This window comes from Prinia subflava, chromosome 1, assembly GCF_021018805.1.
Source record: "Prinia subflava isolate CZ2003 ecotype Zambia chromosome 1, Cam_Psub_1.2, whole genome shotgun sequence".
NCBI lineage: Eukaryota > Metazoa > Chordata > Aves > Passeriformes > Cisticolidae > Prinia > Prinia subflava.
The window spans coordinates 8,786,334-9,030,126 of NC_086247.1; the positions used below are offsets into that span (position 1 = coordinate 8,786,334).

The window sequence follows — 243,793 nt, forward strand, 5'->3', positions numbered from 1 at the left end:
AGTATGCTGGAGAATGTAATACAGAAGGAACACCCTACTCTCCACAAATTTGATGTAGAAAGTATGTCAGGATAAATTCCAGAGACAATGAATATGAAGAGAAAAAAGGCAACTGTTGGGGCTTAACCCAGGCAGCAACTAAGTACTACACAGGCACTCTCTCATGTCTCCACCACCCTCTACCTCTTCACAGAATCACAGATTCACAGATTCACTAGGTTGGAGGAGACCTTCAAGATTGAGTGCAATCCAACCCTAACACCTCAACTAAACCATGGCACCAAGTGCCACATCCAGATTTTTTTAAACACATCCAGGGATGGTGATTCCACCACCTCCCGGGCAGACCATTCCAATACTTTATCACCCTTTCTGTAAAAAACTTTTTCCTAATATCCAACCTATATTTCCCTTGGCACAGCTTAAAACTGTGTCCTCTTGTTCTGTTGCTGCTTGAGGAAAGAAACCAACCCCCAACTACAACCACCTTTCAGGAAGCTGTAGAGAGTGGTAAGGTCACCCCTGAGTCTCCTTTTCTCCAGGCTAAACAACCCCAGCTCCCTCAGCTGTTCCTCACAGGGTTTGTGCTCCCAGCTCCTCACCAGCCTCGCTGCCTCCTCTGGACACGCTCAAGTGTCTCAAGGTCCTTCCTAAACTGAGGGGCCAGAACTGGACACAGCACTCGAGGTGTGACCTCACCAGTGCCCAGTAGAGGGGAAGAATGACCTCCCTGCTCCTGCTGGCCACACCATTCCTGATCCAGGCCAGGTGCCTTTGGCCTTCTTGCCCACCAGGGCACACTGCTGGCTCATGTTCAGCTGCTGTCACCAGAACCCCCAGGTCCATTTCTGCCTGGGCACTGTCCAGCCACACCATCCCCAGCCTATAGCATTGCAGGGGCTTATTGTGGCCAAACTGCAGGACTCAGCACTTGGACTTATGAAACATCAGTAAACTTGTGGGGATGGGGGGAGAATCAGAAAAAAAAAAAAAAAAAGCATTAAATATAAGAACAGTTTAACTGTAGAAATAAAACAGAACTGAGACTAAGAATAAAATGAGGAAAGAGATTAATAAAACTCAAGAAAGACAAGTGATGCACAGTAAAATTGCTCATCACCCACTGACCAATGCCCAGCCCATCCCTGAGCTGTGATGAGTCCCTTCCAACCAGGTCCCTCCAGTTTGTACTCTGAGCATGACATTCTGGGATGTGGAATATCCCTGTGGCCTGTTCAGGTCACCTCTGCTGGCCGTGTTCCCTCCTGGCTTCTGGTGCACCTGCTCACTGGCAGAGAACAGGACACTGAGAAGTCCTTGGCTCAGGGAAAGCACTGCTCAGCACCAACCAAAATATCAGCATAATTCTCATACTGAATCTGAAACACTGCACGATCTATCTCAAAGAAAACGTCAGTCCCAGATGAATACAGGATGCAAGACCACATCATTAAGGAGAAAAATGAGCATCTTTTCCAAGGCTAAAGAAGCCTTCTTAAAAAACATATGTGAATCTTGTGTAAATAACACAATATCAGACAGATCTTGTCCAAATAAGACAGATGCCAGGTCTGGTGTAATTCCGAAATGAGGAAAGCCAAGGGAAGCTCAGAAAAGTGGCAAATGACAATAATAGCACTAAGATGTTATCCACAACAGAAAAACAAAACAAAACAAAAACAAACCAACCAACAAACGAACAAACAAAAAACAAAACAAAACAAAAAAACACCCCACATACAAGAACACAGGATCCAAGGAACTAATGGATAAACAAGGGCCATAAGTTGAGTTTAAGGCAAAAGTAAAGGTAAGTAAATGTTCTTTTCAAGTGGTCTTCACAGCAGATAAAACATAGGGAATTTTTTACACCTATGTGCTATTTGTATCACTCTTCCACTACTTTAAGGTCTCTGAAGACTTAAAAGAACTTCAAGGTCTCAAGTGCAGCAGTAAATAAGCTATCATAGCTGCATTTTATCCAGGATGACAATGAAATGTAGCTTGAAAAAGGTGACTGACCTATGCACCCACTTCTTTTCTCCCCCAAAAATCCCCTGCTTTCCAACGCAGAAGCAGCAAGATTTTATGACTCTTGATCCCCACCTTTCCCTGGAGTTCCTTCTCTTATGCTGATGGCTTTTTATCACATCTTTCTGGGGCTTTAAGCAATTCTCTCTGCTTCTAAAAAGCTATAGTATAGTCATCATTCCTCCTAATTTCCCAGCTTTCTTATTCTTATCTACTTCATCCATACAGTGTTTTCTGAAGGTTTCAAGTCATTCCTTTCTAAAAAGCCTCATATGTAACTCTCCAACAAGAGACTTGTAATTTTTTCCTCCTTCATTAGAAATCATTAGAAATCTGCATTAGATATTTAAGCTCTCAGTGGTGGTGATATCTCCTTTCAGGAATACTGTCTGGCAAAAAGAAGGATGGAGGTGCATAAGAAACGTTATGTATATTAAAAATATTTGCAGGTGCTGAGGATGCAATTGCTTTCAAAATACAATTCCACATTTTAGAGAATAATTTTCCAGCTTTAGTCACACGTGTTAAGCATCAAACTTCATCTTTTTCACTAGTCCAGAATGAGAGATAGGTTATTTCTGAGGCCAGTTGACCACATACCAAAAGAGGAGGCTGGCAAAGGTGTTTTATTGAGCAAGGTTTATTCTGCTGGTTTTGTGGTGACAATGCATAGTGCAGAGGCTCACAGGACTAAAAAAGAAATTAACATAATTAGTTTGAGATTTCACTAAAATTAGAGTGAGTTCAAAGGGAAAACAAAGTTGTTTGGGTTTGGAGAAGATTTATTTTCCTAATTTGAACCATTTTGTTAACCTTAAATTAAAATAAATGAAAAAGAAAAAGTGTATCCTGTTTTCATACTTTTTATTTCATTTCATAGATATCAGAGATCAAATTTGGAGCTGAGAAATACCCTTGACGAAAACAAATGAAGTGACAAAAGAGTGGGAGGATAAGAGTTGTTATCCAAAATGTTCCTGACACCATCACACCCCTTCAAGTGTTTGTTAAATAATATATTATTAGTACATACAGCCTGGGAAAACGTCATTCTGAACAGATGCTGCAGAGAAGGCAAATGTGATCAGGGTGATAAGGCAACAGGCTGGGCTCTAAACTCCATCCTGTAGCAAAACCTGTTCAGTCCCAGCTGCCCTTAGAAATAATTTAGTACTTTCCATCTGCAGCCTCAGTATATTACAGTTCCAAGTGCAGCTCTATGGGGAGCACCAGTTCAGCAAAGACTTCTGATGCCCTCTGCAAGAACCGTCAGTGCACTCTCTTGCCGTCTTTCATTTGCTCTGGCAGGCTGTCATGTTATATTTCAAGATGGCCAAAACCTCAGACACCTAAAGTCCTTGATGACCTTAATATCTGGTCTGAGGCAAATATCAGTAATGATCTCCATCGAGCTCATGCGTCTGTCGCCATAAAATCCATCGGTCTGGTTGCTGTGTGTGAAACACTACAGCTGCCTCTGAAAAGACATCAGTCTGAGGTGTGAAATTTGCCCACTCACTACAAAAGGGCACCATGCTTTACTGCACATTACAGACTTACTAGAAGTTTAGACAAGAATAAGGATTTAAACCCTCTAACAGCACCAGTAAAACTGTGCCAGACACACAGATATCAGCATCTTCGAGCAAGTCTGTTTGGATCAGAGACAATGGACATAGGGAGTACAAATGATCCCAGTAGATGGATCCCAGCTACAAAACAGGTGTGCCCTAAACATTTGGACTTTTCTACAGGTGAAATTAGAGTTCAGTTGTTGGTGACAGCTGAAATTTTCAGTTGCAAAGAAGAAGAAAGTCTTTCAGTATCAGCTGTGGTATATATGGGGTGAGAGAAAGGGTTGTCTTTAGTCAGGTGGATGTATTTTTTGTTTTAACTTTTCTACAGTTTTGCAGATGTGCACGGTTTGGTTTAGTAAATATATCCTATTTAATTGTCCTCTAGTTTGAATTAAGAATGATTTTTGGGGTGACTGTAATTGGCTACAAGATGGTACTTGATACCTCCAGCTGTGGTGCTTAGGGTCTGGGAGTTATCCAGCTGTGTCCATCCAAAGAGTACACACTGAAACTGTACAAGGTATTTTGGGAAATGGAAATTTGGTGTCCTTGAAGAGTTTCTCCCAGTGGGTATTGACAACCAGAAGAGTATTCTGACGTTTAGCAAGATACTGAGAAGAATATCTAAACCAGTGGTTTCAAGGTTTAGATTTTGTGGTAAAGAGACTTAAGGAAAGCCTAAGCAGCTAATTAGGGACCTGTTTTTTAAAATTATGTGGCCAATCTAAACAGAAGGATTTTAACAGAGGGAATGTCATAGATTGCCTCAGGAAATCTTCATCAGAACTTTCTAGTCTGACTAGAAAGTTTGCAGTATCTATGGGGTCAGCCCTGTCAGCTAAAGATGAGATTTTGTTGTCAACATCAGCATATTAGTAAAAATCCTATTATAGATCCTAAATAATTAGTGGTTTAGTATTTTTTGTTACTGTTACATATGGTTTGGGGGTTTGTGACAGCTCCTGAGCAGAACATACTGATGCGGACCTTCTTGCTGGTGTTGAGAGGGAAACACTTGAATCACTTCACTGCTGATACCTCCTCACCTCAGATCTACCCCACCTTCCTGCCACTGCTTCTCTGTCCAGCTAGCTCCCATCACTGTACCTCCTTTTGAGCTCTGTTTCTACAACATTATCTCAGATTTTCAACCTCATACTTAAAGTAGGCCTCAAGCCAGACTTCTATTGCCCTTAGGAATGAAGCAGTGAAGCCTATATTGGCTGGAAGTTTAACAAGTGCTCTGGACTATATACTAAAGAAAGTTCTTGGCACTTGCTTTTAATTACATTTTTGTAACAGATCAAATGCTTATGTCCATATGTAGCAGTTTTATGTTTGCCAATTTTGACTTTTCTCGGTCAACGCACCAAATTTGTGATGGTTTTTTGTGACTAGTCTCTTTTCTTTCTGTGAGATAGACTTTGGGAGGAAAAAGGCAAAACAGGCCCAACTTAAATGTTACAAAGATAATTTTATTAACACACATTAAAGGAATAAAAGCAAGGAAAAAGAGTGAAACTTTCAAAACCTTTCTCTTCCCCCCACAAACTGTTCTCTTTCTCACAAGCAACATAGAGAGACAACTTGTGATTTTCAGTCAGTTCCACCCTTTGAAAAATATTCTTTTGTTACTTCTTTAGGAGAAAGAGTCTGTCTTAGAATCATGAATCCCACTGACAAAACAGTTCTCGTGTGAGTTTTAACTGACACAGAAACATCCGCCCAGGAAAATCTGCTTCCATGACTCCTCCGACCCTTTTTCTCATTAGCAGTTTCCCAAGCTGCCCATGGGTCATGTGAACTCAGGCAGATTGGTGTGTCACCTTTTAAAGATTAACAACTCTAGAGGTAAACGATTCTTCGTCACAGGGAACAGAGATGTCTCTTCTCCACTGGCACAGTGGGCTTCTCATCTCTCTCTGTTCAAGCATCTCTTGGGACTACAAAAATCACAGATTCAAATGCAATATTACTCAGTCCATCACAAACACCTTTACTCAAAAATCTATAAATAAACAATCATCTCCCCAAATGCATATTTTTCCCATGATTTGAAGGGATAATCTACATATAGAGTATGGCTCTAATTGAAGTCCAGCCAGCAGGCAACTCCTCCATCCTTCCTCCAATTAGTCTTTTACTCTCTATTTGACTTCATGCTGGGTCTTCTCTATATTACTCTGCCCATCTCTCTTCTCTCTCAAGGAAGCGTTAAGCCTTGAAAGCTTCATGTTGCCAAAAAAGCGTTAAATCTGCCCAGGCCTGCCATGGTTATGTGCTCTCTGCTGGGCAGCAGCTCCTCTGGCCCGCTGCTCCTCAGAGCTGCCGGGCTTTCCCACTTTTTCCTCTCTGCCCAGGAGTCACCGGAGGAGAGGGAGGAGGGGGCTCTGCCCTCCCTCGGTGGCAATCGGGGTGGGCTCTGGGCCCATGGTTGTTCTCAGGGGTGCAGCTCTGCCGGCTCTGGGGTGTGGGCACCCTCCCCTGCCCTGCCGGGAGCCCATGGAGCCCGGCCAGCCTCCGGCCGCCTCCCCGGCCTGGCAGGGGCAGCGGCAGGGCCCGGCCGGGGCCCGGGGCACGGCCAGGCCTGAGCCGGCTGCCCCCAAGGGCGGAGGGAGCAGCAGGGCCTGGGTGGGCTGAGCTGTTCTGTCAGAATGGCCCAGCTCCATGTTATCTGTTCGAGTGGCCAGAGGGAAAGGGCTGACTTGCACTCACTCAAAATTTTATATGGGGATTTCTCAAAGTTGCATCTAGCTTCCTCAGTGGTCAAACAATATTTTAATATTTGAAAATGAGCTCTGATAGGTGCCTGTCTCAAAACAATTCCAAGGTCCTGACAGGGAACTGCTTCTACTTAAACTGAAAACCAACGTGCCAACCCATACACCATACGAGCATCTTCATTCCTTCGCCTTCCTTCCCTTGTGTAACAGTCAAACACCTTCAGGCAGAAAACACTTTCAGATGCACTTGACAATAATAGAGGTTTTATCTCATTAGAAAGAATAAAATGTCAGTAGATACAGGAGAGCAAAATATGACTTAATAGCTTAAATTAAAATCCAGTGATGCCAGTGAAAACATCCCTGTGGAAAGACTGCAAGAGAAAAGTCAAGTAGATATGAAGGTCATCAAATCAAAGGTCCTAGAAATCAAATTTAGGTGATTTTTTGAAAACAGCTTAGCATGAAGTTAAATACACCTCCACACATAAACAAACACACCCACAGTCTTACATAAGCTTGGGTTTCATCCAAAAATTGGGAAAAAGAGAAGAATCTTAGAATGGTCCTTTTGCCTTTTTTTAGAATTTTTACTTATCTTTACATCTGTGCTTCTTTCTGATAAGAGAAGTTTTCCATTTTAGTGCTTGTTGATGTGCAGTTTTTCTGCCTGAGATCATTCACAGAGAACATAAAAGAATAATTTTTTTTGATCCTGACTTCAGAGAAAAAGTCAGCAACATATTGAGAAAGAGAGTCAAGCATTACATGAACAGAAGGGAGAGAGCAGGCTGGTGTTTGTGCTCTGCACGATGACCATTCTCTCAACTTTATTCCTTGGGCATGGTACAAACATGGAGCAATTCAGTCAGGCATTGAAAAAAACCTCCAATTTCTGCTAACCGTTTTGACAGTCTAACAGTATACTGTGGAGAAACACATACTGCTAAGGGCTGCTCAGAATTAACAGTAAAGTTTAAGTCATTTTCCCACAGCCAAGTACAAGTTTACTTGTTATTCCACAATCACTTGTCAGAGCTGTCACTGTCCTGTCACTTCTGATTGCCTTTCTATCAGTCCCAGAGTTCTCTGACATGGCCCCAGGGTAGGAAGCCTGGTGGCAAAAATCAATGGCTTCACAAGAAACCTGGAGTACCAATCACTTTGTGGTACATATTCTTCATAATCTCAGATTAAGGCACAAATTTTAAAAGAGCCTATGTACCTCAAATAATGCAAGAATCCATCAGCTTTTAGAGCACAATCATTGTGAAAACATTGCTGGTTTTTTTCCCAAACATTTAGCAATATTACTGGTACCTGCCACTAATTGAAATATTTTATATTCCATCTGCTTGGTACTCAGCCTGAGAGAGAGAGGAAACCACTGCCAAGACAGTGCAGCATTCAACCTTTGCTCCCAAAATAGTTGTAATACACTGAGTACTTCTCTACATACTTTTCTGCAAGCACAACTTTTCTTCCAGTTGTGGAAACCTTGTACACCATTGCATTGCTCCTCATGTGTACTTCAGATAATAAAGTTTGTGGGTTTTGTGTACTTTATGAACTATTAGTGCCACCTCTTATTTTTATTGTCTCATTTTTACCTTTCTTGGGAGCCAAGGATGTTCTTGCAAGGGATGTCTTTTCATGTCAGAGCAGTGCCCCAAATCTCTCCTCTATAGTGGGGGCAGTTTGATGTGGGTGTTGAGGAGAGCCTTTCAAATTCTGAGAAAACTTTCTTTTGTCCTCTTGCAAATTCAACATTTTAAATGCCTTCTCATATCTACCATCTGCCCCTCATAGGCTTGCATGTCTTGTAACTGCATTTTGTTGAGATGTGTATTTGACCATTTCCACCTGCCTTCTTGTGGTGTATACAATAGTGAGGACTCAAGTGAATTAAATGCACATTCACAGCCTTGTTGCAATATTCTCTAGAGAGCTGCATTTTCTTTTGAGATAATAGTTCTTGAGATCCTCCACAGCATACATCTGAAAGTTCTTCAGCTTTTCTCTGTGTATCATTTCTTAGCTCTGCACTTCTTCCATTGTCATGTCTGCTGCTGATGGAATTATGTGCAGCAAGATATGACAGCACCTTGACATCAGAAATTGCACAAAGCTGTTCAATAATCTCTTTTGTGGTAGTGTTTCTACAGGCAGGTATAGCCTGTCATGACTTTTCTCTGATGCTTACAGTTTTCTTTTACAGAGTCTTATTTATTTCAACTGCTAATTCAGTGTTGATATTCATCTGGTTGCAGAGGTGTGATGTGCTGTGAGTGAATTCTCATTGCTGAGTATATTGTACAGTCTGACTACCAGTAAACTGCAGTTTATTCCCTGAAAAAGAAAGAGCTGGGATACCAGGCTTTGTGGGAAATCCCCACTGCTCTGCCACTGTTCTGACACTGTCAGGCAAATTCCTTACTTTATAGAAACCAGAGTAAGAGTTTGCAACACTGAAACAGTGAAATAAATAATTATTCACAATATTTGCTTCTGCTTTGTTCTGTGATCTATGAGTGCACAGTGCCTGGATATTACATCTTCTTTCTGATTTCCCTGCTTTTTACAGCTTTTACAAAACCTAGAGAAAAGCATGAAAACTACTGGAGGAACTATAGTTTGTAGGGAAGAAAAATCTGTCTTTGTCCTCCTGATGGCTCTGAAGACAATCTTTGCATATCTCCAAGCCCCACTCAATCACCATGCAGGGTCACTTGCCCATGTACACAGATGCAGTTACAGTTGGCATTGCTGCTTTCCAGGTCTGTGCTACACATTAGATTGTGTGAAAGTAACAATATCCACATTTCCTCCTTGCTCAGGCGTCACGTAAACCACTCAGACAGTGTATGCCACCTAAAAAGAAAATCATAGGAAAGTGTGAATATATTTTATCCTTTCTTTTACCTGCTTGACTGCCTAGCTCTTATCCAGAGTAAGGATTCAGCTTTCGGGTGGCAGTGAGGATCCCAAATATCATTCTGCAGTAGCTGACAAAACAATCTGGTCTGATGAAATTTTAGCTTTTCTACCCTGCTAATTCTAGTAGAGTGGACAAGACAATGAAGATTATGTGTCACATGCTGCCTCTACTGTTTCCTATTCCAGGCACCAGTGTTGCCATCTTCAACTCTGTCTGGGAAACACAAATGCTCTTTACCAAAATCTAATTCAATATGATCAATATGGTCTGCAGGGCGATTGGTCTTCTTATGAAACAACTTCCAATGACCAAATCTTGCCAGTGTCTCTCTCTGGTTCCAAACATCCCAATTTTGCCTTGAGAGACATTTCAGTCTGAGACTTTGGCACTGGTCTCATTTAATTCTATCTAGACAAATATACAGCTTCCTTACCCTGCAGTAGATACACTTACATTTATCAAGCTTGTGAAATCCTTAATAGTGTTAAAAGGGATTTTTTTGCTTCCGTTAATTTCCATTGGACCATTATTGCAAACAGATATTGCATAAAATGAAGAGCATTATACAGGACCCTGCAAGGCAGGTAAAACTTTTCTGGTAACCAGTTAACAACTGTTAAAAACTGTGGAAAAATTTCATAGTGTACTGTTTCAGCTCAGCATTTTTTCATTTTCAGTCATTTTCTATTTCATCCTGAATAGCCTGTCTCAGATTTAGTGCTGATAAGTGGATGCATCCATGAGTTTTAGTTAACAGAATCAGCAGAAAATTTAGCCTTCATCTTTTCTTCAGCATTCTGCTCTGATTTTGCATTACCAAAGTAATTTTATAATTTGTCACACTGTATATTAATGTAACTTTTCTTGATTGCCATATGGCTGTTTTCTCTGATCAGAGCTGAGGTATTCCTCGTACTGGATTTGTAAGTGATGTCTCTAACACTGAGCTGTTTCTGATGCCTGGGTTTGCCTCTCCTCCTGGTGTCAGCTGCACAAAGAAGGACAGCTGGTTTTGTAATTTTTATTTCCATAAATGCAATTAATATTAAGGTAAAATTATTTCCTTGAAAGTACTGTTTAATTTCTCCTTATAACATATTTTTAGTTAGGATTTAATATTAAAAAATAGTGAAATAATATTTGCAATTGAAATCTGCAGGGTATTTCTTGCACTGTTTCCTAAATCCTTTTTTACATTCTGGTGCTCCTATGGGTTTCTGCTGCTGTTATGTATTAGCCTCATTTCAGGTTTCCACTGTGAGGCCAGGTAAATGCCTGCCCATTTTCACTAGTCATTTGAAATATGAGTTCTGTTCCTACTCTTGTACTCTAAGCCCTTGTGGGCTTAGAAAAGATGGGTTTGGCTCCCCAAACATTTGCACTAAAACCTTTTCTTTGTTCTGTTCAACACTCTAAAATATGTTGATATATTTATGTCTTCTTCCATTCTCATAGATTCAATATTTTACATTCATGTCTAATGGATTGGTAAATGCTTTTGGAAATTTCCTAATTACCTGAATTTAAGCATACCACAGACTTATTCTATTAGAATATTTCTGGTCCTTATTATATCTCTATGTAGTCTGGTAACATTCTTGTAATTTTATCATTACGATCAAAAGAAGATTTAACTTTTAAAGGATTGATTTCAGTGTGGTTAAAGATAAAAATTTTATAGGCTGCTATCATTAATATTTTCATTGTGTTGGAGGAAATTATCTTTTTACTTGTTCTGTTTGGAGAAAACTATCATTTTTTAACTCCTGGATTCTGATTTTCCATCATGCTAGCCTCATATTTAGGATTTTGAAAAGATGAAAAGAAACCAGGTGTGATAGACTTTCCCTTCCTTCTTCCTTACACGGTTCTGTGTCTCCTGTAGGGTATTTTTTAGAGAACTGTTCTCCAAGGATATCATTGCAATGGCTGTCCATAATCACTGTGGTTGATGTGCATTAATGTTTGGGATCTGGCTGAGGGCATCGCTTCTCATGTGTCGTGTAAGGCTGCATTGCAGACCCCAACTGCCTCCTGAGGTCCTGATTGTGCCCCAGAGACATCTCATCCCCTCCCTGGGATGTGTAACAAGCCCTCAGCACATGCCCTGCTTGGAGGAAGGAGAAACTGTCTCACATGCCAGGGGAAGAGCAGGCAGCCCTTGATTTGAGCAGTTTCAGCATCAGGATTCTGCTGGAACAAAGCTGCCTGTGCCCACAGAGGAGGCTTGTTTTTCTTTCTTCTGGAAAAAGTAAAGGAAGGGACACTAAAGCAGGCATGGCTGCTCACAACAGGGCTGATTGCTGGAAATATCACTGCTCCTTGGCTTCCCCAAGGTTCCCATTCCAGTGGAGCAGTGGTTTTTCCCATCCTAAACCACTGTTCTCTGAAAGGTGATGGTCTAACTGACCATGGAAATTACTCTGAGGCAAAAGTGTTTCTCCCTTTGCTGCTTTTTGTCCTGTTCTGGAGGAATGGACTCTAAAATTGAACAGACTTCACTGACTGGTTTACAACCATTCTCTATTTTCAAACTTTCCTCTAAAACAGAGAGGATGAGAACTTTCCTTTTCCTTTAATGGGAGCTGTAAATATTATATTGCCACAAGCCTAAGAGGTTTATGCCTCAAGTTTACAGCTCTGGGCCAAAATCTATGTTTTAATCCTGCTCTAGCTCATGGAAATGTCCCAGAAGAGAATTAAATTCCTTTGCTGCTTAACACCTCAACTTTTATTTATTTCCTAATTCTTTTCAGTGAAAAATGATGAAACAGGACTATAATGACATCACAATTCTTTCTGGTCAGGGAATTAGTAATGCAATTTTTTTTTCTTTTTTTTTTTTTTACATACATAAACACCCTTGAGACATTTCTTTCATATCCACCTTCCTTTAAGAGAGCTGCTGGATAATGTAGTATCTTATCCAGTCCTCTCAGGGTGGTTTTAAATATTGATAAGGCAGCGAAAATGCATGCACTAGTTAGGCTATTTTCAGAAGCTTAAAATTGAAAGCCAGAACCTAGAAGCAGGAAGGAATTGGTCTTGGAGTTTAATGACAGAACACAATAGAGACTCCTGGATACAAATTCAACTACACTAAGAGACTTATATTTAAAAAACCCTTTGCAAGTGTTGCCCTGTTTTCCTAAAATCCTTGTTCCAACTGACATGACTTCTATGGGAATGGAGAACTTAAACTGCTCACTCAACTAGTTACCTTCTCAGTGAAGGAAGAACAAAAATGGTAGAGGAGTGGGAATGGATAATGGGAAAGGCTTGCAAGCCTGTTATGTAGAGGGTTGGAAGGGAAAATATCAAGTTTCATTCTGTTCAGATATCATGATTTAACCCCAGCTGGCAACTAAACACACAGTCTCTCACTCACTCCTCTCCTGCAGCAAGATGAGGGGAAGAGATATGGAAGTCTAAAAGTGAGAAAACTTGAGGGGTTGAGAGAAGAGCAGTTTAATAATTGAAATATATTTTCTTACTATTAATACAGTATAGTTAATAATAAATTGTAGTGAAAAGGAAAATCATAAAGACAAAGACATAAATCACAAGAAATACAAGTGATGAAAATAAAAACAGTTGGGCATGACTGACCAACCAATGCCCAGTCAGTCCCTCAGCAGTGGCCCCTGGTATTAAACTTTCCTCACCTCTTACTGCTGAGCATGATGCCAGTATGGAATATCCCTTGGGTCAGTGGGGGTCACATGTCCTGGCTGTGTCCCCTCCCAGCTCCCTGTGCACCTCCAGCCTCCTTGCTGATGGTGTGGGGTGAGGAGCAGAAAAACCTTTGGGCATAAGCCCTGATCAGCCATAACTGAAATATCTCTGTTTTATCAACACTCTTTCCAGCACAGCCCCATACTAACTACTATGAAGAAGAATAATTTCACCCCAGCCAAAACCAGCACATCAGAGACTCAAAAGTATGTGATTCCAGAAATGTGCTTTTATTGTCAGATAATATAAAAGTTTTTCATTGCAGCTGCTTAAATATTTGAACACTTTTGAAAGATTTTAGGTGTTTAATACTATCCATTATAATGAATAAAATACCTTTCTCTTATTTTTTTCTGATCTCTTTTTCCCCAAGGGATTTGAATTTGGCATTGAATTTCCTTTCAACTTGTTATAGCTCATATATAGACCTACATTTCTCTCAGGAACTTCTTTCCCCTTTTCAAGAATAATGTCTGGATCTGGGAGAAACTTCCAGATATAAAGATCTCTCTTTCTTTCCTCCTTTCTCATTCTTGTGCATTTTTCATATCACTGCCTGTCTTTTTCATCTTTTTGAAGGCTTACTGCCTTCCTTTTGAAGCTGGTTTTGTTCTTTGAACAATACAAGTATTCACTGCTTCTGATACCTTTTTTCTTTTAAGCTATTCTGTAATTTAGATTGCTTTCAGCATATATTTTATTTGAAGTAGAAGTACACAAGTACACTAGCAGGTTAAGAAAACAGCTCTCATTCTGCATGTTATTTATCTGTTTTCTTTTGTCTTTGCTCCTTATTCCAAGCACTCATATAATCAATGATTGGCAACTTTCTTATTGGCAAATCTCTTTCTGCTTTGGCCTGGTCCCTTGCTTTATCCATTTGTCATTTCAAAGTTATTGTGCTTTTGATGGTTGCCAAATGACTAATGCCATTAGTCATTTGATGTAATCTTCTGTCTATTTGGGTAGCTAAATTGAATGAGCAGTTTACTTGTTGCATTTGATATAATTCTGATGCTGCTGTCAAAATCATTTTGATTTTGCAATCAAAGTTGCTATCATTGACATATCTTTGCCTACCAGTTCTGATGAGGAAGATTCACAATGAAGAAACATCTCTTCCTCAAGATTCTTCTCCACACCCTTTTTTAAAAGTTATTTTTCCTTCTTGTTTCTGGCTTTGTGCTCCTCCTTCTGATGCTGCTCAGCTTCTCCAGGTCTCACACAGGTCCCTCTTGAAATCCATGATATCTCAATCCATTGGAGTGTTACTTCAACACTAACACCTTTTCTTTAACTGACTGTGTGTTGTCATCTCTTTACCTGCGATTTCCCCTGCTCCCAGTGGAAGTCAATGGAAGCAACATTTTAGAGTCAATGTTTTCTGGTGGTTTTCCAAAGGCTCCAGTCACAGTCAGCCTCCCACATGGATTTCTTCAGGAAATTCCCTGAAGGTTTGGAGGAAGAAAGACCACTTAATTATCCAGCAACTCTCTGATAGGTGGGTGAATAAGTTTCTCAAGTATGTTTGACAGTTTGAAAGGGGGGCTGACCAATCGAATTTTTACCTCTTTTGTGTTGTCAAATGTTACTGGAAAACGTGAGGAAGTTGAGGCTGAGAGAATTGATAGTAGAGTCAAATTATTTTATCAATCAGGGCTGCATATCCATGGCCATGAGTCTCTAAGACAAATATAATATTGCTCTTTAACAGCCACTATTCACAATCATGGCTCTTACCCAACAGTGGCATGCACCTGCATCACTCGTGTATATGTTCCTGCTATATGGACAACCACATTATATGCCAGAGTTTGATTTGACACCTAACTTTGGATCTCATATGTTGTCTGACATTTTTTGAAAAAACATTTTTGCCTACAGCAGGTAAGAGCAAACTGCATTGAGCAATGAAGAATCCAAGTATTAATCTCACTCTTAATATTTCTTTTCTTTATTTTTTAAATTTATTAGTTATGGAAATACTACAGGTTAATAAGAAATGTGGCTTTTCTTAGACTGACCCCAGCTTCACTAAATAACAACATTTTGAAAGAGACAATTTTAAGACAGTGCTGGAAGTACTTTTCTTCCACTTTTCCACATAAAGAGTACAGGGCATAGGAACAAACAGGAATACAGATGGTTCATTGACAGGAATTTCAGTTCACGAGCTGTCTGCAGGCAGATGCCCCAAATCATAGCAATGCCACAATGGAGACCTTGGCATCTGTGCCCTTCAGAGACTCCAGAGTAGCTGTCACCACCCTGGTGAGACAGATTCTCTTACCAATAAGTTCTTTCAGGGAAGATATGAGTCTGATTCTGAGTGACTCAGAGACCCATTTAAGCACCAAACATCATCTTTTTACGTTGACTGAGGGTGACAGACTCAGTCGTGACACCATGATTGCAGAGTTGCCAGTAGAAGCCAGTTGCTTTCATGCAATTTGGTGAGAAAGAAGAGTCCCTGGACAGGAGAATTTTTTTTTTTCCCCGTTAAAAAAATGGCTCCTCTAGATGGCAATATAGAATATGGCTTTTTTTGCATGCCCCAAATCAACCTGATGAGGGGCTTCCTTCTGTGTAGATGATATAGGGAATCTTGTGAGTTTAGTCCTAACCTGGGCAGCCTACAAAACATATACATTAAAACATACTTTTTGTGAAGATTTCACACAGGAGCATTGTCTCCTCAGGTACTGGTAACTGTAAGGAACTTCCCGTAGTCACTGTCCAGTTCAGAGCTCTGAGGAGAACAGGACACCTGAGAAACCACTGAGTACAATGGCATTAGCACCCCAGTTCCCTCAAGCAGTGCCTACTCCAGTGTATTAAGGGGTGCCAGGGCAGTGGCAGGCAGCCATCTGCACTGATAAATCACTGGCGGGGGGTCCCTGGTGCCATTTTGAACCACTCATCTTGAAAGAAAACTCTGGAGTTAGGGACAAGGCATGACCACAGAAATATCTTGCTACTCTAGAGTTAATCCTAGCATTCCTAGGGCTGGTGCAGAAGTATCTGAACAGAACTCCCTTGAGGAATTCACAGCTTGTTTACACAGAAAATTAAATTTTTTGAAAGACTAACATTCAGTCATTATGACAAATTCATCGACTTTGTGCTAATCTGTTCTCATTTTGACTGAGTATAGACCATTTTCAATATTTACTTATCACCATGTTCAAATAAAAAAAAAATCATTGTATTGAAATCAGAGCATGCACATGTGCATGAATTTATAAAAGCTGATCTAAACTATTTTAGTAAATAATAGGATCTCCACCTTCCCTAAGAAAGACACATATAGACAAACCCTATACATCCCATCTGTCACCAGTTTTAAAGACTCTCACTTGAACATTTTCCATTGGTTCAACATATGAAAAAAAAAGATAAGAACATTTTCTGGGGGACATCATGGGAGCCTTAGAAGACCATCTGAAAACCTCTGGGAAACAGAAATTCAGAAGTAGAAGGAAATGCCAGCTCCTCATATATTCCTGATGTTCCTCAACACAACCCTGTTGTTTCTATTGGCAGGGGAATAGTTACATCTTGAACTGAGATGAGGTAAAACCTGCTCCTTTTTCTGTTGCAGTGTCCCTGAAGGTCTTCTCATCTTCCAAATCTTCTAGACTATTTTCACCTTCTCACTTCTGGTCTATTGTCAAGAGACATAGCTTTTCCAGCTCCCAGGCTGCACTGACTGACTTGAGTCAGTCAATGGTCAAGAGACTGCTTCAAAAGACTGTGAGAAAGGTTTGAGGACACCACCTCCTGAGGTTACTATTAGGGCTTGATGAAATCTTTAGTCATACCTCAAACTTTCTAAGAGGGCTTTTTTGGTTTTTTTTTTCAAAAAAACTTGACATGACTAAGTGAAAGTTAATAATAGTGTGTGTAACTGGCCCTATATATTAAAAGAAAAAAAAAGTTTAATTTAGTGCTCATTTCGAAAAGAAGTATGTGTAGTGTTGTGTTTAACTAAAAGTCATTCATTAAAAACCAAAATTATCTGGAAAGTTCAGTGGTAAGCAAGCTTTGTCATTAGATAAAGACTTTGCTATATTTTTTACAGGATCTGTTTCCTAATCTCAGTTACATGTCTGCTAAAGAACTGTAATGAAAATATTAAATTCCCTAGAGAAAGATTCAGGGGTCTCTGTGCTCAGGGAACAGTTATGAGTCTTAAAACTCTCATATTAAGCATAGTTTATGGCATTACAAAGGGCAAGCACTTCATGAAGTAATCATAATGTGGTGACTTCCAAGAGTCAAAAATACCACTGCTTCCCACTACTCAAACCTGAAAATGTTCAATTTATAAACAGAAATGGCAGCCTGGAAAAAAATTCCAAAATTCATGAGCAGTTCCTCTGTCAGCACTCTCAGGTAACTCAGAACTTCATATTCCCCTTCTTAACTTCATCCCACTGAACTACCACCTGGGTATCTCATGAATTCCACAACCCTTCCTGTCTGATAGTTTTGTGGAATATTGACCAAGCTAACACACTGCCTGCTTCATCTCTCTCTCTCTCTCTCAGACATACCTTAAATACCTTTTTCTTCCTGGAATTCTTAATCAGGGGGTTGCAATCTGTAGAGATTGATCCTTCCAGAGCCAAGTGGGCCAGTTTATTTCTACAGATCTTGTTTTTATCTGCAGCAGAAAAATCAACTTGAAAAGCAGAAGTAATGAGGAATAATTAATGATTTTAAGTACCATTGTTGAAGGAAAGGAGAGTAAGATACACTTAGTAGAAATTAATCATATTAGAGGAAAGTTGGCTGTAAATAAATGTAAGATACAAATTAGAATAAAATATTTTTCTTTTTTTCTCACCTAGCTAATGAAGATACTAAGCCATTATCCTCAACTACTTTTCCAATGCCTTTCCTCCAATTTTATCTTTTCTATTATTCATAGTATAGATTTGACACTTGGGAGTTGCTCATATTCCAGTATGATGTAGGAGCAGGAGCTTAGATTTTCACAACAGAAACATCTACATTGTCAATTGCCAAGGAAACCCAAAACCACTGAATTCTGCAGATAAACTAACAGGACATGAGTCACTCCTACTTTGGTTCTTTAGCAAGCAAATATAATGTAGAAAGTTATCTACCTGAACAATGCTGGTATCGATAATCTAAAAGATGGGATTCACAAGATGGTTTTTTTGGTGATGCTCAAATGAATCACTTGTTCAAAGGTTTCCACGGACTTCCTCTTTCAGCACTGAAGTGAGATTTCTACTTTTGAAGGCTTAGTTATGTTACAGACACATCCTAGCACTGTATAACCTCTCTAGAATGCTGATGCTGAGCTATATTTCACTGCATGGGTGTTTTTTGTAGAATTCAAACTACAATGAAATGAAAGGGTCAACTGTTTGTTGAAGTATTAGTGTGGAGCTAAAAAATATTTGACTATTAATTTTATGCTTAGTAAACCCATTTTTTATAAAAAAGCTTAAAGTAAGACATTTTAAATGTCCTTTTTAAAATGCTAGAGTATTTATTTATGTTTTTTTTAAATGCAGTTGTACTTAAAATATAACCCACAGATGATGCATAAGCTTCAACTCTCCTTTTAAAAGTTCTATGTTGTGAAACACTTGTCAAATTAGTTTGTTTCCAGTTGATTAAAATTAAATATAACCAGACCAAAACATTTCCTAATTTGCAGCTCTCGTCCTTAAATCAGTATTTTTGAACAATATGAACTGTGAGGTTTAATTAACAGGAATAAGACTCTTCAGTTTGGTCCTGTATCACATCTTGTATAAAATAATGTTTCTAATCCTGCATTAATTTGCTCCCCACCATGACTAGTGCAGTTCAAAGACAAAAATTAATATTTTCAGGGCTTAGCTATGCACAGTTATCTAGACTCCTATCTTTTAATCTTGATTTCCACCCACGCCACAGCTCCCCAAGCAAGAGGATTAAGAAAATAGGACAGTGAGTGCATTACTATCATTGTACTCTAATGCATATGGAAGTTATTGGAGGATAATACAGTACTTTATCTAACCTCAGCCTGCTCAAAAGTACACTCACCAAGTCACATTTAAATGTCCCACTAAGTATGCTATTATTTTGTCCTTGCACAGTCCTTGACAGCAAAGGGAAATAGTTTGTGAATTTTGACCTCCAACTGTTACAAAGAGAAGTGAGCTAAGACATAAGAACCAAGGATTTTTCGCATTCCTACCCACACAACCCCTCCAGACCTGTCCTCAAATGAGTCACCTCAGTGGGGTTGGTATGAGAACAGGGTTAGAAAAAGTCACTTTTGCAGATACCAGTGTAAACACTGGTGCTATGCTCATGTTATTTCTCATTGGTAAGATACTGATGCCCTGCTCTTGCAGATGCTGTTATGGCAGCAAAACTGGTGTGCCTTTTGGAATGGCTAGCTGTCCTATTCCATGACCAGTCACAGCTTTTGGAAAAAGGAAGTGAATTTCCCTTGGATTGGTAATGCAGTGAGGACAGATTTCCATCCTATTGCCACTGGATCAGTTAAAGCACACGGTGTGTGTGAGGCAGTAGAGTAAGATACTCAGCAACTGGTTCCTCTCAAAATTTTCTCTGAAACAGTTTTCACAAAGTTCATTCTTTTCCTGGAAAATGGGCAAACTCCATGACTGGGTCTGTAATAGTTTTATATTGTTATCATGTTAACATGCAACCCAGCAGATGCCTTATTGGTGGAAGTAGGAAAAAAAAGGTGAAAGAAAGAGGGAGGAACACAGTATAATTTGGTTCACATCAGAAAAATAATACCTATGTTCTATGTTTACACTTCAATTGTTGTCCGTGGCACAACGTCTTGCTGCTGCCACCTCTGTGGAGTAGAGTTCAGATGCTCAATCTCATTAAATTTATCTGTGGCTCTCTAAAATTCTTCTTCCTAGAATTCCATTTAGTGAAATGCTTAATTAAAGACAAGTTCTCATTACTGTTTGATTCTTTGAAGTTGTTCTACTGGAATATATCTCTACTAATAAACACAAAATTAACTTTTATGCCAGTATTCTCCATTTAAAAAAATCATACAGAACTATAACCACTTTGTCCAACAAATGGATTCAGCACATTCTATTACATTACACAAAGAGAAGAAGATGTTATTTAGAAAAAGAACAAAAAAGGAGTTACAAGGTTGGTTAGCAATGGACATTAAGCCTGAACATTTTTGGTTTTGTATCTGGACACAAGACCAATGTGGTATCCTAACAGAAATGGAGAATGCAAGTGATTGTCCAGTTACACATTCTTAATTCAAATAAAAATGGAGATGATGTTTTTTTCACTGATGTTTTGGGCTAAGTCACATCACAAGGGATGTTAGGTGCAAAAGAGACAGTTGTGTTTTAGTTAATCCTTGGCACCATTGCTGTGCCAGTTATTATCTTGTCTGATTTCAGGTTCCTACTACAGAAATGTCTGGCATAACCTTTGTGTTGTATCTGCCACACCCTTGAAGATGTCTTAGGTACCATGAGCCACTTTCAAGTAGTGCTAAGTACTTAAATGCAGTTGAATTGAATCCTTACCAACAGCTGCAAAAGCACAAGTGGCACATAGTAATTTAATACACCAAACCTTACTAAGTTTTTAGAAAATTAGAGAAACCTCTTTAATTTAAATGAAAGTCTCTTTATTTTCAGTACTTCTGCTTTGTTAAGCAACAGATTTTTTTTCTGAATTAAAACAAAATACTGCAAAGAATATAGAATAATTAGGCACCCTCAAAAAGTACATAAGGTTGATAATTTCTGAAGCTTTTACAAAAGACTTTGGTCTTTTCAAGTATGCTTCTTGGATACTTCATCTATTTTTAAGTCACTCTAATGCATTGTCTCCTAAGGAAAAAATGACCTTTTTGTGATCTGCACTTAAACAGAGCATGCAGGAGGTCGGACCTGATAATAACCACATAAAAATAGGCATATTGTGTCAGAACTCTGATACAGTTATTCCACAATTTTATCTCTGACAGTGGTCAACAGTGACTATCTGGGAGGTTGCATTATGCAGCAAATAGTAATACTTCCCAAAAATACTCTCCTTGCCTCCAGCATTTTATAGAATCATAGATCCATTTAGATGACTCAGTGACTTCCAGAAACAGACAGCTGTCCTTGTAAATAGCAGCCTGGGAAGATTCTCCATCCTGTATGAAAGCTGCTCTCTTCAATTTGTTTTTTTTTCAATTTGTCACTTTCTAGTTTCCTTTAAGTTCACTTGTATTAGGCAGTTTGGTTTTGTACCGGAAAAGACAACAAATAGGTCTCGGTAATGCCCTCCGGAACTGTCTGTTTGCAGCTTGAAAAGACCTGCCCTACATAGGATGCAGAACCTGTTCCAGACCTGTTCCAGACCTTTCATCACCCTTTTTTTTTCTGTTCCAAAACTGTTTGTCTCTCTCTTGGGTTTTTTTTGGGTGGTTTTTTTTTTTTTTTTGGTTTTTTTTTTTTTTTTTTGGTTTGTTTTTTTTTTGTGTGTGTGTTTGTTTGTTTTGTTTTGGTGGGGTTTTTTTTTGGTGAGTTTTTGGTTTTGTTTTTGGTTTTTGTTTAGGTTTTTTTGTTGTTTTTTTTTCGTTTGGTTTTTTTGGGTTTTTTTTTTGTTTTTTTTTTGGTTTTGGTTGGTTGGTTGGGGTTTTTTGTTTGTTTTTGGTTTTGTTTTTGGGTTTTTTTTGGTTAAAGAAGGGCAGATGAGAATATCATACCCTACAGAAGATGTGGAGCTGTGAACATACTGTGGTATAGTTATGTTCTTTAACATATTTTTTCCCCTATAAGCTGGATATTCCACTTGCTTTATTGACACTGCTTATCAGTAAGTTAATATTTTGACAGAATTATGTACTGCAACCCCAGGAGTTGCTCCTAAATGATAACAGTCCAATCACAACCAATCATTTTCTACGTAAAGTTTGGACTGTCACTGCTTGAGCCTCACTTAAAATTTATCTGCATTGAATATCATCTATCTTTTTATTACTTCATTATTCAGTGTTGTAATGTCTTCTAGAAGCCATCAGCTTCCCTGCTTCCTTACCATAAATTACTTAGTGTCATTAGCAAATTTTTGCCACATTATTCACATCCTTTTCTCAGGATAGACACTGGGTAACTACCACAGACCTACTATGCAGTAAATCTGATTGAGCCCTACTATCCCTGTTTTCCTAACAATTAACAAATAATTCAATCAGAAAAGGAACTCCCATTTCATATCTCAGCAGCTTTATTTTGGGAAGATTACTTTATGTCTTTCTTTGGCTTTTATCAAATATCTTTTGAAAGTTGAGAAAAATATATTAACAGAAAAATATCATTAATATAAATAATAGAAAAATAAAAAGAAATATTATTTTATAAATTTATTAATATATATAATTATATATCTATTTATAAATATATATGTTACTTTTAAGCCCACAGACTTTTTAATTCTTCAAAGTATCTCTGCAGGCATGTAAGTGTTGAATTCTTTTCCAAAGGATGCCTTGGCACACATCCACTATGTATCCATGTGTTCATCAAGTCTTCATTAAAGGTACTACTGGGTCTCACACAACTACTCAACAGTTCCTAGAGACTCCCTTCAAAGATTGATTGGCTTCACATTAAGCAGCTTCCAGTTCTCTGGAGCTTTTGCATAGATTTGATAGATTGTATCTATCCTATTCAATTTGATTTATAATGATCACATCAGTCTTCTTAGAGATGAATATTTATGTAATTTTTTTTATACAGAGACTATAAAGTTATACAAGATAGAATCACTCATTAGATTCTGTTTATTGCTTCACTTTTAGAGTAATTATAATACTTCAGTAGGAAAAAATCAAAATTCATCTTTTTAAAATGAAAATCTCCATTAGCATAATCTCTGTGAGACTTCATTTTCAGTAGTTCTCAATTGTTTCCATCTCATGGGCTGCTTTAGATATCCATTAGCATAAAACAGTACTTTCTTTTGTCATTCACTGCTCAGTGTTTAGCATTTTCTCTTAATCTGAGAGAAAAAATGAAAAAGGATTCTATTCCTATTATTCACAGGAAAAAATCCTATGAATAGGATTTACTACATAAATATAAAAACTTGATACAAAAAAGACATTCAAATATGTTTTAATTTCACCCAGTGAGCCAGCACAAAGCCTACTTAGCAAATAAATTATTTTATAAAAATAAATTTCACAGCTAGACAAGACCAGTTCTATTTAAAGCTATCAAATCAGGCCTTGATTGACTCTCACCTACCATTGTACTTGCATTGGGAAACAGCACTCAAAAATATGAAAACAATAACATTTTTCAGCTTAAGATATATACCTTAATTTTTTTCACAGGTGAAATATATTTTGCTTTTGAAGATTTGTACTTTTCCAACATAATAGTTTTTTGCTCAATGACCTGATATTGACTTTTAATTCAATTTGATGCTCTTTCAAATACAAAGTTAATACAAAAGCATGGCCTTTGATCACTATGGAAATTCGAGAAAACTCATGCTTCAAATTCACTAAATATTATTTTAGAAATCAAATCAGCTTCTGTCTTTGGCAACACTTGCTGAGGAGGTTGTTTTTTGAATCACACTACCTCTCTCATCAGAGAAGTCAAAAAAAATGAAGGGCTGTCCAAAAGATACTTGAAAAGCCTGGTATGTTAGCATCACTTTTTCAGTTATTATTTGTAGCTGGAAAAAAACCCTGACATTTAATCTAAACTATTGCTTTTGTTTCCCCTAATCCATGTAGATCAACAGGCACATTGTAAAAACTGACTAATCCCTTCCTAAAATGAGTTTGAGAGAGAAGAGGTGAATTGTTGTCTCCTGTTCCTCTTCTTCACAGATTCTAAAAGAGGGCTGCACACTGAGCTGTTTGCTAATAAAACTTAGGTACATGGAGTTCTACTCAGAGAAGCAGAAAGGATTCACAGCCTGTAAAAACTTTCCTGCACCCTCCAATTTCCCAAACCACTGGTTTTAACAATATGTAAAATCAGACTGGTACCAAAATGCCTTCCTGTTGTGATGTGGTGCTGCAAACAGGATACCCCACCCTGTGCCTCTTCCAGACCAATGAACTGTCATAATTGCCTCGTCTCTGCTCAAGGTCTAGATCAGGTAAGGAGGAATCCCATGGGCCTCAGCTGTCAGAATGAATAATATGTAAAAAGCTATTTAATACTTACAAAAAGAGTGTTTTGATAAAACTATCTTCCTTACATAAATGGTCATTTGGGGAATAATATCCTCAATTTTACCTTACTCCTGGCTAAGAAACTAAATTTTTCAGGGGAAGGGTTTTGGTATGGCTTGGTTTTCTAAAAGTAACCATTCTTTTTTTTTTTTTTTAAGGCAACTGGTTTAATTTTAACACTGCAGAAATTTTAAAGTCTTTGGATAATAGTTTAAATAAGCTTTCAAAAATTACTTTGTGAATATAATACAACCATAAATTAATTCAGAAGGACACAGGTATTGCACTTTCATATTACAAAGATAGCTTTTTCCTGTCTTTAGTTGGGACAGGAGAATCCTTGTGATGAATGCAATACAGGAACATGATCTTTGTCAGACACACTGAAGTAAGATTATCTGCACTGTGATCTCCATTCCTTTTCTAACACTGTGTTAGGATGTTCTTGTTCCTGAGTCCCATCAACTGAGTTCCATGCTGTGGTGATCTCTCATTTCCCACTTTCAACGTGGCTGTCTCGGTGCCAGCCCTTGACAGACTTCCCCCCAAAATAGACTCATCAAAATTGACAAGAGACAGAAAACATGACAGAGGGGAAACATCATAGAAATAACAAGGTGCCCTAAGTGAATTTCACATAAAGTCGATTGCTAATTGTAAGTTTGGACCATGAAATCTGGGCCATCAGATTTGCTGTCACACAAACTCTCACCACAATTACTGGTTCCATCTTCATTAGTCTTGCCTCCATTAATTCCCTCAATACTAATATCCGTCACAGGAAGCTGCTGATAAATGTGTTTTGGGGTGACTTTGTGATACTGTATCATCTGCTTTATGCCCAGAGGAGATGCCTCTTTCAGGACGTTTCCTTCTAATTTGTCTCAAATTTAGACAATATACTATGGAAGAAAGGGATTTGAGGAAACAGGGTATTTAAGGGAGAAAACCAAGACTGAACACATGGAACTAAGCTAACAAACTATCCAGACAGCAAAAGAGATGCAAGGATCTAAAAATAATTTCACCACTTTCAAAGATGGTTGCATTTTTCTACAGTTTAGCATCCAGAACTGAATTTCCAAAGAAATATAGCATTAGAGAGAGAGGCAAAAAGGACTTAGTGTGAAATGGTACCAGAATTTTATACTGTAATGGAACAACCCCCCTACTGAACTGTATTTTATTACAGAATGTCCCAAAGCAAGAAGATGCTGTGTCCCAGTCTCAAAGTTGTCCCAGGTGGAAAAGCAAAGGCATTCACACTGTCTGTGCCCTGTAAATGAAGCTGCTTTTGCAGAGCCTCGGGAAGCAGAGGGGTTGCACCTTTATTATTGGATCCAGAGATGGGCAGCAGAGGTGGTGAAGGATCTGGAGATAAATCATGTGAGAAGTGCCTAAGGGAGCTGGGAATTTTCAGCCTGAAGAAAAGAATGTCCAGGGGAGATATTATTGCCTTCTACAAACACCTGAAAAGACGTTGTAAGCAGGTGAGGGTCAGTGTTTTCTCCCTGGCAACTAAAGACAGAACAAGAGGAAATGGACTGAAGCTGCACCGGGAGGGGTTCAGGTTGAACACCAGGAGGAATTTCTTCACTGAAAGAGTTTTCAAACTTTGGAATGCACTTCCCAGGAAAGCATAAAGTCACCATCCCTGGAAGTGTTTAAGAATTGACTGGATGTGGCACTCAGTGCTGTGGTTTAGTTGAGGTGTTGGTGTTTGGTCAAATGACCTTAGACCTTTTCCAGTCTTAATGATCCTATGATTCTATTAATTCCTCTGCAGATTCAAGCCAGTTCCTAATGCTGCATTGGTCCTATTTCATGCTGAACTCAATAGTTAAAACAATTTACGACTGTAAAATCCCACTTGATCCAGCACAGTAATATGTTGTCATGGAAACTGGAATCTATCCAGTCATTAATAACTTTCTTCACATGGGAACTTAAGTGCCATATTTTTTCCAGATCAAATCAAGCTACAAGTTTCCCATCCAACAGTAATATCAGCAAAATTTATGAAAAACAGTTTCATTAATGGTATGCCAATGTTTAATCTGAGTACCACTTAATAAAAGTAACATTTGAAACTACTACAAAATTAATATCTAAACCATTAAATGCCATAATAATTATACCTTTTATACCTTTAGTAACATCTAGAAATATATGAGATACATCTATATATATTTTTATAATATGTAATTATATTTGCTTTTTGTATTTTATAACACTGTATAAATTTATATAATAATTTAATGACTTGAAAACTTTAAATGTTTTCTCACAGTGATACTTCAAATGAAGTATGTCAGTCAATTCTCATAAAACAAGAAATAACCTCCATTCTTTTAATTGTACTTGTAATTTTAACAAAAGTTTCTCTTACTTTCTTGTTTCTCTTCATCTGGATCTTGGCTATATAGCAATTAATAAAGATAAGCAAGCAGATTGCTAATAATGTTCAGATATTAAAATATGACTTTTATGAGACCCTGTGTATTAAAAATGTGCCCATCAAATACTCAGAGGCATGTCAGATAAACATCTGGGCTTTTGGATGACAAAGCACTGAAATTAAGGGGTTTTTTTTTAATCCAGTGGTTGTCATTAGACTAACTAGCTGACTTTTTTTTTTGTTGAAACTGAAAATAGGAATTTTTTGTTATAGTCATACATTTTTTAAAGTATGTACTCTGTGTGGAAAAGAAAACTTTTTGTTTTGCTTTGGACAAGGTTTTTTAATTTAAAAATGAACCTATACAGAAGAAATCTGAATATCAGTGAGCAGAATATACAATACTGATTAAAACCTTGCCAATCTGCTCCCTGGTGTCATAGTTTATTTGCTTTATTCTCCTTCTATTTTCAGGCTCACTGACCTGTGCCCATCTGTCATATGATACCTCTGACAGTGGGACTCTCCTGACATATTGAAGTAGCTCAATAAGAACAAGAGAAGAAAAGCACAGTGAAGTGAGAATCCTGATCAGGGAAAAAAATGATTAAAAAATTGCTGAGGGCACAGTGACTGCAAACTGCAAATCCTGTGATATTCGAACTTTTGAGTTTTAGCCAAAGCTTTTGAAATAGTCTTCAATTGTTTGCTTGCTATTTCTAAAAAAATCAATCGTTTTAAAAAAAGAAAAACACTTTCCAGATGATTCCTAGTTACTATAATAGTTTCTGTGACCAAATGAATATAGAAATACACTGACAAACAGGAAGATTATGTTTTATTTTTGATTTTCCCACATGGTATGACATAGGTCCATCACCTCACTCTGCTCTCCATTTCCAACTCCACACTTGTCCTATGTCTCTGTGCTCTTTTCCCTGTGGTCTGTCCAAAGGACCCAAGATTCCCTTCAGAGAGCTGTGAATTTAAGGACTGATCTGAGCTCCTGGCTAACACAAGCAATAACTTTTCACTGTGGAATTCCTGTATCTGGATCATTATTCTTCAAACAACAAATGAGTCTAGAAACTCAACAAAAAAGAGAAGTTTTTTCTTCATTTCCTGCTCAGTCCTAGCAGTTAAGGCTTGTGTCTAAAATTGTATTGTCTAGTATTATCTTCTAAGCACTGATTCTTATTAACTTCTCTCTCCTGGATTAACAAGGATGGTGGCATCAGAAATATCCACAACTATTGGTAATTCTGGGCTTTGATTAAATCTGTTACTTACTTTTTCCCCTTAAACAGAATACATTCAGCTTTCTAAATCCTTCACTAAAAGAAAAAAGAAAAAAATCCCAGGCCTCTAATCATCTTCACAAGCCTTTTTCTGTATTTTCCAATCTAACATCATTTTTATTGCAGGCTGGGATTTAGTGCTGAGCACAGTATCCAAAATCTCTCTCTCAGGTAACACTTCCAATCATGGCAAATGAAAAGGACTGAATGCTCATTTTTAACAGGACATTTTAATTTTCACTTAAACAATTCACAAAACACCAAAGTTAGTAAAACATGGATATGGTTCAATAAGTTGTCTTGTAGAGAGCTCAAATCCCAGCTGCACTAAGTGGGAGGAATAAATATTATTGAAAGACAAATTTGTTGCCAGAACTGGGCATACCTGGAATCTAAGCAGGCGGTAGAAGAAAATGAAACTGCAATATCAGTCTCTAATATTTTTCCACCTAAACATTCCCTGCTAATAGGCAGGCTCATGGTTAGAGGTTAGAGAGAGAAAAAAGAGTAATACCCATTTCTTGCTCTGCTGCACAGAAATGCCTCTTTACCTGTAAGTTACATAGAGTCATTACAAGGTGGTCATTTAATTTACAGGAAAAATGTATTTCTACCTCATACAAAAAAAATAACACCTGTAAATGCATCTAAAATGTGTAGAGCTGATTTTTTCACCAGGCTGACAGCCCTTCTGTTAATACTTATACTGGAACTCTCAAGGATGTCTTGTCCAAAGGAGTCCATGACAGTAAATCTGGAATCTCTTATGGCTGAGGCAGTTAATTTCCATTATTCCTTTGAAAATACGTTGCACCACTCAGGGACACAACCATATTCCTAAAACTCGGGAGAAATACTAGAATTCTAATGCCAGGAATACCCAACAGTAGCCAACCTACAAATGTAACCACAGTCTTTAACTAAGTCTGCCTCTTTTGGAATTCCTTTCTATCATTCTTGAAAATATTTTAGCTCTCTGAATGTCATTAGGAAAATATTTGTGCCATTTGATATCCTTCCTATTGTATTTAGATAATGACAAAGACAGGTTTCAGTTTTAAAAAGCTGGTAATCCACAGGCATGGAACCTTCAATTCACCCTTATGCCGAAGGCTTGCTCAACAAAGAACTCTTTTCATGTGACTGGTTCACAGATTTCCCTGGTGTTTATTGACCTGGTAAAAAATAGATTTATAGATGCTACCTTCAGCATCTATAATTACTCCATTCTATCTATCTATCTATCTATCTATCTATCTATCTATCTATCTATCTATCTATCTATCTATCTATCTATCTATCTATCCATCATCTATGTTACATATGCAAAGTGTATAATAATTATCTTGCTATTTATCTTATCAGCTTGAAAGTTATTTTTGTACAAATCAGTATCTCAACAGTGTCAGCAAAGAAGTTGTATTTCATTCTCTTTCAAACACTTTCTCTGAATATGTCAAATGTTCTAGTGGAGATCTGTGGTCCTGTTGATCTGCTTTGGGATTCACAGGGCACAAGTGTGAATCCCAAGGATCTCAGAGGAGCCTTGTACACGAGCTACAGTTCTATTACTGGCCAGAAAACGTTGCTGTCCCTGAACTCAGGGACCATGGAGATCCCCTGCTCTCTAAAGGCACCAACTCCCTCCAAAGGAAAGAGGAATTAGTAGGGGCAGAGATGTCTGGTGAGTGTTTACTCAATGGATTTTTGTATTCCAATAGTCTTAACTGTATCTGTTAGAGCAGCACCAACATTCCCCAAGGGACCGTGGTAGTCATTCTGGAAACCACAGAGCTTTCCTAGGTTTTAGTGAGGAAATAAAACTCTTTATTTGCATTTCCTCTGAGCTTTGTTGAAAAGACATGTTCTGATTCTCCCCACTAAAGCAAATTTGAAATCAATGAAAGATTTTTCATCATTAATGCATTGTAAATTAATAACAGCAAGAACTCTGTGACTTGTAAGTGATATCTCTATTCAGGCTCTCTCAGTTCTTGTAATCTTTACATTAGTTTCTTCAGTTCTAAATGTAAATCTCCTTCACGATTGTTAAAAAGACTATTAACAACTGGTGGAGAACAATGAAGTTGCTGGAAATTATCAAATCCTTTCACAGCAGCTGATGCAGTATTTTCTGAGGCCCACTAAAACCCAACTTTGCAGTATCAAAGATTTTATCTCTTGTATGACCTGCCTCTTTAAAAAATGGAAAGGCCTTGAAATGATGTAACCAGAGGAAAAAAAAAACCTGCTTCTTCAAGCCACACAACATTAATGGTTAGAAAAATGATGAGTTTTGACCATATCACATTGTTATAAATTTAAAAAAATTAAATCTTTGGGCTTTTTAAGTGCAATCAAAATAAAAACACATCCACACACAGCATAAAGAACCCATGCATTTATCAAACTTCCAGTTGCTTCAGTGGCCCAAGCAGAACTGCATTTTAGAGCAGCAGAGTCCTCCTGGTTTGTACACAGCCCTGATAAAAGTGCTGTGATTTTCCCAAGAGTACAAACATTTCCATCTGCAAGGCAAGGGATCCCAGTAACAAGGGATGACACATTCTTAGCCCTGACTTTCACAGATCTCAAGTGATGGACACTCCTAAGGCTGATATAGACTTAGGTGGAAGAAATGTAATATCAAAACTATAACCTGCTCCAGTATTTACCTAATCTAACTGTATAAATTAGAACAATTTATTTCTTGCCTCTTTCTCAGCCTGTCTATATCAACTTTCTTCAATTCAATCAGTTCAAGCAAACCCACCCTCTGATGAGCCACACAGGCAAGGTTGGGTGGTCATGGTCCCACAACACCTGCTGTCTTAGTGGAATATTTGGCACTTTGTCACAATAATTTTTCACTTCATTTCTGAAACTCGGAACAGGTGATGTGTTAAATTTAGTAAATTTATTAAGTGTTTGATTTTTGCTAAGTCCTGGTTAGGCTAAGAGGGCTAAATTAGCCCTAAATAGGTTTAAGTCAGAAGATTTTGAGACTCATCTGAAAAGTTTTGGCTGAAATAAATGTTCTGGTCTGGGTCTGAGCATGTGATTACTCACTGGAACAGCTGTGCCAATGGAAGTTCCTATGTGTATCCATAATTTAATCCTAATACTTCATCTTAAATAATAGTGTATAAAACTGTATATCATAATGATTGCAGACAGAATAGGTAAGAGTATGAGATTAGCATACATGGAGTGTATGCAACACTTACAGCAATACAGGTTATTTTTCAGTTAGACTAAGAAATTTCTAGGACCAGACAGTATCAGGAGCATGAGAAAAAACAGAGCCAAGGCTTTAGATGGGCAAAATTTAGAAGAAATCACCTAATTGCTAAGCAAACATAAGCATAATCTTTGCCTTATTTAGATTGCAAGGAAACAGTGTCATCATATTTTATTACACTTTTATAGATTAAAATGTTTCAGAATATTGATTGAAGTAAATAAAAGATGGTCCTGGCACTCAGAATACTTTCTTTTGTCCTTGAAGAATGGGACTCAAACTTCCTGTCTGTGATACTAAAATATTCTTGAAAATCATTTTCTTGAACTTACATAAACTAGGTAAGATTTCTGCACTAAAAGTAGTTATTTCTTTCTCAGAAATTGTTCTTTTCCTTTTGAATTCACATTCCTTTACACACAAATCTTGCAAGTAATAACAGCACATGTATTTGCTAAGTCATATCTGCATGGCATGATTTATATTTACTGAAATTTCATTATTTTGCTAAGTAAAACTATTTTCATCTTGTTTTCACCTGTGTGTTTTCCTAAGTAATACCAGGAAGTCAACTAATGTGAATAGAATAATACAGGAAAAAAAACCAAAAAAACCAGCAGTTTTGAGCCTTCCTTGTGGATGTTATGGATTATTTTCCTTTACTGGTAACAGAGAGTACATTTACAGTTGCATCCACACTATGGGGTTTTTTTTTCCATTTTCTTACCAGTTGAAGTGCTTCTGCTGTCTGCATCTCCCTAGTGGGGAAAGCATACACTTTACAGACCTGTTTTAATTCCTTGTATACCCTGATTTTATTTAAGGAAAAAACAAACAAACGTAAAAAAATAGAAAAGTCATTCTTTGCTTCTTGTTGAGCAAAATATAGCTAAGTAGAAAAAGAAAAATAGCCCCTGAGGGAAAAAAAAAAAAAAGAAAAGAAAAAGAAAAATCCATATTAAGGACAGAACAAGCAAGGGAACATTGCTGAGAAGGTATAAAGCACGTCTTACACAGTTTCAAAGGTTTCTAAAATTCAGCATAAGAATGTGGAGGAAAAAAAATGGTAAAAGTAAATCAGAAACAACAGAAGGCTGAAAGAAAAAGCCTGGCTCATCAAAGGGCAGCACAAGAATAGCATAGTCTTTTGTTCTGAGGAGTAGTAATGAGCAGGAGGCTCCTATGATCTCATGCTGTCTCTAAGTGCAACAGCCTTCAATCCTGTGTTCCCCAGCTGGAGATGATGAGCAGGTATCCAGATGATGAACCCAGCAGGGAACTGGTCACTCTGAGTGATGGGAAGACCCCTGCAAGCTGCCTGCAAGCAATGGCTTTGTAGAAATAGAGAAACTCTTTATCCAGACAGTGCTTATGACAAAGTTCACAAGTTCTGCTTCTCAAGTTCCTCTCTGGCCTGTGAAGTGAATAAAAGCTTTTGTATGTTCCAAAACTGTAGAATGTTGATCCCACATTATCTCTCTCCAAATCACTGAAAGCCAAGTCGTGCAGTCTCACATGCTGACATGTGGACCCAATGTGATTCAGGAGTGTGATCCCAGCCTAAGCACACCACAGGTGTAGGTAGGTGTGAAAGTGCCCCAGCAACCTTCTGGAGTGACAGGTGAATTCAGGCTCCCCTAGGGATTCAGACCTCTTTCACTGAGGACACTGCAGCTATGAATGCTTTGGAGAGCAGGAACACACCTCTGCCAGAGATCTGCAGACTAAATTAAACCAGATGCAGTGGATGGAGACAGATTTTCAGAGTCATTACACTATTTTTGTCAGCATTCTGATGGGACAGAATTCCTTCAAATCAATACAAATATAAAATATAAATCCCCTTTATGAAGCCAAGAAAATACAAAGAGGCTCTATTGTAAAAATAATCAGGTTTGAGGACTAGGTGAAGGCAGGCAAATTAAATTGCATAAAACCAAATTACATAAGAAATTGGGGGGAGAGGAATTTTAGCAGATGAGGAACCTTGCCAGCAGAAAGGGACCTGCAAACATCTCCAGATGTCTTTGTTGCTCCAGCTACAAATTAGGACAACTGAGAATCGTCCCAGAAAAGCAGCTTTTTTGGTCTTTTTTTTTTTTTTTTCTATCCCCACAAAGTCCAATCTCCTCCTCTACTTTGTATCTCCAGTCCTCTATCACACTGAAATGTGCTACTATTCTGAAACAGTTGGTGTTTCTGTTTGCTCTTCTTGAGCAGGGGTGGATGAAACAGGAGTGAGGGCTGGAGTGAGAGCAGGGACTGGTGCCTGTTGCGTTTTTGGTGAAGGAAAGTATGAACACCCACAAAGTTCTATTCTGCTGTACAGGCTGGCCAAGTCTGATTTCTGTGGCTTCCTCCCACTCATGTTTGCCTTTTTCAAAGGTTATTTTTTCTCTTTTATGTATGAGACACCAAGTCCATATTGCATAAGGTGGGAAAAGGCCTTCACCTCCCCAGGTTTTGAGTTTTTCTGTTGGATTTTGTATTTCATTGCAGTGATGTTTAATAGTCTCTACCTCTTTCAAAAAAACTAGAAAGCTCCTGTCATTTTGCAACAGTAAAGAACAAAAGAGGTTCTTATGGTAATAGAAAAATACACTAAACCTTGTACATAATGAAGTGCAAGATTTCTTTGTACCTGCCTGAGAAAAAAATAAACTATTTTTATGAAGGCAGATTTATTTATTAAGTAACAAGCCTGCTCTGAATCTAATCTTTTCTCAGGCCAAGTTCTTGGGTTTACCCCTGTAAATCTAATAAACTCTGAAGCAGTGAATGGCATGTCTCCTGGGTTACAACAGCATCAATGAAACAGAGTAAGCAAAGTAGGTGTAAAGGTGAACAAGAATGGGTTTATTTTTACAGCTTGAAGTACATTTGGAAGGGGTGAATAGTGAAGGGTTATCTTGCTAAATTATGCCCTGGGGAAGCAAGGGGTAGACATATGCATACAGCCAATCATGTACTACCACCTATAAGGCTCTTTTTGGGTCATGTTCTAGTAACATTTACACCACAAGGACTTCATGCCCATCATCCTCAGCATTTCTTGAGCCCTGCCAGACAGAACCACACTGTAACATCTGCTGATATAAATACAGAAATATGTAGCAGCCATTTAAATGCAGTAAAAATAAATGCTGTTTTCCACTTCTTCACATTAAAAGCAATCCCTGTTTCAATGAGTGTTTCAGCTCAGTAAAGATTCTGAGATGGGCTTTTCATGGTTACACAAGTCAAATATTTCCCTCCCTCTAGAAGATATTCTCAACTATGTTTAACAAGAAACAATCAAACAAGTCCAGTTACATTAAAATGTGGAAACATTAACAGTTAAAAAGGTTTATCCATGTTTAGCTGATTCTCAAAATAATCGATGAAATCCTTCAAGCTAAAGGAAGCATTTTTACTCAGTTTATAGGGGATTTATTTCACCATTATGAGTTTAGTAGTTGTTATGTATCCCAACAGAGCAGAAGTATCTTTGGACTGTGTTGCAGCATAAATTAAGATATTAAAGCAAGCCATCACTGTAAAGATCCCATGCTATAGGAAGAATTAAAAATTGGATTGATGGTGAGCAGAGGTGTTCTGTCTTCAGAGAGCAGCTCCAAATGAGAACTCCTCTGAGCCCATTTCAAATTTGAGAAACTGGCATCAGGATCTGGGTGTGCTCTTGTGCCATTTTTTAACCACACTCTGCAGTTTCCTACACTGGGAATACTTAGAAAACTTTTGAAATAATAAATTATCATTATAGTTCAGCAAGAGCAGTCTGGCACAGGAAAATCAAACTAAACTGTGACTTCTGCTCACAAGCACATTTTCTACTGCCTTTAAAGCGTCCATCATTTTTTCTTCATTACTGGTAACCTGTAAGAATGTTTAAAATAAATATGTTACATTTTTTGTCTTTTCAATTTTCTTTGGCTGAGGTTGCCACCTTTGAATTCATGTTCTGCATACAGCAAAGCTCACCATAGCTGGGCTTTTTGTGAGCTTTTTCATGGGTCCTACACTCAACCTCAAGCTGAGGAGAGAATTTGCTTGAAATAGATTTGTGCATTTTGGCACAGGGAAGACAACATAAACCTGACCAAACCTTGAACCCTCCCAATTCATAGATCAATTCCAAACTATATTTGTAAATGTTGATGCTCAAAAGATCCTTGAAGGAAATACAACATGACCACCAGAGTTAGGAATTTATGGACATCTACTGCCCTATGTCATTAGTGAGGCAAAGGTGATAGAAATTCCAAAATCTCACTGATGAGACCAAAGTCTGTGTTGAGCAAAGGTTGTGAATATTTTCATATGAAGGTTCCAGATGAGACAGCACATACGTGTTCTTCTTTGATTGCCACCACAAAAAAATAATAGATTCAAATCAAAATCAGGATGCAAATATTTGCTTATACCTTACAGCCCTTCTCTTGCCTGATTGAGATTCATTATATTATTGCTTTTACCTGTTAATTTTATCAGTCATGTGTAAGGCAGAAAAAAATAGTAATTTTGCCCATAAGATGGCACAATCAAATCAGCCTTGTCTATATGCAAAGAATATTGCAATGTCAAGCATAAACTGTGGTTAATTATTTAAGCTGTAAGTAACAAAAGTTTGTTAAGCACAGAGAGTAAATCTACCACAAGACATTCCCTACCAGATTGAGTCAGCTTTATAGTAGATTAAACTGTAGCCTCAAACTACTTTATAATTCAGCTTTAATGTTTCCAGTTTGTCAAATTTTAATACTAAATGAGTGTGAAATTTTAGCCAGAGGTAAAGCAAAGTTTCATGACTAGAAAGTTGCTGCTGGGTGAGGGAAAAAATATAGGTCCATGGAAACTAAAATAGATTCTGATTTTCCTAGGTTTAATGTGTTTTCAACATAAGAAACCAAAAGAAAATAAAATGACTAATGATAACCAAGGAATTAATAACTCATATTAATGAGTCATAAAATAAGTCAGTTATTTTGCCCTGTTTCAGGTAAGGAGCAGAGAAGTGCACAATGGTCAATTGAGTATGAGCTATACCCAAAATTTCTAACTTAAAGGTTCTGTGCTGTAGGATAATATTTTGGCTTCCTTGAAGCCACAGTAGAACTCCCACCTGCAGCTTTTATATCAAACTGCAATAATATCTCTTCTCCTCAGAATACCTTATGAATTTGCCCTCCCACCAGTCTAGCGTGTTTTATAATAGGAATTTAATATCTGGACAGACAACTCTACATTTGTTCTGGTCAAAGTCTTCAAGATGTTCTTGTATGTCAGTATATGCTGACCTTGTTCTGTTATTGATCTATACAGACTGTGTTCTGTGCCTTGGTGTCAAGGAGTGGACACTCACAGAGGTCTACCAGGATTTTATAGTGCTGGTGCTTCCCAAATATTGGCATTAAATATTTTCAGGTGTCTGCATCAGGAAGAGCAATGCCAGCAGGCCAACAGAGCTGATCCTGCCCCTCTACTCAGCTCCAGTGAGTGAGACAGGGATCCTCAGTACAAGAGAGACAAGGAGCCACTGGAGAGGGTCCACAAAGGTGATTAAGGGATTGAAGCATCTCTCTTATGAGGAGAGACTGCAGGATCTGGGCCTGTTCAATCTGGAGAAGACTGAGAATGGATCTCATCAACACATGTAAATATCTCCAAGGCAGGTGCCAAGAGGATGGTTCTTGACTCTTTTCAGTGGTGCCCGGGGACAGGGCAAGGACCAATGGTGTTAAACCAAAACACAAGTTTCACCTCAACACGAGGAAAAAATTCCATACCTTGATTGAAGATGGCAGAGCACTGGCACAGGTTGCTCACAGAGGTCATGGAGTCTCCCTCTCTGGAGACATTTAAAACCCAGTTGGATGCATTCCTGTATAACCTGCTCCAGGTGATTCACAAGGTGATCTCTATGTGCTGAATGGCTTAAAAATATTTTGGGGTTGAAAATTTTGAAGTTTTCAGGTAGGACACAGCACAAGAAAGCTAACTATAACAAAAGCTCTCTTGTTCATGGGTTTTCATCTTGCTTGGTACCTAGATGAATTCATGGAGGAGAGCAAACTCCTGGGACTTCACTACCCTCCATAAATTGCAAAGCAGATCTGACCAGCACACCCCAGGCCACATTCTTGTGCTTTATTTCTAGTGCCTGGCAGGCACTGGGCTGTGGATGGAAGTGAACATGACATGAGTCATCTTGGAGGAGAGGGAAGTACAGTGCTGTGAGTGGGAGGAAGCATTTGGATGAGCTGGCAGAAGCTGTGCATGCCACAGGAGACAAAGATCTGTCACTACCCCTGAACTCCACTGCACCAGTGGTGGGATATAATTCCTGATTTCACTTGCCTGGTGACTGTGTTACCTCTCCCTGGTAAATGTGCCTTGATGGTCTTCTCTGAGCCAGTCAGCTCCTGACTGTGACTGTGGCTTGTGAGCAGGTCAGGGCCACCTCTGATGTGGTTGGTGTCTGGGGATGCAGCTGAAGTCTTGTGACCAGGTAAGGACACTTGGAATGCCTAAGGTGGATGTCTATTAAGATTCACTGTTTGAACTTCAGGTCTTTTCTTTAGCTCTGTTTCAGGGTGGGCTGTATGCAGGGTATTTTTTGAATCCTAGAATCATATAGTTGGATGGGAGTTCAAAGATCATCTAACCCAACCTTGGTTCCATGTGCAGGGATGCCTTCCACTAGAAGATGGAGGACAGGAAAAGGACAGATAATTTCCGGAGATGTCCATCAGAAGTGTTGTCTTTGCAGGTGCATAAGCAGATTTGCACGGTGTGACAACAAAATTTCCTGATACATTAGGTGAGAGCTTGCAACACAGCATGATGGGGAAAAGAATCCCTTTAAATCATCCTAGCTGCAAGTCTGTCCAGTGACTACACGCCCTTCACACATCCCTTGTGAGGAAGTGCATCTTCAACACTTACACGTCCTTTGTGATAATGAAGAGGGGCAAGTGGAGCTGTCATTAAGGTATCTTGGCTCGGTGGCTGGGGCATAAGATGAGGGCTCAGGCCTGCTCTGCTTCCCTGCTGTGTCACATGTTTTGTTCCTTTGTCTGCATCTTCCCATCCCAGGGGGGTCTGCAACTTCTCCCTGGGATGTGATGAAGCAGGGACCACAGAAGCACCAAGAAAAGCACTTTCCTCAGCTCAGGCTCTTTACTTTAGAAAAGCTGCTTTCATCCCTTGTGGCAGTTTGTCAGAATTAGAATCAAGTGACCTCAAATGTGTTTATCTTTTTATGATGCAATTAGCTGCATTGCAAGGTACTGTGATGTCTTTTTGTGACTTAGTCCTCATAACTGAATTGCAGAGATATCCTAGAAATAGACACAATAGGGACTTGGGAATAGTAATAATTACAAACCTCCTGAGTTTTCCAGTCTCCCAAGTTAATGTTTTAATTAGCTATTGGTACTTAATTCACTTCTAGAGGCAGTTTATTTAAACCATTGCAAAATAATTTTGAAGTTATTTCAGTTTTTGAATCAGAACATGAAATCAATGTTTAAAATACCTAGAAAGTTCATGCTTTTCATTCACATTTTCACAATGAGTTTCAGGGGGTAAAGGAGGAGAAAGATGGTTTTCATTTTATCCATAGTTTTTCAGTGCATCACTGAATAAATCCAGTGCTTAACAGCCCCACCTCCTGGTGAAAAAGCAATGAGAAAACAAACATCTTACTGGCAATGTTTTCTGATCTAGCTTACATAATGGAAATGCTTTTGTTTTTTATTTTGCATGACAGCTCTAGAGCATGTTTAGAGCTTTTTTGCTTTTTTTATATGTATTCTCTCTTTTTTTTCTCTCACATCAGAGGGATATTATACTCTAATTTTTGCTTTTCTCCTTAATGTCTCCTTTAAAATAGATGAAAAATACACTCTCTGATTTTTTATGTCTCCCTATAGATAAATTCAAAGCTATAAATCAGGAAAAACCCAATACAATCTGGGAATTTCTGAGCTGTTCTTGGGTGCAATGTCTTCAGGAGATAAAGGATGAGGTCATGAGGAATCCCAAGATGGTGTAAATCTTGGAGAATAAATCAATATATCTCAGGAAACCATTATCCAGTAGCATGGATGAGCTTGGGTCCCCCCTGAGGAGGTATATTTTCCATGTGATTCTTTCCTGAGCCAAAATCTATGTTCCCACTTAATTTTTTTTTTACAGTAATCTCCTAATAGTGTATTCTGATACCTTTTATCTTCTTTCACTGCGTCCTTGCCTCCAGAAGTGGACTTCTAAAATTTCTATGAACCCAAAATAGTTAATAACAAGAAGAGGACTGCTAGCATTTGGGAGATGAAAGCACCAACATTCAATACTTGGAAGCATGATGAGGACAATGAAAAGGTCAGTGACTTCATTGCTAAACAGAGCATGCAAGGAAGGAGCGCGGGACGCGCGTGGAGAGGAGCTGGATGGTTCACCATGGGAAAACTCCAGTATAGATCATGAGCAAGTTCAATTAAGACCTGCCACTTTGACTTTTCTGTTTCAGTCTCTGCTTCAACCTCTGAACCATCTGTAGGCTTGCCAGCACCTCTCTCCTCCAGCTACTGCCAGCCCACCTCTTCCCCTGTGTCAGGATTCACAGCACTGTGGCTGGCCCTGCAGCACCTGGCAGAGTGGAGACTGTGCTGTGCTGTGTGCTGCCTTTTGAGCAGGGCTTCTCAAGAGCAAGAATTACAGAATCGTGGGATACAAAAAGTAGAATACTCCTAGCCCTGCACAGGACACTCCAACAATCCCACCATGTGCCTGAGAGCACTGTCCAAGTGCTTCTTGAACTCTGTCAGGCTTGGGGCTCTGACCACTTCCCTGGGGAGCCTGTTCCAGTGCCCAACCACCCTCTGGGTATGGAATCTTCTCCTAATATGCAAACTAAATTTCCCCCCACTCAACTTCAGGTCACTCTCTAGGGTCCTGTCACTTGTTATCAGAGAGAAGAGATGAGTGCCTGCCCCTCCTCTTCCCTTCACAAGGAAGCTGTAACTGCAGTGAGGTCTCCCCTCAGCCTCCTCCTTTCCAGGCTGAACAGACCAAGTGACTTCAGCCTCTTCTCATACATCTTCCCCTCATGGCACTTTGTTGCCCTCCTTTGGATGTTCTATAATAGCTTTATATCTTTTTTATATTGTGGTGCCCAAAACTGCCCCCAGAACTCAAGGTGAAGCCAGCTCATTGCAGCAGAGCAGGACAATGCCCTCGCTTGCCCAGCTGGTGATGCTATCCTGATGCCCCCCAGGACAGGGCTGGCCCTCCTGGCTGCCAGGGCACTGCTGTCCATTGACCAGGACCCTTTCTGTGGCATTGCCCTCTAGAGTCTCAATCCCCAGTCTATCCACACATCCAGGGTTGCCCTGCCCCGGGTGCAGAATCCAGCAATTCTTTTTGTTCGATTTCATATGAGCGGTGATTGCCCATCAGTCCAATTTTTCCAGGTCTCTCCACAGGGCCTCTATATGCAGCCTCCTAGACAGCTGGGGTCTGGTTGGGGTGGGAAGTGGCAAAAAGGTATTATTTTTAAAGAATTAAATGCTAATTAGACTTACCAGGGAATGCACTCTAAAGAAGCCCAGAGACTCGGAAGGTTGGTGCATTTATACTGGAATCTATCCAGCAATAACATGTTTAAATTTCCCCACTTGTCTATAGGGTTGAAATGCCTCCACTAATACTTTCCAGTAATATGCCTTTAAATATACTTATCAAGATCAAGCCTGAAGCTGCAACACAACACATTAGCATGTGAGGGAAGCATTCTCTACTAATATCTGAAAGGGGCACACCAGCCCTGCCCACAGCATTTGACTCCACATAATCACTATTCCATTTGTAAACTTAACAAAATGCTGCATTAAATTTCAGGCAAGGTTAATTGCTCTTGGGATGGTAATAAAAAGGCAGTTGTAGGGTTTTGTTTTAGGGAAAAGTGTAAAAGATATTAAAGGAATACATGCAGGGATTCAAGAGGAAATGCACATGGTTGAGAGGCTCAGGAATGTCATGGGGTCACAGTTTCAAAGACTGAAGTCCCATCTAACCATGTCCTTTCTGTTGTTCAGATCTCCTATTACAGGTTGCTTGAGGCTGCCTTGATGGGTCTCCTTTCTTTGTTCACCTCCTTTTCAAAGTATTGACAGCTCTCTCTGGTTTGCAGTTTGTTCTGGTTTTAAAAGTAAATTAAGTCACTGGGGAGGAAGAGGGAAAGGGAGAGAAGATATCTGTGCACATGCCCTGAGATTGAATAGAACCTTTTATCTTGTTTGAAGGGTTGCCTACAGAAAGGGAATAAATAAGAATGTTATTGGTATGTGGACTTTGGTTCTGCTGGCTTCTAAATACCCAAGCATTCAAAATATTCTGGTGCTTAAATAAATTGCCAAAATGGGCTAATTTGATTCACCTCTCACAGAAGCAAACCCTGAGAATATCACACCTTATTTACTTAACCTACAACATTTACCCTCAGTGCAAGAACCAAAAGGAGGTCCATTGATCCAATTCAGTCCATACTGGTGGAGAATGAAAACCATTTAGGACTGAAATAACTGCTAAAGTTGACTCTCCTCTCAGTGACCACAACACAAACCACTTTCACATCAGATACTGGACTCTGGAAGTGTCATCAAAAATATTTAGGAAAAGACACTGAAAACGAAGGATTTATCCTCTCATGTTTTGCTGGACAGTTACGGAATGTTGTGGCATTCCTTCCATGCCACACTTAGCCATATGTATAGAAGAGGAGTTTGCTTTTTCAGGGAAAAACCTTTTGTCAGGGAAAAACCTTTCAGGGAACACTAAATTAACATTAAACCACTCTGTAGGTGCCTGGGGCTGGTACATGGGTAATAGTGGCAGGACTCAAGAATTTAAGGAATGAATCTGAAGGTTGCATACAACTGAAGCAAAAAAGAAACTCTGAAAAAAAATGTAATTATCAGTATGCCTTGTGGTGTAAAGCATCTGAAATATAAGTGGGAGAGCATTTTATGACTAATAAACTAAGAAACATATATATATTTATTTCTCAATAAAGTATGTATGATCTTGCAAAGTAAGTGATTAATAAATTGTTCATGAGCAGCTCACTGCAGAATTGGACCTTTGAGCTGTGTTAGATTACTACATGAAAAGCATTGGGACTGCTATGTGGACCCAACCAAAGTAAAAATTTAATCAAAGGAATTGCTATGTGAGTGAATTCTGTTGCAAATAAACAATTCATGCAGTTTGTTATTAAACACTTATTACCTTTTAAGAGTTTCTCCCTAACATTCATTTCTTTGGGCTTCCTATTCCATTCACAAATGTTTTTTGTTGTGTGTTTAAGTTGAATGTTGAGCTACTGCAATTTTTCACAGAGAAAACACAATTAATAAATTAGTTATTATCAATAATTAATATATATAAATAATAGATAAATGTAATAAATTAATAATACAGCCAGTAGACAAGAATTGAAAGCAAATACAAAATTGATTCATTCAAAGTGGAGAAAGTATTAAGAAGGATTAGGAGACCAGTGCTGCCAGTAGTGGTTTCCATGACTTTGCGGAAGCCCTGTCACTTTGGGATTTTTTTATTTCCACAATTGATTCTTCATTGACTTTGACTCATCTTAATGATCAATTTTTGTCAGCTTTCATCCACTTCTAACCTTGAAATGTTGCAAGACTTTTTAGAAGATTCCCAAAAATCAACTTTTCCCTCTACATCTAATGAGAAAACAGTGATGTTGGTAGAAAAATGAGTCAGCTTTCATCACCTGAGCAGACAGTTTTGTTATGCAGTCCCAGGGATGCAAGAACAGGAATCCTTGCAGGAGTTGTGTTCTGCTGACTTTCTTCTTAGCACTTTTTCATTTATAAGATTCTGTAACCACCCCTCCAGAGTTTCACACTGTGAAAGGTAGCAACAGGCTATATTAAGCAACTCTTTGGTGACTTTAGGGAACATGGATATACTAGGCAAAAATTTCACCCTCCTTTCTAACCCAGACAGATCTGTTTTCTTTGGTTTGAGGAACAAGCAATTTAAATAACATTTAGATAAACCAATCTTCAAAAGGCTGTGTATCAGATAAAGTTATCTTTCTTCAAGCTGCTCTGTATCAGAACAAATAACAATGAAGTTGTGAGAAATGGCTGTCCCACTGTACTGTTGGTTTTCTCACTGGCTGTGACACAAAGAAGCTTTTCATTCCGAATTTCCATGAAGTTTTTCTATCATGTTATCCCACAATAGTTCAACCTATTAACTAAAATTTTTGTTTGTTTTTCAGTACCAAAAAATGAATCTTTCTAAATATGTCCTTTCTCCAGAACAAAATATATACAGTCCTGCTTTAGACTAAGCAGACAGATGACAAGAGCAGCATATTTAGAGAGAAAAGTAGCCTAGGGAAAGACTGTTTGCGGTCCCAGTTTCAATACACCTGTAAGAAGCTGTGTTATTCAAGCAAAACAAGTTTTTCGGGTTCTGAAGTCAGCCAAAAACTTCTGAAGATTGAACTGTGAAGTTTGCATTAGAAAATAAGTGTAGCAGAATGTAAAATATCTTTTGAATGGCTCAATCAAGGTAAAAAAATCTTTAAATCTTCTCTATTTTAACTCCAAACTAAATTAAAGGTGCTCAGGTAGAAAATAAACAAAGAGAATTTTCCAAATATTGTTAGAGATGTATCTAAATATTCTTAAATGGAAATCCATGACAGTCTCAGGATATGCCCTCAGATAAAAATAGTTTCAGGCTGCAAGATCCTTAACTAATAGTTCTGTTCTTATGCTTTTATGGTCTGAAAGAGGAAGTTAACAGCAGGAAGTAAAAGCAATTAAGCAGTAATACAGAAAAATGAAGAAGACTCTTTTCACAAAATCACACCTGTGAATGTGCAGTCACGGCCTCTGATAGCTCTCTTCTTCATCCTAGTGCACTTTGAAAGTTCTAGGACTTTTTTCCTTTCGGTTTTATATTTGCTTTAAAGGGATGAGTAGTGTTGTGTGGCTGGTAGGCTGCCTGAGTGAACTCATGAAATCATTCAGACTGTTCTGTGCAAAGCATCTGTTCCCCATTTGCCTGTGACTGCTGTGGGTGAGACTCACTGGTGTGGGTGTCCAGGGCTCCTGCTCCAGCCCAGGCTGTGTCCAGCAGGGAGAGATCCCATCCCATCAGTCCCGTTACCAGTGGGGGACAGTAGGAGGACAATTCCACTCCAGATAAAAGGATTGCCCAGATGATGTTTATTTTTTGATGCCCATGTGCTTTAAAGCTTATCACCCTCTGTCTTAAAGCTTGCTCCAGTAAATTTCAAAACATTTGTTCCTCTTTTGCTCAGCTCAGAAGAAGCTTTCCTTCCACAAACATAGTCCATCAGAGAAAGTTGTGCTCCATGACTTGGATTCAGTGTTGTGAACCAGCTGCTGCCCTTATCACTAAAGGGCCTTGCCAGCTTTCCCACTTCTTACTTTTCTTTTTGATTCATTATACATATATATAGGAAAGTATCTGATCTAACCTAACTATTAAGACTCTACCTGTGCTACCTATGCTACCTGTGCTTGCTTCCTCTTTTTTCATTTCCAACTTTTCAGAAAAGTTATTGCTGTTCTATAACAAATCTCTCACTATGACAGTCAAAAATTAGAGAAGGCAACGTGTTCCTATTCTTGTGGGGATTATCTTCTATGCTTTTTCCTTTCTAGGAAATTCTTCTCCATTCTTTTCTAAAAAGAGAAGATTAACCATGAAGGTAGGTGGTGAGCAAGAAATAATCAAGCACACAAGCATTTCAGATGAGAATGCTGGATGATTTCCACTGAACCTTTTCTCACCTGTTATTCTTGCTTTCAGACTCCCTGTGAATAAGTGTTTACTGTACACATTTTTTATTTGAAAAAATTCCACAAAGTTTGTAAGAAAAAATGCCCCAAAATAATTGCTTTCAAGCTTCACTAGAATTTTTGAATGGGTGAATTAAATATAAATAGACTTCCTGTATGATGAAAAGGAAGGGCATGATATCTTCTTCTGTACAGCAGAACGTATTCTCTCAAAACCAGAAAACAATTTCTTTTTCAAATGTCAGAGTCTGTCCACAAGCTCTTGCATTCTTTTAGACACAAACACCTCTCTATAAAATACATGATTATTTTTCTGGCACTTTTTGATACTATCCAAAATCAACACATCTTGAATTTGAAAGATACTTATGTTGCTATGGTCATTGTGGCTCAAGTAAAACATGAATTATTTGAATCAGCCCTCCAATCTTCTGCTGACATCATGGTCAAATATTGTGACACAGTGCTCAGAAAAGAAGTAGACAGACGAGCAAGCTGGAATCAGCAGAGATTTCTTAGCTACCACTGATGATAAAAGCAGTGGCCACCATGACAAGAACTCAATCTAGAAGTGGGAATATTGGTATTACCATCAGTAATTAGCCACTTCTGAGTCTTACAAGTACCTTGCAGTACCTGAAAGCTGTAGCACGAATTTTTCTGGGATATTTATTCTGCAGTACTAGTTGTTCCCTGCTGATGGCTGTTATTATTTCTGGAAAACTTGTGCCTTGACCATGGTCTGATTGATTTAGCACCAAAAAACGTTCCTGTGTTTCACTCACAGAGAAAGTGAGCAATATTTCCTGGCAGAGCTAAGCAGATATTCCTAACTTGTCCTGATCTGGGAAATGAACCCTTTTCTTCAGGTACAGACTATTTTTCTTTACAGCTCCTTTGCAGGATCATGACCATTCACCCACTAAGCTCTGCAAAGGTCAAGGACCTGGTGGCACCTCTCACGAAGATGGAGGTCAGCCTCTCTGACACTGATATGACTCAAATCTGTCATTACTCATTCACCTCCTGCACCCTACAGCAGCTTTCCAGAGTCACACAGGAAGCATGGAGTAAAACCAAGGATTTAATGAAAAACTGGTTTTTAGCTCTGTTTCAAACTCCAAAGCAGAAAAAAAAATTCTCTTCCTGACCTATTTTAAAAATGCAAGTCAACAGCTTCAGTTCTTTCATATATACAACAAATACAATAGGAAATGGGAATTGGAAATGAAGATTAGGATTCCTTTTGTTTCCATTTTTTTTTCTTTGTCTTCTAGATGAAAAAAAAAATCCAACTACTGCTTTATAATAACAACAAAAGTTTTTCTGTGAGTAGAAGACTTTGGAAGAAATGAAAGGCAATCCTAACAAACACACCACCATTAAACATTACCAGATATGGTTCCAAGGAGATTGTTAGCTGGGTTGTGACATTCTGGACAAGTTGTCCCATCTACAATTGTGAGCAACTTTTGAACCATCAATGCTTCTCACCTGCAGTCAGTTAAACTTCATAAAAGCATCTTATAGCTTTTGTGGAATGAGTGAAAGAAAGAGCAGTTCTCCAATATGAAACAAGGATGGAAACCTGGCAATAAGAGATTTTCCAATAATGGAGCAAATTCACTGGGAAGTGTTTATTGATTTTGCTGTTCTTTCATCTAGAGGTGCATATAAGTTAGACAAGACTGGCAGAAAGATCTGTCTTTCATTATACCAGCCACTACAGGTGGAAAAAAGGCTAAATTATTAATCTGTCCTTTTTCATGTCAGCTCTTCATGTTATGTTGCTGACTTCCACATCATCATAGCAATGTTGTTATAACCCAACTTCCTAAGAATATTACATAACCAAGGTTAATTATTTGCACCCTACTGCCTTCTTCAAACTGGTGAGGCCAGGAGCTCTTACAGACAGAATTATTCAGCTTTTGGTGCTCTATGTCCAGGTGCAGTTTGTCAGTGACACAAGTAACTACTGTCATAAAACAAGCAAACAAAATATTTGGAGCTACATGCTGAGAGAAAACAGGAGTGCTAAAGAGATTTTATTTCTCTATTTATTTCCTCTCTCTTGAAATCAAAGAGCCCTAGAGAAACATTCAGGATTTACCATAAATCTATGGAAGCAAAGTTTGGTCAACACAGAAAATAATTTGTATTTGTGAATGTACTTGTGTGAGCCTACCCTCTGCAAAGCTTACTGAAAACTCGTTTACATCTGAACTGTTAACTATTCCATTATTCAATTGTACGATTTAAATATGTGGGTTGATCTGAGCTAGAAAATCTTTGAAATTTGTTTTCCTCAAAATGTAGGCACTGGAGCATTATATTCTCCAAGTGATATGAGAAAATTAGATTCAGTCTTGTGAGCCTGCTTGAATTGAATGAAATTCTGCTGTAAATACAAGAGTCAAATGTGGCTGGGAGAGTGTTTTTATTGCAGATCTCGCCTGTTTTGTATTTGTTGCTGAGCACACGTAGGCAAAAGAATTCATGCTGCACTGCAGTAAAACCTAAAATGTCGTTAGAATATACATGTGACATCAGAAGAAAGCATCATACTCCAGGAGTTTTCCATGAAAAAATAAAGACATTAAAATTAAATAAATTACCTTTGCATTTTACTGATTTATTTGGTTATGGATTTTGCAGAGAATCAAAGAAAATAATTGTTTCAATTCACTTATTCTCATAGAGATGCATCCCAGTGGTGCCTTATAGCCTATCTAATGAACCCTTTTCTTCTGTCACTACAAGACCTGAATCTGTCAAGCATTTTTTATTCCTACTCTATATTAAAAAAAAAAAATTAAAAAGTAAAAAAATTCTGGGTTTATGCACAGATTGTTTTCCTTTTCCTGTGAAATGTAGGGATTTACTGTCTGTGACCTACCCAGTGCCTTATTTCCTTGCCAATAATTAGATATTTGCAAGACACGGTGAAAGTTTGGAGAAGGGGAGAGAGGCAGAAGGGAAGAATCCTGAAGGGAGATCAGTATTAAATGAGGATAACTATGAGATTTTCTGAGACTGACCATGTTTCAGTCCTTCCTAGCTCTCAGTCATGCATAGATATTCATACTCTAATGAAGCAGAAGGGGGAAAGATATTGCCTTGCCCTTCCCACTCACTCCAGCATAATTCCACTTTCAGTTAAATGATTTTTTAAAATGACAGTATAGTTTCCAGGTGCCCTAAAGCTTGCCTGAATGATACAGAGCTGTGATGCTGAAGCTGTCACCTGGAACAATTTATATCTCTGGCTTACCTACACCATCCAAACAGACAAAAAGAAATCTCACTACATCCAAATGCCAGTCTAGGAAGAGAAATAAAAGCCAGAGCACAGGAAGGTAGAATTATGTTCTGAAAAGTCACTGATTCTGACATTTTCATGCAAAATGAAATTTCTACTAGCCAGTGGAAACTTCAAATTGGGTGCCATAGGTAATAGGCATTCATATGAATTTGTACTGGCTAGTGCTGAAAGAGGAGCAGAAAGACCTTTTAAATTTTATTGACTAAATTAATTTAATTTTTTTTAACTTCTGTGCACATCACAGGAGACATCAAGAGAGGACATCTGTACCCTGATGTGATAGACTGGGGAAAACTGGAATAGATACAAAAAGTTGTTACAAGAATAATTAGAGGACTGAAGTACATGCCTTCCTGTGAGAGACCTGAAGAACTGAATCTGCTCTGCTTTTCAAAAGACAACTGAGAGATCAATTAATTACAAAATGTTTGTGTTAATGAGGAGAAAATAGAACTCTCTCATCTAGTGGAGAAAAGCCTAACAAGAATTAATGACTACAAGCTTCAGCCACACAAATTGAAATAGGAAATTTGGCACATATTTTGAAAAATGAAGCTGATTAGCCAGTAGTTCAAAACTCCTAAAGGAGAAGCTGCACACTTTGGTTATTGTTGGATGATAAATTAAAACTCTCTGTAGGGCTGGAATTTGCAGGTCACTGAATCATAGAGTCAACACCTGTGTCACACAATGTGCACCCTCCGAGCCAGGACATGGCTCTGCTTTTTTGTGTCTATGGTAGTGCCCACCACACCACTGCTTTGTCCATCCACACCATTGCTTTCTCAATCTGCTCATTTCCCCCAAGAGTCCCTGTCCTTGAATGTCACTAAGACTGTTTAAAATACAGATCTGGAAGTCCTTATTTGAGATTTCTCTACAAAAAGAAAGGACTTTAGTCAAGATTTTTTTGACCTTTAGTCCTTCTTCACCTTGCAGTTTATGTGGCATAAGACCATATTTTATGGGATTTTCCATTTGTATTAAACCTTTGTTTCAAACTTTGGGCTTGATGTGACAGCAAGGCCATGGTTTGGGATAATCACCCCTGTAAATCTGCAGGTCAGTGACTTGCACACTTCCTCTGTTACCTCAATTCTTTTTATACCCACTGACACCCAAACAAGACAAGGAATGAAACAGTTGGCCTCAGGCAACAGAGGGAAGTTGCTATGCAAGCTCTCCACTGGTGATGTGATCAGTGATAGGCTCTGCTATGCCAGGGATTTTGAATTTTACTGTCACATAATCAGTTTCAATGCCAGTTCCTGTTTTCTTGAGCATCAGCTGCTGGTAGGCTCACCTTTAGAGTGAATCAACAAAATCCCTCTGAAACAAAACACACTTGTGTGGTCTAGATTGTTCCAAAGAAACCTCTCCTAAGGATGAGACTGGGAACTTGCAGTACTGAACACCATCTAACACTACCCCAGCAGATTTTCCATCCTCTGGCATGGTTATATGTTCTCATGCCACAGTCCAGGACAAAAAGCTGGAAATAGTGTCTTAGAACCATGGGGGCCTAGGGGATTGTTCTGAGAATTAAGGGTTGAAGATAGAGGAATTTCACTGTAGAGAGGCAGCCCCCAGCTGTGAGTTGTGCCTGCTCTGCAGTGCTTGATCTGGTGGTCAAGTATAATTCCACAGAGTGGAAGCATTTAAACAGCATATGCAAAGCCATCTCTGATGTTGTGAACACCAAAGGGACTAGAAAGAGGTCATATCTACAACTGCTGCTGAGAAGAGAGCCTGCAAGGACAAGTTTGTTAATGACAGAGTTTTTGTTCTGCCTTCTGCTGGGATAGAGTTCATCTTCTTCCTAATAGCTGGTGCAGTGCTGTGTTTCAGACTGAGTAAGAGAACAATGTTGACAAAATCATGATGTCTTGGTTGGTGCTGAGCAGTTCTTACCCCGAGTCAAGGACTTTCAGTGTCTCATGTTCTGCCAGTGAGAAGGTGCACAGGAAGCCAGAAGGGAGATGGCCAGGACAGGAGACCCAAACTGGCCAAAGGGATATTCCACACCACAGAATGTCATGGTCAGTGGCATTGGGGTGGTTGGCCAGGAGCTGCTGATCACTGCCCAGGGATGGGCTGGGTGTTGGTCAGTGGGTAGTCAGCAGTTTCATTGTGCATCACTTGATTTTATCGGGTTTTATTACTCTCTGTCATTTTCTTGTTAATAATAATAATAGTAATAATAATAGTAATAATAATAATAATAATAATAAAGCAGTATCAGTTACCACATCAACAACAACTATAATAATAATATTTTATATTACTTTATTTAAATTATTAAACTTATCTTAATTCAGGGCTTTTACCATTTTCTGAATCTTGTCCGCATCCTACCATTCCACCAGCAGCATCGGTGAGTGAGCAAGCAGCTTGCAGAACTTGGTTTCTCTCTGGTGTTAAACCACAGCAGACTGCCTTTACATCCCAAATGGAAAAAAGGCTACTGAAACTGAGCATCTCAACACTTTTTCTGAGGTCGTGGTTGTTTTTGTGTTTGGTTTTTTGTTTGTTTGTTTTGGTTTGGTTTTGGTTTTGGTTTTGGTTTTGGTTTTGGTTTTGGTTTTGGTTTTGGTTTTGGTTTTGGTTTTGGTTTTGGTTTGGTTTGGTTTGGTTTTGGTTTTGGGTTTTTTCACAAGAAATTCATATCACCTAGATCTTCATGGAAAAGATGGCTATCAAAGAATTACATGATTTATCACAAGTGAGGACCAGAGTGACATGATTAGGATGGGTGATACCTGAGCTTTTTTCAGTTTTGATGGTGTTTTTTTCAACCATTTCTGATCTCTTACATAGTTTTAGTAATTCACACAGATCCTATGTGCTTTGTCGTCCTTGACTGGTATTGCAGGGGTAATAAAATTGAATAAAGTAGCAGATAGCCATGCTGCATTGCCAGTCAGGTCCCAAAACAGATTGCTCAGAAAGACTGTGAGGTGTCCTTTTCTGGAGATATTCAAGAACCATCTGGATACATCCTGTGCCTTATGCTTGAGGATGATCCTGCCTGAGCATGGAGGTTGGACCAGCTAACCGACTGTGGTCCCTTCCAACCTGAATCATTCTGTAATTCTGTGAAAATGTTAAGGTTTTATGCTGATTATCCTTCAGATGCCTTTATGTCAAAAATTTCAGCATTTCTTATAAATGCATGGATTTCCTGTAATTGTGACAGTGCATATTTACTGAGTTTCTCTTGATAAAAAAATCCAGGATAGAAAACGGTTGACAGTGTTGTGAAGTCAGCAACAAGTATACTCCCCTATGAAATTATAAAGGTGGCACCAGAAGTGTCATGATTTCTTCAGATGCAATTTTCAAGAGCTGAGATGCCTGGACTTGCAGGTCCAGGCCAGAGGAAAACACTGAATTATGTAAAATAAAAATGAGCATTATTTTTTGAATCCTGCACATGTACCATTTCAAGTTACAGACCAGAGCTCTGAAGATTTCCCAGAAAGAAAATAATATCCAGGGATTACTTTGCTAGTATTCACACAGTTTCTGTGGGTTAATTAACTGCAATGAATAAGCTAATGAACTGCAGCTGGTGAGAAGGTGCAGCCATTTCCAGGGGGTTTTCCTGGTGCCATCCTGTTGTCATCCACTCCCTCTCCATTCTGCAATTATTGTGCAAACAGCAGCACACAAATGTGAAGGCAGTAAAACTGAGGTCAGATTTGACTCTGGCAGAAATGACTCTATCCCTTCCTCCAAGCCACACCTGCTGAGTCAAGACCTTAAGAGGGTCTAATGAGGCATGAGGTGGCCTCTGAACAGGCCACAGCAGCAAGAGCCAAGACAGCAGGCAGTGGCATGAGGAACTGCCAAGAATTCGGGGTGGCACTGCAGCTCCCCAAGTGTCAGGCACACTCAGGCACCCTGGCATGGTGTGAGCTGAGGAGCAGCTGTGGAGGGCTCTGCTCCAGAGCCCAGCCAGCCCAGCTGGTGTCAGCTGTGCCAGGCCATCTCCAGTGTCCTGTGATCCTTGCAGTGCAGTGGAGTGAAGCAGTTGAGAAGGAGCTCAGCTTGGAAGGATGGGCAGAGAACCCTGCCAAACTGCATGGTGGGGAGCCACATGCAAAAAAGCCTGTTTTGACCTTTTGTGTGTTTGCCATCCAGAGAAAGTCTAGGCTAAGACTAATATCTGTGAAATTCTGCAGGGAGTTATCCTCTCAGAGTCTCTAACTGGCACAGCAGATTAACAGATACCAGCTAATAAAAGCAATCTTCTCTCTGTTCTCAGCTGTACTTTCATGTTGGTCATAAAAATATTTTATATAACAGGGAAGTCAGAACAGATGTCCATGAATGTTGCTGTTATCTTTCTTCACCATCAGATCTTCCTCATTTGTAGTACACATGCAGCAATGATATCATGTTTTGGAATCTTCAAGTTTGGATGACTTTTTGAAAGAAACATTTTTTTGCCAGACATATCTGATTCAGTGCAGAGATAGCTAAATAAAACATCATGATTGAAGAAGAACTGATTACTCTACTCATGCCTTTTATCCTAATACTTAGTGCACCTTTGGTTTTCATTTTAAACTATACGATATTTGATGTGTGCCTCTAAAATTACAAAGAAAAAAATAAAACCAAGATTTGACTACACGCAATAACACAAACACCTCAGTGTTCTTGTGTATCCCAAATATGAGAATTTTAAGACAAACTCATATTCAGCTTATGTTTTGGATTGTTTGTTGAGGGTTTTTTTAATGAGTGGCCTGACAAAACAACTCTGCCAGGACTGCACCCTGACAGAGCTGAAATGAGAGAACACACTGGTGCAGAGAAAACAGTATTCCTGTTTGGTGAAAAAAACTGCAGTGAGATCTTTTTAACAATCCACCTTATTATATTTGTCAACTGGAAAGCTGAACAAAGGAAGCCAAGCAATCTAATAAGAAGTTTTATTGGAAATACAAAATTATGGCACAACATTATATATACTTAAATTTCTCCTACTGGCCCCTCACCTTTTGACCAACAAACCACTACCAAACAGACACTTTCCTGGGAGAGGTGCCTGTCCCCTCATCTACACAATAAATCTCATCTCAGGGCAGATAATGAGCTCTGGAATTATCTATAGGACCCATCCAAGCAGATTACCCACTTGCTTCAATATGTGCACTGGCTGCCTGTGGCTTCAGCTGGTAATGTCCATCTTTCTTTGAAATCTTTCCATGGTTTCAGAGTCACAGGCATGACCTTGCAGAACTTGTACTATTAATGAAATCATTAGTCTTGTCAGAGCAGCTGATCCTTAACTTACAGACATTTCAGTTTCCTAGGTTCAGAGTCATTCATGCAAAAGACAGCATGACACAGTAACACAGGGGCTGTTCATTCAAAGAATAAGAAAACACACTTAATTTCAATGAGAGGAAGAAAGTTCTTGTTTTGACACTGCTCTAAATATAAAGCCTTTTCAGTTCTTTTCTTTATTAAAGCACTCGATCATGACATTTAGATGACTGATGAAAGAATATATTTTACTCTTTTTTCTATTATTGAGGATTAATATGAGTAAGAATCTTAGAGATACACTTATAAAGTCTCCTATTCCTGTGAATAGCAGCAGTAGTCTCTGTGTGAGTAGGGAAGGCTTCCTGCACATTGCCTGAAGATTTAATTTCATTATTTTGGTATATTAGCATAATTTGTAGAAAGGGCTAAAAGTGCTGAGAAATGGAGATGGAACACAAACACAAAAGGAGGTGGGAGGAAGATGTTGTGGAGATTAAATGGGCACGTGATTTGTGTTTTTGCCTGGGAAGCTCTGAGAAGCAGATGTGATCAGAGGGGTCCTGGTCAGACCTGTGTATGTGATTTGCTGCTCAGCTTTAGAGAATATGGTTCACCAGATGGACAGGCTCTTTTGGTGTCTCAAATGATTCAATATGCAAAACAAGCATTCCAAAAGTTCTACATAAATGCTTGACTCCTGCTGATTTCTGGAAAAGTAATCCACCAACCTGACTATGTGGAAATGAGATTTAAAGTCCCAGCCTTTTCTGTAAAATCTGCACATCTAGTTATGCACAATTGAATTTGTGACTTCACTGCCTCCTGCTCTGGGCTTGTGTGCAGTCTGGGCAGATGGATCCCTCTATGCACAGAGAAGCTCTGCTAAGCCTGGCTGCCTCCAGAGTTTGCTGTGCAGCTCTGTGGGCCTGTCTTTCTTATTAGGGCTGTGTTGTTATTTATAGAGCAGTGGCTGAAAATGGTGATCCATTCACTGTGAAAAGCCATAGCAAGCAGTGGTGGCTGAAAATGTTGTATTTAAGTTTTTTGGTTGTAAGGGCTAATGGGAAATTGGATTTTCAAAAGGTTTTTGGCAAAGGGGAGGTCATGTTTATTTTTCAATGTAACTTTAACATCAGAGCACAAAATTTTTCCCAAAGATGCAATAACTGAAAGTTCTGCATTTCAGAATTTTGTCAGAGTACCTTACAGTATCTGTGATCCAATTGCATTGTTCCACTTTTCCCTGAAAAACTGCATCTCCTGGGATTCAGTGAAGCTGGGAAGATCCAGAATACACTGATAAAAACCATATGATCCATTACTCAAGACATAAAACAGCCTGCTAATGTACAGTAAGGAGATATGCATGTATCAATACTGTGAAATTTCTAGCAGTTAAATACCTTGGAAATATTTCCAAACTGAAATATTTCCATTCTCTACAAATATGTTAATTCTTATAGTTAAAAAATCAAACTAGACCAAACAAAACAAAAATATCCAAATAACTAAACAACTGAAAAAACATGCAAAATTAACTACTGATGTTGTAACAGGCAAAGGGACAGAAAGAAAACAGAGATACAAAAAGATGAGGGATGTGGCTTAGAGATTGAGAGTTCTGTTGTGCATCACAAGCTCTAAGATTAGAAGCAAAGTAGAGAGAGGCACCAGAGCAGGCAGTGAGGATGGACCATTAGTCATATCATCAGTCTATGCTTAAATAATTTCCATGTGTGCAGCTACACCAAGTTAAAGATACTGAGTCTTATTTTCAGCTCTGCTCAATAGTATCATGAAACCTTTGAAGTAAGGGAATTGTGCTAATGTGTTATAGAAAAACAAAACAAAACAATTTTATCATTAAAAAAAACCCAACAACTTGTAATTGGCAACTCTGTAACTTTAAGCACATGGATCAACCTTTACATTCTGCTTGGGGAGAATAATAAACTGTGATTTCTTCTATAAGCCTGCAGTTATTTGGAAGAGAGAAGCAGAGATCAGCTGTCATTGCAGAGAATGTCAGAGGAGTTTGTGGCAGCAAGCCATAGTGAGGAGGTTAAATAAAACCTCCACCATGACATGTTTTGTTCACACCACTGGAGAGAGATTAATATTAAAATTAGCAGGTCATTATGCTCCTTGGGAAATTAGTGTAAAGTTTATGTTGGTAAAAGTAGCTCTTGTAGCATCACATACACAACAGAGCTAGCTATAGAAGATAAAGAGGAATCATGATCCGGCCTTATTATATCTTCCTCTTTCTCCTTGTGCTTGTCTGCACCTGTTTCCAGGATGAAAACCACAAGAATTTGCAAAGAGATTGATCTCTTATTGCCCCAGCTGGGAAAGCTGGGGAATGCAGAGATCAATGGGGTAAGGCAGGGACAACACAAGAGTGAAGGGCTCAGTGTCTCAGCAGTGTCACCCTCACCTCAGCTGAGGAGACTGCCTTCTGTCATCTGACTTTCATCCCACCTAACAGTAATGGCCAGATGTTTACCTCACACCTTTTCCCTTCACTCAGCCTTTATCCACTTTCACCTTATGTTTTTGTCTGTTTATTGATGCTGCAGCACAACTCTGCCCTAAAGTGTTAAAAATGACAGTCAAGCAATTAAATAAAAGGTCATCTGTGATGCAAAGGTGTTTTGTCAAACTTCTCTCAGATCATAATGCTCACCTGTTGCATTATCAGCTCTGCTTCCATCTTGACCAGTCAGATAATGAACCCCCTGTAAAACAGGCTCTCTTCTGTTTGCATAGGAATCTAGATTTGGCTTGCAGCCGCAGATGCAGGTCTTTACATGAGTGGAGTTGCTAAGCTACAAAGTTTAGCTGGTACATTAAATTTCGGTAGTCTTTATGAAAAATAACTGCTTAGGATAAATACACCATGGAGTCAGGCTCCCACTCACCTTTACAGGGGCCAGCCATGGGCACAGGACACCTGACATAACAGCAAACCACAACAGCATTTTTTAGACTGTGAGAAAAGATGACATTTTGGGCATCAACAGAAGATTATAAAATGTCTTCTTTTGAAGGGACAAAAGCCAATACAACTGTTTACTTTTTCCCCTGCAGAACATCATTTCAACATGCAGTACATTTCCACTGCAAGTGTTCAAGACCCAGAATGTAGAAAGAGGAAAGGAGGAAGCATATGTACCTATAAATAATATAACACACAATCATTAAGGTAAAGAAAACAGCTGAGATGAGAAAAGACAGATGAACCCTCATGATACAAAGCTCAACACAAACAGTAACTGTTAAGATCTGGGATAAGAGCATTACTCAGGCAGATTATCATATAGCTGTCTCCTGTGAGAGCTATTTCATCTTATTCTGAAGTATTTGACTCTGGCTCTAGTCCATAAGTGGATAAATGAGTTGACAAATGGTATTTCTGACATTGTGGTAAATCTTATGTTCCACAATCAGGGCAGCTGGCAGGTTTTGAGACAGTCTGCTGGATTAGACTTTATACACACAAAGCACTGCAAAGAGGCTGTAATATAAAATATTGCTATGTCACACCTCTACTGTTATGCCAGCCTTCTTGAATCGTTTTTTGTTTTTTGGTTTTTTTTTCTCAAAGGACAGAATCCCGATCTTCAATGGATCTTGATTAAACTGAGTTTGGGCATGTTCTGGTTTATAAGGCAAATTTCTTGACTGAAAAAACAATGGACTGTTTGACTCAAATCTTTAATCTCAGCATCCCTTTGCTGCTGGGGCAGACTTTCAATGACACATGTGAGATGCATGATAAATGATAGCACATGCACTGAGTAACTTTGCAATAAATTATAAGCAGTTTTCTGGATGAGGAAAAAGTTTTTTTTATTGTAAATCTTCATTTACTTCATTTACATATTTTATATATATGTGCCATTTTTTCACAAAAGGGGGTTTCCCTCCTCTTTATTTTGTTCCCCAAATTTTAATTTTTCTACTTATAATTTCTTTGTGTGTATGTGTGTACACCTGTGTGTTTCTTTATCATATTTCTATTCTTCCCACACTGTACTTGCTCCTGAAATCTACTTTACATTATGCCAGTTTTCTTCGCTGTTACACACTTTTAGATTTTTCTCATCGTCATGGAGTCTTTTGCTAGTTGCTGATTCTCTGCTAGAGAAGACATTTGAGGATCCTTCTTTTCTTTTCAACACTTCACAGAAAAGCCAAAAAGCACAGGGACTGAACAGGAGGAAAGGTCAGTTGCTAATAGGAAAGGTTGCATCACAAATACTCCTCTGCTCAGCGGCGCCGCACCAATCGCGGCAAAGGACACGGCAGCGTGGCAGCTCCGCTTCTGCTCTGAAGAATGCTCCCTCCTGCCATCAGATCTCCCTATGCAAATAAGACTTTTTGGATGGTACAAAAATAATTTCAAACAGACACAGAGGCTAAGAAACATTTTAAAGGATGTAATAAGGACAATGTTGGGAAAACAGGTAGAGGAGACTCCATGTGGAGTATTGCCCCCAGCTCTGGCGTCCCCAGCAGAAAAAGGACATGGACCTGCCAGAGTGAGTCCAGAGCAAGCCCATGAAGGTGATCAGAGGGCTCCAGCACCTCTCCTGTGAAGGCAGGCTCAGGGAATTGGAGTTGTTCAGCCTGAAGAAGACAAGACTTGGAGAAAGAATTTCTTACAGCAGTTTTCCTTGAACATGGCCTGTGAGAAAGATGGGGATAAGCTTTTTGCAGGGCCTGTTGCAATAGGTTAGGGGATAATGATTTTAAGTTAAAGGAGGGACAATTTGGATTAGTTATGAGGAAGAAACTTTTTCACAAAAAAGTCCCTGGCACAGGTTGCCCAGAGAGGTGGTAGATGGCCCACCCCTAGAAACATTCAAAGTCAGGTTGAATGGAGCTTTGAGCAACTTAGTTAAGTTGAAGATGTCCCTATTCATTAGAGGAGGGTTGGAGTTCATAACCCTTAACGCTTCCTTCAAACTGAAACCATCCTATGATTCTACCAGAACTAAAATTTAGATGTGTTTTGCTGTGGAGTGCAGACACTCAGGAAAATGTTTAAGGTCTGATATAATTTCTGGCAGCTACAGCAGGAGTTAGGGAGATAAAATCTGGACTGCTTTTTTATTTGATTGTTTTGCTTTTTTCTTTACTAAGTTTCACATGGTCTTGGGCTAGTTGGGTTACTTGCTGTGCTTTGGATTCCCCTTCCTAATTGCTGTTTTACAATAAATTGCATAGACATATTGCATTTCCAAAGCAAAGTGAAAGGACAGGAAAATGCACTTAAAATTCAGTGTGTGTTCTTAAAGCTCTATTAGTTACTCCTAACACCCACTTTCAGTTCAGGGTTGGAAGGGATTTAGAGCAATTAAAACAAAACTCAGTTGAATTTAAATATTACTCTCCAGGCTACCAATCGAAACTGCATGACTCTTTAATCCAAGTTCAGGTCAGCTGAATTTTTATCACAGAACAACCTGGAAAAGGAATCTCTGGATTCAACAGGGAAAGTTTTAGTATTCACAATATTCCTAGGAGTGGGAATGGGAAGGGGTGAGTTAGAGGGTTGTAGTCCCAATCCACCTTCTATTCCTATGGTGTAATGTGCTTGGAGATATGATTTACAAGCAGCTCAGTTTCTCTGCAGCCCTGTCACAATTCCATCTCCAAAGCTATCTCTGTTTTATTCTTCAACTGCAAGATGTTCTCATTACTGATATATCAGGAACCTCCACATAAATTTTGTGGTACTGAGTGTTCTGTAAGAATCCACAGTGATGGACTGATTCTGCATAGAAGGGAGGGAGGGAGAAAGAGAGGAAGGGAAGGAAACAGGGAAGTGAGGAAAGAAAGAAGGAAGCAGGTGGGAAGCTAGTTAACTAAAAAATACTGGCAGTAAGAGACAGCTTCTCATGCTTAGTTCTGCAAAACACTTGAAGTTCATATGTAAATTTTCTTTCATTCCAGCAGCAGTAGGTACAGGCTCAGGTGCCTTATGTCTGTGGCTCTTTGCAAGATGGCAGAAGGGATAACTGCTGTATTATCCAGGAGTAATCCTCTCTGCTTTACAGTCCTTCTGATACATTATGCAAAATCACAGCAGTGAATTCCAGTGTCTGAAATTACATGACAGTAGTGATCACTTCCACATCTGGAGCATTTCTGGAGTTCCCCAGGTGCTTGCATTTAAACTTGAGCACCCACAGACCAGATCTGATGTTTATAAGAGAGCACCAGTGAGAGCTGAGGGCATGGATGACTGCTCATGTGAGAGCTACATGGAGAGAGCCAGTGCTGCTTTGGCTAGGTGAACAACTGGCTGATTCATATTTACTACATTTGGCTTTAGGTCCCTCTCCTCCATTTCTTAGTTGAAATGCTGGGAATTTTCTATGCAATAGGCATTCAGTGGAGGCATTTGCATTTATAGGAAAGCACTGGGAAAAATAAATAACTTTCATAGTCATGGAATTGATCCAGTTGTAAGACTTTAAATACCATCTAATTCCATCCCACCATCCCACCTAACACGAGACACCTTCCACTAAACCAGTTTTTGCTCAAAATCCCATCCAGCCTGACTTTGAGCACATTCAGGGATAGATTATCCACAACTTCTCTAGGCAAGTGTGATGCCTAACAACTTTAACAGTAAAGAATTTCTTCCTCATGTCTAACCTAAAAATGTTCTCTTTCAGTTTAAAGCCATTTCCCCTTGTCCCATCACAGGATAATGGAATCATAGAATCATAAATTATCCTGAGTTGGAAGAGATCCACAAGATCATTGAATTCAACTCCTTGTCCTGCACAGCACACACCAGCAATCCCACCATGTGCCTGAGGACATCGTCCAAGCACTTCTTGAACACTGTCAGCCTTGGGGCTGTGGCCACTTCTGTGGGGAGCCTGTTCCAGTGCCCAAACACCCACTAGGGGAAAAACCTTTTCCTAATATCCACCCTAGACTTCTTCTGTCACAACTTCAGGCCACTCCCTTCAGTCTTGTCAGTGGTCACCACAGAGAAGAAATCAGTGTCTGCTCCTCTTCTTCCTCTCACAAGGAAGCTGTAACTTCACTGAGGTCTCCCCTCAGTTTACTCTTCTTCAGGCTAAACAGACCAAGTGGTCTCAACTGCTCTTTATAAGGCTTCTCCTTCAGACCCTTCTCCACCTTCATAGCCCCCCTTTGGATACTCTCTATCAGCCTTATGCCTTTCCTGTATTGTGGCTTCCAAAATCACACACAGGACTCAACGTAAAATACCTTGAGGCAAGCATGTAGTGAGCACTCATTACATGTCCTTGCAAAAAGTGCCTCTCCAGGTTTCTGGACAAGGATGTTGTGTGGGACAGTGTTAAATGTGATGAGGGAAGAGCAAGTGAAGTCATCGAGGTAAATGACATCACTTGTTCTCCACACATCCCCCAATGATCTAATCTCATTGTGGAAGGCCACCAAGCCTGTCAGACATGATTTGCCCTTAGCAAAGGGCAAATTTGCTAATTTGTTGAGTATATTAAAACAGTCCTGTCAAATAGTAAGTGAAATATTATCTTTATGGAAATTAGACATTGTTATTGAGCTTGTTATTGAAGGATTGGAAAAGAGAATTGGAATTATCTTGGATTTCTTAGATGTACAGGGGTTTAATACTCTGTATTTTCTTTTTTTTTTTTTTAATTTATATTGGAATAATAGCAGCCCCATTTCTCTTACAAAATGAATTTTAAAACAAGAAAGGGAATTTCTCAAAGGTTAAATAAATAGACCAGGAAAAAAACAATCTATTTATGTTTGCAAGGTTTATTTGTTTGTTATTTTTTTGTGACTTGTTTTTTTTGGTTTGTATTTTTTTCATTTTGAAAAAAAAAATTGTCCCTACAATCTATGCATGACAATGAGTCCATAAATTATCAAAAATTCTGGCAAAGTTGGACTACCAGCAAAAGTAGAATGTCTTTCCCTGTGTAACAATTTCAGTTTTTTCAATTCAATCTAGCGTATAAGGATTTTCCTTATGTACTTTTTAAAAATCCCATGAAAATGAAACTTAATGAAAATAAAATGTGGGAAAAACCAACACACTTTCAAAATAGTTTTTAGGTTTTTTTCACCAGCAGCATTAGTATTGTCTTAGTATTAATCCAAGTCTCCAGGCAAAGAAAAAGGAGGGTCTTGACCCCCTCTAAAAGCAGCCCTAGAAGAGACATTGGTCTCTTTGTGACAGATCCTGATTTTGGTTCCTTTTTGGGCATAAAAGGGTACTGCAATTCTCTTTTAAAGATGCAGCAAACTTCTCTTTTGAGTCTGTTGGCTGTGGACAGAGTTGTGTGCAGAGGCACATCTTCCTGACATTGTCCTTTCTGTGATCCTACTCAGCACACTACAGTGCACCTGCCTGTGGTGGTGTCCTGCTGCAATCTGCAATGATTTCTATTCCCAGTTATAGGTGCTGGAGACCAGGATCTCTGCAGCAGGTAAAAAGGGTAATTCTTATTGAGTCAGACACATAGGAAGCTCTGTTCCATTTCCATTTCCATCCCCATTCCCATTTCCATTTCATTTCCCACTTCCGTTTCCTATCTGCTCCTCTATGTATGTTAAGAATAAATATAACTTTTAACACAGAGAGCAGCAAGTATGGGAGTAACAAATTCTTAAAGGACGGAAATATTTTTTTGCTCATGTGTACAAATGTACAAGAAGAGCTGGAGGCCATGGTGCAACAGCAAAGCTGTGATGTAGTCACCATCATGGAAATGTGGAGGGATGACTCACACAGCTGGAGAGCTGCACTGGATGGCTACAAGCTCTCCAGAAGAAACAGGAAAGGGAGAAGAGGTGAAGTGGTGGCCCTTTGTGTTAGGGAGTGTTTGATGCCATGGGTATTGAAACTAATGACAATGAAGTTAAATGCCTCTGGGTGAGAATTCAGAAGGCTGTCGAGGCTGGCATTCTGAGGGGAGTCTGTTACCCAACAGGAAGAAGAGGTGGACAATTAATTCTATAAGATGCAGAATATTTCAGGATTACCAGCCAGTGTTCTTGTAAGTGATTTTAACCTACCAGACATCTGGGAACTTAATGCAGCAGAAAAGAGACAGTCCAGGAAGTTCTTAGAGTGTGTGGAGGACAACTTTTTGTCTCAGCTGGTGAGTGAGCCCACCAGGGGAGGGACTATGTTAGACCTGCTGTTCTCAAATAGAGATGGGCTGGTGGGAGATGTTGTGGTTGGAGGCTGCTTGGGGCACAGTGATCATGAAATTGTAGAGTTCTCAATATTTGGTGAAATCAGAAGAAACATCAATAAGATTCTTACACTGGACTTCAGGAGGGCAGACTTTGGCCTCTTTAGTAGTCTTTTTCAGAGAGTTCCTTGGGAAGCAGCCCTTAAAAACAAAAGAGTCCAGGAAAGGTAGGCATGCTTCAAAGCAGAGATTTGAGGGCACAGGAACAGACTGTCTCTGTTGTTGAAAGATGAGTTGACGAGGCAAACATCCAGCCTGGATGGGCAGCAAGAAGGTTTTGAAGGAATTTAGGAATAAAAAGAAAATGTATCATCTTTGGAAGGAGGGTCAGGTTTCTCGGGAAGCATTTAAGGGGGTTGCAAGGGCATGTAGGAAAAAAAAAAAATTAGAGGCCAAAGCTCAGTCCGAACTTAATTTGGCAACTTTTGTCAAGGATAATAAAAAATGTTTTTATAAATATATTAACTGTAAAAGAAAGGGTTGGTCTTACCCTTTGTTCTGTATTGGATGAGGGAGGGAACTTAGTAACTGCAGATGAGGAGAAGGTGGAAGTGCCTAATACCTTCTTTACCTCAGTCTTTAGTTGGACAATGGCTTGTCCTCAGGACATCTGTCCTCCTGGGTTGGTAGATGGTGTCACAGAGCAGAATGGTCCCCCTGTTATCCAGGAGGAGGCAGCCAGAGAACTGCTGAGCTGCTTGGATATTCATAAATCTATGGGACGAGATGGTATTCAGCCCAGGGTGATGACAGAGCTGGCAGATGAGCTTGCAAAGCCACTCTCCATCATTCACCAACATCCCTGGCTCACCAGTGAGGTTCCAGAGGACTGGAAGCTGGCCAATGTGACTCCCATTCACAAAAAGGGTGGTAATTACAGGCCAGTCAGCCTGACCTCAGTCTCTAGCAAGGTCATGAAGCAGTTTATGCTGAGTGCCATCATGCAGCACCTCCAGGATGGCCAGGCTATCAGACCCAGCCAGAACAGGTTTGGGAGGGGTAGGTCATGTTTGACCAGCCTAATCTCCTTTTATGACCAGGTGACCTGTCTGGTGGATGCAGGAAAGGCTGTGGATGTTTTCTGTCTGGACTTCAGCAAGGCCTTTGACCCTGGCTCCCACAGCACACTCCTGGAAAGGCTGGCAGCCCTCGGCTTGGACAGGAGCACTCCTTGCTGGGTGTAACAATCGATCCAAAGGCCCCTCATCTGCCTCACGAATGTCAGAGGCTGAGACCCCCATGGACCCTGGGCCGCTGGCCTGACGGGATCCAAGCTTCTCCCTGCAGCTGTTGTTATTGGACCGAAACGCCCTCCTCAGAGAGCCTTGCATGAACAACTGGGGGGCTGTTACCGTTCCTGGGCCGTGTTTGCGGAGGCTGTGTTTGCTGTTTCTGTACTGACTGTATATGCTGTGAAGGTTTGGGCACACGGCCTCTCTATTGTGAAGAGAACACCTGCAAAGCCCACGAGACCTTCTCTCCCTTCCTGGCATCTTGCCCTTCACCACGAAAAAGAACTGTAATAATCACCCCCAGAGAGAAGACTCTCTGAGGCCTCCCCGGCGGACAAGACCGGTCTACTGGCGCACGCCACGAGGACTGCGGAGGCGGTCTTGGCTTCCAGTGTCACAAGGACTCTCATCTGTTTGTCAGTAGCTATGACCCGCCCTTTTCTCTTTTCTTTCCCTCTCTCTTTCTTCCCCTTCTCTTCTATCGCATAATTGTGTGTATCAATAAAGATACAATTGATTTTATTTGAACTAAGTTCTCATTGCCTCTTTTTGCACTCTGAAATCAAAACGAAACATCACGACTGTCCTTTGGCTTGTAACACTGGGTCAGGAACTGGCTGGATGGCCGGGCCCAGAGAGTGATGGTGAAGGTTCTGCATCCAGCTGGGGGCCAGGTACCAGTGGTGTTCCCCAGGGATCTGTGCTGGGGCCTGGTTTATTCAATATCTTCATTGATGACATGGATGAGGGGATTGAGTCTTTCATTAGTAAATTTGCAGCCAACACTAAGCTGGGAGCATGTGTCAGAATGTTGGAAGGTGGGAGGGCTCTGCAGAGAGACCTGGAATGGTTGGATGGATGGGCAGAGTCCAATGGGATGAAGTTTAGTAAGTCCAAGTGCTGAGTCCTGCAGTTTGGCCACAATAACCCCCTGAAATGTTACAGGCTGGGGAGGGTGTGGCTGGACAGTGCCCAGGCAGAAATGGACCTGGGGGTTCTGGTGACAGCAGCTGAACATGAGCCAGCAGTGTGCCCTGGTGGCCAAGAAGGCCAAAGGCACCTGGCCTGGATCAGGAATGGTGTGGGCAGCAGGAGCAGGGAGGTCATTCTTCCCCTCTACTGGGCACCTCGAGTGCTGTGTCCAGTTCTGACCCCTCAGTTCAGGAAGGACCTTGAGACACTTGGGCACATCCAGAGGAGGCAGCGAGGCTGGTGAGGGGCTTGGAGCACAAGCCCTGTGAGGAATGACTGAGGGAGCCGGGCTTGTTTAGCCTAGAGAAAAGGAGACTCAGGGGTGACCTTACCACTCTCTACAACTCCCTGAAGAGTGGTTGTAGTCAGGTGGGGGTCAGTCTCTTTCTTCAGGCAGCAGCTGATAGAATAAGAGGACAGAGTCTTAAGCTGCCTCAAGGGAAATACAGGTTGGATATTAGGAAAAAGGCTTTTACTGAGAGTGATAAAGTACTGGAGTTGTCTGCCCAGGAAAATGGTGGATTAACCATCCCTGGATGTGTTTAAAAAAGTCTGGATGTGGCACTCAGTGCCATGGTTTAGTTGAGGTGTTAGGATTGGACTGGACTTGATCTTAAAGGTCTCCTCCAATAAAGTGATTCTGTAATTCTCTGAAATGCTTTTTATCTTCCTATGTATTAAGGAATGGAAATACTGCTGGTCTCTTTGCTCATTTAAAAGAAAATTCAATGAGCTACACTAAATATCTGTGTAGTACAGGCCATGGAGTTTCATCCAGAGGCTCCTGCATTGAGCCTTGTGCTTCTGTATGAGCAAAGCAGGGGAAATCAAACGTATCCACATTTCCCTGCTGCTTCCAGAATATTCATTGGGTTTTGTGGGCCACAAGAGGAGCCCATTGTGCTGTGCTCAGACCTCCATGGATGGAAACTTCATGTCCTTGTGGCCTGGGAATCCCTGTTCAGAACAGCTGAGCTATCAACTTTCAAAGCATGCTATCTTTGCTACCTTATTTGAAAACACAAAGCAAAACAAGATATCCTTATTTTAACTTTCTACACATCAAGGCCAAATCACCCATAGCATTTGGTTAAGAGTCTTGAGGATGGAGGCAGTGCTCAATGGCTGCTGAGACCCCAGCAAAGTCCAGGTATACCAATAACCTGTTGCCTGTGGAGTTATGAAATCATATGGGAAGGGTAGAGAATGTGAGAAGAGACATGAGTCTGAAAGTAATAACAAGCCTTTGGGTAATGTTTAATTATATTTATACTATGCATAATTTATAACAGCTTTTCTAATATACTGAAGATATTCAGGCAGAACTATTGTTACTCCCTCATGGAAAGAATAAAATTATAATCATGCTCATATTTCATTAATAGAAATAACATGCAACAAAATTCTTTCTGGGTTGGGGTTTGTTTTTTTTTTTTTTGACATTCAGAGAGATTGTCATTCAAAACTAAAAAGCTAATAATACGCAACATAAACATTATATGCACACGTCACTGAAAATATGTAAAATTTACAGATTCCAGAGTTTCTTCATTTCATTATTTCTGTTCAGCGAAAAAAAAAAAAGTGATTTTAAAGTATATTAAGAAATAACTAAATTCATGATGCATTGGCTTTATGTAGATACAATTTTATGAAATAGAGCTAATGTTTTTCTAAAAAAAAAAACCCTCACTGTTTGCATTACCTGGCAAATTACACAAACCACTTGCATTTGGAAATTCTCTACATAGTCTCTGCAGAAATAATAAGAAATGGAGGACTGGAAATTAACAACTTTCCAGACACATGGTGGGTTTGTAATAATAAGATTCCATGCATGACTAGCTTTTGTCTTCTGTTATACATATGACATAATCAACTCATATTTTCCACTTATGATAATGAAACACACCTTGGGAGATAAATTCTATGAGACTGAAAAATAAAATTAAACTGAAAGGGAGGAGCAGATGAGTCAGGACATTTGTAATGGTGGTATGAATCAATGTTCTGCATACATCAGGAAAAATTACTACAAAAGGCAAACACACAATAATGGAGGTGAGCCTAGGCAAGTGCTCCCTCTCTGCCTGAGTGGAAGGGGGTTGCTCCTCTGCCTTACACTCACCCCTTTCTGCAGTGATTCACACCAGCTTTCTAAGGGCACCAGCAGACACACAGCCCCTCCAAAACCTTCGTTCACCTTGTGTGACACTGGTTCACAACTGATTGACCACCTGTAAGTAATAACAGAAAAGTTTGCAGGCAGCCTGCAGCGTGGTTCCAAGAAACGCGAACCATTTATTTCAGCTGTCTGGGAACATGTGTCAGCACTGGGAATGATTTCATTTCCTGACCAGAAAAGTGGATTTCCAATCTGCACAAATTACAGTAAGCAAACCTGTCATTCTGAATGACCATTAGGAGACTCTATCACTACATATTTTCCCATTTCAAAACAGAAGGGAAAAAGACCATCAACTTTTTCAAGCACAAGAAAGGAGAAATGCAGTTTTAAGAATTCATTGGATGTGAAAAGCAACATTGTCTTATTTATACTGTGTGAGCAGTAAGCAGTCCATTGTCTTAGTGACCCATGAGGTCAGAGCTTGTTTTCTTTTTTTATTTGTCATTGGAAATAACACCTTCTAGCTTCCATCAAACCTGACTGTGGCCAGAAATGGAGAGGAGAGACTTGCTCAGTGAAATGCACAGACTGCATCTGAACAGCCCTGGAGTAAATCATGTCCATGTCACAAATTGTTCAGACAGCAAGTAGATAGTCTCCTTAAAATGTGGGTCACAAAAGGGGATGTGGAATATGCAGACCTGCTAATGGCATCCTCATTCTTCCATGTTTTTTGCCTTCATCTGAGGCAGCATATTGAAAATAATTCAAGAAGTGCCAGCATGAAAAGACTTTGAGAGCTGACCTGCAGTAATTTATCTCCTACCTTCCTTTATCATCTTTATAGAAGGATAATGTTTACTAAATCATTTCAGTTCATAGTCCAGTAGTCAAAAGATGCAGTTTAAAACAGCAAAGAAGGTAAATTTTTATTCAGGCCTCAGCGAGGGAACTGGAGTGGCTGGAACTTAGGCATTCCCTCAACTGCTCTGATTTTGGAGTTGGATAATTTCCTTCCTCAGAAGGGCAGGCTCTGGGACTGAGGGGAGTCTCTTATGGAGACTCCCTTCTTAGACAGCACAAGTCAAAGTCCTGAGCCTCTGAAATAACTGCTAACATGTCTTAGTTCCTTTCCACTAAAGGGCATGGGAGGAATCACAAAAGGAGCAACATGGACCCAAAACCTTATAAGGAAGATTAAGAAAAAACCTGTTAAATTAGTTCAATTATTCCATAGTTAAAAATAAAGCAACTGGCAAAGTTAATTAAGAAAAAAACACATTCTGCAAATCGAGTTTGGAGTGGAACTAGGAGGCACAAACAAAAGGGGAAAGGAGGAACAGAAGGGAGGCCAGAAGTTATCTGACATGATTAAATGGTAGCTTCCAAATAGCAAAATGAGTCAAACAAAAATCCTTTATTATATGACCCTGATGAGGTCAATAAACATAAAAATAAGTAAACAGCTGTTAAGCAACAAGAAAATTAAGAAGGCCAAGATGGATTTCAAAGAATAAATAGATAAGGGTTTGAAAACAAATGAAAATCAGGGTGTCTGAAAGAGATCAATAATTGCACTGAATCATCAGGGGCTGAAGAGTTCTATTAAGGAATATAAGCATATGGATGAGACGCTTAGCAGTTTTTTTGTAGAAGTTTCATGAAGGAGATTTCTGGGTGAATATTTACCTTGAACTTGTTATTTCCTGGCATGGAGAAGGAAACATTTTATATATTGAAATATCAAGGAAAGAAATAGTAACATACAGAATGATAAAATTCACCAGACCCAAACCAGATACACCTGAAAATTTTAATGGAGAGTAAGGGAAGAGAAAAATAATCTACAAAAATATGCATTTTGTTTTCAAAATACCCATTCCTGTAAAACAGAAGGTAGTAAATGTCATATGTAAACAACTGCAGCCAAAATAACAAATGTTTGGAGAGTATCTCAAAAGAGGGACCATCCAGCCTGACCCTTGCGGAAAAAGTTACATCACCCTACTCCCCTGGAGTTTTTTGTACTTCATTAGTTTAGTGGATAGAGGAAATACCACTAACAACATATATATTGACTCATCACATAGTGCTTTGACAGGTTTTTGATAAATATTTTGTGGGTAGGAACAAGCAGACTCTATGGGGAAGAACAGGGCTGAGTGCTGTTCAGTGCCATGGCTTTGGCTGACTGATGTCAGGGTGAGCCTTGGGGCTCCCTCCTTTCTGCTGGTGAAATCTGCTGCAGTTTGTGACTGCTGGGCCTGACACACTGAGGACAGGTGAGACTGCACATGCTTTGTGCACATGAATGTCACACCTGCACCAGGACTGCTGCAGGGACATTGCCAGCTGTGCATTACCACACATTGCACTCTCTGGGCTTATTCAGCATTTTCCTTCAAGAATCCAAATATCCCTGCAAAGGGAACCAGCAAAGACACTGTCTGACTGCCAGATATTGGGACCTGTGGGATTTGGGTAGCCTGTGTGCTGGAAGATAACATAGTTGAATGAGTTATTCCTGGTAGCAAAGAGCAGCACATTGTTGTACCTGCAGCCCCTTTACCCATTACTTCTAACAAACTTGAGTTGATCTCACTTGCCTGCAGTGAGATCTGTTCATTCATTCTCTGTCCTCTTTATGCATAATTGCAATCCCACAGAGACTGGATGTTTTACTAAAGACATTAAATGTGACCAGCAATCTCCATTAGTATAAGGGACCACACAGAGCTCCAAAGTGCCTTACATTAAGGCATTACTCCATTAAGGACATTATTCCAACAGCTGAGGTTAAACTTCTCTGATTTGTTTGCTTACAGAACAGCATCAACAGAGAGGGACATGATTTCCAAGTCCTAGGAGAAACCCCTCCTCTGTTCTCTGTTGCTTCTATGGACCAGGGTCACTTCCCCAACCTGGGACAGTGGTGTTTGATTTCCAGTGCCCAGCTGGGACAGCAGGGCTCCTCATAAACCTTGTGGCACAGGAGTTAGGGTCACTCTGAGTCCTCGAGAGCATGTCTCAAATGGCAGTATCCATCCCTGTGTTTAGGCAGATGGATCATGTTTAATAAACTGAATTTGTTAAGTACATCAATAAATCATTTAGTTATCAGAATGTGGGTGTTAGACCTCCCTTTAGGTATCCAAATTTGAAAATTTTGCTTTAACAGAATCTGTGGGTGATATCAGTCATTATTCAGTTTCTTTTTGGGCAGATTAAGAGTGTTCTTAAAGAGTTATTTTCAAAATCAACCTGGAATATTCTTGGATCTTATATGCAATTATTTAAAACAAGGCTAATATTTATTTTTCACAGTCCTAACATACTTGGAGTTTCCAAGTTTTTTTCTCAAAATGGACATAGAAAAGGTTAACTCATGCTGTTTAGTAAAGATTTTGTTCAGCAGTGGAAAAATCATAGTTAATAAATAACATTTTGTAAAATTATGTTCCTGGTAACATTGGAACCTGCCTGAAAAAGCAGCTACTAAAAGTTTGATAAGATTAAGTGGGCAGTTTAATTCTGGATTTGTAGGATGGACTTCACCTCTGGACACCATTTAACTTTAGCTTACGTTTAGCTTATGCAGACCATTATATATATATATATCTGATTTTAAAATAACTAAAATTCCTGATTCAGTCAGTGGAAAGACATATTATATTTGTAGCAAAATTTTTGTGTTCACTTTCAGACTCATCCTTTTTGTGTGAGATGTGTGATACTGTGTTTCTCTCACTGCCTGCACAAGCGTTAGAGATAACCAGTTCATGTGTAGAAGTTTACAGCAGGTCAGCTGAGCCTCATCCATACAGATAAGTGTATTCAAACCTCCTCACATTTGGCATCAAACTCTGTGGTCCACCCTAGAAAATCCTCCTGCCTTCAGGTTCTATACACAAAGAGAGGAGAGTCATCTATTCCCATAGGTAATGCAGAGCTGTAGCCCAAAATGTATGTATTATCCAGTACCAAGACTCCAATCATTTTTACAGACCCTTTCACCTCCAGGGAAAGATGTTCTACCTTAGGCACCCAGATACAGGTGCCTACAGTCAGATAGTGGGACTTCCTCCAGAGGTGGAAATTTAAAAACAAGGATCATTTCTTCCTTATTTTTATCCCCAGAGGGGTCACCTCATTTTTTTTTTTAATTACTATCTGAAATTTCCTGGGATATTTGATGCAGATATTTTATAAGTATTTCAACCTATTTGAGTTTAGGTATTAGGAAATAGTAAAATAGAACTTACAATAATATATGAATGGAGTTTAATTTAAGTGGTGTCATGTCTGTGGTTGTACCATTTTTTAAAACTTTCTCCTTTTTCTTCTCTTTTCTAATGTGTAATTCGAAGGTCCATGAAACTAGCATTGGAAACAGACCAGGAGTTTGGGAGAGAAACCTGCAGTACATGCACACTGCACTGATCATTTCGTGCCTGCAGCAGCAATTGTTTCCCAAAGTACTCCTGTCTTACAATTTTCTTACCTGCAGTAGCAAAATAGTCATTTAGAAAAAATAAAAAAGCAAACAAAACACCACAAATCTCATTTATTTGGTTCAGACAATCTCATCTGCTTAGGTCACACACTGCCACTGGCCATTGCTCACGTTCCTGTTAAATCATTGGAACACGAATCTGAATGTTGTGTGGTATTGCCTCTGCTGGAAAAATTCATTTAAAACACTGAACTGGAGAGCTCCTCTCTGCACTAAAGGTGAAAGCAGCAGGTATATATGGGAGAAGGTTCAGGGAATGAATGTGTATTGTTTAAGCCCAAAATCTCATTTGATATCAAATAACAAGTTTTGAATAAAACAAAATAAATCATCTCTGGACAGTTTTATTTTCTAAAGGCTCTGACATAGGTCAATGGTCTACTGAATACATATTTTCTCTCCAAAGACAGAGTTTATGTCTGCAATAAGTTACTATATATATTGATTTATATTTTTTTATTGCTGTGTTTGTCATTACTTAAATTCTTACCCTGCAAGTAGTATTTTAGTAGAAATAAATAACAGATGCCCTTCGGCCAAACTGTTTGCAAAGTACACTAGTGTGCCAACCTAGTGTGCCCTTCACTGAAGAAGTATAACAAGAAGTAGTTGGAAATATTATATGGATTCTAGCTCTGTTGGGTACACATAATCACATTTTCTTAGTTTTCCTTTCTTTTGCATTTAATTCCATTTTTAATATTTGCTAGCAGGATTAAAATGAGGCCGCTTTCTCCCAAATTGGAAATTTCATCCTTTTTGTACACTGCTATTAGATTTCACAGATTTTATTAAAGTTTTCATTAAGGAATACGCAGTAATGAAAATGTGAAGGATTCAGATGATCAGCTCACTGGAGCGAGCTGTGATTCACTCCAGGGGGTGATTGTGACTTTGGAAATTTCACTTTGGGAAGTGTAATTTGTTTCCCTGAAAAGGGAACTTGGATGATCAGTGAGGCCAGATAGGATATCAACACTGGAAACTCACTGGGTGATGATCAGCTCAGTAAAAAGGGTGAGGTTTATGCAAACCTCTGGTCACAAATAGTGTTTCCAGGGGGTGATGCTGAAGGTGATATGGTTTTACCTCTTCTAAAAGAGACAAGATGCAGAGAAGGAATGTATTCATTGCAAGCTGGTAGATGGCACTAAATGGAAGGAACCCTGTTTGGGCTCCCCAGACACTGACAAGAGCAGCAAGTTGAGCAGAAGACCATGAACAGAGTCAGGAGGCTGGAGACATGGGGATGGGATATAGTCCTTATGTAACCAGAAAATGGCATTTCTCTTTTCTGTTACTGTAAATAACTGCCTGAGAAAGCTTTTATCATTTCTCTAACTAAGGGGAAAAAAAAAAAAAAAAAAAAAAAAAAGAGTCAAGTGGAAAAGAATGAAGACCATGTGAGAAGAAGAAACCTAAATCTAAATTCCCTGTAAGGGAGGTCATTCTCACAAAGGAGGTATGTAGTTCAGCATGGTAAATATACCTGCCATGGCCTGTTAATTTCTCATCCATATTACTGGCCATGAATCCTGCAGAGCTCTGAGTGTTCCACCTCTCCCTCTTTCAGGATATTCAGAAACTTGGGCAGGGGCATTCAGCTTATGACGACCTGAGACTCTGCAATGTGTTCTTGCACTGAGGTTACACCTGAGACAGCATAACCAACAGTGCTGACATATGGCATGTTGCTGGCTCTAAAAGGTGTTCAGTGTCTTCTCTGGCATCACACACATGAGGTCAGGAAGATATCACTTAATTGTGTCTATCTTCAAGGCAGAATTAAGAGTTGCTTTCACAGAACAGTTGCAGTATTTATTGGCATTTTCTATTGAAAGCAGTCCAACTAAATATCTCTTACATATCCTGAAACTTAGCCTCACAGAAGGGTGAAACTGTGCTGTTTTTACTCTTTCCTATATTGAGTTGCATCCCTGTGTACATTTTTATAGATCTATTTTTAAACAGTAGAATTCTCTCAAAACTACATAATGTTGTGTATTAACAGAAACTCACGGTGGGAAAAGCAGACAGAAAAAGTAAAACTGGAAACCAAGCCCAAAGGCCCTTAGCAATTTATGTTTCTAAATAAGAATGAAAACATAATAATTTCTTATCTATCAATATAATCTTCTGCGCAGCTGATGTTTATTTTGCTTGAGAATTAATGTCTATACATGATGTAGAGCATTTGAGTCCTAAGCCCAAAAGGTCTATGCCCTGAACCACCTATAGATTTCTGGTAGACACAAATTTTCCCTTGGTATGGTTTAAACCTATCAGTACTGACAGTAGAAGCAATTAAATTAGAATAACTTTCTGCCTTCCTTGTCTGTACAAAAATAACTTTAATGCAGACTGATGAATGCTTGAGGGTACAAAGTAAAGCACTTAGAAATAAGGAAACATCACAATCAATATGGCCCTGGGAATGATGATTTATGTATAAGCATTACACCACCATATTTAAATACTTGATCATGAATTATTTTGCTTCTCTGTCCTTGAACTGAACCAAACTCATACAGGAGAATAATTTGTTGGGCTTATTGCAAGGACCTCCTTTGCTTCATGCAGCTGAAAGGCAGTTTCAGTAGGATGACATGTAGAACTGAAGAACTGGATTTTCCATTTCCCTGTGCTATAGATTTCATGTGATCCTGGACAAAACCTCTTCAGAAAGCATTATTCTCTGAGCTCCTCTTTTTACTAGGAAGGACTCAAACAGCAGACCCCAGGGTCTAATTTACTCAAATGCTGAGTACTCACAGCTGCTACTAAAATCAATTTAGCGGAGAAATGAATAAAATAGTCTAAAAATCTGAGATGAGGAAGTCATTGAATGTCTCCCTTGGACTGATAGTCAGAAGACAGATGAGTCAAGAGTATCTGCAACACCATTAATAGGGAGCCCCAGTGCCATTACTGGTGCTTGCTGTACCAGTCCCTTTGAACTATGAACACCTGACCACAGCACAGCAGAGGTTTCTGGGATCTGGGAATCTGAGATAACCTCTGATCTGCAGAAGAGCCTCACCAGAGCAGCAGAAATTATTTTGTGGATCCCCCCTCTTTCCACAACAACTTTTTTCTGTATTATAACAATTGACTTTAACTCTTTGCCTCTGCCCATATGAGTGACCACTTGATAGCAGACCAGGGCCAAGCTAGCCTTCAGATATGCAGACTGATACTCTTGCATCAGGACTAGGAAACAAATCCTCATGAGAGTTTCCAGATTTCTCTGAGATCATCTGAGCTTCTGCTGTAGTGTAGCCTCCAGAAAGAGGAGTTGTAGACTGCAGAGAGGTAGTTGAACTTCAGAGCTGAGAACCACTTTACTGCACTGGTCTCTACTGTGGGTAGATTTAAAACAGAGTGAGCAAGAGAGTACTCAGGGTTAGAGTAAATGCCTGGAAGCAATAAAATCTTATCTTTCTGCTGAAAAATTATCTCTCCAGTAGGATTCGGTTTAAAGCCTTGTTGGCATAAAAATAAAGGGTAATTGCTATATTTTATCTTCTTTTTAACCCACTTTCTGATTTTCATACTAATGCATGTTCAGTTTGGAATTTAACTGTCTCATCTGACTGGTTAATTATAAAATAACAATTAAAAGCCCACCAAGCACTTATGCATTTTTGTCCTCTCTGGCTCTATGGGAGTTGTCAGACAATAAATTTGCAGAATTTTGATCTTTAGCTTTATCTTTACTGTTTTATATGTGCTTCCTCCTGTGTTTTATTCACCTTTCTCCTTCAAATGTAAAAGTCAAATTGATCTCTCCAGAAATGAGTGAGGCCATACTGTTTTTACCTTGTTGATAATAAAAAGTATGCCCTCTCCTAACAATTCTGTGATATCACTCCAAAAGCTACTGAGAAAGAAATCTCATGAGAAAGTTTTGCAGTCTCTAAAATCCCTTACTGCATATCTCTGAATTGCTAACATCCCAAACAGTTGTTGCTCACGTGGGACATATGATTTTATTTCACTAGCTTCTCTTCCTCCCCTCACACCAGAGCTCAAGGGTGGCGATTTTTGCAAAAGAATTTCACAAAAGATTCTGTTCACCCCGTTTCCTAAAAAAGCATTCAAATGTTGAGGTTTACAATACAATTAATTGATTTTCCGGGCTATGAGCTACAAATGAAGGAGACTCCTGAATTTGTGAATAGAAGGAATCCCTGTAGGACAAAACAGTTTTTAGTAACAGGGAAGTGAAGCTGGTTCTCCAAAACCAGGGATTAAAAAGGAGCAGGCAGGGAATGGTAGCATATCTTTGTGAGGAGATCTGGATCTGGTGCCACCCATGGGTTAAAGAATGTAGGTGTGACTCCCTCTGTGCAGGCTCCTCCTGTGTCATGGCCAGGAGAGACCCTCTCTTGCACATGGCCCCACTGACAGCCCCATCCCTTCCCAGCCTTCCTGCCAGGATGGAATGAGAGGAGCAGCTGAACCCTCCCTGGCACTTAGCACACTGCTAAGCTCCAGCATGAAGAACCTGTCTTCCTTACAGCTGAGGATGATTTTGTCCACCCTTTTTGTCATATTTACATTCCCAGGATCTTAAACACAATAGCATTTCCTTTGATTACTCACAGCTTCCTAATCAGCCTTGACATTGCAAGTCCTACTTTCCTTTTCTACCAAAGGAAAATGAACAACCAGCCTCTCCCTGCATCACAGGTCAAACATCAGAGACTACAGCTTTACCTGATTTTCAGATAATAGTTCTCCTCTTATCTGGCTCCCCAGCTCTTCAGACTGTAGCAGAGCTCTGTAGCCCTGAGGATACAAGTACTTAAAGTAAAGCCAGCCACAATATCTCTTTCTGACTAGTTCTCAATTAGTTCCAAATTCAGGTCAGGGAGAAGCCCAGATGAAGTGCAGAAGCACAGTGGTTCTGAAAAACACTGTAATGGTTAATATCTTAACCTCCCATTTCATCTTCACTGCTTCAAAAAAGGTTTGGCTGCTTTAACATAAAACTGAAATAGAAATTTTGATATGAGACAAAAGAACATTTTTCCAGTAAGAACTCAGAGAGGTTTACCCAGCTTGGTCCTCAGCTGTTATTTTATCAATTAACTGAGCTGATTTCAGCTTCACTCAACTGCTTTCTGCCAGCTGGGGGTAGGATACGGTCCTCATCTGCTCTTCTTTGATTCATAAATAAATGAATAACTGTACAAAAAATTAAACCCATGCCTCTGAATCTGAGAAAATTCACACAGGACCAGTAACCAGACGCTAGGAAGATATCTCTTGAGGATGAGCAGTGAATTCAGAGGAGACCACCAGATGGTTAGAGATGTAGCATCCCTACGAGGACAGGCTGAGGGAATTGGGGTTGTTCAGCCTGGGGAAGAGAAGGTTTCAGGGTGATCTAATTTCAGCCTTTCAGAACCTGGAGGGATCCCACAAGAAAGATAGACAGAGACAATTTCCAAGAGGGTGTGGTGACAGGATGAGGGGGAATGGCCTCAAACTGAAAGAAAGTTTAAATTGGACATTGGGAACAAATTCTTCCCTGTGAGAGTGGTGATTGGCATGTGTTTCCCAGAGAAGCTGTGGGTACCCTGACACAAGGTCAGGATGGAAGCAACACTGAGCAGCCAGGCCTGGTGAAAGGTGTCCCTGCCCGCAGCAGAGGTGGCTGGAACTAGATGATCTTCAAGGTCCCTTCCAACCCAAGCCATTCTGTGATTTAAAAATGAGTTAGTATTGGTACCGATTGACTTTTTTTTACGAACAAATGTGGATAAATTTCATGAAACAATGGTCAGATACATTTATATAGGAGTAAAAACCAACCTTCAGGTCCCACTTTCCTACTGTAATAGACCATGGTGACACAAACAGAAGCTGTAAACTCAGTGCTGGCACATAGAATGGAAAGAACAAAGGGAAAATATCATATCCAAGCTATTTAAAGTGAGGAAAAACAAGGACAAAAAAAATTGCTGTTAAATAAAAATGCACAGGCAGTGTCACTGAGCCCTTACACATTCCTTTTTAAAAGTAACTGCAAGTATCAGAGTGCAGCCTTTATGACAGGCAGATCTTGATAATCCTTTGCTATCCTTAATCTCAGTGCTAGGTTAAAGGTGCAATGGAGCTGGAAGGGGAACAGCTGGAACACACAGCCAAAAATAGAAAGTGTCTACAAGCTGTCAAGGGTGAGGCTGCAGCACGCAGAGCCACACGCCCTCAGCCAGGGCAGCCAGGATGTGCTTTTGGCAGCGTGGGCAGGGGACAGGCTCCTCTCAGGGATCCTTTGTGCTGCACTGACCTGCATCCCACAGCACAGCAGGATTGCCATGGAGGAGGAATCTCGAGGCAGGAACATACAGGAAAGGACAAATCTCTGTGGGTAAAGGAAGAAGTAAAGGTTTCAGTTTTGCTCTGCCTCAAAGAACCTAGAACAATCTTGCCCAGATGAAAAGGTCACTCTCCCATCCCTAAGATTCAGAAGCAGAGACCAAGTTAAGCTGGTCACTGCTGGGATGTGTGTCTTCCTCCTGTGTCTCCCATGGTGGCTGTATGGACTGCATGTGCTCACCCTGGAGGTGACTGTGTCTTTCCTTGTGCCCTCACCCCAAATCTCTACTTCTGCCTCTGAAAAAGGAACTGCTGCTTATCTTGATGGATTATCATGAGGCTATATTCAATATTCTACCTAAATATCTCCTGATTATGAGCAGGCAGGTGTTAAAAAATAGTTTAGAAGAATCTATGCTGCATTCTGAGGAGCCAAGTACTCTCTGAACAGGAGCTTTTGCTTAAGCCATACCTACTGAGACCTGTCTCAGGAATCTCAGGTTTTGCACAGCACAGGCTTTACCTTTGGTGAGAAATAAACAGGCTTCAGGGAGTGCAGGATGCCTCAGCATCTGCTGTCTGTGGCTGTGAATTAACTTCTCGATGGTGTTGTTGATAGGCTTGGCACATTCACAGGTTGGGAACAAAGCAGTGGCTATTGGCCATAACATATGTGCTCATTTATCCTGAATTTTCTCATCTGTAAATGGGCATCTGCTCATTCAGCCTGGGAGAGTGATATCACTGTTCTCTCCCCCATGCAGGAAATGGACACTTTCATTCTGCCTGGGCTCTTTGGCCACCAATGCTCAGGCTGCCATTTGCCATGGAGGTATCAACTTTTAGCACTGCTAAACCAGGTCAAGGATGAGGCAAATGGCAGTTTTCTCTTCAAATTCAAATGCACAGACAAACAGCAATTCAGAGATGGCTGAGAAAACAAAGATGTACTCTAATTTTAGCTGCTGATGAAGCACTATCACACCTAACTCCCAGTGTGGCTGTAAGCCTATCAGACAAGATTTACAGTTGTATCTAGACCTCTAAAGATAAAGAGGTGTCAAGGGAGAGCTGTTAAAGCATCCAAATGACTTTCCCCTTTACCTTCTGTAAGATTTAATGTTTTACCTGAATGGATAATTTTTGCAAATCTTCCAGACATCTTTAAGACTCCAGACTCCTGCAGGAAGGTCCCATTTTTAAACCAGCTGCAGTGTCCAGGCCTGTGCACTGCAGCAGGTCACTTTTTCAGGAGTGCTGACACCCATGGGCACATTTCTGTGGATCCCTCTATGCAGGTAACTTGGGGCTTTCAAAGTGCTCCTTGTAAGTACCAGTGGTACATGCAGCAGTTCATACTGCATTGTATCTAAAATAGCCAGATGGTATGAGTATTGCCCTCTATCCCAGCCAAAATGTCCACCTTGTTATCCTTCTTGGTTAGGGCAGGACCTAAGGGTAGGATACATCACACCTGACTTCAGCCTACTTAAAGATAAATAGCCTTTTAAAGTTTTTCTAACTTTCCTTTGAAGTGATAGAAAAAAAATACAATTCAGAAAAACAATTTATCCCTCCTATAATACTTCACTCCTTAGGTGGCCTGGGTGACCCACCAGAGATAGTTACTTGTCTCCAACGAGTAAGGGGGAGGAAAGATAATGATCTCAGACTGTGAGTCAGGCTTTTTAGATCTTGAGTGTCTTGTATTCAGGCATTAGATTATTTTACAAAGAGACCAAGCTTATCGACACAGAGACACTCTTACTGCAGAAAGGCCACACACTTGTCAAGGTTCTTTTTTGGCTTGTTTTTTCCTGCTTTAGCAGTTATTTTAATAAAATATTGTTCATCTCATGGTTATGTTTATACTCCATAACCCCAGGACTATGCCTGAACAATAGCTGGTTAAGAGCTAGACAAGGGCTCATACAGAGCAGGTCTCTTGTGTCAAATTACAGAGAGCTTTAGGTTGCAAGACGGGCTGTGACTGTGATGGGCTGATCTTGGATACCTATCCAGCTGCTCCATTATTCTTCCTCAGCAGGACAGGTGACAAAATAATCTGGAAAGGCTCATGGTTTGAGACTTATTGAGGGAGATTCATTTGCCAGTTGCCATCATGGGCAGAACAGACTTGACTTGGACAAAAGTAATTTGATTTATTGTTACTTTCAATACATTCAACTAGTGAGAAAAAAAAAATCAACAAAATTAAAACCCTGTCCCCCAGCCCTTGTTCCCAGGCCTACCTTCCCCCTTCCACCCTTGATTTTCTCCCCCAAAGGGCACAGGGACTGGAGATGCTGACAGTTGTGTGGAGCCAGGACCTGACTTCCACTACTCAGGACACCTCTCTGCTGCCCCCAGCCCATCCATGGAGGTGCAGCAGGAAAGGTGAACAGCTCACCAGGACAGAGCTCCCTTTGAGAATTGGTGCCTGCCGTATTTACTCTGCCTTCACTCCTGCCTAGAGGTCCCCTGTTTGCAGAGGACAAAGAGTTGGAGCTTTCTCGGTGCCTGAAATGACACCACTGCCTGTACTGGTGTCAGGGGCAGTTTTCTGCCCCCTTGGCTTGGTAACACAAAATTCCATGGGGAGCAAGATATATTCCTTTGGTTTTGTGCCTTGGACAAGGGCCACAAGCAAATGTAGTCAGTGGTACAGACAGTGTTTAAAAAACCCAAAAAACAGGTAAAAAGAGACATTGAAAGCAGTTGTCCACAAAGACAGGTGTCCCTGAGGATCCAATTGCTCCTGGAGCTGCCATTCAGCTCACATGGCCAAATGATGAGTGAAAGCTCCTTCACCACACCACACCTTCCCCAGGCTGGCCCTGACCTAACTCCTGTTTGTTAAGAGATTTAGATGAATGTCTGATATTACTCAGGCTTCCCAGCATACATCCCACCTGAAGTGAAGAATTATCCTCTGTCTGAGCCTTCCTAATGACTATTCCACAACAATCAGTTAGGAGGTGACTAACGAGCAATTAGGCCTTCAGGAGAGTGGATAAACACTCCAAACACTAAGACCTGGCTCATGTAAGTATGTTTTGCAATCAAGAATGAAATCAAACTATAAAAACTTCTGAAACCAGAATTTATCCTCAGGTAGAACAGTGCAAGACAGATGAATGTGGCCTTTGCTGGCACACAGAAAGGTGTCATCTCTGCCCAGAGGCTCCTTCCAGGAATGTCAGCAATTTACTGAAAAAGTAAAGTTGCTCATGGAGCAGACAAGATTTTAAAAACCAGAAGATTCTCAGTCCCCTAACAACAGCTAGAGGGGAGCCAGCTTAACCTGGGCCCAGCAGAGCTGAAAAGCTGAGCTGAAACTGTGGTGGTTGTCCAGCCTCCACTTCTGCTTGAAAAGTGACCTGGTACCTCTATCTAAATAAGCTTCATTTGGCACATTTGTGAAGATATGAGGCCCAAGTTTCCAGTTTTCCTTGGCTGTGTCAGACAACTCATCCATCAACAGCTTGGCTGGGTGATGGAAGTGAAAATTATATTCCTACTTCTCAGAAACAGGCAAAAGGACTTAGATGGGTATCTTATTTGAAAGACAAACAAACAAAACCAACAAAAAAAACCCCACCCCACCCCCCCCCCCACCCCCCCCCGACAAAAAGAAAAAAAAGACCCTAAACAGCAGGCCTAAGTGTAAATTATTTAATTATTTGTAAATTAAACCTAAATTCTGCCAACTAACATTAACTGGAAAAATCAATGAAAACCAAATTTAAACTGTTGTTCTTTCTGGTTCTGGGTTTTTTTCATAGCATTTGATATTTTGCAGTTGACAATGACATTTCAACACAACAGACCTACCTTTATCTGGGGAAAATAAAAATAATAATAAAAAAAAAAAACCCAGGCAATTTTTAATGATGGTGATGATTATTATATTGACTTGATAAGCGAACCAAGGATGGGATCTCGTGCATATTGTTACAGTTTTCATTCTTGCCCTCTCTAGGATTTTTTGGTTGGCTAGTTGGTCAGGTTTTTTATCATACTGTGCAGCTCCAGGGAAGGAAACACACTTAGTCTAAAGCTCCCAGCTGCCTCAGTGCTTTGTGTGCTTTGAGTGAGGCAAATTGTCATCTGGGTAGATGCCACACAATCTGACCCTAATTTCACTGCAGTCAGCAGTAAAGGATTAGGCCCAGGAGGAGTAGGGACCCTAGAAATGAGATGCTTCATCAGTTCTTTGCAATAGACACTTCATATTTTGGGATGTGTCCTTTAGTGACCTCCTGAGGATGTCAGAGCTGTGGAAGCAGCTGTCCCTACAGGGTTCTTTGTTGTTTCAGAGGTTTCTCCTCTTAAATTAACACATGAGGACACAGAATGAAACCGGAAAGAAAGTTCAGCTATTTGTAAATTGTGAGTTTGTTTTTGCTTTGTTTTCTTCTGTATTGTTTTGTTATTGTAGTGGATGGCTGAGAACCCTGGTCCTTCTGGCAGCAAATCATGTCCTGAAAGCAAATAACATAAAACACCAAGATGCAAAGCAACTGTCAGGGAGGTTTAGGCAATGTGTCAGCCAGAGAAATGAAGAATTTTTTCAAGCATGAGAGAAGTTTTTGCACAAAGAAGATCCTGAGTGGAAGAGAGTGAAAGGAAGGCTTTGACACCAAGAAATATTTTTTTCTGAACCCTCTAAAGGGATAAAAACAAAGACAGTTCTGGATTTGTGATTGATATGAAATGGAAATTATCTCTACTCAAAATGTGTTTGAAAGTACAGGTAATGCAGGATTCCCTCTAGCAGCAGTTTCTGTTGTAGGCAGAGGTATAGGAATAAAAACTTCTTTTTGTACCAAAAATTTCACAAGAACCAGAGTCTCTGCTTGGAGTTTTCATCTTGTCTTATTATTAGGGAATGAGATTTGCCAAAAGCCTCAGAGAAAATTGCAAAAGGATGCTGTAAGTGGAGAATCTCAGTTTGGAGGGTTCAAAAGATCCAGAGCCATGTCAGCAGGGTTTTATAGAGCGATATTCTGTTTGATTGCTCACTGCAGAAAACTAAGGCCTGAAATCCAGGAAGACTTTAAATTCAATAGTAAGATTAATGGGTACACAGACTCCATCCTCAGATTTCACTGCAGAAGCAACAGGGTCTTAACCTCCACAAATCAGAGAGAGATACAAGTGCAAAGGCTTTGTCTTTCTCCTCATAGAGGGTAGGTAACACATCTGCAATGTGGGTGCAAGATTAGCAACTGCAGTCTCTGATTCCAAGTCTCAAAGGATTTTGTATTTCCTAAAGCCCTAATACCCAGGATAATGTTTTTCTTTTCTTTTTGTAATAGAAGAGACCTTCTGAACATATAAGAGTGTTGTATATTTCTAAGATCAGAAGAGTTAAAATTTCACTGCTATTATTTTTCCTTCAGTTTTAAAATACCTTGCTGCTTAAATTAGTCTTGTATTTTCCCACTTCAGCTTCCTGACTCCTGAAGACCAGGCAGAAGGATAGGAAAAGTAGGATCCATCATGCAGGAAAGCTACAGACCACTAACACAGGAGTAGGTTAGTCCAGTGCTTGCCCTGCTCCTACTCTTCATTTCTTTCCTCCCAGGAAAAGTGTCAGGGATCACTTATTTCTGCTCCCACAAACACTCTTCTCTAAACCAAAGGCTCTCTCACTGTAGAGGGTTGAAGAGATTTAATCTTCTTCCCTCCCTGCAGCTAACTCTGAGTTCTGACAGTTAGGACAGTTTCCTCATTGGAAAAGGCACTTAGCCTTGCACTGTGACTCTTTACCCATCTAGAAGATAAATCAGTGGACTCCGGTTTGAGCAGTGGTTGTATTGGCATTGCTATTAATAGTATTTTACTGTCAGACTATCAGGCAGATGTCTCTTCTCTGATTATTTTTGGTCCTGAAACACATAGGCCACTTAAATTAGAAGAACAAAAATGATTACTAAAACAAGGGAAAGTTAAAAAAAATCAAAGGGTTATTGCTGGCTTTGACTCAGCTTTGTGATATTACACCCCTGCTCCTTTTTGTTTACTAGCAATACAGGAGAAAATTTGATTTCCCAAATGTGTCCCATGGCATTAAGGTATTCCTGAACTTTTTGGGCCAGTGAATGTATTTAACCCTTGTCTGTTGCTGATGACACCGAGAGAAATAGATAAGCATTTCTAATTGCATTAAACCGCTGCATTAACCACCTTAAAGTGGGGGATAGTTATACAGATCCGGAGACTTCTAGAAAATGTGTGTCATGCAGTCATGTAAATGTAAATCTTCTCTTTCTTTTTGTGTATTTCATGCAATGTTGATGATAAACAGCAGTTATTAATCATTAATTTTTATGAACACTCAATTTTATTAGTCGGTATGAGACCACATTTATCTCGCCTCCAGCCTGGATGGTTTCAGGTTTTGTGTCTTATTAGACTAAAAATATATAGCTTAAAATTGAGTCTGAAAGAAGAACTTGAACTAATTTAAGCACTTAAAATATACTGGACCACCATTTCCTGAGCTTCAAACTTCACTAAGTTCATACATTTCCCAACTCCCTTGAGAGAGAATGGAAACAAAACCCCCCAGATTCATCCAGGCTTACTGCAGGCATAAGCAAGAGGTGGCCACTTTAGGGAGCTGTCAGTCTAAATGTATTCTCCCATCTATTCTGGAAAAGACAGTTATCTCCATGAAAGCAGTGTTGTCTATCCACCTTATACACGATGGATTCCACCTGACTCCTTGAGGGAAAATGGAATCCTCTCATCTCCTGCCTTACATTAAATCATTCAGCTAGGTTCCCACTGTATGTAATGAATCTGGGCCAAGGAAAGTGGAGTTTGTTGGACACAGCAAGAAACATCCATAGGCTATAGATGCTTACCTAATACAGATGAGGGAACATCAATGGCCACCAGACCCAGACTGTATATTCTGCATTCCTCAAACCAGCATAATTTTGGTCTGGGACATCTAGAACTTCCCCTAGCACCTAGCAGAGGGCAGAAACCCTCAGTAAGTAGTCTGTGTACAGTCATCCTTTAGAGAGCAAGCAAAGTTAACAGTATGGACATGGGTTGTTCTCTGTCAGTCAGTCAGAGTACTAAAGGACAATTTTGACACAGGTGTTTTACTAGAATTGGTGTAACTGAGGCTTGGTCTAACCCGATCTGCCTCCAGACATCCCCTAACCAATGCCAGATGCAGATATTTTAAAGCTTCTCTTTTGTTAAAATCTAACTGTGGATAAATCAATGCAATAACAGTGTCTCATTTAAAAAAATGTGGGCAGCACTTTGAGAGATTTCCATTGCCATGTCACCGGGTTATGATCTGCTAGTGATTTAAATGTTCTGATTGTTTTTCTTCAAACCAAACAATTTGCGTCTCTCTTTGTGACCTTGCCAAAGTAAACATGCCAGGGAAGAGGAAGGGTCACAGTTTGACAGACCAGCTTGCGTGGCCATAGGAAACAGCTCTCAAAGACAAACCTGACTTACAGAATTGTTTGATTTTAATCAAATGCAAGTCTGCACTAGAAAGCAGACCTCAATGCTTAATATAATATCTCAATTAGAAAAGAAAATAATAAAGAAGGCCCCGAACTATTCTTCAGAGAATAAGATTACCAACCCATCACCACTGAATATATACAGAGAAAGAAATCTTTTTTCCTGAATTATTGTACAAAAACCAAGGAAATTCTACCCTGCCTTATAAAGTCTTTAGCTCTGGGGGAGTCCCTGAGCATACAGCACCTCGGGGAGTGACCCTTCCCCCCAGAGCTCTGATCCTCTCAGCTGCTGCTTCTCAGGGCACAGGGATGACACAGAGGTGGGACGGGTCTGGGGTGGGGCTGAGGGGGTTTATGGAAGGTGGTTAATTGACACCCAAGAGCTGAGCAGGGGTCAGGCAGTGGTTTTATGAGGGGGTGGTGCAGAACAGACAACCCATGAGGGCACAGCTAGGGAGGGGCCCAAGGCGGGGTTTACATCTTACAAACTCATCAGGGGGAAGAGGGAAGGGGAATGAAACACAGGGACAAATAGGACATCAAGTAACTAAAGATTGATAGGGAAGGTTCTGGAGAGAGGGACAGGAATACAGGGGATTGACATTTGGGAAAGGAGGAGGTTAGGGAGAAGACAGGCACCTGGGGGCCAGTAGGAGAGTTTCTGGAGGGGCTGGCTAATAAGTGAAAGGGATTTACGTATAAACGATTGAATAGCAATTAGAGTATGGGTCAAAATATAATACAAGCTGATACAAATAAAGACAGGCACCATTCTAGGGAATGGGGGAGGATATGCTTAGGGAAGACATACAGCAAATCCTGAAGCAAAACCATAATTTCATGCAAACCCCTTATGATTGCTAACTCACACATAAAACAGAAGGCTAGCCAAGAACCTAAAGCAAAAGCACACTGCAACAATGCCTCCATTCTATATGAAAGTCAATCAGTGAATGTAAGTCAATTATTTCTAATGAGCTCAGTGGAAATACAGCTATGAATATGCATTTTAGAACTCTAGGAAAGATCATAGGTCAAGCATTAAAAACAGTTGAGTTTCTTTAAATTAGATCTGATGGCACAATGTGAGTAGTCTACAGCTTAGAAATAGAAGATCAAATTCCAAGACCACTCAAACCTTCACATCAGGTAGATCTTTATTGTATCTTAATTAAGAATAACTTGAAACAGATTGTTTTTGAAAATAATGGTTTTACTTTGCCTAATTATCCCATGTAACATTAGGATGAAATTCAGCAGCTTCCTGTTCTGTTACTCAGATATGTAGATCCCAACTCTATCCCCAAATTGCTATCAGTAGTTCTGTCTCATACTCAGATTGTTGGACTTTTTTGTGCTTTCTCTCCAGATTATTCAGTAACGTTCACTAACATCATCACTTAAACACAAACATAGACAGTCTCCTCTAATTTCTGAAATAACACAAGTTTCTCTGACATTTAAAAGAAAAATATAATTGAAATTCCCTTTTAGATATTGACAAATGTGGACAGTTTGTAGTTCTTTCATTTATTTTCACCCAAAATTATGGGTTGACCTTTTCAGGCAATTACAATTAAAACATCATTATTATTGTTTTATTTGAATGATGCTTTTGTAGCCATAACTGTCTGCAGTTCTGTAGAAGGCTTTCTTTAGAGCTTGTTTCTTTTTTTCAAGAGTATCAGTTGAAATAATAAAAAGATACTACTTTTTTTTTTTTCTGTAAATCTTTCTTTTTTGGTGAACTATTTTATCAGCAGCCCAAACATCAGAGCATTCCAAGCAGATCTCATTTCATATGTAAATTAATTTTTCTGATCTTCATTTATTCCAAGTCATTTTTTAATAAAAAATCTTGGGAAGAACTGAAACTGAATCTTAATGTCTCATCTCTAGGCTTCTCATAGCTTTTATGTCTTTCAAGCAGCCCACAAACCAAGCAAAATACAATCACATGTTTGATTTGCATTCTGAATTACATAGCATTCCTACTACTGTAGTAAGATTTTCCTGTAGTTTGCATAACGATTGCTACAGCAGAAAAGTTATATAACATAGAAGCAGTTTTTGAGAATTAGGAGCAGAATAAAGCTTTTCCCCACTCTAGTTCTGTGCGGTAACCACAATACCACAATTATGTCTTCTTTTTGTTTTTTCTAGGGCTAGAGGTCCGTCTTTGGAAGGACAGAGCCATTGTGACGTTGACCAGCAAATAACTTCAAAACATTTAAGGTGGAGGAGAAAATGCAATCTGAACCTCCCTGGTTCTGTGCCAAATTCTCTAACCATTCAACTGGTACATAAAAGGAGATAAAGAGGACTATGATGAGCACCACAGTCAGTTTATTAGGAAACAAAACTGAAGAAACCTCTTCAGAGAGTCACAGTTGGATTGAGGTTTTGCTGCTTGGAAAGGTGTCTGTAGAGTTCAGGAACCTGTAAGCCCTATTCCACGGGCTTAAGGACTTCATAACCTTAAATTCCATCACTATTTTACTGTCTTGTAAAGCATGCTTAGGCATTTCCAAAGATGCTGGGGAATATAACAGCTTCTGTGCCTGGGACTATGCATTTTTAGACAAAAACATCCTTTTATTTGTCTGTCAGTTTTGCCTCATTCAACTGAGTGCCTCACTCTTGCTGCAAGGGCATGTGTGCAAAACCTCACACAGCACTGGCCTTTGGTGTCTCCTGAGGAAAGGAAAGTTCTTTCCCTTTCCCAGAGACATTAAGTTGAAGTTTTGCTGTGCTGAGGCAGCATCAGCTCAGTTCATGCTCAGGAGCTGCCTACTCTTCTTGGCAATATGGGTTTAAGACACGTCTGCCTCTGGTTTGGCAATATTTTCCACTTGCTTTAGAAAAATTTTGTCTATATGCACAGGGATTTAGGTTTCAAAAGACGACATCTAAATGTACAAAGAGCTTTCTGAGGCCTGAATTTCTGCTTGAACTCAGTTCAGAACATCCTAGTTTCCACAGCCAAAAGTCTACAAGGATTCAGATTAAATTATTGAATGACCCTTTCTGCATCTCAATACTAAATGGGAAGAGTATTCGGGGATAAGAACACAATTACAGAAAACCTTTGGTCACAAAGGACTCCTGGAAATATCTAGTGCCACTCCTCTGCTCAAGCCAAAGCTAGCTTCCAGTTTGGGTGAGGCAGCTCAGATCCTTATTTAGGGTTCAGTCAAGGTCTGAACATCCCCAAGGCTGGAGCTTCCACTGCCTCTGTGAACCTTTCTTCCAGTGTTTAACTACACTCATGGGGATTTTTGGTTTTTTTATGTTCTTATGTTCCTTATGTCCCACTGAAGAACAAGGAGTTTCCAATGATAAGGAAGACAAGTGGAGTTCATGGGAAGGGGCTGATTAGAGAAATTAGATAAATAGTGCAGAGAAAAGGTTTGAAGCACTTCTTGATAATGGAAACAGCCATTTGTATTAACACTCTGGGATCCTAAGAGAAATGTCAAAACAAGAATGAGAGCAGTGGACCATTCAGGCAATAATCTTGCCTCTCAGTAGCCTCTGAGCCAATTTTTTTCAGATGGAAAGCTTGATCACAAGGTGAGCTTTGCAAAGCTTTCATACTCCTTGCTCTCACAAGAATGCTCCAGTTATCAGAATCTTAATTACCAAAACAAGCTGCAGGAGAAAAAAACATTCAGCATTCCATTTTTAGCTGCAGGCAGCTGCAGCTGGGCATGATTATAATAGCAATGATTAGTAGCCCATGGAAATTGCAATGATGTTTGTGAATAAACTTCCCCAAGTTTACATTTGACCATATTAAAAACAATATGGTCAGTTGCTTAGTGGGGTCAAACAGTTAGAGGTTCCTTAATAGTGTCTTCCCAGAATCTCATCATCCATGTTCTCAAAAAGCAATAATTTCATTGCTTCTCATCATCTCTCTAATGCTGTGAGCTCACATGAGCTCATCACATAGCCAAATGATCTTCACTTTTCTACTTAATCTCTTTATGGCACATGGATTTCATTTGGTATTTCAGGGAGAGCATTTCCAACAGACATCCAAACACAGCTGAAATGTTATTGAAATCTTTCCCTCCTGCAGTACAGAGAATAACTATCAACCCAGCACATCAGTGTCATTTAGATTACTGGTGAGACACTTCAAACTTCTAGGTCTGTGGAGGAACTTACATTAATCTGTAATGCAAAGAACTTTAGGGAGATTATTTTAAGGTGGAATGACCAATTAATTAACAACAGAATGATCTCAGCAATTCACATCACACCAGGATAATTGAGTCCATGAGATCATGCCTCTGAAGGGGTATTAAAGCATAGCTTGGATGTACTGAGTGACAGCAGAAATGTAGAGACATCGCCACAAACTGATCTACAGGAGAAAATTGCACCTACTAATGTGGAGTCACACCTGGATCATTGCATTAATCCCAAAGGCTGTGTGAGTATGCATTTCAGCAGCAGAATTGCTTGCTTTAGACTATCTTACGACTTATGGCTCTAAAAGAAGTATTTTTGGAATAGCTCTTATGCCAAAGCTATCCCAAAATAAAAATCTCCATCATGAAGTAAACCATGCTCTGTATGACACCCCTTAAGTCCCTTGTAAATACCTCTGTCAGGCAATCAGCATTCTTTTTTGTATTTCTATAAAGGTCCAGCTGCTTTGTAGCTTGGTCTCACTCTCTCAGCCACATCCCAACTCCAAGAGACTCCTTTAGGAAGCTTTTGACCAGCTGTTGTGGAAAAAGGAGCTTTGTCAAAAGGAGGGATTGCTTATTTACTCAAACATCTGCCAGAGAAAAGAGCCCAAGAGCAAAACATCATAAAGTTCACAATCTCCTCAAAAGTTTTAGATTCTCCTTGATGACTCAAAAAATGTTGTTCATTTCCTGAAGCTTCCTCATCCTCTTTTTCTTCTCTTGGGTTCACTCCTGAAATATCTCCCTTAAATTGCTCTTTTCCTGTCTCACTTACTCTCCTATGCCAGCTCTGGCTTTCCCCAAACTGTCCATGGAAATGGTTTGTAAAGTGTTCTTTTAGTTTTTGATCTTAGAGCCACAAATTGTAGAAAAACCCAACATGTCTGTGTACTTGGCTGCAGACAGATAAATAGGCACTTCCCCTAAGCCTTCTTTGTTCTTTCAAGGCCTTCTGATATTTTCTTTGAAGATATTTTTTATCTGCCCTCCTTTCATTTCTGACTGCTTTTACCAACAACCCTTTGTCTTTGTTCCTTGCAGCTATATAAACAATACCAAGTAGGTAAATTGAAGGATATAGACAATAGTTAGAAATTAACCAGACAGCTCCATCATCTGTGAACTCTTTTACACAGCACTATTCCAAAAGCTGGCTCTGGGCTGAAATAATTTTGGTATTTTGAAAACAAAGTAATTATTTCCAATTAAATCACTTTTATAGTGCAATTAGAGTGCCATATGGAAGAGTTTTTGTCTCCAAAACAGCTAGAAGACATCTGAAGGATTGCAAAGAGATAGGTTCACTCCCCCTATGGAGGCATGAGAAAATTTTCTCAGGGATAAGCCTAACTCACGATATAAGAAAGATATAAGGCTATTGGAGACCATTCAAAGAAGGGCTGCAAAGATGGTGAAGGGTCTGGAAGGGAAGCCAAAGAACTTGCAGCTGAGATCAATTAGATTGTTTAGCCTGGAGAAGAGACTGAGGGAAGACCTCCTGGCAGCTACGACTTTCTCATGAGGGGAAGAAGATGGGCAGACACTGATCTGTTCTCTGTGGTGACCAGTGACAGGACCCAAGGGAATGGCCTGAGGTTGTGTCAGGGGAGGTTTCGATTGGATACTAGAAAAAGGTTTTTTAGCCAGAGGGGGTTTGGGGACTGCAACAGGCTCTCCAAGGAAGTGCTCACATCCCCAAGCCTGACAAAGTTCAAGCATTTGGATAATGGTCTCAGGAACATACAAGCTGTGATACCTGGGATGATTCTGTGCAGGGCCAGGAGCTGCACTCGATGATCTTTGTGGGTCCTTCCAGCTCAGGATAGTGTGTGACTGATTCATCTGTTCACTGGCTTTTCCAGCCTCAGGTAGTAGTGCAACTGGGAGAAATTAAATCTGGTTCAAATACATTAGCACTCCATTTAAGCTCCTCTGAGAGAAAAGTCACAACTTCTATTTCAATGTTCCAAACTTCCAGACTGCTTTAAGACACTAATGATACAAAACAACCTGACATATGCTTCTGACTGGTAAAAGGTGAGTAGGAGCCTGACAATTTTGTCATTCTACAATTGAAGAGGTTAAGAATAGAAATCCTGAAAAAAGAGAAACTGACATGCACAGACCTAATAAGTTTTACTATCCTTTTCTGAGAAGAATGGGAGGAAAAATCCACCAATTCTGGAGAGGAGAAATAATGAAGGAAGGAGAAATAATGAAAAAGCACTAACTCCCCGCACCCAAATTAGCTCATTTCCATGCTAATAATTCCCAGGTTTCATGTTTTGCTGCAGATGTTGGCTGTGCTGGAGGATCCAAGCAGCCAGGTCTGGTGCAAGGAGTTTGGAGGGGTAACTGTGAATGTTAGGAGATGGTCCATGATGGGAAGGGCTTCTCTGAAATCAAAGCACCTCTGTCCTGCCATGCACCTGTTTCAGTCCAATTAGTCTGCTGTGCCTTGCATTTCCTAGGTATGTATTGAGGTTCTTCTAGACTTATTTTTATCTTTCAGGATCTGAACTGAACAGACCATTAAAACTAATGATCTAAAATATGGACTGCAGCTGCTTCTATATCTTGTTAGGTGTTCAATGCAGAAGTTACAAAGGGTTTTCCCTGCTCTTTTGCAGGGTTTTCCCTGCCCTTTTGGGTGAAACTTTGTTGACTATTCCAGTGTACAGCTTACAGCTGTATGGGGTTTTCATGGCCAAGCTTTGTTAGTGTGGGGTCACTGGGGTGGCTACTGTGAGAAGCTGCCAGAAGCTTCCTTCATGCCTGGCAGAGCCAATCTCTGGTGGCTCCAAAGATGGATGTGCTGTTGGTCAAGGCTGGGATAATTAGGAAGAGTGGTAATGCCTTTGTGATAACATATTGAAGAAAGATAAACCAAATGTTATTGCACAGTTGTAATTGTGACCAGAGAAGAGTGGGATGACAGCAGCAGACACCAAGTTCAGTGAGGAATGAGGAGGTGGATGGGGTCCAGATGCTGAAGCTGGAATTCTTCTGGTAGCCCCAGGTGCATCCCATGGTGAGGCAGCTGTGCCCCTGCTGTGCCCCAGAGATCCATGGGGATGCAGGGATCCACCTACTGCCCACAGAGGAGACCCACACCAGAGCAGAGGGATGCCTGAGACGAGGCTGTAACCCCATGGGAGGCTGGTGGAGACAGGAGCCCAGGCTGGAGCAGCCTGTCCTGGAAGGACTGCACCCCATGCAAGAGTGACCCGTGCTGCAGGAGTTTGAGGGGGACTCTTGCCCGTGGGATGGACTCGTGCTGCAGCAGGTAGCAGGGAGATGTTTCTTGTGAGATGGAACCCTGCTGGAGAAGTTCATGGAGAACTGTCTCCCCGGGGAGGGACCCCACAGTACAACAGGGGAATGACTGCTCTCCCTGAGCAGTGGGAGAAACAACCTGGGATGAAATGACCATAGCCCCTATTCCCTGTCTCCTCACATTGCGGAAGGAGGGAGGGGTGAGGGTAAGGTGTTTTGAAGATTTTATTTTACTTCTCATTATCCTGCTCTGATTTTCATAGCAATAAGTTCAGTTAATATCTCTAATTTCAAGCCTGTTTTGCCAATGACAGCATTTGGTGAGTGATCCCTCCTGGTCCTTATCTGAACTCATGAACCTTTTGTTATATTTTCTCTTCCCTGTCCACCTGCAGATGGTAGTGAGAGAAAGGCTTTGATGGGTGCCTGGCATCCTACTAAAATTGTCCAGTGCAAATGCAGTTTGCTTGTATGCACCTATGTGCATTGAGCATGTGGCATCAGACATGATGAGCTGGGGGGAAGAACTTCATCAAAAGCAAGTCTCACAGTCTGTGATCATTTTTTACCCCTGCTCCAGTGTGCTAAGCTATTAAAAACTGCTTTTAGACATTTTCCAGTCTTGCTCCACTTACATTATACGCTTTCAAATTACTATTGCAGACAACATTATTTTATTGATGGTCATCTTTCAAGGTTGATTATGAAGAGATTTTAAAGTTACAAGCTACATTAATACAGTTATCTCCTCAATAGAACATTTAGAACACCTTATGACATAGTTTATAGTTCTTAACAAGACTTTGGTCTTTTTCCCTCTGTCTCAAATGAGCTGTAACAAAGAGAATCCAAACTAGTCATGGTCTAAAGGTGTTTAACTTGGGCATAATTGTGCTACCATGGATTAGACTGGATTATTAATTTCATTTTACCTTCCTTGATGTTAAAATTTTCTAAGAATTCTGTCTTAAACAAGATCATTCCAAGTGCTAGATAAGAAACATCAAAAACAATTTAGTAGAAGCAAATTTGAGCTGCTGGGGTAATTTTTTTTTTATACTGTCCAATTTCAGAAGAACATTCTAGCTTTTTATGGAAAATGGAGCATAAGTCATAACACTTCCCTTGGTTCTAAAGAGCTGCTGTAGTGACTCATGATGATTGTAGTTTAAGTGCACTGCTGTCCTTTCTGGACAAGTGTCAGCATCCTGGTTTCCATAGTCAAGACAGTATTACCAATCTAACAGCTGTTTCTGAAAATGAGGATTAGGACTAGAGCATCAAAACAAGCATGAGGCTGAAACACATAACTGACAAGGAATGAAGAAGACTGGATCAAAGATTTTTCAAGCTAAATATTGTTTTCTTTCCCACCTGCTTTCCATGTTCCTATAAAATTAGTGGTTTTCCCTGAGTTCAGGTCTTGATTTTTCCATGCAGTGAAAGAAGAGCTAAAAGAAAAAGTCATTATGAGATAAAGTCTTCTAGAGCTGAGCATGACAAATGAAAAATGAAAGAAAAGGTTATCATATCATCCTGGAAAGTTCTCATCTGCATATTGAGTTTTTAAGACAGGTTCTTCATGCTGTCTACAATGAACCTAGATAGTGGCAATATGCCTCTGAGTTGGATGCTGTGAACTGTCCATCTCTCTGTCTGCATTAGCCATTGACAACAGGATTGTCTGACAGGGATGCCTGGGGCCAGCTTAGAGGTCCCAGGGACCTGGCCTCCAGTGCTCAGGGATGTGCACATGGTCTCCAGCCAGCTTCAGGTGCAGGTCTCAGATATGTCTCTATGTGGTCAATAACCCATGGCCTGCGTTCAGGTAGATTTCTTTAAGCTTTTGGTCCTTAACAGCTTTAATAGAGCTCAACTACCATAATAAACATGGAAGAAGGTTTAGGTCTTGCAGCCTTCAATCAGTTTTCACCCTGTGTGGGTGAATGCCAGAGCCCTGGGAGCACTATTAGGTATAAATGTCACTGACCAGAATCCACTGGGGACTCCAGATGTGTTCTCTGCCCATGGGCCCAGGTTTTCAGCTCAGTCCTGGAGCTTCAGCCCCTGTCCATGCTCTGTCATAGGAGCACCAGTCTCTGGGTCTGACTCCTGGATGGACCTTTAACTTGCACTGTAGGTGAATTCTATCCTGGATGGATCCAACTCCTCAGATATACTCTGAACTTGTCCCTTGCCCTGGCTTTAGGGCTCACTTTTGAATGAATTCAGGGGCTTAATCTTGCTTTGGCCCAGTTTTTTTGTAGCCCAATCTGCAGTCCCATTCCTTGCTCCATCATCTTCTGCCCACAGCTAAAACCCCTCCAGGGACCTGGGCCTGGTTCATCATTTGCCATGTCTTGTACTGCAAGCTGACCCTGTTACTGGTGCCCAAATCTGTCTATCTTGTCAAGACCCTGTGAGGTTCTGCTCTATTAGAGGTGGCACTGTCTGCATAAAGATGACACCCAAGTCCTTCAACAGAAAAAACTCAATCTGTCTGAGACCACAGAAACCCAGGAACAATGGAACTGAAAGAAAAAAATGATTTAGCACCTGTGAGCCAGCATATCTTTACAACTACTCAGTGCTGATGTCCTGTTGTGCTGTTTGTATGACATGAGAGGAGAAAAAAATTTCCATAACACAGCAGCATATCAAGGTTAACATAAATATTCCAGTACGGGAAAAAAAGGAAAGGCTTTAGAAGACTACCTGGAAGGAGAGCAGATGGAAAGTTAAGCAGTTATTGACACACACATACTGGAATATATGTTATTTTGTTCTGGAGAAGGAATAAGAGTTATTTTATATGGAGGAAGAGAAACAGAAGGTAAAGACTGACGCAGAGCAAAAATACCTGTAGATTGGCCTCTAAGAAATAGACTCATGATGATGTATGTCAGCTACACAGAAACATGCCCATGTAGACAGTGCTGCATTTTAGTCATTAAAAACAGGGCAAAATGGAACAAGAAGTCAATTGTGTATAGGCAGAGAGAAGAGGAGGTTACTCAATAACAAAACTTTCCTTTCAGTCTTATCTCTGACTTGAAAATCAGACATGCAGAACAATATCTGCTCAGTTTCATTGTCTTCAGGAGGATGTGTGTTGGATTGGGTTTGTATTTGGAAACTGGAAACAGAAACTCATTCAAAGAGAGGAAATAACCAGCATGGATGATTTTTTGATTGTGGCTGAGTCAGAAATTTTCAAGATTTCTGTCAAAAGAGACCTGTTAAAGGCACTGCAAGATCTGATGCCAAAGTGGTATAAGCTTGGAGACGTATTCTTCCCATCTCTCTGCCAGTCTGAGGTTCTGCCTTAGATGTTTGTGTAGGACTGTGTTTCCCAGTTTTGGCAAGGAGATTGATAACAGGGCTTATCCCTGTGAGTGTACACTGCACATCATTATGGAATAAAGAAAAAAATCAATAAGCAGATGCAGAAAAATAGTTGGATAGTTTGGGCTGAGCTAGTGTTTCTGCCATTTGAAGTTCATGGTATGCTTAATCATGGTATCTGTAATCTTATGCAGTAGGGAACTTCGTGGCAGCTAAACTGGTCCTTGTTTTGTCTGGGTGCCTCTGCCCACTAGATAGCCTGATTGGGGTAGATGGCAGAGATCAGAGAATCATAGGATATCCTGATTTAGAAGAAACCTTCAAGCATCAAGAGTCTAATTCCTTCATTTGCTCCAGCTCTGCAAAGCGAGTTGGAAGCGGTGCATAGGGAGTCCTTGATGATGTTTCCACCATGGTGGATGGCATTGTCAGCATGGCACCACACATAAGCTGCCATCAGCAAGAAACCTGGAAAGAGACAGAGTCAAGGAAAGGATGTTCCTGACCAAACAGCCCGTTCCCCAACACAGCTCCAAGCAGCTCCGACAGAACCCAGGAGGGAGAAAAGCAAGGAATCATTCCTGAGAACAAATTTATCCTAGCTATATGTCACAAAACATTCAAACAAGGACATCATCTTGCTCCTGCCTTCTTTGTGCAGCACGTCTTCACCCCAAACCTTCCTCCCTTCTTCTGTGCCCCCAGGCCTTTATGAGAGCCAAAAACTTTCCTTCTACAATTGCTCCTCTCAATGCAAAGGGATCTCTTTTCCTGCTGGCATCTCATTTCTCTGTATAAAGAAACATTGCCCCTTTTTTCCCTTAAAGTATGAGGCAAAAATGCAAGAAATTTACTCCATTCTCCCTAGATACTCAATCTTCACAGCCCACTTCCCAGTACTTAAGTGTAGCTTTTACTTGCAACCCATCAAGCTAGGGAGGACTATGTAGGTTCAGGTCTTATTTAGCCAAAGTGTCTCTTGACTGTTTCCTCTGCCTTGGCAGCTCAGATTGTAAGAACCAGCCCTCTTGAAATAAATGGAAGAGTATAACTGTGACATAGATAATTATATTTTCTATTTTCTAATCTGCTGACTTGAAAATCTGCTTTTGGTGTTCTTAGGATTCCACAGCTCTGATGAATCCACCTACTAGATCATTCTACCCATTTACTGGTCATCCAACCACAGTTATTATTATTATTCTGCATTTGAATTGGGCACTTACATTTCACCATTGTCATTGCAGTGAAATCAAGGGCCTAATACAATACAGCTCCAGTCTTTCCAGTTGTTGTGGGGACAGCAAACACCTCTGATGTCAAAGCTATATTTTAGGAAAGACATCACAGGCATATATAATCCCTGTTGTTTTACCAAGCTTAATGGCATGAACCATATAAACTCTTTTATCTCCAGTCCATCCAGCATTCCTCTGGCTGCACTGTACTTTTAGGGGAAAAAAACCATAAAGGTCATTCTGTTTTTCTGAGGCAGCTTCTCTAATATAAGAAGAAAATTTGTGAGGGTGCACAGCAGGTTTTCCTATATCCAAAAGACTCAGAGAGAGGAGTGGTTTCCAATAAGACATTATCAAAATCACCTTGGTAGTCCTTATTATCTGTGTGACGTGGTTCAAGAGCGTAGGTGAATGGAGCCTGCATTTAAGGGCCACAGTGAATGACTCTGAGGTATTCACCCTCAGCTCCTGGTACTCACTAGCTCAGTGTGACACAGTCCCCTGTAGTTGGAAAAGAGTGGATTGCTCTGTCTGGGTCTGTTTCACACTCTTGTTACAGCAGATATTTGTATAAATGGTTTGTGTGAATGGTTCCACACTTAGTGGGTCAGACAAAGATTTTTCCAGCACCTATGTGATGAGAAGCCCACAGAACTTCCAAAGACATAGCTTCAAATCCCACTCTGTATCACACAGAATAGAGACTAAGAGATTAATTTCCCTTATTTCAGAGGAGTAACTGAACCACTAGATCCCTGCTAGGAATATCTTTGAAACGATTTCTCATTTTGACAAGAAATGTCAATAAACCTTTTCTTGGTAGAGTTTTATGAGAAAACTAATCTTTTGTCAAACGTGACTGGTGCTGTTCTTCTCTGTTATCTCCAGTTCCTGTCTTGGGTAATACTTGCCAATACTTTCTGATACTTCTTCACTAATGATCTACCTCTTTCAGTGGTTTCACCTTCCTCAAATTCCTCTCCTAGAAAAAGGAAAGTTGAGTCTGGAGTTTTTCCTTTGGACTTTTTTCTTCACTTCTTGTAGTATGAAGTACACTACAAGAACATATGGCTGGCTTTGTTCTCTTGGGAAGCTCTTAGCACTGGCTTCTCCCAAGGGACAAAGATGTTCCTAATCTGGCAGTGCCCCCATCTTCCTAGGTGCTATCACTGCTGTTCTCTTCCTCCCCTTTTCTCGAGTCAAACAAGGATCAATGCATGACTCAGGATCCCCTTGGAGTGACAATTTCCCTGTGTACCTGGTCCCACCACATCATCAGCTCCTGAAAAGGATGTGAAAAGAAGGTAACACCTACCACAAGGTCCTGGGGTGTATTAGAAGTCAACAGTGAATGCGCCTCCTTAATGCACTTCTGTGGGAAATGCCATTCAAAATTAAAAGCAGAAAGCAAAATAGAAGTTCTCTCCTAAATTAAGACTTACCCCAGTGGGTCATTCCCTGAGTGTTCTCAGCCAGTGTACAGTGAGGAGCCAGGCTGAAACACAAATGTAAAAGTCACAGGCATTTGCTGATGCCAGACTTTAGAATATGAGGGAAAATTGACTGCTTCTTACTTTGCTAAGAGCTAGTGAAGCTCCTCTATCTCTGAAGCACCCTTTTCATTGGATATGGGCACTGCCTGCAATGGAGACCTAGCCCACAGTGTCCAAGCAAATGAGTTGAGAGCACAGAGTGACACTAAGGGTGTCAATCATTCAAGGATATCAATGTCAGGACTTCATAATTTCAGGCACCTGGAGTTCAGCATATCAATGATACCCCATGGCTATATAAGAATAAATTGGAAGACAAGCTGATAAGGTGAATTATATATGGACTCATTGGGTGAAAGTAGTGCTTCCCAGGAGAGTACAGCAAAGTAAGATGCTGGCAAGCTTTTCTTTACTGAGAAAACCAGAGCAGGTGTCAGTGGAGCTCGCTTGGGAACAAGTGAGTTCACAAGAGCAAAAGGATTCAACACTGCTATTCAGCAGCCTTTGTTCTGCCATTCCTGAGAAGCCACTGTAGCAAATGAGAGGCAGTTAAAAGAGGTCCAGCTCAATGGTCATTCTTTCTGCTCTAAGAAAGCGAGAAAATACATTGAGATTCACACTGCACGCTGAAGGCTGAATTCTGCCTGCTGGGTATTAAATTCCTTCCAGGCAGGGGTGGGTGACTATGTTGGGTCTGGCCTTATGCCAAGCAGAACCAGAGAGAAGTGGTTGAACTTCTGCCAGCTTCTCTCTTTGCTGAGTCAAGAGAGTCTCAATGAGATGAGAACATGGCCTTGTATGATCACTTCATATAAAATACTGAGGTCTGCAAAAACACAAAGCGTTATGAGAGAAAATTTACACCACCTATGACTCTGAGCTATTGAAATAAAGAAAGGTGAATAGCTACATTTCAACTGTTGAGAGCCCATCAAGGATAAAAAATAATTCTTCCTTGTTCTGCAAAAATATTTGAAATTGAGCTGCTAGAAGCTGATGTTTCTTTGAAAGGAAAGTAACTTGTCCCTCCCCCACGCACTATATGTACAATTTAAATTAACACAGAATAAATGAAGTTTTGAAATGCAAATGTGAAAATGAGTCAAGAATACATTATAAAGTTTACATATGGTGATGACAAGTGTCATCACATCTAAGTAACATCTACCACACTCTTCAAAAAATTACTAATGCAGTTTGAATGCCTTCTCTGTTTAGTGAAATATGAATCAGGCAGATAGAAATACCTAAATAGCTATATCCTCTACAGTTATAAAACATTAATACTTGCTTTATGTTGCTTTGCTTCTTTACTATTCTTATAATACTGTTTTTTAATATTTTTAGGAGATGACATTTGAAGGCAGCACCTTAAAACAGCTAAATAAGTGTTTCTTTCAAACTTTCCTGCTGGTTACATTCGCTGCATCTCAGATCAATGTCTCTCATAACTGTTTCTGGAAGACCCAATATTTCTTGATAAGCACGCACCAAAACTGTTGCCCATCCACCAAAACCATCACCAGCTCTTTACTGGCTGTGATGCACTTCTCCCAGGGCCTCTCTAACCTCTGTCCATGACTCAGAATCCTATCCCAGCCCATCTCAGGGACACCAGTCATTCCCCAACGAGGTCATAAGATGCCTGTCCTCAGGTCCACAGGCTGATGTCCCAGCCTCAGTGCATGTCTGTCCCCACAGAAGGGCCTGATGACCTGGGATGGGGCTGCACAGCCCCAAAGGGGACTGTTCCCTGTACCCATCCCCCAGAGAGCCTCTGTCCCTCACAGCACTCAGCTACGACCTTACTGCTATTGAACAGTAGAAAAGATTATTCTGCAAGAATACCTTTCTGCTTATGCACCACAATGTTTGTTTTCCCTGCAACAACATGACATTGTTGGCTCAATTTCAGTAGCCCCGAGATCATTTCTTGCAGAACTGCTATTTAAGCAGCTGTTCCTCATCATGTGCCAGTGTAACTGATTATTTCTGCTTATATGCAGTGCCTTCCACTTGCCCCTAGTGAATTGCATCTTCTGTTCTTTTCCGTGTTTTTCTTGCCCGTATCTTGAATTAGCCAATATTATTTTTAATTTTGGTTATGCCCTTCAACTACAGGTGCTGCTGTTTGTCCTGGTGCTTAGTAAGTACAGCATGTATTCTGTCACACAGGCTTTTAACTCTGGTAGACATTTTAAAGCATAAATAATGCAGCGCCACTGAAGTTAAAAAGAGTCAAGGATCTATGAGCACAGACAAAATGGTCCACCAGGATGTTTGTTGAGAGTCACTGAATATAGCTGGCTAAAGTATGGAGGCTGAATGACCAGGAGTATGTTTCCTGTTGGAGTGGTATTGGATAACTCTCAGTTCAAATCTGGGAAAAGGCCTGTTTTCTATCTTGAATTTGTGGCACTAAAGCTTTACCATTTTGACAGCCTCCTGCTTCTGTAAAAATGATGAAAGATACCATCTTTCCCCCTAAATACTTAAAATATTTCCTCATCAGAAGTCTTGAAGAGATCTCAGAAGACGTCAAATGCTATATAAACACCATTGCCCAACACAGTGGTCCCTGGTGCTTCACTATGTCTAAGTGGTGTGTCCCATCCTGGGCTGCAAAACCATTGGACTGGGATATTTTTTGTTAATATACATTTATCAGGAGAGTTATGCAATGAGGTTTATTCACAAGCTAAATTCAAAGAAAAAAATGTATGCAAAAGCTTAGAGCAATCAAACACACTGGACTTTCATTTCAGAGGCATCTCTCACTTTATGATGTGAGCTGTTGTGCAGTAACACTTGGGATCAACAGGCAGCAGTACCCCAGTGTTCCTTTACTGCTAAAATAAAATATCTGAGCTGCTGTATGCTGGAAACATCCACTGGAAATGTCTTGATTAAAGAGATGTCAAAAAACCTTAGAGGAGAGTGTACTGCAATTTCCTTCTTACAAAGCACTGGAATTTAAGATATTTTCTCTTCCATTATAATTGCAGAATAAATAATTTTGTGTACCTGCCACAACCATCCCCTGTGTAAATTATTGATGGTGGCATTGTAAATAGTATTAGTCACAATAACATTACCTATAGTTTGATTCTCATATGGAACTCTTTAACTTGGATTTAGAGCCCTATACGTGTCAGAGACACTCCCTATGCTTGTTTCCTTGAAAAGTTGTTTGTATGTTTCGTAGGTCCATGTATTATGAGGTCATTGTATAATGAGATTATGTTTTCCTTGGCTCTAAGTAACCTCATAATGTTGAAAGCAGAGTAGATACAGACTTTAAGATTGCCATTGCCTTTTCTTGTCATGTAAGAAGAGTTGGAATTAATCTCACATGTAGGGTAGACCACCTACAGACCATTCTTAAATCTTCATTTTCACTAAAAACCTGCCATTGCTATCAAAAGGAAGTCAGATTTAATCTCCTACAGCAAATCCTGCAGCACTAGAAAATGACAGGTTTTGGTGATTTAGAGAAATTCAGTATCAAATAGATAACTCAATCATGAATCTATTATCCTCCCCCTACGCCAAGGAAGATGTTAGTGAATGTAAAAACAAGATGATGGAATGGAGAAACAAGTACTCTGCTGAGCCCATACACATTAATTGTATCATTTGAGAGAATGACTAAAGATTGCCATGAGTCAACGATTTCTCCAAACATTTTGTCTAAGCACACCTACCATCCCAGCTTGACTGGCAACGAGCAGATTAACGTGCTTCAGTTATGATGGCAGTTCAGTTTGAAATAAATCACTATTAACAGCAGTACACCAGGCATCAGTGCTCTCTCTGCCACACAACCAGTCACTTAAAGTGCTGTTTTGCATACTCTCATTTCTTAATGCAAGTAATCTGCATAAAGAAGGTAAGAGAGTGAGGGGCAAGAATTGTGTAGGGAAAATGACTGCCTAGAAACCCAGTTGAACTAAACCCTGTGTTTATCTACAGGCCAGCAAAGTGGAGTCCTACACACTCACATATGCAAAGTATCTGATGAAGCAATGTTTCAAAAACATTGTCTTTCAAAAACCTGCCTGGCTCCCTGTCAACTCATTAAAGAGCTGCTTGAGGACTCAGCTCAGGGGTCTGATTCTAAGATGACATAGTGAAAGCCTTTTTTGGCCCAGGCTCCCAGCACTTTTGTAGTTTTACCATCCTTGAACCCAAATACACCTGGAAACCCAAGTGACAGTCCCAAGGCTTACAGCTTCTCTGGTTTGTGAAGCAGGGATGCAAAGAAAGGAGTTCTCAAGAGCCTGATAATTGGATTCATATTTTATTTTAAAACTGACCAGAATTCTTTTTACTCAGACAGAAGGAGGAGAAGAAACAAAAGGAATTTCCTTTCCCTTGGAAATATGAAGGTTTCTAAGTTTTGTTCCTGTTCCAAGGTTTAATATATGCACATTAGCACAGGCATACACAACCCAGCAGACTTTCCCCTCTTTGAAGTGGCTGATGGGGGGATTTCCTCTTAGGATATGTCTTATACTGCAGTAACTGCAGGATACTGATCTGGATGGATTTAAAATCTCATACAATATAACATTTCCCTATTTGAAGCCTAATTAGATTTATTATATACATCCACCGGAAACAACTCCATCCTGTAACAAGAAAAACACTTTGAGATCTAAATGTAAACCCACTAAAACAAGCTAAGAAATATTTTTTCAGTTTAAAAAGTTATACAGAATAGTCTCATATGTGCCTTTTTATTGTTTTAGTTTCTTTCAAATGTGTCAAATTCAAGTCTCCTTTCTAATACTAATTTCAATTGTGGTTTTACCAATCAGGCTATCACTCCTAGCACTTGCTGATTCAAGAAAATCAAGAATAAAAAGTTTGTAAATGGATTGTCTTCTGTAGATTATAAAGATTTCATTTTACAGGTGAATTAAATATTAATTTCCTTTTACTTCTGTTGCAATGAACATGTAAATCAAATGTGAACAGCATTACAAGAGAGTGATGGTGTGCACAGAACAGAGACATGAGCCAAGAAACAGCTGTCTCTAAAACCTTGCTGGGAAAGGGTTTTTGTTTCTTTCCCTCAGAAAGAACTGAGGGAAACTTCTGAGTGGTCCAGAGGGCAATGTGAAGGACAGCAATTCTGTTTTGGGAAGGGGTTTTTTTGTTGATGATGGTGGTGTTTTTTGGTTGTTTTTGGTGTGGGTTTGGTTTTTTTTTTTTTTTGTTTGGTTGGGTTGTTGTTGTTGTTGTTGTTTTGTTTTGTTTTGTTTTGTTTTCTTTTGTTTTGTTTTTGGTTTTTGGTTTTTTTGGGGTTTTTTCTTTTTGGTTTTTTTGTGGGGGTATTTTTGAGGGTTGTTTTTTTGGTTGGTTGGTTGGTTTTAGGGTTTTTTTTTTTGTTTGTTTGTTTTATTGTGGGGTTTTTTTTTGTTTTGTTTTGGTTTTTGGTTTTTTTGGGGGTTTTTTTTCCAAATTCTTGAAACTGAACTCAATTCTGAATAAGGATAAAGGCCTTCCTTTCCTAACAAGGAAAAGCAGTACTTTCTAGTCTTTATTTTTTTCCTTTGCTCCATCATGGTTCTTTTAGTTCTGAAATAAAAACCAAACCAAAACCCAACCAACCAAAAAACATAAACACCCAAAAATACTATCATCCACAGCAAAAGAATCATTTGAAAATAATTGAATTGAAAGACTCTTTTGAAAATGAAAAACTTAAATTCACTGTCTTCAAAATGTGGATTTCTTCTAAGATCTAAGATTTTCCATTGCTTTTAAAATTGCCTGTATATACAGGCTTCTTTTTTTTAGTACAAAGCAACTATTCCTGGTCAACAGCAGTGCCCAAAAAGTCTTGAGTAAAAGATTTTCAGTGGTCACAGCTGCTAATCCATTTTCAAAGCTGGAGCAATAGTTGGGTGGGTGAGGAAGAAGCAGACCTGGAAGAGAGAGGAGGAAAACAGCTCCAACCTTTGTTTAAAAGGTGTATTATTCTTCTCAAATTTCTTATTTCTCTTCATAGAATCTCCATGCTTAAACCATCTTCTGAACTTTTTATGTGGATATGTGTATCTGTGAATGGAGGGAGAGATAAGAAATTTATTTGCATGTGAGGGAACTGCTGCTTCACAACATGGAGAAGCAAAAAATTGACATATCTTGCTGCCTCTTCATATTCTGACTTTTTTTTGTCTTTTATTTATTTCTCCCTGCTTTTTGGTATCAGTGGGGTATGTAATAATTTAGCTTCATTGCTAACAAACTTTAAAACATTTCATTGATATTTTTACCATATTGAAAAAAATTATCTGCAAAACACAGCAAATGTTGATTGTTTCCATCATCTGCTAAGCTGTGTGTCCTCGTCCTCTTTCTTTCTGATGTTTCAGTCCATGAGGTTTTGCATTTCTTCTACCATGGCTTTCATTAATTAGTCTGAAAGATTTTACTAACCAGTGTTAAAATTTTCAATTCATTCTCTTATGCTCTGTACTTGCTTTTGTACAGACATCATGTTGGGATATGCATTCATCTGAGGAAAGTGATAGACAGGGTTTTTAAAAGAAGACTCAGTCAGTGCCAGAAGTTTTTTCTTTTTCTTTTTCTTTTTCTTTTTCTTTTTCTTTTTCTTTTTCTTTTTCTTTTTCTTTTTCTTTTTCTTTTTCTTTTTCTTTTTCTTTTTCTTTTTCTTTTTCTTTTTCTTTTTCTTTTTCTTTTTCTTTTTCTTTTTCGGTAGTATTAGAACATCTAAATTGTGGAATTGTTGCCAAGGATAAGAGGAAAAAAATAAAAAAGAATGAGGAAGCTATAGGAACAAAAACCCAAACCACCAAACAGGTAAGGAGACAATTCCAAGATAATTTGCTCATATTCTGTCATTACTCAAGTTTCACATTTCAGATACAGTGGCTTTCTGTCAATTATTTACTTTTCCTTTCCTAAATTGTTTGGTCAAATATTTATTTAAATAAAAAAGATGTATATTAACAGAGGTGTTCCTTCATAGTGTGTTGGATATGAAGCCACCTTTACTGGAGAACCCTAGAGAGCTTTGCAGAACATGGTGTTATGTTTGCAATCCTGAGGACATAAATAGTCCCACTAAAGTGAATGAGATCATTATTTGCATGATTAAATATCATAACATTAAATTGTACATAAATGCTACTGCTGTGGGTAGAGAGGGGGAAGGAGGAGAGGAGTGTGACATAAACTTTCAGGTGACAGAAGCAGAATGAATTCTGCCTGATTTTTCATCTTTCAAAAGCCTTCTAGTGACAGTATTATTTTTAAATGGCTTTTAGTGATTTTGTGACACTGCCAAGTCATTTAGCTCTATTAAAACAAAAAACAAAACAAATAAAAAGAAAAGGAAGAAATCCAATAGCAGCAAAAACTGAATAATGCACAGCATTAATCTAGTACCAACTGAGTTTGGGACTCACAGGACGTGGTGTGTGTGTGTGTGTGTGAGCTGATCCAGCCCCCATTGGCTCGCAGGGCTGTACCAGGATCACCCTCTCCTGCTGCCCAGGATGCTCAGGCTCCTTCCTTGCTCTGCAGAGCCGAGAGTGTTGCTGCAGTGGGTGCCAGGGGTCAGGTCTTGTCCCATCCTTGGTAACCCTCCACAAAGGTGCCCAGTACTTCTGTGGCTGACTCAGAAATAGGTGCAAGAAATGAGCACACCGACTGCTACCTAAATGCTCTGCACTGCTTTGCCATCACCACTGAACAGAGAGTAGGCTCACCAAACACACAGATGGCACAGAGCTGGGGAGGGCTGCTGGCATGGAGGAGGACAGGTTTAGTTTTCAGCATGTTCTATTTCAAATTTGGCATTCAGGGTGGAAAAAACAATGCATTCCAGTGAGGGCAAAAGCAAGATACTTCATGTAGGCTGTTATGCACATATGGAACGAGTGCCACCTGCCCAGGCCTTGAGGACAGCAAAGTTTCAGTAGGTCATCAGTTCTGGATAAGCCTGTGAAGGGAGGACAACAGGTATGTCCCAGGATGTATAAATGGGAGTGCAGATCATAAAACCTAGTCCTAGATATAAGACAACTTTCTATTGTAGAACAAAGTTTAGCTGTATGAATTTCATGGAACAGGAAGAAAGATAATAAAAGAAAGATAATAAAATCATGAAACAAGAGTATATAACAAAGAACAAACAAAAAAGATCAGAGATCTAGAAAATGTGACCCACAGGGGGGAAAATGACAGAAATTATGTTATTTAGCCTAAGCAATGAGAAGAGGAAGAGGAAGTAGATAGAAGAGACATTCATTAAATATGTATAGACTACTGCCAGGATAATCTATTCTCCCTGTTCATGGTGGACAGGACAAGAAGTGATGTGCTTAGTGAATGCTGCAAGGAATGTTCAGGTTAGATATGAAAATGATAAGGATGGAGAAGCATAAAAATAGACTGCCTGGGGAGGTACAGAGCCTCTATCACAGGAAAAATGATGAAAGGAGAGTTCACTCTGCCATGAGGCAAAGGAAACTGCCAGCACTGTGATTCAGTGTATACAGTAACATTAGAGAACTGGGATGTCCCTATCTTGGTTTCATCTTATCTCTTTTGAATGGGTGTCTCCTTAAACTGCATTATATATTTGTTTCCTTTTCCTTTTATTTATCCTGATTTGTGTTGAGCAATCTGAATGAGAAAGATGCTTTCATTCTGTGCTCTGGGGTAATAGCACTAACAATTATAATTTCTTTCATTAAAGAAATATATAAGTTTTTCCATAAGATTTCTCCTCTTATAGTATCATTTTCATCTTGAAGTAATGCTATGATTTCCATGGGCTTTACCTAGGAGCAAGGATATGTGTCTCTATTACTATTGTGAAACCAGTATTAACCCTTTCCAGGTTAGCAGGGTCATGCTGAACCACAGGAAAGACCAATCTCTGTCCACAAATATAACATTCTTTCCTTATCTGGGCTCTGGAGAACAAGAATTTCCTCTGCTTATATCTGTATAAAACCTGCCTCACACATGGGACACAGATTTGGCTTGAGTTCCCAAATCTATTGTAGTGTAAATACAGAAACAATCAGTGAAATCCTTCCTAATTTTCCTATTGTTGTCTTCCTGACAACAATAATAATAATAAAAGGTGAATTAAGCAATGACAGCTGGAGGGGTGTTCATGGAGGCTCAGACCCACTGGAAGTCAAGCATCACTTGCCATTTTTAAGCACCCCAATTCCCAAAAAGCCAGAGCTCCTAGTGGAGTAGCACAGTTCCTTTCCAGGCAGGACCTCTGTCCACACCACAGCTGTTAAAATATGCAGTTGTATATTTACCTCAAAGAGTTCAGCAGGCATCACTCTTGTCTTTTGAAACACAGAGAAAACACCTTTAGCCATAGGCTAAAGGCAAATTAAATAGCTTCAGCTCCAAAACTGGAGGTTTCAGCCTTTCCCCCAGGAGAAGGTTCAGACACTTTAACAAGGTTTACTTTGGGCAGAGGAAGAATGGGAGAGATAAAGATAGATAGCTCTTCCTCTCCAGGCTGTGCCACCATGCACAGCGCTTCCAGGTTTGCTGACATAGAGCGATTCCACAGGCAGAGGAGCAGGAACAATTTCATCTGCCAGCATGGAGAGTGAGGACTGGCTTTACATCCAGGCTCTGTACATGGGACAGTTTCTGTTATGTCTTCAGCATCTTTGATGTAAGTGCTGTCAGGACAGCATCATCAAACACTCTTTTAACACAGGGTGGTCAGAGCCACAGTCCTGGCAGTGAAATCACCTTGCTGAGAGGGTCTGAACCTCAGGCAGAGATGGAGGGGCTCGTAGGGTTTCTCCGCCCTGGGCAAGTGTGTTCTCTCCAAGCAAAGCCGGAGGATCTTCCTTGCAGCGGGGCAGAGGGATGCCCGGCTGCAGCACCAGCTCTCACTGAGTTCTGCGGAGGGATGCACCTGTCAGGCAGGGCGGGACAGTCTGGGGCACCTAGAGAAGAGCAGCTCAGAGAAACCTATGCGAAGCTTGAAGGATCCTCGGGGTAGCAGAGGATCTGCTCTGCGGCAACCCCCGCCCGCTGTCCCCCTCCCAGAGCGGCGGCTGCGGCTGCTTTAACCGGGCCGGGGGGGTGCTGGCAGCCCCGCCGACGTGGCGGGCATCAGCTGACCGCGCCGGGCTCTGCCTCCTCCGGGCCGCCCGCCCGCAGCTCCACTCCGGCGGCGGCGGCTCCGCCGTGCTCGTCCCGCGGCTCCCGGGACAGATCCGCCGCCGGCTCCCCGCGGCCCCGCAGGCACCGCGCTCCCTCCGCTTTGCCCTTGTCCCTTCCTACTCCTCCTCCTCCTCCTCCCTGCCGCCGGGGAAGCCCCTGAGCCGGAGCACTCCCTGCCCCGGCCGGCGGAGAAGTTGGGATACTCCCATCTGGCTTCCCAGAGCTCTGAGTTCAGGGCGGGATTTTCATTCCCCGCTCCTTCGATTTTTTTAGATTTGGGTTTTGATGTGATTTTTTTTTTGTCTCCTCCTTTCTTCCTTTTTTTTTTTTCCCTCTTTTTTTTTTTTTTCTTTCTTTCTTTCTTTTTTTTTTTTTTTCGTGTTGCCAAGCAAGCCGAGTGTCTGCGATGGATGGGAGCCCCGAGTCCCCTCCGGGCAGAGGTGCCCCGTGAGCCAGGGGCATGCCCCGCCGCCGGGGGAAAGCGGGCGGGCAGCCCCCGGCCGGCGGCTCTGGAGCCGTGACCGAGGACGCCCGAGACCTGGCCGCCTCTCCCCTCCTGCCCGAGCTCGCAGCGCTGCCGCTGATCGCAGCCGCGGGAATTACAGCAACTCCCGGGCACCAGACCTCGGAGCGGAGCCCCGGGATACCCGGAGGGAGGAGCTGCCCGCTGTGACCGGCTCTGCAAGGCGGCTGCCCCCACCCCTCCGTGCCTCCGGCCTCCGGATGGGGCCGAGGATCGCCCACTGGGCAGCGGGGCTGCGCCCGTAGATGCTCCGCTCCTCCCTCCACCTCCTCTCCGGAGCCGCGGCTCGGTTTCCCCGCCGCGCACCGCCCCGAGGAGGGCGCGCACCGAGCCCGCCGGGGCGCCGGGGCCGCGCCGCAGCCGGGTTCCGCGGGATGCGGCTCCGCGGGGCGCCGCGGCAGCGGGCACGGGGCTCGGGCCGCCTGCGCTGAGCCACCCCCCGGACCCCGGCGGCCAACCAGCCCCGCCGCCAGCCGCACCGCCAGACCCGGGGACCTGCCTATAAATGTGAACCCCGCACCGCCACCCCGCCGCCGCCACCCGCCCTTCGACATCCCCTCCCTCCTCTCCCGCGGTTCCATCCCTCCCCTTGCTCCCCTCCCCAAAGACGGTGTGTGCCCCCCCGCCGCCGTGCCCCCCCCGCGCACCGGTGCTCTGCCCCCCGCCAGTCACCGCCATGGAGCTCTCGGAGGTGCGGTGCCTGAGCGACAGCGATGAACTTTACACCATCAACAGGACTCCCCCCGGCAGCGGCAGACCCCAGCGCCTGCTGTGGCAGACGGCCGTGCGCCACATCACCGAGCAGCGCTTCATCCAGGAGCACAGCAGCAGCAGCGGCGGCAGCAGCAGCGGCGGGGGCAAGGGCTTCAGCTCCGACGAGACCTGCTGCCCCAACCACCACCCGCACCCGCCGCACCACCACCACCTCCGGCGGCAGTCGGCCGGACGGGGTTTGGGCAGCGAGCGCCACAACAACGGAGGCACCAAAGTCTTCCCAGAGGGCACAAGCGGCAGCGGAGACTTGGGCTTTCTGCCCCTGGACTGTGCCCCCAGCAACTCCGACTTCTTCCTCAACTGGGGCTATACGTATCGCGGGGTGATCTTCCCCACGCTCCGCAACTCCTTTAAGTCTCGGGACTTAGAGCGCCTTTACCAGCGCTACTTCTTGGGCCAACGGCGCAAATCTGAGGTGGTCATGAACATCCTGGACGTGCTGACCAAGCTGACCCTCCTGTTCCTCCACTTGACCCTGGCCTCTGCTCCCATGGACCCTATTAAGGGCATCCTCTTGGGCTTCTTCACTGGTATTGAGGTGGTGATCTGTGCCTTAGTGGTGGTCAGGAAGGACACGACCTCATACACCTACCTGCAGTACAGCGGTGTTGTCACTTGGGTGGCCATGGCCACACAAATTCTGGCGGCAGGACTGGGCTGTGGCCTCCTTGGGGACGGCATTGGCTATGTGCTTTTCACGCTTTTTGCGACCTACAGCATGCTCCCGCTGCCACTCACCTGGGCCATCCTGGCTGGACTGGTCACCTCTGTCCTGCAGCTCGTCATGCAGCTGGTCATCCCAAGGTTTGCCATGACTTCCCTCAACCAGGTACCGTGGTGAAGAGAGGGTGGGAACAGTCCTCTTTCTCCATCACCCTGAATGAGAGGAGGTGTGGGGGGATGTCCCAAAAGATCCTTTCCCTTTTAATCAAGTGCTCAGAAGTTCATTACCTGGAGGGGAGATCATAGACAAAAATCAACCTTCTTGTCTCCTCTTCTTCAGTCTCCCAGTGCCCATCCCAGTGTTCCACCTCAAGCTGGGACTTGGGACACTTTCTAACCACCCTGTCCCCTCTGCTTGTATATTCACTACATTGCTGTCCCTTGAAATAGCATTTGGGAGAGAAGCTCCTGGGGAAAGTGGGGAGGATGGGTCATTTATTATTTCCCTCCCTGACTTCCAGCAGTGGTTTGGGGTCTGAGATGATTCTGTCTTGGCAAAACTCTCCCAAGTGCTCCAATTTTACTGCTCCTGCCTTTTAACTTTGAATCTGCTGAGGTAATTGGTACTTTTATATGGCAGCTTGAGTTGGGCTATGAGAAAAACAGAAGCAAAGCATGCTGCTCTTTTGCAAGGAGAAATCCGTGAAACCTCAGTGAAGCCAGAGCAAAGCTCTCTCAGGAGATTTGGTGTGAGATCCTAGGCTGTCTTAGAGGATACTAAGAAGCCTCTTCTGCTGCTGGCCAAAGGGCAAAGCACTTTTGTGCTGAATCCTTACAAGTGATGTCTAGGACAGAGTGCTGGTTACATAGTGGAGTGTTGTGTGCTGCAGACTGCTGAGAGGCACTGGTCAGGATGGGTCTGAGGGGTTAAAACCAGGTCTCACCTGATTTCACACTCGGATGACTTCTTCCACAGAAAAGTGAGAATGCACCAAACTCCCCATATCCCTGCAAGGCAGGAAAACAGTGGGTACTAGGACAACTTAATCCCGGAGATTCTTGCTGCTCCCTTTTCCCTCCCTTTCCAGACTGTCACAGCTCAGTGCTATCAGTGCTAGAGATTATCATCTCTATTTGGCTTGCTTCGTGGAATCGGGTAGAAAAGGGTGGAGATACTGTCAGATAATGCCGAAGAGAGGGAGGGTACAGAGGAATTTGTTGCTGGTGGCATGTTATCTACATGAGTGTCGGGATGTGCACCTGGGAAGTGACCGATCTTGTGCCTGGAAGTTTGATATCCATGATTCCTGGGACACGTCTCCCTTCCTTAGACCCTGGTCCTCCTGAAACCCCTGTCCACACCTGCCCACCCCCTTACTACATGCACTTGTCAGCTGTGGGCTGCCTGACCTCATGTTCCAGTGACTGGGCTCACCTTGTCTTGGGAAAAGCTACCCTGATGTGTTGTGCCTGGCTGAGCCCTGTGGACGTGAGACAATTAGGCTGTGGCAGCGCTGTTGCCCAGCCCTTGGTGATGCGCTGATGAATGAATTGCAGCCGTGCACCATGTCCTACTCCCATGCACTGCTGGTGCAGTTAGTGATGGGTCAAAAGCTGTGTGAGTTATGCTGATTTCTTAATTTACTTCCATGTCCTCTCCTGGAGCTATGAGTAATGTGCTGCTATCTCATTACACACCAGTATCACAGCTGTTTAACTGCTACACACACACAACGCACACATTTCCCACAGACATTTCCCAGGAGAGATACTAATATCTTCATTTTGCAGCCAGTTGTGTGAATGAACTGCCTCGGAGCGGTGCACAATGAGAGATTACCAGCCAGACTATTGTCTCCATGAACTACATATATAAATCTCCTTAACAGGATCCGCGCAGCTTGTCACACGTCGGTGTTGATTTACACCGGCTCCCGCCTCCCCAAGGACCACTCAACACAGCCCTCCGCTTCGGCCCTTTGCTTCCCGCCGCTGCGGGAGAGGCCGGACTCTTCCCCGCCCGGAGCCGGCTCCCGGCCCGAGGCCGGAGGAGCTCGGGGGGGTCGGGGAACCGCCGATTCGGGAGAGGAGGGCAGCGCGGGGATGCTCGGGGGATGCTCAGGGATACGCCGGGGCTGCGCGGGGATGAGCGGGGATGCGCGGGGATGCGCTGGGATGCTCTGGGCTGAGCGGGGATGCTCGGCGGCTGCGCGGGGCTCCGCGGGGATGCTCTGGGCTCCGCGGGGATGCTCTGGGCTCCGCGGGGATGCTCTGGGATGCGCGGGGATGCTCTGGGCTCCGCGGGGCTGCGCGGGGCTGCGCTGGCGCGGAGCGCGGCGCCGAGCGCTGTCCGCCCGCGCGGTGCTGAAGGCGGCGCGGCCCGGGGGCTCCCTCCAGCGGCCCCGCACGCACCGAGCCCGCCCGAGACCCCGCGGTCTCCTCCCCACGGCCCCCATCCTCCCGGGACACCCTGCGCAGGGCGGGCTAGGGCCCCGGAGAGGCTGAGGCACAGTCCTCCTTCGTCACTTTCTGGTGTTGCACCATTTTCTTACTTTTGGCAGAGGGTGGCTGAGCCCTCTCGAGCGTTAGTGGATAGGGGCTATTGCAGCTGATGAAGGATACAGAACAATTGCTTTGCAGGTGAAGACAGAGAATTTAAATGACTGTGACATCAAGGTTATGTGAGAAATCTTTGGGCTAACAAAGATTTCTCAGTCCAGCAGGCAAAACATTCTATTTTATCACAAGGCTTATTTTCTCAGGTAAAATACAGCATCTTCCCTTCAAAGAAGCCTTACGAGACTAAATTAACTATTTAATTATGTGCCAATATCTGTGAGCATCTTACTCTGCCTTAGGATGCAGGCAGTTCCTTACACTGAACAAAAAATCAGGAATTAAAGTATGCAATGAAAGAAAAAGCAGATGGCAAAACTCTTATCATGGTACAAATACTGGGGTTTCTACTGATTTTTTTTTTTTAAATCTGGACTTCATACAGGGAAAATACTGAATTCAGTTCTGAACAGAAAAAAAGTGTCTGGAGTCAATTTAATTCTGTACCCAGTATCATCCATGGGAAAAATGGTTGTGACCCTCTTCTCATTCACACGGGTGTAAGTCAGCCATACATCTGTCTAAACTCATAAAGTTGCAACAGTTTACACAAAAGGAAAATCAAGTGCTTTGATGTGTTTTCTCCTGATCTCCTTATTTAGTTTTCACAGATAAATTTGTTCACAAGCAGGTCAAACCATTAGTAATTCTGCATACAAGCATGCAGTACTGCTGCCTGCTTCACTATTTGCTGTAGTTTTCATGAATTACATGCATTATCATAATTATAAATAATTTTCTCTTTACCTTTTTTTTTTTTTCAGTTACACTTAAGATGTCACCTAAGTTTTCTTCCCTAGCATCCTAGAAAAAGGTGAAGGAGAAAGGCTTGAAACTAGATTTTCTTAAAGTAGTAAGAACAAAAACCCAAACATAGACTCACTATTTTCAATCCCTCTAAGTGCTGAGTGTTTCTGGGGGCATAAGATCGCTCTTAAACCCAGCTGAGTCCAGCCTGAAATGCTGAGGAATGTGCTGCTGCTCAGCATCAGGGGAGCCGTGAAAAAGGGACTGATACTATGATTTAGGTAAAGACTGCACTGATACTGATTAAAGATTGGGTCAGGAAGCAAATGAGAAATTAAAGGTCTTACTGGTAAACAAGTGCAGTGCATGGATTTGTGGGCCTGGCCAGATACCATGATGGGGGTAGTGTTTGTCTCTTACATTCCCCAAAATGAAAGTTTTATTTGTATTGCATTCATTTTTTTTTTTAAACTTTTCCTGGATAACAATGTATGCAATCCAAAATTTCAAAGACCACATATGTGTTTCCAGCATATGGGGAAGAACAAACAACTCAGAGCTCCTTTGTGTTATGTAACATAGGCAGATGATAAAATAGACATGAATTTTGACAGGCTTGAAATTATGTAAGCTACACACATACTCTGGATTTTAATCCTCTGCCTTTGCATTCTTCATTCACATGAGAAAATTCCACCAAAGTCAGTAAGACTACTCTCATTATTAAATCACATATATAAGGGATACCTTGAAAATCCAAGTCTTAAATTATGCATATTAAATAAAACTTTAAAAATACATTTCGAAATAACATTGAAGTAGGTAATACTAAGACTGGGTAAGCTCATTCTTTTCCCTCTATCTTTCCAAGCCTAGGCAGTTCTGTGAATTATTTTTTTTCCCTGCTTATTTTTTTCCCCAGATCCTCTCTCAGGGTTATTAATAGAGGGAAAGGCAGAATTTATGAAGTCACAAGGAGCCCTACAGAAATAAATCTGTGTAATTGTACAATGGAAACTGACAGATTTTGCACACATATTTCAGTTATTTCAGGTTTTCCAAAATCTGATCATAGATATCAGTATATGAGTATATGCAAAACACTCATCTCCAAAATTTCTGCTAAATGCTTGCAGAAAATCTATTCAATCTGTAAAATATAAGGACATTTCAAAGTTAGCTACCATTTGAGAAGCAGAATCAAAGCCCTCAACCTTTCTCCTCATGTTTGCTTTTATAGTATTATTTTGCTATGGGTTTTACTGCCATAGCCTTTTGTGGGCAACTTGTAAACTGAGTGTGCGATTTTAGACTGGATTACCAACTGCTTTCCTTTTATATCCTGTAATATCACCTGACCAGTATCAGTGGGTCACAGCTTAATTAGATTAACATTGGATACACTTTTCTTTGAAGCAGCTGCATCATTGTTGTGCTAAGTAGGGCAAATGCACTAAGTATATTTACAATTTGATGATTAATTGCCTCCAATATGTAGGAACTCAGGCAAAGCCATGAATGAAATCTGCATTCATCAGTGAATTTTAGCTTACAACAGTCAGTGTGCTTCTTCTTACTAAAACTTACCTTGCTAGAATTGATGTGACTTTTTTTTCTGCTGTCAGAACACTTCTGGGTTGCTTTCAAGGATTTGTTTATTGCTTGTTTGTTGTTTTTTTCATGGCCTAGAAAGAGGTATGTGCTCCAAAGCAGCAACATCTAATGCAAAATAATCACATGCCAGAGCACTGCACTTACAGCTCACAGTTAACAGCAGATCATGTTTGAATGATCCTTATTAGCCTGTACAGAAGTCTGAAGGGGATAAACATCTCCAGTTCAGCTTCTTATGGCACTTCTCAACAGTTCAGTGATGTCATGGGAACAGGAAAGAGAAAAAGGCAAAACTAGAACTGTTCAAGGGATTAGTCTTTTTTCCAGAAGGAAGGGAAGATTGAGAGTAAAACAACTTCTCCTTACCTTTTCCTTATCTCCAGAAAATCTGGCTATGCATGAGATAAACAAGAGTGTTTCACACAAAAGGTGAAATTTAGTAAACAGAAAAGAAATTATGCTTTTAAATTAACACTTGTGTTGATGGAAACTCCAAACCTGAAAATCCTTGCACAGCTCCTGCCTGGCACTCCATTCCTGCAGGCACTTTGTCAACATTGTGTTAACACAAGGTATAATGGTCCTGGCAGTGGTCAGGGCTGTGGGTGGGGAATGGCAGCAGCCACTGGGTGGTGGCAAATGGCTCCTTGTCAAAGTGCCAGCCTGTCACAGGTGGGGTCCCCAAGGGGTCGATATTGGGCTCAACGCTGCTTAATCTCTTTATCACTGATCTGGAAGATGAGATCAAGTGTACCCTTACAAAGTTTGTCCTCGGTCCCAAACTGAGTAAGAAAAGGAGAAGCCACCCTGCAGGAAGACCTGGATTGTCTTGGAAGAGTGGGCTAGCAAGAACCCTGTGAAGCTCAACAAGGACAAATGTAAGGTGTTGCATCTGAAAAAGCATAATCCAGGCTTGCAGCACAGGCTGGAATCTGCCTGGCTGGGAAGCAGCATTATGGAAAGGGATCTGGAGGTCCTGGTGGACAACAAATTCAGAATGAGTGACCAGTGTACAGCTGGGGCAGAGAAAGCCAGCAGGAGGCTGGGCTGCAGTGACAAGGACATCCTCAGCAGAGATCAAGAGGTCATTATCTCACTTTATTCAGCACTTGCCTGGCCTAGAAAATTGTTCACATTTGGTTTCAGCTATACAAAAAAGATGTGGACTGGCTGGACAGAGTCCAAAGAGAGGCCAGAAAGATGAGCAAAGAAGGGGAAGCCTGACATGTGGGGAAAAGCTGAGAGCTGGGTGTGTTCAGCCTTGAGAAAAGGAGGCTTAGGGGAGACATTTTCACCCTTTAGTATTTAAAGCATGACAACAAAGGTCAGACTCCTGTTTTACAAGGAGTCTTATGGAAAAAGTGTAAAATATGATAATGTGTAAAAGTAACTCTTGGGGAGATTGTGATTGGACACAAGATGAAAAATAATTGCAATGAGAAAATATTGTCCAGGGAAGTGGTGGATGGACTGACATGGGACAATTTTAGGATTCATCTGGACAGAGTGCTGGGCCATCGTGTCTAGACTGTGCTTTTGCCAAGAAAGGCTGGACCAGATGATCCTGGAGGTCCCTTCCAACCTTGCATTCAATGTGTGATTATATGATCACATTTCTCTAAGTGTAGCCTTCTTGCCCTTAACTGTGCTTCAGTTTCCATGCATCTCATGAAGTGCCTCAATAACTCTGTTTAAGTTACCAGGCAGCCTACCCTACCAACATCCAAACACTGCTCTACTTGGAACACATTTTGCAGTTGTACTACACACACAGCACTTTGTCCAATGTCAAAGTCAGTAGAGAAGGTTACTGTGCTCTTCCTCTGTGTAACAATTGTGGTAATGAAAATATTCCTGGGATGTGGTGGATCAAGGTTTGAATCCCCTTTTCCCCAGAAGGGACTGAAGTCTGTCTCTCTTACCTCACCAGAGAGTTTTTAAAGCAAACCTTCCCCCATTCGTACCGCAACTGCTCTTCAGTGAAAATAAAAGTGTAAGATTAAATATGAAAAAATAAAAATTTTAAAAAAATAGCAATCCTGGCTCTGTAACCAACTGATTATGGAATTCATCACTGGTGCTGTTTTTGCTCAACATTTTAGTGTTTTATATAATATTGTTAAATAATTCCCTCGAGCACAGGTCCCAGCCAGCAGACTGTACAAACTCCACTCTGACATGATGAATCTTGAACCTCTTTTTCAGAGTGCTGAAAAGCCCAAGTATATAGGGGGAAACATAGGGCTCTCTAAATCCTAGGGAAACTGAGGTTTTAGACATACTCCCTGCCTTTCATAGTTCCAGAGTCTTTTTGCATACTGTGTAAAGATCTGTAAGAGTATGGTGGCATTCAGAAGCAACATAGGCTTCTGAATTAAACTGTAGTTGTGTATCTGCAAGTGACTTGCTCAAGGACCCTGCTTTGTGGCTTATGAGCCATTTTTTCTTCATCTTGCCTTTCCTACAAAGACAAGTTCTTCCACTTGCTCTGTTCTTGGTGCAGTGCAGGTTGTACCTATCATGAGTGCAGAAAGGACTGTCGAGTTTCAGTCTGACCCAAGGAGGGAGATGAATGCAAATCACTGGGTTAGTGCTGCAGTGAATCTTGAACATTTTGTTAGCAGCCTCAGTCATTCAAACCAGGGATGGGAGAGACTTGGCTCATCAAAAGTGATCAAGCACAAAAATTCCTGAGGACCTGGCATTTCTTGAAACGAAAGGTTTTTCTAAGGGATATTATTAAGACCTGACTTACTCACAAGCTTCCAACAGCTTCATTTAGATCCTTGATTTAAAGCCTACAGAATGTAATATGAAGAATCCCACGCATATTAGGATTTTTAGGTGAACCGTGAAGATGACTTCTCAAGACTCTCTTTAGGGAAAGTTTTGCTCTGAATCCACAGTTCTTCGGAAAGAGAACAAAAATGTGGACATCCAGCTCCTCCAGGAATCTCTCTGAATGAGCTCTGACATGCTTATCTCTCCAAACAGCCAGGTCTGCTGACAGAGATACCAGTGTGGTGCTGCTTAACCTAGAACAAAAGCATCAGGAGCTGCACACAGGATGAAGGGCAAAGACAGGCACCCATTGGCTGTCAGAGGAATCTCTCGTCATATGAGTTGTATTTATTAGCAACTATTTTAAGAAGTGCTGCTATTTCATTTGCCAGCTTCTGCTGCTGCAAGGTTTCATGCGGTTAGCCCTAGAGAGAGGAAGTCTGCAGAGTTCATTAATTAACAATTGCTACAGTCTGAGAGGCAGCTGAAGTATATCAGTATTAAAAAAAAAAATCAGAACTTACACAAGCCAATTTTTTTCCACAATCATGACAAATAATTATACTCCTTTCACATAGTCTGATGTTGGTGTTATAATTTTATATGGTGCATTAATTTTAATCTAGAAAACAGTAGCCCCCAGTATAAATGAAATAAAGTCTGAGTTCAATAATCTAATTTTTACCTCAATTTTATTTTTCAATTTTGATTTAATCATCACTATGCAGTTTTGTATTTTCCTCTATCTTTACTTTCCTTTTTAGAAATTGTATTTTCCCCTTTAAAATAAAATGCGGAAATCCTTTAATGAAATTAATGGGAGCATTCAACAGGGTCAGAATCTTAATTTTAAAATTCAGTTTATGTCTTTGGGTGAATCCAGTCTTCAGGCACTTTACTATTTCTCCTTTGTTCAAACTCTCCTGCTTCATTTACCTTAGAACTAGCCTGGGATGGAACTATCTATTCTGTGTTCCTTGCAGTAGGTCTGTCACAATAAAAGGCTCATTCATAAATCCATAACTATTACTACAGTGAAAAGAAAAAATAATAAAAAAAACCAGGAAAATGAATCAGCACAGAAAAAGTAAATTATATTACACGGTGTAGAAGAGGTTACATAATTCTGGAGCTAGGATTTTAGGTAAAGAAATTATTTAGATCTCAAGGAAGTTATTCAAACAATGGCATAAAATCTAGATGTATACATAGTTTTATCCTATGATCCTCTTGTCAAATGGGAAAGTACCTTCAATGTTTATTAATATTAATAAGGTTCATAAGCATACTAGACAGGGTTATAATTGAAATAGAAGTCATCCCACATGTGTTCAGTATAATTTGCTGTGCATATATGCATGTTCTTTTAGCAGAAGGAGTAATATTCACCACAGATTTCAGCTAGGGATTGGGAATGAGGATTATACCCATTCCATCACTAAATTAATCATTGGTCTGTGGTGACCCACACACATCTTTATGCATTTCAGAGCTTCATTTGATTTCAAATTTTGCCTTCCTCAGCTGCTGCAATAAGTGTCTAATATGTTCAATTGCTTTGAGATTTTTGTGTAAAACATCCAAACATCTTCTATGATGCATCAAAAGAGAAACTGCACTGGTTTCTTTCAGCTGTGCACATTTTTGTTGAAATATGAATCCATTGAATATAGTGGGAATGCATTCATTTAACTTTATCCTTTCTTGAAACACGTGGTTCCACATCATTCTCTTCAGAGTTAGAAGATATGTCCTGTAAGGAGAAGTTAAGAACTCTAATTTTATCCAGTTTGGAGAAGAGGAGGCAAAACTTGTTTCTCTCTAACAGCTTCCTGAGAAAGGGAAGGGGAGAGAGGTGCTGAGCTCTTCTCCCTGGAATCCATTGACAGGACATGTGGGAATGGTTCAAAGCTGGACCAGGGAACTTGGAGAATAGACATGAGGATGCATTTCTCTACCCAGAGGGTGTTCAAACATTGGAACAGGTTCCCTAGAGAGGTGATCAATTCCCCAAGTTTGCTAGTATCTGAGACATTTCAAGAATATCCTTAATAATGTGCTTTAACTTTTGATGGCCCCTGAAGTGCTCAGGCAGTTGGCTGTTGTAGGTCCCATGAAACTGAAATATTCATTTCTGTTCTACTTCAATCTGATCATCAGTGACTCTAACAACTACCTGTACGGAGAAGATGTAAAAGTAGATGTGATATAGGTGGAAAAGGATCTGAGGGTGTTGGTCAACAGCTGCCTGAACATGAGCCAGTGTGTGCCCAGGTGGCCAAGGAGGTCAATGGCACCTGACCTGTACCAGCAAGTGTGGCCAGCAGGACCAGGGCACGGACTCTCCCCCTGTTCAGGGCTCTGGGAAGGCCACACCTCCAATCCTGTGTCCAGTTTTAGGCTCCTCACTGCAAGAAAGACATTGAGGGGCTGGAGTGTGTCCAGAGCAGGGCAATGGAGCTGGGAAAGGGGCTGGAGCACCTGTGAGGAGCAGCTGAGGGAGCTGGGGCTGTTCAGCCTGGAGCAGAGGATCTGGGAACACCTTATCACTCTCTACAACTCTCTGAAAGGAGACTGTAGCCAGCTGGGGATTGATCTCTTTTCCCAAGTAACAAGAGACAGGACGAGAGGATGTGGCCTCAAATTTCCCTAGAAGATTTTAGGTTACATAATGGGAAAAATTTCTTCGTCAAAAGCGTTGTCAAGCACTGGAACAGGCTGTGTACACGAGTGGTGGTGTCACTATCCCTGGAGGGATTTAAAAGTCATGTAGATGTGACACTTAGAGACATGGTTTAATGATGGACTTAGCAGTGCTGGGTTAACAGTTGGACTTGATGGTCATAGAGTTCTTGTCCAGCCTGATTATTATGATTCTATAGTAACTTATTCTTGAAACATTAAGGGTGTAGTATACCTCAAAATGGTCAGAGAGATTTACAGTAGATTCCTCCAGGATCTGAAGGTCCTTGAGACAAGCCAGTGAAAATTCTTTTTTGATACTTAAACAGAACTGAAGCCATATGAAACTTGCCTAAGGGGCGTACAAGTTTTACAAGTTGCTGTAAAACTTTTTTGACATTCCACAATGTAGCCAAATGCCACTCTTACTGATGTTAGGATAATTTACATGTTCCCTGCAAGCCTGAGAGTAATAGTAGTTTACTGACAACAATGGGAAGAGAAGAATTTATTACACATATTTAATTTGTGCGAATGGAATTGCTTGTCTGCTGTGTTCCATTAGTCCCCTGAGAGGCTGCAAGAAATGCCAGAAGCACACATGAAGTGTTTCCATTTTCTGTGTGGTGGTACAGGATGGTAGGCCCCCATTAATCTTCTTATAATCTCAATAGCTCTTATGCTTAGAAGTTATTTTTTCAATGACTTATTATTTTCTTCCCTGTAAAAATGTACTTGTGTCTGGTTGTTCTTAAGGTACATTTTCTGATGACAACCACTCTTCTTTGCTAGCACTGCATGGTAGATTATCTAACACAAGCATTCAGTTACTTCAAATCTCATCAACAATCAAAACAATAAAATGTAAAAGCTTTAAGTACAGAACTCTCCAAGGCAATGTGACTTTGGAGAACGAGCATAAAAGAATACACCTTAACATGTCAGTTATTTTAAACTCAAGAAAAACTCTCACATACATAAAGATTGGTATAAGTTTAAGTTGTTCAATGTCCCTTAGACTTTGTACAAAGATTGTTAAGGTAGTTGGTCCTTTCCTCTTAAAGCAGTTAACAGAACTGTGCTGGCCACATTGACACCAGAACATGCTAATTTCCACATTGAGTTTACAAATGGTCTATCCAAGTGAATTTATTAAAGAACACTTCTGATAGCGTACAAGAAGGAAGAGGAGTTGAAAGCATTTCTGGTTTCTTTCTGCAATGCAAAACTTCTGTAATTCGACTTGACCAAGTTGATTTTTTTTAATCTAAAAACAATGTATATATCTAGTAAGATTTCATATTTAAATTTCTAAAGGTTCAGACCACTTAATAGATTTACATATATTTTTATTATATAATGCAAATACTCAGCAAAAGCAATGCTGTGAAATTTCATGCTTGCTTTCTTTCTTCTTTCTTTCTTCATTCCTTCTTTTGTAACGTGCTTTCAGGCTCAATAATTAAATTTACAAGTCAAAATAATATTTACATGTCCCTAAAGTTTGTGTTGATCTGAAGATGGTTTATAGGTGCAATTTAAAAATGAAAAATATGCGCATAGTTGATTAAGAGGTTTTTTTTTTTTTCTAATTACTATAATTAAACTATAATCTGAAAATCAAACAGTCATATTCTGGCTAACAGCAATATGGATTTAGCAGCTGCAGATTTTAAGATAACTTGAAAGGTGTTTATTCAAAGCTTATTGACCTTTACTACAGAATGACAATTCAAGGAATCTCAGACAAGGAAAAAGAAAATGCTAGAGCATTCTACAAATAAGGAAATAATTAGAAATCTAAATCATAAACCAATACATACACAGAAAAACTCCATATCTTCTTACAGACTTTGTATAAAACTAAGTGATCTAGGAACTTGAAAATATAGCAAGGTAGTGAGGGAGAGTTTCAACACTCCACAATCTCTTTAAATCACTTAAGTAGTTTTAGGAATGTCCTGTGGGACTCACTGACTCCCACCAGACTCAACAGAGTTTGATAGTGTTATGTGCAGACAAGACAAAACTGGGAGGGTTGACTGATACACCAAATGACTGTGCTGCCACTCAGAGGGACCTCAGTGGGCTGGAGAAATGGGCTGACAGGACCACATGGAGTCACAGAATCACAGTATCCTTAAGGCTGGAGAAGATCTCTAAGATCCTTAAGTCCAGACCTTAATCCAGCACCACTATTTTCACCACTAAACCATGACCCAGGGTGCCACATCCACTTGCCTTCTCAGCAGATCCAGTGATGGTGACTCCACCACTTCCTGGTGCAGCCTGTTCCAATGTCTGATCACCCTTTCAGTAACAAAATTTTTACTAATATCCAATCTAAATCCCTCTGGAATAACTTGAGGCTATTTCCTGTTGTCCTGCCTCTTACTACCTAGAGAAGAGACTGACCCTCAAGGAGGTTTACACCCTCCTGTCAGGGAGTTGTAAAGAGCTATAAGGTGCCCCATGAACTTTCTTTCCTTCAGGCTGAGCCCCCAGAGCTCCTGATCAGACTCGTGCTGCAGCCTCTTCCCCAGCTTCATTCAGCAGAAGGGAAATGCAACATTCTGCAGCTAGGAAGGAATAGCCCCATGCACCACAAAAGTGTGGCAACTGAGCAGCTGGAAAGCAGCTCTTGCAGAGAAGGCTGGAGAACCTGGTGGACATCAAAGTGACCATGAACCAAGAGGCTGAAGGCCAATGGGCTCCTGTGCTGCCTTAGGCAGACCATTCTCATTGGGCTGAGGAAAGCAGTCTTTCCCCTCTGTTTGGTCTCATTGGGCTGAGGAAAGCAGTCTTCCCCTCTGTTTGGTCTCATTGGGCTGAGGAAAGCAGTCTTCCCCTCTGTTTGGTCCTCCTGGAACACATCTTGAGTGCCAGGCCCAGTGCAGGACTGCCCAGCACAGCAGACACATGAACATACTGGAGTTAGGCAAGAGAAGGGCCAGGAAGAGCTGCCAGTGAGGAAAGGCTGGCAGAGCTGGAACTGTTCAGGCTGGGGATGAGAAGGAGCAGGGGTGTGTGAGGGGATGGTAATCTGATAATTATGTATAAATAGATTACTCTAAAGTAAGGAGACAGAGACAAACTTTTCTCAGCAGTGCCCAGAGATGGGATGATAGTCAATGTGCATGAACTTAAATGCAGTAAATTCCACTTAAACATAAAAAAACCCCTTTTTTGTTTTATTTTACTCTAAATATGAATGAGCACTGACATGTTGCCTAGAGTTGATGTGAACTCTTCATTCTTTGGACTATTCAAAATCTGACTGGACGAGACCCTAAGCAATTTGCAAGTGATCCTGCTTTGAGGAAGATCTGACAATATGATCTCCAGAAATCCTTTCCAAACTCATGGATTCTGTGATAGCAGTACAGATACTGTTTCAAAAATACAGAAACAAAGATCTACTGAGGATCTGGAAGGCAGAACTAGCATGGGAATCCAGACTGAACAAGGTTACATGGTCATGAGCAAGACATGTATCATCACAGGGTGAGACCTGGTTTACATGCTGTGCCTTCTGCACTACTTCAGGCCATTCTAGCCTCAAGTCATGGGAAATAGAATCATGCAATCATTTAGGTTGACAAAGGCATTTTGGATCAAGTTTAACCATAAACCTAAAATTACAGAGCCCACCACATGTCATCAGTTCTCATTTCTTCATGAACATTTTTCTATGGGCTTACCACCATCACATGGATCGAAGCTCAAAGCAGCAACCTTGTCTTCCCCATCCCCATCTAGGGACATCACGCACTGCCAGAGCACAACCTTACAGCAAACATCAGGCACTTGCTCACTCCATACTTCTTTTGGGGAACAATTCTGTCTCCATTTCCTAGATCTCTGTGGTCTGTGCAATATTACAGGTGGAAGAGTTTGAACAGTATTAGTAACATTTGTCTTTCTTTCTAGGAGAAAAAATGTTCCTCTACCAGTACCAACCGTTCAGCTTCCCATGGTCAGATTGCTACGTGAATGTTGAGATATGTGACATAAGTGTGTGTGTGTGTGTGTGTACTGTGATCTCCCTGGGGCTTTCTTAGCAGTCTTAAATGCCAAAGAAAGCTGGAGGCAGTTTTACTCTCAGGCAGTCGGTCTATCAAAGTTAGAACAGTGTTTTGAGCGACAGATACTATCCTTATAAAAAAATAAAAGTAGAAACTAACTTTCTCCCAAGAAAGAACTGATGATCTTTAAACATACTGTTTTCAGTTGCAGTGGATCCTGCTTGTTTTCAGTACTTCTGAAGGATAGAGTATTTACTCTAGAGTAAAGGAAAATGAAGAGACAGCTGTGACAACCTTCAAATATGGAAGGGGTTGCTACAGAGAGGAAGAAATCAATTGTTCTATTTTTCATTTATGAGCAATCATGAGATGATGGGTAAGGAATCGTTACATTAAATAGTAGGAGAAACCTTGAAAGAACAACCTAATAACAATATCTTAAATAACCTCATTTTACCTGGAAGGCTTCACCTTGAGGTATAATTAAAGAGTTTAGAGTGGCAATTTTTAGGAGTGATTTAGGTAATATCCAGGACCCTGGAGCATGGGTTAAGTGACTTATTAAGGTCCTCTCGTGCCCTGCTTTCTATAATTAAATGATAATTTCTCCAAATTTTGACTATGATGCAAAGTGTTCTTACCCCCAGTTTCAAAAGAGGTAAACCATTTCATATATATAACGACTGCTGCCCTGAGGCTGATGGATTGCTCTGAATTATTTTCATTTATGTAGCCTGAAATGCTGCAGCTTCAGGTATTTATATTTGTGGTTTGCTGCAGACATGTTGGGTCAAACATTAGCCAATAATATTGTTGATGGTGCAAGAAAATTACAGAACCTGATTGTCTTTTCCAAGAAAGTGACAACTGGTGGAGAGACTGTGTTGCTGATAAAGTCATGTTGAAGACAAAACCAGAGAAGAGTGAATCTGTTGACTGAATAGAGCCTATTTTTTACCCAATGAAAAGTATTTTTTAGGTAACCATGAGCTCATTTTACTTCACCTTTAATCTTCCTCATGTTGTGTCATTAACCTGGTCTGATTTATTTATTTCCATGTATACATAAATATATTCAGAGGAGCAGTGTTATTTTAGATTCTGTCTTACAATTGTGTAATTGTTCATATACCACTTAATTACAAAGAATAAGAATTTTCCTGGTTATTCCTGCTCTCAGCAAATATTTCAGTAATTGTGTACATTAAAAGATATGTCTCAGAAATCTTTGGGACTATAGCTGACTTTAAGACTGTTCTAGATATCTGGTGCACATGAAAATAATGGAAACAATACAAAAGTCAATATAGAGATTGATTAACACTTGCTGAGTTACTTGAGCACAATTAAGAGGTGGAAGAGTTCCATCTCTAACTTTGCATCTAAATCCATCCTAAACTCTGGGAGTGCTCATGGAACATCTTGTCTCTTGCCAAGTTTTCCATGTGTGGCACCCACAACAGGTTCATTAGACCAGAGGATACTTTCTGTCACTGCAGTAACAGAGCTCCTTCCCCAGGGCTGAGCATCCCACTCTGACACCAACAGGGAATCTGGCTTTTACCTTGGAACAGACACAAAATATTTCCTTCCTTCTCCAATAACGATGAACGGCCTTAGTAGCAGACAATTTTATCTCAGGGAACCTGGTAGCTAATGCTCTCTTCAAGGGCAATAAACTCTGACCTTGGCAGGGTATTATAATCAAGTTTTTTGTGTTGTGAAGGGCAATTCAGTCTTTCAGCAAAATGCTTTCATTTACAGACTACAAAATCAGTAGCAGCCATTCAGGGTAATTATACAGACAACTTTAATGAAATATTTTCAGACAACCATTTCCACTCCTGCCAGACACAGGGATCTCTTTGAAAAATGAATACTTTTCAAATTATGCTGGGTTTTTTTGTTTTGTTTTTTTGTTTTTTGTTTTTTTTTTTTTGTTTTTTTCCCAAGGTAGAGGATGGTATTAAACACACAGGCAAAATACAGTTACTCTAGTTCTTCTTAGTAGAAGTCAGGTGCTTGGTAAAGGTAGGACATCCTGTGGTTTTCATCATTATAATAATTTTGAAGATGTGCAGATGGACAATGTATGGATTAAGATGCATTTTTCCAGAAATATCTGGATCATCTTATCCAAATGCAGTGGTATTGCTCTATTCCTGGCTGGACTGGCTCCTGAGCTATCACCTCACAATTGCAAGTCCTGCAGATCAGTGGTGTCTTGTCATCCAGCGAAGAGTTTTTATTGAATACTGAGGTCAGCAGGAGCTGACACCTTCCAGAGGAGGGAGTTTGGAGCTCTGAGTGGAAATGATTCTTCCATTTCAGTTTTCCAGTTGAACTGGAAGCTGAGGACTGCCACATGCTTTCCACATGCTGCAGGTGTGGTCTAAATCTTAAATATCTCTATGTAGCTGCATTTTCCCTTCTGGGGGCCACCAGAAATGTATCAGCCTAAGAAAGGCATTTCCATACCTAAAAGCCTGATTTTTTTCAGAAATGCAACAGCTGCAATGCATTACTACTTACTAGAGAAATATAAAAGATGTGAGGGTGAAGTTTGGGGTTTTTTTTCAAATTCTGCCAAGAACTAAAAATTTTAACATAGAAACACACACTTTAAAAAATTTAGCACCTCATAAAACTGTTCTGGTTCTCCATATTTGTGTTGCTTGTCTCCAGACATTGTTCTCCAATATGTGTATTTTTAATATCATCTTGTGAAGTATTTAGTCACAGTGCTCTACTTTTACAATTAATATTTTTCTCCTTAAAAATAATAACTGGCATGATTTAGAGTCTTTGTCTTTTTTTTTTTTATAAACTCCTTGTGTAAAATACTATATAGGAACATGTCAGAAGGTAAGACCAAAATGCCTGGAAAAAATAATTTATGATACTACTACTACACTGTATTTATTGGAAAAATATGTTAGGCTTGTACTCATATAATGATTAATCATGCTGACTTTAACAAATGGATGTGAATATTCATGAGGATGACAACATGGAGAAGTCATTTGAACTTGTTCTTGTTTTTACCTAGAATATAATACAGGTTACACATGTAGTTACTGTACAGTGTCAGCCTTGAGATATCAGCTTTATATCAACAACTAGTGAGTTCATAATGCTGTCTGCAGACATGGCAGAAAGCTTTAATTGCTTTCAGCACCACATTTTCTAAACAAGAAGAAAATAGCTTGAACAATGGAGCTTGGCTGGGGCCTTATTTTACTTTAAGAACAGAAAATCTCTTTTTTTTCAGTTTGAAACAACCTGACCAATGTTAATTGGCTGAGTGGCAGAACTTGTGCAGTAAGAACTGATTTCATCCTTGTAGGGAAACCAAAGTATTCAAATTGTTATCAGGAAGGAGCCATAAGCAATTCCTTAGTATATCCTAAGGAAATGTGAAATGCTTTGTTTCTCTCATGTTCTGATATCTAACACATCAAGATTGTTGGAAGACACCACTTAAGAACCCATCAGGGCCAGGATAAACATCTCCATCAAACAGATGGAGATCTGGATCAAACATTAAACTCAATGAAGTGTCTCACCCTGCCATTGCCTGTGCCCTTTCTTCTTCAAACCTTTTGTAATTTAACTGTTAGAACTGTCTGGCTTTCAAAAAATACTAAGCAGCTGGAAGATCAGTTTATAAACCTGATTGTCCTTGGTTTTACTTTTAAAGCTCAGAAGCAATGTTCTCTTCCCTGCCTAAAATTCCAGTAAGAAATCAACTTTATCAGCTAATTCTTAGCTGAAATTATGGGATGGTTTTTTGTAACACAAAATACAGTATCATCAGCCTTGATATTCATATGTCAGCATGTCCAAAACTGTACCTAGCTTCTTTTCAAGCACTGGTCTGCTGAGGGCTCCTAAGAGCTCAATATTTATGTATCCTGACTGCAGCAATATTGACTTAAATCTGCTAAATACTCACTATGACCAAACGCTGCTTTGCCCAACAAAATTTCCTTTTGAAGACAATCAGCTTCTGTGTGAGCAGGTAAAGACTGACCTTGCTCCTGACTGGGTGCCTTTACACAAATCAAACTGCAAAAATGTCCACATTATTCATGGCTGTGCATTGTATCAAGCCCTGTATACAGCCATCCTGATGTAAATCATCTGAGGGGCTTCTCTTGTTAGCTTATGTCCATCAAGATTTAACAGTCTCCAGCAGCATTCCTTGTATCAGCAGGATTTATTACTCAACATCAAAAGTGGTTTTGCTTTGCGTCATTTATTTAATATTCCATGAACAGTCCAGTTTCTGTTTCTCATGCTTATACAAGCAGGGAAAACAAAGGCATGGCTTGTATTGTCAGGCAAGGCAAATTTGGCTCACGGTAAATATCAGGGTTTGATATTAATCCCATCCTTGTTTTAAACCAGAATAAGTCACTGCCTTCAAAGGAATTAGTCCTAAATCACACCACTGTCAATGCAAAATGAAGCCTGCACAACATGTCTCCTCTGCTAGCAAAGTGTCAGGAGAAGCCTAATCCTTTATTATTTGTCTCTGGTATATTCTGTCAGCCAAGGACTGAATCAACTCTTTCCCACAGCACTCTCTGTACTTTTGATGTCAGTTTGACTTCTTCTAGCTCACCACACTGAAGCGTTCACCATGACTAATAGCAGAACAACACCCACAGGTTTCACAAAGGAAAATGTTTGTCCTCGCCTAACTCCCTGAGATAAAGTTTTAATCCAGCTGGTCTGGAATGTTGTAACCTCTCATGGCTTTTTGTCTGGTACATTTCCATTTGCTCCCATGTCCTTTCCCCATTTTCTGTCCAGGATATCCCCTAAATGATAGTTTAAAAAACTTGAGATAAAGCAGACTTTAAAGAAAATACCAAACAACATTAGAGATCAATAAAATTCCTGTTTAACCTTGAGTGACTCAAGTCTTCTGCTATGCCTAAGATGTGTTCAGTTCAGCCCTGGAGAACAAAGTCTCCTGGGCCCTATTACAAATCCCCAGCCATCTCAAAGTTAACCTTGCAAGTTCATCCATATCTTCATGGACTCTCCATTTCCTGAAGTCTCTCAGGGTCTGAGCACTGGTTCTCAGTGTGGTTAAGGATGCCTGAAATTCTGTGTACACTGAAGTCAGACTACAACTACTTCTTTTATTATCTCCAAGATTTCTCTGAAGAGTAGGTCTCATGTTTACATCTCAACAGGGACAGAGAAGAAAATAGGTGTTTGGGGCTTTTTTTGATTGTTTTAGGGTTTGTCAAGGTTTTGCTACGAAAGAACACTAAAAATGGAATTGTTGAGTTCTGTCTTTTCCTGGTTTTCGGATCATCACAGTTGGCAACAAAAGGAGATATCAAAAGAAAAAAAAATAAAGACAGGAATATCAATTGCTTTTATTGGAGTTTTATGGTTATTTTTCAAAAAATAATTTTAAATGAAACCAGAGTAGTCATGATGGGAAATTTGGAGAGAGAAGGTATTTTCCATGTTTTTTCTGGTCTAGCAAAGTTAAAACCTCATCTGAGAACTCTAAGTTGATTCTTGTTGTCTCACACATCAATCCAGGAGTAAATTCAATGGGCAAACTCTATCACCAGTGACATCCATGCAAAATGCAGCCACTTACAGGTGAAACCGTGGTGAAAGGTAGCCTTGAGACTGGTCTGTTGTAAAAAATGCTAATAATAAAGTGAAAAGAACATTTGTTTTTTTTCTTTTTTTGGCTGAATAGTTTAAAAAAAGAACAGCTGTGAGGGATGGTTTGTTTACCAGCAGGTATAACTGATTAACACACAGAGGTAATTAGTAGAGCTTCCCATCAGAATGCAAGCAGGTTTTGAAGGACAAGGCTTGTTTGGTAGAGGACACTCAACACTGTGATATCCCTCATGTGTTTTTCATTACCAGTGTTCTCAGTATTATTTCACTTAAATCAATTCACTTTTTAATAGGTATTAGTCTCACTCTGACACAGACTAGAGTGAATTTCATAAGGTTGTCTATTTCTTGATAAAGGGTTCAAGAGTAATTTAAGATCATTACGTTTTGCTATTACTTTATTTATTTTCCACTGGAATACCAAAAGGGGGAAATGGTTTGCATTTTGAATCTTGCTTCTTTCTTTGTCCTATGGCCACAGCTTGGTAATTCAGAGGAAAATACATGTGACCTGGCCTAACATAACTAGGAAGAATAAAGAAAAGCTTCTCTTGTGCAGTCTGTTGTTACAGCTCTGTAGAATGCATCAAAGCAGGGTCACCTGCACACAAATTATGACAATTGCCAGTTCCAATAGGAATAGACATGGAGTATGTCCTGCAGGTAATTTCTGGGACATTGATAAAATTCATCAGATGAAGAGAGCAATGAAGTATGCCAGAAAAGATGAACAGCTGTCAGCCCCACTAACACAATTATTGGTCACCTGTTTTGACATCTTACTTTGGATAAGAGCCATTGTTCAGAGCAAAAACAGCTGTGCAGAACAACACCCCAAAAACAGTTAGCATAAATCCACACCACCTAATTCACTTCTCCATAAAATGTAGTGAAACTCTTTCCAATGCTGTAAAACAGCTATAATGTGTTGCTTTTTGTTTTTGTTTTTTTTACTTTTACTTCCATTACCTCTAATCAGTTGCATAATCTGTTAAGAGATCTACTAGGATTTCTCCTGCTTTGGCTGACATTGACTTAGGTAAAATTATTGTAATGATTTGAAGAAAATTTCCAAAAGTGACTTTCACTTTAGGCATTCTAGTTTTAGGTTCTCTAGGCTCATCCTCAACTCAGTGATGCTCTCAGACTTTTCCAAATGAGGTGTCAGCTGGAATTTTTTGTCAGTGAGATGATGTTTAATGCTTGGTCCTCAGTTACTGGTGCATTTCAACTGGGAGACAGTTATTTACAACTCAGATATCCATGCATGTAATGCAAAGAGAAAATTTAATGTTTTATAAGGGTCGCTTCAAAAGAACCCACAGGCTTTATTTTTAATTCTGAATATCCAGAAAGCCATGGATGTACTTCCCCAGCTCAGATTACTTTCTTGTAAATCTTTGTTTAGATGTTGCTACTTTTAGATGGAGTAATTTATTTCTCAAGCAGCTTTAAATGGAATGTAGCTCCTTTTGAACATTACTTTGATGTTTGTTTTGAACAGTAAATATGCAGCTTATAAGGGAGGACAACTTCTGCATAGAATCACAGAATATCCTGAGTTGGAAGGGAGCCTCAAGGACCCTTGAAGCACAGGTCCTTGCCCTGTACAGGACAACTCCAACAATCACACCACGTGCTGGAGAGCATGGTCCAAATGGTCATTGAGCTCTGTCAGGCCTGAGGCTGTGACCATTTCTCTGGAGAGCCTGTTCTAGGGCACAAACACCCTCTGTGTGAAGAAACTTTTCTGAATATCCATCCTAACCCTTCCCTGACACAACTTCAGGCTATTCCCTCAAGTGCTGTCAGTGGTCAAGAGACTGATGAGATCAGTGCCTGACCCTCCACTTCCCTCATGAGGAAACTGCAGACTGTGGTAACATCTCCCCTCCATCTTCTCAAGTAACTTCAGCTACTCCTTATATGTCTTCCTCTTTGGGACCTTCACCATCTTCATAGCCTCCCTTTTAATATTTTCTTATAGCTCTATGTCTTTTTAATATCTCCAGTGTCCAAAACACACACAGGATTTTAGGTGAGGCTGTCCCCGTGCAGAGCAGAGCAGGACAATCCCCTCCCTTGCCCAGCTGCTGATGCTGTGCCTGATGCCCCCCAGGACACTCTTGGCTCTCTTGGCTGCCAGGGCATCTCTGTCTCATGTCCACCTTGCCATCAACCAGGACCCCCGGGTCCCTTTCCATGGCCCTGTCCCAGGTGCAGAATCCAGTTCTTGTTTTTGTTAAACTTCATAGAGCTGATGATTGCCCAGCTCTTTAATAGGTCCAGGTCGATCTTCAGGGTCTCTCTGCCTTCATGGGATCAACAGCTCCTGCCAGTTTATTGTCACTGGCAATAGAAAAATATAGGGAAAATTTTGGAGTCAGGCAGATCTTCATGAGTCTGAGATATAAAAGTGCAGAAAGAGAAACAGCTGCAGGATCTACTCCTGGTTAGACCGCACAGATAATTTTAAGTTTTTCTGTTGTACATGTGCTGTGTTTTCAAGGTCACATATATTTGGAAAAGAGATTCCTGTCTGAGCCCTTTTAGTTAACTTATAAACATATCAAATTAGGTGATTTTTTTGTCAATGAAATAATTACATCTGGAAGATTAGCTTTAGAGTTCTTGCAATTACCCCACAATACAGCTGTATCAAAGTAGAGGGAATAAGTACCTAACTAATACACAGAAAACACTGAATGGAGAAAGTTATTCATGTCAAAAAATTTAAGACTGTTTTTCTAAATGGGAACGTTTCAGATATCTGGAGGTGACAGCATCTTGTATACAAAATGATGACAAAAGGGCACTGTGCTGCTCAGATCATATCTGGAGATGTGATGGTCAGATTTCATTGCATAGTTCAGGATCAGTTCCTAGGTAAGTGTTAGAGAGTTCAGCTAAATACCTTATAGCCATGGAAAACAGTTTCTAAAAATTGAAAGTCATTTTCCCATCCCTATTCATTCCCCTGTATGCATGGGCTCTGACCCTGCCACTGACATTGTCCCAGACACGTCTAGCCACTTTAACATCTATAAAAAGAAAAGTACCTAAAAAAGATTATCCAAAGTTTCAGAATGGAATTTTTTATTATTATTATTAAATTGTTCCTGAACTCCAAATTTTAGACAACCTCAAGGAGATCTGGAGGACATGTTTTGAAACTTTTGGGCTGCTCAACAGCACTAGTAGGTTTATGTATTTTTTTTGACTGCCTCTGCATTCCTCAGTTATGTCAGCCCTTATGTATCTGATATAGGATATAACTATGATATTATGTGTTTGATATTATTTTCTTGGAAGATTTCTTGTACCATACCATGTTGCAAAAGTTTTGCCATAGTTGATAGCTGACTTACCAAATGTGTGTGGCTTTAGCTATTTATACGCAATGTAATCAGACAATCAATTTATAATGGACTCAACAGGAGGAAGAACAAAAAAGGATACAACTATTTTTTCTAATAGAAAATTACACTCCTGTTCTGAATATTAAAGATACATATTTTCAAATACTATCTTGAACTCGAACAATTGAATTTATGCAAATTTGTCATTGTTCAGAGGGAAAATGGTTTTTGTTTTCAAAATCACTAACAGGACAAAAATTCATGTTAAGATATTCTGCAACAGGATGGAGAAAACTCTGTTCGAAACCAGTAGTTTTCATTGAAGATAATCAAATAATTTCTTGTGGTACACCCAATGTTTTGATAGGGCCAACCTGCTTGCAGGCTGCACATTTCATGTCCTTAAAGACCAGACTGTTCCTAAGTGCACAGTGAAGCCCACCAATGATTGCTCTGGAAGTAGCAAGACCACATTTCTTAAGAGGTCTCAGTTCTCCTAGGGGCATAAATAAAATCAGAGTTTTTGAAGAATCAGCCAATGTTCCCATGGGAGCCGTGCACAGCTGAACCACAAAATTCAGTTCTAAACGTGAAATCAGATGGTGACACTGGTACAAATGGCTCCTTTCTTATGTAGCAAACCAAGGGTGGGTGGGGTAAAGCTGTTCTTAGCCATCAGAGTCTGTGCTAGTCTAACTTTACCATAAACAAACATTATGCTATTCTCCATCCCCGTCTTCCAAGGGGTATGGCATATTTCTGTCTTTCAGTAAAGTACCTGTATGTAGATCAGATGAAAACTAACACTCACTCCAGCTGTGAATAGGAGATAAATACCAGTTGTACTTATGCACTGGAAAATACATCAGGTGAGTTTTCTGGAAAGTCGTGGCAGCAGTTTGGGCACCTTTGTGGGCCAGATTGGCTTCCAATAAAAGTTAGTGAAGAAGCACCCACAAACTAAAACAAACAAAACTCCCTCTTATCACTGCCGGGGGAATTTACCAGATAGACCCAGGAGAAGTCAGAATGAGTGAGCCTGGGGAATAAAAACACTCTTTACAAGGTGATTTAACAATAAGGCAGCAATGATTTCCATCTAATGAGTTGGCAGCAGTGCCAGCTATGAATGTTCACATGCTTCCTCTTCCTGTGGAGGCTGTGCTGTGAACTTAATCAGACGATTGCTCTAGATATGAAAATCACTGCCAACACCAAATGTTTGTTGTTTAAGTTGGCTAAGCTCCCTGATATAGTTCACAGTATGGTCCCACAAATAATTGATCTGGCACTACGAAGGGGAAGCTGTACTGTGGGATCAAGGTGGGCATGAGGCAGTACAGAGGAACAGGTACTTACTAGTTTCTCTGCCAAGAGCTTTGATTCATAAAATCACACTCTCAGTGGGAGATAGAGGTTTGCTGCAGCCCAGCAGTGAGAAAGCAGTAGTGTCTGTGCTGCCAGATGTTCTTATTTTAGAAAAAGTAGAGCATTTTGGTATTCTTGTACAACTCTCAGTCCATTCCTGGTGATAAGTTCTTCTTATACAAGCATCTTATTTTCCCTCAAATAACCCAAGCAAGACAGTGATCAAGAAGGGAGAAAGCATTTTCTGAGACATTTTAATTACAAAAAAGAACCTTGTGGTGAACTTCTATTTCTTATAACAACTAATGAAGAATCAAAATGCTTCTCCAAACTTAATTATCCAATAATAATTACCACAGCAACCAGTTCATTATGTGGCACATGCTGAAAATACTCTTTAAGAAGCCCAAGTTTAGCGCCCCAGTTTTTCCAAAACAGACAAGAAAGACTCTAAACTGTTGCTAAAGCCCCAAGAATGTTTAGCTGAGGATTACATTGAAAACCATTTCTTTCTTTCTTAAATGTGTTTGGGTGACATCAGCCCTGACACTGCTCTGTTTCTCTGCGGCAGAACAGAATTGCCTGTTGAAGAGGTTAATAATGAACCCATTATTATTACTTCTGCTAAACATCTAGAGTGTATTTCTGCACTTGAGCTAGTAACACACAAGTTCACTGTGTGTTACTGTGTGTTCATTGTGTGAATCCTTCTGGATTTCAGAATAATTTCTAAACTTAGTCAGCTTTCTCTCCTCTGCCTCCACTGTGCTTTCCATGTGGATATATGCTGTTGTTGTCTCAACTTCATGATGAAGATTGCCTGCATCAGTTACAATATTTTAGGGCCATCTATCAATCAACATATTTCAAATCCATTTGGTTTGCTGAATGTTCATAAATAGTCACTTTTCCTCAGGTTATGTGTTCTTTGGAAGTGCTGAACTCAGTCAATCACTACACACTCCATGGACATTGGTTAATGACTGGCCTTATGGCTCTAAATTTCCTGATGGACAATAGCATATTTCAAAAAGGGATATCATGGTAAAACTAAAATACAGTTCAGCTATAATTTTTGAAGTCTTGAAACTTCTGACATTTGCTAAATCTTCTTTAACTTGCTTCCAGTCACTCATAGGCTACAGGATTCTGTGTAACTCCTAAGGAAGGCCAACTTAATTAGATGCTGTTAATAGAAGAAATGCCTAAAAGTTGTTGTTATGCTTAGCCCAGTATCTCACCTCTACCCTTCTGAACTTCCTGCTTCCTGAACTAGATTCAACTCTGCCTTTAAAAATGTCTGTAGCTGATTACCAACCACATCACAACAGAGTTTTGGGAGTTACTTCACCATCTTTTCAATGAATTTTCCTGTTCTTTTGCATTTCTGTACTGTACCTGCTTTGATTATCACTTCTTCCTGATGAGCCACCTCTGGCATTTTAATTGTTTCTTTGAAACCTGATGGTTCCCAAATCAACTCAAAATGTTTTCTTGGTTTCAGCTGTCTTGGCAAAGCCTTTTTTATATGAGTGGCAGATAAAAATGATGTTATTTCAATCAATGTGTTCTATAAATTTAAACTAAGTTTATGTCTGTCTTGCATCCTCTCCTTCCATTTCCTTTGGTTTTTGCTAGTTTTCATAATGATTTTGCAATGTGTTTTGAGGTGCCTGTATGGAGGACCCTTTATAAATGACAATTTATTTGACAAGTGATTTCTATGTGAAATAAGTTCTTAATCACCTCCTAGGAGAAATGAAGAGCAGAGTTTTGGAGTAAGAATTTTAATGGCTGTTTCTTCTTGGGTCCCTGACTTCCAAAAGGACATTGAGATGCTGGAACATGTCCAAAGGAGGGCAATGAAATTGGTGAAGTGTCTGGAAAACTTGTCCTGTGAAGAGAGGCTGAGAGAACAGGGGTTGTTTCATCTGGAGAAGAGCACACTCAGGGGGACCTCATTGATTTCTACTACTGCATCAGAGGAGGTTTTAGTGAGGTGGTAGTCAGTCTCTTCTGCCATGTCTCAAGTGAAAGGACAAAAGGAAATGGTCTTAGACTGAGCCAGGATTAGATATTAAAAACAAAATTTTCTTTGAGAGAGTAATCAGGCATTGGAACAAGTTGTCCAGGAATGTAGTTGAGTCTGGAACTGCTCAAGAGGCATCTAGATGTGGAACTTTGGGATGTTATAAAGGGTGATTATGATGCTGCTGGGTTGATGCTTGGAATGGATTACCTTGGAGGTCTCTTCCAACCTTGATGACTCTGTGATTCTACTGCCTCAGTGATCTTGTCAAGTAACTTCCTTCAGTTCTGTTCATCCCATTATGGGATTATGTGCAGTAGGGACAGTGACCATCCTGTTACAGAGATACTCCCAAGCAGCGTGTGGAAGGATACCTTCTTTGCATTTTTTAAATATTTAGTAGCAGACCTCCTCAGAGACCTATTTGAAATCAGCATATAGTACTCATGGCTTTTTAAGATCACTTCCTGTGCTGGTACTCTTCGTTATTTAAGTGCTGTGCAGGGTAAAAATAGATTTATAAACTTGTGAAAGTATTTTCTTTTTTCAAATTATGCCTAACTTCCCTGCTGTGTGAGCATTGATTATTTCTAGATCAGTAAAAAAGATGTGAAACTCTGTTCATCTTCAAAAACAGTCTGTCTTGGCCTTGATAGGTTGTAGAGAATCCTCTGGGACTTCTGGAACTGGCCCCCATAAGCTCTAGAAAAAGGGAGCAGCAATAAGAGACTCAAGTCTTATTTTTTTAAATTCTTTTATTAACAAAAGCCTCTGATTAGTATGCCTTGCAAGCCACAGTGCTTTACTCTTTGGAATGGTTTCAATCAGACTACCATGTGCCAGAAAAGCTGATTCTGCTCCTGCATAAGCTGTTGTTTTACCTGTAACAAATATTCCATTATTCCCTTTCTCCAAATCAAATTATATGCTCATGAAATCTAATTGAAAGCCAAATTCTAGTGCATTTGCTCTAAGGAGATCTGCTGAAGTGAGTGGAACAAGTCCTGAGCATTAGCAGAGATGGGTGAATGAACTGGGCTTATGAGGAAATTGTAAATAAATTTGCAAGCAAAGGTGACCACCTTGTCACTACTTTCACTGTTGAAATGCACTTTTCAAGTGTTCTGGAGGGATTTTTTTTTTTTCACCCTCTACTCTTACCTTCCTAGTATGTGTGAAAATACAGTCCAGGTCAAAGTTAAAAGTCAGTCAAAACGGTTTGAAAAGTTGATTCCTCCAACCTCCCACAGCTGATTTCAGTTGTCCTGCTGAACAACTCAGTTCTGAGATAGTCTCAATCTCCCATCAGCTCACCATACACCTCTTGGTAGTTTGTGCTAGAAAGGAGTTATCTCATAGATAAATTACTGCCTTCTCTGATTTATCTTGGAGCAAAGGCAGAGAGTTCTGGGGGAAGCTGGCTGGTCCAGGGCAGCATCTCTCCAGTAAAATAGGGTATGGTAGATAAGAGGAAAAATGCAGAAGTGCAAAGGGAGAATAGTGATACACGCAGAGAAACTAAAGAGTTTCAAATTCCTCCTTTTTAAAAAATAAAAGTAAGGGGTTAAGTTTTAAGTCAGTAACATCAGGAATGGTGATGAGCAAATTAATTGGAAATTATTACCCACTGTTTATAAACATCACGCAGTACTCAAAGAAATGATAAAACTGTGATTTAAAGGAAAAAAAAGGAAACATTTTTATCAAAAACGATCTAATTAAATTGTAAAAAATCTTTATTGTTGAGTGACATAGGAGCCAAACATACTATTAACTTGAGAAAGGCATCAGGAAAAGTTGTGCAGGTGCACTGAGCATACCGCCTCCAGCTTAGAGGATCCTGGAAGACAGGGAGAGGCAAGAATCATGCTAATCATGCCCTATTTCTCACAAGCCTTGTCTAGACATCTGCTTCTGGAAAAGGTTAAACAGAAATTCATCTGGAGCCAGGATATGCATTATTATTTAATCATGACATATAAATTGCAAATTAATTCCCTGTACTATAGTAGAACAATACTCCAGTTTCAGATATATGGGAATATATAAAGCTGAAGTTTCTGCCAGATATTTTTGGTCTGATATCAGATCTCACTTTCAAACCCACATGACTGTGGGGAGCAAGACCTGCAGATATTAGTCAAAGCATTACAATGAGATTAGGGAATCTCCTATTAGGAGAAATAACACTTCAATTTTAGGAAAACTGATTATTAGATGATAGTAAAATAAAATGTCTATTCCAAAATGTTCTGCAACCACAGATTGCTGGAGTGTTCAAGACTGTTTTGACAAGGCATCACTGAATACTTGCTGTACTTTTGTACACACTATTTGCTGTTTTATCCTTCTACTCCTGCCCGAGAATTTTCTGTTTTCCCCTCCTAGAGAATATCCTGAATGATGAACATTTGATCTGCCCTGTTGTGGCTGTTCTGGTGTTGTATGATCCTGTAGGTATCACCCAATGCTATCAGAGCCTTTGAAATCTCAACCAATAACAGGGATGAGATATTGGATAAAGGTACTGAGGCTGCAGAACTTTGTCCTCTCTAGGGCAGTCAAATATTTCCAGTTTCTTACTCACTTTCCCAACCAATCCTCACTTCAGTGGTGTTGATGTGCCTTGCCTTACAAACATGCAGAGCATAAAAAGAGGTCAATGACAGACAAATAATTCACTGAAATTTACACTGTCCAATGATCAACTCCCATTTGGCTCTCTTGACTTCATATGGAAAAGAAAGAAGCTGTGACGCAGCTGCTACAAGTAAAACCAGTTCAGCTCTTACGTAAACTTCAGCAAATAAAGTCTGTGTACACAGGCACTGACTGTGCAAGAATTTGGTTATCCTTTCAGCTTCCCCTGTTGAATGGTTCAGAATTCAGATTGTGCAAATTTGTGCTTCGGCATCACGTGAAAATGAATGTATTTAATTTGGTCAATAATAATACAATGATTATTATCACTGATATTAATTCTTAGCTAAGTGGCATTCTTTGTTTTCCATAATATGGCTTGCTTCCCAAACTAAAGCTGTAGAACAAATCACAAAGTTGCTCTTGTAAAAGAGGCAGTGTAAAAAAAAAATGCTAATTATGTTTGTAATCATTCCTGGCTAGAGCTCTGTGAGTCAATTTTTGGAAATATCATTTGTGGTTCAACCAGAGTTTAATGCCCCCAAATACTCCGTATCTCATCCTCAAGGCAGAGACAATTTACAAAGTTGATGTCTCTGCTTAAGATCCAAGACATTCTTTTATGCAAACTTTCCTAACTACTATTTTTGCAGCCTACAAAGCTGTTTTCTTCTCTCTTTCATTTTTTTAAGCAGGCATTTTTTGCTTCTCTTGTCTAATTAAACCCTATTTGTTGTTCATTGCAGATTGCAGCTCAGGCAGTGTTATTTATGTGTATGAACACTGCAGGAATCTTCATTAGCTACCTATCAGACAGAGCACAGCGTCAAGCCTTCCTGGAGACCAGAAGATGTGTGGAAGCCAGACTGAGACTAGAGACAGAAAACCAGCGACAGGTATGGTCACCAGGAATAAAATTCTTATTTTTTTACTAACTAGTAATGATAGTTGGATAAGACCAGGCTTTTTGAGCCTTGCTGGCTCCAGTGTGGTACCACCTGATTTGTGCAGGTTGGGTGAGTTTTGTACTGTTGCTGTGCTGGTGTGTATTGAGTTGATATGACATCTAAAAGATTTCCCCCAAGAAACAGGATGAATAGAGTGGCTGTTCATCATCCTGTCCCACAGAGGAGGCCATCAAATGAAACAACAGCTGGCAGGTTTTTAAAATGTTTCTTTACACAGGAGGGGTTAAGCTCCTCTTAAAAAGGGGAACTTCATGTTTCAGAGTGTTGTAGATGTTAAAACTTGCATTAGTCAACTGAAAGATACTCCAGAACCATCTGGATGCAATCCTGTTCCATGTGCTCTGGAATGGCTCTTCCTGAGCAGGGAGGTTGGACCCATGACCCACTGTGGTCCTTCCAATCTGACTGCTTCTGTGAGTTTTTCAAAACTAAGCAAGTTCATGGAAGTGAACTCTGTCTAGGCAGAGAAAATACTAAAGCATCCTTTCAGGCTCATAGATGGATTTTTGCAGATGGGAGGTCACTGCAGCAAAGTATCACTGTTCTGTTTCTCTGTTCTTAAACTCATCACCTTTTGGCCACTGTATGCAATAGCAAACTGGGTGAGATGCTTTTTTCATCTGAACAGGTATGGTTAATCTTGGGTAATCATCTTCTGTGATCCAAAATAAATATCAAATAAAAAGAAGTTTGCTGCTTATTATTTTGTACAAAGGGAGCAGCATCCATATCATATATGTTACCTTGCTGTATCATTCTAAGATGAATTTAGCCTTTCACTTTGCCCTGCTGTATAACTATGTATATGACTTCTCCAATTTATTTCATTTGCCCCCTGAAAGTCATGCTCTTATACAGAGTTCTAGGAAGATGTCATATTCTGGACTTCATTGACTAATGACTCAGTACACATGACTGTGTTGAGTAATGCCAGGTGTCTCTGCCAGAACATCTCTGCAGCCTTTGCTGACTGAAAAGACTTTGAGGGATATTATCCAGGATGCTCTGTTCTTTTTTTAACTGCAGGATCATATTTTCATGCCTTTTGGGGATTTTGGGGTGTTTTGGTTTTTTCCTTTTTCTTCTTGCCTAATTTTTCATAAATCATGATTTTGTAAGTTTTACTTTGATCATAGTTTTCTAGAGTTCATCGTAAAAAACTTTATGGCAATAACAAAAGATTCTCTTGTTCTCTTGTTCCATATTATTCTGTGATTTTCTCATTAGAATTATTTTATCCTCTCATGCAAAATAAGTTAGTATAAAGACAAATATTTTGAGAAATCCAATTTTCCTGAACTAGTAATTTCTATTACGAAAATGAGAACAGATTTTTTCCATTTGAGTAGCCAGAATTTTTTGGGGGGGTGAGGGAGAGGGGGTAAGTAGTGGTTGGATCTGAAATATTTGTTTTTGTTAAGTCATGTTGAACTGCAAATTTATTTTTGGCCCCATGCTTTGCAAGGTTTCAGGGCTGTGTTGTTCCCTGAGGGCAGAACTTCCTGGAGTGTTACCTCACTGCAGCTGAGATTCACCTATAACCAAACACAGTGGTGTGTCACAGGCATCATCTGACTGGAAAGGCATAAAGAGAATTGTCCTTGGGCCAAGGAAAATGCCCACAGGAGAAAAATACAGATAACAGGACACCAAATGAAAGACTTCTTCTAAAACTTAATTTAATAATAAACTAACTCAAAATTTTGAAACAAAACATTTTGAATTATTTCTGATTTATTTTCTTGTGACTTTGTAATTTTTTTGTTATGCACACTACTATATATATAAATGTTCAATAAACGTTTCAGCTTTTCATTTGTATTTGGAACAGCAACATTAACAAATGTTTCAATACTGGAACATCTTGAGGAATGGAGAGCCTGTTTCCCTCAGCATTCTATTTTTTCCATTTTCTTCTGAGGTAGCATCTCATTTAAGCAATTTTTAACCCTATCTGCTTTAAGAAGACTGACAAGGTCACATTTTAAGTGACCACTTATTTTAGCAGCTTGTTCATGCTCACTTAATGAGTACACAAGCAGTAATTCAGAGACTGCTAGCATTTTTCTATATTGAGGACAAATATTTCATGATACATGGAATCTGTAGTTCAGATGAATGTAAAAAAAAAAAAAAAAAGAACTTATTAGCTGTTAATGCATATCACATTTTAAAAAATAAGGATTAAAATTTACTAAATTATTTCCATTACTTTAAGTTCCTACGAAGGGGGAAAAAGGTGGGAGAAGAGTGTGCAGGATGATAGTTGTGATGTGACTTCTGAAAATTTCTAAAAATACTTTTGAGGAGCAAAAATTTGCAGAGAAAATAGAGGAATAATTATTTATGTAATTCTTCCAAACAATAGTTTCAGGAATTCCAATTTTTTTCGACTTCAATTTATTTCCCCTTCACTTCCCAGAAACTGTTTAAACTAAAGGGTACTTACTGTCAGGGTAAGTTTTTTGTTGCTTTCAATGGTGGTACTGCTTTTTGTAGTAGTGAATGAGTTAAATTAAATCTTTTGAGGCTTCTTTCATCTCCACACATCCTCTGCTTCTTATACTGAAAATAATAGAAAATTGAAATATATTGACATGTCATATGTATGGCATGTCATATGAAGTGTGACAGCTTGCCAGAAAGATCCTGTAAGGTCTGTTTTTAATTTACTTTGTTTAAATCAGAAGATCAGTAAAATTAAAGTAAGAACAAAACATGAGTTTTAAGCTACAACAAGGAGTGGTGTACTTGTCCATAAACAATTACAGAACGATGCTCCAATTTTATATAATCATGGAATTTATAAAAATACTTCAGATATACTTCTATTCATTACTGTGTATTTTTGAAACCAAGAAATTAAATTTCTGCTCTCCCAAAATGACCTTTCCAATTTCTCAATGTCCCTTGGATTCATAATCTCTAATCTTCTGTCATTCTAATAATGATAAATACTACTGCTATGATTATGCAGTATTGTGCAGTGTCTAAAAGAGCCAGTCATGGAATGTCACCCAATTGCCAAACATTTTATAATCTGTGTTTTAGAGAAAAGCAAGAGGTACCATTAGAAATGTAGAGCTGCAAGGAAACAATAACACTGACAAGGAAGGATCTCTCATTGCCAGAGGTTTTTAAGGACCCTCTAAGGAGTGTGGATTTTCGGGAATACAAATATAAATTTTCTACTGTTTCAGCTTCTGCTGCTGGTGGAAAACAAGAAATTTTTCTGTATTTCCAGACAAATTTTATATATATGAGCTGATTTTTTTTTTTTCAGTGAAAGCAATTTCATTCATGAAAATAGGAGGTGAAATCCCTAAAATCCCAGTATGGATGAAAAAATGTTTTTGTTGTTCTTTATGTTACTCTGACCTGAAATTTGGATGTCATGTGTTTTTAAGATGTCATTATTTTCAGCAGTGTCTCCCTTTGTGGGTTTTCAGGGTTCAAGAGTTCCTTGTGCTATTTTTTTGCTGTGAAGTTTTCCAGTTCAGAAAAACATTTTCCTGTTCAGAAATGTCTGAGCCTATGGTCTCTGTAAATCTGAATTAGCTCCATAGGCTCATTTTCCACTGAAAATATCTTCAGATGCAAGTTCAGCTTTTACACCAATTGCAGCTCACTCAGTAATTGCACAGAAAGGAAGTGCAAGCAGTGCAGACCTGGATGATGCAAAAGACTTTGTGAGCCTGGCTGATCCAGGGCAACCTGACTACACTTTTGAAGTGACTCAGTTTTCAATGTCTGTTTCCAAAACTCTATATACAATAAAGCTTGTACACCTTTTCTCATTCTGCCACCCCCATCCCCATTTATTCTCAACAAGACCTGTAGACAAAATTTTCAGAAGTGTTCAGAAAGTCAGGACTTTCAGTTGTATTTTCAGATCAGCAAGGATCTGATTTTCTATTGTTATTCTTTTGTTTTTAATCACCTGGGGTAGTTAAAAGTACATATTAGCATTTTTAATTGCAATGAACTTCCTAATTCTAATTACTCTATTATGAAAACGAACAGCAGTGTGGCTACAAAGGAGAATTACTCCAGCAGTCGTTGCTAATGATGTTTATGCTCTTACCTGTACAGTATCATCTGTGTGATACCATTTGAACTCCCAGCACCCTGTGAAACTGAGAGAACATCTGTGTCTACTTATTTTTTAATTTCCATTAAAAATTAGAATTTTTTGAAAATCTAAAACATTTCAGAGCTTGACATAGTTAAAGGAGTTGATGAGTACCAGAAGGTACTTTTATCCTCAAAAGATGAAAATATCAGAGAAGCAAGCTGCAGGAGGCAGCACAGACAAATGTTTCATAAAAACAGCCTCTGTTTAGCAGTTATTGATAAAATAAATTTAAATATTTTCTAATGAATTGTGGTTAGTGGCCTGTTCTTAAGAAATGTACTTATATCAAGCAACAAGATATGGCCACCAAAAAATGTCCTCCGATTTTGTTCTCAAAACATTGCAATTATGAATAAAAAACAAACATGAGGCTCTCAGTTTTCATAAATCCATTTTATTATAACAATATCATAACTTTCTACTACCTGTTTGAAATTTTTGTTTAATACTTTCATTTGATATCTACATCTTTCAAAAATGTTGACAACCAGTACTATATTTTTTAATGAACACTTCAAAGACACCGTCTTTGTTTTTAGCTTGATTTTGTTGTAAGGACACGGCAGGTAATTCTACTTTCATCCTATCTGGGCAATGAAAATAGATAGTCTAACTCACTTTCCTAATTAGCTACTGAAAACTCTTCAAAACCAATGAGTATTTAATTTTCTTTGTAAAAATGCTGTGACATTTCCTTCATGAAGAGCAGAAGCCTGCATTAAATTTCTTTTTCATTTCTATTTCTCAGGATACAAAATCTCTAAGTTTTAGATGAACGATATATTAAATCCAGACACGTATTGAGAGGATGACTTTATGAAGAATTGCATTCAATATATATCAGGTGTCCTAACCTGCTCTTTCTCCAATCTTTACTTGAAATTTGCTTAACATTTAAACCGTGAAATACTACAAATTAATTATAAAGAGTCTCTCAGATAACTTTGTCATCTGCCTTTTCCTGCACCACACATATATATGTCAAGTTATACATATCCGAAAAAAATTATTGTGTAGTGAAGCCAGGAATATTATTGTGCAACAGAAATTGTGCAGGAATATTTGACTAACTGAAGCTGGGAATGAAGCCTTAAAAAGACTAAACAGGGAAAATCATAAAACTTAAATAACTAATGTTATTCTAGCTAGAAGACTATAAAATAGTCCAGGCCTTAGCCCTTCTCTTGTAATAAGATCACATTACATGACAGTTATTCATAGAAAAGGCCTTTAGTCATAGTTAGAAACTTCTCTGGTGTCATGGCCACACTTCAACTCTATCCAAGACTGCTGTAGACCAATGAGACTAATGAAGGCTGGACAAAGCAATAGGAAAATATGGATGGGAGGCTGCTTTCAAGCTAAGCAAAGCTGTTAAACTGCATTTTACTAACATGAATAACCTGGGGTCTGGATGACTGTTCAGCAAACCCAATATATATCCTCTCTGAAACATTTTGTTTGCATTATTTCTAGTAGATTTAGAGCACCTAATAACATTTTACAAAGAAGTTGCTTGAGATCAGAGGAGAAAACAGTCTATATCTGTTTGACTTTTGCATTCATCCTCTGGAGAGGTATTCATTCTTGTTCTCAGTGGAGCAGGTTATGCATCATTCATGATGAGAAAACTCTTTACCTCTTGCACAGAGCTCGCCAGCAAGGCTGCTCTGCCCCTGCTGTGATAAACTATTGGGAGGGAGTAAACTCAAATCAGAAAGAAATCCTGCAGGTTTTAAGTCTTGACAAGCCAAATGGAGAAAATATTCTAATTTTAGCACTACATTTGTGCAGTTTCAGTGCACAAATAGTTGTATTTAATATTTAGTTGTATTGTTTAAATCCCTCTCCAAGACAGTCCTCAGCAAGCAGGACCCTTTCTCTGCAGAAATAATCTCAAATTCCACAAAGAGAAGGTCCTTTTATGTAGAAATAAAGGCCCTTCTTAGTAGCTTCCTTAATCCTTATGAAAATGGTCTAGGGCATCTAAAACACCGTCAGAGGAAACGGAGCTGAGGGCTGGAGGCAGCAGAGAAGGTGGGGAGCAGGCACTGCCTGCTTCCAGTCTTGCAGGGAGTGTTCAGGCCAGGAGGTCCAGGCCCACATCAAACCTGATCCACTGGGCTTCCAGGGATGCTTCCCATCAAGGTGGCACAAAGAGGGCCACCTGCAAGTTTTAATTATGGCTTGAGTCAGATCACTGGGAAGGAAGAAGAAAACCTTTTCCACATTAAATGGTGTAATGAGAATACCCTACAGACAATTCCTCCCTGCAAGTCCTGCCACTGGCTTACTGAACACCTGCATTCCAGGTAATCTCTTTCTCATCAGGGATTCCACAAATCCAGTTAAAGCTTATTTTGAAAGTCACAACAGTTTGGATATTGTTTAATTCGATTTGCATAAATAATTAGAGCTCACCTACCAGAAGAATCATTTTTCCAGGTAGGAAGAGGACACACACATTCTATCTTTCTAGTATGGGAATCAGGGCTGTTAAATGAGGAGACAGCCCTTAGTCTTCAGAACAATCTGCTGTTGGCATATTTAGTATCTTCTGCCTGATATCTTTGGAAAAACTGTAATCCTGCCCTAATCTCTTTTTCCATTAAAAAAAAAAAAACCTGGTCTGTTTGACCGTTTATTTCCTTCTACCTCTACTTCCAGAGGATTTTTTCACACTTTCCTCTGCAACAATCTCTATTTTTCATGGCTTTAAGAAGCTCTCTGCAGATTGATGAACTCTGGATTGTTTTTTGGATTTGTTTTTTAAACTTTTTAAAGCAGCTTACATGTTATGTAGGTTTTACCAAGCTCTTACAAGTCTAGAATTTAATCAACTGTCAGTACTCTGCAACCTCGAAAATAAGAGCAGATTGGACTGGGATTGGAAAAGACACTTTAAGAGGGTTAAGTACCATAAAGTCTCATTTTTAGATATGTGTATACATATATACATATGTATGTAGATATATGTGTGTGTGCTTATATATATATGTATATATATATATACACACACATACACTGGTGGTAAGAATATTAAAATCCTTCTAAATTGGCATGAGGATAAAGTTCAGATTTTGTTTTAAAAATAAAAGAATAATCTTAATTTTGGAGACCTCATGGTCTTTATAAGAATGGTTTAAAGTGCTTCATATTTAAAAATTATGATCACAATAGCTGAGGCTTTATTTTTAAAAGGGCAAACAATAATTCACAATTTAAAGAAAACCTATCTAAACCTCTGGTCAGATATTAAATTTTAGCCTTTTTTTTCTCTTGATAGAAGCCAATATTTTGACTGTGAGTTTATAAGTAAAGCTTCATATTTATCCAGACTTTCTTTCATCTTGTACTTTTCTCTAAAGAACCATGCTCCCCACAGAAATTTTTTCTTCATGTTGCTCCATCGGCACTTGGAGGACGAAACTCCAAGTATAACATGCTGGTTAATCCAACAAATAAAGGAATGTGAAAAGTTTATATTGCTCTTCACAATCCATTTCCATATTCTGATTTAGTAGGAGAGCTGTTTTCTAAAGCCAGTAACAGACTTTTCTTCCTTATTGTTGAGGGGAAGAAATATTTACATGCACTTATGATTTTGTAGATACCAGGACAGATATTTACCACACTTTCCCTCAAAGGATCCTACTGCTTAACCCATTTGTGGTAGAAATCCAAACACTTTAAAGTCAGATTTTAGATGTTGTGCCTTCACATTCGCTGCTGCTGTTTGTTTCTTGTCATCAAAGCATAACCTCCATGTTTTGCTTTCCAGTAGAAATCTAAGATAAAATCAAGATAAAAATTATCTGCTGCCTTCCATTCCTTGCAAATCTGGGGTGGTCACATGGACTCAAACAGAATAATGAGATTTATAGCCAATGCCAGCTAGGAGGCAGACCCTGAACTGTAATTCATATAGGAGAAAAATCCCAGAGTACCAGATCCTCAGGTATGGGAGCTTTCCCTGGAAGAAATTAGTGAGAAGTAATTGGATGTATCCAATCCAGTAGATGGATTTTGGATTCACTAAGGATAAAACTCTTGTGGGGTACTTTGATATCTAAACTAGGTTGTTCAAATGTTATCCTGGTCAACAGTGAATGAGACTGACTGTATTTTAGTGACCTGTGTCTCCTGTGTTCTCAGCTCTTTGCTAAAGAGAGGGGTGTTAAAAAAAAAAAAAAAAAAAAAAAAGCCTTTTTCAGAGCTACCACTGACTAGTGACCCTTGCTGATGTGTCAGGGAAGTGGACAGAGATGGAATGAGTAAGGGGAATGAAATTATTTCAGCCCCCTACAGTAACGAGACACTTCTACCAGCAGGGTGGTTGTACATTCCTCTTGGCTTAATAAAGAATTCCAAGCTCCCAGTTCATCAAGTTAGTGCCTCTACTCTGAATATACTTACTAATTTTAAGTCCACCGCTCTATCTTGTTCAGGATCAGAACTGCTAGTGAACTAAGAAACTTTCCTTTGTGCCCTAGAAGGACTGTAGGAGGCCTCTAAAATAATGCCCTTAAAAGACACTTAATCAATAGAGGGACTCTGTAGTCCAGGCAGTGGTTTTAAATCATGTAACTATAAGCAGTACCCATGGCAAGAGAGACAGAGTCAAGTTACTGGATGCCATTACTGAGATAATTTAAGGTAAGTTATAATATTTGGATTAACATTTATTAACAGGCTAATGGCCATTCATATCATCAGTATTCAACTGCCCATCTACAAGCCTATTCAAAAGGGTTTGATTTTCAGGAGGTGACTACTGCTCCCCTCAGCTGAAAGGAGGTTTTATTCTGCTTGTGCTGTTTAGTACTAGAGTCTTTTAATTCTCTAACAAGGTGTATCCCTTGTTTTGACCAGAGAATACGACCTTGTAGCTCTTATTCATCTTGATGTTCTGCAGCAATTTAGTCATATAAAGCTGAACAATAAAAGGCATAAAATCCTTTTTTCTGGTATTTTCCATGTCATTATCAACTATGAGTACTCCTGAGAAATGTATATTTTATTGAAGTTGTCTAGCAATTTTCAAAACAACTTAAAAAAAAGTAAAAAAATGGAAAAAGAGACATCTAAATCAGTAGAAAATAGAAATAGTGCAGAAGAATTAAAAGAAGTTTTAACAACAGATCAGTCAAAGCTGTTCTAGAGAAACACAGCACAATAAGCATTAAAGTCAGATGGTGCCATACTGATATTTTAGAACGAATTTGAATTGTAGGAACTGTTTTGTGCTCATTTTCTATTCCAGTAAAACAAGAAAAAGCTTAAGAGTATGCTGTTATGAAATCAGTCCCCAATGTTGTGTCTATCTTTCTCCTGTTCTTTAGCTCTGACTCCAGCCTTCCTTGAAAACTAACTGAAATTTATGGAAGCCAATAGACCAGAAGACAGTACAAAGCTTTTTGTCATAATATGTGTCTTCTTTCCATAAAAATCCTTTTCTTCTGAATATTTTTCTTCTCCACTATTGTTTAATAAAGAATAAATAACAAAAAACGTCATCATGATATTTGGAAGAAACAAAATTACAAAACTATAAAATATGCCTTTCCGTTATTAGATGAGTCTAATGGGCTACTGTGAGGCTGGAGAGTATCACTTGTTCAGCTCAGGGATTCCCAGCATAAGTAGGACATTGACCTGTTGGAGAAAGTCCAGAGGAGAGTCATGAGGATGATCAGAGAGCTGGAGCATCTCTCCTATGCAGACAGGCTGAGGAAGCTGGAATTGTTCAGTCTGGGGAAGTGAAGCTCCTTGGAAAACCTTATTTTCCAGTTTAAACTGGAACCTTCCAGTACCCAAAAGGGCTACAAGAGAGATGGAGAGGGACTTTTGACAAGGGTATATAGTGGTAGGACAAGGGGGAACGGCTTCAAACTGAAAGAGAGTAGGTTGAGATTATATATTATGAAGAAACTTTTGACTGTGAGGGTGGTAAGGCTCAGGAACAATCCCTTCCAACCCAAACCATTGCATGATTCTATAATAAATGTTCATGTCTACAAGGCAGGGTGGTAATACAAACTGTTTTGTAACTCCTACTTTTCACCACTCATCTATCTAACATAGTTGGTTTTCCCAGTGAAATGTAAATCTAACATGCTCTTCATTCAGGAGACAAAAAGTCCTATGTAAGGATTCAGAGGATCTGGAATTATTAACAGTAGCATGTATACAATACAGACACTTTATTTGAGAGCACTTAATCTAAGACCTGTAGTTCCTACTGGAACTGGAAGCTAAAAGACAACTGAAGCAACAAAAAGCATTGTCAAGAGGTTGTTTCATGATGTTCTCTCCCATGCAAGTTAGTTGTGCTCAGGTGGCCTTATGACAAATTGATTCATTGTACCTGTGCCATAGTGTAATCACTGCCTGCAGTTAGCTTCATGATCAACTGTATTACTACTAAAATTAATTCTGTAAACATTTTTGTAAATATTTTGAAGAGGAATATTTTTTAAATTAGATATGCATGCATTAGCAATAACAAGCATCGTGAAAAAAATATACTGTGAGTGTTTTTCTACCAATTCCCAGCATGTAACAAGATAAGCTAAACATTTATGAAACCAAAATTATACTGGGAAGGCATAAAGACCCAAACTGGCAGCCCTGGAATCATCCTTCCACATCTCAGGAACTGCAGGGTAAGCAGGCACCTGACTGATTGTGATCTCCTTACACAGCCAATGGGATAATGAAAAAGCCACCTCCTTTTACACCTGGCAGACTGTTAGTGATCACACACAAGATTTTGTAATGTGGCTTCAAGTATTGAATCATCAAACCATTTGCTATCCAGCCAAAACAAAGAACCACCAGCAGTACTTTGCAGTTCCTCCCTTCAGCATGTGCTTCGTACATTGTTTTATGCTGTTCTGGACAACAGCAGAGAGGAAACAATTGGATAACATGTCCTTCCTACAAGAATAGTGTGAGAAAAGCTTTTTCCTTCTTTCGTTGCCACAAACTTTGCAACACATCTCAGTTAATCGAGATTAGACAATTTTATAAAGGGCCATGACTCTCATGAATACTAGGTTATCAGTTTGATTGAGATTCTAGCTATGTTTCATAGACAAAAGCTAAACAAAAGGAGACTCCAAGACCTCCTGTGTGATCTGGCCCTGTTTCTCTTTGAAAACAGCAGATGCCTAAATGGGACATAGAGCCAAGGATGGGATAATTTGGGATACTAATTGTAGGAATTAAAAAAAAACAAAGTTGATACTGCTCATTGCAGCAGTAAGTAGTAAAAGCTAAAAGGCACCCTCATAACCCCACAAGTCCGAATGAATTAGGTACTGCAGTTCCTTCAGTATTTTTTAATTAACTCCCATTGTGTTGATGAAACACAAGAAAGAACAGCTGCAAATAGACTGTCCATTATGCACTAAGTAAACACAAAGGAATTTCTCTTCAGAGCAGTTTATCATAATGAGAGGTGCTAATTTCCATTTTCTAGAGTGGCATCTACAACAATTATGTCTATTCTGAACAGATTTTCAGTAGAAAACAATACCATTTTTATCAGCTTCCCTTAAATGTAATAAGAGCTCATGTGCTCCAGAAAGACTAAAACTACTTCTGGTCTGAATGACCCTTTTCACATCTATTAAGTTCAGTGTTTATTACAATAAAATGTCTCTGGATAATAATTGCAAATGTTGTTAAAGACAAGCTTGATGGTTCTGGAAAAATGATTCTTAAAAATCAAGATGAAACATTTTCTCTAGAGCATTTATTGTTAAACTCTTCTGGGGTATGTCCACTCCAGTTTTGCACAAGTTCTTGGGAACAGCCATAAGCAGCACGATTCCAGACCCAGACTTACTCCCATGACATCTCTGTAGGTTCCCCCTTTTGATGGTGCATGTAGAGGAAGAAGAGAAAAACCAGAACTGACCTGTCAGTCAAGAAGAGCTTTTCATGCCTTGGCAAAGCCATCTCCAATAAAAATGATGTGAAACAAATAAAAATCTATACCACCTAAGGGGAGCTGGTGCATGGAGCTTATGCAGACAGCAGACCCAGCAGGGCTGATGCCCTTACTGATGACTGCAGAGAAACTTTGGGGAGTTTGACTTTTCTTTTAGCAATCTCCTCCAGATCCCGAATCGCTTGTCGATGTTTGATGTTTTATGTTTGTTGGTTTTTTGGTCTCTTTGATCAGCCCAAGTGGAAAAGTCTCCGGTTTTTATTCACAAGACTGGGGCTTTGTGCACTGGTTAATTGACTTTTTCCAAAAACTACTGCAAAGGTCATTATTCATTCATCAGGGACATGTCCCACTTCCCCTTGAATGTGCCTAGCTACATTTGTGCAGTTGTAAGCACTGCCACCCCCTGATTTCAGTACAAGTGACCCAAGGGATCAGTGCATGCAGACCACAGCAAAGCTGTCCAACAAAGAATGGCTATTGCAGATGCATAAAGCAGTAAATGGGCTTTAGAGGCAGTATCAACGTTAAATTACCCTCTTGGGACTTGAAGTAGATGTGGGTGACTCATGAAGTTAATTTACTTATCATTGCAGGATTTGTTTCACTGTTGCTAACTTTTCCTGAAGGAGTAGACTGGGTAGGAGTCAGCTCCATATGTGACACCTCCTAAACTGAGTGACTACACACTCTTTGCATCTATGAGCTCCTGCTACCATCGACTGAGATCTAGTCCAGACAACAGAATCCAAAGAGACCCGTAGTGACACCGAAGGAGTGATTTACTCTGCTGAGTATCTCTCCAGATTCACTGGATGAAATGGAAATTTGGGCATAACTACCTCGGAGTCACAAAACTCAGGTGTCTGAATGCAGAACTGAATGCTACCAACAATTTGTTATATTTAGTGATTTCTACTGGTCTTTTTCCTTTACCATGGTTATTCTTTGGGTTAAAAGTACTTTTTTTTTTATTTACTCTAAACTGTGACTGTTCTGTCTTAAAGACTAGGGTTGATTCATGTCATGAATGGTTATTAGAAGAATAGTTCACTAGCTCTTTTCTAGCATTCCTTTGCTGCTATTTTCTTTCTTGTGTGTCTTTTCTCTTGAATAAATATATCTCTGTTCCTTTTCAAACCACTTACCACTGCTGCTTTGAATTGTCTCCACTTAGCCCACTGCTCAACTAGTAAGCTTTCAAAAGAGCTGGGTAATGGAGTTTTCTTCACCCTAGAGTTCATAAAACTTCTTTATTGGGCCTTTCTCTGTAGGAGAAGGAACATTTTCTCATGTGTTTCCCTCCAGCTCTGAAAACGCCTTCCAAGAGACACTGACTAGAAACCTGAGGACTCTTTGATCATGTAAATAGTAAAATACCGAGGACAATTTTTAAAAAAACAACCTTTTTTTCTCCCCTGGGTTTAACTACTGGTTTTTTTTTTGTACATGACCTCCACACATTTGTGCTGTTCTTCTGTGCCACAGTGTCTAAATCTGTGAAATAGGAGCAGTAGTATTTATATAACTTGAAGGGGAGTTATGTGGCAAGGATCTTTATATCAAGGGAAGATTGACCTGACCCTCATTCTTGAATAACCAAAAATCTTTCTTAACTGTTGGATTGAAGAAAAGTGATGTGAAAGACCTCTGAAAAAGGACATATCTTGGTCCAGAGAACACTAAGAATGGAAATGATCCACAGTAGAGCCCACCTCAGTTCTCAGTTTGGAAAAGAAACCTGATTCATCATCCCCACCATCCTGTCAGTGTGGTGTGATGTAAGAGCAGCTTGGCATAGCAAGGGACAGCTGACACCTGTAGAGGGAAAAAATTTTCTGTCCTTTGAATGCTTCAGTACCAGAGAATTTATGGTAACTGAAGGGCCTCAAAAATATATATAGATAGACACATACACACTTAAATGCTGTTTTTCTTGCAGTGCTCCACAGCACAACACACATCATGCAGAGTAGTGACACGAGCTGTGTATGAACCTTCAATTGTGATTCCAACAAAGGCTCATCCCATGCTGCACTCTTAATGGAGGAGGGCTGCTACAGAGGCAAACTAATTAACCTCAGTTTTATGGGTCATTGCCAGATCTTATGTGCAGACAAGAACATTTAACTTACCTTAATGAGTAGCATGAAGGTTAAGATATCAAATGTACTAGGCACATTTTTCTTGGCTTCATGAACATGTGCTGAGCCAACTATGCTTTATTTTAAATAAACTTTCTAGAGACATTGCTCGATACCCCCTTAAATGAATGCAAATAAGGAATGTAAGATTTTCCTTCTGGGGAAAAAAAAGTACTTCCTCTATTTAAGCCATATATGTATGAAGGAATTGATCTTTTTTTTAATGTTCTCTTATCATAGATTTCATAAGCAGTTAAATAACAACCAGGATTACTTTCTTTGTTTTAGTCTTCTTTTTTTTTAATTTGTATTCCAATTGTGATCTTGCATGGGTAAGCTAGGAAATAATATATTTCTTTTCACAGTGAAAAAAATTAGTATTATTCTGAATGTATATTCACAAGCAGTCATCGGACACTTTACTCGTATAACTCCCTGAAATATTGATCTGATTTGTTCAGGAGGTGGATTTATTTTTTGGTCATATTGAGCTATGTATCTTAATAGTGAAGGAATAAGAAAATCTAAGTGCCTTCTATCATAGGAGGCTTAAGGACACAAAATGTTAAAAATATTTCTGGCTCCTAGACTACCAATCAGCAGCTCTTTGCAAGCATGCCATCTTAAACTGTGGGACATTTGCTTGTCAGTGAAGCTACCTGAGGACTAGATGTTCCTGTGAAACCTGGGTTTGCAGGAGTATGAGGGACCTCCTGAGGGAATGGTTTGCTTCTTGCTATCTATCACAAGCATCACATCCAGTGTTTACACATCAGAAGAATGAATGACAGCAGAATTCCCAAGTGGAAAAGGTGGGAAAAAAACCAAGACAAAGCAGATGTGCTAAAATTAGAACCACCCTGTATGGGGAAACAGAAAGTCTGAGCTTGGCTATTTTCCAGAAATAAAGGATGATCTCACTGCATTGTAGTTCACAGCCTGCCCTATATCAGCCATCACTTGGATAATTTTCTGTCTCTTCCTCACAAAGACAGGTCTTGATTTTGCAGAAGTTTGTACAATAGGTTGATTAAATATTATGAGATTCTCTGTTCTCTCATATTCTGTCAGCATGTTATGCAAGAAGGAGTGCTTTCTTTCTCCTGTGCTCCAGGGGGGAAACACTCCTGTGCTCCAGGGGGGAAACACTCCTGTGCTCCAGGGGGGAAACACTCCTGTGCTCCAGTGCAGCCTTTGGCAGCATGTGCTCTCCCCTCTTAAACAAACATGCAGCTGACCTCAGCTGGGGCTGCCATCTAGACAAATGGAGGTGTTTATCCTCAGCATGTTTCCTTCAGAGCTGAGGATTGTTTACTAACTGCTGACTAAGACTGCTCAGAGGGAGAATTCTTCATGATCTACACTGAGAAAGTTTTAAGTCAGTAATGATTGCACCTTCTATGAAACCTAGGGAGGGATACTTTCATTTATTCAAATGTTTCACCTATGGCAACATTTCATCCATGACGTTGAATCCTGCTGGCATAAAAATCATTATTTTTGTGATTGGTTTGCTTGTCTCTCTCATTCCACTCATCATTCCTCTTCGGTTTTTCTTGCTCTCTCTGAACAAATTTTCACCCTTGAGAAGGGATATAACCCACAGCCTGTGTACTATGAGATTATTTTATATCCTCCTGATATCAGATTGCCTCAAAAAAAATTCAACATCTGTTTCTTTGACAGAAAGGAGAGGAGAGCTAAGTATCTTAATAGTGAAGGAGAGGAGAGGAGAGGAGAGGAGAGGAGAGGAGAGGAGAGGAGAGGAGAGGAGAGGAGAGGAGAGGAGAGGAGAGGAGAGGAGAGGAGAGGAGAGGAGAGGAGAGGAGAGGAGAGGAGAGGAGAGGAGAGGAGAGGAGAGGAGAGGAGAGGAGAGGAGAGGAGAGGAGAGGAGAGGAGAGGAGAGGAGAGGAGAGGAGAGGAGAGGAGAGGAGAGGAGAGGAGAGGAGAGGAGAGGAGAGGAGAGGAGAGGAGAGGAGAGGAGAGGAGAGGAGAGGAGAGGAGAGGAGAGGATTTTATTCAGCTGCATGTTCTGTAGTCTACATATGTGCCTGATTTGGAAGCTCATATCTGGTTTTCCCTAGATATACCTCATTCCTCAAAATCTTGTCTGAAATTTTGTGATAAGTAGCTTGCATAACCAACATTCTCTTCTTTAGCTCAGTAAGATTTCAATATTTACACTCCTGCAAAGCAAAAGAGAAGTGGAAAATGGTAGCTTTGCTTCAGAGTGATTGGGACTGATATATTCCAGTATTGGACAAAGCTTTCTAATCTAAAAAAAAAAGGGAGGACTGAGGGCAAGAGGGCACAATAACATTATTTTAGTACAGAAAGATTATTACAGAGAAAGCAGCAATCAATAATTATCCATGCCAAATTTGAAGGGATAAAAAGAAGGTTTAATTTGCAGAGAAACACATTTGGGTTGGATACTTGCAAAATCTGTCAAAGCTGTTAAACTGATGAGCCACTGAAGCAGGAACAGTCTAAAATCTCTCAGGGGATGATCTAGGGCTTTCATGAAAGAACTTGATTACTTTTTGAGGGCTTGCTTGGCTGTACTAAGATGTGGTTAGTTAGAGCACAGTGCTAATAATCATGACTGCAGGTTTGATCATCATACAGGCCAGTCACTTAGGATCCCTGTGGGTCCCTTCCAACTCAGAATAATTGGTGAAATTCCATGAAAATTCTGGGGTTAATTGTATTTTGACAGGGCTGGAAACAGCACTTGTGTGTATATGTGTATATCTCCTTATAAACTAATACTAGAAGTATATATGCACTAATATACACTGATAGACTGTGTGTGCACACTAATAACAAACTAATAAACATAGATATTCTACTAATATACATTGAAGATATACAATATATATAAACATGTGTATGTATATATGTCTCAAATGTTTACTCTTCCTGAGCATTCTTGAAACACAGACAAAACTAATTAGAAATGTTGAATATGTTCTCCAGTCTTCCTAGTCCAGAGGACAGGTTTGAATGGCTACATGTGAGTCCATTTCATTCTTCATTACGTAAACCAGAGGTGTTTTGCACTCAGGACTCAGGTTGATAAAGTGAATTATCACAAATGGCTGGAGCTAGAATTTTTAGAGAGGAGGGTAATGTATTAAATAACCAGTTATGCAGATCTTCAAACAGGGCATTGTAAAATACAGTTCACATTGATACTGACATTTTGGTTCCCTCTTTGTTTCAGGAGCGGCTGGTGCTCTCCGTGTTACCACGGTTTGTAGTCCTGGAAATGATAAATGATATGACCAATGTAGAAGATGAACATCTGCAGCACCAGTTCCATAAGATCTACATTCATCGTTATGAGAACGTCAGGTTGGTGGAGTAGCCTTTCTGTAATGTTTAAGGTCTCAGATGTTGCTAAATTCCTTTTGTCTGAGGGTTTTCCTTCTGTTGCTTTATTCATTCATAAATTAGAAAGTCAGTGTACCCTTGTTTGATATTTGAGCAGAGAAGCATTTTGATGCCTGTTTTTGCTCATCAGGATGGCTGGGTGCCATGGCAATGGCAAGATCCATTTGAACTAAACACTGAGTCTGGACCATTTGTGCTCTTTTTTGTCGGAGTCCAGTCCAGTCCCTCTGGCCGCCCTGGAGGGTTTGGAGATCGGACAGGGGGGTCTGGTCTTGCCTACATGTGGACACATATTCTGTCACAATCTGATGGTACATCCCATACACTGAATAATGAGATGGAGACTTGAAAGATGCTTTCAGAGATGGTGACCTGTTATTTGGTTCCTCTGCTTTATAGCCGTTTTCATTTAATCAGTCTTAAATCCATTTCCTTTCTTTATTCTTCTCTAAATTTTTCTTTACTGTAGTTATCAGAAGGGTGATAACTATGCTATGATTTGCTACTCAATTTAATTAATCCTAATTGTACATTTACACTGGAACAATCAACTTCCACTCCATGACATAACATAATCTTGATTTTATTGTATTTCCCAAAAATCAGAATATTTTGTTAAGCCAATAGCATTTTCTGTAAACCTTTCCCAAAACACAAGGATAAATTATTGGTGACCCTCTTTGAAATCATCATTGAAGGTAGTGAAAAATAAGCAGAATATGATGGTAGATAGTTTGCTTGGGAAACATATACTTTGCCTTTTGATGAAACCAAAATATAACTTTGTCTGGACAAGTTCAATAAAAATAATTTGCACTTCTGAAGAAGAGTAAATTGATTATCTGCTACTTCTGTGGCCATGCAGTAGCTCAGATATTTTATTAAATCTGATTGAAAGTATCAAGAACTCTCATAAAGGTTTGAGTTGCACTAAATGAAAATGTCTTCCATTAACCTTTTTCGTACTCAGAGTAAGTGTTGCTGGAGAAGAATCAAAATACAGAGGAGATTGCCCTTTTGTTTTCATGGAAAAGGACTGTAGACGGAGTGAGAATTCGAAACACATTTTACGCTTGAAAGAGACTTGAAATTAAGATTCTGCATGCTTTAAAATATAGATACCAGTTGGATTCTATGCATGCTGCCAGAAACTAGATCTTTTCAAATCTAGATTTCATTCACCTTATTTTTTTTTCCTAATTGTTCAGTACTGAACACTACCTAGAACAATGTTATATGAATCCTTAAAAGTAGTATCCAGTTAGAAATTTTTGTTGGTTTGAAAATTATAAGTGTAGAAACTAGTAATTTGAAGATCTTAATTTTATGAATTTAGTCTATTATTACTAATCATTCTTCTTTGAGTAGCTTGGTACTTTACCCTTTAATTTTATTGCATCTCACTGATAAAAATCTTGCCATGTTTGTAAGCATCTTGTCCAAACCACACCCAAATCTTTAGCAGTCCATAGATTTAAAGAAGCGTTGTATTATCAGTAGCCAACTTGATCATTACTGTATTCCTTATTTGTTACATTAGTAATTCTCAGACACTGTCAAATTGTGATCTTTTTCACCACAAGTCATGGCCTAAAGTGAAACAAAATCTTCTGCTATTCAGATTGTAACACCAGTTATTAGTTGACTTTCAAGTGCTAACGAGGTTTGTGTCAGAATGATATGTGTCTTTTCAAACATCCCTACTTTATAAGGTAGCCAATAGTTTCTTTGTCTAATAAGTCCTGAGCTATTATATGCTTTATTCTGGGTAGTATCCTGCACACCACAGGCTTTGTGTGTGTTCATGTTTCTCTGTATTCACGTGTGGTCAGGCTAGGCCAAAAGGCAAGTAAAATAACTGGATGTTCAAGCACAGGTTAAAAGTCTCTTTGCAAATAGTTTGTTAATGGGAGTCCTACCACAACTTCAGGCACACAAGTTGATATACCTAAATTCAAAGTATGATCACACTGGGCTCCCTGTAAAGTCAGTAGAATGAAAAAGGAATCCAATTAAAGATTTATACCTTAAAAAAGAACAATATAGTTCTAACTCAGGTACTTCTGTCAAATGCCTAAGATTAGGTGCAATAAAACTGGCCTCAGCATGGTATATATCAAGACTGTCACAAATCTGTCTGTAGTCTTAGAATTTGAGTCTTGTGTGATCTGAAAATCCAGAATTTCATGACCTCCATTTTCGACAAAACTTTTTCTCACAGTTAGTATTTTTTAGGCCCTTTAATATTTATATTCAATACTCCAGAATGTAGAGAAGTCTAGAGCAAAGGCAGTGTGACTTCAAAGGTCGTCAAATGACCCTTCCACTAGTAAAATTCTAGAAGGTGACTTAAAGTATTCAATAATTAAAGAAAATAGGAGGAAAATTTAATGTGTCTTCTTCTTTTTAGCATTCTTTTTGCAGATGTTAAAGGATTCACCAACCTTTCCACGACTCTGTCAGCCCAGGAGCTGGTCCGAATGCTGAATGAACTTTTTGCCAGATTTGATCGACTAGCACATGTGAGTTAAACACTATTTATTTTCAAAAAGACAAAATCAATTCCATGTTTGGGAGCTTTGGGAAATACCCTCTGATCACTTTGAGCGATATATATCCAGATTCTCTCTATCAGGATTTTATATAGCATTTGATATTGGAAGACACTGACAAAGTTTTATGAATGGTGATGGGTTCTGATGGCAAGTGAAAGCTGAGGCTGTTATCAGAACTTTGGGCTTCTGTAGAGCTGAACAAAGAAAGGTGTGAAAGCAGAGCATCTACCAGAGCTTCTAAGGAAGATTCATAATTTGGATCTTTGCTGGAAATATTTTTTAAAAGATCATATCTATATTCTGTCTTTTGTTCTGCAAAGTGAAGATTAAAAGACGTGTTCATTTAAAGCCATTTAATCAATTCCCACAGTCTTTGCAGTGGTTAGTTACTAGCAGGCTTTACAGTCATTAGGCTGGATTCTATCTAACTCAACAATGAAATTAATTAAACACAACAGAGGAAATTATTACATCAGGAAAATTAGTTGCTACTTAATTAACACTGATCAGAAAAAAAAAGTGAAGCACAAAAATACTTGCAGAACACATGCTCAGTTTTGCTAGGCATGTCTATTTTATTTTTTTCATGTTTCTTTAGTCAAAATTTAATTTAATATGGCTGTCTTTAGGTGTCAATATCTGAGCTGACTAATAAGGCTTCTAAGTGGAAGTAATGAAGAGCAATTAATGGAGTTTATCTTATCCTTTATCCAGCCAAATGTAGGTACACACTATTGGAAAATGTTAATTGCACCCTGAATATGATAGACCATGCTATCTATTTACTATAAAGACAACATACATTGGCTTGGTCTGATGTACAGATTTACATCCCTCGCTGGCTTTTATACATTTCTGAATCAGGGTTATGGGGTATTTGTGCACATATTGCACTGTATCAGTAAGATCCCTGTGGTTTTCTCTCAATTTACACATTAAAGTCAAGAACTACAAGACTTCCATAATTATTGAAATTTCTTTTGATTCAGCTATTTTTATCTCAAATAGCAATGTGTTTTCTCATTTACAGAGTCATGCCATAACCCATTGCCTGGGCAGTGGCAAATGGGTAAATGCAACCTACAGTATTTGCTTTGCAAACAAAAAGCCCTCATCATCTCTGGGCTATACTGTAAACCAAGCCAGGTGAAAGAATTACCTCAGTCCAGTCTTTTAGAAAGCTTATAGGAGTAATGTCTGCTTTTGTATGGCTTGAAAAAATAGCTACTACTTTAGCTGACACCAAATTGAATGTATGTATGCCACAGAAATATTTTAGGAAGACTATGTATATAAAATGCTTTATTGCCTTGCTTTACATTTCAATTTGGGCTAGCATTCATGATCATTAACCATATTTTGTAATCATTCCATAAGCTATATTTAACCAATAGTGATTTTGTATGGAACAAATACATCCAGTAAAGGAGTTAGGAACAAGGAACACATTTACATTTAAAATTCTAATCCAGTGCATCTTCCCTCACTTGCTCACATCCTGAAGTCAACTTCCTGCTTGTTTTTTTATTTTATGAGAACTGAAAATTTTGCTTCTTTAAATGCCTAGACATTTTCCCCTTCTCTGTGGCTTGTCATACATCTCCTACTTAAACCTTCTATAAAACTTTGTGTTGCAGTTCTAAATTCATAAATCTTCCTGGAGAACATTGAATGGGCCAGACAGTAGTAGGTATCCCAAAAATGTAGGTGAGTTTATTTTAAAGAAATAGTAATAAATATATCAGTCAGTCTTACATAGCCAAGAATTTCTTATCCAGAAATCTGTGGTTTGGGATAAAAGAGTATCTGTGTCTGTAAAACTCCATTACCAGGACAATCACCTCTCAAGTGAATGTCCCAGTCACTAAATTCAAGACCTTAGGCTCCTTCATGCATTTCCTTTCCTAGTCTGGGAATTTATTTCTCTTTTTATCATATTGTTGATTATATTAATCCACTGGTCTAGAAGAATCCTCTGAAAGTTGGAAGACACAGGGAAGAATCACTGCAGAAATTGAACAGATCTGTGTACAAAGATTACAGTGATATGATCATGAATAATCAAAATTTAGTAAAAAGAAAGACATTTTGAGTGTGTTCCTTATTTGTGGTTCTGTGACCTGGATGTCATGGTACCTGTCTGATGCCCTGATAATAGAGATGCCTAAAAGAGAGGAATCTCTCTTGTTTCCCTAGAAAGGGTTTGGTGTTTCTGCCCAACTCAAGGAGACAAATTCTCACTCTGCACTTTACAGGAAAGCAAGACTCTTCACTGGACTCTTATGGAGGGGACAAGCTGCATAAAATAATGGGTCTGAATCTTATATTGAACTTCACCATTTCCTTTGGAAAATTTTGGAAACAGACACTGAGTAGTCCTGAATTTTAAGGACTTGTGAATTACGTGTACCTATCAACCTACCCATCTGATACTGCATAAAACTTTCGCACCTGGTAAAGGTGCATCTTTTGGAAAAATTCCTGATCTTCATCAGGATGCACTGAAAGATGGTCTTGTCTTAATACTTGTCCATCTTGGTAGTATATTTCTGTGCCTCAACACTCTCACCGTTTATTCAAGTATGGGTTTTTTTCTCATTTGTTTTTTTCTGACTTTGAATTACATCCATTGATTCTTGCTGTGGCCTATCATTCCCAGATAACAGAACCACCTTGCAGCCACTGACTTTCTCTGGGAATGCATCTGGATGCTTTGATCAAGGAGTTTCTCAGGTTTCCTTTTGATAAAAGAAACAGACCAAACTCATGGCAAAGTTTTTACTCTGTAAGATTTATTCCTTCAAACAGTTCTGGGGACTACTTTTCTGGAACACCTATTTTTGAGAATCCCTTTTAAAGCACTGAAAAGAATGTTCCTGGATGAACCTCCATGAGTGCAGTGGAGGCAGATTATCACCATTCCTTCTAATCTCTCTTTCTTCTATCACTGTCCAAATGCCATGTTTCTGAACATACGGTGATAACACTACTGTACTGAAAAATATTATTTGGGGTTTTCTGATCGTGCTGTCATGTTGTGAGCATCATGTCTGCATCATAACTGTTTATTTTACTAGTCTTATTGCTTTTTTAAATGCTATTAACAATAGTTTCCTACTCACCTGTAAACTCTCAACAGGATTTTTGGAACAAGGCCTCTCTAGAAGGATCTTCCACTAAGGAGTATTACACAATCACATCTGAAATCTAGATATATTCTTTAACTGGTTTTTAATCAGCTTAATTAGAGTTATCATAACTTTTTTAAATAGTCACTGTTTCTCAGAGTCTTGGATTTTGATAAGAATTACCATCAGAGCAAAGAGGTCAATTGAAGAAAGCTTGAGGCAGTTTCTTTAGATTTTAAGGAAAAAAACATAAATCCTTATTTACTTCTAAATAAAAGTATTAAACTATAATCCCATGTAAGGGATTGTTGGATCTGCTCAAACATCTTATATAAATCATACAATATTAAAGAAGATATCTTCACAGCATACCGAAAAATGTAATTTGGCTGTTTCTTTTTTCTCTTATTAAGCTTTATTAAGCAATACAGAAGTAATGAGAACTCTGATTTTTTTTAATCTTCTCTAAGTTACATCATGTTTTATGGCATACACATTGAAGCATATGATTAATAACAAAAGAATCCATAATATCTGTATCATTATCACAGAACACTCTGAACAAAAACTAGAACTCAGTTCAATATTTCTTTGAAGAAGAAACGTAGTAATATGTTATGTACAACTACTTCTTATTTCTAATCACTCTGTAATATTTGTGAAAGATTTATAGTTATTAAAGAGAAAAGTGACATTTACAAAAGAAGAAAAATAAGTTGGCATGAAACAGAACTGAAAAAAACATTTCCTTATATCTACTTCATCTACTGAAAGGCCTAAATAGAAACTTAATTAATATTAATACTTTCCTTAGGCAGAAATTTTGAGAAGGGAAATAAGGTGGCATTCAGCAAGATACTTAAGCCTAAAAAAAGTCCTGCCTTGGTGAAATAATAGTTATTTTTGAGGCTTGTTTTTCCTCTGCCTTCTCTGCAGTGCTAGATGTCAGCCAATACCATGATTTAAATTATCGTATTTCTAAATTCATCTACACTCTGTGTAGATTCAGTTTCAGATACAAAAAAGTGGAAAGAGTAAAAGCGTAAATAAAGGAGCTTATTAAAGGACTGATGGGGTTTTGTTTATTTTTTTCTAAGCAGGCAATCTTTTTCTATAACCTTGGTTAAATTGTTCCCTGTGATGTTGCAGACAAGTTGTCGAAGATTCCTTCTACAATTCCTTCAATCTTATTTATGACTGCTGTTTCCAGGGGTGGAAACCAACCTGACTAGCAGGCTCCACAAGAACACATCACCCCATAGGCCCAGTAAAATACCTGCACCTGCTGGTATGAGGAGGGGAAGACTGGAGGGTTTTGAGGGCTTTTCTGTTTCCTTGATCAAAACACTCCCATTGACCCAGGCCATATTCAAGCTCTTAGCTGACAGTGCTTTGCTCTGTGGTGACATTTTCTTCAAGCATGTATCCCACAGGATTCCAGAGACTTACCAAAAAACCTGTTTAAACATATATGTGTGTGTAATTTTTTCACATGTATGTGTTTGGGATGCTGTTGTAAGAAGCAGAGTTCCCGGATTGTGAGTATGCATATATGATATTTAGCTCATTAGAAACTCCTAAAGGGCAGAATTTCCATGCACAATTGCTCCTCCTTAGCTAGAAAGAAACACCTTGAATCTTTCTCATGGGGATTTCTGTCCCTGAAATCACTTAAAGCATAGTCTTCTAGTTAACATGAGCTGGAAAGGCAAATTGCTCAGCAGACACAACAGTCATAGCAGTTTTCTTCTACAGTATGTCAAGGAACAAAGCTGTTGATATAATATATTATAAAATTCATTCACCAGTGCACCTAAATTCCTTCTGCAGCATGAGAGACCTCAAAACAATTTTTTCTGGCAGCACAGAGAAATCTTAACCACCCCATTATAGGTTATTCTAAAGCAAAAAAAAAAAAAAAAAAAAAAAAAAAAAAAAAAAAAAAAAAAAAAAACAACACCAACCCACAAACATTCCTGTTTGTTCTGTTAAAATATGTAGAAAAGGTTTAATATAAGGCCATACTTATGTATTCCCTAGTTCAGGCAAATGAAAAAAGGCCATATTTTTCCTTTTCTGTGTCTAAAAATCAGAAATCTATGTAACTGTGCACCATATCTGGTCCTCCTTCTTGCCTACATGACCCAGCTTGAGAACCCACCTCCATCTGGCTCTCTCAAAGTCCCAGTTCTGTTTTCAAAAGGGACAGAGCCGCAATAGAAGGAATTTGGATGGACCTCTCTCACCAACCTGCCCTCAAACAGACTGCTGATTAAGAGCTTTGGCCTAGCCCCCATTCATGCTGAGAAATTAGGTTTATCCAGGTTTCCTCTGCCTTTGGCACATGTTTCAGGAACTGAGCTATTGTACACAAAGGCCAAGTCCCTGCCTCCTCCTACTCTGGCTGCCTTTTAAAAGAAGACTTGCATGTATGAATTCTCATTGTTTTGTAGTTCAGTTGCAGTAATTTTTCATCCCCAGTGTTCTAAACTTCTAGCTTGAAATTATAAACTTGCAAAAAAATTTGACTTTTCTGTGGTCTGTTTGCTAATCTGTGGGGTTCCATTCCAAACTAGGTGAAATGATTAATTCAGCACTGGCAGAATTGAAAAAAGTGGCGTAGCTTATAAAACAAAATCACTTTTTTTTCCCTTGTCAGAAATTTAGCCCAAGGAAACAAGAAATATTAATGAAGTCTCTGACTGTGTCTTTCAGTAACTTGATATTTGAGCGACTCATTTCTGCAGCTCCACCTCATGCCAATTTGATTTGCTTCCTTTCCAGTCACTAGGGGTATATCTAATAAGCACAAACATAAATCATTCACCACACATGAGGTAATTATTTATGGAAAATCTGAATATTTTCTTTTTCTCTGGATTTAGGTGAATTGGAAAAAGATTTCTTATCAATTGTCGCTGAATTAATATAGGATTATTATTAAAAATAGTTGGGTGTTTGAGTCTGTTCTGAATCCCCAGGCAAAAATTCTGATTTAGATTGGTCTTGGCAGAATCAGGCCCTTTAATCTTCCACTTGCAGCAAATGAAAAGCTGCAATTAAGGGGAGAAAACAGCCCCTATTTGGGACAAGCTTAGATTTTAATTGATCGCTTCAATAAATGCTATTAGTGAATGAGTATTGGAAGGGGTGTGAGGTTGATGGATACTGATGTGAATCTCTGTATAACATCAGCTGTCATTTACATGCCCAAGGACAACTTCTAGAATTGCGTGAAGAAGGGAAGAGGAATAGAATAAATTAAAGGGGAGATGATAATAGCCTCAGAATTGTGTAAGGATTTAACACTGTTATGCAAAATATTTCCTGTATCACAATTTTCTCTTATTCAAATAATTTACTCATTTTACAGATTCTTCATACATATTTAGATTTTTCATTCATTTTCATTTAATATCAGCTTGCCACTCTTAGATGCCATCATAGTGAGATGATTTTAGGAAGTGGGCTTGAGCTCTGCAGCGTGAGGAAAATCTTGATTACTACTTATGTCACTTTATACTACTGAAAGGTGGGCAGGCCTTGACAAAACTCAGTGTCTGATTTAAAACTAGGGCATGGATACCCACATTATCCATGAATGGTCTTAATGCTCTTGTGCAGTCTGACAAAGCTTTGAGTCTGAACTGTAAATGTGATTAAGCTATCTGAGGGAATCTCAGGAGACCAGGCAGCTCGCCTTTGCCAAAGGCAGACACCATTAGCCCCCTGTCCTTCTTGAGAGTCAGTGAATTATCTTCCTCTAGGTGAAATATTTGCCATGATAAAAAACCCATAGTTTACTTTTGAAGTGAGTATGAAGGGAATAATTAGGGAAGAATAAAAAATGGAAAAGCAGTGTAGTCAGGCTGTAACATATATCACATTTAGCAGCCATAATTATTTGATTAACAGGGAAAAAAAATAGAAAGACAAGGAGCCATTTAAAAGCTCCCTGTGGTTTCTTGTGCCAGTAGAGACACCTTGCCTGACCCCTGCAATGTTCCACAGGATGTAAATCTTGTGTATATTTGTTAGTCCTGTGTGGGTGTTTCACATACCAAGGGTCACATACCATGGTGAGTTTAGGTACAGGCAGGTGAACTGAAGCCAGGCAGCCGCTTTAGCTGTGAGCTGAATTTGTCCCCAGGCTCCCCTGCCTGCCTGGCCTGGCTCTGCTCGGGCTGCAGTGGCAAGCTCCACTGTGAGCTGGCACAGGACACCCAACACAGTCATCTCCAGTTGGATACTGCACTCTGTAGATGACTTCCTGAGCTTTGGCAAGTGAGTCAGGTGACATCACATGACAAGAAAAACAAAACTGTCATGAGAATGGATTTCCTGTATCACACACATGCCCTCACATTTGAATATCAGACCCTCATTAGCAGATCTTGCCATGCATTAAGATTCTTATTCTTACAAAAAGCACATCCCTCTGAAGTTGTCTGACTTATTCTGCATTTCAGACATGCAGGAAGGTGATTTAAGTCTCATCTGATTCACTGGAATAGCACTTCAGCCAGTTTAAGTGAGGCATTAAGAATCAAACAACAGCCTTATCCTATTGAAGACTACAGTCTTTAACTGTGCTGAAATAAATTCTCATTAATAGGAGTTTCCCATATCATCAGATAGTATAATAAATGTTAAAGTTAAAAATTTAATTAAAAAAATAAAATATAATCATATTTGAGATATATCTTTCTTTTTTCTTCCAGTCTTTCATTCTTTCCTAAAAATTGACCATTTTTCCCCTTTTTTCCCCTCTATTCTACTGTGAGGTTATTATTTGTAAAGTATTTGTAGTGGCTCTGAATAGAGTAAAAGTGCTGCCTTTTGATTTATTCCACCTCAGTCAAACCAATATGACATTAAACACTATCCCTTTGCTTTGTAGATGTAAAAGTAAACATCACTTATAGTAAGAATCAATTGAATAGGATCTTTAGAAAAGCCAAAAAACTCTAGAATCTGTGGTTTATATCTTCATCTCTTGCATTTTTGTCTAAAGGAGGAACAGAGAGAGAAGCTAAAGGAAGCCTACTTATTGTTTGACATGCACTGATTTATGCCATTGATTCCCACCTACTTGTCAATTAACTTTTATGTTTCATAGTTTCACTCTGTAGTAAAAAAATAGGTGGAAAATGTGGTAAAATCAGATCTCTAATTATTTGCATTGAGGGAGGGCTGTTTAAAAAAAAATCCAAAAAGTTGTTTTGTAGGGGTTTAGAATGTACGATTTAATTTGAAGCCATTTGAAAAATTCCCAGTGTTCTTGTGTGGGTCTGCAGAGGGGCTGAAAAGAAGAGGTTGAGGAGAGTTACATATGAATTTTGACATTTTAGAAGCCTGAATTCAGTCTGGAATTTTGTGTGAAACTTGGATAGCAAGGCATTGCACTCTGAAAGGCAGCTCTGGTTTTAGCTGGAGACTTAACCAAAGCTTCAAACACAGTCAGTTCCTACTGATGGTTTAAGGAGATTTTAGGGTGAATCAGCTTACTTTGGCCACGTGCCCAGAGCAGATTTTACCCTTGCTGGCATGCTTAAGGCTTCAGCTGACTTCACAAAAAGCTTTGGGTAAAAGTGTGTAGATTCTGTGTGCAGCTCCAGCATTGTGCAAGGCTTGTCTGAGGTTGGCTACAAAGCCCCATTCTTTCTAAGAAAAACTAATGGAACCTATACTTGATTCCTGGGAGAACCAGCATTCACATTTGCTCCTACATGCTACTTAAACTTCTGTTTTTAAAGGTCTGTTACTGCAGCCTTTACTGATACATTATTAATACTGCACTCAATATTTCAATAACTCTATATCATTGTCCTGGTTTAGGGCAAATTTGGGATGAAACCTCCAAATGTGGTCCCTCTAGAAAGCAAGTTCAAGCAGCCCTTCCCCAAGTGCTCCAGGAAAATTTTCCTTAGAGAAAAGTGGAAAAAACTGTTTATTCAACAAGCAAAGTGCCCACAAGCACAAAAAGAATGAATAATACCAAACAATAAAACCTCTCACTGCTCTGAAGAGAGATGGCAAAACTGAGAAAGTTCTTGCCCTGGGTGTAGCTTGGCTCTCTCAGTCTCTTACCAGCCCCAGTCCCTCTGGTGCTGGAAATGCTGTCCTGGGCCCCTGTGGGCTGTAGGTGTGAGATCCAGGTGTTTTCTGGGTTTTTCAGTCCAGAGCAGGTTTAAACAGTACCAAGAAAAAGGAAAAAAAAAACCCCAAAACAAAACAAACACAAAAAAACACACACAAAAAAAAAACCAAGTCCAGGGAGTTTCTCTGCCTCAGCTAGCTAAAACTAACTAAAAGCAAAAGAGAGATCTCTGTCCCACTGTCTGTCTGTGCTGCAGATGACACAGTCCAGGAGCAGAATGTGGAGGAGTCAGAGCAGTTTCTGAAAACAAACCCCACGCTTCTCTGTCTCCCTGCTTTGCTCTCAGAACCAGTCTCACAGGTACAGAACACAACATCCAACACAAACAGAACAGATGATTGGGAATACAAGCATCATAAAGTCACCCTAGGACAATCATAAAAACACTTCCTTGACACAATTTGTAAAGTTCTCTGTTCCTGTGCACTGTTTGCCTCTTCTGAGGCCCAACCAGAAGAATACATTGGGCAAATTTACAGGTAGCCTTGGTCTCATGTGCTGGTCTGGGAAATGCAAAATTGCAGCAACTCGGGTATTTCTACTCATAGAAAAAAATCTTCTAAAATAATGATCAAATCACACAATAATATTCTGTTTCAGGATGTAGTGATACTGTTAATATGTTTTTTAGAAATTAAATTCACTATATGCTCATAAGGTAAAGGATGTCTCTAATGGATGCCAAAGAAATATCATTTCTGCACAGCATGAGCCTGATAGAAGACAGCTCCTTTGAGATCTTTGACATTCAGATACTTGATCAGTTCCTATAGCTGTTGGAAATACTTGAGTATGACTGTGGAAGCTGTAGGTGGGAAGGGATTTCAGTGGGAGGAAAGAGGTTTTTCATTTATTTCCAGTGTTAAAAGTGGGCAGGAAAACATGCCCTGGAGAAACATAACCTAAATTGGGTTATTCATTATCTCAGCTGGCATTTCTGAATCCTTGGCCTATGTCCCACCTAGCTCTGATAAAACCTTTCTCCCCCATCAGCAAGGACATCTCTAATTAGCACAAAAGAAGAATCACTGTACCCTTTTTGCTGCAAACGTAAAGGTACTTTATTTCAAGAAGTGCTATAAATCACAATTATACTAATGACAAGCAGGAAACGTCCAGAAACAAGGTGGGGGTTTGGTTGTTTTTTTAACAGTAATTTTTCAACCAGTTTTACTTTCACCTTAAAATTATGAAAAAATATGCAAATATTTTCTTTCTCTTTGATATATTTGTGCACAGGAGCATCACTGTCTCAGAATAAAGATCCTGGGGGATTGTTACTACTGTGTGTCGGGGCTCCCAGAACCTCGTCAGGACCATGCACACTGCTGTGTTGAAATGGGGCTCAGCATGATCAAAACTATCAGGTAATGCCTTTTTCTCCCCCTGGTTCACTGTTTCTGGCAGTGTTCTGAACCTCTTACCTGAAAATGCTATCACTAGACAAGTAATTATTCTGTTGGTTCAAAAATCTCAGCATTATCACTGTGAAAAGGACAGGACTTTTGTGTTCTGTGTAATGCATGGGAACAGCTACTGAAATGATTTTATTAACCTGTGCTGCTTCAGAGATGTAACACAATAGCTGTGTGTGCAACTGAGAGTTCACAGTTCTTGGCAGTCCTCACTTTGTACTGCTGACAGTTTCAAGAGGAGACTGAAGAGGAGAAGTCTGAATTGCTTCCTATAATCACTTTTAAACAACAATATAAACACAAACTAGAGAGCTTTGGCTATCCTTTAGCTTGGAAATTAATTCATAGACAAACTCATAAGTACTGAGATTTTCCAGATGAACAAATTTTACCTGCTAAATTAGGTTCTTGCTTCAATTCACAAGCACTGGAAGTGTTTTAATGAAGGAATGTGTTCCCATCATGTAGATATAATTATGTTGCTGTTAGATTATTGTATTTTGATGCAATTACAATTAATAATAATGATGTTTCAGCAGCCTATGGGTAGAGTCTGTCAATGTAGTTACCATGACATTGGCTAACATCTAATACTGAGAGGTTTTGTCCATCTTTTTGCAACTCATGGGTTTTTACTGATGTAATGTATGCATAAAAATACTGAGTTCCTCATATTCAAATACTTTTTCTGTTGCTATCTTCCCTAAAATAGTGCTGCCTAACATGAGCATTTCTCCCTTTCCCTGGATATTTTGCTGTCCAATCTCTTTGTCTGTTTCTTTTCCAGACCTCTTTGCCCCTTTTATCCGTGTCTGTCTCATGACATACATCAGACAGTTAATGCACACTGCAGCCGCATTACTGAGCTCTTAATAGAGAAAGAATCTGGCTAAAATTAATTAATGGAAAATGTAACTGAATAATGATTATGCAACAGTGATATCTAAGAAGGCTGGATTCAATTATCACAGGCTAAATGTTGAATAAAGTAATCAATACTTTGCTTCTGGAATCCCCACAGTGAAAGAGAAACATGAACTAGAGAACACAGAGATGAAAAATAATCTACAGGCATTGTTAAAAATTTTTGGATACACACATCTAATCTTTTGCATTTCCTTGGTAACACCACCTGCAGACAACCCATTGTAGCCCTTTTTCTTCTAAGACAGTAAATTTTTCTCCATCTGCTTACACATGTGAAGGTTTGTAACACCCCGTGCCCTTCAATGAGCAGGGTCTTGAAGGCAGGGATGCAGCAGAAATGGTGCTCTATTTGCAGTATCTTAAATGACAGCTACAGTCAGTCAGAGCCGTGACACCAAAGTCCATCAGGACCTGGGTCACCATCTCAGAATAATTCAGTGTAGATTACCTCCAATTTATTTGATAATCCCAGTATCTGACTTTCTGTCTATGCAATGAGGATGGTTCTCCCCCTAGGCTTTTCTGTTCAGAGTGTGGGAGCCTTATGTTGCTTACCTTAGTGTGTGTTTAAACAGTTCACAGGGAGGTCCAATCCTGCCTTAGAATATTATAAATACTTTTGCCCACATTTCTGAGAGATTTTGGAGTTATCTACAGTCTATTAATTAGAATTAAAGAAGTGACTATCTCTCACACTTAAGATGAAAGAATATATCTTCTTTATAAAAGTGAGGTTTTTATAACATTGGTCAACACAAAATTTTACCATATTTAAAATGTGACACAAATGACATTTTGATGATTAGAAATTTTTTATCTTTATCAGATTTCACAAAATAAATATCTTTTAAGTTTCAAATTGTAGGGAGATGAAGATATGGGAAACCATTGTTCAGATTTGAGAACTGTGTTGAAGTTAAACAGACAAACATTTCTCTCCATTGACAGCAGGTGGTTGGTACTGTTGTACTGATCAGTACAACCCTTCTGCGGAGGCAGTGCCCAAAAAGCCCCTGTGATCTCAGGACACCATTGCTGAATACTCCTTCTAATGTCTTTGATGATTCCATGGTCAAAGAGAATAAAACCAGAATGTCAGATCCATTCATTACACAACATGGAAAATAAATCTACGTGGACAGATAGTCTTACTTCTGAGTGTTTTCATACAGCTAAATTGTTAATTTATTGTTAATGAAACCTCTACAAACCTAATTTTAAGCTTGAGTCTTGCAGTTTCACTATTCTTTTTGCAGATGAAAGGAACTGTTCAGAGCTCAATGAAATAATTTAAGATCATTCTTTTCTCTGTAGCTTTTTTACATTACCATGCTTTGTTAAAAATCTCATAAAAGAAGCACTATTATTGTTATTCCAATCTGTCTTCTTGTTCTTTGCTCCCTTAACTGTTGAGAACAACTGATGGGTAACTTTTAACCACAGGAAGATTCCATGGCATCTGATATTTACTCCAAAGTAAGGCAGTTTTGCTTCACCACATTTGGGCAGGAGAAAAAATTCTTACCCCAGCTGTGCTGCAAAACCCAAGGACCTGTAAATTCTGTTTAGCTGCAGCTATAAATGTGAATTAGAGTAAAAAGGACAAGCTCTTCACAAAGAGTTCTTTTATTCAGCTGTTTTTCACATCTTTTCATATGCAGCAATAACTCTCACTGTGTTTAATTTTATTGTATCAATGCCTTTCTGTACTGACTGTTGATGGAAATGGGATTCCAGTGGAATGTTTAGTCACCAGATGATAATGTTTCATTTTAACAATTATCACCTAAGTTAAGTGGTTGTCAAGGATAAGAGCACCTTTTCAAATGTCCTTATTTGTAAAATTTCTGTGACTGGGAGTGGAGGGGAAGGGAGATTGTGTGAGACTCAGATCCTCAAGGACTCTCTTTCATGGTGAAATGATGGAAATGACACAATATATATAACAGTGGAAATTTCAAACAAGACTCTGTACTGGTATATTTGTTTAGCAAATCAAGGAGTCCTGAATTGTTTCATTTGTTGGATCATTTCCCACTGAAAACCATCTGAACGAGTAACTATTATGACAGAATAAATGGCCCCAGCATGCAATATAGGCTAAACTCCAGAAATTAAATAACAGCCTGTCTTCATTAAAAGTCTGTAATTAAGTACTAATATTAAGGCAAATTCATGAGAGAGAGTAAAAAAAGGAAAACTAAATAAAAACCAAACAAAACCTACAACCAAAAATACCTCAACTATTTCAGATGACTGAATGCCCTGGCAGGTTTCCTGCTTTTAGCATGAAAAAACTGCTTTTATCATCTGTTGAGCATTAACAAAAGTCATAGAGTGATCAATTCTTGTTACAATTTCTCAGGCAGTAAAAAAGACAGGAATTGCTTTCATATTCCATTGTTAATAAAATATTTAATTGTATAGTTATATATTAATATAATTCATCCAGTTCTGGATTCCTTCCACAGACTATTTCTCCTATGATTTCCAAGACTCTCCCTATGATGCGATGAGCTCTGATTCACAGAAGATGTTTTCACAAACCCAAAAACCAAGGCTTAACCTCATTTTTGTGTGGTGGTAGAAAGGGATATTGTGACGTTCACAAGTTCAGCCAGCACTTTTTATATGGTTCTAAGATTGAATATAGATTTCTCACTGAGACTTGATCATATTCTCACCTCCATATGTCCGTTTCAGCCACTGACTCTGAACGGAGAAAATATCAGAATAGTTTTTCTTTCCCTGTTTTTGTTGTTGGATGATGATATAAACTAAATCGGGTAGAGATAAATAGGTTCATATAATTCTGCAACCTCTTTCCTTTGAGTGCACCATTAAACAAAAGGCCATATTGGAAAAAAGGCATAGGAGTGTGAGTACATATATATACAGAGAGAGATATATATGTGTATACATATAAAATGATATAGATTTTATAACAATTTTCAAATGGAAATGCAAACTTCTAATAATATTGTGTGTGCTCTCTTGTACTATATTATTTTCCTTCCTCTCTGAGCAGATTAACGTAAGAAAGAGGAATACATCAGTATTAACTCTGCCCATGTACCTACAGTTTCTGTCTGAACTCAGAGCAAGTCAGTTATATTAGTGATAGGTCTATGTGAAATTTCTCCAGGTAATAGTTCCTGCTTAGTTCCTGCCTACATTAGATTCCAGTTCTAAATCCAAGGTAAACTCATCCTGGGTTCTATTTCAAACCACCTCCTTGAGAAAATATCTACATTAAATTGTAAATTCAGCTTGTGTAAAGTTCATCTATGCAGTGGTACATCCCATAAGTCATATTACCTGCACTGTACCATTCAAAGTGTTCAGTAGTTTATTGTATCCTGTTACCTGTTTTTTTAAAATAATGGATATCTTCTTCACAGGCATGACACAGTTTCCAGAGTCACACTCAAATGATAACTTACCTCACTTCATCTACTATCCTGTCATGTCAGCACCAAAAAGCATTTGCATCCCTTTAGGAAAATTCCATCATTCTGTTGAGTGCAACCACAATGTTCTCAATATAAGTGAACCTTATGATCAAAGAGCAGTTCAGTTAGCAGGAGACACAGGAGATCACTTGTCCATCCTTCTGCTCACAGCAGAGTCAGCCAAGACCCTTACTTACTTCAACCAGAATACATAGACTCTCATATTTCAACTGCATGAGGATGGTAATGACCATGTCTTGATGGGTAAATTGAACAACCCCAGAGAATTTTAGCCATCACTAAGAAAAAGTAGAACTGACTGGCCAACTCCACTGTTCTGAAGTTGTTTTGCTCCCCAAACCAGGCAGTGGCATTCATCACCTACTAGAAGTGATCTTCATCACACGCAAACTGTTGAACCCGGGAACAGGTTGTGAAAAAGCTTGTTGAAAATGAAAAAGCTTTCTGGGGTTGTTTTAAGTATCTCAAAGCATAGACATAGCCTTGCACAGTTGAATTCGACACAGAAGCAGCCAGTGTGTCACTTTTGATCTGCAGGGCCTGAATTCCAGGGCATTCAGATTTTTGACAGCTAAGGAAAAGGTTGAAAAGCAAATTTCTGACTTTTGGCTCACCTTCTTCATGCAAATAAGAAAGGTTTCAATTAACACCATGAAAATCAAATACCCATCAAAGAATGCTGACCAGAAGGAAATGCCAAGATCCAATTAAAATCATTGGATTTTTTTATCTCTGGCTAGACTGAAATGAGATGAATGGCAAGAATACCACCAGTCACAGCTACCTCATCCTGGATAAGATATCAAAGCACTTGTGAGGCAGAGGGCTGCTTTATAGATCATCAATAATGCATTTTTATGCGTGCACTTTGTCAACATATCTGCAGAGAGCCTATAAAGTAGTTGAAGAAAGTGCATTTTTTTTTAATTAGAAGCTTCATTGACAGTTAAATAAATTTAAGAGACAGAAAAACTAGATGTGGAATACCTGAGCTTTTGAAAAATGGACCCTCTTAATTTTTTATCTCCATATATTTTTATCTAATACATGCTATTATTTCTGAGAATTTTAACAAGTAAGTTGAAACTACCACTATTGATGAAGGTGATCCAGGCTTTCTTATTTCACGCTTTCTTTTTCCTCTACCTGTATATAAACAGGACCTAAAGTATGTGGTAGTCTGGCAGCAGGGAGTTGGATTTGACAATGATTAAGTCCCCTTCTTTACATAATTCAGAAATCCTTTTCAACCCATGTCACTCCCAATTTTAAATAAAAGAATAATTAGAATTCCATTACTTTTTAAATGCTAACAAATCACCTCATCTTTTAAACCTTTTTGTCTTTGCAGATAATTTTTAAAATAAAATATAGCATTTATTCTTTGTTCAATTTAATATCTTACAACAAAGCTTTTATGAAGATTATTGTTTCCTCAACAGGTTCTCAACAGTTCTGCTTTCAGTCTTGTGTTGCAAATAATAAAGTAATTTGCATGAGACTAGATTTCTCTTCTGCTTTGTTTGAAATATATTTAAAGTTTAAATATATTTCAGGCTGTCTGTGACTTCATGCCATCAGGTCCCCTCCTGCAATTATTTTCCCCCCTATCAACATGGGAGCACATTGCTGTGCATGGCAAGAGAAGGATGCAAGGACAGAGCCCCAGCACGGCAGCAGACAGAGAAACAGAATTTCCCTCAGCCAAAGGGTGCAGGCAGGAAACCAAACCCACTCTGTCTGTTGATGAGGAGCTGAGATCAAATATCACCTGAGTGGCACATAAAGAGTTGCTGGGAGACTGGGAAAGGCAGATAAGGCAAGGAGGAAAGGACCTTGATTAGTGTCTGCAGTGCACTGCAGGAGGTGGTGTGGACAGCACAGCTATGTAGGGGTTTGGACAAATCCAAAAATCCTGTATGGCTGGTAGAGGATGGAGGATGCTAAAGCCTTCTCAGGCCACCACCACATTTTTATGTCAAAAGAAAAGTTAAATCCAGCAGTCCTTAGTGAACACTCTAGAAATAGAGGGAAACTGCTCAGCTGAACCATTGTTTGTACATGGTCTCTCCAGTGATACCTGTGTGTGTTAGTTGTCACACAAGATACAAACACAAGACCACAGTTTATGATATTTAAAATTAATAGACTAGACTAGACTAGACTAAACTAGACTAGACTAGACTAGACTAGACTAGACTAGAATAGAATAGAATAGAATAGAATAGAATAGAATAGAATAGAATAGAATAGAATAGAATAGAATAGAATAGAATAATAAGCTATTTTAGTTGGAAGGGACCTACAGCCACCATGTAGTCCAACTGCCTGCCAATTCAAGGGTCACCTAAATTAAAATATGTTAAGGGCATTGTCCAAATGCCTCATGATCATGGGCTTGGGGCATCAATCACCTCAGTAGAGAGTCTATTTCTCTGTTTGGCCACAGTCATGGTAAAGAAACGCTCCCAAATGTCCAAGTGAATCTTCACTGAGGTAGCTTTGAGTTATTCCCATGCATCCAGTCACTGGATCCCAGGGAGGAGAGCTCAGCATCTCCCCTTCCCTTCCTCAGGCAGCTGTTAGAGAGCAACAAGGTCACACCTCAGCCTCCTCTTCTCTAAACTAGACAAACCTAGAGCCTTCAACTGCCCATCATAGGACAACTGGTAAAATAGAAATGTGATTGGTAAAATAGCATGTGTGTCCATATATGTGTAGAGAAAGATTAAATAAATAAAGGCTATTAAAACGTTTTATTAAATTTAAGCCCTTCTTATTACATGTATTTTTCAATGAAAAGCTTTTTGTTCAATTATTCCTGTAGATGCAATTTTCTTTTATTTCAAGATAAGGAAATCAGATGTAAAATGAGAAATAATTATCTTAGTCTGAACAAAAGGAAAAGCAGACTAGGGAAACAATCATGTTGGGAGTTGTGTGATAATTCCTCTGACAGTTATGAGTGTCAGTTTAGATATTTTTGTGGCTTATAAACATTTTTCAAAATAGGTTAAATTTTCAGTGATCTCGCTTCTATTAGCTGCTCTCACAACACTTAAAGTACCTTAGTGTGGAGGAGTTGTTGCATATCCCATCTTCCAGGGACAGATAATTATTTGTTTAGTTTTGATATTTCAAGTCCTCTTGCTTGCATGCCATGAAGAAATTTGTAAATGAAAATTATAAGCTCTAAATATGAGAACAGAGATAAATCCCTTCTCTAAGCTTCTTTTTTCTTATTTTATGATTAACTATTTAAAACCTTTTTCTCTTAGACACCTGAAATATGTTGGCTTCCTGATGTGATAAACAGGTCTTGTAGGCAAACTACTTCACTGAGACTTATCATATGCCTGCCTTTCTCCAAGTTTTCATAATATAAAGGGAAGGGAAATAAAGATGGATTTCTTATTTTCAATTTTTCATATTTTTGTGCAACTAGTTTCTCTCCATTTTATAACTCTTGGTTTATTATTTTTTCCCCTTACAAACTGAGCTGATGCTTCGTTGCAACAATGAAAGCTCAAGTATTGAATGCAGTCAGCAATTTACCCTTTTCTCCTCTACAGAGGATCAGTCAAGGTCATTACTTGGCATCTGAGGCACGGTAGTTAACCTGAGAGCAGTGAAATAGAGCTGTTTATCCTTTGCTTGCTCTGTGGTGTGATCTTGCTGTGTTTCTATTGACTTTAGTGCCTGTAGAGATGGGACACAGCAGGTTTGTAGACCAGCAGCAGCAATGTGCTTTTCCTATCCTAAGCACACAGTTTAAAAGATTAATGAACACAAGGTCTAATACTATTTCTGCTGCAAAGAGTTATTGTCACACAAACAGAACTGAAAAAGCAGTCTCTTAACAAATATGCTCATATGTGTTTGTTTTTGAGAGTTGAAATGCTCTTCACCACCCCACAGAATGGACAAAGCTGATTTTAAACTCACATGGGTTTCATGACAAAGCAAATGGTATTCTGGCCAAATCTAATGAAAATAATTAGTCATTTGACAAAAAGTCACTCTGGAAAATCCCAATCAATAAAATAGGTTTTTTTAAAAATTTAAAATTAATAAAAAACACACAAGAATAGAAATGAATATGTTTGATGAAAATAGTTCCTGTTCCTGACCTATCCATCTAGTTCCTGACTTCCATATTGTTCCAACAGTTTCAAGGTGCTCCTGAAACTTTTATAATTCCAAGCTAAAGCACTCAATAAGTCCAACAAAATACTTTCACTCAAACATCTTTTTCTCTCTCTATTTTCTCTTTCTATCTGATTGGAATAATAAGTGTGCCACTGAGCCATGCATGCAATTAAGGGCTTAATGATAACCTGACTTTTAGAATAAATTTATCACTAGCCCTACCTTTTCTATTTAGAAAGTTCTATCTTCCTTTTACAGGCTAGACTGCACCTTATAGCTAATTGACATAGTATTTTACATCATACCCCTTTCAAAATAATATGGAAAATTGTGGTATATATTTTTATAACTCTGTTCTTTTTTTCTTTCTTCGTGTGTTTTGTTGAACAGATATGTCAGATCAAGAACAAAGCATGACATTGACATGAGAATAGGGATCCATTCTGGATCTGTTCTGTGTGGAGTGCTGGGCCTGAGGAAGTGGCAGTTTGATGTGTGGTCATGGGACGTGGATATTGCAAACAAACTCGAGTCAGGTGGAATTCCTGGGTAAGGCAAAGCGTATTTCCCATAGTCAAAAAACACTGTCAGCACGTTACACTGTTAACCTTGCCAAGAGATTAACTGTCTTACATCATTTCATCAACTTTTTTTTGCTGTTTTGCAGTGGGCAAGGATTAGTGAGGCTATAGCTAAAAAAAGTAGAAATTATGCGCTTGTAGAGACATTTGAAAAGACAAGACAAAAATCTTTATTTTTCTTTTTCAGCCTTGATTTTCTGGAAAAGATCAATTTTTGTTTTCAGCCTGCATTATCCTCAAAGGTAGCCCAAAATTCCCAGTTAGGTGTTTACCAGGCTTCATTCTCTCACCTTTTTCATTCAAATCATACTATGAAGCACAAAGCTATAATTTGTTTTAATTCATAATGCACAAAATGTGGGAAGAATTATGTGTTCATAGGTCAATATGTTAATAACAAGTTGTTATGAACAGCAGGCTCTCTAAGAAGTCTTTTAAATAATTTGATGCTTTAGTAGATGTTTTGAGATATTTATCTTAACCTGTCTATATATGAAAATATATGGTTTTCCACTAAAAAAAGAAATCCTATTTTGTTCTGTGTCTGAGTGTCTCAAGTGACTGATTCACCTGAAAGTTGAATATTATTTCTGCCTGATATGGCCTATATATCCTGCTAGTTTGGAAGCTACAAATCCTAAATTTGAACTACCAGTAGTGATTGCAGGAATCTTCTGTTAACTTTCAGTTCCACCTGCCATTGATGAAAGATGTAGAAAAGATCTCCTAGACAATTCCAGTTTTATCCATGGAATTTAGAAGCAATAGCAGCAGACATCTTTATGTGGAAAAAAATCTAAGTGGTGCTGTCACCTTGAATGACAGAGATTTTAAGTCATCAAAACTGAGTCATGTGCTGTCCTCCCTACACACACATCAGGATCTGCCAGAGCTGTCATGTTCCCAGGAAATTGGAAGGAAATTTGCTTCATATATTGTAAATGCAGTCCCCTTCCACAATCCTACATAGTAAACCTTTATTCTTATATATTCTTGGAATTAGCAGAAAATTAAATTCTGCATGCTTTAAGAACAGCTTCTGTACTCTGCATATGTCACACTTGTATAAAATTTTAGAAAAAATGTCATTGCCTGCTGCTTATCCCACATGATAGCCCCAGATGACTAAGAGGATGCTTTGTTCACATGAGCAAATTGATCATCTAAATTTCACCATCCACACCTGCAAAAAGCAGAGTCTATTGCTGTTAAGGTGTGCAAGTCGTATAGTTATTAATGAATAACCCAGAAAATGCACAGCTTTGCTGAAGATAAAACACCTGGCAGGTTTTCAGTCTGTCAGAGTGATTTCCTGGATATCAGTGTGCCAGCAGAACAAAGCCTGTATGTGACAGCAATGAACCAAGTCCCCCAGAATAGAGATTTACATCAGAGTTTCCTGGTGTGCAGAGCAGATTTAATAGAGCAGTTAAGTTCATTTCAGCCTCTCCTCACTTCTCCCTGCCACCAGCATTCAAATCCCCCTCCCTGTTGTGAGAACGAGGTCATTCCCACTCCCAGAGCAGCTTCACCAGAAAGCTGCCCTGGGGCTGAGAGCAGTCCTGCTCCCATGCTGTAAAACAAGAGCAAAGATGAACTGCAGCATTTTCCTGAGGGCACAGTGGAGAGAGGCAGCTGAGGATGGGAAGCATCCTTTCACCCAGTTTAAGAGGAGAACAGGAAAGAAAGGGCTCAGCTCTTCCCCTCAATGCCTGCATGTCCCCATGAGCCCCCAGGAGCATGGGTGATGCAGGGAGAGATTGAACCTGGCAGAAGGAGCATCAGCCAACAGCCCTCCTGCCATGGGAGAGGGCAGTTAGGAACACTGAGAAAAAATGGTAATCTCAGATTTTCTGAAAAAAAATGTGTCCACAACACCTGAGAAGGAAACCTTGTAAGATCCTGCAGTGTTACTTCAGTGACATTCCTCTGTCTAGATCCCATTTTCTAATGGTCTTTACTTAGTGTATGTAGGTATTAACCTCTAATACTGAATTGCATAAATCCTAGGTAATAATTAATTTCCAATGATGTCTCAGATATCATCTAGCACTGTGGGCCTGATATGCTTTCAAGAGTATGTCAGCAATACTTTTTGACTTCAATACTCAGGTTCCCAATGTACTGTATTTGTATAAAATTAAAAGATATCTCTCCACATTTTAGGTTTTTTTAAGCAAGCAGTACAAAAGGTGAAGCCATAAAATACTTATAATCTGCCAACTATTTTTTAATATTTGATCCATTTAAGGATATTACATTAATAGCTATCTCCATACTCTGCTTAAAGCTGTTATCATATCCGTCATAAAATCCATATTTCAGGGGTTTATTACTCAACCTTCCTAAATTATAGTAGTTGAATCTAAACAGAGAGATAATCACCTTGGCAACTAGTGTGTCACTTCCTCTTTATTTATTTTTCTTTAGCTTTAGGTTAGTACTTAAATCAATTTAGCCTAGTTGGATTTCTTAGAGCTAGGAAATGCTTCATCCTTTTGAGAGGTCACATGCTTTGCTGTTTAAGTCCAGGCCAAAATTTGCTTATATTTGAGAAATATTTTTGCTGGATTTTATAATGAGTTTTACTGATTTTTCACTACAAAATACTATTAACCTCTGCAATCATTATAACAACATGTCTTTAGAAAGAGAAAGTTGTACAAAACCTGGGAAGAGGCAGGGGAGTTGAGACAGCTTAAAAAGTGTCTGGGATATAAATTTTTGATCTTTTAATTAGATGTTGATATTTAATGGTTCACATGGACAGTTTGTACCAAGTTCTGATACTCTTGGGCACTTCAAACTGCTTAAATACAACCAGAACTTCATTTCCTAGCAAAGTATACCCATCATGTATGCCCTTTAGTCTTTTATTCCATCAAAGTTATATGCAATTCAATTCTGTATTGGCATCCTTTGAGCTGCAGAAGGAAGTTCCCAAGGGGCATGCTAAGACCATTTCCTTCACAGGAGGAAGCCAAATTGTGGTGCCTGAGAAAAGCAACTTAGCATTTGTCATCAAGAAAGGATCGAGGATTTTAGCTCACTCTGCATATTAGGAATCTGTATGCAAGTCTGTCTTTCAGAAAGTTGCATACACCCAAAGTTTAGAAAATGAGCTGGTTTCAAGAGCCACTACAACTATTCTCTTGGGTTAGATAAACGCCTAATGAACAACTCTGCATTCATGATGCTGCATCGTACAGTATGGCATAGCTGACCATGTTGATGTGTTCTAGAGGCATCTGCAATTTTCCTGCATGCAGCAACTTGAAGAGTCCTTAAAAATAGTTTAGCTGGATGACATCCAAATTCCTATCATACCATTGAAAAATTTGAGCTCTTTTGCATGTAATCTCTTAAATTCAACTTCACTTAGGCCAAAGCTTATTGAACTCCTTGCTTAGTCTCAATAGAAATGATGTTGCTTACCTTGGCATAGTTCCCCTAATTCCGTAATTCTCTTCATGTGCAATCAGATCACTAATTTCAAATGTTAAAGCTACCTCAGGAAACTGAAGGAAATTAAAGACCTTCACATGTACTGCTCTAATGCCTACCATTTATTTTTCTCTCAGCATACTTCCCTGAAGTACAACTTTCTTTCACTCAGAATATCATTTTACCTGGGAAGGTCTCCCATTAAACAATTAACTATGAGCAAAGGTATCAGGTCTGAATTTCAAAACGTTTTTCCTGTGACAAGACTTTGTACATTAATGATATCTTATTGATCTAAACATGTCTTGAAGTTACTTGACCACAAATAAAGGTCATGTTTTTAAATGCACTATTTAATTTTCATTGTTTGCAATAGAAAGCCTTGTATTTATCCATGATGTTAAACAATATACAAAGTTCAAAAGCTCCTTCTAACGTATGCATAGTAAAGCACAGTCAGTATTTTCTGCTACTTATTTCATTTATGCAGGAGGATTCACATCTCCAAAGCCACTCTGGACTGCCTGAATGGGGATTACAAAGTTGAGGAAGGGCACGGCAAAGAGCGCAATGAATTCCTGAGGAAACACAACATTGAGACTTATTTAATTAAACAACCTGAGGAGAGTCTGTTGACTTTACCTGAAGATATTGTGAAAGAGGCTGTCAGCTCCTCTGACAGGAGAAACAGTGGAGCTACGTTTACTGAAGGATCCTGGAGCCCTGAGCTTCCATTTGATAACATAGTGGGAAAACAAAACGTAAGTCAAACTTCCTTTAATGTCATTGACATGAATGCATGATTGAGTGCACTTCAATAATGCACTCAGACACTCCTCAGAGGAGACAAACTCATCTTTAACCTTTATTCTAAGATGTACTGTAACAGCAGAGGATTGAACAAATTGTTCCAAGGCAGGAAAAATCATGTATCTAAACTGGGAAAATGCCACCGGAGCAGAGATTTTGGGTTCATTTGTTTGGTTTTTTTTTCTTTTTCCCAACTGAAATTAAATACTGCATGGCTCAGTTTTAATTGAACCACTTCACAAAGAAGTAATTAAAAATAAATCTAACTAAATCTAACTTACTAAACTAGTTGAAACATTCTCGTCAAAGTCTATATCACATTGCATAGTTTCACTTTAGAGCCATCAAATTAAAGGAATGAGGAAAAGGACATTTTGCTAGAGGAAGAAGCATAAAGTAGTTTATTTATATCTGAGGGAGGAAAACAAAAAAAGTACCTTGTGAAATCAGGTTTTTCATTTATCACTTTTTTGACAAAAAAATATTAAAAGCTCATACTCTAAGATATAATTAAGGTTCACTAGCAGATGAGTTACATTCTAAAGACATCTGTAGCTCAATAGAAATATGAGCTAATAGCAACTTCTCCTGATCTGATGTTTTCCAAAATCACTGCATGCCTGATTGCCAGCAACCTGGGAACAAACAATTCTTGTATGGTAAAAATAATCGTTTTGTGAAGTCTGCTTGTTTAGAGGAATTAAAGATGGAAGGGTTAAAATGCCCTCAGACTCCATTCTTCTCACTGCACTTGAAAGATTGATGAGTCCTTATGAAGCAAGGTCAGCTGAAGTTTTCTTTCATTTTCTTTGAGGGATCTGTAATGACGTGATATATCCTTTCTTCTGCTGCACATCCTTATTCCTACTTGTCTGAACTGTCTGTTGAGCCTTAAGCATTGTTGTGTGGAGGTCTTGCTTTTGTCAACCGTCTTCTGCTTCTTACAAATGTGCTCAGAAGTGATGAAATTTCACAATCAATCAGCCCACAGCAGTGTCTTCATCTTTTCAAACTGAATTTGAGCATGGCACAGTTTGCTGTTATATAAAACACCTGTATTATTTATGTTCTGTACATCTGTGTATCTGCATGTACACTGCCTTATAGTACTCTCTGTATTTTGTTGACCTATCTCTATATTGTCATTTCATTAGGAACAGAGATATGGGTGCATGCTGCTGTGAATATCTTCTGATCTCTCTCTATTTCTTTCCCTTTAAGATACTCCAATTTCTGTAGTCCAAGAGAATCTATGCAGAGTAGGCTCTCATTTTGTTGGTCATTTTCTCAGCTAAACCTGACCTTGATGCTAACAAAGAACAAAATTAAGGATTAGTGGGTTTATTCAATTATTGATCAACTCCTGCCCAGTACTGGTAAAGAGGCCTTGAAAGTAATTGAAATAGGCATAGCTCAACAGTTTCTTTAAAACTTTTTTTCTTATGACAATAAACAATCTACTTTTAGAACAGTTTCTCACTGTTTTTTTTTTTCAAAGCATTTGAAGTGATGTTGGGAAAAGCTGTAATTTTATATTACACAGTTTTACAATAAGCCTTTTGGTGGAGACAAGATTTCAAAAATCTGCTGTTCCATGTATGATTCAATTATTATGTAAGTTTTAATTTACAGTTGAGACAATAGGCAGTATTGCTCATAAATAATGTATTTTAGTATTAAAAATTCAGATGATAGATTTAAATTATACTAGGATGTAGTAGCTTTTTCCAGAGGTATGTCAGTCTTGGACAGAATAAGCATTTAATAACACTAATTAAGCAGCTTAAAGGTCACTGTCAGCAGCAGGCTTTGAGAATCGTAGTAGCAACAACCCAGCAATGAATCACTCTGTATGTTTGAATATTTGCCAATAGAATTAAAATTATTTCTTTACTCAATATAAATTACTACCAAATTTGAGCAACTGATCACATGCATCTTACTTTTAACTCTAGTTATGTTAGGAAGCATGTGAGAAGAAGTCTCTTGGGTGGTCTTATGCCAAACTCAAATTTATCCATACTCATTACCTCAAATTTGTGCTCTATGAGCAGCCTGAATCAATGAATTGTAGATGTGTTAATGTGAGTAAGAAACAAATAACCACTTTTTATGTAGGTAGTCACAGATATTAGCAAAAACTCTACTTGTCTACAGCACAATTATCACTATGTGCCCTTGCTCTGATCATGAGGTAAACCAAGGGTGCAAGTTCTTGTCTGAAGTTCAGACATGCCCAATATAAATGGAGGTTTCTGTTACTGAAACAAGTGTCTGGGCTTCCTTCTTAAAGCAAAGAAAATTGGTCAGAAATTATTTTATTTCAAGAGAGTAAAGGCCTCCTCCTCTAGACTGAATTAATGGTTGTTTAAATTGGATTTCTTTCATATACTTTACAAAAGGAGTAGCTGAAGCATAACATTGTCACTGTATATGCTGGTGGAGGCCAGACCTGATGGGCCTGTCAGGATGTGGATCAGGAAAAGCAGCGTATTAAAATGTCTGTCTTCTATGATGTACCTTAGTAGTGATTGCAGTGAAACCTAACAGTGAGCACAGCAATTATACTAAAAGACTGCCAAGATGACAGACAAGCCTGGACAGAAGGGTGGAATTCAGTTCAGACCCAAGGTACCTGTGTGTTAGAGCTACCCCACTGTTGTTGTTTCCATGCTGAGATAGCCCAGCCTGCCCCAGCTGGAACCCATCACTGACCAGGGGCACTGGTGTCCTGTGTCTTGTGCCACATCTCCTGGCTCCTGACTATTGCCCAGTCCCCCAAGGCATCCCTGCTGACATAGCCACACAGGATTGGGCAGCTGAAAGTATCTGGAGTGTGTATTGGAAGAAATAGAACTTTAGACACTGAGCATGTAGACACCAAACTTGTAGACACCCTCATTTAGGTCTCTTCCAAAACCTGATGCTTGCATTATGAAAAAAGTAATTTGAAACTTTCCTAAGGTTTTCTAAATGGCAGAGATTAAAAATTTCCCTTCTTGATGAGAGCAGGATGCTTGGACATTTTGCAAGAAAACTTCCCAGGAAAAAAGCAAAATCTAATCTAAGCTACCTTCTAAAGTCTCTACAAAATGCGTCTAAAAGTGGAGTTTTATTATTTGTTTGTTTTAATTCATATTCTTTCAGTTTCAGATGCAAGTTTGGCAAGGCTTTTTTTTCTTTTTAACAGGACTTTGTGTTTGTTCCTGTATGATGAATGGCTTTTATCAGCATCAGAAAACTTCAAAAGCCCATTGTAGAATTTACAAGTGTGTCTTCCATACAGCTGCTCACAAAAGTGTAGGAGAGATAATAGGAAGAATCAATACTTCTTTGTGTTTGCATAAAGTCTTAAAAGATGCAGAGCAAAGAGGGAGATCAGAGAAAAGTGTGGTTAGAACTTATTCTTAAGAAAACAATTTGCATGATTTTTTTTCATTGTTTTTACTTCTAAATACAGGGAAGCAGTTTTCTTAAGTATGTGCATGTATATGAGGGAGAGAAAACGATGAAACACAAATATGAATTTCCTTGTTATACTGTGACTATAAATGCAAATTCAGAGTCTATTTTTGCTAAATACTACAAGCACCATGGCCATAGTGGTGATATTATGTCATGTTCATCTACCATGAGTTGTAAAACATTTCATGCATTCAGCAAGGAGACAAGCCTTCATACCAATCACAGCTTAAAATAGAATTTTAACCAAAATATAGTCTCTTACTAGGATGAACTGAGATTATTTTCCTTGTAAAAAATAAAACAAAATGCTCATCAAAAACATTAGGCATGTTCTCCTGCATTGTTTCCAGTGCAGAAGCAGAAATACAATGTAATTGTGAGGAATCAATTAATAGACCACCATCTGATGTGATCTTATCCTTTAACGGGAACTTCAGACACACTCATGGCCTTCCAGCCACCAAAAATTGATAAAAGCTTTTCTTCCTAGCTCAGTTTAAAAGAGATAGAAGTACTTAAACTAAAGTAGTGTTACAGCAAGTAATAATGCAGGATTTATCCAATTGCCTTGATTATTTTCTCAAGGCCAAAATATGAATTCAGATGTATCTGAAACATAAGCATGAGAAAAGTTTCTCTGATACTGTTTTTTTCTCCTAATGTTGATGATACCGATTTGCTAGACAGAACAAGGGAGAATTCAAGTAGAGTGTCTTCCCAAACCTTCCCTACTCAAGTTCTTCTTCTAGTAAACAAACAGGACAACTTCTTTTCACTTAAACAGAGAGAGGATTCTGTTCCTGACATACTTTTTTGCTTGTATTTTAGGATCTTAAATTACTGATAATAAGATCGAATTGAAATATTATCTGTGACTAGAATACAAGGACTTGATTTTAGGATTGTAAGGAAAATTGTCACCTGTGCTTTGGCAGTGGGTACCTGAGACCCTTCCTGTTTAATGTGCTAAGATTCATTAGAATATGTTTGTTGACTGTAGTTTGAATATCAACAAGGGAAACCTCCCTATAGCAATTGCCCTATGTAATCCTGTGATCCAAAAGAATTGGCTTTCCAGGGCATCTGGTGACAAAACATCTTAAGCTCCTCTTTGCCCAATGCCCAATGCCCAATAAGAGATAGAGCTAAAGGTCTTTTCAGGAAGGACTTGTGGAATAACTTTTCTCAGGCAGAATTTTATTTCCCATCCATAATAATGCTGAAATGTCGTATGCTATGATGTATGAAGCTTCACATCCTTTCCATTCATTAACATTTCTTAACCCTTGGGAATATTATAGTAGTAGAGTTTATTTTCCCATTCAAGTGGGAAAGAGCTGCATCACAGTGGTTTGTGTCATGAAATGGCACCATGAAATGGGAATGAGTTATTCTCTTTATGAAAGCAAACTCTAACTCTTTGCTGAAGATGAAACACCCTTCATACTATATCTGCTAGAATTCCTTTGTGAAGCACAAGTATTTTCATTTTTTTCCTCTAATCAGTCATTGAAATACCAAAGGAATAATGCATTTGAGATGATATTTTAAAAAATTACAGTTAAATTAAATCATATAGCCTAACTGTAATCTAGATTGGCTGAAATATACCAGTAGTGAAGAAGAACATATTATCTCAAAACCCATGCTGAAGTAATCAGAAATGTCACCTTCTTCACTCCTGACTAAGTTGTCTGTTCCTTAACTACACACATCCAGTAACTTTGAGATAAGAAAAACTTCATTACTCCAGTTTTGTGGGTTTTGTTTTATATGATTTTCATTCTTATTTATTAAAACACACCATTGATTCAGATATCCTGCTGTGATTTTGGTGTGTGTACTCCCCTCCTGCATGCTTTAATAATTAAATATCAGATTTGGAAAGCAGAATATAGTCCTAATGCTCACTGCAGCAACAAACCACCTAGCCTGTAAAAAAGAAGGCATTAAAACACTCCCCTTAATTTACTGTATGTGTTTAGTGGAACAGACTTATTATTTTACACTTCTATAGATTTCATTGAATGAATTGCATGGAATGCTGTAATGGTTTGCAATGCAACATGAACTAAAACATTGCATTTTTAACCCAAGGGGACCAGCAGGTTTATTCTGTTTGCATGTGCTTTCCCCTAGACTCTGGCTGCCCTAACAAGAAATTCAATAAATCTGCTTCCAAACCATCTTGCACAAGCTTTGCATGTCCAGTCTGGGCCTGAGGAAATTAACAAGCGAATAGAGCACACCATCGACTTACGGAGTGGCGATAAATTGAGAAGAGAGCATATCAAGCCTTTTTCACTGATGTTTAAAGACTCCAGCCTGGAGCATAAGGTAGCTGGGGCTTGGTAGCTGCATTATTCACAACTCAAACTGTAATAAATGTTCACTAAAGTCGAGAAGCTGTAGGTTCTGGCTTGTTTGGTTTTTTTTTTCTTGTTTTATTTTACTTTTTCATTTTGTTTCAGTTTTCAGAAGGCAGGGATGAGCTACAGTTCATAATACACAGTGACATGATGCAGGTGTTATGCTGAAATGATTGCATTTCTTTGTTGGAAAATATGTATACTGAGCAAAGTCAGTTTCTGAAAATAACAACCACTGGCTGAGTTGAACTTGGTATCGAGTACAAGCAGTTTTCTGTCAGATGGTGGGTTACTTTGGCACTAACGATGATTGAGCATATTAATAAACTGACATTTCTATTCAAAATATATATATCTATATTTATATAGATATGTTTCTTCCATTTGGTCATAAAATCCCTCTCATGTCCTCTATGCAGCTGCAATATTTATTTCAAGTCAACAGTAATTTTTCAACTCTCTGTTTTAAACATCCTTCTTAAAAAATCTGTTTCTAAGAGCTAAATATGGTTCATGTCTTTGCTACTTCTCAACAGCAATATGATCTCATTAACTTCTCTTTCAGTCTACATCCAGATGTAAGTTATAAGTTTTAAAAGATAAGGTAATGGGAAAACACTCTTTTGAAAGCTGATGGCACGGGGTGAGGTTGCACAGATCTCATATAATTTCATTGACTTTCACTGATAATTTCATATGCTATGACAGTGCAGCAACAGCAGGTCTGCAATACTATGTGCACTTGACTGAAAGGAAATAAAAATAGTGGGGAATTGGAAGCATGGAGGCTCACTTCTTCATCATCACTCTAACTTCCACTGGAAAACAAATATTTTTACTTGATTTATGAGAGACTAATCCTCAGACAGGCTGATTGGTGAGAATTTTACCAAGACAACTGGAAAAGAAAAATTCTGTTTGAAATATATCTAAGCCCCTATTGCACTAGTAATCTTGTAGGAGAAACAAGAAATGTTTGTTGAAACAAAAATATAAGATTGTATTTCCCCTTGAGCATATTTACACTGAGACACCAGGTAGAACCCCCAAAACCAAATTATCCACAAATAATTATCTGCTGGAAAGGAAGATATGAAGATATTTCTTTCAGTGCAATCATCATGCAAAGCTGACAGAGACCCAGAGGAAGCGAAATTCAAGATCTCCAATATCACTGAATTACTACATAAAGTCCCAAAAGTCATGAATAATCTTTAATCTTTTCAAGACACAAGATAAAAAAATATGATGAAAGAATCTGAATTTTTTTGTTCAAAGGAGTAAACAGCCTGGTCACAAACTTGCTGAATGAGCAAACTTGTCAGTTCACCTCGCCTTTGTTATTTAATCACACAAGGCCTAAACATGGGCTGGTGTAAAGGGGCACTGCCCAGAATGAGATCCCATATCCAGAATATAAACTTCCTTATCATTTTAGATTTCACAATTGTCAGCCACAAAGAAAAACTCTAAGGGAAGTGTAGAATTCAATTTGAGCACAAGGTAAGGAACTAAAAGAAGATCCCTGCCTTAATCCATTACATAGATCAGATTTAGAATATTAATAAAGTTTTTAATTGCATCCGAAGGAAAAAAGGTCTATTTAAAAGTTAACATTTTAGCAGGTTTGATACATTTTCTTCCCAGTAAGATATTTCTGATGGAGAAATGGGTTTCAGTGTTTGGAGAATTATGCTTTCATTCAATATTTTCCTAGGTGTTAGTCCCAACCTGTAGGCAAAGGCAATAGAAACATAAAATCTTTTCAGCAAAGTTGACTGAGTCTTCTTTCTGTTCCACAAATTAAACTGGTTTCTCATATAAAGAAAGAACAAAGTTTTTAAAAATATCACCACTGCTTTATTTGTTCTGACACATCCACCTCCAACTGCTGGACAGCCTCTGGTCAGAAAAATCCTTGCTTCTGTTCAGGGTGCTGGGACATCACGGGTGTGCTCAGATGGTGATGGGGAATGTACCAGGATACAAAGGAATGTTGTAGATTAAGGGAAGATGAATCATCATCAGGAGGATGTCCTCTGCTGTAGATAGGAGCAGTTGTCTTGTGGGACAGCGTGGGAAATGTCCCCTCCCTCCTGCATGCCTGTACAGAAATTACAGGTTTGTCTTTATAACCTTAGTGTTTAACCATAGGTTACAGGAAGTCAGGGAAAAACTAATATTTGAACCATTTTCCTGCAGAAAGTAGCTATTTCCCCCATGCTATCTTGTTACTACCACTTCCTCCCTTCTTCTGATCCATTTAAGAAACACCAAACTCAGGTTTAAGTAAGAGTAACATAAAACTCTTTCAGCAGCCTTTTCCCTCTGCTCTCCCCACCCCTAACCTCTCAGACTGGAATTATGGGTTTTTTTCTAGCCATTAACATTTTGGTCCTGCTTGTATGACCTTCTACACCAACACCCTGAGCTGCTCCCCATGGTGTGGCTGAGAGTCAGCAGTGTCTGTGTTCTCCCCTCTCCCAGTGTGCTCCTCTTGGCTCACACTCACCTTCTGCCCAGTGCAGTGAGAGCTTCAAGCCAGGGGGAGCTCTGAAGTAAAGTAACCTCCCCCCTGTAAAATCTTCTGCCCTCTCATTTAGCCATCACACTTTCAGGTAGCACTGGCATCTGCTAAACACTGATTTCTACAATCTGTAAATGCCTCTTACCCCAGACTTTACAGTTTACAGGAGACAGAAAAAACCAGCACCCATAGCTGAGATCCTGGCCAAGAAGTGTTATCTTTACCTTGTTCAGTGAGAACTGTGTTAATGTTCTGTACCTCAAATGACAGAAAAGTGAGTAACCACCTGAACAATAAAATATATTTCTTTCTCCTGCATTAGTAACAGAACTACCATGATGAGGGATCATGGGTTGACATGAATGGATCAGAAATGTTATACTGGATTTCTGTTTAAACAGTCTGGGTTAGTTTGAATTTTTTCACTATAAAGCAATTCCAGATATCAGGTTTACACTAGCCATGAAATATCTGGTTTTCTTCCTTTAAGACTTCAAAAGGTTACGGAAAAAACCCCAAAACAAATCTGGAATCAACATGCACAAAACTACCATGGAGCTAGCACAGATTTACAGGTTTACACAGGTTTAGATAACTTTGTCACTGCAGTTTAAGCCACTGGAACATCTTGCCACTCCTCTCTTACCTCATTGTTCTTTTTCTTTCTATGGTGATGGGATAAGTGTGTATTCCACAGCAAGCAGTAGCAATTATGTTAGAGAATGGGTTATCTCTCCAAGGCATTATGTGTATTTCCATATGAATTCTGCAATACCTCATTTTTCATAGGATTTGTGCAGGACTCCACCTGGTATATTTTATAAATTCTTTACCAAAATGAACTACTCATTACTAACCTGTATTTCACTCATTAACACTTGATGTGTCATTTAGAGACAATTCACTCTCAATTTTGCTAGAGGTATTTTTCACAAATAGCATGTAGGCAGATAGAGCAACTCATCACAGGAAAGTACTTCTGATGGTAGCATGAAAAGATACTAAAATTACCAAATATGTAATAGCTCATAGGAAAAGCTGATACTACTTCAGATTATTCCAATGATAATTACAAGATATCATCATGATTATCTCCCTAAATATCAGCAACTTGAAAATATCCATTTTCTTGTACTTTTATACAGGGTAAAGCAGAGGCACAGGGCAGGGAATTTTACATGCTGGTAGGGATTTATTAAAGAAAGTTTCCAATGTAAAGGTTTGTATAAGGATCTTCAAAGTCTTCCTGCATATTTGTACTTGGATTAGAAAACAGGCTGGGCTTAGACATGAAACATTTACATATTTTCTGTGAGGTGAGCACACAGGAAATATCAAAAGAGCTTTGAATTTCAAAGTACACGTTTTCTTAGTTCAAATATTAGACCTAAATATCTGAGTTTCTCTGTCTCAGAATTTCTGACTGGTAAGATAAATAGAAATTACATGAGTTGGAAAACAATTTTTTTTCTTTGTGATTGCTGTATCTCAGCAGACACAGGCATTACCTCCTTCCTTCCACTTCCAGTTGCAAGGAGGTCTGCAAGAAAGGCTGGGCAAACTCTGTGCCTCTTCAGCAACATTTCTGTCATTGGTCAGAAACTGGATTTTTGTCTACTCTTTAATCTTCTCACGAGTTCATCTCCTCTCCCGTCCTAGACTTCAGATATATTCTTCCATCCCTCTCCTGTATTGCAGAAACTTTTCCAATATTACTCTGATGAAGAAAAACATGGTCTCCCTTTTCATCTAGAAGGTCCTGTCTGAGTGAAAGAGCAGCAGTGAGCATAAAACCAAAACCTTCCTCCCCAGCACACAAATATTTTCTTTGGGGGAACATGGGAAGCCTGACATATTACTGGTGCTCCTCTTTCAAAGAGGCTTTGGAAAAGAGAGGTGAGGAATAAGCAACATTACTCCACAGAATAAATCTTAGATTCAGCCCACAGGCTGGGCCAGAACATGGATAAACAGTTCCTTCCCAACAGTGCAGGCAAAAGCCCCATGGGAGCCTTCACTGCTCCATGAGCAAGCCAGGCCAGGGCAAGTGGCTCTGTGGGATGCTGCAGCAGCGAAGGTTTGCTCTGCAGACAAGGTCACATCACCACTCTTCCCACCACTTTACACAGCTCTGGTTGGCTACATGCTTTTTGAGCTTTTTGAGCTCCCCATGCTTTTTGAAGGGCCTTGGGGCTTAGTCAATTACTTCTCCAAGTCATTAAGGGGTAGACTGCAACAGAACTACTTCGTTTATCATTTATGTCAGTGCTGCCTAGGGATGCCAACAATTCCTCATCACAATGCTGTTACTGATTAGAACACAGCATCCATCCTTTTGACATAATGCTCAACAGCAGGCCATTCTATGTTTGTGTTTCATTCATCTAGTTTGCCTTAATTTCCCTATGTAACAGTTGGGATTTCATGGTATATTTTAAGGAACATACCTTTCTTTTTCCCTATCTGACAAAAGCCCCGGTCCATTATTTATGCAGACTGATGCAGTTCTGTTTCCTTGCACATGGAATCAGGGTCAGTGCCTCTGGGGTTCCAGAAGCAAAATGAAGTGGAATTACCTGTAAGCACTATCAAAAATCATTCTGTGTGATACTGCCAGCAGCAGACACAAGGTATAATCACAGAAGAGGAGGAGTCAAAATGAGGGACACCAACAAATGAATCCCCTCTCTTACTCATGACAAGAGGATGTGAGAAACCTTTTTCCATCTAGGAGGAGCTTGAGGCTGTTTTGACCAGATATTTATAGCTAGTATGATGTCCCTACCAAAGGTCCATGTAGGGAAGATATTGTAAGTCTAGCTAGGATCTCCACAAGCAAATTAGCTACGAAATCCAGTTCATAGATGGACTCCCTCAGTATATGTTCCTGATACATTTCTTTTTTTTTTTTTTATGTTATAGTGCTTTCTAGGCATTTCTAACAGCAATTTTTCCCTATTTCAAAATTTCTGGAGAGAGATTCTGGTATCTGATATTGCTTTGACTCTTATAACCTTTTTTTTTCAGCGTCTTTAAAACTGCAAAGGTTTAAACCTTTAAAAGTGAAGTTATTGTTCAGAGGAAGAAAAATGACTGGAGCAAGCCTTTGCAGGATTTCTTATAAGACAAAAAAACTTTAGTGGCATCTATAAAGGATATATAGAATTACAAAAAATATTCCTATGGACTAATCTTCATCTGCTGTAAACAACTGCAGTTTAATTGAATTAGCAATGATAAATAACAGCTGAGGACTTGGTTAATATTTCCACTTTAACTGATCCACTGCTGTCTATCGATGTGTCTGTTACTCCATTTCCTGGTAATTCCCATGAGAAAAGGAACCTGATAGCATTCTCACTTGTTAGATAAGCTGGAGAAAAATATTTTTTTCAATAAATCTTTATAATAATGCATCACCAATAGTCTTTTACATTAGGAGAATGCCCATATCAATGCCCATACCAAGTTTCCACACAGTTTCTGAGTAAGTTAAGATACAGAGTTCCAGCATCCCAGTATCCCAAATAGTCACAGAGTGTTCTAACTACATAATTTTCTTAAAAAAGGAAATTAGATCAAATAGCAGAGCGGCCTCAATTTGGCCATCATGGAGACACCTCTGTGCCATCATGCATGCAGAGTCACAGATGACTCCAGTGCTTGTCCTCATGGGAGGAAATTTATGGTTTTTCTGGTTATTAAGTATTTTATTAAGAAATTAAATATTTAATATTCTACTCAGCATCAGAAGCTGCTGGTATCTACCTCAGGATTTTTAAAGCAAATAATTTTGAACTAAGCAGAAAATTTTGTATTGCAAATTACAGATTTTTGCTCTCTTGGTTAAAATATTTCACCAGGTTATAAAAAATTTATTTGATGGGTTTGTTTTTAAAACAAAAAATCAGGTTTATTGATTTATTGGTGCATTGTCCTAATTTTCCCCATTTCTCCTGTACACATCAGCCTTAATGACACTACTGCATGTGTTAACAGCTAATTTACTTTTCTGTGTGTGTGTTTTGTTTTTTTTATTCTAGTATTCTCAAATGAGGGATGAAGTATTCAAATCAAACTTGGTGTGTGCATTCATTGTTCTTGTATTTATCACCGCTATCCAAAGCTTGCTCCCTTCTTCCAGGTAAATACAGAAATATATCTCTATATATCTGAAGGCACTCTTAGGGACACAGTGGAATAACATTTTTAGGATTGAGGTGCAATGAACCAATACCATCTACTTGTTCCCCAGAAGTGTTTGGAAATATTTGTTCACTTATTTTGCAATACTAATTACATTTTACCCCTTCATGTACAGCTACATGTTTTCAAGTGAGACAGCAGCACGTACTGATGTTAGGTTGTAATGTTTTCAAGTAGAACTACCACCGAGTTAAGTGGAAATTCTGGATTACAAAAATTTGCCACAGTGTGTCTTGGTGAAAAATGATCCAGAACAATAGCTGTGCCCCTTTGGTAAGTGATTGATAATCACCTTGGGTATCAGTGACTCTGTAGGTTTTATTTCATAATTGCTTTGTAAGAGAATTGTTCTGCTTGCTCTGCTGCTGACAATGTGATTTGCCCAGCTGGCAAAAGCAGTCTCAGGCCATTAATAAGCACTGGGGTGATCTGGTAGATCTGTTTTCACTTCTGTCCTTCTTTGGGCCTGACCAAGCAATATATTCCTATCAAGGTAATGAAAATGGTACAGTCATGAGACCTCAGTGTCCACATTTCACAGTCTCAAACCTATCATTTGGCATTTTGGTCTACAATTTAATAATGAGCCCACAAGAGTGTGTGCAAGGACTGAGGTCAGTTTTCTAAAACAGGACTGCCACTATAATAACCCACTGGTCCCATTTGGTCTTTGAAAGAGCAAGTGTTAAAAGAGAAATGTCCATATTAATGTATTTCTCATGTCGTTTCTAGCACTCAGATGAACCTTAACTTATGGCTGGTGGTAGAGTAACTTTGAAAATACATTATTTGCACAAGAAATAAGACATTTAGTATGTTACAGTAGTGCAGCAAGATTCCTTGGATCATCTCTGGGAGATGTGAGTTATTAGATTGATGTCTGAGAATACCAAAGTTATGGTTAGGTGCAGACAGGCAACTACATTCTGTAGCAGTGGTGTCTCATATGTTTTGTAATTCTCAGCTGAGAAAGTACCCAGAGTAGCAAGTGACCTTCTGCTGTTCCTTATGTGCTGTATTTTCCCTAGTAAGTTTGCATGCTTTTTAAAAGCTCTTCTCCCAATACACATTTAAAGTTCTTCACTTCTGCTAGATGTTTTTGTTTGTTTGTGTGTTTGTTTGTTAGCTATTTTTTTTTCCTCAGTATGTACAAGAAGATTTATGGCTCTTATTAACAGAACCTGTTTTCCAAAAAGATTTCTGTTGCTGTATCAATCACTGCCATACCAGCAGGGGAAAAAAAAAAAAAAAAGACACCTTTTTTTTTTATTTGCAGATTCATCTCTGTTAATTCTTGTGAGGGTGTCTAGTGCCATTGGAATGAGGGGGAAGGAGTCACACACACATTGCCTGCAGCTGTCTCACCTCCTAGTTTCTCATCTTGCCAGTAGTCTTGTGCTTTTCTTGTGCTTTTCCCTGAGGACCTTTTTGTCACTGAATGTTAAAGAGGTTGCAAATACAAATAGGTCAAAATGAAGATTAGATAAATTCCCACAAGAAAAGACCAGCAGAGGTTTTTTAAAAAATATGACCTTGTCTTCAAGAATGCCCTGAAAGTTTGATTGCTGGAACCTGGGAAGATATTTAGGGAAAGGGTATTTACCACTGCCTCTTTTGTGAGAGAAGTTTTGGAGACACATGGGTGTTTTATGGCAGTTCCTATGTTCTGTCAGGAGCTGAGGATCATTGTCAAGGCAGGCTTAAGGAGACAAATTTGGTTTTGTTTTTTCAAGTTCTGATACTCTGTTTCAAAAAAAATGTTTCAGTTTTTTAAAAAGCATGCCTGTCAACAGATGAGCAACCCTAAAATAACAGGATAGGGGTTTTGAGTGAGAAGGTTTCAATATGCTTAAACATATTGGATGAGAAAATAATCTGGAAGTTCAAATTTCCTAAGTTCCAGTTCTAAAAGCAGTTGAAGGCAGGAGCAATTGAACAAACTATCACAAAGTTAGACAGGATTTGGTTTCAGAGAATCCTTGAAATAACTGCACATTCATTTATTAAGCCTCTGGTAAATATCAGAGAAGTAAAATACTAGGGTGGAAAACAATGGAAATTATTTCCAAAAAACCACTAAGAAACTGTAATTCAGTCCTCATGCTGACTTACCCCTTTCCTAAAAACACATATAAGAGTTTTTCAGTGAATGCTGCAGATTTCTGTTGAACAAGGATGAATTTTGTATTTGCTTAAATAGATGTGTGAATATTTTTTGAGCTGAGTCTTTTAGTTTCTTAAAATTTGGTGAAAATGCTATTTAAGTTTTCACAGAACATGTACTACAAAGGTTCTTTGGGGAGTTTCATAGAGAGTTTACCTTAGTCTGCATGTTAAAGAAGGGAATCATATCTCAAATCTAATGTGTGTGGAAGTTTCAGAATTTTATCTCAGCTTGTATCTATCTCCCTAAAGATAAATATTTGATCCATTCATGCATTTTTCCCTGACAGGGCAGATGCAAATAAATTTAAAAATCTTTGCAATAGTTTTCATTCTTTGAAATATGGAGGTGGGGAAATTACTCTAAGTGAGATAAATTGAGGCCATATTTTTTACCATAACTGTTTTTTACAAAACCATTATATTACATTGCCAACCTTGCAGTGATTCATCTTCTCCATTTGAGAGGCCTGGGAGTTTCATTAATTTCCTGCAATGAACTATTTATATGCTCACATGGACAGTAGCTCTTACTAGAGTAGAGAGCTGAAATACTCCTATTTCTGACCATTTTTCACTGGTTTATCCTTGTGAAGGAGAAAAGCAGATTTCAAACTGTTATTACTTTTAATATTTGCCTCTTCTGTTTTACATAAGTTTTCCTTTTGGCTCAAACCAGTTGATTTGGGACTGCACATGAGGAAGAGGGATAGCAAAAGCTCTTTTTAAATCTCACTTGATCTTGGCAGTAAGAGAATCCCTAAAAAGAAAATCAATTGGTCTTGAACCTCTGCTTGAAGGAAAGGGTGATCCAAGCCAGGTGTCCTAGTTCTGGGGGAAGTCCATGGACAGAAAATTATTATGGGGCTTTTTGTCTGGATTCCTCTAACCTCGTCTATGCCTTTTATTGTACTTGATCCTATCAGCATACACCCATCAAAATCTTAGCACAGATACTGCGTTGCTCATCTGAGAGGTTATACTATGCCACGTTCAGTTGTGTTTTTAAATCAAGCAGGCTTAGGCTAGGGACAAGCTCATCAATCTCCAATTGAACAGCTACAGCAGAAAAAATTGTGCTGCCTATAAATTTATTCTGAACAAAGTCTCAGTTTCTGAGGCACATAAGCAGTTTATTCTGCAGTTTTGGGTTTATATCCCAGGCTTAGGTGTGTAGATGCTCTCTTTATAGTACCTTAATTCAATAACATGGGTCTTACACCTAGAGTTTGGCAGTCCAAAATAAGAACTAACGTTTGGTGTCCTCACGCTTGAGGCTTGATCCTCGTCTTTCTGAAGGCCTGGATTTGGTTTTGTTCTGAGCTGGATCAGGCTAGGTTAGCAGAACTGCTAGGCTACACCAGCATATGTAGACTGTCTATATATACCTGAGATATACTTAGAAACTATGAGTTCCAGATTGGATTGCAGGCACTTGGCTTTGCAAAGCAAGAGGAGCTGAATACTGCTCTGCTGTGGGAAACTGAAGGAATTCATCTTGCATGACCCTCTGTCAGTGTCCATAACTCAAAATCAAAGTATAGCCACTGCAGAACGAATCAATCTAAATCTCAAAGTGCCTTCTATCTGCATAAATCTAAGAGGCTACATGCAGTGAGATGAATTGTACCCAAAACTACACAGTTGATGAGCCCTCCTGACTCCCTTGACTAGTCCTACATGGACATGTTGTCCAGCTTTTCCCTTGACGAACTGACTGATTGTGCTGAGGTTTAATGCTGGATTCTCTCTTTTTTTTTGTTCTTTTCCTAGAGTGATACCAATGGTCATTCAGTTTTCTATCCTGATTATGCTGCACTCCGCTCTTGTGCTGATAACCACGGCAGAGGATTACAAATGTTTACCCTTAATGCTCCGGAAAACTTGCTGCTGGATTAATGAGACCTACTTGGCAAGGAATGTCATTATATTTGCATCCATTCTGATTAATTTTCTTGGAGCCATCATCAATATTGTAAGCTTATAGGGAACCGAGGAATATTATACAGAAAAAGATGATTTATGAATTATTAAGCTTTCTATAGGACTTGCTAACTATGTCTATAAGCCACCTGTGATTTAGTTAATATTAAAAAGGAAAAGCATCACAGCTTCAAGAAATTCAATCCATTGCCTCATCTATGTATTTCTGAAATACCTAATTGTTTCTCCCTCATGAGTATCATCTATATTTAAAACCTTTTGTTGACTTTCTGTTCAACATATCCACCATTTGAGGACCATTTGAATTTTCTGACATGCTGAAATACATTTTTAGAGCCTCAATCAAAAAAATCCATCAAAAATGCTTATGGATATTAAATTCTTCCTCTCATATGTTCTCAGCTCATCTTAAAGTTCTACTATTATTTAGATTAAGAACAAAAATAAAACAATTGCTAAAACAATAATTTAAAAAATTCCAGCAAAGCCGTGATTATCCTGATGTATTCAGCAACGTGAAAGACCTTTGCATAAATTAGGCAGATTATAATGTCAGACAGCCTGACAGGTGCTTAAGTGTGAGCCAAGAATGTGGCAAACATCTCACTGAGAGATTAAAAGTATCACTGATAGGAGAGTAAGTCAGAGAAATAAAAATGCAGCCACTCATTTCTATCATTACAGAAAAAATATAAATTCAGTAAATATCAGGAAGTTCAAATGGGCTGAAAACTTCCTGAAGAAAAGCACAATGTAATTTAAAAGCACCATGTATTTTAATACAATGGTGTATTACAATATAAATCACTAAGTAGTGTTTTAGAATTTAGAGGTTTTAAAATCATGTCCAACAAACACTGTTCAGGAAAGATTTTGGTAGAATTAGTCTTGATTTTGAAACAAGATCTCTAACACACTATCCATGCCAAATTTGTTACTTCCCCTGACTTCTTGTTCATTATTTTTTAAGATTATATCAACTGCAATTTTCTGGGTTGGCCAATCCAAAGACAATCAAAAGAAAATTATTACTTTTTACTGTCACACCAGTGATTTTCTATAAATCAGTAAACAGTCATATGTATTGTCACATATTTAGCTGGGCAATGACTTGGGTCACTGAGTTCTGACCTTTATAGGAAATAAAAACATTAATATAATCTTTTTTATATTATAAAAATTTTATATCATAAAATATTCTATTTTATAAAATTATTTCATACGCCAAAGTTCTTCCATAATAATACTTTGTTCAGGAGGGAATGAATGCATTTAAGAACAGGTAATGTATCTCAGCCTTGCAGCTTTATGGGTTCACTGAGCTCAAATGCAGCCTCCTGGAGGGGTCTAAGACTCAGATGCTTTCTAAGAAGAGCCATAAAGCTTTGGTTTCATCAGGGAGGCAAATGAGTCATATGAGTCTTAAGTGCATTCTTATTGTTATAAAATTAAGTTTGTGATTCTGAAAGTCTTTTTAAAAAATACCTATCTTTTTCTTGTGACATTCTGCTCTGCAGAGAGGTGCTGTATACCTCTGAAATTTATTTTACCATAATAGAATGTACCATTAATTAATTAATTGTCTAGTGTCATGGAAGAGTGCCTAGCCAGCTAAGTAATACTTCTGCACTGCAGAGATGGTTGAGTGGCTAAAAGAACAAGCAAAAGAATCCCAAGTTCAAAATTAACTCAAATTTAATGATATAAATTGGGCCTCATTAAATGCAGTCTCTAACTATTGGAAAAAAAGACCTGTAACTAATTTGCACACACCAGATTGATGACATGACCTGTTATAATCACCCAGAGTAAATAAGTATATATGACAGGAGACTCCATCTATTTTAAGTGTCAAAATATGAAACAATTAATGATTGTTTCCTTCATTCTAAGACCATAATGTATTCCAAATCCACACTGCTGGTTTCTTTGTATCTAATGCTCTTGGTTGGAAATATCATTAAAATGAATGCAGGTCATAACAGCAAGAAGCAATATTACATTATCAGAACCATTGTTTCATCAGTGAATTTTTATTCCCTTCCATTTTAAGCACCACAGTTGCTGTTCTGCAACCACACCATGTTTTGGTACACCCAGGTCTGTGTGATTCCATGAAAATGAGGGATGGATGTCCCATATCCAAAAGGATAAAACTACTCATAGCAGATGAAAAGAGCTTGCAAGGAGGGCACACATTCAATCAGGTTTTATGCTTCCAATTAAATCATTTCCTCTACAGCTTAAAGCAAAGTCTAAGCACTTTGAGAGGTAATTCTTGAGAGTCCCATATCAGTCCTCTGGAAATCCCAAAGCAGCTCATCTTTCCAGTCTGAACAGAGAGCACAGGGAGGCTATTCAGATGCTGAATGTCTGCAGTACAAACAGCTCCCCCTTTTGCAGTTCATCTCTACAGTATTTTCTTACTGTCCCTTTATTCAGTCCCTGGTGCCAGGTGGGGAGCTGCAATGGAGAGCAGCAGGTCAGCCAGTCTGCCCTGAACCCAGCCAGACAAGCAGTTAGTCACCAGTGCACAATATAGGCCTGATTTTGTTTTATTTCTTCACAGCTATGGTGTGATTTTGACAAACCAATAGCCCTGAAGAACCAGACCTTCAATTCCTCAGCTTCTTTTACAGACATCTGTTCCTGTCCTGAGGTATTTCTGAGGGTACTTTTGATTCTGAGGTGTGGATCCACAAAGATTTTATGGCAACCACTGCCTTGTGGTGGAGTCAGGGGCTCAACATGTGAAGAAGGGAACATTTCCATCTAACCATATGTTGATAGAAAAGCAGAGGCTGGTTACAGAAGGAATTAACCTTATGACCTAATGGGGCATTACAGATAAGATTTAACCCTTGAACTTTGTGCAGAATCTTTATGCTGGGAACACACCCAGCAATGATTCAATGAATGTAGTGCAATAAAACACCTAACTTGCATGACTGTAACAGAGAGAAAAACTTCTTACATGACAAAGACAGTAGTTAGACTGCTGTGGCTATTTCAAGATTGGTTTTGGAGAAAAAAAAATCCTCACTAAGATGAGCAAGCAGGCAACGAAATCAATGTGTTGGTGATGTGTAGATAAGAGAAGTATGCTGCTTAGAAAGTCATATGGCAGTGTCATGATACTGCCAGCAGTATGCTCTAAACAGCAGGGATGCAGACTTTCCTACAGGGAAACTGCACTAAAGAAAAGGCTGTACCCAGAAAAATGAATACGATCGCTCCTAAAGCTGTTTGATTGGAGTTAATTTAAACTACATTTGGACTGTGGGAGTTGCTGTTGCTATTTTAAGTCTGAACAGCTCATGACCATGATTGTCTCTCTCTCTATCCAGTATCAGCTGCATGGATTGCATTTGGCAGATGACTAATCATTGAGAAAAATGAGACAATGAAAAGATTAGAAAATAAGATATGAATAAAGCTTCCAGGCATCACATTTTAAGAGAGTAATGTAACCAAGCTATACCTATAATATTAAATTTTTTTAAAAAAAGGGAAAAAAAAGTCCAAACCTGTAGCTTTATCCTCTTTCTTCAGTAGCATGGGAAGAATTAAAGTAGAAATATGATTCACCCATCCTGAGTATTTTGTGGTTCCAGTATTATTAGACTCCAAAAGAGTATAAATTGTTTTCTTGCAGTTGACTTTTCAGTAACAAACTACTGCAAGCAGCATCTCTCCCTTTCCTCTTTTAATTATAGAGGATGTCATTTCCCTTATAATGCAATGTAAATGCCATAAAGGCACAGAAAATAATCTCTACTGACACAGAGGTACCGTGAAAAATAGAGAATTTTTAATTTTACATTCTGTTTCAGCTAAATGCTTATTTTCAAAATGCTCTGGGCCCTAAGAGGACTTAGCTAAGCACTGAAATCCAAAATAATCTTTCCATATTTCTGGTTACTTGACTATTTGCATAGATGTTTATCTCTGATCACCAAAATTAACTAGTGCTGTTTTCTGTTCAGTATTTTGTCTTCACTGGTGTGCTGGCAATGGTGACTTGTGCAGTCTTTCTTCGTCTCAACTCTGTCCTGAAGCTGGCAGTGCTTCTCATCATGATTGCCATCTACTCTCTGCTGACTGAGACCATTTATGCATCCCTTTTTCTGCAATATGACAACTTTAACCACAATGGAGAGTAAGTGTTCACAGCCCCCTTCAGGAGCTGCTTTTTCTTAAGGTGATGGTTCAAGTCTTGCCAGAGTATGAATGTGTTGGATCGCATCACAGTTAAATATGGAGTGATGGCTGCAACAGGCAATGACTAATTCAAAATTATTTATAATCTGTTTCTTTCTCAAGCCTTTTCATTAAAATGTTCATTTCATGTGGGCATTTGAATACTGAGAAGGATTTGTCTTTTATGTCTTCTATAGTCTATCAATGTTGATGAAAAATATGCATTGCAATGCACACATCTTGGTCATTTCTGTTCTTGAAATCTGCAGAGATACCAATTGAAAAATTCCCCTCATCTTAAGAAAATAGGAGTGAGCAATTGATTTTTTAGAATAAAATCCAAACAAATAATGTGCAGTTGTGAAAAGTATAAGGAACACAGGGATGATGTTTTGTAGGAGAGTGCTTGAGGGACGCATTCCTCCTGCTTCCAGGAGGAACTGAAGAGAAGAACAGAAGAACCACAATGATTTGCAGTCAGAGGTGCAATTAGTGTTGCAATAATTGAATCCTGAGCAGCAGTAATTTAAATCATTCAGGAAAACACTTCTTCAGTCCTTGATATTTGACCAGTGTAATGTTGCTGTTGCTTGTGCTTGTAAATGCAGATGAAGATGCTCAGAGTGAGAGAAAACATGGATTTGCAATACCATTAATATTCACAGCAGCCACATCCTTACACATAGGAAGACTCTGCATGCATATCTTTCTTTACTTGCTTCCTACAGTAGCAAGGTACCAGAGATTTGAGGTGCAATTCCTTTTTCTAAAGCTAGTTATCATGGTACAGACACATCATGCATCCAGAGCAGACCCCAGCAAATCTGACAAATGGCAGTAAGCAATACTTTGGCTGAGTAACTAGAAGTAGAAATCATATTGTCACTAACCAGGTATGGCAAGGAATCTCATTTGTGTGAAAATCTTGAAGAGTTCAGAGTAGCCTCTATTCCCTGTGTCAGTGAAACTCTCTTGTGAGTGTGACACAGAAGAGTGAGAAAGAGCCTGGAATATTCACTATTACTGTTGGAGTAGCCAACAGCCCAAGACATAGGGAAATCAGCTGAGATGCTCCACTCTCATGACAAGGATATGAACTTAAGCTCTGATATTAGGGGAAATGAAGTTCCAGAGTCTGTGCCCTGAAATTTTTTGGTTTTTTAGCTATATAAATCATTTGAATAAAAGGGTTTGCAACTCCTTACAAAACTCATCCAGCTGTGGTGGCTATAGTTACAACACCACAATATGCAATAACAAGTGACTTTATAACTAAGATCTTTAAGGCTCTTGACTTTAGCCAGTGTACAAGGGGTCCTTTTGGAATGTGTTCATTTGGAGGTTGTATTTTGGGCAACTTCAAAATAGGAAACATTTGAATTCCAGCATATTTGCAGATAACAAGGATCCTTCCTGCTTGCTCTTGCTCTGTATTGATGACTCATCCCGTGGCAGCCCATTTCCAGCACAGTAAATTCACTAAGACCACAAAGTCAGTTCAGTTATCTCTCTCAGAAGAAAGTTTCCTTTCAGTTTAGTCTCAAGTTCTGCTCTTTCTTTCTCTAATTTTTCTGTCATAGGAGTCCTTCTCTGAAAAATTACTATGGAAAACAGATCCAGTATCTAGACTTGGCTTTATTCTTAGATCTCAAGACAGACTAAAGATTGTCCCAAAAGCTCTTCCAATTTCTGGTCCTCATTTACTCATTTATTTGTTTTTTCAAAATTTCCAGGTTTTATCACCACATAACTTCCTTTTCTCATCTCCCTTCAACAAAATAATTGACAAGCAACCCTGTTCAATTCACCTCCAAATTTTTTTTTCCTCTCATTTGCTTTACTATAATTTTGGCTCTACCAGTTCCCCAACCTCGCCTGTCCGTTTCCTGGGAAACATGTTTTTTTAAAAAACTCTCTGGCACACAGACATACTGTCTTCAGTTTTTATTCATCCTTCCACATAACTGTAATTTTCTCATATTTGAAACCCCCTGTTACTGCTTTTAACCCCTTTCATTTTATTTTAAATTTTCTTTGTACTCCCTACACAGCACCTCAGTGATTTAATACAGCAGATTTCATACAGCAAGAACCTGCTTGGCTCATCTCCTCTGCTTCCCTGTGGTCTGCAAGGGTTTCCTTTACTTCCCTTGTCACAGACTTCTTTGTGGCTCAGTAAAACCTGTCCTAGCTACTGTTTGCCATTTTTTGGTCCTTTTTTAATGCACGCTATATTCCTCTCATCTCCAAACCCTTCTCACAATATGGGGATGTTTAATTTCAGCTCCTGCCTTGGAGTTCATCCTTTATCTCTGGCCTTATTCACTGGGCTTTTATTTCCACAGCCTGGAAGTTTCCCCTTGTCAGCTCCAGCTCAACCTTTCCCCCAGGCTGCCACCTCCTGCTCTCCACGGGGGCTGTTTACCAAGCTCCCAGGAAGAGACTGACTGACACACAGCTTGCACATCACATTTGAAAGTGAAAGCTCTTCACCTCCTGTGCACCTCCTGTAGGCTACAATTTAGTTACTCAAGATGTGTCTCCAAACAGGGATCTCTCCAATTATACTCCTGTTTTCTTGAACTAATTACTGCTAAATTAAAATTTTAAATACAGTGGATTTTTTTAAAGAACAACAAAAATTACCATTTATGAAATGAAACTTCTGAACAATTATAACACTTTTAAACCAATAACCGTATTTTACTTAGTTGTTTGTTTGTTTGTTTGTTTTTCCAGCACAGACTTCCTGGGTACAAAGGAGGCATCTTTACTACTGATGGCAATGTTCCTTTTAGCTGTATTTTATCATGGTCAACAGGTAATGCAAACATTTTCTTCAACCTTTCCCCTTGTCCCTTGCAAATACAAGATGTGACAACAATTACTTTTAAAATACCATCTGCCTTTTTACCCTCTTGAGCATATGACCTTTTTCAATTTAATAAACTATATGAGAATCTGATTAAAGACAGCCCACACCTGACACTGCCTAGCATTCTTAAAGAACATGTGCAATATACTATTCAGCAATACTCAAATTATATTGCATTTTCTATTTGAAGAAACAAACAGGACACCATCATTGTAAACATGTGTGCAGTTCTGAGGGAACCTGACATCTTCAGTGCTCTTGAGTAGGCATAAACCCAAAATAAAGATTAGAAATAAAAACCAGTAAATGATGAAACTACACTGAAATGGATTATTATGTTTATAAAGAAAAAACAGCAGACACAAAGAAATGAGGAAAATTTGGATTAAGCACCAGTACTTACTCTCTGTGTCATGAACCACTTACAAGAATCCTTTCACATGGACCTAGACCTTAAACAGGATTTAGGGGGCTCAGAGCTTTAGGAATGATATCCTCGAGGAGGAATTGAGAAACTGGATATTTCAGGAATACGTACACAATGCACAGGGAGAGAGAACTATGGCAAAGTTAGATTAAAAATAACCATGAGTTTAATAATAACCAGCTAAAGCAGGGTGTTTCCTCCACAGTGTTTCTGGCTCTCAAGCTCTGGATGTCAAACATGCTGAGTTGAGGCAGTTTCTGATCACAAAAGGAAGGGGCACACTGTATTAAAGAAAGCACCAACCACAGTTGCCTTTAAACATTGTTGACTTGCCTAAAGATTTTCCCCTCAAGACCACCAGGCTGATAAACTCCAGCATTTCTCAATCCTCCTGGAATGAGGCAGTAAGAGAGGAATGATGCTGTGATAAATAGGACAATATTACAATTTCACTTTATTACAATAACTTTATAAACTGTCCCAGAAGTTAGAGCCTCCATTTCTTCCACCGGAGAGCAAAAAGAAGCCAACACCTAAACATTCTATTATATTTCCTACTGTTTATCTTCTTTTTGAGGGAATGAGGAATGAGTGAGTAGGGGAAGCAAGGGATGAAATGTGTTTTGCACAATGCACAGATTTAAATTGGATGGAAAGCAATGAACTGTGACATGTCTTTATCAAGACATAAAGTCCACTTAGGAAAAATATGGAACAAATAAGAATGGAATAACTCAAATTTGTGATAAGCCTTATTGTATTTCCAATGTTTATTAACATATGTCAAGATAAAAATCTCAGGCTTGGGAATCAGCCAAGGTACTAAGAAAAACAACACTAGAGAAATCTAGGTGGAATAAGAATTAGGCAGAAGCCAGGCAATGCTCTTCAGGATCCCAATCCTGAGTGTAAATGTCTGTCCTCTACAAAAGCCTGGGCTAGGAGTGTTTTCCAGTCCAGAGGCCTGTAAGCAGAGCACAAGTTTTTTCCATTTTATTAACCTTTCTTCTTCCGTAAAACAGGATGGCTTCACTAAAACTGCCCTTGGAAATGGTCCCTGAGATGTGCTAAGTCCTGCAAGTTCTCCCAAATGATTCATAAGGCCAGTCTATCAATTTAACAGCATCCAACAGCAGAGTCCAGGAACATTCCATTGAAATAACTTCTGATTATAGAATTAACCTAAAGATCTGTGTATAGTTGCCAACTCAATATATATAAAAGTTCCATTCAAGCCACATTAAAAGAAAAAAAAAAACAAAAAGCCTCTTCAAAAGTGTGAGTTGAGGATCACATTAAGTCCAACAAAGCTGTCCTCCAGGACATTTTCCCATCCCACAAGCTGCAAAAGTATTTTGAAGTAGAATAGCATAAAACTAGTCTTATTCGAGGTGGATTTACTGAAAAGGATTATTTTTGCAAGATAATATTTATAGACCTTCAATTTTTGAATAATTAACTATTGGTTTTTATCCATTGTGATTTAATGCCATATTTAGCCCCCAAAATTTAAAATTTAATTTGAGAAAAAGATGTGTGGTACCATCTTCTTAAATTTAATTTAATTGCATGTGGCAATCATTTGCAGAGTTTTTGGGCTGTGCAGCATGAAGAGGACATAATGTTACACTTTCTGTGAAATACATCTCTCCTTTCTTCACTAATCATTATAATTAGAGGTGTTTCTTAAAGCTATATATCAAGGCAGGGAAACATGGACACTTTGGCATTTAAATCCAGGAATATTTCTTTAGATAATCAAACAACAAACCTTAAACTGAACTCTACAATTCTTTTAGTTTTAGCACATACAAGAATTTAGCAAAGCATTTTTTTAATATTTTCCATTTTCAAATATATATATATGTATCACTCCCTTCTTTCTGACCTGACAGTTTCATCTTGGTAGTCCACTGACGATGAAAGAAAAGTATTTCATGTTGAAATGTGATTGCAAATAACCAGAATGAAGTTTTCTAAAACGTACAAATTAGCTGCTGCTATTCTGAGCTAGGCTTAGAGATGTGACATTTCTCTGTAGAGCAGCATAAAAAACCAGCTCTGAAAAACTACCACAGTTTTTTGCCAAGCTCTTATTGTAGTAGCATTAAATATCTTGAAGCATCAAAGAACTCAAAATCCAGCAGTAGCTCATATTTGAAGTCAGTCTTTGAAATACCTTTAGAACTCCTTGGAAATTTATATATTAATTTTTTCTTCTCAGTTAGTTGGTAGAGATAAAATGAGTTATCTGGTATGGGCTCTGTCTTCTAACATAAAAGAAGGGCAAAGGAAACTGAAAAAAAATGCTTAAAATACTCTCTCCTGACACGCTTGCTTTTTTTTTTTTTTTTTTTTTTTTTTTTTTTTTTTTTTTTTTTTTTTTTTTTTTTTCCCCCCCCCATTAATTCAGGGAATTAATGGTCACAAGATAGAGGATCATCATATGAGTAGAAAAAAGTTTGTTTCTAAAGCTGACTACAGCACCCAGAGGGCACATAAATCACTGCCAAATTACATACAGGCTTTGGAAGTTTATATCAAGCCATGTCACTTTTAGCTTTTGGGAAAGAAGTTCCCTAGAGTACAGCCAACATAGAAGATCCCTTGCAAAGTGCTTTGCTTTTTTTATTCTGAAGATTTTGCCATTCTTGACTGCTGCTGACTAAAACTGTGACCAAGATGAGTCACTAAACAATGCCTGAACCCCCTCTTAGTCATTCTCGCCCACTCCAGGTTGCTCCTTTATTTTAGTTTGTTATATGAATTATATTTTAAAAAATTCCTCTATCCCAGCACCTTTTGATGTCTCTCAAAATTGTAAAATTCATCTATTTGCTCACAAAATATATTTCTTTGCTAGGTGTTATTATCTCTAGTTGGAGCATCTCAGACCTCACAAATACATTTTCTCTTTCAGTTTACTGATTATATATATATTTCCATCATTTTCAGTAATGCTGTACCTTAATAAGTTGCCCCTTGTACAACCTACAGTATCAGCTGCCTTGAAATCTGCTTAAAACTCTGCTTCAGTGTGATACACACAAAATCTCTGACAATGCTGGGCTTGTCCATGTGCTGAGGCACGGTGCTTCAACATGTTCCCTGCTCCAGCTAGCAGGGAGTTGCCACTCATATTTAAATGAGAATGAATTTATATCTATATCAACAGTGCATATATATGTATGCATGTATAAGATCTGCTGTGCACAGCTTTTGTTCTGCACACACACCACACTGGAAATTATTTCACCTCATTTTTTAGCTGTGGGTGTCAGGCAGTGAGACCTGGAATGTATGGACTGAGATTGCAGACTGTGATCCCAAAACACAGGCACAGAGTATTGGAGAGGATGATAAATAGCATGTTTTCCATAATTTTTTATAAGATTAAAGTTGCAAATAACTGCATGTCCCAATAGTATATCATTTTTGTGCCACAGATTTGGATGTTCTCTTTGGGAGTACTTTGGGCTGTTATACAGAATTTTGCTGAAAGATGCTCATTCTTGAGAAGGACATCCTTGCCAAGAGTTTAGAGTTAGCCTTCTGCTAATTTTCTCATTTAATTTGAAAACACATATGAAAAGAAGAACATATTTATTCCATATCAATACCTGCCAATGCCTTATCTTCTGTCTGAATCCATTATCTAAACAATAAAGATATGCTTATTTATATTATTTTCATATAATACAATAATTTGTGCTATTGTACTGTATTATTTTGTACAATTTATATGCACTGACCATAGCTGTAATATGACAAATATTGTTTTGCTCAAGATTACTCTGAGAGTCTCACTGTACATAAGGCAAAGAAATAATCTCTTTTTCTGGCAAGAAAATCAAATTGTTTCAGAGATCTTCAGCAGCACTGAAGGTGGCTACACAGCAGGAGCAGCCTGCCAGAATGGCAATACAATCTCTACTCTTATCTTGTCAGGTTTTATTTTTGCCTCTTTTTTCTTTCTGAAACTACAGCTCGAATACACAGCAAGGCTGGATTTTCTGTGGCGTGTTCAAGCAAAAGAAGAGATCAATGAAATGAAGGAGCTAAGGGAGCACAATGAGAACATGCTACGGAATATCTTACCCAGCCATGTGGCACGTCACTTCCTGGAGAAGGATCGGGATAATGAAGTATGTGTCAGCTTTCTGATAGATTTGTCTAATTAGTAAAATAAAAGCAGATCTGGTAGGAAATTGTTCATACTTATTTCTCAAAAGTATTCATTGCACAAACACTGACAGTACTTGGTATCTGATCAACACTGGAAAATAATCACGTTTTGGAGTAAAGGTTCTAGGACCACACCTGGAGCGAGGTTTTCGTGATCAGATTCATCAGTAGGAGACACATGGGCACAACATAGAAAAATTCCAGCAATAATTCACCAAGATGGTTATGAGATTGGGGTACATAATGTGTGAGGAGAGGCTGGCAGACCTGAGGTCATACAGCTTTAAAAGACTGAAAGAGCATCTCATTGTCTTCAAGTACCTAATGAGTGTTTATAAAGAAGGCATTATTAGGGGCCTGGAACATCTCATGAGGGGAGACTTAGGAAGAGAGGACTGAAAGGGATCTCATTAAGGCATTTAAATGTCTCCAAGGCAGGCACCAAGAGCATGGTGCCAGGCTCTTTTCAGTGGTGCCCAGGGACAAGACAAGGACCAATGGCCATAAATTAAAACAAAATGTTTCACCTCAACAGGAAGAGGAACTGCTTTACATAGAGGGTGGCAGAGGTCATGGAGTCTCCATCTCTGGAGACATTCCAAACCCATCTGGATGCATTCCTGTGTAATCTGCTCTAGGTGACCCTACCTGAGCAGGGGGGTTGGCCTGGATGACCTCCAGAGGTCCCTTCCAACCCCAGCAATTCTGTGATTCTGTGGTTTTGTGATTCTGTGAGGGCAGAACAGGGCTCAACCCTCAAATCCAAAGGGCTGTGGAAGACTTGATCTAATTAGTCCTGCTCTGAAAGCAAACTGTATTAAATGGATTCAGAAGTCGGTTCCAACCTATGAGTCTACAAAAATCTAGTATTCTGGTCTATGAAAATCTACTATTCATAAAAAAGATACATGAATTTAACAAAATGTCTGTGCAAGTTTAACACAGCCCAGTGTTGCAGAAGTATTATGAGAGCCCTGACAGTGATTATGGAAGGAACAAGACAGACCTGAGGCTCTCATATCTTCAGACACAGGAGAACATTTTTGCCATTTCATATTGCCCCTGAATTGCCTGTTTGTGGTAGATAACAAAACACCCATTTCAGAGACATAGTTTGTGGCTATGCTCCTAGTAAGTGTTTGCAGTACACAAAGAAAAGCATGATAGTGGAGTCTCTGAATATTCCTGAAATGAAGTTTGGAGATGGATAAAAGAAAGTCCGGAATTTGTTTCTGAAAGCAGCAGTAAGTCACTTACTCCTTATTTGAAACAAAGTAAATGCATATTATAATATCATATACATATTAATGTATTATATGATGAAATTGGATTTTTTTCCATGCAGTGTTGGAATTATCTTTTATAATGGGAAGGAATGTTGCAAGATTCACCTTGCCAGCACTGACATATCTGCTGATTGTGCAGCAAAAAGGAATTAAGGCTAAAATTTTCTGTTGTACATTTTGGAAATGGATGTAGCCAGAGAAATTAGACTGCACAATGAGGAATTGTGTTCTGATTTCAAGTATCACCTAGGGAGGGATGAAACAGTGAGAAGCTACAAGAAAAGGCACTTTAGATATCACTCTTGAGAAATTTTACACTCTGCGGGTATGAAAGTGCCATAGAAACCCTGCCAGGCACATGAGAAAATGTGAGTGTGAAAGCAAGCAGGTTAAAATGTTTCATTGCAAATGGAGCAGACCTGGATACCAGCCAAGAGTGTGTTCTGGCATATCTGCTTTATGGATTTTCAGGGAATAAGTTTCCCATCTTATACTTTCCTTCATGTATGGTCACATGTATAATAATCTTCAGAAGAAAACAGATGCCCCATGGATCACTGCTGATGCATCAATAATTTGCCACTGAATTAAATTCCACCACCCCTGCTTTTTGTAAGGCAATTTCTAGAGTAACTATACTTGGGGATGATTTATGCATGAGCTGGCAGTCAGTAAGATTTACCAGATTTCAGTGCAATCAATCCTGCTGTTCATGTCTGACCATTAAGTTAATTTCTCTGTTCTCGAAAAAATGAATTCCCAAATGTGTACTGTAGAGTTTTCTTATAGATGTGTTATTTCTGTTCTTATGCTTCTTACCAAAAATAGAAAAATGGAGCAACTGAAGGCTCAGACAGTTGTTTTCTATCTTCATGATCCAAGGCAAGAGCATGGCTGACTGCATTCGCACTTCTCCTAGCACACACTGTCAAATCTTTCATAAACATCCAGAAATTAATGTCTATTACGTTTTTTTATACCTACAAAAGGGAAAAAGAATGTTCTTAGAGTATGGCTTCCACAACCCAGAGGCCACTCTTCAGTGAAAGAAAGGATAAGGGCAGGAAGGAAATCAATCATGTTTTTTCAATCAAAGCTTTGCAATGGCTTTGGAAACTAGAAGAATTTCCCCACTTTTGTATAGGAGCCTGGATAAGTAGAAGCATTAGCAGCATATCAAAGAGCAGAGTAGATGTTCAGGATGCTTTTCTAGGAAGGAGGAGGATGAAGAAAGAAAGGCCTGAATTGTTCATGTCAAGTGTATGGTAACCAGCAGTAAATATTTTTATCATAAAAACAAAGCATTAAAATTTCTTCCACTAACGAGAACTTTGAGAAAACAGTACTTCAACTTAATAAGAAATGTTCATAAAAAGATATGGAAGTGTCCACCAATAGGTAAAACTACAGAAGTTGAAGCCAGGAAAAAAAATCAAAGGAGAATACATTTGATGGTGGTATATTAGCCAAAAGGAAAGCATACCAGGAGTTGAGATAACACTCCTTGGAAACTTTAAAGTTGAAATTAGTTTTTTTCCTAAAAATTAGCTTTAGTTCAGACAAGAACTGTCAACATTTTCACAGGTGTAATGGCACAAGCCCCTCCATAAATAAATCTGTCATTCGGTACCACAGTGAATTATATGAATAATGTAAGTGGGAGCTTATTCCAGGACATACTTTATCCTAATAGCCTTCTGTGACTGATCCCTTATAAGCTGCTTTCTGTCCTCTCCAGTAACTCTATTATCACTCCCACTTCTGTTTCTCCCTCCTTTCGAACACAAAGAGCAGGAATATCTCCCAGAGCCAGGAAACCAAAGCTCCACAGCCACCTTAGGAGAACCAGAGTTTACCAGAGAGTAAAGGGTTTCTGAAAACTTGTTGTAAGTAAACAAACTTGTAAAGAGCTGCAGTAGTGTGAAATACAAATTATCCACCAGAAAATGTGATAGCTAGTATTTCTACTTGGCAATGAATCCGTCATTTAAGTCTTTAAGTAATTTCCCATATAAATCAAAAGCAAAATTTCTATTTCACTTTTGCTGGTGTAGCTCCTTGACCTGAGAAACAAAAAGAATAGGCATTCAAAGAAAGGGAAAACCCTGCATAAAATCTGCAATAGAAACATTAAGAGCTGTCAGCCTCCTGTTGAACCTGGAGGAGTTAATATACTAATGCCAACATCAGATGTTAAGGTATTATGCATGCAAAAATTAAGAAAACTATTTTAATTGCTGTCAATTACATTTTCTCCCTTATATTACCACTTCATTTTTCCTCATTTTTTTTTTAGGAATTATACTCTCAGTCCTATGATGCTGTTGGTGTGATGTTTGCTTCTATTCCTGGATTTGCTGACTTTTATTCCCAGACTGAGATGAATAACCAAGGAGTAGAATGTCTGCGTTTACTGAATGAAATCATTGCAGACTTTGATGAGGTAATACCAGCTACTAGAGGAAATCTGATGGTGTTTAAAATATGTTTCCAAATGGAAAATATGTCATCCTAAATTATAAAATGTGATAATTATTTTGCTTCCAATATGTCTCTGTTTTTTTTTTGGTTTTTTTTTTTTTTTTTTTTTTTTTTTTTTTTTTTTTTTTTTTTTTTTTTTTTTTTTTTTTTTCTTATGTTGCAATTGTCTGGTTTGCTTTTTTGCCCTTCATCCTGCCAAACATTGGTGGGAATGATCTAATGAGATAGAGAATAAAGTAATAGTCAAGTATAAACATCCATAAAAGCACAAATCTGCACCAGAGTATCTGAAAGTAGAAAATATTTCAGTTTTGTAGAAGAAAGAAATATGAATTTACCTGCAACTGTTCTGGAAAATAGTGGTCTAAATACAAATAGGTAAAGGTGTTGCTTTAAAGGTGTTGGTTGAGTGAACTCAATGCATGTTAAAGGGTAAAACAGTGTCCAGTTAAATGTGAAGCGCACAGATCAGAAGCAAATGTTAGCTGGAGAATGAAAGGTGATGGTGCCATATTAACTGAAGAGACTTGTCTGGCTAAGAATCTTACAGAGAGATAAACGAAGTTCAGCTGCTTGTTTCACCAAGGAATTCAGAGGTGGAGGGATTTTTTTTTCTTTAATGGAAAGGACACAGAAAGGAAAAAGAATTTATTTAGGTATTCTGTCCAGTTAATTTCAGAAAAGGAGCTAAGGAGGGGACAAGATAAAAAGGAGAAGTCAGATCCCCAATGTAGCTATTTCTAAGCACAAACAAACAAAACCTGGTGAGTGAAGAGGAAGTCAGGAGAAATTTGCATACTCTGCAAAGTAGTTTGTAAGGAAGTTTAGACAGGTGGTATCATGTCCTGCAATGAGCCCAAGAGGAATTAAGAAAGAAGAGAAAGCATCAACCAATGAATAGCTTTTTAAAAAAATTCAAAACCAGGAAGGATGAAAAAGTACTGCCAAAATACCTAGAAGAGAGAATTTTAACCTCTATACTGCAGTCCAGGAGTGTGTAGCACTCCTGAGCTCCCTGAGTGGTAAAAATAGAATTGGAACCACCTCTACTTATCAAAGAGATTGGACCTATGCACCAAACTGCAATGGTCCAGATAGAAAAGGGAAGGAGAAAATACAGTATGATTAGTCTGTGACTTCCATCCTGGACACCTGCATGGGGAATGGGTGGTTGCTCATAAAGATTGTACCAAGGCTGAGGTTACTGACACTGAAATTGAGACTTTATCCATATATTTGATGGGAGATGAGATACTAAAACTATGAATAAGAAATAGAAGAATTCACAGGAAACTCTTCCTTGTGCATTTCAACAGAAAACAAAATTTCTCCATCCCAAGAAGAACTCAGTCACCTGCTAAGCTCCTGCACTGCATTCCCCATGGGTATAAATGCCTCCTTCTTAACTCCAGGATCTAGCACAGCTGTCAGCATCTTCTTGATTAATAGTTTTGTTTTTATTTCCAGACCTGATTAAAATGATTACCACTCAAAGTTAAATTAATTCATAGCAATAGTCTTTGCATTAAGATATTTTGTCATGCACATTCATGTAATCTTCACAACAAAATTCCTTTGCTGCTGTGGCAATTACTGAAGACAAGGTTTTAATCAAAACCCTAACACAATATTACTTTCAGGCCCCTAACACCTTCTCTGTAATTAATAAAGGACCTAATTAGAGACTGTATTATGTCCCAGACATGTTTATTTGAAGAATAGATACGTTCTTGGTACAGGTAACAAATGAAATTATGGGATCCCCTGCTGACTGCTAACCTACTTGCAGCAGGGTCGTGTCACTGCTCTGTCTAAGCAATCTGGAAGGTGATATGCCAGACAGAGCACTGAAAGGAGTAACCTTATCCACAGAAAAGGAACCAGAAATCATTCCAGGTGCAATATTTCAGGGCTAGCGATGTTTCCATGTAAATATTGACTGACACTATACAATGTCACTATTCCTTCTTTTCTTCCCTGTGTTCCTTGCCAAGATTGCCTTCTGTTCCAATACAGCCCCAGAGCAAAATGCAGATGTGCAGCTTTAGAGCAGAACAGCTCTGTTATCCATGGGGAAAGTCTTCTTCTCAGCATCAAGTGAACACCTCTGTAGAGATAACCTCATGTAGAAATCTTAGCACAGGAGTGTGAGACATAGGGCCTGCTGCCATCTGACACACCCTGTGTGATTTGGGACACCCACACGGGATTATCAGCACCCACACTGCATTGGCAGAAAACTCATGTTGTGGAGCAAGCCACTGGAGGTTTTCAAGGCAAGAGTACTCCAGATCACACTATATATATATATATATGTTTAGAGAATTGAATTGAGTTCCCAAGCTCAGATCAGATTCTACACTGTAAATTGCCTCTTTACTTTACAGAGATAATAATATTAGACACTATCTGTCTACAGGGCCAAAATGATGCTTCTGAATGGAAGCTGTGGTAAAAATACAAATTGATCTGGTTTGTAAAATGTGAGAGGTACACAAGAAAGAAATCTGGGATATTTCTTCTTTTTACAGGGTTTTCCTTGTTAATGCAACACAGTAAGGTTACAGTCTGGATCTGTTACTTTGCTTTTCATGGAATAGATCTATGTTAGAGAGACAAAACCAGTTACAAAAAAATAGTAAATAAATAGTGAATGTTGGAACAGAACTTGTCACTGACAACTGCATGGGGTAGAAGATGCCCACAGAGGAGTGTCAGATCGTGGCTGGGTCTTTCTTAAGGAGTGGGAGAATGTGGTCCAAAAGTCAGTTTTGCAGAATAGGGTTGACTATTGTCAAAATACAGCCTTCACTCAGTTGTTCTTTTTCCTTTATGGTTCACAAGATTGTTGACTTCCAAATTATCCAGTCTTCCTGCCAGCTGAGGCAGAACAGGAAGTGTTAGTTTCTGGACTGGCAAAAGAAACAAATATGAACGTTGAAAACCTACTTTTATAATTACTTGAATTTTATATGACTGTAGTTCTAAGACACATACAAGGGTAAACACCCTTTCTTAGAGATATTAGACCAAAAAATTAACATTATAACATTTCTGCAGATATTATGAGTTTTGAAGGATTTTTTTTAAATGTAATATTCCTTCTAGGATTTTTATCTGTCATTTATGTATGTTAAAGTTACAGCTGAGGTTTGTGTTTTCAAAAGAGCTTTCTTGGTCACAGATTCTTTTATTTTCTTGCATATTATTTATCGTGCAGTGATTTACACAGTGTATATTACTAGAAATATCAATATATTATATTGCTACAAGCAGAGGTTTCAACAGAACTCTGGATCCTGCTTTCAGGTTCTTTGATTACTTTGCAGTTGTGGGCCATGTCCTGCAATATTTTTTTTATACAGTTTTGTACATGTGATCCCAGGGTCTGACCTCCACACAGCCTTGGCTGTACATGAATTGCAGCATCAAGCCATTAGTTTCATTTTAGATACAAACCACATTATAGTGTTTCAAAATGTGTCCCTGGACTATCATGTTAAATTAGCAGCCTATTTAAACTATTTTAACAAATGGCAGCTGTTTTAGGACTGACTTGGAATATCTTTTCCCAATATTGAAATCCATCATCCTGTCATACCATGAAGGAAGTAATTAGTAAATAGACCCTTATTTGAAGAAGGAAAGAAGTTATTGAACAAGTCCTATGAAGCAGAGGGAAAAAAAGAAACAAACAGGAGATTTGGAAACAATAATGAATAAGGAAAAACCCCATAACTTAGGATCATTTTTTCTAAACTCCATCACAGTCAGTGATTTTTTTCTTTCCTAAAAAGAGCCATTTTAGGTATTTATTATAAATTTTAAATTAGTGTGCTGTTTGCTGTTGCTTCCAGCAACCATCTGGAAATGAAAATACGGACTGTTTTCAAGCAAGACCATTTTCTCCCCTTGCCCACACACATGGTGCTCTCAGACTGCTCACAGAGGCAGAGCTACGAGAAATGATCATTTTCTTTAAGAGAGCAGTTGGGAGAGCTGCCCTTGTAAGAGGAAAAGGTACACAACAGGCTGTTCTGGCAGTTTGAAGAAAAATGAGAAGCAGGTCAAGCCTTTGGACTTTCCTGGCTTGGACAGGAGCCATTAAGCATATGGCTTTGTATTCCCAGCGTGCAGGCTCCCATTAGGGACAGATGGTGTGATATCTGCACACCAACAGCAGAGCTGCCACGGCCCCGGCGCTCCGGCCGACTGCACCAGGGTTACTTCAGTGGCAGGGGACATTTCGTGTTGTGCCTTTGGTACCTTTCTCCCTTTGAATGAAATAATCCCTCTAGTGGACAGGAAATTCCAACTCACAAGACGGAAAAAAAGAATGCACAACAGTGTAAGAAAAGAAAGGGGAAAATATTTTGTTACATTTTTGCCTGACCATAAAAAAGCTTCTTTTCATTTAAATCCCAACTAAATTAAGCCTTTATAATTGAAAGTTTAAAATTCCTTTTCTTGGTGAAGTGCTTTTTTTCCTCCCATGACGTTGCAACCATATTGATTCCTAAATTTATTAGATAGCATACAGCTTATCACAAAGTTTCACAGGGTATTTGGCATTAACACCAGCAACAAACATTTTCCTGTGATGAGGTGATTAATGCCCATATCCCACACTCTGTTGTCCCACCACTGATAAAATCCACATCCTGAACTCTGCTGAGGTGTTTCAAGGAATGTAAGACTCTGGTTTCTATTTCATGGAAAGTCTTAAACCAAAAATATGGACTTGGAATAGGGACCAAACTTTCATTCCCACTTCATTCAGTGCTTTAGTCACTCAACTAAATTTATTCTTCCTCTTCCAGATTCTCAATCTGACAAGTTCTTTATACCTACTTCACACCCATAGCTATAGCAAATTGCAAATAGATACAGAGATTTACCATTTCCCATTGGTTCTCGGAAATTTTTTTAGAAGAGGAAAATACATAACAAATGTATAGACTGAATGATCCAATGGACATGCTGGTGTCCAGTCCAACACTAAGCAGAGGGAAGCAGGAGATATAAGAGGACTTGGTCTCTAACAGGATTTCTTTGGAGGCATCTACCTCCATCCACTGACAGTGTAAGATCACGGAATTATAGAAGGTTTGGGTTGGAAGATCATCTCGTTCCAACTCCCCTGCCATGGGCAGGGACACCTTCCACTGGACCAGGTTGCTCAGAGCCCCAGCTAGTCTGGCCTTGAATACTGGCCTCATCACCTTTATTGTTGCTGTAGCAGAACTTAATTTGCAAACTGAACTCCTCCAGTAGAGTTTTAGGAACATGTTTAAGTGATCCTATTCACATATACATACACAGAGAGTTTGTCTTCACTAATATTCAATGATCATACCTCAGGAAATGCAGGACTTGGATGCATTTCTCTTGGGCTGGAGTATGCACATCTTATTATCCATTGTGTAATTTTCCTAACAGCATAATTTAGCTTGCATGCACTCGGTGAGTAGATGATGTTCCAGAGTTCCAGATCAGTGTTCCCCAGAACTCAGAATAAATTGTGTGACATGACTGACTAGAAGTTCCACAGGTGTAAAGATACATGCTCACATCTTTAGAAGCATTTGTGTTAGGAATTACAGAAGTGACAGTATTTTTTCTTTTTACATATGTATTAGTTACTAGGTGAAGAGAGATTTCAAGATATTGAAAAAATTAAAACAATTGGCAGCACATACATGGCCGTGTCAGGATTATCACCTGAAAAACAGGTAAGAGGATACTTTTCTTTAAGAAGCAAAGCTTTTGATCATTCTGACCATTCATATTTGAAAATATAAGTGTTATCCTCATGTTGTTCATAAAACTTGTTTTGCTAAAATAATATAGACATTTGGGGTTTCTGGCAGACAGCAGTTGCACTTCTTGATGAATTGAAATGCCATCTTGTGCTTGGAACAAGAACCATATGGATTCTTTCCTCAAATTTAGGTTTAGAGGAGAAAAAAATTCCTTTCAATCACACCAGTGTGAATCTAGATCAGGTCTATCTATATCTTCAGACATACCCTAAAGCCACCTCAATAACTCAGACAAGAACATGACTGGCAACCTCCAATAATCGATGGAGAGAGGAGAGCCATTAACTGTCAGCATACTTATGCAAGTGTAATGCTGCATTTATACTCTTTTGATAGAACTTATCTACAGACAGCATAACTACACATCAAAAAGAACGGAGATCATCAGTTCAACTGACGAACAAGCAAACCAAGCTGAGGGGATAAACAATCAGAGAGGACATGTACACAGTCACAGCTGTAAACCTCATATAAGTCAGATGAGAGAAGTCCATTCATAATTCCACACAAGAGTTTGCCTGGAAACAAATAAGATGAGGCTCCAAAACACATGCAACAAGAAGTCATCTGTTGCTGAAATCTGTTTTCTTGGCAACTAAAGCCTGTCCCCAGGAAGAGCAGCACAAAGGGGTGTGCTGCCCCTGATCAGGCACAGGCTGGGAATCACATTTGCCCACATTGATCATAACTTCTGAAAAGCAGAAGCCAGATTATCATGAGCTTTATAAACCAGAAAATTTCCACCGTTTGTTAAGAATACATTATAAAACACATGGAGTGTAACTAGCTGAGCATCTCCCGCCTACAGAGTAACAAGTGATGCTGACAGCTAGAAATCCAAAAAACTATATGTGCATGGGATTTTTGATTGTCAAAATGCTTCTGTTTAGACATGAACAAAGAAGGATAGAACACCAGGAAGATAGGTGGTTATAGCTACACAGCTCCTAATCACTTCCTTTGACTCTTGATGGAGGTAGAAATTCAAAGGCAGAAAAGCTCCACTGCCTTCCCAAGACCGATTAACTCGTCTCTTTCCTTGAACTATAATAGCTTAATGGAATTTTAATGGATGTTTTAAATATACTTGTCTTACATACATGTCTATCACCTTGTCAGCACCTAAGAGGTGCAGGCTGCTGAGGGAGGTTGGCATGCTATGAACAGAGCGAGTTAAGGATAAGGACCGAGCCTGGTGTGAACAGAACAGGATGATGCCAAGGAGATGTTCATGTTCAGTATTAAACACACAGGATGATGAAAGCTCACAGGGCTGCATGACCCACAGAGAGACTTACAATCCTTTGTACTATGAACTGGAAATTTGAAGAAAGAATTACCTTACTTCAGAACAGATGAGAAGACATTGTACAATCATTGGGCCAAACACACAACTGTTCCTTATCTGCTGCCTCCCTTGAGAATCCCTGCCCTGCCATCTATTCTGTTGGTGTTCTGGGAAGACTAAAACCTACTGCTGGTCCCCATCTGTATATTGACTGCTTTGTAGGAATGGAAATGGAAGGGAAGGAGCAGGGAGTGACTTGCCTGCCGTAAGCAAAGGCAGTTAATGAGGTACAGAAGAACCTTTTCTCTCTGCCTTAACCAACCCCAGATTTTCCAGCTTGCCCTGTTGTTCATGTCATCATTACATCTCTGAGAGCACTTGAATTGATGCTTTTCCTGGGTGACAGTTTCAGCAAAGGAGGATTACACATCCTTCACTTCTTTCACTCTGCTTCTTCCTTATGGGGGTCATCCTTTGTTCTCACTAGATTTCGACCCTTGAGTCTGAGCAATCTCAATCTTCTCTATACTTTCTTTCTCAGCCTTAGACAGGTTTCACATGCCTTGTTAATTCTCATGATTGCTGTCATTGTTGACAGAAAGTTACTTTCTCTGGCCCTTTAATCTGCTCTCTATTCAGCCATACAAGTATAAAATAATGGGAAGCACTACCATTAATAGCTGTGTACCTCTCTTTCATCTAGAGTGTTGAGGCTAGATTCCAAATGCAAACACTTGGTACTTGTAGGGATGGGTGGCAGCTGGGCAAATGCAAAGCTTTATTAACATATTGGTGTATAACTTTTCCTCAGCAATGTGAAGACAAGTGGGGACATTTGTGTGCCCTGGCCGACTTCTCCATAGCTTTGAACGAAAGCATACAGGAGATCAACAAGCATTCCTTCAACAACTTTGAACTCCGTATTGGTAAGCATGGTTCAAACACAACTGTTAAATGGGGTTTTGTCTGCAAGGATATGACTCCACTGAGTGCACTCCAGGAACATTGCAAGGACATGCAAAATTTAGGAGAGTCCAAACACTGTATCCTCTGTTTTAAAATTGACTTCAAGCCAGGCAAAGTCAGAAATATGAAATACTCCATTTGCAGAATATAGGCCCTGATTTGAGGCTTGCAGGAGTTCAAAGTTTTGGTGAATTGAGAATGGGGGACATAATTTATATACTGTCTTTAGTAAGTCTGGTATTAAGAACCCCTAGGTATAACACAGGAAGTGAACAGGACAATCTAGATCCAATCCCAAGGCTGATACTCACACAGTCTCTAATTAATCTCCCTGTATAATATTCTTCTTCAGTAAAGGGACAAAAGTAGTTTTTCCTAAACCCTGGGAGTAGTACTTCTGTTTTGCACAAAAATTTAATTCCATCTCTGGTGACAAGTGGCAGCAGCTCTGAATTGCTGTGATGGTTAAGCTATTGCTCTGGATGGAATATCCTACATGGCTAGTGGGATGGGACATAAAAAAATGGCCTGAATATATGGCACATAGCAGGAGTAAATTTGATGACTTCTCATGCTGATTCAATCATTGGCTAACACAAAAAAACACATGGAAAGGAAATGTCTTTTATAGTCTTGTCATAGAAACACTGAAATATATTCATCAGTCAGCATGGAGGGTCACATCACTATCTGATCTGCACTTCCTAACAGTTCTGAAGGCAAAACACATAGTTCCCAAGATTTCTCAAGGAGCAGGTATCTACATTTAGTAAGTGTGGATCACATGCCAAGATTTCATAGAGCATGAATGCAAGAGTATTTGATAATATTTCTATCACCATTAAAAAAAAAATCTTGAAAAAAGAAAAAAATAAACTAGAAAAACTAAAATCCTTTTCCAAAAGATATCTTACACTCTATTAAAATCATTCTTAAATCACTGTTATAGAAAAAAAATGCACCCTATTTCTTGTCTTTTTATGCAACAATCTTACAAAATGCAGTCTTTCAATAACTTCACAGAATGCTTTATTATTTTCACAGAACATAGGAATACAATTTCTTGACAAGGTCTCCCTCAGCAAGTGTAGTTCCAGAAATCTTTCCTACTATCTGAGAATAAGTTTTCAGGAGCTTTGGCAATAACGTGCAGAATACAGATGACACATAAGTATTGTGAGTCCACTGAAATGGGTGTCCCATAAAATAACCCTGTTGATATCACTTTTCAAGTTTTTTAGCTTTTCCAGGTTGTTTTGTTTGTTTGTTTAATTTTTTGATATATGCACCGTTAAGCCTGGAGATAAGTGTATCTGAACCAGGCTTCATCTGGTTCTTAAGTGCAAATATGGGTTTTAGTCATTATTGTATACAGTTTATCTTCAACTTTTCATTTCTTTTTCATTTTTTTTTCTTTAAATTAGGGATTAGCCATGGCTCTGTCGTAGCAGGAGTTATCGGTGCTAAGAAACCCCAGTATGATATCTGGGGCAAAACAGTGAATTTGGCGAGTCGAATGGACAGCACAGGTGTTAGTGACAGAATACAAGTGCCTGAAGAAACGTATCTGATCCTGAAGGACCGGGGATTTGCCTTCGACTACCGGGGAGAAATTTATGTCAAAGGTATCAGCGAACAGGAAGGAAAAATCAAAACATATTTTCTTCTAGGAAGAGTTCAACCAAATCCGCTAATCTTACAACCAAGAAAACTGACTGGACAGTATTCATTAGCAGCTGTTGTATTAGGACTTGTACAGTCTCTTAACAGGCAAAAACAGAAACAAATTCTTAATGAGAACAATAACTCTGGAATCATAAAAGGACATTACAACCGGAGGACTTTGCTCACTCCCGGTGGATCTGAGGCAGCAGCTCAAGCAGAAGGGGCTGACAAAACTGAATTGCCATAATCAGCATTGTTTGTGGGGTTGTTTTTTGTATTTCTTTTATATATAAAAATAAATATACAAATAAAAAGGGTTTAATTTTTTTTAGATGGAGTGTGATTTTTTTTTTACTTGTGTGGTATTTCAATGAGATTTAAATTCCTATATCTTAACAAATGGTGCCAGCACCTCCACATGACCAGCTGTGGTTAACATCTGAATGTGCAGACACAGTAGGTGTAGGCCACCACTCTGCTGTGTCATCTACCTGCAGAAAGGGGCAAAAATAAAGCCCTGACGAGGAATTTATAACATGAATTGTGCAGGGAGTTAATGATGGCAAGAGGAGGAAATACTGTCCACATTTTTCAGATGAAAGCAAAACAAAAGGAGATTAAGTTCTTCTCACCTTTAATTGCCTTCAAGTAGATTTATACAACCTAAGGAAGTTGCCTTGTTCCCATAACTACAGGGAAAACATTTCCAATACAGCTAAGGGTTTTAAGGTGTGTCATCCGCCCAGGTATGAGGGTCTGGAAGACAGAAGAGATTAATCTTGTCCTAAAGTCAGTTATTCCATTGAGTTCACTCTTAAAATAGACTGAGGTGTCCTCCTCACAAATGAGGATAAATTGAATAATGCACATAAATTGAATCTTGGTGTCTTGCACCCAAGGCAGGAAGTCAAGGCTTTCCTGTGGGCACAGTGTCGTATCTATCAGTCCTGTTTGGAGGGCTCAAACACAGTGTGGTGTCTTGACTGGCACACAGACAAACAGACAACAAAGTTACACCTTGAATGATGTCTGGAGCCTGCAGCTGAATCAATTATACAGTCAAGAAACTAATCAGAATCTCTGGTGTTGTTTTCCAGAGCTTAGCTCTTAACCCTGCCACCAGTCTGAGTTGTCACCAAAACAAGTGTTTTCTAAGGCTGTAAAATGAGTGCATGTTGAAGTACAGCAAGAGACAAAACTCACTGCTAAGCTCCCACTCACTTGCCCCAAGATGAGGGGAAACCAAGACTAAGAATACCCTAAATTATTTACAAGCCCTGTTTCAAAATGAGGTCAATCTTTTAGGGACTGGCTAATCCACTTCACCTTGGAAAGAGTAAATACGTATCCCAGGTTTGTAAATGCACTCCTGCCATGATTCACACCCAGCTGCAAAGCGCATGAACAAACCTCTCATCAAGTCTGTTCTCAAAGGAGCTGGGTTTGTTTCAGTAAATACTGTCTTTAAAGTAAACCACAGATGGGAGAGCAGAACCTGTAATCACACAGCAATCCCCAGAGGAACCACACTCAAACAGTACAGTGCAGCATAGAGATTCTTTGTGAATACAGACTTGCTTTTTGCAGGCTTCTGTTACCTGCACCTCAATAAAAACTCAGAATTCTTAGGAGCACTTCTGCTGGATTAGCTTCATTTTAGAAGATGACCAATTTGGCTAGAACATCCTGACTAATACATTTTAGAAAACACTACTGTTTACTAACAAAAGAGATACCAAAACATGAAAGTGTTTCATTGTAATGAGATAAAAAATAATGTGTTTCATTGAGAAGTGACCCAATGAATGGGTTTGTAGGGCAATGTTTTATCAGTAAAGTGCCATATTCTGAAATAGAAAATAAGATAGACAAGTAAATTCCACAGAGTGTTGTATCACTGAATAGTGGATCTGGAGAAAGAAAGCAATGAGCAGTCTGAAATGTTATACCCAGTGATGTTTCCACCAGTAACTGAGCTCTCATTCCAAATGTATTACTCCTTTTAGTCCTCACAAATATCACTTTTATGCCACACATGGAAAGTCAAACCCTTCACCTTACCTAGGCAAGAGCTAATACTGTAGGAGATGAGAACATGGAAGTGATAACATCTGAAGCATTTAAATTATTTCATGTTTACTGTGGTATATCAGGCACTAAATAAAGAAGCTTTGGCTGGTTTAAACAGTTCATTAACACTTGTCCTCTCCTTAACAGCTTTTTTTTTTTTTTTTGCTGTTTGGGTTCCGTTTTCCTGGTCCTCTAAATATTTAATGCTTGCTAACAGCCCAGCTGAGCTGGTTTTCTAATTCTCAGTGAGTGGAAGGCATTAACTGTATAACAGGACTGGAGACTGGAGTTATGAGGGCAACTTCACTGCTCCTTAGCACAGGCCCAAATTTCCTGTTTCATATCAGAGACACAGATATCTTTCTCTGTTATTCCTCTCAAAGTCCCCATTAGCATACCTCTGCTCCCAAGAAAAATCTCTGTCTAGTGAAGCCTGAGTCCTTGTTGGCCAAATTAAGGGTTTACTAAATCAGCTCATTGTTAAATCAGCTCATTTCCATGAGCAATTCTTTAGTGAGGAATTTCACTTGTTACTGCAGCAGGTAAATCCCTGCATGAGACAATTTTTCTGCACTTGCTGGCTATTTGTCACTCCAGCAACTGAACTGTTTGTTCCTTTTCATATGAGGTGACCTTATAGGTTCAGCAATGTTATTTCTCATTGTAGCATCTGTTTTCTGTGGAGCACAGCTATTATTTATGGTCTCAGTCTTCTTGTTGTACTCCATGACTTTATAGTATTCAGCTTTCCCTCACAACCATCTTCAGGATTTCTAGTTCTCAAAGGATAGAATTGCACATACAAGAAGGACCTATAAAGTCAAACACCCAGTCATTATCCCTTGAAACAGGGATGCCTGGGTCAATAAAAGCAAGTTGCCTTGATATCATAACACTTCAGCCAAAGCAGCTAGCAAAGACTGAGAATATCCAAAGATTTTTACCCTATTAGGAGAGGAAATCTTTGGCAAAAATTGACTGTAATCTTTGATGTCTCCTTGTTTCTTTCTACAAATGTGCTCTGCGCAGAAACAAACAGTAACAGGCTGTTCCCTCAGAAATTTGTATCTCAGTTCCTCCAACAAGCTCTGTGTCAGGAGCTCTTAAATGATTTCTAAATAAACAGGCTGAAACCCACAGCTTTCCTCTCTGGAAAGCAACATACAATCAACTGCATCAAGGGCAGCTTATGCTTTGAAGTACTCAGTCATTAAAGCAGATGGAATATTGACAATGTGGGCAACAGTTCTGTACCAAAATCATTACTTTGTAGTGCTCCAAGTGCATTTTGCATCCATCACACCTATATTCTAGCAAAAAGTTATACCTATAGCAGGAGTTTTTGTTTGAAGGGCAATGAAGGAGGCTTTTTGTTAATTAATTTATGCCATTGACCAATTTTTATAGTTTATATTTAGAAATTCACACTTAGGTACTGATACCAGTCAAGATATCTACTCTTGGCTCACATTAAGACTGAAACCAGTGGGTTTAACTCTACAATGAGTACAATGTGATAGGCATGATAAAATTTAGAAATGTGTGTTAAAAAAAAAAAAAAAAAAAGAAGCCAAAAATAGCTTTTAAACACAAGGGGAAAAAAATCACTCACTGTTGTCAGCTTTAATCCATTCCTGATTATTTCACACTTGTTTTCACATTTGGAAAAGCATAGCAATAAAAAAATAAAAATCTCATCTAATCCTTTTCTCATTAGCAGAACTTCAGCTGCTTTTCCTGAGTGCACTGGAGTCAAGGAGTTTATACAAACACCCAGCACAGCAAAGTGCCTGATAGCCAAGTTCTCTGGAGCTGCCCACTGTGGAGCAGCAAGGCAGGGAGCAGAGCCTGGCTCCACAGCTGACTTGGCAAACATGCAGACAAATAATCAGAGGAGTGGGAAATAACCACATTAAGCATCGTCGGTGGTACATGGTGAGCGTTATAATTGCACAGTCAACTTATTAACCTCCTCATCCATCTTCTTCTGTGCAGTGACACAATTCAGGGTTTGTGGTTTCCCCAGCTCTGTGTTTTGCTGCAGGAGGGGAAAAAAATATGACAGCAGAGCAGCTGGCAGATGGGAGGGAAGGGGTAAAACTCAATATTCATCTCTCCAGGCACTTGAGGCTTACAGCAGTTTTTAAGGAATGCTCTCATTAGCTCTTCCAGAAGAAAAAAAAAATCCGTTGTTTACATAACTTTAGTAGATAAGGCCATATTTTTTTCTAAAAATTTTCTTCTTTTCTGTCTATTTACCCCTAAGCTGTTCTATATGTGATAGATGTCAGAGTTACAGAGCCACACAGAGACTGATTAATTCAGCTCATTCATGTGAAAACAACAGCTATATATGCAGGGCTGGCTAATCTCCTGTAAAATGCCATCTCATGCTACTTCTCCTGACCCAGATCTCTCTCACCTCAAGGTGTTCTGTTTTTCTGGTTGTGAAATATTTCCAGATCACAGAATCACAGGATATTATGGTAATCTTGATACACTGAAATCTCCCTGTTTCAAAGTTCATGTGCCTTTGCAGGGTTCTGAAATCAGTGCCTCCTTCAGCTTTGCAGTATTAATTGAAAACAAAAAAGCACCACTGTTGCCACATGGAGACAAAGAAGCAGGAATCTCAACTGCTTTGCTGAAAATCTAAGGTATGATATGTGTGAAACGACTTTTGATTGCAAAATACACTCCCAGCAGTAGTGACATGGGGTACTCCAAAGGATATTATTACAGCTACAGGATATAAAGTATAATTTTATTAACTCATTAATTACTTAAAATAATAAAAGGTACAACAGCCTCCTCCTATTCATCATTCTGCACAAAGACTATTTTGACAGGCTCTTGGTTCTGTAAGTTTCTATAAATCACTGAGGAATTTTGCTTCAGTTGAGTGATTGCCTCTTTTGGGTGTGCCGAGATCAATGCTCAAAAGCTCCATCCAGGAGTCAGGAGTTACAACCCTGTCTTGGAGTCAGCATATGCTTTATGGATAAGACCAAGCCTTGCAGTGGCACCAATTCATTCCCTGTGTCCCTGTTCCCAAGAAAGGTTAGACCAGAGGCTTGAACAAGCTGGGAGCTGTTGTTTAGCACTTTTCCCATCTGAATGATGCTGGGAAGAAGATTCTGGCAGGATCTATAGCATAAGGTGAATCAACACACTGCCTTTACAGCTCATTCTTCATTAGCAGTCTAATAACCAGCGAGTGGTTACACTTGGCAGCTTGGCAGTCCCAGCCCTGTTCATATGATAATGAAGGCACAGGGAATACATCCCACATGCCACAGCTGACACTGCAGTGTGCAGTCACCTGCTGCCCTGTGGGACTCCCCTTTTCCTGGCAATTAACTTGGCAGGACCCATTACCTCTTAGAAAGCACCATAAGGATGTTAGCAGGCAAATTTTCATGGAACCATCTCCAACAACATCCTTTTCTATTGCTGGTTTTGTTTGGGTTTTTTATTGCTTCTTGCAGAACAAGCAGAAACCCAAGTACTCATAATTTCCATTTTATTTATCCACTTGGAATTTATTCATTAACAAAAAACTCACCAATGCTTAAAACTTAATTTAAGCAACAACATTTCCTCCTCTTACTCTCTCAGACAAGGTAGGTCATGTGCCCATTGCAGCTTATGGATCTCCACCATACCTCTCTCCCAGAGCTATGCTGTCCTCCCCTCTATGAACTGAAAGTTTCCTATACAGCTTGTTTGCAAGGTGATCTCAGGCACCAATTCACCCCATCTTTCTGCTCACATCAATTTCAGAGCTAAAGAACTAGAGCAGAAGGGCCTCCATGAGCCTGAAAATTATATTTAAAAAAAAGGGAAAACAAACTCCATGAAAAAGGTCCAAGCTATTTTGAGCTTTATGGATAAAAGTCAATATTTTATTTTCAGCTTTAATGTCATGGTGAGCACAGAGAACACCAGTCTTACCCACTGCCCCTAGAACACAATTTCACTGGCTTTATTTTCATATTGGATGCTGTCCACATCTAGTTTGTATTCCCATGCAGAGCACACTGACATTGGCCAGTCTTAGCTAGACACAGCAACCCATGCCTTTGGATTCTTTCTTTGGAGCATCTCCTGTCAAACATCTAAAAAAAAAGGAAACTTTGATAGTAACCACTGCAATGGGAACTTCGACTTTTAGACACTTAGCCATACCCTACGATGGATTCTTTGATTAGGAGTCCAAAAACCATCTTTATAGCTCCAAATTATTGTCAAACTCTTCTTTTAAACCCATGCTGGAATATATCTTGTGGACACCAGAAAATATTGCATCTTAGCATCAATACATTAGGAAAAAGTTGGTTTAGCTCCATGTTCCAAAGGCTAAGAAATTACCAGTAAAGCAATAAAAAAACCCTTTCTTAATCTGTCTTTGAAGCAGAGACTGGTATCCAACCAGAGCTCCTCCTTTAATGTAGAAGCCATTACACCTAAAAAACAGCCATCATCATCTTTGCTCAAGTCCATAGCTTCGAATTTGAGCACCTGTCTTCTGTGTAAAGTCCATTTCAGATGTCAGACTCTTTCAGCCCTGGCTCACAGTTTTATAGCAATCTTTGCTACTCCAACAGGCCAAAGAAGGATAAATTATTGTTTATTATCCAAAGAAGGATAAATGGAGCTGGTTAAAAGTCTGGAGCACAAGTCTGATGAGGAGCAGCTGAGGGAGCTGGGGGTGTTCAACCTGGAGAAAAGGGGGCTCAGGCCTTATCACACTCTAAACTCCTTGACAGAAGGCTGTACTCAGGTGGGGGTCAGCCTCTTCTCCCAGATAACAAGAGACAGGACAAGAGGAAATGGCCTCAACTTGCTCCAGGAGAGGTTAAGATTAGATATTGGGAAAAAAGTTTCTTCTCCTAAAGCATAGCCAGGCATTGGAACAAGCTGTCCAGGAAAGTGATGGAGTCACCATCCCTGGGGGTATTTAAAAGAGGTGTAGGTATGGAACTTAGGGTACTGTTTAATGGTGGAGTTGGCAGTGATGAGTTAATAGCTGGACTTGTTGATCTTAGAGGTCTTTTCCAACCTAAATGATTCTATGATTCTATGATCTTGTGATCCCTAAGACTCTCAAAAATATGTTCATAAAAATTCTGTTGTAGGTCAGTGCCAGAACTAAGTCAAGCTATGTAGCTTATGGAAATGAAGATGGCAGTTAATTGATTTAATTCCAATGTATGAATGTTTTCATGGCCCAAAAATAGTAGTTTCTTGGGACCTCTTTAATCTAGTGAAGAAAATTATGATGGGAAGCCACAAAATATCAAATTGGAAATAAAGCACATACATCTGACAGCAAATATATGGAACCACTGCAACAGGACACAATGAAAAACAATGGACCTGTTATCTCCTGAAGAGTTCAGAATGAGATTATGGAGACCTTTGTGGAAATCATGCTTTATTCAAATACAAATGCCTGAGTCTGCTGATGGGGAACAATGTGTTTTCTGCAATCTGTGAAATTCCAACAGACAGGCTGAATATTTCAAGCTTTCTGTTTTCTGTATCCACGAATCTGGCATTATCTCTTCACCACTGAGATAAAGACCTAAAAAGGAAAAAGACAAAATCTTCAGTCCTGAGAATGTTTCACAGCTCTTACTAGTACTGAAGATGAAGTACTGACTAAAGATGAGGAAGGAAAATCTTTTCAATTTCATGCATTGATTCAGAGCCTGGAAAAAACATAATTTGTTATATGTCTCCCTTTGTGACTGTACTGGAGGCGTTGCAAACCAGTGGCTCAGCTCACTGGCAGACAGTCCACCAAGCTATTTAGCTTTCCAATCACTTATGTAACTGCTTCATTGATTTTACCAAAAAACTCTGTAGTCAAACCATCAAGAAAGAAACTGAATTACTCCCACAATTCCATTCCACCATTCCCACCCCCTTACTGCACACTCTGCCATTTTTCTTTCCTTATCCCAGTGCTCAGAGCAATCACTTCCCATTGCAGTTGTTCTAAACAAGGCTGTAAGACCCACTGGGGAGGAACATTTGTTTCTTAACAAGAGTTTCTTCACACAGGGCACACAAAGATGTCAGGAAGTGCTTATGGTGTTGAGTTGTGTGACCTTGTCAGACTGAGGGTGTTCATACTTTCCCTTATAATGAGAAATGTGGTCTTCACTTAAATAAATGAAGGGTTTTCTACAAGAGTAGTTATAATGATGTGTCCCTGTCATCTTTGTATAAACATGTGATATTACATATGTAAGATAACCAGGCTGACAAAGCTTCTGTATGTTTTTATTCCACATCTAGAAATGCCTCTTGGGAACAGGAAACACAGGATGCAGTACAAGAAGAATCAAAGAAAAAGCTACCTCTGAATTGTCTGGAGGGAAGGAAAAGAGGCACATTAAATGTCCATAAAATATCTTCCAAATAACCCAATTATCTACTTACAACCTGAAATTCATGATGTATTTCTCAAACTTCTCATAAAGGCTGACAAGAGGATTTTTTTCCTTTTTCTACCCAAAATGCACTGTTACCTAATTCTGACACCAAGATGAGAATAACTCCCAATTTTTCACTTGGAATAGCAGTTCCCACCAAGTGACAGAGGTGAGAGATTTGTGCTCACCTCCAAGTCACAATGGCAAGGCAGAGTAAGTCTCTGCTGCTCTGAATTGTTAATAGTGCCTCACCTCAGAGCACAGCCCAGTCACCCTGTCCTCTTGTCGGGGGCCTCAGGAGAAGGGAGCAGCTTCCAGTGCACTTCAAGGTTTTTAACTGTGCTTTGAGCCTGCACAGCTCTTTCACACCAGGGGTAGTGGCAGGGCAGACTTCTTAAGAACATAACATCCTGCTAAGGGGCACGAAATGAGAATTTCACAAGAGTTCTTTTTGGGAAGACATTTTCAATTGCATCTAAGTGGAGGGAAAACTGTTTAGTGTCATCAAGCCCCTTGCTGTTAAAAATAGTTTTTTGTTTGTTTGGTTGGTTGGTTTTTTCTGGGCAAATATTTGTATGAAGTGTCATGATTCCTTTCCATTGGTTGTCTTTATGCAGTTTACCCCACAGGTTCTGATGCTCAGTCTTTTCCTAATATATCTTACACCATCTTAAATTGTGTTTTTGAGGCAGAGAAGCAGCTTCTTCAAGACAACAGGAAAGCACTTTTGCTGGAGGCCTGTCATAGTTGTTCTGAAATTATTATGACTCATGGGAAATGCCAGCAAGCACAAGTCAGGGGTTTGTCAGTCATGTTTTTGATGCGTCCACATGAGTGTTCCAAAATATAATGACCTTTTTCTAAAAAGTTTGACGTTTAAGCTGCGGCATGCTAGAGTAAGTTGTGTTCATTGTGCCCTTCTATGATTGCTCTTGAACTATCTAAAAAGTTCTTTCTTCAGAAACATCTTTATTTGCAATTTTTCCTACCTCCTCTATCTTGGATAAGTGAAAAAATTCAAGGTGTGATGGCATGCAGAGGAACCATGAACCTCTTTTTTTTGGATTAATTTATGTAGAAAACATAAGATTGAATTTCTGCTGCAGAAGCTCACTTTTTTATTCCTTTGCAGAAACACTTAAAACATGCAACAAGTATAAATGACACAGCAATTCCTTTTTGCACCTGCAAGCAGGGTGAAATTATTGGCCAGAGAGATGAAAAGATGAAGCAGACACAGCTGACCAAGTTATTGATTTTGATTCCCATAGCAGCAAGTAACCAGGCTCAGGATAAATCGAGACAAAAGGTGCTGTTGTACCTACCCTTTTCACAGTGCCACCACAAGGAAAGGCAGGGGTCATGTATTCAGAGCTGTGGGCATTGCCTGTGGGCACAGTCCTTCTGCACATTATGCCTCTGTTTTAACTGTCTTACACTGAAAACATCCAGGGCTGGATAATCTAAATAAATTAGTTTTAGGACCCAAACAAAAATTAGCATTAATTTCTGACCTCACTTGGTTTTAATCTATGACCTGGACCCTGTCAGTCTACCAAGTCCTGAAAGTTCTCCCCCAGTTTGGGGACAGCTAATCCTTTCCTCAGGAGTACATGTATTGAATTTTTTCAGGCATTCATGGAAACTTATCTCCTTCCAGCTGTATCTGAAGACTTCTTATTCACTTCAGGTCTCCATTCTTCTGATGCAAATCTCAGCCACAGACATGTGAACTGGGGGAATGAATGAGCCCAAAGTTTTACTGGAACACCAACCAGCTCAACTAAGTCCTTTCTTTCCAAGACAAACAGCATTTAGTGGCTACTGACGTCTCAGACACCCCTGTGAATTCTTCTCCTAACCTGATCTTTGCTGTTGACTTCCCTCATGATCATCCTCCTGCCAGTCCTGACAGGCCCTTCCAGGGTCTGATCTTGGCATTCTTCACCCTGAGTCTTGTACTCTTGCTGGACTGCAGCGTGATGCCCCCAGCCTGATGTTCATTACTGTGGTTGCCAAAGCACATTAGGGGCTGTGAGCTCTATTTCCAGAGCAGCCAGACCATAACAGATCCCTCTCCTGAGTTATGCTATAGCACTTGTCTCTATCATATCAGCTTTGATGCTGAAACACTCATACACACACTTATATGAAATTATTTTAGCACATGAATCTTCCCACACTTGGCATTACCTGAACCCTTGTTAGAGTTAGGTGCAAATTCTTCTATTTTTTGTGGTAAGACAGCTGGTACCATGAGGAGCAGCTGAGGTCACTTGGATTGTTCAGCCTGGAGGAGAGGAGACTGAGGGGAGACCTCATTGCAGTTACAGCTTCCTCATGGGGGAGGAGGAGGAGGAGCAGACACGACCTTTTATCTCTGGTGACCAGTGACAGGACCCGAGGGAATGGCCTCAAGCTGTGACAGGGAAGGTTTAGGCTGGATATTAGGAAAAGGATCTTTACCCAGAGGGTGGCTGGGCACAGGAGCAGGCTCCCCAGGGAAATGGTCACAGCATCAAGCCTGACAGAGCTCACAAAAGGTTTGGACAATGCCCTCAGGTACATGGGGTGACTCTTGGGGTGTCTCCTGTGCAGGGGCAGGACTTGATGATCCTGATGGGTCTCTTCCAAATCAGCATATTCTATAATTCTATGGTGAAAATGATGGAATTTATAAAGAGTCACAAGTACAGAAATAGACAAGATGCAAAACTGCATGCAGAATATATCCATGGGCAAACACAGGCTCAGTCCTGATTAGCTGAAACAAACTGTCAGGAAACTGATATGCTCTTATGGTTTACTTCATTTATAAGTTAATAAACACCAAAATCTGTAATATGTTGTGGTTTGTGGGGGAAAAAAGAAACAATATAAGCTCTTTTTGGAGATAGGGTGGTTGAAAAAAATCAGAGGAATTCAGTACGGTTGTCTTAAAAAATGGTTCTGGAAAACAATCACATCTGCTGACAGTTGCAGTCTAATTCATCTGCAAATCTGTCATGCTGCATGCAGAGGAAAACCACAAGCATTAGAAATCATCCCAGTATTTTCTGAGGGATCCATTTACTGTGTAATCATTGTTTAGGTAGCTATGAACAACTTTCTCTCTTTCTTGCATTTCTGTAACATCTTTAAATAGTACTCAGTCTTTTACCAGCACAGAATGCTTATGTGCAGAAAGATCTGCTGTTTTCATTCCTGTACAGTACATCATTTTAAAAAGGAGCTCTCAACTCATGTGGGCCTCTAATAAACAACTATCAGATGCTCTGCTCATGCTCAATACCCTCTGCCTTGAACAAGGAATGCAGATATGTCCAAAAATATAATGCTATTGTATTTATAGCAGAGCCAAAAATTTAGAGTGCAAATAAAAGCATATGGAAATCATCTGACTCTACTCAAAGATCACATCAGTTTCCCAGAAGAACACATAACATCTGAGGTTTTCAGGTCAGCAGTAGGACCCAAACTAACCTTGAGGTTTGGCAGTGAGGCTGGAAGAGATGGTCTTTAAGGGTCCCTTCCAACCCAAAGCAATCTGTGACTCAACTCTGTGAATGAGATAGCAATTGAAATCAGAAACAGGGTGGCAGAAAACAGATGAACTTTTCTAACCTGATTTCTTCTGGCAATCCCCAGTATCTTCTGTTTCCCTTCAAATCAGATCAAAGATTTTTTTAGTATCTTTGTCCTGTACAGCAGTCAGATGTGCTAGGAATACCTAAATGGAAGCAATATTGAGAATAACACCCAAGACATCCCTCTGATGGATCTCCCCCACCCTGGGCTTTATAGCACTACAGGTATCCAGTGTGTATATTGTGTGTATATGTATGTCACACAACATGCTGCAGTAGTTAACTACACCGTGTTGCAGCTGCACAGACAAATCATTTCTCCTCACAATGCCTAAAACAACCTTAATAATATGTTGCAATCCATGAAGTTACGGGACTTTTGCTGTTTCTGATCAGGAGAACATAGCCTGAGACCCGACCCAGAAAATCCCGAAAAATCTACCCTGTGCCTTATATTCTCCAAAACATTATCTCACCTGAACAAAATACAAGGAAATGGCTCGTTCATGCTACATTTACTTTTATATTACACCAGATGCTCCTTGATTTGTAATAGTCTCTAGCCAAAATTGGAGCCCCACTGCACTGTGTAAGAGGAGTTAGTTATCTCTTCGGTGCTCCTGGAAAGGTTATCAGATGCAGGTCCAGGTGCAATTACACTGTGGATGAGGAGAAGAATTCAGCAGCGCTTTTGCACTAATACAGGCTCATGTGGGCTGCTGACACCTCAGAAGGCATTGCTGATGGAAGGGGATCTCCTTGGTTCTCCTCAGTTCCATCGCTGCACACAGATCTAGCAGGGTGGGACTGCACAAGGCTCCCTGAGTGGTCTCAGGTTGCATTAATCACTTATTGGCTGCTTCTGTGTGTCTATAATGACAGCCTTGAGGAGTTTGCTACCAAAGAAAAAATGGGGTGAATATGGAAGGACGTGAAGAGCTCCAAGCAGCAAAGGGATTTGTCTGATGCTTCTTGGCTTGTTTGTACCAGACTCAAAATTGCATTTCAGGCTGTTGATCCTAACACAGATCTAAAGAACAGGGTTGTTTCACTTCAGATAACATACAAGGTTTTTAAGGTTGCTGTTTTGAACTGACCATACACATCTATCAAACTTTTTTCTTACCACAAACAAACCCTTATAGAAGAGTTCCTGCCTGAGGAGTTTAATCCTCTTAGAGCCTCAAAGGGACTCATGGATTTTTGTCTGTTTTCTGTCAGTGTTAGAGGATTTGATTGATTCTTTCATTATTCTTCCAACTCAGAATAATGGAGAGTGGCATTTTACTTGGAGAGATGTGCATTGGCTTAAAAAAACACTCCTAGTTCAACCATCTGCTAGAGCTCTGGAGAGCTGAATGGTACTCACTATTTTAGATGTTCAGTCTAACACAAAAAAGATTTCATTTTGCCTTGCTTTAAAGTGTTACACTGTGTTCATAGTTATATCCCACGTGGGTTTCATTTTTGGTCTCAACCAGGGCTTAACCAAAGCCTTTCCTGCCCTGGAACAGATCTAGGGTTGATTCCTGCAATCCTGAAGGGATGGGACCATGCCCCTCACCATAAAAGCCATAACAGAAGCATGACCCTGAAGGAGTATCTCCATGATGGTGGAGTCGGCGACAAAGTATCTCTATAAGCAAAGTAGCAGGGGTAGCACGTGGTTTATTGTGAGGGCCTTGCTTGTAGCTGCTGGGCACAGCTAAAGCAGGCCAGGAGAGCAGAAACAGAGAGCAGAGAGCGAGGTCCCGAATACCGTACATTAAATATCTTTCTAAGTTGAATAGTCTGTGTTGGACCAACCAATCTAATACAAGATAACAACATTTACTTACACCCAATAGAATTGTCCCATCACCTAAGGCAAGCAGAAGGGGATTGTTTAATCAAACGATCTGGCCCTCAGCTTAGCACATCATTGTTCACAAGCTGATGGCTCTGTACCCTACACCCTAAATTTCAAAGCATGCTTTCATTTCTATCTCGCTTGTTGAACTCAGACTCCCAGAATCTAAACCACCATATTTGCAAGGTCTTTCTACTTCATCCTTCCCAACAGGACCCAAAGAGCACAGAGAGAGACATGATGCCCTGGTGCCAGGCAGAAGGGCTAGGGCAGCTTGCAGAGCTGCAGGCAGCCCCAGCCAGGACCCAGCCTGCTGCTCCACAGAGATGCACCCAGTGGGATGCACTGCAGTGAATGCTGGAGTGTCTCAGCAGCAGCTGACAAGGTGCAGAGTTCAGCCATCCCTTGTGCTTTGAGTGCTGAATTACCACTTTTAATTGGAATCTGAAATGACATTTCCACTAGGAAAAAAGAAATAGGTCGGTTTACAGTAAAAAATAAAAGGCAGGGACAGAGGCACACAGAGGTAGCAACCTTTTTTTAGAGCAACGTTGCAGGCAGCCAAGTTTGTCTCTGTTAAGACAGCAGCTCTGTACAGCCACATCCAGCTCAGATAGCAGTGGGGACTGTCCCCTTCCTCATCTGAGCAGCAGGTTGGAGCATGTTGGTGCTTCCCTTGGGGCAGGTGCTCAGGGTTTGTTCTCAGGCAGTCGGGCACATGCTGGAGGGATCACCAGGCCTTGAACCCAGACATAGTAGCCCTGGGACATCATCTGAGAGGGGGTAGTTTCTCTGCATCCTCAGCCTTAGGTAAACTGTTCTACTGCATTTGCTGGAAGACATCAGCATGGAGGCAGATCCTGCTGGAATGAACAAACCTGCTCCTGTGTCCCTGTCCCTCTCACTCGTGTCCTGGTACCACCCAGAGCACACTTTCTGTTAGGTACAATATGGCAACAGTGGTAGCAGAAAACACCACAATCCTACAAAACAACTGGGATTTGGGTCCAAATCCAAGCTCTAATACATCCCTTGGAAAGACGCCTTCACTTTCCTATGCTAATTTTTGTTGGGTTTTTTGTTGGTTGTTTTGTTTGGTGGTTTTTTGGTTTTTTGGTGTTTTTTTTTTTTTTCCCTCTACTTTCTGTTTGTCATTTATTTAAAAGCTGAAACATTTAAAACTGGGAAAATTCTCCTCTATACTTTATAAGTAATTAACACACTGGTGCCCTGGTTGCCTGCAAGGACTGCAGAACACATGAATGAAAATGCAGCTTGCTGCACAGAGCCACTTTGATTAAACCTCTATTTGCATTCAGCACAACCGCTGTGGCTCACAGACACTCCCCCAGCAACTCGAACCAGCTCTAACACCCTGACTCCTGCTTGAATAGCTCTGGGTAAAGCTGCCAAACAACGTGCCCCAAATCTCCACTCTCCCCACCCTTAACCCCAATCAGAATTCCTTCATTACTTAGATTGAATTAAGGGGTAAAATATCCCAGAGTGAGATAGTTTTCTTGCCACCAGGTCACTTTTCAGGTGTAGCCCTTTCCATTTGTGTCAGCGCTTCCACAGGCGAGGCGTTTAGAAAGAGAAGGAGGGATTTGAGATAAAGCACTTAAATTCTGAAATAATAGAGCAATTAACACCAGAGATGAGGATGCTGAAGCCCAGGAGACCTTGCTCAGCTGCTGTGCTGTTATCACATGATCGGGGAGCATATTTGAAGGTAATAGCAAATAACTTCATTAAGCTATCAATAGATTGAGAAGCTTGGAGAGCTTTTGAAAAAAAAAATAAAAATCTCTTTCTCTCACCAGGTGGCTTCTACAAGCTCGCCTAGTTCCCACACAATGGTATTTTCAGAATCTTATTAAACACAGTGGGAAACTTAAATGCTTAAACGTCCTTGAATGTTTTTGTCC

At 39.3% G+C, this 243,793-nt stretch overlaps 1 protein-coding gene across 2 annotated transcripts; it reads left to right on the forward strand.

The window, feature by feature from the left end:
- The first annotated feature begins 110,491 nt into the window (after positions 1-110,491).
- ADCY8 (adenylate cyclase 8) lies at positions 110,492-229,449 on the forward strand. 2 transcript variants are annotated; one of them, XM_063410880.1, is made up of 18 exons: positions 110,492-111,449; positions 141,552-141,701; positions 159,236-159,366; positions 161,816-161,927; positions 172,488-172,615; positions 181,603-181,761; positions 185,728-185,998; positions 191,652-191,849; positions 198,452-198,552; positions 202,551-202,752; positions 205,291-205,380; positions 206,708-206,880; positions 209,661-209,742; positions 214,210-214,368; positions 217,991-218,137; positions 223,815-223,907; positions 226,097-226,211; positions 227,676-229,449. In XM_063410880.1, exons 1-18 carry the CDS (start codon positions 110,523-110,525, stop codon positions 228,161-228,163), a joined length of 3,726 nt encoding a protein of 1,241 aa, XP_063266950.1. In that variant the 5' UTR covers positions 110,492-110,522; the 3' UTR covers positions 228,164-229,449. The 2 variants fall into 2 exon arrangements, with proteins under 2 accessions (XP_063266950.1, XP_063267022.1); XM_063410952.1 differs by lacking the exon at positions 191,652-191,849.
- Positions 229,450-243,793: the final 14,344 nt, after the last annotated feature.

What these genes read in the sequence shown, in the direction of transcription:
- ADCY8 (XM_063410880.1), top strand. Translation starts at nt 110,523, where the DNA reads ATGGAGCTCTCGGAGGTGCGGTGCCTGAGCGACAGCGATGAACTTTAC. An exon ending in GATTATCACCTGAAAAACAG is followed by an intron (nt 223,908 to 226,096) that starts GTAAGAGGATAC and finishes ACTTTTCCTCAG; the next exon opens with CAATGTGAAGACAAGTGGGG. An exon ending in CAACTTTGAACTCCGTATTG is followed by an intron (nt 226,212 to 227,675) that starts GTAAGCATGGTT and finishes TCTTTAAATTAG; the next exon opens with GGATTAGCCATGGCTCTGTC.